Below are 288,358 nucleotides of genomic sequence, written 5' to 3' on the forward strand. Positions count from 1 at the left end.
TCTTAACAGGAACAGCTGACTCCTCAAGAAAATTGCAAGTCCTAAAAAAGAGTACACAAAATTCTTTAAAATCTAACTCAGATTACTGAGGTAATTATTTCTTACAAAGCAGAAACTGAATGCCTTAAAACTGGAAAAAGGATATCCTGGGAACACATTTTCAGTTGGGAAGTAGAAGCCTGTAAAGCAATATTCAGAACAGGACCTGAGATAAGCTGAAGGAACAAACTATGTATGTTCAGAATTGCATTATAGGAAGTTTTCTAATAAAAGTAGAAAACAGGTGAAAAAAATCTAGTAATGGCAAGAATAAACTCTTACCTTATTAGAGAGTGTTGCAGAAGAATTGGAAAGAATTGTTGAGTGTCACAGCTTAAGTCCAGTCAAACTGAGAAAGGACAATTTTCCAAAATAAAGCTGGAATCAAAAAGTACAATGAAATCTAGCTTAGCTTTGCATATATCATCAGGAACTGCTGGTGAAAAGTGACAGGGGGGGAGTGAGAAAAACAGAAAAAATGCTGCAGGATGGCCCAAAGCCTAGGAAAAGCTTACAAAGGTAAAGTTAAGTGTTAGGAAAGAGAAAATGTGAGAAAATTTATTGGTTTTGCCTTTCCCTTTGCATGCTAGGTACCTTTGGGTGAAAGAAGAGATTAGGGTTTGTTCTGAAGAAGCTGCTTTTGATTCACCTGAACCAGCCTCTGCCACAAGTCCCTGAACTAAAGGGACTTAGAGGTGAACAATGGTGAATATCCCTTAAAGCTGCTTGGAAATCAAATCCCAGAAGTGGGTATCAGCACAGTGGCTCACAGGGGTGGGTCCTCAAATCAGGATGAAAGGATTCCAAAGCACTCCTCACCCCTCAGCTCCCCAGTGTGCCCTTGGAATCCACAAAGCCATAGTTTTGCCTTTAGAAATAGATACACACATCTTTTTGAAGAAGTTTTCACTCATTATCTTCAGACAGGGCATTATCTACAGAGGTTAATGAGCAAAAGCAAAAGGCATTTACTGGCCAAAATCCTGCTTCACCAGGAAAGCTGAACCAGTCAGTGTCATTGGCATTGCATTGTTAACTGAAAATATAAAATTCAAGCAGGACTGTAATCTGAGTTTCCACTGCTAGGTGCATTGCACAGTTACAGTAAAGCCCAGTACATAAAACTGGTTGCTTAGGTAATACTACAGAAACAACAGCCATAGGAAGCTGTTTTTTGGCAAGAGATCCAGCTGTTGGGTTAAAAATAATCTCAATAAAAGATAAAGAAAAAGTAGCAGGTTCCAAAGGAAGAAATCTGATAAAATTAAAGTGTAATAGACACTTCAAACTGTGTGATCTGACCTAATAAGTTATTAATAGGGAACCATTACTCTTCATACATTTTTTATGAGGAAGGCATTGCCTTTTTGTCAAGATTAGTGGATTATAAAATATTTGTGCTACACAATATAAATGACCCTATCTATTAATAAGTCTCTTGAAAGATATGCTTAAATTGAATTACATTAAGAAGAAAAGTGCCAACAGAAAATTAGGCATAATTAATGGGAACACATAAATAAACCAGAGATAGAGGGAAAAGGACATTCTTTCCATTGATCATTTTAAGGATTAATTGCTGATATGCTCTAATGACATACCAACTATTACTGTTTTTATAAGGACCATTTCACAGAAGATGAAATCTGTGTAACTATGAATATGTATTGCAATTTATTGCAGGAAGATAATTACACTGATCACATACATCTAATTAGTCAGTACAGTATTTAAAGCTAAAAGATACAGTTTAAATTTTGATAGTAATAAAGGTTCGTTATAGTCCTCCAATAAAAGAAGATTTATTTCATTTTTTTTTTCTTTTGCTGATATTCAAATACTTCACCTTTCCTGCATGTTTTCAGGACAAACAGTGCTGAAAGTGAGGACATGAACAGCACTGTGGTTATTTTCCAGACCCTTTCACAGCAATACCTGGGAGATGCAGGAAATTATTTTTCACATGGCATTCACATAAGAGACAAAGTGAATGGAGCAACACAGTGTATGAGCTCTCCAGTTTTCTCTATTCTGCAGAATATGTAAGGTTTCCTTGGATATCACAGCTCAGCCTCCAGTGTGTGCAGCCACATTCTGGTTTTCACAGACTCAGAGAAACTTTTGAAGGCTTTCATTACTAATCAGGAATGTAAAAATGAAGCTTTACTGCTCAGTCTTTTAAAAAATATCTTAGAAATTATAAATAGGATAATTATTTTGCTCAAAAAGTCCTCAAAATAAAATAATTTTTTCAAGAAGTTAAATAAGGCTCTTTTTCCTAGGTGAAAGAAAAGAAAGAGGACCCATTCATTAGAAATAATCCACCTGAAACAAAACACCTTACACTAATCCCCTAAAAACCTTATCTACTCCTTGACACTGTTGTAACAAACACTTCCAAAGTACTGTGCCAACATTGCTCATGTGTTCAGTGGATTTTAATTAGAGCTCTGAAAGCTTGGGAAAACTGTCCGAGCGAGCAAGCTGCTCTTTTCAAATGGCAGCACAACTGTCCTTTCACCCATGTCCCAATCACAGCATATGTTTAATTAAAACCAGTGCAAATAATGGAGACAGGCGAGAAAAATCTCCTTCCCACAAATTAGTGAGGAGAATATCATTAAGAAGGTGCACAGCGAGCTGAAGAAAGCAACTAGTGTTGTTCTGTAGTTGTACTCTGAACTGGGTGTCTGTGGATAGGTTTTGGGGAACCATCACTTGTGAATGGCATGAATGGCTTCATATACAAGATTCTTTAAATGCTTTAGACAGAACAGAGGTATTTAAGAATGAATAGCAAAAGGAAAACTAGAGCAAATAAGGGCACAGAGAGACACAGAGAGAAAGAGTTCTGACTTGTTCTGCTGTTGTAGTAGTAATCACCTCAAATATTTGTCAGATAATATTTATTTTCCTAATTCACCTTGAGAGAATGCCTATCCATCAGTCACCTGTACAAAGGCAAACCAATTCCTCACCAAGTGGGTTAGAGGATAACTCCTACTCCTCCTACAGCATCAATCTCCCAGCCTAGTGAACACTCTTACTTTGTTTTCTGCTCCGGAATCCACTACAGACTATGTGAGAATGAAACCCACAACCACTGGGGGAGGAGAGAAAGGGTCCAGTGGTAGAAAAATGATGCAGCACCCAAGGAGGAAAACCTTGGGCCCATTGTGTTATGATCACTCCAGACAGGAAATTCAAACTCTTTACATAAGATGAAGAAATAAATTTGAATATGAAAAATATCAATAAAAGACGGGATTTCCTCATGCAATCTTTCATCAGGACTTCAACCTGCAAAAGAAAGCTTACAATCCTGAGACTAAAGTTTTTGTAAAAGTTACCAACACTGAGCTTAAACCTGCTGTTTTGCTCTTGAAAGTAAAAATATAGAAAGGCTGTTATTTCAGGGATATCAACCACATTCATTTGTATATATAATTATTCCTATAGTTACAAAAATAAGCACTATATAGAAAATAATGAATTAAAAATATCAAAATAAATGTAAAGAGACCTAACCAGTTTGTGAAATGTTTCTAGAGAGTCTCTAATTAGCATTACCAGAGTGTTTTGTCCTACCAAATCAGTATACAAACAATCTTTACCTAAGAGCTGAAGTGAGGAGAGGTAGTTGTGAGCATTTCTGAATGCTCAAAATGTTTAACAAATACTGAACATCAGTGCTAATTATGAAACAGCTTTGTGATTAACTACTGTGCAAATGAAGAGAAAATTCAAGATCAATAATGTTTTTTTTAATATATGCTGAAAAGTGAGGATGAGGTCTCATTGGGGCACAGAGTGAAATAACAAGGGTAGAGGATCAGGAATTCTTAAAATATTATTTTTTAGACAGATGGCAAGGTAAATCTGGACTTCTCTGTTTGGACAGTTGTATTTCTTTGATTTTTTAGCTACATTTACCAGATTGAAAAGACAGTAAAATGGAATTTGAGAGATTATACTGATGTCCAATAGCAGTCATTAAAAAGTACAACTCTTCAGGGTGAGGAGAGGATAGACCTTAAGAAGTAGCATATTATAATGAAGATTTTCTACACAATTTAAAGATTTCTCTGTTCTACAGGATCCACTGTAACCTTTTGTAATTAAAAAAAAAAAAATTTAAAAGATAAAAAATGGAGGAGGGGGTGTTTTAAATCTTGAGAGGAAAGCTGCCACTTGCAGTTTTTATACCTATGAGAGTGTTACAACCAGCATAGGAAGAAAATGTTTAATAATCAAGCCATTGGTTGAATTAGCAGGTGAAAGACTTTGTTGAATTGCCTGGAGAGTTCAAAGCCATGTTTTCAAGAGCTGTTTATTGAGCTGCAGAAGCTTTACATGTTATCACTGGATGAACAGGTGTCGAGGTTTTAAGCCCAGCTGGAGATGAAAGAGGCAGATGCTTGCAAGACTCCCCCATTTATCCCCCTCTCCAGAGGAATGTGGAGTGGAGCTGAAGTAAAATTTGTATTTATGGATGTTGATATAACAAGAGTTTAATAACTGAAAATAAAGTTCAGTACAACTATATTGAGAAATGATAATAATGAAGATAATAAAAAGGAAAAAAAACAAAACAATTGCTCACCACCCACTGGCCAATGCCAGACCCCCCTTCCCAAACCCAGATTGTTCACCCTTCTGATAATTCCTCCAGTTTATAAACCAGGCATTAGGCTCTATGGTGTGGGGTGTCCATTTGGTCAGTTTAGGGCACATGTCCCAGCTATGCTCCCTCCCAGTCTGGTTTTTTTGATACCTCCTCACTGGCAGCGCATGGGACGAGACTAAAAAGGTCCCTGACTTAGAATAAACACAACTTACAGTGTGCTAATAACACTTTTGTCATTCCAAATCCAAGTTCCAGCACTGTAACTGCTACTGAGAAGTTAACTTCACCCTAGCTGAAGTCAGGACATCAAAAATTAAAAACTGTTTGCAAACCCTTTTCTGAAAATTACTTGAAGATTTTTTCAACTGTTTTTTAGGTTTCTCTTGGGAGCAGGATGGCTGCAGGGATGTGGTAGGTACAACACATACACCTGGAGGCAGTTAGGAAAAAAAAATTCACCTCCCTAAGAGAGATTACTGTTAAATTAGTGCCAACTGCACTTGAAGTCATAAGCATCTATAAATGTAATTCAGTGTGTACAAAGCATATTACTGATTTCTCAGCTTACAGCCTTATAGATACTACTTTACTTCTAGCCTTACTCTTTTGGATTTCAATACTCATCAAACTGAAGAATTTTTTTCCCCCCTAATACTGCATCCAAGGTATTTATATGTCTTTGGCTCACCACAGCCTAGGGCAAATTAAAGAAACATGAAGCTTTGAGATGCTTCAAGGACTGCTTATACCTAAAGCACTGCTGCTCCTAGAATACCCACTTTAAGAGACTGTGTTGCTGAATTGTGATTTGCATATGAATGTAGCTACGATTTGAAGGGGAAGATACTAACTGGGGAAAAACATGAAGAAGTGGTAATCAGTAATGACACTGCCTCCATTTAACTGTCTTTAGTACAAAGAAGTTGTGGTACTTAAAATGAGCAGAACCCAGATTATGTTTCTGTACTCTCACAGGCTGACCCTGAATTTAGGTATGGTAGAAAGTTTCCAAAAGTCTGAGTATTTTCAGCTTTGAATCTTGAGTTGTCCCTGCCTTTAAGATGAGAAGACTTCTGGCTATTTTTCAGATGCATATTGGTTTAAAGTTGTATGTTTCAAACACAAATAAGAAGCTGCATCTTAAAAAATGCTATGAAAAATTGTGGAGAAAACACATTTTAAAAGAAGCATAAGATATCCAGTGTGAGAATATTCAATAGGCTGTTTTGGTTCTCTAATGTGTGAAAGGCACTGTTCTTTGCAACTCTCACTCCGAATGACAAAGTTTTAGGATGCAGCTAAATAATGCTCTCTTCAATCCCTACTCATTCAAAAATAATTACCAATGTAATAATTACCAGTGTTAGGAGATTGGGTTGTTTATCATAGAGACTTTTTAAACCTACCTCATTATCCTCTCATGTTGTTCTGCAACTCCCAAATCCTGAATTGCATTAGTGCTCACTGATCATAAATCCTAGTGTCTGTCACAAGCAGCTCTGCTGAAGAAGAGGAGATACAAAAAGATTAAGAAAGAAGGGAATTTTGAAAATGATCAGTGAACTATTTCCTGATTTACCTGATCTGGAGCACCATCTGCATATCTAGCAGGAAAGTGGAATATCATTAAACCATTTCCAGTACCATTAGCAAGCAATGCTACTGACAATTTCAAACACAGGAAGTGCCCACTGGATGTTAATCTTAACTAATTCCCACTTTCTATGGGTTAATCTTGTATATATCTTCCTTTTGCTGACTCCTTTCAGTTGATTTGGTTACATATAAAAGTTCCTCACTTATGTAACAGGGTTTGGGATATTTCTTAAAATTTTAAAAGCATTTGCCAATAATTCTACTTTTTTTTTTTTTTTGCACATCTCCTTCCATCAAGAGATGCAAACCCCAGAGCTGCAAGTGCTGTCATCCAGAAGAAACAGCATAAGGAAGGAGGATTACCTTGATAGAATACATTGTCCTCCTAAACCACATGATGTATTCAGAGAATTAAATTTTCAACAAGTCATTTACTGATAGCCACCCTGCCACCAGCTTAAGTTTCTTGTGGTTCCACAGGCATTTATAGGACAAGCCTTTGTTATGGAAAGATGCTATGTGGAAGCATTTCTGTTTGTCTTTCTCTGTCAAAGTTTATTCTCACCACACAAGGTCAGAGTTAATAAAACACACACACCCACACACACACCCCAAATCCATTTAATAACTTTGCTTTTCAGTTTTCATGGCAATTATGAAATGGCAACAGCCCTCATCACGGGGGAGAGGTGATTAACCAAAGTGCATTCACTATTGATGGGCTGCAAGTGTAAATGAAACTGCAGCAGCTCAGTGCTGCGGGATTTTAGAGCACATTTCTCACTGCCCAGCTTTTTTGAGATCGTTATCATTTCTCTGAAGTGAATACTCTTTGGTGGAACATTTCTTGCAATGGAATTTATTTACCATGCATGTATAACAAGGTGGTATAAGTTCCACCAGGAGGTAATATCATTAGCATTTTCCTTTCCGGAGATATCAGGTTTTCCTTTTCCTTTCTTCTTTTTTTTTTTTTTTTTCTCTTCTTCTTCTTCTGGAGGGCAGGAGAAATTGCAAATAGTAAAAGAAAAGAGGTCCCAGATAATTCCAGGCTTTAGATCACTGCAGTTCTAGCTCAAACTATGTACTTGCTCAGACACAGCTAAAATACTTCTCATTGTTTCTCAGCTCTAGTCTAGTACAAATCATATATTTTCATCTAGGCCCTTCTTTCAGCAGTAGCTGTGTATTTAATACCAATAATGCAGTAAATACACATATATATGCATTCACACACTTTTTAAAATCTTCCTTAATCTTCAGGTTTTCTGTCTCAAAAGGGATTAAATACTACTTTGTGAAACTTGGTGCAGAGACTCAGTGTTCTAGTAATATGAACCAAGGCAATGATCTTTTGTGTTGAAAACTGGCCAATCTAAGTTTTTTTCATTTCTGAGACCCCAAGAAAAAATAATGCAGGATCAGCAGTACAGGCTCTATGACAGAAAGCATTTTACCTAGATCTTAAGGAGCTTTCATTTGCCTTGTTAAACATATTAAAGATCATCTCTTCACTTCTATTATTTTCCACTGGTCCCTCTGAGTGTCTTTCTGACTTTGTGCTGTAGCTTAATGTAGCTTATAGAAAATTTTTCATGTTATAGTCAAGATTATTCAGGGAGTTGAAGTAGGATCTTTTGCAGAAGCCTGCTCTAGACCCCAGTGTCAACATTTTTCTTTTTACTTTTTATTTTCTATCCCTTTTTATTGGTTTGGTAACCTGAATAACCTGAGGAATCAGACAAGTCAGCAGGAGTTAAGAAATTAATGGAAACTACCAAGCAGAGTGGCATTGACATGTTGTAAAAAGAGACATTAGGGGAGGGATGAAAAGGAAAACATAAGAAGGCTTCATCTGGAATACAGGATGTAATTAAAAGCAAGCAGATCAAATCACCTCACACCACCAGCTGAGTGTAAGAATTTGCTAAGTGTCAGTAATTGAAGTTACATAGCACTGAAACCCATGGCATAATCTTGAGGTTCATGAAATTAAGCATATCAGGCAGGGTTTGTCAGGCTGCTGCAAGGAATTCTGTTCTGTTGTATCATTCTGGAGCAGGACTGAAATTTGTGCTTATTTACATGATCTCTAATAGAGTGGAAGTAGTATTCTGCTCTGTGGAGAGGGGAAATGGAAAATATTTGTTTCATATTAAAAGTGTTTCATGTAACCAATCTGGTACAGTGCCACTCCAGTAATTGAGATCTGCATCAGAGGTTTCATTGACTCCGCTATTCTCCCCGTCTCATCCTGTGACTGAACTGATGAACCATTTGTGATGAATATTAGTCACATTACTTAAGATGTCATTACAAAGTGTTCAGATGACAGTAAAAGAAGCAGAAGAGTGGAGAATAATAGAATGAGTCTGCCCTGGATAGAGACTGTGAGTAGCCTACAAGTCAAAGGACACTATCCAGAAGTGTGCTAACAAGACATGCACAGATTTGGAGTTCACTCAGCTCCTTGATCCCTTTCCTATTATCTCCAATGGTCCTTCTTTATGGCTGAAAAGTCTGCCAAGTGACAATTACATTCTGAATTGCTGTCTTGTGAAGTGAGAGCTGAACAGGCTTTATGCCATCTATAAAACAGGCCATGCAGTCCTCTTGCTGAAATGTCCCTTTGCTTACACGAGGTCAGGTGCAAAAGGTGCCATTTGATCACCCTGCTCCTGCTGTGCAAGACATCCACCAGCGAATGGAGAGGAAACTGCTGCAGTGCTACCCATTATTAAACACTAATAGAGAGTCCACTTGATTAGGAGTAAAACTGCTTCATTGCACATAAGCCATTCCAGTTTACAGAGGGGCTTTTTAGCTCCGTCTTTCAACCAGATTCTTCTGATGGTACAATACAAATGAGAACTCTGAGTGCTCCATGACAGTTACCTTCTTCCCCAATCCTCTCACTGGCCTGACCTTGACCTATGGATAGACTTTAGCATTTAATGATAATGTGGTTTGTGGTAGCAGTAACCGCAGAACAGGATCTTCCCAGTGGCTTCAAGCCAGAGTGTTACTCAGTAGCTAATGGTTGGAATGGAATGATAACAGATATGGGTGAAAAAATCTGAGATTTTGCATTTCTGTTAGTTTGAAATAAGAAGAAAAAGCCTACACTAGAAGTATCCTTAATCTTGTGGTTTTGATTCTGCAAGGTGTTACTTCAAGAAGTTACAATAAAGTGCATTCAAATGTTTCATCCATGGATCTCATCATGAATGGTTCAGTTGTATAGATATAGAAAAAAATCTATCCAGAAAAAACTGTCATAAGTTCTAACTTTTTCCTAACACCATTTTATCACAAGAAAACCTTTATGAAAAGTGAGGAGTCAAATTTTGCCTTAGGAACAAAAATCTACTGCAGTAAATGGAATCATAAAGGCAAAAATTAAGAACAAACTTTGGCTTCTCCATAAAACAGTCTGTCTTCTAGAAAGACAATAAACAAAATAGGTACTCCATTAAATTATACCCTTTAGTCATCATATTAGGTTCCACAATTTCCCAGGTAGGAGATATCATAAGGTTCACCTACACTGGATCACTTTAACCATGCAAGCTCTCACTGTTGATATGGTGGTGACAGCTGACACATTTGGTGGAAGAAAGTAGTAATCCTATTTCCACAGTTAAATTTATGATCTGTTCATCATTTTTTGACAATGTATTTTTATTATTACATAGTAGCACTACATACAGATGGTCCCAGCATACACCTCAGTGAGGCAAATTTAGTCCATCAGTTTGTTAATACTGGATCACTGGAATCATTGATGACAAAATATTAGGCTAATGTTTATAAAAATTGTCTCCATTCTCATAGTCCTGCAAATTTTACAGTTCTTAAACTTCTACTGCCCCTTGCAACAAAACACAAAGTGCTCAGTCCAGCACATGGTGGCATCTTCCTTTTACAGTAGGGCTGCCCAGTCTGAGCCTTCCTGTTTCATGACTGGTGCACTAGTTCAAAATAAGATTAATTCCCCTTAGTGATATATAACTACACTAATTTTTAACTGTAAAATATTTTGAATTTATTTGTTAAGTATTGACATAATGATAAAAAGTTAAATTACCTCCAGGACATGAAAAAAGACTTTGATTAAATATTTTTGAAGGATTTTAATATACTATAAAAGTTGTTCTTAGGCATTTTCTTCACCCATTATGCAAATATGTCAACTCATTAATAATTCAAAATAGGCAATACATTAATAATTAGGATCCCCCATTACAAATCTGACCTTTAATTGAATTCTATAGAAAGAGACTGTGAAAAATTACCCTCTTGATTTATGCTACGAATAAAGGTTAAAAAGCGTTTTCCTAGTAGATCTAATTTTTATCATTATTGCCTAAGCAGAAACATTGAGATAAGAATTTTTTTCCCAGTTGAAACTGGATTTTTGGAAAGGCTACTTCATTTTTTAGGAAAAAAAATATTAAAAGGTATTTATTTATGCAGAGTTTAGTAAGATGTGTCACTGGACAAGTGACAGCAATCATAGGTACTTCTGCAGCTTGAAGTCAACCTTTTTCCTTCATTTCTCTTTGCCAGATCACTTGTGGGCTCCATGATAACATAATTCTTCACACTTAACTAATTCTTCTTCATAATTCTTCTTGTTAACTACGTCATAATGTTTAAGAGTAAAAACATTAACTGACTGTATGAAAGAATGATTACTTCCAGTCATGGAAAAACTGGCACTTAGACATACTATTGCAATGCTGCAAGGACACCATTGCTATGATAATTTTTCCTCCATTCTCAGTCCTTCCTAAAAATCCATGTCTGCAACACAATGGCAGCTGTGCAGACACATCATTTTCTTGTAAAGTTTGAGCAAAAATATAATTGAGAATTATTAGAATACCAGTAAGGAGATGGAAGAAGGATAAGGAAAATGTCTAGGAACACATCAGGGAATGTCCCAATGGGACTAAAAGAACATTTTATCAATTTAAGAGAATAATAATAAGCTTGGAAAAAATCTTATGTACATCCTTGTTGCAGACAAAGAACATCAAGTCTAAATGCATATGGAAGGGTTTTGTCTGAAAGCTGTCATATATTACAAGCTTGGATTCTTTATTTCATTTCATAGAGATGTGAAGTCCAATAAACACTTGGAGGTCCCAGCAGAAAAGGTTTCACATTGGCTGGTAAATCAAGAGCACTATTTGGTGCTGTAGTGCACAGCTGAACCAATTATTGCTATACAAGGTACTACATTGGTACAATGCCCTTTAAAACATGCTAATTTTGAGAAATAATAAATGTATCAAATGAACAGACATACTCAATTTGAATAGTTAAAGCAGCATTATCACAGACATGTGCTTTGAATATCTTAAAAGACCACAGCCCCACTATTCTTAAAAAGCATAAGATCCACCAAATACCCTGTTAAATCCCACTAGTGGTACACACAGCTGGAATTAGAAACCACTTAGCTTTTGACAAACTACAAACCCATGTCAATACCCATTCTTGTTCAAGTCCTTGATCTGGACACACAACAAACCACCCCAGCCATGACCATGCTGAGCAGCAGCTTCACAAAATTCACTTTTGTTAGTCCCACATACAAAGTGTGAAGAAATAGCACATGTCAGCATCCATGTGAGAAGTCAAAACCAGCCAGGACAACACAGTGTTCAGTTTAACCCAGAAGCAACAGTAACATTAATACCACGAGAATTTATCAGCTGCCATAAAAGTAAGCCCAAAAGGGCTGGTACTGCTGGGCTCACCTGAAGCCAAATGCTGCTGTCAGGGCTAGTTCTGGGCTTGCCTGAAGGGCTGCTAAGTTCATTCTTGCAGTAAAGTATACATTATATGGACCTAAACTGTCTATTGCCTGAGTGGCACTACAGCCAGAAGAGCTTCAATTAGGGTGAAACTCAACTACAACTAATGTTATGAAAGGGACCAGCAGCTGCCTCATTAATGGACACAGCATGAAACTTCCTACAGAGGATTTAACAACATCACACTCCCAACCACACCAGAAGAGCTGGAAAGGGTGTTGGATATGCAATGGCCAACCTGTTCTGAGGCTTCTGCACACATGTTGCACTTTAGCCTGGTTTGGGTGTGGAATGTAGAGGACATTTTATGTCTTAAAGCCAAGGGTACCCCTGCTATGTTCCTAACAACCATGTTTGTTGTGGTTTTTTAAAATTTATGTAAGTGGAACAAATAGCAAATCAGAATCACAGTGCTTTGCCCCTTCAAATTCTACATTTTATTGGCTAACTATCTGCTCAGCCTCAGGATAAAGTTTATAGGTGGGGCTCATCCATCACTCAGCCTGGAGCACTTCCACTTGCCAGTGAAACCCCAAATGAGACACTTGAGTGCCAGGATTCACATCAGGGTCTTCCCTCTTGCAGCCAAATTCTGCAACAATGAACTCATAAAATTAGCAAAAAGCACTTTAACATAATTTACAAAGTTTTCTTTCGACTATTTCCACTCTTCACCATTATTAAGAAAATTCTTATTCATATAGATGTGCAAATAAATTGAGAAAAGACTCTGTTCCAACCTAGAAACTGAAAAGTGCATGTTTACAAATATGTTATCAATTCCTGGCAATATTCCTAAATCTTTTGGTCTGCTCCCATGGGAATATACAGTCACCCATACATAATTATTTTCAAGGGTAAATTCCTGAATTTGTGGCATGACATCGAACATACCACTGCATTCCAAGACATCAGACCAAGATTTTTTTTTTACCATAAAAAAACTTATTCTTACTTTTTCAGATTTCTGCCACCACTTAAGTTATAGCAGAACTACAATGTATCCTGTCCCCCACAGTGCAAGAAGTTCTTTGGGATGTCAGGGGAAAGGCAACATTAGAGTAATTGATTTATTTCATGGATTGGAAGAGTGTTTTCGATATATTTTGATTTTTCTCTAGCAATTCCCCCTTTCTATTTGATTGTACCTGTACCAGTTACAAGTGGCAAACACCACTTAAAAGTAAAAGGAGGAGGTGTGGGGGAGGGCTGTAATTGTCATTATTCTGCTCTGTTGCCATCTGCTCCATCTATGGAAGAAAAAAACCCTTTCATTTCATTATAAAAAAGGTTGCAGAAGTGCAATTGATTTTGTTAAGAAGCAAGGACTCATTAATGTTCCAAAGACTGGAATTGTGCTCATTCCCTTGGACTCCCTAGATAACAAAGAAATAAAATTTTACCCAGCTATTCCTCCACCAGCAAAATTACTTGTAACTAAAGTAGATCATCGTTTAGAAAGGATGAAACTGAGTTTAGTGCTTACCCAATGAAGACTTTTCCATGACTCCTGGAAACTTAACCCATTACTTAATTATTTCCATTTTTTAAAAGAAACATTTTACTACCAGATTGAGAAATATCTATAGGTATATTTCTTTGATAGGGCTAGATATAATTACTTATTAAATATTTGTTTTTATTTTTCAAATGAGAAATGGGAAATTAAGTTTGTCATCAAAATTTCATAAGCAACATGGAAAAAAATGAAGCAATGAAATGCCCTAATCTAATTGCGTTGAGTCTCTATATTGAAGTACAGAATACAATTTTAGTAGGATTAGAGATCTGGCTATTCTCACATTACTGCCTCCATTATGGAAAGGTGGGGTGGCAGGGTTTTTTGGTGAGGCTTTGGTTTGATATGTTTGTTTTATTTGCAGATGCTTGCAGTTGGACCAGATGACCCACTGTGCTCCCTTCCAACCTTACCCACTTCGTAGTTCTGTGATTCTCTAGTAAAATTTAAAAATTTCCCTCTAGATATTCGGCCAATAAATAAAATAAGCCTTTGTCCCACAAAACAAAAAACACTTAAAATTGTTTTAGCCTCTGAATACAGTACTTCATTGTTCTTAAATGATGTCAAAGGTATTATTTTGAGCAGAACAATTTTTACTATGTATCACAATATTCCCAGCCTTTCTCCACTATTTAAAATAATGTATTTAAAATTTTAGAACTGCAAACAATTTCTGGGCTGTGCCTGTGTTCTGTGGAGAAGGTCAAGGATGGCAGCAAGGAGGGAAGGAGAGGTGAATGGGTGGAAAGAAGATGCCTCAGGCCTGCAGCATTTAAACACTCACTCTCCAGCTGTAATAATCCCTGTGTTACTGACCAGTGTGGGAATTGCAACTACAGCCAGCTGGGAGCTTCTAGATCCATTTGTTACACAGGCGAAGTAATGTCATACACACTGAAAGCAGGGATTGAAGTGTGAATAAATCCAGGGGCATAAAGGCTCAACATAATTAACTGAAACTAGAAACATGATCAGAAAATAAAAGCAGTATTTGAAATCTTAAAAGGATACTCGGTACAGCATTTCATTTCAAATCTTATACAGTCAGAATGCTCTGCATATTTTCCAAGAATATTTACCTTCACTTTGTAAAATGCTGTCATATCTCAAGTTCACACTGAGGAAATAGGTCATATAACAACACTAGCAATTCTTGTGGGGAATTTTCCAGTGCTACTGTTGCTTATTTACAGATGACTGTCTGTTTTGAGCTGTTGCACTGTAGGGCTGACATTTTGTAAAACTGCTTCATGGTCATGTTAAATACAAACAAGTAGAAGCCCAGAAAATGAACTGGTCAATTTAGAATGGATGGTTGAGATGAAAAAAACAGAGCAAAGATTAAAATGAAAACTAACTAAAGCAATTTCCAGTACATCAGCAACACTGAAACTTAGAGGAAACTTCTGTTAAGGAGACTCAAACAAATTATAGAAATAGTTTTATTTTTAGCCAGCAAATATGACTGATCACAAAAATATACATTAATGGAATGTCTTCTAGATGTAGGAGAGTATACTTTGAGAACCAAATACAGAAAACTAGCACTGATAGAGATGAAATGAGTCTTTCAGAAAGCAGTTTAAAATGCTCCTGTCCCTCTGCATCCATGCAGTTCCAGGCAGAGGAAAACACAGCTTTAGCAACCTTTAGTAGCAGACATGACACAACATAGGTCAGATGCAGAGCCACTATCCCTTGCACCAGAAGACTCCAGCAGATGCCTCCATTTTCTCTTATGAATCTGGAAAAGGAGCCAGTTGTCTCTGAAGGGACAACACCAGTTATTCTTTCCTCTGCCTTCTGGGATGCATGTCATTGATACTACAATAATAGAGCAGGATGAACACAACAGACCTATTTCATCTCCAGCATGGGGCTCTGGGCAGAAAACTGAATTTTTATGGGTTTTTTAACTATTTTAAAAATTCTTTCACAAAATAATTTCAGCCCATGACTAACAAAAACTAATTTTTCACAAGCTTTTTTCTTCACAGAAATCCCAAACAGTGTATTCTTCTCATCACTGTTTTTCCCATTTTGCTTTGTCTTCATTATAAAACACCTGAAACAGAGTTGAAGCTCTTTTTATGGGAAACAATTTTTTTCTGGTAAGAAACTTTGTTCTAAAACATGAAGAGGAATCTGAAGGAAATTTTCAGTTAAAGAGCATTAGAAAGATTGCAAAAACATCTAAGAACCTTGCAGGTATGGAAAAAGCAGAGATACCAGGGACCATACAAAGACCATGGCAGCTGTGTGATTAATTACTCATAAAGGCTGAAAAGACAGGAGTGGATGAAGACTACAACTGAGACAGAAGAAGCTAAAATACTCAAACCTGGTGGGGAACCCGATAACACAATTCTGCATGAAGTTACACTCATGCCTCACTGCGCTCAGTGCTCAATTCCAGCACTGCTGGGGGTTTTATTGTTGTAGGTTTTATTCCCCACTCTAATTATAATGAATACAGTAATGATTAATACTGCAAAGCAGACTGATATTCAGTTCTGACACAACATCAGCATGTGGGTCCCTAAATCTGTCAGTAAGGGGCATAGTAAAATACAAGAGATTGAATAGACTGAAATAACAAGGATAAATTAAAACTTTAGAAATTGGATCAAAAGAAAAACCTGTGATACTACACAGATTTATTACACTGTGCTTTTGAACAGCTAACTTGTAAGGCCTTCTCATAGTTGATCTCAGGTTTATAAGAGGTTGATCAAAATGATTGGGGACTTTTACATATATGCTGCAGACTCTGTGTTTCATTGCATGCATTTCACAGGATATTGCCAAGTAACAGCTCAGGAACTACTACTTTATTTGGAGTAAAAAGACTCTTCTTGACAGAGTTTATGTAAGGCCAGACTTCACAGACCAAGTCTTAATATCCCCAAAGATGAGACTCCCATTACAAAAATCTTAAGTTCTTCTACTAAAACGTTTATGATTCTTTGAATTAATTTTTTCCCGCCGCCCCGAATTTACACAGACTTCTTCTCACATTTTCCCATTCCTTCCAAGAACATTTGCCTAGATCTAATGAGCAACTCTATTCCTCGGGTTCTTGGGTTACTAGAGTAGTCCTTAAATAAAAGAATCTCAGGTTGGGAAATTCTGTTAGAGTTTAAAAAAAAGAAAAGAAAAACCAGGCTATTTCTTCATGAAGTTCCTGAATCACAATTGATAATTTCATCTTGTGATGATTTTATCTTGTTTTATTTATGTACAGGCTCTAAGTTGTTCCATCTCTTCAGAATATGTCTCAACCTAAAATAAAGCAAAACACTGTACCTGTTGCAGTCAGCTATGAGCTATGAAGATGTATGTTAGGAAAACTAATGAAGCTACACATTGTGAAAATCACATCTCAGCAAACACCTGTAAAATCTTGCATTTTTATTGGAATCTCATAGACTTCACTGCCCACTAAAATCTTAAGCCAATAAAGATAAATAATTACATGGTTCTTCCCTACCACAATAAAACCTCTGCACCACGCATATTGAAAAAAGATTGAAAATCCTTTAAAATACCAGTAAATCCTCAGAAAGCAGGAACAACTAGAATATAACCTCAGCTATGAACTCATGCCCTGGTATTTCAGACTGGGCTCTCAGAATGGTTCTTCAGAAACCTTGCTCACTTTGTGACCTACTCAATTTATTTTAATATCTTTAAACATGCTGTGAAATGCAGTCTCTCACATGTCACATTTAGGTCTCAGACAAAATCCAGCAACCCTGTTTGTTCAGTGCCCCAGAACAACAACCCAGCCTTCAGTACCAGTGTTAAAGAAATAGCAAATATCTTTTAAAACATCACTCTTCCTCCAGGTCCAGGGTAACCTTCAACTTCTCAAGGTACATTTCTACAACCAGCATGTCCTGCAGCTATTACTTTGGTATTCTTTCATGTCATCACCATTTTTGAGTAATGCAGCAGTATAAGATGCATATGTCATTTCAATGGTTTGTGGCAAGCGAGTCAAGAACCACTGTAAGTCCTGGGAAAAACAATATGGATATTCCTCTCCACTGCCTTCCACCATATACACATCCCTCCCTGTCCTACCTCTAGACCCTTCAGCACCACCCCAGGCACAAAGCAGACTGGCTGGATCTCACCAGGGAAACTGTCCAGGCCACTGTGGCAGCACAGCAGCTCACTTCTCCCTGCTGACTATGGATACTGATCCTTTTCTGGTGCTGGGGATGGCTGTACCCATACAAAACAATCTGGAAAAAGAAACAAAGGCCTGTTTAACAGAGCATTAAACACCAGTGAAGGCTACCTGTATTTCCTCAGCAGCAAAAAACAGGTGGGACACTGGCCACACAACACTCAAGCAAGAAATGTTCTTGAGGTTTTATGCATCTATGATCAGAAAGCAACACATAACTGGTGCATAGGGCAACCAAAATGTTACACATTAAATAATCACTTAGATGTGCAGGCAGTCTGTAGTTTTATAAGCTACCAGCAAGGGGCTTGCCCTGCTTCTGCACAACTTGTAGTGACAGAAGTTCCTCCACAGTCCTTAATGGTCCAATATGTGGGCAACAGAACAAGTTTCATGACTGCAGAGTTCTCCTGAGGTTGTTTTCCAGGAATAGGTCATTTGTGATGACATGAGTTGGCACTGGCCATCTGTTATTGCTGTACATGATTCTAGGTGGTTTTCTTTTGGTTTTTTTTTTTTTTTTTTTTTTTTAACACAGTATCATCAGTTTGCTAACTGAGGAGAAGAAATTTTGTGGGAGGAGGACATCTAGTGATGTGATATATATTTACATGCTTAGCAGTTTCCATGCACAGTTGAGCTGGAGCACTGGGGAGTTACAGAGGACTGTAAGAGTTTTAAGTGTGCAAGAGCAGTTGACAGTGCTAGAAAATAGTAGACTTAGGGATTTGACAGGACAGCATCCAAAACAACAAAACATACAAAACAATAGTGACAGAAATTCAACCACATAATTCTGAAATTAACCTTTGTGAAATGAAATGTTGAAAAGACTTAGAGATATTGCCATACTTCTCACCATTAATAATCTCATCTCGAAATCTGGATTTATACTGGCACTAATCACAACCTACTCATGCAGAATGACCATTAAAATAATGTTGCACTTAGCAACAAAGGCTTCCCATTGCACTTCAAAGATGCCCAGAGTAGGAGCAACTCTGAAACGTGATGTATAGTCCACTGATGGTTCTCCTTTAAAATTCTTTTCTTAAATAATTTCTTAAATTCTCTCAAAAGCAATAATTATAAACATCTCAAACTGATAAAAATCAAAGCTGTTATTCTGCATTGCAACTTGCTTCAATTAAGTTTCATCAGTGAAACACAAGAAATTTAAAACTATAGACAGAAGAATAGAATAACAATCATAATAGTCATCACTGGTACCTGCTATTAAATTTAGTATTACTTGGGGGGAAAATGTTGTATATTGTCAATATTAAACAAGTATCAGTATCAAACTCATGTAACATCATTCACATCTGCATTTATACAATTTCCAAACACAATACCAAAATATCCCTTTTCACATTTTTCAGAATAAAACAAAGTCATCACAGCAAAATAATAAAAAAAATAGCAAAAGAGACAGTTAATGATTTTCAAGTCAAAATATGTTATCAAATATGCTAGTTGAATAAGGATCAGTATCTTTTCAAAGCCACAGAAAGACTTGAGAAGGACATATATTTGCTTTTTATTGTTGTTGCTCTTGTCTTGTTTTTCATACCTAAAACTAGTCGCACCAGTAAATTTATAGATGCATATTGAACATGCTGGTTTTTCCTACTATACTCTAGTGGTATGACTAATGAAATCCACTTTTATACAGAAGGATACAAAAATATTATCTCTGAAAGATATTGCCAAAAATGAACTTGCATTTTGAGGAAATCCAGAGCTGTTCATGGAGACTGCTCCCATAAGTGAGATGTATAACAAAGAAAACACCCACACATGAGATGATTTCAGTCCTTGTACATATATATGTGGAAGAATACCTCCAAAATTCACATTATAAGCATTCCAGAAATAGATTATATCACAGGGCATATTCAGAAGGTTTAAAAAATTTGTGCAAATCATATTAATTAGTCATATCCCTTTGGCCTGTAATCTGACAGTTTGCACTAGTATTTGAAATTGGGTTTTTGTATGAATGGTTTCTATTGGCAAGCCCTATGCAGTACAAACACTGTAAAACAAGATATTGATGGAATTTATCAGAAGTAATAAAAAGTAGCATCAAGACAAGACTTTCTCTGCTATTTACTTTAATAGTTAGCTGATTATTGTTGTAGCTGCAGACACTCATGCAAGATAATTCTCAGTATTACAATGCCAACTTAACCCTACTGAGAAGCAATACACATTGGGGTCACTGCTTCAGTCTTCTTCATAGGAACCATAAGCTAGAGGAATATTCCTCTGGTGATTTCCACAATCTCTTAGAAAATCTATGTAGTAATCACAGTACTGTAATGACTGTGATTTTATGCAATTCTACATTGCCTGATGGAGCTGCAAAACGTTTTTTCATTTATCAAACTAGAAAAAAAATTCCAAAAACACAAACAAAATTTCTTTGCTTCCTCTATTTCATTGATATACACACTTCAGACATCTTTCTCTAAGGGTCTGAAGGTGCTGACCCAGAACTGGGAACAGAGGATTTCAGGGAAGGCAAGTCCTAGCAGGGCTGAGCTGGCTGGGGTGAGCAGGGCAGGACACAGAAAAGCACAAACCTGATGCTGACAGCATTGATTGTGACAATATGGTAGTACTCAGGACCAAATTTCTGCGTCAGGTTGTATTACGATAGAGTGAATAAACAGAAAGCTGGTTGCTTTTCAACATGTTATTTATCCATTTTTTAAGTGATTTTAATTGCTGTCTTCATATTCAGTGTCTTCTACTTACATTAATAGCAAAAATTTAACTGGAAGATAAATGCTTGTACTTTATTTCAAGCCATACACTGAAAGAATAAGAAAATTCATCATCACTAGAAATTAGGTCAGAAAAAAAAATCAAACACCACCTTCTTTTGTCACACTGCAGAGCCCAAATAATGCATTTTTCTCAATTTATGCTACTGGAATATATAAACCTGGAGACTGCCTAAACATATTCTTTAGGAAATCAATTGAATTCTCTACTATTGCCTATTATTGCATCTCCTCAATAATTAACATCAGAATACAAAGTATATGATGGTTTTACATAGAGAGAAAATTCCTCTAAATTTAATCTAAGCAACTAAAATTCTTTCATTTCAGCTGATATAGTCCACTGAAGTTGTCAGCATCCAGAATACTGAGCAACTTTTTAAGGAAAAGTAATGCTAGGTGCCTTGCAGTCTTATTACCATAAATTACCCTTATACTTCATTGATTATTAAAATAAGAGCCCATTTCCCTTACACATTGACAACTCCTTTCAGGAAGAGGGAAAGTTTCTCTGTCATGCAGAAAATTTTCATTCCAAAGTTTTCTAAACAAAATTGGCATTGACATTGCTGTGATTATTACAGTCAAGCTTCTGATTTTTTAATATTTTCAGCTTGACAGATTTATTTCTTCTCAAATAAAAAAAAAATCCTTCTTAGAATAAAAATATATAGCTTCCTTATATTTTCTGATTCTGAAAATTACCAGGTGCCAAGCTGTGAACATAAGGAAATTGAAGACCCTTGAGGGTGACCTTAAGAACCACAAAGGTGGGGAATTGCGATATAGTGGTTTAGGCAATTTCATTGCAGCTGCTTGGTTCTTGAAAAATGAGAAATGGGTTTTCTATTACCAAATATAATGAATTCCCTTTCTGTCCTGTCACAAATTGTCAAACTTCATTAATGAGATGAAAGATGTGGCAAATACATATATAAAAAGTAATATGAATATACATATTTAAAATGGAGAAATGTTGCATATTGCTACAGGAGGATTCTAACTCTGCATCAGATACTGCACAAATCTTTGTAAATAAGATATTTCAAAATTAGCCAACATTGCAATACAATGCCACTTCTATATCTCCAAAGCAATTTGCTATTATTTGCAAAAGAAATGCCTACGTGTTTTTCAGGTGCATAGATGCAGCTCAATGGCTGTCTTTCAGAATAATATTTAAATCACATTTACCTTTAAAGCTGTGGGGATCCAATGGAACAAGGCGCCTGATTTTTGTTTAACTATTTTACTGAATGGGGGTGTAAAATATACCATCATTTAATAAAAAGACTTGCACTTTTGTCTTTGCTACTACATTAAATCAATTGTGGCTCATTTTGATTTCTTTTATTCTCCTATGCAATATATGAATGAATGCACTGTCAACAGGAAATGCTCAAATTTTGCTTGACAATCACTACAAAATATTTATAATTTAATTTGGAGTTACAGCAATAACAAAACTGAAGGAATCCACTTCATGCAAATTTCCATTTAACCCCAGCCTTAAGCCTGAGGTTTTGGTAGTTAGACTGTTCTGGGAATGAAGGGGATGACTGGAATCATGCAGGGGTCCCTACATCTGCATACGGCCCGATGAACCCAGCAGATATCCTCAAGGACAAAATGAGATCACTTTTATTTTATTGGCAAAATGAGTTACCCTGTCACTGACAACCCTTTCTGGCACTGCTCCCGACTTATATTTGTCTACTCCATTAAGGACTAATTATATCTAAACTTTCCAGAATGTAGAAATAATATTTAGGCAATTAATAACAGCAAGATATCTACAACTACAGAAAAGAAGTGTCAAGCACTTCTATGATCCTTGTTGACATGTAAAACACAACAGATTTTCTCTATACAAAACTGTGCCCAAAAAAAAAAAACCAAAAAAACAAAAAAAAAAAAAAACCCAAAAAAGAAAGGAAAAATATGTTAAAAGTCATTGAGTAACTTGATATTAGATATGATTAGATATAACAGGAAAAAATGCTGCACAGTAATTCAAAATATCCTGCTGATAGGAAACCTGAAACTGCAAGCTCTGAACAAGAGGCAGCAGAGAAGTCTGACCATCTGTAAAAGAGTTTTCTCTTTACTGGAGTAGACCAACACAGCTTATTTGCAATGTGTGCTCAAAAACCCTGCAGTCCCAGGTCTTGTGCCCCTGTATTCTGGTCACGTCCTCTACTCCAATAGACCCTGCTCACAGAGCAGCAGCTCTTGAGGCTCACTGAAAGTATCTGAAAGTGAGGACTTGTTTCTTTCCAAGCTGTTCTGCAATCACAGACTCCACAGGAGGTTGTGTCCCTGTATCTAACCTCTTTACTCACTACCCAAATCCTCCACAACATTAATTAGATTGATGCTGTATTAGAAAGGATTTTTCTTCTTGCCTTCTCTGCAGTTGCCTCAGAAGTGTCAAATCTACATCAAACCTGATCACTGGATGTGCTCCATGGCCTCCCTCAGGGCTCCCGAGGTCCATCTGTCCTCAGCCTACACATCCAACCTTCCTTCCAGTGGAAACCAAGGCAGAACAGGCACGGCAGGGAGCTGTTCAAATGCACCCAGCTGTTAGCTGTGTGCAAAGTCAGCGCAGCAGCCTCACCATTTAAACATAGCCAAAGGGTCTTTGCAAATTACTTATCCCTGAGAAATTTTGTTCTAGTACTTCTCCCTCTGCTATGTGCTCAGAATATTACTCTGTCCCATTTATGCAGGGCAGGCTCATTTCTGCCACTTATTAGCAATCCTGAATTGGAGAGACAGTCTAGAAAACATGGCAAAGTTTTCATTTCTGGAAATTAAAACAGAAACAGAATATTTGCATGTAGTAATAAATAGGAAATATAAATTTCAGTTCTGAAGAGAAAGATTATTCCATCTTCTCTAAGGATGCAGTGGTCCACCACTGTGTGCTCATACTCAACCTTACAATGCTCTTTTAAACAAAGCAGGCTTTATCTAAATAAATGTGAATTTTGGTAGTGTGTTAATGTCAGTTATTTTTCACAGATGGCTAGCCATATTGGAGACATCACACAAACAAATACAATTACAGAGATCTAAGAAAGGGAAAAGCCTGTAAATCCAGTTCAAGTTGCAGTAACTGTGCTAAAATTAACAGAATTAAAAAGTAGTGAAATTGGGATATCTAAGGAGTAAAGGATTTGTTCTTAGGGTGAGTATCCTTATGAAACCAAAGATGACTCACTATTAATTTTTAAGACTCTATTGTTTGTCTGTTCTGACTTTCCTGTACTTATGAAACTGGAAATAGTCCTTTTAACTGAAGATACCAGCTGAGAGCCTCACCTGGTGCAGTATCACAGAAGACAATCAGTCAAACATCACCACCTATAAACATTGGGGGAATTGGATCTATTATGATTTACATTATGACTATAAAGTGTCTGTACAGCATCTCTCTTGCAAGCAGCTGTCTGCACAGAAACAGAGACATCAGCAGCCCTGTCAGTTGCGAAGAGATTTTCAGGTTTCTTGGCATTATCTGCAGAGACCTCTAGTGGGAAAGAGCAGCAAGGCTTCCATTTCTTCCCAGACTACAAAATCCCACTACATTTTTCTAACAGTTCTGCTAATCCATCTGTGCTCTGAACAAACTTCTGCTTTTTGGCTTAAGGAATTCAAATATGAGTGGGAAAGAAGCACGAGGCAACGAGCAGAAGGTGATAAATCTTAGCAGGATGGAAATCGCCTGGTGATACTCAGGTGGATCTCCCCAGCTGGGAATCCCTGGTAGCTCATCCCACTGTGGTCTCACCTTCAGAGGCACCCACAGATCCCAAGACATTTCAGCTACTCCCTGTCTGGTCACGCTTAACATGTGGCAATGCACACACATTTATTTGTACAGCCAGTGCTCAGTGCAGCCACTGGACCAGGGGCACACACACCCCTGTCTCCTGTGATCCTATTCCAGGAACTGGCACTGGTTTTCAGTCACTCTGGTACCTCCAGTGCCTGGCACAAAGACACAGGGGCAATCCTGATCCATGATCTGACTCCAGTCACTGTCATCCAGACCCTCCCAAGCCCCACCTCCTCATACCAAATGGATGTTATAAGTACATATTATATCATTGGCTTTTCACAAATATTAAAATGAATGCTATATGTATAACGTTGGAAAGCTTTGCTGTATTAATATAGTTTATTTTAGTTCTGCTATTAACAAAACTTAGAAATAGTAGTGTGATAAATATATTTTTTTCCTTGGGCTATAACATGGTGATGTAAAAAAGCTTTTGTTCATATAATTAACTCAGAGAATGGTTAAAAAAAAAAGATAATCAGGAAATTCTTCACATTCTTGGATTATCAGACACCAGAGCCCCAGGGAACGAATTTATTTTTTTTAATGTTGATTTACAGGTTGGGGGGAGGTGATTTTGAATAATGCATAAAGATCTATGAATATGCAACGTGTTGATCCATTTAACAAAGTGTTTTCTGAGTTAATGTGTGCTCTTGGCTGAATGTCAAGCACCCAGCCTTTTGCTTTATTGTTTTTTGTTTTTATTGTCTCTTATTGTCGTTTATTAAAATTTTTAAATTTGACCAGGAAATTGAACCTCGTTTTTCCCATGGAGAATCCCTCATCCAGGAAAAGGGTTAGAAAAGTTTTTAGTAAGAAGTCCGACTGATGAGAAGCAGATCAAGGCCAGAGAAGTGCACACGCAATCAGACCTCTTATTGCCTCCTGCTTTCCCCACTCTCATTCCTCCCAAATCACCCAAATCTTTCCTTTTCCTCACCTTTGGTTTCTCCCCTAAGTATCCCATAATAAGTCCTGTGCAATCCCAAAGTCCACTGCCTTGTTTCCCATAATGTGTGCCCTGTTTTCCTAGGTAACAGCTCAACAGGTGCTCCGGAACTGACTCATCACAATGTGTGTCATCCTGGCACATCGGGGTTGAGCCTTTCCTGGGACTGCCCAGGGAGGGACCAGGCAGGGTGTCCCCTACTCTGAATCCACAGTTTGGGCTCCTGTCTCCTTTGAGTATCCATGTGCCCCTCTGGGCTGGTGGAGACCAGCCCTCAATGAGCTGATGGCTCCTGTGGGGGCCTGGGAGCAACCTGTCAGGGGAATATTTGGAGTCTCCTCCACCCACCTCTTTCTGCTCCTTTGTGGGCAAGCACAAGGAGATTTTATCACATAATCTAAAGGACAATACACTTAAAATCTGATTATGTTTAGAATGACTTCTAAATTGTTATGTGCTACACTCCCATGAACAGCTCAAAGGTCGTCTCTAAACAATCTTATATACACTCTGTCTTCCACTTGGCAGCCAAAGTATAGTGAGAAATAACATCATTGTATTGTGAAGAGAACATGTTGGGACAGCCTGAAGCAAATAACTCCCTTACTCTATATAAATAACAACAGTGCCAACAAAGTTATAACTGGCAAAAACATTAGCAAAAACATTAACATGAGAATGCTTAGAGCAGTTTTGCATAAGATTCAAAGATAATAAGTCAACAAATAAATAAATTACGCTGCTGTACTTACTTAAATTATATTGCATGTTTCCTAGGGGCATGGACATGACTTGGGCAACACTTACTGACTAACAGATGACAGATTGTCTCCACAGAATTAGGAAAATTATCTTCTACAAAAGATTGTTTGCTACAGAAAAAGCAGTGCTTGAGCTAAAAGCTGACAGTCGCTTTTTCTTTTTGTCAAATTTCTCAGGTTTAACAATCCCAAACACAATTAAAATTGAAACAAGTGGTGTAAATGCAGAATTGTAAACATGAAATAATTTTTTATCAAGTAATATGCTAAAAGGAAGGTACAGAAGACTGACCCTGTTTTCTGTGGATTTCCATGGCAATGAAAGAAAAAATAAACTTTTTGTCAAAGTATAACATAAGCCTGGTGTATCATGAATAAGAGCTCTATACAATATAAATTGCAATGCATAACCAATAAACCACCTCAGAACCACCAGACTGTATTTCTGCTTTTATGATAAGGAAATGTATTTTAACGAAATGGGATCTCACTAACCAGTAAATGTTAAACAGAGTTGGTCAATTTTTTTTTACTTGCAATTACAGGGTGGTGCATTTCACTGACCTCTTATCACCCACTCACCCCCAAAATACTTTTAGACTCTGTAACAGCTTTCCTCAGCTGTCCCACCTCAGCTTGAGGGACTTCTTCAAGACCTGGGGTTATTCCAGCTGACCCAACAGGCAGATGTTCTTCACTGCACAAGGAATATAATATTATATTTTACAAGTTAAAGGCAGTGAGAGGGCAGAAGTAGTTTCTCATAGGAACAGTCAGGAGCTGGAGAAACAAGATTGATGACCAGTATTAACAGTGAAGATAAACCCAAGGCAGGGGGCCAAGCATTACACAACTTGCATTTAGCAATCCTGTCCCAAAGGCCATCCCAGTTCCCAAATACCCTACTGTGCTGTGGCCACTCAGATGCAGTTTATCTCTCACCACACACACACAGTGGGTAGAGTTTTGACCAGGCAATATTTTATGTTTGCTTGCATGTGTTGTCCAAAGAAAATTCCCCAGGAGGCAATCAAAGCTTTTGGTTGGGAAGCATCCAACCTGAAGTGGAGATAAAATGGTAAGAAACCGGCAAAGCTGATGAAAACATCCCAGGTTTATCTATGCCTCTTGCGAATATTTAAGAGAATAGGCATAAGAATTGCTGCCCTTCAAGACCACGTATATGTATTAAACAACTTATTCTAGTAGGTGGCTGTGCAGGACCCTTAGGTTGGACAGGATCTGTACTTTGCTTTTAAGAGTTTTATGCCCTTCAAGAAGAACTAAGGGTTCTTACTGTATTTATTTTTTGTGATTCTGAAATATAACCTGTCCCTAATAACCCTGGTGTTAGCCAACTTCTTTATACTTGTCTCCTGATAATGAATCATGCTCAATTATTCGATGTTGTTCATAACAAAATCAGTCATACTTTTCTTGCTCCTTGTCAAATTCATATGTTCTTTCTCCACAGCTCATTTACAGGATGAACAAGCACATGGAATACATGGAATGAGTATAAAAGAAAAGGAGCAAATTAATCATCCTGTCACTCTATTTGGAGCCCTTTACAAAGAAGAAAAAGGCTGAAGTGTGCAATAAAGTTATTAAAAAATGCATCACACACACACATACATCTACTGAATTATATGTTTGTATTACCACAGTACTTCAGTAAGCCCTAGCCATGAACCATGAGATGCCACTTCAATCAGAGTGATATAAAAAAAAAAAAAAATATTATTGCTCTTCTCCAAAGCAGTTATCCTGAGAAACATCTCAAATGTAGACTGCTTACAAGCAGCTTCCCCACAGCTTCAATTACAGGAGTACCATTTTGCTGTACTTAGAGAATGGTGCTAACCCACTGTTTAGAAGTCAATTATGAATATGGTGAGGAATTGGATTGTGGTATCGACAGGAAGCCATGTGCCACTGAGCCAACCTGCAATAATTTCTGACCATTCCTTGCCTAAAAAGTTGTCCTCTGATCTTGCAAGTCAAATTATTTCATTTTATAGAAGTGACATGTCTTTGCCTCACATCCCAGAAGATGGCAGCAGTCCCAAAGTATTTCATGGATTTAGAGCTTCAGTGGCTTTCAAGCCTTTCTTACAGCTTTCTCCATTTAACCACTAAAGAAGCAAATATTCTTAATCATCATATTGCTGTTAACATGGAGCTTGTACCTTGCAATTTACCACCTAATCATGGTAGGAGGTTAAAAGTTATTTTAAATGAGACTAAAAGGAAATTAAACTTGCTTGTATTATCTTATTAACAAGCTTCTACAAAGATATGTATAAGAATTTAAAGAGCACATTTCCCTGTCCCAAACACTGTTATGGCCACAGAAAGATTTTGCCAGGAGACAAGTGACTGTAGGGCACTAGCCCAGTCGTGGCAGAGGTGAGATCTGGCTAATGCATCCAGGCAGAAATTCCCACTGTACCTAAGTTTGTAAAGAAGTGCTCATACACATATCACCAGTAAAAAAAATCACTTCAAACTGTGGGATCGATGGCATCTGTGACCCCTGAAGCCCCTCCCCAATTTGCCTTTGTGTGTACCTGGAACCTGGTCAGTAAATTAAGCCACCATAACGGGATAAGAGATCTTTGAGATAAGATAAAGGTGATCCAGATGTTGTCTCAGACCTACCGGGGATTAACAAAGCTGGTGAGATTAACAAAGGTGAGAAAGCAGAATGTATCTCTGCAAACAGACACAGAGAATAGAGAATTTATGGGCCACAAGAAACAGCAACCCAGAAACTGTACTGAAATCAGCTCAGACTGGGTAAAATATAATTATGACAGAGGGAGATTGCAAACACTGACTCACAACCCACTATCTCAAAAAAGCCACCAACCCAAAAGAAAGGAAATATTGAATATGGGACTAATTTGCATTAGAAATGAGGGACTCATTTAAGCAATAGAATAACAGAACTGTGTAGTCAATGAGCATTAAATCCTTTCTTTCCTAAAATGTGTAAATATTGAAAAGCTTTTAACAACCTGGGGACTCCCACCACTGAGAAGTCAAGGGTGAAGAAGGATGGGATGCAATGGGAAGCAATTGGATCCATGGTGACTATCTTCTGCTTGATCTCTTTCTCTCTCTCTCTCACCCTCCTTCCTGTCTTTTCTATGTATTTCTGTCTCTCTACCTCACACTTACTTTTAAATATGGTCCTGTCTGAACCTTCATTCAGGCAGATACATCTCTCACTAATTGGATCACAACAACATGCAATACTATTTATTTAATGTTTACTGACACTGAGGACATATTGAAAAATACTAAAAAATTCCATACTTTTCTTAGATATTACAGTCTGTTTCTCCAGCTCTTTCATGGAGATTTAACAGAAGTCTAAAAGAGTTTTGAATAAATGATTTTTTAAAACAGACAAACCAGCAAACAAATAAACCCACAAGATATTTTCTCAGATTTGCAGTGAGAGTTTTTTATTCAATTCATTTAAGCAAAGCTGGTCACTTATTTTTGTTTAGAAAGGAGTAATTTAGACAACAGCTATACTGAAGCACTTTTCACTAATTTGATTATGCTTTTCATTCCATGAAAGAAAAAAGATGCTCATACCATATATAACCTGTAACCAATTATGACACTGAATTTCATCAGTGCTCAATGACACATACTGAATGCTACAGAAGAAAAATGTAGACAGTCAAGACTTGTAGACTTGTAAACTCAAGACAGTCCTGAAATATCTTGCTAACAGGCCAGACTATCAACAGAAGCTGATCAAGCCCAGGACTGCAAAGGTATTTAGTGTTAGAGTCTAGAACTGCAACTGCTAACTTTATATTCTTTTCATTGATTTTAGGCTATATTCCAGGATCTCTTTGAGAATCTCTTTCTTGGCTTTACAATGAGACCTCAGAACATCTTGGAATATTCAAGACACCAATACTAGACTGAGAAGGACTCCTAGGCTACTCTGAAAATTATCTGTAAGAACTGAATAAAACTGAAAAAGTGAAGAAAAAGGTGGAAACTGACAAATCACTGAAAACTCAGTCCTCAATAACTAACAACTATTAAAAAAAAAAAACATTAGATAGCAATACTTGCCATTTTAAGTGTGTAAAAATGGTTTCTTGCAATGTTTCCCTTATAGACACCAATATTTTAGTGCTGAGATTATCAGTTTTCAAATACATTTCAAGTATTCAAGGAAATTCCTGGTCTAAATAAGTGAAGAGAAAAGTTTGAAAAACATAGTTTTAAAAAATCACACAAGGCAATTTTTTTAATGCTCTGGCATGACAGAACTTTTAGGCAAATTATTACATTGGGCACTCACTGGCAATTTTGGAAGCTCCAACTTGGCAATGAATGAAGCAACCTGAATTCTTTTTAAGGACTGAAACCACAACTACGAGTTTTATGATATTTATCACAGTCTTTCTTGACTTTTCCTCATTTTGAGAGCTTGAAGTGACTACAAAACAAGCAATCAAAATCTAATACACTTCAATGTTTGCTTTCAGTTTCTCCCTTATTTCATAACTTCCCATAACACTTTCTAGCACGCCTTTTAGAGTCCTGGTTCCTAAAATCTTATTTATTAATTTTTTAATGCATTTCATATTAATTTTAAGAATTTTCCCTTCACCCCCAATCATTGCTGAGTTACTAAGGCAAACCCAAAAGACGACGGGAAGAAGAAAAGGAAGGAATCATCTCCTATTAATTGCTGAGATGGGTACAACTATATTAATAAAAGTTATTAATGTTTATTAGTAAAACACATGACAACTATCTTCAAGTTGTTTCATGCACAATATATAAATATTTCTATATTTTGCAATCAGACAGAAAATTTTCTGAACCTCTCCATGAAATCACCTAGCATTAGAGAAATTATATTCTCAACATAGAGAAGTATTTGACTGTCAGACCATAGCAATCTTCCTCATCACTTAGAAATGTTGGTGTCCTGATATATTAAAGTCAGTATGATTAAAATATCATAGTCAGGAGGCTTGATATGAAATGTCTCTATAAGCTAAATTAACCATGTATTATCAAACTGAAAGTCACACAAAAGGACTTATTCTGTCCTGATTACTCTAAAATTAATTTTATAATAAAGGTACCTTGCAAGTGATTTATCTACAAGATAATAGGGTAATGTTTCTACTTTTAAACATAGGGACATCATAGGGATGATGATCAATTTTAATAGTTAAAATATTAATTTTAATATATGAAGGTTCTTCTGTAAACAATCACAGGTATTATGAAAATAATGGGAAGAATGTTTAAAATTGTGAAAGCACATAGAAACTGTATTTTTATAATGTTACCCTTGGTAGCAAAGCCAGCATATATAGATCCTTCTCCTTAGTCCTCTCAGCCCTGTCTCTTCTGATTCCTTCATAAACTCTGTCTACCAGATGTGCCCATACAACTTTGATGGAGCACTTCATCATTGCAAAGATCTTCATTAAAACAGTCAGTCCTCACAGGCAAAAGTGTTACTTTAAGCTGACATTTTCACTGGTCTTTTAAAAAGAAAAAAACAGGAAGACTGGTGCAAATGAGGGAGAGCAAGAGACAGCAAGCAAGAAGGTATCATAGAAAAAATTAGGTGACTAAAAAATGGCTATGCTGCAAAGAAAAGCATGCTATGTGACCCCATCTAATACATCATATTACCTTAGCAGTGAGAAACAGAAACAGCTTTCATCATCTGTTTTCTCAGGGAATAGCTCCAATGAAGCCATCACAGTTGAACTGGTGCGAAAATTGAGCTCTTTAAAATTCATGTAATAACTGTAAACAGGCAAAATCTGGCCCTCTGAGAGATGAACAGGACACGTTCTGCCACTCACTGATAGCAGCTAGAACAGCTGCACAAACGCAAATAGGGGAGCAGTTGTGATGATTCTCCAATAAGAAGGTTTCTTAAGGCACTTAGATCTTGCTAGCATCCTGTGAAAAATTGGGTTGGAAGATATATCCATAGTGCCTTCTTTCACTTACACTCCAGACTGAATACGAGATCCTGACTATGCTTTCAAGTGTAAAAGTACTGAATGCATCTATTCCAGCCTTTATTCCCATAAGCAAATAAAAAAATTTAAATCATCCTTAATTGATCAGCAGAGAACAGCCCACTGCCCCACCTTATTTTAGTTGTTGACAGGCTGCATACCATGACACACACAGAAATAGAGAACTGTTCTGAATATATGGTCTCTTCACAATCTTAATATTTCAAAATGAAACAGTCCATATTTCAGCATAACTGAAAAGTTCATCATTTACGTTAGACTTGTTTCCCAAACAAAGATAAAATCATTAAGCAGCAGAAGTCAGAGAACTGATCTTTGCAGAGTGTCAGGAGAAACACACTCACTCAGTAATTTCTTATTTGCAATTACTATTGGGACTTCTCACTTAATCAGCCCTAAATTCATTAGTGCCAAGTTGATAATCACACTGGATAATCGATCAAGATGCCATGCAACACTAAGTCAAATGACTCACAAGAAAAAGTCTGCTGCATCAAAAATATTACCTTTATCAACCAGACTTGCAGCCTCATCAGAAAGTGGCTCCACAAGCATCCATTCTATCACTTTGCCCAGAGATCAATATCACAGCTGATGGATTAATTACTTTTTGTATTATCTTATTCACTCCAATTGACACCATTGCAGTGCTAGCTTCCTGCCATCTCAGGGAGCTTCTGGCCAGCTGCTGGAAGAAGCTCTTCTGGACTGCTGGCTTAAATTCTCTGTCTTTATTCGTCACCCTATTCTGAACAGCAGCTTAGCTACAACATGTTTACTTGTAATTTTTCAACAGAAAAACATCTTCTGTTTGCTTTTTCCTAACTGCAGAGCATAAACATAAACTAATGGAAAATCCAAACTTTTGAATTGTTCCTGTAAACACAATACCTAACTGAAAATAAGGCAATACTACTCGTACATCACACTCTTCTTAATCCTTAAACATGCTTCTGAAATGTGTTATTTTGCTTATTGGTGCATTTTAAGGCAAGGAGAACTTTTACTTAGTCTGCACTCCAATTTGCCATGAAGGTTTGTGCCACACAAATGCCAAACATGATGGCAATACCTGGAGATGAACCAAGGGAACATCATGACTGTGCCATGTTGGATTTTCTTGTTATTAACATAATATTTTATACATTATATCTACAGGAATCATGGGACAAGGCTGCAGGTACGGCAGTCTTAGAGCTTTTATTCCATCAGCATCATCAGCCTCATTTTATAGAGTGAGACACGGGAGATGGTGAAAGCCTTTGCACTGACAACAGCTGCCAAAAGTCTCTTTGTTACAAAGTTTTCTAACAACTTTCTAGCCAATAGCATAATGTTAAAAGCTGACAAGCTTTTGCTTAAGCCAATTAATAAAGTAACACATACATTTTGCTTTGAACAATGCTTGCTTGTAATAGCTTAAAAACAATGGAAAAGATTCATTATTAAACTTACATATTTCTACTATCTTGCTTAACATTTTCTTAAGGCCTATCTCTACACAATTCATAGCCTTATTGTTTCTTGTCCTTGCATCTTCAGCATTCTTGCATTCTTCCATTCTGAGATTTGCTTTCACACAGCATTTGAGAGTTTTCTAACTTCTCTATTTCCCCCAATTCCCCCTCTTGGTTCATCCACAAAGAAATTCTTTTACTAGCTTTGTGGAGTTTTAACTACCTTGTGTTACAGTTTTACTACAGCGCATTTTTCCTCATCTAGCAAAACAGTGTTAGCAGCTTTCTACATAAGGCTGTATTCATAAACTCTAAAGTCTTTCATTACTTAATATATGGCATTTTGCTTGTCTAAGGCACCTTTTCTGCTTGCTTTAATCTACAGTTAGTTCTAATGTTTGAAAAGATCTGGTCGATTCCAAGGACGTAAGTCAAATCCGGTAGGAGGTGCTGTTTCTTGATGGGTTAAATCTCTCCTGTTGCAAAGTCTTGAATTAAAGCCTTTGTCAATGTTTACATCTGCATACACTACCTTGGGATCAGCAGGCAACTGTACAAGATCTCATGATCTCTCTGTGATTTCATTTGCTATATCTCTCTCTTGGATGACAAAAGCTTCCTTGATGTTTCTGTCCGTCATCCATCGCACACACTAAAGTATACAGGGCACTATTACTAATGTGACCACCACAAAAATCAATACTTATAAACCTATCTTGCAGAGCTCCTTTAACCAAGATTAAAAGCTCCATCCCAAACAAATTGTCTAAACATGATCTATCATCTCTTTTAATTTGAGATGCTAAATCTTTCAGCTTTTGTATACTTTTGTGTATAAATTTAGAATGGTCAGAAATATTCATGCAACATAATCCTCCAATTCCTCACAACCATGTCCTTGTGCCAGTAAGAGAAAATAAATTGCTGGTCTATTTTGTAGGGTGGTATGTCTAACACTGCTGATGTCTGTCAGCATATCACTGATTGCAATGGATGTGGCACTGGTTTGTTTAATCAGCCAACATCTGAGCCAATCTAATTCTTTCAATGCCATTGCTGAAGCAAGTTGGAGTAATAACAAACCTTTTAAAACTCTTTTTGTAGCTTTCCAGGGCCTAAAATCACTCTAACAATTTTCTTCATATTGATAGGTAAATCTTTTTCCCCTATGTTTCTTTTTAATGACTGCTTTAGCACTAGGTGCTATCACTGTGAGCAGTCCAATGCTACAAGGACCATCTACAAGGTGTGATGGAATGCTTTGCCAAGCCCTATCTCCACAAATGAATCAATATCCTTTTGGTAATTGTCGTGGATATTGGTCAACCTTGGAAAGTTCATGCCAACTGTCTGAATAATTACACCATAAACTTAAGTTTCTGTATGCAAAGTAATAGGGAATAACATGGTACTTAGGAGGACCACTTTCTCACCAGTCACTAGCTGAAAACGTTAGGCAAAAATCCATTGTTAAAGAACCAAGGATCTCTAATTCTTGAGGTTTGGATACTGCTTTGGGAAGTTTTTTGGTCCAAATGTTCCAATCACTCGCTGGATTGCTTCCACTGGCAACCTCGCCTGGCTTACTATTAAGTTGCCTTTTGGTTGAAGGGTCGTAATATATCAGTATTGGCCAATCTTTTACTGGCACACCAACTAGACAGGTTGGAAAAAGGTTTCTTGGTTCAAATTGGACAGGCACATGGTGTCTGAGCCTGCAGCCTTGGCTAAAGCAACCCAAACATTTGGTTTTGGTTGTCCTACAGGTAAATCCGCATAACATGAAGCAAGCAAAACTAGCAAGAACCAGCATAGCAACAGATTTTGCCTATACCTTTTGTGAGCTTTTTTTTGGCAAAAGACATCTCCATTTATTTTAATTCTGGAATTTGTTCAGAGGTTAGCCAACTGTAGCAAAAATTGGGTAATTCTACCTTTACCAATTTAATAGGGGTGTTTTTAACTCTCTAAAGTAACATAAAGCTTTTGCCAAAAGAGCTCTACAAAACCAACAATTTCCATGCTTTTTCCATCCATAAAAATCAAGTTTTGCAGGTTCCACAGGCGATCAAGGAATGTCAGACGTGACTCGTAGTCTTCTCTGTTTGGCTCACGTCTGCGTGCTCGTTTCTCTGCTCTTGGGACTGTCCGCGCCTTCTTGCGCACGATACGGTTCAGCATTCTTCCCTGGAACCTACTTAGGTTCTGCACCTGAGGAAACACAAGCATACCCTTTGCCCCAGGTTATTAGTTGAAAAGGACTTTCAATTTATCCTGTCTTAGGGTTTCTAATTAAAACAGGGGGATTTTCTTTCAATTTTACCTGTGTGTTATTCGAAAAACGTGAAAAATTGGTGGATCAGGTTCTCAGGTTCGGCAAAAGAGCTATTAAAAAAATTAAAAACATACAAAGCTTTGCTCAGCCTCATCTGTGGTGTCGCTTCTACTCCCCCCTTCTGTTGATCAAGAATTCATTTTAGGGTGTGATGTGTCCTTTCAATAATTGATTTGTGGGAGAGAAGGAAATAACAAAAATGTGGCAAACACCCCAGTCCATTAAAAATGTGGCCAACTTTTCGGCTGGATGTGCAGGGCCATTGTCTGTTTTTACCTCTTGGGGTATACCTAGTGAAGCAAATGCTTGCAAAAAATGCTGGCAGGCATAATTGGCTGTTTCTCCCATGTGGACAGAGGCAAAGACTGCACCTGAGAAAGTGTCCACTGACACATGGATATTTCTAAATTTCCCAAAGGAAGAGTACTTAATGGTATCTGTTTGCCATAATTGCAGACTTTGCAAACCCTGTGGGTGGAAAGCTCCTGTAGAGACAGGAGGTTGCACAAGCTGACAATCAGGGCAAATATTAATGATAGCTTTCACCTGACTTTTAGAAATGTGGAACACTCACACAAGAGCTTGTGCACTTTGGTGAAAAAAGGCATGATTAAATTTTGCTTGTTCAAAAATGTTTGGCAAGGTGTTTGAGACAACCATTGTCAGTTTATCTGCTCTTGCATTTCCTCCTGACAGAAATCCTGGAAGTGAAGAATGAGCCCTAATGTGAGAGACAAAATATGGGTTAGTTCTGTGCTGCAAAATTATATAAAAACATGAAAGCAACAACATAGGGTGTCATTATCAACATCTTTTAAAACTGATCCCTCTATTCTTTTAATTGCACCAGCAACATAAGCAGAATCTGTAATTAAATTGAAAGGTTCTGAAAAAAGCTGAAAGGCCCTGACCACAGTAGCCAGTTCAGCTATTTGAGGGGAACCCATTACTCTTTGAATATCTGATTACCATGTTTTAATTGTATGGTTTAACCATATTATTACTGATTTGTGGGTTTTCCTAGATCCATCAGTGAAGAGAGTTATAGTATTTAAAGGTTCTTCATTTAGCATGGATTTTTCTCTAAAGCTCAATTTTGCTTGCAACAATTTGTGACCTGGGTAATGAACAGAACAAACACCTGAAAAATTTAACAATGCATTTTGTACATCATCTGAATTTTGCAATGCCAAATCAAGGTAATCTTTTTTCACAGGTAAATAAATATTTGCAAAGTCTTGACCTGCTAAGGTTAACAATCTTCTTTTAGCTTTGATTACAATCTGTACTATCACTTCCATAGTCATAAAAACTGTTTTCAAGGACCTGTAAGGAAGAAAAACCCACTCCATTATTAACAAAGTAACTTTTTCAGAAGAGTCCCACTGAAAGATGGGACCACAAAGTTACATTTTTTTTTTCCCCCAATACTGCAAGAAAGAAGGGCTTTTCCAGAGAATAGAGATGTGCTTATGTCTTCTGGAAAACTTCAGTGATTTTTTTCCCTGAAGCTTGTGCTTCAGATGTTAAAGTTTCTAGAAGCTTTGATGTCTCAATCTCCTCTCCTTAACAAGTGAAAGAGTGGGGCAAGTTCATCATTGATAATTCCCAAAATAGGCCTGACCCAATTTTTCTCTCCTAAAAGCTGTTGTAGATCTTGCAAGGTATGGATGCTGGACCAAAGCTTTATCTTTTCTGGCTTGATTGTCTATTCTGTCATCTTCCATCCCAGATATTTCCAAGGTGGGATTTCTTCTATTTTTGATGTAGAAATTTCCAGTCCAGCTTTTTTGACAAGTTTGTTCCATCTCTGCATGTACCGGGGGTTCAATAAGCAAACCGTCCATGTATTGTAAAATTATGGATTGTGGGTGCTTTTGTTGAGCTGGAGATAGGATTTGTGCAACAAAATATTGGCAAATAGTGGGAGAATTTTTCATCCTGTGTGGTAAAAATTTCCAATTATATCTTTGGAGTGGTTCTCTTCTGCTGATAGCTGAAACCAAAAAGATAAACCTCGGGGCATCTTCTTGATGAAATGGAATGTTGAAAAGTTTTTTACAATGATGATGACAAGGAGCCAATTTATTGGAATTACTGACACAGAGGGAAGTCCAGGTTGCAGGGGTCCCATGTCCTTGATCACTTCATTGATCTTCCTCAGGTCATGAAGCAATCCCCAGGAGTCAGAAGTCTTCTTGTGGATGACAAACATTAGGGAATTCCATGGACTACTTGTAGGCGCACATGATGTGATTTTTTTTGTAACTTCTCCTCTATCTTTTTAGGAATATTTAGCTTTTTCTGTGATAAAGGCCATTAATCTATACAGACAGGGATGCCAGTGTTCCATGTCAGTTTTAGTGGTGGGCATCAACGTTGTCTCCATCAAAGGCCCACTTCTAATTTGGTTCCCCTTTGGGACAAGACATCTCTCCCCCATACTGTGATGGGTCTCTGCACCACGAAATGACAAATGACAGCTGTCTTCCCTTCAGGACCTGTAATGATAATCATGGATTCACTTTGCAAACACAGTGGCCTCACCAATTCCTGTGAGAGTGCTCATAGGTGATACCAAATTCCAGTCACTCTGCCAAAACCTATGAGAAATCACAGTGACATCTGTGCCTGTGTCTGGCATACTTTGAAGCAAACTGTTTTACCAAGGTGAGTCAGGCAGCTAGTCAGTCACTACCAACACATTCCACCCCAAAGACATCAGACATTGTGGTAGGATTCCCAAACAACACTTGCTGTACACAGCTTGCTTAGTTAAAGGTGGATTCTCCAGGTAAATGTCCTGACTGGCTGTATTCACCGGTAATGCAAAGATAATAGCTATCCATGTTTTTGGTTGAATTACAATAGAGACACTCCATGCAAGAGCTAAAATTATTAGTTCTTCATTACAGTTTATGAGACAACACCTGGAAAAACTGAAAGCCCAAAAATTCTGTTGCTGTCCTTGCCTTAAATTAAAAAGTCTCGTCTGTGTTGCGAAGACCTGTGGGTAAGCACTCATGATAAAAGTCCTTTAAAAGATAAATTAATTTGGAAGCTGCCAGTTCACAACGTGCCCCTGGGGGAAGTAAAGTGGAGTTGCTCGAGGGATGACTGGAGGAATCACAAATCCCATTTGATTTGGGTCCCATCCAGGTATTTCAATTGTTAGTAATTGAGGTGCCACTCTCTGTTCCACCACGCGGTGGCGCTGCTGCGCGCTCTTTCTGGCGTTCGACCCAGGCGCTTCCCACGGATATCCAATTGAGACCGGCACTGATTCCCGAAATGTTCTCCTTTTCTGCACAGAGGGCAAATACCGAGTGCTTTCGCCTTTTTGGTAGCCTCTGAACAGTCTTTTTTTAAAGAGACCGGGCTTCCCACAGTCAAAACAAGTCCCTTTAGTAGGATCAAGCTGGAGGGCTGCAAGGATTTTCTCAAGGGTTTTTGTTTGTTTCTCCAGGACTTTTTCGAGACACGAACACAAACCCTCGAGAAAACTGTCGCAGAGTTTATCCCCCAAAGATTCACCCAAGGTGCTAGCTTGGACTTTAGCAGTATGCTGCGGAGTGTTAAGTTTATTACAAGCGGAAAACATATTTCTTCTAGAACAGCCCTGGGCAGCAATGCTGCCTGATCCTCCGCTTTGCTAAAAGGTTCATCTCCACATAACTGCACAATATTAACCTGAGCATCGGTACCACCAGCATACTTTTCTGTTACTCTGTTAAGAAGCTTTCTCCATTCAAAGTCCCACAAAATATATTGAGGATTGCTTAAAATCAGGGAAGCCACGTTACGACAATCTGCAGGACCGAGAACATAAGAATAAAAAATACTTTTTGCTACATTATCAAAATAAGGAGAAGTCGGCCCACCATCCTTTATAGCTTGTCTGAGTTCTTTGATGTCGTGATAGGATAGAGATTCATACGGAGGATTGCAATTATTCCTCACATATCTCCCAGGCACAGCAAGGAGTTGTTCATTTAATGAGCCAGAATCAAACTCCGTCTGATCTCAGGCCAATCAGGTAAACATAGTGGAAGACTGTCATTTTCGATTTTTGGAATTTGCAAAAGACCGAGGGAGTCTTTGAATCAGTTTTAAGCACAGCAAAATTCCCATCGGAGCTGACTTTGGTACCTATTGCTAGTTCAGTGACAGGCTGTCTCCCAACTATTGCGCTGCCTGGCACTTGTGCGGGAAGACGGGCTGGCCGGAGTTAAAACCAGCACCCTGCATTTGTGCTGCGGCCCCTTCCCCTGTCTCTGGACAGGAGCAGCAGGGAAAGGCGGGGGCCCGGAGGGAAGGCAGGGAACCCGCAGACGGTTCATTACAGGGAGGAAGGCGCGGTGGGAGAGGGGACCCCCCGAAGGGGACGGGGGCGCCGTGAGGGGAGGAATGGCGGCGATCCCTTCGGGCGGTGGGGATGCACGGGGCGGCGGGGAAAGGCCGGATTTAAGGAACGGAGCGGAATGGCGGCAGGATCACACGGAGGGTCGGAGGCACTTGAGCAATGGCGGGGGCGATGCCTGGCCCGGGGGGAGGGAAGGGCCGGGCGAGCGAGCGGGGATCGTGCGCGGCGGGAGCGGGACAGCCGGGAACAGCCTGAGGGAGGAGGGGGACAGGAGCCTGGATTCCGGGGACAGAGGAGCCGCTGCTGTGCCGGGGGGACCGAGGAATCGATCTGGGCTGCAGGAGAAGCCGCGGGTGGGTTCGGGTGTAGAAAAATGTCCCAAATTCAGCGACAAACAGGCAGTAACTTTGCAACGCTCTGGTCTCCACTGAGAGCGAGTTATAGAGCTTCCAGTTAGCAATGTCCCGAAACTCGTATGTGAAGACAGACATAGGGCCTGAGTTAAGGACAAACGTCCCTTTTTTCCAGGGACAAATCCTGTTCCATGTCGATTTCCCCAGAGCTCACCTCGTGCCTCTCTCCGCAGGGTGCCTTCCGCGGACTCCGTCCTCGGCGTATCCAGGATCCACAGGAAGAGGCGAGAATTTCTATCCGTTTCTTTCAACAGATCTTCTTTATTTATATCTGGGAATTTCCAACAGGCTCACAATTAGTCAGATATGTTTCTCGAAACGAAACAGGGCACCATTTCTGATGGTTTTTCTTGTTATCAATATGATATTTTATACATTATATCTACAGCAATCAAGGGACAAGGCTGAAGGTACAGCAGTCTTAGCGCTTTTATTCCATCAGCATCATCAGCCTCGTTTTACAGAGTGAGACACGGGAGATGGTGAAAGCCTTTGCACTGACAACAGCCGAAATTCTCTGTTACAAAGTTTTCTGACAACTTTCTAGCCAATAGCATGTTAAAAGCTGACAAGCTTTTGCTTGAGCCAGTTAATAAAGCTGCACGTACATTTTGTTTTGAACAATGCTTGCTTGTAATAGCTTAAAAACAATGGATAAAGATTCATTATTAAACTTACATATTTCTACTATCTTGTTTAACATTTTCCTAAGGCCTATCACTACACAGTTCATAGCCTTATTGTTTCTTGTCCTTGCATCTTCAGCATTCTTACATTCTTCCATTCTTGGATTTACTTTCACACAGCATTTGAGAGTTTTCTAACTTCTCTATTTCCCACAGTGTCAGTGTAGAAAGGCAGCTGAATGTCTGTGCTCTGCTCACACCAGGTACATGATACTTGATATGTGTGCATACAACCAATACACATGCATGCCTCAGGGCTGAACTGTCCTGGATTCTGTTCATTGAATTTTAGATAACTTTGCTCTGGAAAATGTACATATTTGCAGAAATGAATGCTGAAATTCTGACCCCAGGACTGCCTTTCTCTGGTCTATTGTACCCTATACCCTGTATCAGCTGTTACTAATCTCACTGTTTACACCCCTGGATTTCATTCTTATTTCCATCAGTGGTTTTAGTGTTGAATTACTCTTTACTGAACTTTTAAATAATTTCTTCCCCGCTCCCCTCCAATTTTTTAAGTTAAAGCACTAAAGCAAGTCCTAAAAGGCTAAGAATAAAATAAATGCTTACTGGAAGCACTCTTTTTATGGGAACACAAACTCTGCCTGCAGAAGATGTTTCAGGCAAGCAAAACGCTCCTCTATGGAGGCTCTTGAGAAAAATGGCAAGTGGTCACTGGTGACTGAGGAGCACAGATTGGACACAAAGTCTAGAATTTCTAGTGTATATATTCATTCATGAACATAAAGTGCCCCATCCAAATTGGGGCACCCCAAATCTGCACTGACACAAGTATCTGATTGTTTCTTTACAGTTTTACAGAAAGGTTCAGGTACAACACAATTTGAGTCATCAATAACTCCCATTATGAATTACCAATGGCAGTAAAACTTTGCAAAGCAACTGCATTTCTGCAGCATTCTTGCTGCCTATTGATCCAGATGTTCCTGGAGTCAGTCTTGAGACAGTTATGTCCTTATGATACCAGATGACACTAGGGGAGTTTCAGAGATGTGCTAGAGGACCTAGGATGCTGGTGTTTAGGTCACCTAGGCTTGTCTATTCAATAATCTGTGTAGTTATCAAAATAGATTTCTATAGCAGTAATGTTGGCATACGTCTTAAAATTCAACTGATCCTCTCTTGAACTCATTAAAACTTTTGGCCTCCACTACATCCCCATGTTTCACAATGTAAAATTACTTCCTTAAAACAAAATGGAATAAAGAATGGGTGAAAGAAGTGGGGATACAGAATCTGTTCTCTGCCAGAGCTCTCAGCTGCACCCTTGGAACTCATGGGTTTTTTTAGCTTACCTGCCTTAACCTGTCCTCTGCAACTTTGGTCATCAGAAGTTTGACTTTTCCTACATGAGTAGGTAAATTTATATATTTGATTTCATAGAGCTTTGGTAGTATTTAAATGGTCTTCAAATTATAGAAATAAATAAAATATTGTAACAAATGCATTTGCTTAATAATTTTGGTGTCTAACTATGAAAATACTATTCATCAAATATTTAAATATCAAATAAAAAATAAAAATTAAAATTATTGCATAAGCAATATTAGAGCATAAGCTTATTGTTTCACTCTCAACCTAGAGTCTTTTACAGGAATTCCTTTGCACCCCAGAAAGGAGGAAAACTTCCCATTACATTAAACATTAATTCACAAGTGCAGAAATCTCAGGGATGGCATTTTGCTACTTTGCACGTACAAAATGCTTTATTGAATTTTGCATCTCAATTTTTTATAAATACAGGAAACTTCCCTATGCAGCAATAGAAGAGTCATTCTTGGTTGAAAAGGGAAGCACAGTAGTTTGTCCCAGCTGATGGTGACAACTGATAGATCAGATCATCTGAGTAGGGATTCCCACTTTGCTACAGGCTGGTTTTGTGCTGACAGCATGAGAAATTCTCTGAGTATTACTTTAGGTAGACTTGGGCAAGTATTAAATTTGTCACCAACACAATTCCTTGATCATAAAATTGAAAAAGATGAAGCAATTTTTGGGTAAATCAAATAAAAAAAATTAGAGTAGTTGCTTAGAATGAGGTAATTATTATTCAGTGCTCATTTAGTTAATAAATAGTGTCTTGATCTTGATTTTCAAATATATTACTAGGTTGCACATGCTGCTCTAATAATTTAGACTAGTTATTTCTTTCTATGTATTGTGCAAATTACTTGATTCAATTATCTGCTGAAAGCAAAGGAGTCCTTTTGATTTTTTTAAAGGGAAAGTAAAATTAAAATCTAGTTGTTGTTACAGAGATTTTTTGCTTTTCTGGAAGATAATATTTAGCTGTTCTAGTCTATCTATACACTTTTAAGGCCTTAGTGCCATGAAGTACTAAATTAGAAAAACTCTCATGAAATAGCCACCTCTAATGAGATAGCAATGTTGGATGTTTCACAAAATAACCATTTTGCAATTTATTATCATGCCTAAATTAATGAAGGCTCTAAGGACAGATGAAGCAGCTTATATTTTTAACATTTACAAGGTCACCTACAAACTGTTATTCCAGAGCATCCATTTACAGTCACACTTTTCCAAGAGTAGTCTGGTTATCTGCCATAGTCTTACTCACAGTAGCTTCAGCAAATAGCTCCTCATTGGCTTGGAAACTCAATTTTTCAATTTTTTATGATGTAGTCATTCTATTAGATACCCATCCTAGCATCATTTTCTTTGCTCTGTCTGCTAACACGCATTGTTTCCCCAGCCAGTTTCCCCAGACTTTCATTTTGTATGGCTGTGTTTTGGGAATTTTCAAATGTCATCGTAAGCTCCTAGTAAGAAAGGGTGTCCAAAAAACACCCTTTACCTTCACCCCAGGAATAATAAACCTGTTACTTCAAAGTAATCATATTTCTCTGTTGAGGTGCATATCCCCCAACCACCCCTCAGGCTGCTTTACAATTTCAGGAATGCTTGTTAGGCCCAAGCCTTGATTAGTGCCTCTTATGCAGTTAAGCTCTCCTTAACTGGAAATATTGGCTGCTCCCAGGAATTTCTGTTGTCTAATGAGGTCCTGTTTCCCAACAAAGAGCATCCCTAATCTTTATGTAAACCATTCTAGACTCATTCTAATCTGATTTTACTTTGTTTGCTTTATGCATATAGTAATAAAATGAACCTTATCATCAAACTTTGAGCTTTTGCAAACTTATACTAAACCTGCTGTTGTTGATATTTTGGCTGGTGTTTCTCTAAGTGACCTAGATCACTTATTCACAATGCTTTCTTTTGCCTTTCACTTTTTAGACTTTTCTTTCAACTTACTTATGGCCTTCGTTTTTTCTTTTCAATTGTCACCTATTCAATTGTAAGTCTTTTTTAGCAGTTAATTTTCCTTTAGATATCTCAGTATCTGATTTCTTGTTGTAAAAGTCCCTGACTGCAATTACCTTTCTATCCTTTGATTAAAGCAGCTTTCATATTCTAAATCAGTGCTGGTGACTTTTCCTGCAATAAGCTCAATGACATCATGTATAATTTATCATCTATTGCAACACCTTCTCCTTTCCCTGCAATTACATTCCAAGGTTCTCCTACTGAGTATCTTCTAACAGCATTCTTTCCTTATCCCTGATTTAATAAATTTGTCAGATACACTCTCTGGGCTTCCCAATACCCTGAGAGGAGCCTGGAGCAGTAAGTTAGCATGAATACATCTTCTACTGCTCTTATGCTTCCCTTTTGGATTTAGTAGCTGGACACCATGAGGCAAAGGCAGTTTCACAGATATAAAACTTCAGCTGCAAGTGTAATAATCTCACTGAAGTACCCTTATTGCCCTCTACTTTGACCCTGCAATGTTCTCCCACCAGGCTCAGCAGTAAGGACCCCAGACCCATACAAAAGATGCAGCATGAGAATTCAAGGGGAAGAAAGAAAGGATCAAGCCTCCTGAACTGAGTCTTAGATCTCCTCTCCTCCATGCCAGTTTCTTCTCAAAGGATGCTGTGTTGTTTTTAGATAAAAGTACACTAAGAACTCTTTTCTTTTTTTTTTAGCAGGGGTTACACTGCCTTTTCCCACAGCAGTTCCCTGAGTACAGCTGAAGCCAGTGACAGTTTTATCTTGCAGCTCTAGAGAGCAGCCAAGACCAGACAGATCAGAATATTTTCACAAACCTTCTTTCAAACAGTCTTTCCCCATTTCAGTCTTGATCTGAACATCTTACTCAAAACAGCAACATAGATTGTTTTTATGCATTGTGGAAGTATTTCACATGATTTGAAACTTGTTTCTTGAATGACACAGGAGAATAAATGTTTTATATCAAAAGACAAATCAAGGCTAGATCAGAATTCAGTAATTCCTGGTATAATATCTATAACAGATACTAACTAAACAATATCCTCATAGTGTAAGGGTATTTTGCTTGATGTACGAGTGATCAGAAAGGAAAAGGCTACAGAAAGGTGATCTCATTTTCTTTATATGTTTTCTAAGCAGCTTTTAGCTTCATGTGTTGGAGGCATAGAATCATAGAATAGCTTGGGTTGGAGAGACCTTAAAAAACTTGTTCCAGCTTTCAATGACAATGATTACAATGATAAGACATATAATGATAAAAATGATAATGATTATAATGATAAGACATAACTCATTCCAAATGATTAATTTCAGGCCAGTGTCTCCAGGTATTAAATATCAATTATTTCCTATTTTGTGTATGTAGGTAGGCTAGATTAGTCAATTACCCATAAACACTGTTTTTGTTTCCATGGTTACTCAGGTGATTCTGGCACTTTTCTTCCACACCAATGGTTGCCAGGGATACAAGTTGTCATAAAATACAGCAGCTACAAGTCAAGATTGCAGGGGTATAGTCCTCCTGCATGCTGCATATGTATGCAATTTATCTTGTTTGACACAGCATTTGAATCCTGAGGGCACAGTCAGTGGAGCTCTTTGAGTTAACCAAATTAATAAATTTGTTATAAAAGGAGAGGATGCTCACCAAACATAAAATGGATATGACATGGTTACATTGCCTGAAATAAAGCACTTGAGTACCTGACAAAATATAGGAATATCCTGATCCTAACTGTATTATAAAATTCCAACCCAGACCAGCAGAAACTGAATCAGAGCAGAGTGCTGTCTACAGTGAAGGTCAATACTATCTTAGCAATGGGAAAAATCTCCTGCAGTGGATAACAGGTTCTTGTTAAAAGGAATCCACAGTATTTCAAATGTCTGCTGCAATATGTAAACAGACAAAATGGGACTAAACAGCCTATAAATGTGAAAAGAGATAGAATAGCAAATGCACCAAACCAGGTTTATGTTTTTCTGCTCACAAAAAAGCAAAAAGAGCTTTATGTGGGCATTGGTATATCTAAGTGTCTAAACTACATGGAAATACACAGTAGACATAGTTAACCTGTGTTCAGAATCTGAGTCTTTAATGACCTCCATCCGACAGCATGTAAAAAGTAGATGCTCTTTGTAATTTTGTGGTCCACATATATTAAAAAAATAAACCCCTCCATTTTCATTAGAGCACAGTTTGTAAGATCTAAGCTTTGAAGTTATTTCAATTGGAAAAAAATAAGAATACCTACACTTTTCAGATATAATAAACAACTTGCTGAAGATGAATACCTTCTAATCTTGTAAAAACTCAGAAATTGTTTCAGGATGCTATAGCACATTATATCATTCCAGCTGCAATAATATCTATTCTTTAAAAGACAGTGTAAAGTACAATTTAGAAACCTTTCTAAATGTTATTGCTGTCTGAATTAACAGATCACATTTCTGAAGTAGAATGTGACTCTGAATATAAAACATCTTTCCTCCATGAAAGAGAAAGCTTTAATTTTTTAATGGATGCTAATTTCCTGCTGTAAATTCTAGAAATCTTGAGAATTAAGTGTCTAAATAAAAACTTGGATTGTTTTTCTTCTGTCTTGATATTTTTGGAGATCTGTTCTTCTAAGTGGACATCTCTTTATTTCCTTGTCTAAGATGCTATGTTTAAATTATAATTTTTTTTTTTTTAAATCCATACAGGAAATTTGTAGTACTTTCTTTCTAGTGTTAACTATTATGGATGGTAACTTTTCAAATGTAAAAAATGTGGGCAAAAAATAGAAATGGCTTTCATTTCTGAAACATACACCAGCCTTCTAAAGTTGGATAAAGTAATGGACAGTCTTATCATCTGCTTAGGAACACAAGAATAAATTCTAGACACCCAGAATCTGCTGTTTAAAATATTATATTGCAATTTTAGATGATTGACCATTCTTATACTAAGATATTACAGAATCTGTGGTAGAATCTGATTAGCTGCAGAAGAAGAAAGGCTGTTTGTTTTTTTAAAACATAATTAGTAATTATTTTTGTTCTGGCAAATTGCCTCCTATCCTTTCTTTTAAACAGATTTTAGCAACTTACATTGAAGTTTGAGTTTTGAGTTTGCTAGCCAATTAAGAATACTAGCAGTTAGCTGAGTAAACATCTCCATGAAGAGATTTGCAAATTCAAAATCATACCTAATTTAGGACCAAATTAAATAATATTAACTGTCGTTGAGGAATGACTTCTTAAGTTATCAGTGTTACAAACCAAAGGCATTAAAATTGCATGCAGAATTCACTAGGATGCTGCAAGGTTTATGTGTCCTCAAAACACTGCTAATCAAGCAGAAAACATTATAGTAACACTGTCAAAAGTGTTGATGCAATGTATGGAGCTAAATCTTTGCAGCTGACCTGAACACAAAAATGAAATTTGGATGTTTTGCTCAAACATTAAAAAGCTTTCAAGTTCTGAATTTTCAGGTGATTTTCAAGAACTGGCCAAAATCACCTTTCTAGAAGACCTGCACTCTTATCCATGGAACATGCTTCTGTGTATTGGAAAACAGATGTATGGAAACAGAAAAAAATATACTGCAGAATTTTAGCAATAAAGAAAAAAACATGTAAAGCAATAATATGATGCACAGTACCTCTCTAGGGTGGGTTCAGGATATCAGACTTGTCTGATGCCTGTTCTGAGTCACTTATTTGACAATTCAACCTCCCTATGCTTTGTTTGAGTGTGTTTGAGGATACCAAGGTGTAGGTGTTTGAAGCTCTTAGAGCTCTGTAACTTCTTGCCACCAGATGGTATAGAAACTAAGAGCTAACACAGGGTCAAGGGAACTTGGATGTTCATGGACTAGAAATACACAGAAATACCACAAGCACTGAGACAAAACCAGCTGGATTCTGGACAAAGGTAAAAGCTACCATGTATATTTTTCCCTAGCTGCCTGATTTTGGCAACAATATAGGACAGGCACTAAATGAGCATTTGGCTTGACTGTACTTATGTAAGAAACCATTGACATGTAATTTTAACAATCAGATCTCCAACATAAAAGTGAGTAAGTATGCCTGTTACACGGCAGAATCTGCTCAAGATAAAACTGCACTGTGAGACAGAAAAATGCTTGAAGCTCAGCCTGGATAATTGGAAATAGCCTGGATTTTCTGTTCTAAGCCCTACACATCTCCCTGTAACTATAAACAGTACAGCGATATGGTTATAAAAATGGACTATGATGACACCATTTCTTTTTTCAAAAGCCTCTGTCTGCTTTTACTTCCCTGTTACAGTCAGCTATTTTTTTTTTTTTTTAGGAAGGCTGGTATCGCAGTACAATTTCCAGTTGAGTACCTCTGTCACCGTGGGCCAAAAAGGCAGCAGGGCCAGTCATTTTATTCTAATTAGATGTGTGTAAACTATGTCAACTAAAGTGTGTTTAGTTCCTCTATTTTCTACAGCTGACTTGTTTATAAGGACTGATTAATGCTATGGGAACCAACTATTGAAGGCAACAGCAATAAACCTTCAAAACACAAGGGGAAGATAGCTGCAGTGATCAGAGGGGTAAGAGCTCCTGTCCTACCTTCTGTTTCCCCACACACCCTTTCCTCCCCTCTCAACACCCTGGGACCTGAAGGGCTTCCCTGGGGACTGCTGTCTGGCCTTGCTGGGCATGGCAAGGTGCCCTGTGCTGGGGCAGGGGGCTCATCCTGCTCATGCAAGAAGGTGCTCGTGCCCTACAGCCACAGCAATGGGCATGCCTCTGCTGCAGGAGGTCATGGCATAATATAGAATCACTAAGGACATTCAAATTGAGGAGAGGGATAGACAGTGAGAAGTTGCCCTTCCTCTATGATCAGGAGCCCTGGTCTTCTCCTGGCTTCACCCAGGTATAAAGAAAAGTCACATCTAGACACAGCTCTTCATTATTTTTGGCTACAGGAAGGGAAACCATGATATGACAACTGAAATAAAATTTTAAAAGACCTATTCTTAACATACCCAAAAAGCTTTTCAGGAGTAACTCGGCTTAGAAACATCATTGTAAAGTCTCATGATAGCTAAGGTAGAAAACTCAGTATTTAATTTATTCATTTATTTTCCCAAATAACTAAAAGCTCATAAAATCCTTAGGCACGTACTATTTTTTATGGAACAGGTCCCAAACATAGCAGCAATAGAGAGTCTTTGTGGTTGGGGTTTTTTTGTTGTTGTTTTGGTTTGTTTTCATTTTGAAAAGCTTTTTGTTTGCTTACACTTTCAAGGAAATTATGATGATAGAAAAAACTGTGGTTTAACCTTGTTTTTGGTCTTCACACATTGCCAAACTGGGTCTTTTATATTTGCCTTTTATACACCTTTAACCTATGTGGGTATTTTTACGAGCAATGAATCTGATGTCAAATTGAAGTACACCCTCCAGCTTAAGTGACTGGGAGCATTTCAGTGCTAAGAACTTAGACTGTGATTTAAGTGATACCAGTGGTATGAAATCTGGAAGTCTAATTATTAGGGTCATATGATACAGAAAAGGACAGTCTTGTAAATACTCACAACCTCAGTTCATATTTAATGGCATTTTAAAGGCATTGCTTCTGCTCCAGTTGTCCCTCTACATCTGCAACTTTGAGAAAGCAAGTGTTCCCTGTTCTCCTATATCTGGTTGTGAGTGAAAATGCCAGCACAAGAAAACAGTGCTCACAACTTTTGATTTTCTTCATGTTCTCTTCTTCCTCGCTAAGAGGAAAGAAAAACCATGAGGTTTGCTTTCATTGTTTACATCTCCTATCCCTCCATGGGAATTCCAGCCAAAGGATTCGTGGGGAAGGTGAAGACAGAAGTTGGGAATTTAACCTTCCTAAGGATCCCTGAGAAAGGGAAAGCACAATAAATTCATGCTTTGTCATAGAAGCACTAGTTTTCTGTGTATCTTATGGACTATTTTGAAAGAAAGGAAAGATGCTATTAATATCTGACATTGTAGGACAGCTATTTAATTTGGAGAAAAAAGAAAAGGAAAAAGAGGTTTCAGAACTTTGAGTGACTTAGCATCATGCTTATGGTGCAGATCCATCTCTAGCGCTGACTAACTGCTCCCTCCTTTGATATGTAGTGTTTCTTCACCTTTGAAAGAGTGAGTGGGGATGTAATGTATTTATTAGGTACAAGCAAAGTCATAACACTTTGTAAGACAATTCATTTTTCTAATTGCAAGGACAGGCAAGAAGAAGATTATATGTGGTGCAATTAAGTGGTTAGTCATTCTTCCAGAATGAGAAAATCTGCATACAGCTTTTAAAAATCTTTTTGGACTACAATAAAGCAATCATATTTTGAAAAGGCATAAATGCTAAATGTTTTACTGACTATTGAATATTAAGCAAGCACTACATCTTTAATTAAATACATTTTAAACCACTTAATAAGCACCAAAATTGCTGACAGTCAAGTGACAGAGTCCTTATATCAATTTACCTCCCACATTGATGTAAAAGGCATAATAACTGCTGAGTACGACAAGCCAAACTGGTAAGAAAACACCATAAGTATTTAATGTTGTAAAAACAAAAATGTAAAACCTAACAAAATATTCCTTACCCTACAAGTTAAAATTTGAATTCTTTTCCTGAATCACTGATATGATATTATGGAAAGTATCCATCCCAAAGGATTTACAAACATGGAATACAAAAAAAATGCTGTGATTATCTCCTATTTATAATCACTAACAGCAATGGGCCTTGATAAAATTCTGCATGATTAGAAGTGTTATTTTGTTAATACTTTGATTTCGGTATCAAGAAAAGCAACTTCTGAGAATCCAGGCAAAGCTTTAAACATTTATACATGAAAATAGCTCGAAATTGTTAAACCAGAAGAGATATAACAAAATAAGGAAATGTTAAACAACTGAGAGGTAAATAATAATTAGATGGGTTTTTTTTAAAAAAAAAGAAGGAGAAGCAAAATCACAGTAATAACAGGAAATAATTTTATCATGACTAAAAGTATACATCTAAAGAAAATTTTTCTTTCAGCTATTGAAAATAATAAGATTTTAACTATAGAAAATAATCTAAATCAGTAAGCAACAAAAATTTGTTTACAAAGAGGCTGTCATTTCAGTAAGGCTGAGAAAATGGGAGGCTTAAATGGAAAATGCAGTAGGCGGGAATGTTGTTACATTACAATTGAAAGTAATACTGCATCTGCAACAACCCATGGCAAAATCATTACTCTTGTCATTATTTATGGATTCATGCATACTTGACATGACATGGACTTAGTAACATACAGTAATGTTGGAAAACTATAGTTTTGATTAAGGAAAAGGGAAAAAGTATAGACTTGCCTCAATGAAATATAACATGTTTCAACAACAACAGAAAGAAGGAAAGGATTACACCATGTCTCTTTAACCTTTTGCACTCTTACTAGATTTCTTGATACTGTCATTGGTGGGACAGAAAAGCCAATAAAAACCTACTCAGACATAATTTGCAAAGGCAGAAGCTTTACCTGGGCTGACAATAGAAATGACATGTAAGAACAGCTGACACAGTGGACAAATGTGGCCAAGGGGACCTCATCTCATCCCGGCTTTCAAAAACTTTTACAATTATTGATGAATCAAAAAAAAAATCTGTCTCAGATTCCTTAAAGGTCAATAGCACCCTCTCTTTCAGTGTTGGTAGACTCTTCCTTGAACTGAAATAGATGAAGTCATTTTACCTATTAAAATGGGAGGTGGGAAAAGTTATTTTCAGGAAAGCACAACACAATCTAATAAGGTTCAAGTAATGTGACATAAGTGGCATATGTCTCAAACCTCTTTTGAAACAGATGTCACAGGGAAAACTTCAGAGCAGCTGGTTTAGCAAACCAGTTGAAAAGGGGAAGGAGAGTAGGGTGCAGAGTGACTGGAAGGGCTGTGCCAGCCCCCTGTGGTAGGAGGAACCTTCTGTATGTCACGATAATGTTGTGTTATGCCTCAGGTCAGGGCTTCCCTGACACAGCAAGAAGCTGCTCATGGGGTCCACTTGGCAGTGATGCATGACAAAGGCAGGCTCCAAAATGAACCTGGCTATCCAACGCTGAGTTAATTGTCCTGGGTGATGACAGCCTCACGAGACTTTTGTCTGATTGAATGAAAGCACTTACTGTGGGAAGGCAGCTGGAGGTAACCAGATCAACATTTACCTAGAAGACTACATTTTGAAGTTTTAATGCTTTTCAGATAGCATTATAGCATGCTAAGACTGTTATTTCAGGAGGATTAAGCCTATTAATTTATTGATGATATCGAAAGGCAAGAACTGGCTCAGCAAGAAAATACCTTCCTAGCCTCAGCCATCTGCAGCAAATCTGCCCTCATGATCTGTTTTGCCATTTCACAGCATTTCTGGATTTTGCAGACTGGCAGCAGAACAGGCACCAGGTGCTGCTGCTGAGTTTCTCAAATGGGAGCTCTTTGCTCCAATTCCTTTGTGTTTGTGTAGGAGTAGCTGCATCTTGATCATACAGTGGCAAGTCAAGGGCAGTGGCTCAGCTACCCCTAGGCAGGGAAAGCAAACAGGGACAGTTACTGTTTTCATTCCTTTTCATCCTGCTTTATTTAAGATAGTGGGAAGAACCTCCGTACAGGACATGCAGAAGACTTGTGTCCCTAAGTTTGTGCTGTGCTAAGGAGCCTTTTGCATACCTGCACAGATCCTTAAAAAAGCCCTAACATTGAGTGAATAATCCTCTCTGCAAAGATTTTTTTTTTTTTTAATTGTGCCACAATATCTGGTGGCACTCAGTAAAATTAGGATCACACAACCATATGAAGCATTAGAAGACAAGATTTTTCTCCCAGTGGGTGAGTAAATCGAGTCCCAGTGCTGGCAGGAAGGCTTCAAGGCATGAGAAATGTGGGTGCCACAAAGCAAATATATCCAGGCTTCCGATCTCCAAGTCAAGTAGACTTGGTCAACAATGGAAATAGTAAGTCTCTTCCTTTTGTGTTGTAATTAGAACACTTTTTAGGAATTCACATGATACTTTTTTACTTCATATAAGTAGATTTGCTCTTCCTAAGCTGGCCAAAACCGTCAACATGCAAAAATCACAGAAACTGTGGAATCATAATTGGCACAAGAACATAGAAAAAAAAAAAAGTCAAAATAGCTCCTTTAGGATCCTTCATATATATTCAAAAGCAATTCACTATTACAGTTCCAAGGTATCATTCCCTACTTTAGAGAGCAAGCATATGAATCATGACCTCCCCATACTGAGGAAGACATAAGTAGCTTCAGGAAATATCATAACAGACCATTATGGAAAACAGTTGGTAGGGTGAGAATCAGACGAGGAGGTAAAAGCTGTTGTTCACTCAAGAGATGACATTTTAACATCTTTAAAACACTTTATTTTTTTCATCATCTTGTAGTGCCAGCAAAACACTATTTACTCTGAGTCAAGTACTGGCAATTCATTGAAGACTGAGAAGAACTTGGCAATACAATAGCATCACTAACAGGTGGAACAGAGGATCTGGGACCTTGATAGGCTGGTACAAAACAGCACGAAACCTTTGCAAGTTTGAAATTTGAAAGTGCTCTTTTTGTTTTATTTCACTTAAAAATGAAAGTGCTTGTTCTAAAAATGTTGCTGAGGTGGATATATTTAAATTGCTTCTCTATGCCACATGGACTTTGGTGTTGAGTAGAAAAATGCCTCTTTTCAAAATCAAATTGGTCTATTATTTTGGAGTGGAGCTGTAAAAATCAAAGAAGCAATCAAACCATTTCTGCACGCTCTGACTGCAAACAGAAAATGGGAACGTAGCAAGAATAGAGCAAAATCAAAGACAGAGAAATGATTAATATTTTGTTGAAAAGCTGCTCTGAATAAGATACGGGTTCTCTTGCAGAGGCGTGCAACAGAAATATTTGTCATTAGGATGTGGGACTTTGTCTCCCCAGCCCAACACGTATCAGAAAATCAGAAAGGTAAGGATCAGAGGGAAGGTAGAATGAGGATGTGTGAGCTGGGGAGCACGCCCCAGTGCAGCTCATGCCCGACAGGTGCCGGGCTCCTGCTGCAGCGGCCGTGCCACCGTGGGACATCCCCCAGCAGCCAGTGTCCCCAAAACACGGCACACGGGAACAGCAGCGAAAAGCTGCGAGGTGGCAAAGCAGGAAGAGCGGCACGCAGGGATTGGGTGTGGGATCCCACCTTCGAGCCCCCTTGGCAGACCAACAGCAATGCCGCGGTCGCTTTTGGGGCGCTGGTACCCAAAGAGGCGTGAGGCAGAGGGCTCGGCTGCCTTCCCGCTACAGCTCAACACCTTCCGACCTTTGCTGAAGGTGCTCGGACCTGCGAGACCTCTCGCTGCTCTCTCTCCATGGAGCACTGAAATCCCTGTAGGTTCAGTACCCTGAAGGTGCCACGGCTCCCTCACGGTCGCGCCGGGCGGGGAGGACAGCAGCGGGAGCGGGAGCCCGTACGGAGGGGATGCACCTCCGGCTCGCCCCCTCCTCAAGATGGAAATGCGGCCCCGCCTCGCCCTGCTGCCGGCAGGAACCCCCCCACTCCCTCTTGGCATGGAGCTGGACCGCCTCCCTCCCCTCCCCTCCCCTGCCGTGCCCAGGGCGGCCGCGGCTGCCCACGGGCAGGGGCTGCGTGCCCGGCGGGCTCCGTGGGCAGCGATCCTGCGCGGAACGCGGCGGCCGCCCCTCGGGAGCGGCGTGGAGGGACGGCGCCTGCTCCTGAGTCAGCAGCGGCGGGGAGGAGGCGGCGGCACCTCCCGCCCTGCCCAGCCCGGCTCGGCCGCGGCCCCACGCCCGCTCCCGGAGCCCGGCACCCGCGGAGGGGAGCGGGGGAGCGGCGGCGGGGCCGCGCCGGCTCCTGCCGTGCGCTAGGTAGGATCGCCGCGGGATGGGATCGCCGCCGCGGCCTGGGCGAGGGTGGGCAGGGGGCGCGGGGTGAGGCGCTCCCCGAGCTGGGCGCTGGGCAGCCCGGGCTCCGCGGGAAGGAGCTCCGGCACGGCCGGGAACGCCGGGCTGAAAGGATGCGGGACAGCGGGAGCGATGAGCCGCCCCGTCTTCCAGGGAGTTCTCCTTCACTCCTCGACTCCCCCGTCTGCGAGTGGCAAAGTGTGTGTTCCGTGCGACCTGTTAGGCCGGGAGCGTGGGGAGACACACGGGGCTGCTCTGGGGGAACGCGTGTGTGTGCTGGTGTTTAGCTGGCAGATAGATGTATTTATGTATGTACGTGTAGAAAAATAAGTATTGATGTATGAAGGATCCGTTTTGATGCGATTTTTCCTAGATGTTCATGTGCATTTAGCTGTGTCTGATTGGAGATCAGAAATCATAGCTTTATGTTTTTCTGTGTGTGTGTATATATTGATATTTATAAATCCGAGGAATGTGATAATATTGCTCTTGTCAAACTGCCCTCCAGTCTTCTGTCAAAGTGTGTTTTTGTTGCAGCCCAGACGTGTATTTATGTGTCTGTTGAGAATTATGCTAATGTGAAATGCTTTGTTATATTGCATTCTGAGCAGTAGAACAGAGCTTAAACAGGAGAAAGTGCTATGTTTTTTATGTCACTGCAGTTTCGGGTGTTATCTGCATTAAGGTTGCTATACAGAAACATTTCCATCCTTCTCCTGACCCCCTTCGTGCTCCTATTGCAGAATAGTCAGATAGTTGAGGGAACAAAATGAAATGCAAACTGCTTTGCCCTCTATTTTTCCCTTATCTGTTTATACTGTAGGAACACTCTCATGTTCCTCACACTGCATACAAGATAGTAGAGCTGATATATTAAACTCTTTGGGTAGGGTCTCTATCTGTTTTTGCCTTTGCAGTATCTTGTAGTTGAAGGCTGATCCTCAGCCACACAATTTTGAGAGATGTTTATTTCATGTAAGTATCATGTAAGTATCCTTGTGTTTGACAAGATTTGGCTGTTGTGGTTGATGTTTCACAGTTAGGTGTTGCATTGAGCCAAATTTGAATCTCTAAAAACCTGGCATAATACAGAGTTAATAGGTGATACTGTCTATATTCATCTTGGTAGCTTAGGTGATGGGCAGTGAGCTGCTCAGCATGTTATGGCTCTGAGTGGAGCAGTAAAGGTGAGAGTGGTGTGTACAAGCTTCTTGGGCTGATGCTTTTCCCCTATGCACAAGGCAGTGGAGAATGCAGTATAGCCTTGATTTTGCATTATTTAAGATAAGTGTAATCATGGTCATCGTGGTCTGTGGAGGATGCTGTGCGCAGGGGTTGCTTGCCCAGTTTAGTCTTTTCCCCACCATTTCCTTTGGGGAATACTGTGGTGGAGGGCTGGAGGAGTGCTTCTGTAACACTTCTGAAAACTTCAGAGGACACACACAATTATTAATCTGCTCCATCTTCCCTAGCTGTGCATCAGTGCACTGCAATTCTGTCTGATTTTAATGAACTGCATGAAGTGATGAAGTTTTGGTGACCTGGAGATGCTGTACTTTGGTTCAGTTTTGCACAGAGTTGACCTCTCAATACATTGGTTTTGGATGCTGTTCTGAGCAGGCTGCTAATTTCAGTGCCATGGAGATGAAGGAGTTGTCATGGACAGTTTTCTGAACTGCTAGTGAAATCTCCATCAGGAATGCTTTAAAAACAGGTTATTCTCTCTCCTAACCATATGCAAAGACATGATATCTGTTTCAGGTGAAGTATTTCTTACCCTTTCCAGCTGTACCTGCTGTAATGTTGGAGAAAGCTTTTTGTGGCCTTCCCCACATACCAGTTGTACAGACTTTGCTTATAGGTCTTGCCTTTAAGAAAGTGTGTGGGAAAGGTTTATGTATGCTAGTTTTGATATGTTAGTATGCTAGGTACTAAATGTATATCCTTAATGGAAAACTGGTGATTAAAGTCAGAGCTGTGAACAAGTGCTGCATATCCAGCAGTCTCCAATTTCAAGACCATGGAGAAAGCAAATACCATTGTAATGGATATTGTACCCATGGGGAGAAATCCTTCCTACTGTCAGGCAGTTAGCTTTCAATTTCTGTCACACGGTGTCTTTCTGTACAAATTTATAATCTAATTTAACAGCAGATATAGTTGCTTTTCCATTTAAGCATCTAATATCTTCCTGAATGATGCCAGAGTATGACCACTGAGTATTTTTCAGGATGATGTGACTTTGTATTGAGCAGATTGGAATTGAGTCAGTCCAGTTGGAGATTGAGACGAATTTTGTTAGTCTAATGCTAGTTTTCAGCTAGTTAACCATGATGAAGAGGCAGTTCAAAGGTTGTTTCCTGTCCTGATGCATTTTCTTTGATAAATCTGTCCTCTGCACAGTTTGTTAACTGTTTTGCATGTTGCACGGAGTTCCCCTAGTAAAACACAGATGGATTTTAGAGAAATAAAATGTGCTCAGTTATCTGAGATTGGGCTCCAGACATTTGCATCTTAGGGGAGTGTGTGTGTGTACAAGTGCTTTATCTGTTTATTATAAGTGAGGGATTTTCTGAACAGAGTTAATGAAAATTTCTGTAAAGTTGTATCTTGAGGTCAAGCCTGGATGTTTTTAATTGTCTTTCCCTGTACCTCTGCATTTTTTGCCACGTAGCTTCTTCTTTCCACAGGCTGGACTGATTTCATGCCACCATCATGGGCTACCATTTTCAATCATGGAAACTGGATGGCATATTTTATAAGGTTTGAGCCTAAAGATGTTCAAATTGCAATTTTTGCCTTCTCTGCCCTGGCGTATTTTGCAAAAATCATGAATGCTTAGTTACCTACTGGTAATCTGTTCTTCTCTGGTTGAAATCAAAGAATGGCTTAAAGGGTACATATGTGAAGAAAATCTTTCAGGCAAGATCAGGAGAACAGACTAACAACGAACATGAAAACTTGACATGGTCATGTGGGTCAAAAGACATCCCCATGTGTAGAAATAGATTTGCAGCATCCAACTGACTGAAACATTTTTCTTGAAGGTGATAAAATAGCAAGACAAATAGAGAGAGTGTTTATGTACTTCATCTGGAAGGTTTGGGCTTTTCTGGCTATCTGCTGTTGTACCCATGGCCCTTATGCAAGCTTTTTTTCCTACAGCGTGTTACTGTATCTCAGGCAGTCGCTGGGTGTTCAATACTCTAATCTCAGAAATGGTCAATTAACTTTGTTGACATTAATACTTACATTACTTGACCCAGTCTCTGCCAATCAATCTGTGGACAGCTTTGAAAGCTTTCATAAATTAGATGCACTTCTAAGTCTGATTTTGTCACACCATAGCATGATTAAAACCTTAAAACATAGCATGAAAAAACATTGCCTAAAATCCTAGTGCATCCATTTCACTTCAAGTGTCAGACTGTTATTTCTTTTACTGTATAGTTCTTTGTTCATTAGTGAAAATCACCTGAAGGCCATAAATCAGAACGTTTGCATCTCATGTAAGGCGAGTGAGTTCAGAAAACTTCTACTGCAAAACTTAAATTTTAGTGTAATAGTTTTGCATTGTCTTCCTCCACAGTGTTTGCATTGTGAATGCTATTAGAGCTAGAATGTCAAAGTAAAACATAGTCATTAATTTAAGTGCAGCAAATTGCACTGGACAATAACATAGAAGCAACTCTTTCTGTAGTTAATGTTGCTTTGGCTGAGGTTATAAACCTGTTTTTTTTTGAGACAACCTTATGTTTTATGTGACAGTTATCCTCTACATTTCAAAGATAGAAAGTGTCTGCAATTCCCTTTGAAGTGTGATCATCTCTATGTTCAGCACTTCTGAAATCAGTGTCCAGGGTTCTTGCATAGTTCTTTGCATCTTGCAAACTTTATGGACTGGTCTCCAGTCTGTAAATACTATCTTTGATGCTTAGGTAGAGATTGTGTTAAAAGAAGAATCATCTTTAATATTTTTTAAAGTATTAGGTATTAAATAGCAATATTAACAGTTGCAACAGTTCAAGTTATCATAAAAGAGATCTTCTAAATCCTAGCACTGATTTAAATGTGGTCATGAATTTGTCCCATGGAGTTTTTCTTAAAAAAAAAAAATAAAGCAGTATTTAAAGTCCTGACTTAAAATTTATGAAAACTGTGAATCTTGTGGGTTTAAATAGTGTGATTTTCTCTTCAGCAGAGAGATATTTTTTTCCTACTGAAGATTGAGACTTTTTCAATAATTACTGTAGTCAGGAAATGCCACTTTAAGAAAATTTATCAGAATCCTAAGAACTGCAATTCAACAATGGTGTTTTGAATCAATTAATTTTTCCTTTTAATTTGAGAATGTAGAATATAAGTGGAAAAAAATCACTCTTAGTTTCAGCTCAATGCTATAGCAAAACTTTTTATAATTTTAGTATAGTCATTTTTGACCTTGAGCAAGTACAAAATAAATACATTCTTGTATTCTGTGCAATTATGTGATCCCAATTAAACTATTCATGTTAGAATCTTTCTTTCACCTCTCCTTTTAATTTCCTCTAGTTTCTCCAGAAGCATCAACCCTGCCCTGCCACTTGCAAATTGTCCCTCTGCTGCACAGGGATGCCTCAGTACCTAGCTGGAGCCTGCTGTGCAGTGCAGCTTGCTGTGTGTAATTGCTTTCTGCCAGAATGGCACTGGAAGGAACTAGGCAGTTGACTGAGACCACAGGATTTTGTCACACAGTCAGCAGTTGGGCACAAGCAAATTTGAATTCTGCAAACTGAAGAAGTTTTTTACCCCCTTCTCTGTGGTTGTATGCATCTTATTTTGCAGGCAGTTTTCCATCCAAAGTTCAAAACTGGTGTTGCATACACCGGTTGGATAATTTTCTTCTGTGATCTATTTTTTGATGGAAAAAAAGTGGTGAGATAGATAGATAGATAGATAGATAGATAGATAGATAGATAGATAGATAGTTAGATAGATAGATAGATAGATTCTGAGCTACCCTTCATGGAAGGCTAATGACAGGCTGGAGGAAAGTCCAGAGGCTCATGCAAGGTTGCTTTGTCTTGCCTCTGTGCTGTGGAAGGGACAAGATACCATTTTCAAGATACCATCTTACTTCAAGCTCTCCCTTTATGGGTCTCACTTAATTTTCATTGTGGAGTGCATATTTGAAGATTGCCTCACTTAGCAGTTCTCTCCCTCCTCTATGTCCTTGTGAAAATGGAAAACAAATGGAGACTGAGTATAATGGTTTAGAGGAGTTGTCCAACAGTTTGACTGCCTTCTGAAGGGAGATATTTTGATGTGTCTTGCCTGACAGGTCTCTCAGGTGTCTAGAGATCTCAGTCTGTGCTACTAATTTTCCTAAGGGTTAGTTTTTGATTATCCTTCCCTTCTTGCTGGGCTGTCTGACCTCAGGGCTATGCAAATGTCTGTATTGAAATTTAAGTAGTAACAATCCTGAAACATGTCAATCCTGACACTAATTACAGTGTTTTTTATATCTTAGCAGAGCAGTTCCACCGTTCATTGGTGGATTTAAATTATTCTTTCCTTCCTTTTCAATAGCTCTTGACCCCATATACCCCTGCTAACTCTCTCACCTTTAGGATTTCTACTCTCCACAGCAATTGTAGTGAAGGCTGTTGAAATCTTGTAGAATAAAATTGCTCTGTGTAGCACTACTCTTTTGTCTTTATCTGACTGTTTGGTGTCACTTAGCAGTTGACTGAGCTGAGGTTACCAATGGAGCTAGTGGAGCATTTACCCAATCTGACTTAACATGGCAGATTATATTCAGCTATTCAGTTTGTTGTTTAATCACCATTAACTTGCTTTTTGTGCCCTGGACCTGACTGAGGAAATTGATACAGAGTTGGGATGTAATACCAGTCTAATGTCAGCCTTCACTAAGATCTGCAGGAGACCCTCTTAATAAAGCAGAGAGACATTTGCAATTATAGCTATGTCCTGCAGCTGCAATAACATTCCATCAGAAGGCATGGTTTTGTTTTCAAGTATAGGTACCTATTGTTAGAAAATTGTGTGAGGGGAAGGTGACTTTGCACAGATAATAAGCATTGATGACACTGCAATATCTTCCATATCTGCTGAAGGACTTGAAAATTATCTCCTTTATTTAGATGCCTAACTTGTGGCTGTTTTGATGATGTGTGTTCATATAGCATGTGTTATTGTTGGAAGTGCTAGTGTCCTGAGTTTTTCTGTCTGTTACTAGGGACAAATGCTAATGGCACGAAGTTTAATTTTCTTTCCTTCTGCAGTATTTATGCAATGTTGATGCTCAGCTATTAGGTAACTGTCTCAGGTATTAATGCAGGTACCATAACTGACAAAATAACTAATTTGAATTCTTCATGAGAGGTGGATTTCCTGAAGGATTGTCTTGTATTGCATTTAATAGAAATATACAAATTATACAAATATATATGTGTGTATGTTTATGTGTATAGACACTTTCATTAGGTGTGGTTGTACATTCATTTACTCATATATTTTTTAAATATAAAAAAGCCTGCCTTTTTTTTTTTTTTTTTTTTTTAATTTTTTTTTTCCCTGTAATGTTCCCTAATAAGCAAAAGGGCATAGAAGGCAAGGAGCTCCTACCTGCCTTTCCCACAGATGCAGGTGTGGCTGGGTCCAGTGTTTTCAGGGCCCTCATTCTCCTGGAGTTTTCTGCTGCCTGGCAGTGCTCTCTGACTGCCTTCATGACACCATTTGTCCCTGTCTCTGATTTTGTTGGTATGGAGGGATTCTGCTGCACCTTTTGTGGAGCACCAGCATACTTCTTTATACTTAATTTTCAGTTTTGCAGCTGAAGGATTTGAATGTATTCCCAGACACAGGTAATTCAGTCTGTACACGTTCTTACTGCTAATGGCTCTGGCCTAATTATGTGTAGGAAGTAGCAATATAGTTCTGCTTGACTGACCCCTTTCTCTCTCAATGGGAGAAAATTATTTGAGTCTGCATTAAAGTTAAGATGAACCAAAATGCAGAGTGAGATTTGGGATAGAGGAGAGGAGGAATATGAAAGTAATTCCTTACCTTGGAAATCTGTTGTACTTCATGTGTTATCCATGAAAAGATGTAGTCCTGCTCAGCAACTGCATGTAAAAGATTGTGAAGTAAAAGTGTTTGTTTAGAAGGATCAGTTCAGAATTTTTTCTTATCTTGTTGGTTAAAGCACTGCCAAAAGCTGACCGCTGGAACAGAAAAATACAGTTTTCAGAGTATGGCAATATATGCATAATACATCCATGTTTTCACCATACCTACTGCTCAAGGCTGCCATCCCTCTTCCAGCTGAAAGTGCAAGTCAGATTTGAACTCTTAAGAGCCAAGAAATGCCAAAGTAATTGCCAGCAATGATGTCTGCTTGTGTTGTTATAAAAATAACAAGCTTTGTGTTCTATGTGAAGGATAGAGATTCAGCTAGCAAATTAGTCTAATGGCCTTAGTTATTTTTAACTGCTGGGATCTCAGGGTTGGTCACCTTTAATTTTACTGTGCCTTGCATTCGTGTGATGAAACTTGCTCTTGTGTGGAACAGAAAAGTATCATGGGGAAGATAAGAGGAGCATTGCATGCACACAGTGCAGCACTGTTTACTGTTTTAACAGTTTAAGAAGCTGTGCAGTGTCTGGTAGCTTTGTTCTCATCTGTGGGTCAGAAGCTGTGCACTGAATTGTGACTGGGTGTGCTTTGTGTCTGGGCTTGATCCTAGTATCAGGAAGCACAGGCTAGTGTTGCAGTGAATGCGAGCTCTTTTATTATGTGGAAATTAAACATCAATAGATGTGGAGCCACAAAGGAGCATGGGAGGACACAGTGCTGCTTTTGTGCATTCACTGTATCCTCACATGGTGTGTGAATCCCATGAGGATTCAATGAAGATTGTGCATGTAGTCCAAAGTCTGGCATTTTGTAGCTTCGTTGTGTTTTCTTAATATAAATTTAAAAAACAAACAAGACAAAAAATATCAAACAAACAAAAACCAAGCAAAAAATAATCCATGACTGTTTACTTCAAGAACTTTTGTTTCTGAACCCTGGACAAGTAATGTTGAAAAAGTCTGGATCATTTGTGCCATCTCTGTGTTTTTCTTAGGGTTGATAAAAGTAATCGTGTGGACACTCCTCAGGGAGCCGTTCTGTAGGAAAGAGAAGCCGCTACTTGTCTCTTTTTAGTGACAGTGAGATTGTCAAGTTGGCCTTGCAGAGGAAAAGGCTATAAAATAAACAAATTATTTTTCCGCCTGTGGTTGTGGTTAATTTTGACCTCATGATGTTCTGATACCAAGCCTGATGTATTTTTCCTTAGGCTAAAGAACTAAAAGTCTCTCCTAGGTAAACAGTCCATTTGGCTGTTTCTGGGAATGGGTGAAAGTTACAGCAAATGCACAATATCTCAGAAACCTTGATCTGCAGCAGTAAGTTCTTCTGCAAATCTTGGGGTTTTTTGTGGCTAACAACTTTTCCAAGTCTAGAAGGATTTCCATAGAAACAAGAAAAAGGCTGTATGTGAAATTGTGGTGTTACCATAATAATATCTCTTCTGTCCCTCAAGGATGATGTATTTGGGGGTTTGTGCTAATAAGTTGGAAATATTTAGTAGGAACATATGGTCCTTCTGCTCCTCTGATTTTTTCTCAAAAGCCACAGGAACACTTCAAAAACCATTGAAAAGTGAAATCTATAAAAATTGTATGCTCTGTACATCTCTGGTTTAGTTTGAATGTTCTGAAATAAAACACCAAATAAAAATAATCCCTTCAAGTAATGTGTTAGAATAAATGTGTATGGGTAAGTGTATCCTGCTGGATTCAGCTTAAGGAAAGGCTTAAGAAATCATCTCTTTTCAGTTGGAAATCTCTGTCTGCATTACTGAGATCTGGATTAATAGACTTTCTCTTGGTGAGGCTGACCATATACTGGCAGATTGTCCAGAAAGATTGTGGAGTCTCCACCCTTGGATCTGTCTGGACACGGTCCTTGGGAGCCAGCTCCAGGCTTCCCTACTTAATCTGCAGGATAGACAAGGTGACTTGCAGAAGTCCCTTCTAACCTCAACCATTCTGTGGATAAGTTGTGTTAATCTCCATAGTTCATTTCAGTTGAAATTAAACAATTCAGCTTGCTTCACCTTTGCAGTGAAATCAGAAGACAAGGCTTCATGTTGTTGGACCTTCAGGACTGACTCTTTCCCTCTTGTGCAGAAGTGCTCATTTCTCTTCAGTTGCCTGTGGTCCTGTGTCCTGACACTGCTCAGTGCCTCTTTCAGTGGCTGCATAAGTGGAACATTTAGAATGACTTGGCTTAAAAAAATAAGAACTTTTGGTCTTTTTGTCTGCTACAAAACCAATTAAGTTTATAGTTAATAGAAGGACAGAACAGCAATTAGGTAATGCACGACAGCAAAAAATGGCCCTGTTGCTGAAAATTTTGTGTCACAGAAGTAGTAGTACCTAGAAGCATCCAGAAAACCTTTTGCTCTCTTTCAGGTCAAGCCTTACTAAATTTGTTACAGAGGAGCACAGCTATGTGTTTCATGTCAGGAATTGCTTCCTGAGAGAACATTTAATTACAAATATTAAAACAGCATGATCTTAGAAGCAGTATAGTGTTGTATGTTTGATTTTTTTATTTGCTTTTTTTTTTGTGATCAGAGATAATTTTTCTCATTGTGCAGCATAGAAACAGAATTGGGAGACCAGCTTACTCTCCACTAAGGCAACTGCCTTAAGAAGGGGATTTTGTTTTATGTTAGATAGACCAAAGGTCACAGAAGTCAAGTATCAGGCTTTTGGAAAGTTAGCTATAGTCTCTCTGAGTTTTATAAGGACCCTGCCCAAAACCTTATCTTTTTGTAGTTGGGACAGTCTTTGCTCTAGTTGTGTTCTGTAGTCATTTTGTTTGTGTTTTGAGCAAAGTTAATGCTTGTACTGCAGGCTTGAGGAGAAATTGTCAGTATTCTTTGACCAGGCTCATTTAGATATTCCATGTGTAGAGCATGCAATGTCTAATATTAGATTTAATTATTTGAAGATACTTATTGTGACATGCAGTTTCTCATTTAGTGAAGCAATACCAAGTATACTAAAATCCCAATGCATATATATCCATTATACTTGGCAAAATGTAGCAGTGCAATATACAATTCTATCTCAATACCAGTATGATTCACATCACTGGTCTCTATAATCACAGCATCACAACACTGGGCATCCTCTGTCACTGAGGTGGAACATGTGGGTTGAAGCTAGTTCAGGCCCATTGCTGTCTCTGAATTTTGTTTGCTAGTTGTTTAGTTTTTATGCTCTGTATCAGGTCAAGCCACCTGTTCACTTGGCTCATGCTGGTCTGGCTTCCTAAGGGAGACAGCCACACTCTTTAATGAACTAAATGGGTGAAATATTTACTCCATCAGTTGATCCACTCAGCTGTGGAAAGAACTGCTAACATCTAAAACAAACATCTGGTCCCTTTTGTCTTGAGATAAATGCATGTCTTGCTTTGGGAAAGCTGTGGTCAGTCACAGAAGCGCAAGGTGCAGATCTGGATCCAGTTGTTTGTGTATTTTAGAGACATGCCACCTATAAAGGATCCCTTCTCAGAGAGCAAAAGGCTGTTCACTGAAAAAAACACTACCTGTGTTTTCATGTACAGAAGTGTTTCTTGGTCAAGCATTCATTTAGCATCCTTTATGTGGGGGGAGTTTGGCAAAACTAGTTTTTTCCTTGCATGAGTAATGTTGCTCTAAGCTATTTGTTCCTTACATCTATTTGTTGCTTAGGATACCTTATTTAGAGAATTTAGTGTCCTGACAAAGAATGTCTCCCTAGAAATTCTGGAGTAATGTCTACATGCATTGCCTTGATAGCTGGAAAAGAATAACATGAGCACTGCCTCAAAAGCTGGTTTAACACTGCATGGATTTTAGCATGGAAAATGCTGTCTGTGAGTCCTCAGTTAAAAGTACCTGCTAATTTAAAGTTACAGCTAAACCAGGATCTGAATAACTGCAGACAGAGTATTTGTGGGGTTTGAGATACTGGAGCCCAAGAGTACAAATATTTCTGAATTGTTTCTGTTTCTCTAGAGAAAGAGATTTCCAGGTGGATAATTGTGTCTTCAGCGTGCCTGATCATTCATCATTCATCAAGAAATCTGGAAGTAATGATGAGGCCTGCATGTCACCTATCTATTGTCTTTTACTATGACATTCTAATTAATGCTCACATCTGACCTATTTTTTCCTGTGCTGTCTGTTTCAGTGCTTGATGGCCACAGCAGGGCACTAAGCAATACTAGAAAAAAAGCCAGCATTAAGACCAATAATTTCCACACGACCGGCTGGAAAAGCAGTTGTCACTGCCTTCCTGGTGCAGCATGGCATTGGGACCTGGTGTTCTCTGCCTGTTCCTATGGACAATAACAGGTAGGAGCTTACTTCTCCTGAGTCATCCAGACAGAACAAGTGAATTAAATGCTCCTGGAGTGTGTATACAACTGTGAAATAAATATGGATGAAGCAAAGCTAGGAAATCTTGTGGCTGCTCAGTGCAAAAAGCTTTGGTAAGTTACAGCTTCGTAAGTTGCAGTGAAGGAAGGCAGTTGTGAGTAGATGTTTGAAACCAATTTCGGCAGGCTGTTTTAGAGGAGATGCATGGGGCAAGAATGGGTGGTGGGAAGATTTGGTTTTCCCTCTATTTCTCTTGCAGGAGAGCAATTGAAGAATAATGTGTTGCTTACATTCTGAGCTATATTTTTGTTCTGAGTTATCATAAGGTAGTTCATATATGATAGCATGAGTGCACTGGTTCACATCTCTCACCTCATGATACTCTCTACAAACATATCAATCCTTTCAAAAAACACAGGAAAGTCCTGTAAGCTTTTACTTCAGCCACAGGAATAGGTAATTTATTTCCATAACCAGGGAGATGAAGAATGAAGAGTGATACTGCCTCTGTGAGAGAGAGCCTTAATCTGATGCAGGTAGTTTTGATATGGTAACTGAAGAAAAATATATGAAGAAGTTTGGTTTATTTCCTTTTAAAAAATAGTGTTTGAATTCTGTCTGTGATGGTACTGGTAGTATCCATATTAGCAGAAATTGAGAAAATAATGCACTGTTATCTGACTTTCATCTCTTTTAGTATAAACAGAATGGGCTGTTTCATGAGGGAGATACTTGCTTAATGTGCTGAGGCTTAAATTGACTGCTGAATTTGAAAAACTTGGATGAAAGAGGATGCATATCAACCTATAGTTGAGGAGGATAGGCATTAACTATGTCTGAGCTTGTAGATGGTTCGAGGAAGTTATCAAGATCACCATGAGGATCTCATAGTGCCAAGCTTTTTGAAGAGAACATGGAGCTGAGTTTTTTGTTGCTGTAGTGAACAAGTGAATGAGTATGCCTTTTGCAAATAAAATCCTCTCCTATGAAATAATGAGTAACTTGCTGTAGGGTCTATGCTAGTATCTTTAGGAAAAAAACAAACCTCAGCAACTTAAACAGAAGACAGTAATGTGCAGTAAATACTGAAATTTTCCTGTAGAGAATGTCACAGTTTCATGCTTTTGATAGCACTGTTAATTGTTAGCAGAGTAGAACATCTTCCACATGCATATAGGAAGTTATCTGTTTTTAGTTGCAAATTTGCTGTGCTCTCTTGGCTTCTCTGAGAACAAGACCATTGCTCTCAAAATATTGGCTATATTTCAAGCCTCTACCTGTATCTCAGCTACCAGCTCACAGTGTTTAGAGGATAATATAATCTAATACTCATATTATTTTAGTAAAAATGTTAGTATTTATTTCCATCTCAATAATTTGCAATACTTTTTATACAATTAATATTTAATTAAGTTGGGAAGTTCCTGCTAATTTCCAGGATATATTTGCTACAAGATATGCTCTTCTCTTCTAAGTCAAAAGGACTTCCTTTTAGAGCAGGCTTTGACATGAATTGTCTGAGACTCAGGAATTTGCTAGATGTTCATTCTGCAGGTATTTTTTTTCTGCACTGAGCTTGTGCTTTTAAAGGCTACCTTTTCTTAAAAAAAAAACAAAACCGCAGTCATTTCAATACTTGCTTTAATTTAAGGTAATTAGAAGACTGAGGTAATTAGAAGACTGACTTAATGCAGGAAAGGCTTGGCATTCCATCACTAAGAGAAGACAGAAACAGCCTTACTGATTAATAATGTTGGAAGAATATTGAAGAATATGCTCTGGTTTATTAAAAGAAATAGAAGTGGGCTATTCTGTTCTGTTTAGGTGATGTTTATTTAGTTTTATTTCATACATGATAGTTTTTGACTAGTTGTGTTGTACGGCTTTTAATGAATGTGTGGTTTGACCTTTGCTGACTGCCAGTCACACAGCAAGTGACTGTATCACTTCCCTTTATCAGCAAGAAGGGAGAGAAAAATAAGATTAAAAGCTCCATGGACTGAGATTGAGACAGGGAGGTCATGTACCAGTTACAGTCAAGAGCAGAGGAGACTTGACTTAGTGAAGTTTATTTAATTTATTGTCGATTAAGGAGAGCAGGATGAGAAGTAAGGACTACTATAAAAACACCTGCCCTCACTTCTTCCATCTTTCTGTATTCAGCTTTACTCCCAGTTCTTCTTTCTTCTTCCCCTGAGCAGCTCAGAGAGTCAGAGAATGAAGGTTACAATTAGTTCATAATACTTCTCTCTGTTGCTATTTTATCCTCGCACCTTTTCCCTACTCCAGCATGGAGTCCTTCCCATGGGCTCAAATTCTTCAAGAACTACACCACTATGGATCCTTTTCACATGAAAGTCCTTCAGGAACAGGCTGCTCCAGTGTGGATCCCCTCTAGAGGCACAGGTCCTGCTGGAAGATGTGTTTCCATGTGGAGTCCTCTTCATGGAGTTGCAGTTCAGGCCAGGAGCCTGCTCCAGCCTGGGTTTTTCATGGGTTCACAACTTCCTTCTTGTTGTACCCACCTGCTTTGGGGTGGGGTCCTCCAAGGGCTGCAGGGGTAGGTATGTACTTCACTGTGGATCTCTGTGGACTGCAGCAGGACAATGTGCTTGACCATGATTTTCACCACAACTGAAGGGCAGTCCCTGCACTGGCACTGGAGCACTTCCTACCCCTTATTCACTGACCTTGCTGTATACAGGATGGCTTTTCTGCATTTTCTTACTCCTCTCTCCTGCCTGCTGTGGTTGTGCCAGACTTTTTGCCACCATCCCTGGCTAGCTCAGCTTTGGCCAGTTGTGAGTCAGTCTTGTCAGGCTCTGTCCTGACATGGGGCATTTTCTGGTGTCTTCTCACAAAGACATTCCAGCAGTCCATTTCCCCCACCTCCAGCTACCAAGATTTGCCACATAAACTTCATTGACACAGATACCCATCACTGACTAATGTTCATGCCTCTCAGGAGGTTTGAACAGAGTGTAGCAATAGGTGTGTACCGTGCCTCCATCACTCAACATCTCTTGCATTTTAGGCGATTGATTTCCAGAAGGTGGATGCAGCTCCTAATTTATTCATATAGACATTCCTTAGCATGCTTATAATCTCATTTCACTTTTTTGAATCCATTAATTGATGAAAGCAGCCTACATTGAAATACATTCCAATTATTCTGGCCATTAATTAATATGAGAGAGAGGAGACATTGTTTTCTAACACAAAAGCATGAGTTTACTTTGTAACTGGAAGTCCAGTATCTTGGAAGCAAATAAGTCTAGCTCTGGTCTTAAGCAGGCATATTCTAGTTTGGCATTCAAAGCAGACCTTGCAAATACTGCTCTTAAAATGCATTTCTGCAAATATTATGAATATTATTCTCATGGCTGACTCTCTGTTTTGTCATATTGTGTGTGTGTGTTGTGTGCTTTGGCTTGAGATTAGCCACTCCAACAAAAATATAAACAGCAATTACCAGGTAATTGCAGTCACAGGTGTCGTGCTATCTAGTCTCCTGTTTTTGAGTCCACATTGCCCAAATGTAGATTATATGACCTCCCAGATTCTTTGACAGCCTTCACCAATGTTCCTTTCCTTACTCCAGGAGCAGGTGTTTCTAAATGCATTACAAGCCTTCCATTTTCAAAACATTTCACTACTACTGATCTTGGACTTTGAAAAAGATTAATACTTTTTTCTTCCTACATGTCTAACGTGTAAAGCCTGGGCCAAGAATGTCAAGGGACACTTTAAGATGTAGGTGTGCCTTTGAAATGACAAGTGGAACCACTGCCCTGGGGTCTTGGTGCATTCTTTGTTACTTATACTGCCATGCCTGGATGTTCTAGTGTCCTGGTTCACACAGGTCTTTCCAGAGATACAAGATGGTGTAGTGCTTGATTACAATCTCTGAGATTATAGTGAGTTATGCTGTATGCCAGGTTAGTTCACATTGTCCATACCTCTGTTGGAAGTGGTCTGATGTTTCCTTGTAGAGGGGAGGAATAGTTGCAGCTGTGCATCTAGCCTTCTTATTTATTTTTCTTTATTTTTCCTCCCCTCTTTTTAAATAGCACTTAGTTGATTTATCAGCAGCAAATAGAGATGATGACAATTAATGGAATGAGTACTTGGAAAGGATCATCAGACCCACTGAACTAATTATAATGCCTTGACAGATCCTGGACAAAAGAAGTGTGAAGACTGCTGTAATGATTGTAAAGGCTTTGCAGATCATTATTTGCAGTTGTAACTAGATTACTGTTGACAGCTTGTGTTGAGGATTTGCTTTTATGTAACTGTGCATTTTTTAATCTGTTTGTTCCTCAGTCAGCACCTTTGCCAACACCCAAAAGGGTACTTTGTTCAATCACATATGTACCTGTGTTTAAAGACCTGAGAGACCTCATGGTCCAAACAACCTCAGGGCAGCCTGTAGTAAAAGAATGAAAATGCTTTCATGTGTGCAGAGATGTTAGCTGCTGCTAGAGGAACCAATGCAGTGAGATTTCAGATATTTAAATGTTCAGGTGTCAGTGATACTGCTTTTTTGGTTTCCAAGACATTGGAAACTGTAGGGCATTACCAAAGCTGATGCAGTGTAAGCCTTTTTCATCATTTATGATATGAAGTGTGCTTTGCAGGGGTTTATAGCTCTGCTGTGGAAATTCTCTCTAGCTTAAAATTTGGAATTTTAATTTCTCCTCTTAGATGTCTGTCACTAAAAATAAAAACTAATTTTAATTCTGCTTCCAGAACCTTATCAAAATTGTTTCAGTATGTTATTATGGTAGTAGTTAAAACAAAACTTATTTTTTACCTATACAATGTCTTTAATCTCAAAATTCACTAAATGAGGTAAAAGTTACTTGGATAGATTTTAAAAAACCCACGAAGCCTAAAACCAGAATAGAACTTGTTTGCTGCTAAGAGAAAGTGGATGGAGCATATGGCAAGAAAACAAGGACAATCCTACTTTTCCTGTAGCAAACTGCTATAGGATCCTCCATGCTCAGGTAGTTCAGAGGCTTTTAGGCTATGGGAATAATGTGCTAGGGAAAGCAAACAGAGTGGATAGTTCTGCCCTTGCAGGGATTCCTGCTGGCTGATGAGCTGTGATGTCCTACGTGTTAGCACACCATCACATCTTGATACTGACTGACTGAAGAATACTTACCACCAAGTGATTCAAGTGCTCGTGGCTGTGTGAGCATGAGGGAGAGCAGCTCTTAGATTTCCATGTTCACTTGAGGAAAGGTCTCCAGCCAACTCCAGCAGGGGAGCAGCTGTATTCCTGAGGGGCTCTTGGAATCAATGGACTCATGCTCCAAGATGTGAAGGAGCAGAAGTGTGAAGCTCCAAGACAGATGAGAATGTTCCCTCATTGAAGGAGGGTATATCTTTAAAATAATATTGTATTCCACACTGTGACTCTGTTAGGATTTTGGTGGGGGATATAGGTTGAGGGTTTTTTACGGTTACCAACTTGCCTGACTAGGTCCCTGGATATGTCAGTGTTGTCCTAGTGGAGATGTAACAGGTGCAGCTAAGAGGAAGGGAAACACTTATCTTGCAGAAGTTTTAGGCTATTGACTCATGTTCCAGAGGGTTTTTTCTTTTAATGAAGGGAATCAGTCTTCTCTCTATGACTAAAGATGCACCATGAATTTTGAGGGATGTTGACTCTGCAGTGTGATAACTGATGTGTCAAACTGAAAGTGACAGTGAGATTTGAAGCTGGTTTAAGGCTGACCTTATTTTAGAGCTGTGGAGTATCCCAGTTGTGTAGGCCTGTCTCTAAAACAAGAGCTATTGGTCATTGTGTTCTGATCAAGTAAGTAGGGCCTACTTCAAAAAATAAATAAAAAAATAAAATAAAACTTCAGGGTTTTTTTTTTTTAAGTTAAAGAAGGAGTGTGATGAAAACAGCCATCAAAGGAGCTTTTGGCCCACATTAATAATGCTGTTCCTAAAGTATTCATTGTAGTGATTTGTTGCTGACTTAATATTACACGTTTGCACAGAGTCATGTTTCTGTTTTCCCTTTTTAAAGGCCTGTATCTCATCTCTCTACTGATTTATAGGATTAATTAAATGCATATGAGTTGCAAAAAGACACAATGGTTGAATGGGATGCCTGACTCCTATACTTCATTTTAACTCAGAGTTTTTCTGGCTTCCCTGTTCTAAATTTTGCAGACAACTTAAAGAAAAGACTTGTGATGACAATTCCAAGTCTCTGCCAGGGCATTGCATTCTTGCAGGTAAAAGTGGATGTAGAGGAAATGTTTATATGCAGTGTAACAGAAAAAAAAATCAGGGATCTTGAGCATCTTCTGGCTGCAGATAAGGATTCTTCATGTCTGGGCTGTTTAAGAACAGGATAGGTTGTTTTAAGTGCATGTTTCTCTGGATAGATTTTTTTCACTGAAAGTGTAAAATGGAATAGTTGACAGCATCCTAGCTCTGTGTGAAAGAGTAGCTGCAGTCAGGAAAATGGTACTTGAAGCTCTTTTTCTCAGCTTCGTATTCAGCTATACCTATTTGCAAGTCATCAGTCTTCTTTAAAATTTGTTTTCATTTCATGTTTTTCCTTACCCCACACAGCCAGCTCTGCAAAACCATCATACCATCTTGTCCACTCTATCCCTCAGCATGTATGTGGTGCCTTTTTTTTTTGTTTGTTTGTTTGATTTGGGTTGTTTTTGGGTTTTTTGGCATTGAAATAACCTACTTTGCCAGGTTTATATTCTTCCCAGGCAGTTTGATTCCCTACATATATTTTGATAGCTGTATTCAGTTCATGTATTGTGAAGTAGTGTGCTGCAGTTCAGCCCAGATGAAGTGGTGGGAGCTGTAATGTGGTGCTGGACACATTGCATGTGTTGGAGAATCTCTGCATCTCATACTCAAACCTAATCCCTATGGCCTGCCTATTCCTGCTCCTTGATTTCATTTTTTCTGACCTGTACTATTGTGAATAATGAGGTACAAAGCAGGTAATGTCAGCTTTGCCTTCCATTCCTGCATTAGCTCCACAGTGGGGGTGTGTTTATTTTTATTCATTGAGTTAGCAAGTCCTATTAAATACCAAAGAGAGTAATTTCCTGGTATTCCTCAACTTTCTTGAAACATATTCAGATTCTAGGGAGAGGAATTGTGAAGAGCAGTTATAACCAGGGAAAAAACACCTAGAAAAGATGTTAAAAACTGACTGAAATATATAATATGTTGATTCATTTTTGACGATTTCACGCTCAGTCTGTAATGTGCTATGAAAATAATCCTGATGTCATGTTAAAACATTGCAGCTTTACTGCAAATGAAGGAAAGTGCTCCATACTGGAGCAAGCTCTTGGGGTTTCACATGAGCTTGTGGGTAAAGCAGCAAAAGTTGAGAAATTGATCCAGGTTTTATATTAAGACCAGTAAATATGTTGTACTGAGGAACTCTTCATTACATTCGGATGAGATGACGAATCTTTCTCCTGTTTAGAGTTTTTTTCCATTCTCCCTCAAGTGAAGCAATGATGTGCTACAGCATCTTATTTGAGTCTTGTTTTAAAACATGTTTTTAAAGATCCCAATAGAAACATGATGTGGAAGTAATGGAATTACCCCATGATTTTTAATTTTTTTTTGTATTCTCTGATGTGTTCTTGTTTTTAAGTATTGGCAACTTGCTTTCATCTCTATGTGTCAGAATTTGTAGCACAGGAGTAAATGTTACTTCTCCAAAATACATCAAGGTCCTATACTGAAAAATCCTCCCAAATAAAAATATTACTGCAAAGAGACATGCTTAAAAAAAGGTAATGTTGATGTTAGTGAAAGGAAATGTGCTTTTTTAAGCAGCGTACCACCTGTCTATATCTTGTATGCCACTTATGGTCACAGTAAACTATATTGTGGCTTTGTTGTAGTGCTGTGCCTTATGTTGGTGGTGTTGTTACAGGTTCCAGTTGTGAGCAGTGCAGAGAAGGAGCCACGTACTCAGGTGCAGTAATATCTCCCAACTTAGAAACCACTAAAATCATGCGGGTTCCTCACGCCTTGTCAGTGCCCGAGTGCATCGCAGCGTGTTGTGACCTCTCTGGTTGTGACTTGTCCTGGATGTTTGAGCGGCGCTGTTACATCGTGAACTGCCAACACAAGGACAACTGTGAACCTAAAAAAATTGAAACTGTCAAGTCCTACATTACCTTTGTGCTGAGGCCTTCTCAGAGGCCAGCCTCACTGCTAGGGCTTGGGCAGGTGATCCCAAGCATGGTCCACTCTGTGGGACTCCAGAATGACCCGTCAGAGGAAGTGAGTAACCTGAAGAAGCTGTCTCTGCTTGGAAAAGATCCCAGCCTTGAGGAGATTCCTGAATACATTGATGATTATAAAGAGTTGGAACAGGACCCCTTTCAGGTGGGCATCAAACACCCACAGAAGGACAGTATGGATTATACTGACTGGGGCCTGATGGTGGCAGGTGAAAATGGCTTCAACAATTCCACGGGTGATGATGGAGATAACCAGGAAGATTTTGCTGAAAAGAAAGGGGAGGCTGGGAAGGTGGAAAGCCTTGTGAATAAAAACAGCTCTGAACTGACTTCCGTCAATGAGCACTCCACACTTCCAGAGATTACACCACTCCCTGGGAAGACACTTGAAAGGGAAGCAGCTGTTCCACTTGCACAACCTGAAGATGCTTTGCAAAAAGAGGTATGTTTTCCCTTCAGTAAGCAGAATGTGATGAGGCTACTTGGCAATTATCTTAGTTTTCAAATATTTGGAAATCTGAGGTTATTGCTTGTAATATTACAACTATCATATGACTTACAGTCATCTTACCATGTAGAAGAGGCTGAAGTGGATAGGATTGTCCTAAGAGGCAGGTGAATCACTAGAGGACTTTTATTTTTTTCATCAGATGATAAGGAGTAAAATTCCATTTAGGGCACTGTGAGGTTTCCTTAAAAGTGTACAAATGAGTGAATGTGGACCTGGTGTAATAGTGTTACAGTGGTCTTCACTTCTGATCTCTAGTGACTCATTGAAGAAGTTAGCAGAGCAGAACTAGTAAACCCTCTGGTGTCCAAAGGCCATAAGCTTTAAGCAGGGAACATAAGCTCCTCCAGCAATAAAATTAGGCTTGCTTCATGGGTTTCATGCTACTAATGCACAGTGGTATTACAGTTGTAAGTGCTAAGTTAATTTTTATAATGCTTTTAAAACATGAGTGGGGCATGGAACTTAAGGAGGGATGATAGTGGTTTTTGATCATGATGTGCAGCAGGATAAAGTGGATAAGGTGCTCTGTTCTCAGAATCCTTGTGTCTGATAATTAGAAAAATAAGTTAATTACTTAAAATCCAATATATAAGTCAGGATGCACCTGTTCTCTATTTACATAAGGTGCACCTGTTTTCTATTTATGCCAGCTACTTTGATCAGTTGAGACTAAAGGGGCTTTGGTTTCTTAAGAACAAGGTGGGTTCAGTGGGAAAGTTTAAACAGGCTATAAATTCAGCATTCCCTGCGTATGACTCTCCTTGGCAGAGGAAAGAGGAAATTGATCAGTGTTAGCCGACTTGCTCTAAATTCCACAAGATTTTGTAACCAGCAAGTATGTCTTGCTGTAAATATGGTAATTTATTGCTGTTACTATAGGGAAGAAAAAATGCAAGCAAATAAGAAAGTTGTGTGAAACCTCTGACAGCTGCAGTTCTGGAATGGGATGACTGATGTGTGGAGAGCAGAAAGTCATAAGAAACAGATAAAGATTTCAGGTAAATGAAGGAGCCTCCTGTTAAAACCCTGGTCCTCATGGTGGATTTAAGATGCCCTAATAAGATACTGGGAGGGCAAGAGTAGCAGAGCAAAAGCTGTGCAGGAAGTTTCTGAAGGGTGCTGATAATTCCAAGAAGGATATTGCCTTGAGTTGCTTCCAGAAGGCTGAGGCAGAGAGAGACTCTGCTGGACCTCACCCTTGCAGGAAACAAAGGATTAGTTAGGGATGCAAACATGAGACAGAGCCCCTAAGAGGGGCAGGAATAAGTGAAGAAGCAGGGTCACAACCATGGGCTGCAGTAGAGCAGTCTTTCACCTGTTGTGGTATCTGTTTGGAAGAATTGCAAGGGAGATTGTCCTGGAATTATGTGGGGGCCATGACAGCAGGTTGCTTTTTGAGACCACCTCCTATAGAGTCAAGGTAGCCTCTGACTTTTCTGGCTGCCTAAGTTGGTCTGGAGTGTATTGCACAAATGAGAAGAGAATAGAACTCCTCTCCATGTGTATGGAAGAACACATGACAACAGAACAGGTACTGTGGCAAGCTGAAAATTAGGTATTGTTTCTGCAAGCAGACTTGATGATGGGAGACTTGTTTTAAAAAGTTCCTACCATGCACACCTCAAAATGAGCATAGTTAACATGAGGGTTTAGGTGAGAGGAGTAGATAGTTGTTTGTTTGGGTTTTTTTAAGTGTGCAAAAAGCATGTATATGTGTACATATGAACAGTATGATATCAAAGTAGACTGTCTCTGCTAATAAAGTTTAGTTACATTCTGTCATGCACTAGTGCTGCAGTTAGTTCTAGTAAAGGGCAATAGCTGAGCTGTTCTTACAAAATTAAAATTAAGGACACCGAACCACTGCTATACTAAACTCGTCTCCCATATTTCCTTCCATCTGCTAGGGGAAACTTGCAAGCACCTTTTAGTTACTGCCTGTGTAGTGTGATGGAAATCAAGTCACACCAAGAACCTGCAGTAGCTCTGTGCTCCACCATATTTGTGCACTTTAGGTGTGCAGTAAGACTTAAAACTTGTTTTCATTGCATTTTGCTGTCTAATGGAAGATCCATTAATGTGGTGCTAATCTTTAGCCAATTGTCAGGATACCTCCTGACTGAGCTGCTTATGCCTTGTGCCTTAGGGGAGTCAGAAAACTTTGAGTTCACCTAAAGTACATGTCAGATCGGAGCAAGCTAGTTCTCTGTCTCTAAGGGATCATGTGAGTACCATTTTATCAAAGTTGAGATTCCACATCCTGCAGCTGTGACAAATATATATGGCCACTATTTGAACATCTCTACTTTGATTTTCCCACCCCAGCCAGAATATAAAGATTTTGCTTTCTCTTTGTACACTCACCATAGGTGGGAGTTTACTGTAAAATGAAATGGAGAGAAACCTATTTCTCACAGTGACACAGAGCAGTCATTCTTGTGTGCTCTTTATATTATCCTAACATTATGCTAGCCCAGCCACTGTAATTTCCTATAGAAAGGTTGAGGAATGAGCTTGCTGTTTTCAGTGCAGAAGGGATATAACTCCAAAGCTGGATCAGTCATTAGCCACAGATGATAATGGTGCTGAAGAACTGATAAGACAAGTGTAGTTAGAAGGTGATTGGGATGTGCTCTGTGAGCAGATATGTAGAAAGCATGTTAATGGGATAACATGAAAAGCTGTCCATTACATGTATTGAGAAATGGCTCTAAAGGTTCTCTATTAATGTAAAGAAGGAATCTGTTGAAGCAAAAAGCTTTCAGAAACTGCCAAAGCCTAAGCAACCATTATTTCCTAGGTGGAAATCCTTTTAATTTAGACGTGTGGAGAAATGGAGATGACAAACAGTTTTAGCAAATAGTTTTCCCTGGCCTTCTCTAGAATCAACTTCAGTCCAGACACATCTGCTTTCCCTTCCTAATCTTCACTTCCCTTCCTTTCACTGCAGATAATGCTCAGTTGCTTTGATGAGGAAACAGGTGGCATAGAAGTTTGGGGTCAGTGCATGGCAGTCTCCTCCTTGCCACTTGTCCCTTCTCTTTTCTGCCACTGTTCCTTCCTTTTTGTTTCATCTGCCCTGATGTGGGCTTCTCTGAGGGCCTCATTTCCCCTGGAGGTGGCATTGGAGCATGTTTCCATGAGGATGTATCCAGCCCCGTGCACAATAATGTTTGCTTCCAGATGTTTCCTCTCATGTGTCCTGTTGTGCATCCCTCCACATCCTTCTGTGTCCCCTGCCCACAGTGGCCTTTGCCCTTTTTTAAGGGTTTGAGAGGTTGCAGTGTTGGTGCATGGTGGCTTGATTCCCCCCACTGCCAAACAAACTGGGACCACCAGTGTGGTCCAGCAGCCAGTGCTTTGCCACCTAAGCCCTTACAGGTATGCCTAACAAAAATTTTCAGCTTGGTTTCAAGTTTTTCTGGTTTAGGAACTTTATTTGTGACCCTAGTGAAATAGAAGCTTTCTGTGGTACATTCTCGTGATAGTATTTTCTTCTTATGTGTTTCTTTCTCCAGCAAGCAGACATTTTCATCAAATCTCATACAGATTGTTTAGCAGATATTTGTATTTCCTTCTGAAAAATGTTGGTTTTTGAAAGCTAAATTTTTTTTTATGAAGGAAATCTTAAATTTTTACACTGGATTAAAAATGCCGAGAGGTCTCCAAACAGTTTTTCTCATTTGTATATAATCCAAACAACCTCTCAGACTGTGTTGTTTTTGTATAGGTTGTGAAAATATGAAGGTTTTAAAATTATGCTTGCTCCTAAGTGTAATGAATTGCCCTGTTTATTGCACATTATACAATGTTTTCCTATCATCCTTTGGGTTCTGCCACAGCAATTTTATGTCTCTGTTCCTGGATCTGTGCTGACACACTCCTTTCTGCAGCTTCCAGACAAAGCTGTTTTGACAAGCCAGACAGAGCAAGGTGGCAAAAATGTGATTCCCTGATTCCCTTCCTTCACAGTAGTCAGCAGGATGTAGTGTCCTCAAGAGCTGTGTTCTTTGAGCAAGGACCTGCACAGAGATTTTAAGCAGAGAAACCAACCAAACACAGACCTCTGGACTCTGTGTCCTTGGAGCATCTTTATAAAAGCGGTCAGATGCAGGGAGTTTCCATGTGTGATTTGGGAGAGAGAATATGGGATTTGTCATTTAAGTAGTCATCTGACTGTTTGGTTCACATCACAGTTCAGAGAGATCTTATGGACTCGCACTCTCAGGCAGCTTGATAACATGAGTGCATTTAGAAATCTGTACAGAGTATATGTTGTTCAACTGCCCAAAACAGAAATTTGCAGTGCTACCCATCCTTGAAGTGAGATATCTGCAAAGAATTAATTTCCTTTTAAAAATTTCCAGTTAACTGCTGATCTGCTAAGTCAAGTAAGGTTTTTCAGTCTTAGTCAGAGTCTAGCTCCTGCTATGTTGATGCTGCAATATTTCAAACATTTACTCAATAGTTAAGGCCTGACTTAATTCTTGTGCTTATGTATTTGCAGGGATAATGGTGCAGTCAAAATGCATAAATCTCTACCTGAGAAACCTTAAGATGGTTGACAGTCTTTATGTGATGGTGAGCTTTTTAGTGTCTGATTGGCTTGCCTTCAGAGTTCGTATTTATGACTTAGGACACAGTTGAATATCATAGATGTTCATCTCTTGTTTTGGCTTTGAGGCCCTGCAGAAGCTGAACAGTTCTGTTTGGTTAAAAATACATTAACTTGATCTACAGAGGATATATAAAACCCCTGAAAGATGTTTGGATATTTAGATTTACCTTTCTATTTTGAAGCCTGTACTTCATATTATGTGATTGTTCTTATTTTCTCTTGGAATTCTCATGATGTTTGCACTCAAGTCAAACCCAGAGAACTGGAGCATGTGGGCCCTCACCATTGGTGTGTTTGTATCGAGCAATAGTGGCTATAAAAAAAGGCAAAACCAAACAACCCACAAAGCTCTACCAGCAGAACTGCCTATTGGACTCACTCCCAGAAAGAATTCTTTTCTTTCCTTTAACTTTCCAAGCTGGAATTTAGGTTAATCTTGCCTTCCACATCTGTTCCAGCAAATCTCTCAGTAATAGTCTCTGAGAACTTTATTTCTGATATTGTCCCTACCACAATTGTCTGCTGTCTGCTAACATTTTTAGTTTATCTTTTTGGCTGTGACACCACTTCAGATGAGACAGTGCCACAGGGCAACTTTTTTGACTGCAGTGTGTTTCTTAGACTTGCTGACTGATTTTTGGTGCCACTGCAGGAGAGGCACCCTGGAAAGGTATGTTTGAGGTGACTTTGTCTCCATCTGTCCTACAAAGCCATGATGGCTGCTTTTCAGCTGCTGGATTGCAACGAATGAAAAGAGAGAAGCCAGAGGAAGCTCAGGAAAGTAGGCCTCCCTCAAATTCAGAAGGCAAAAGAACGCTGTGGTTTGTCCAGTTGTGGGAAGAAAATCCTTTATAAGGATAAGGGGTGGAGTGAGTATGTAAAGGAGACCTATCTGGAGGAGAAACCTTTTGTCAAGATAGAAAGCAGGATGGGCTTGAGGCTCTCCCTGTACATGATGCTGTCAATAGTGAGATTCCTGAAGGCACTACTTCAGGGGAGCAGCCATCCCTGATCCTGCTGTCAGTGCCCAGCTGCTCATAGAGTACTGTCTGCATGTGGAGCAGAGCTGGAACCACAAAGGTGCTTGTGTTGCCTGTGTTACGGACTTGCCCAAAAGTTCAGCTCTTGGTGTTGTCCTTGGCATCCTCAAGAGTGGGCAGCCACAATCCCTGACATTGCGCAGGGATCTTTTCTCTGTGTCCATTGTTGGAGGTTGAGATGGAGTTGAGGATGACTTCCACGCTCTCTGTTTCCTTGCAGACTGGGAAGGAACAGTTTCTGGCATTGCTTTCATGTTCCCAGCTGCAGAGGGAGCTTTTTCTCCTGTGCAGAAGGCAGGGCTGCTTTTATTTCCTAGGGAGGCAAGCTGCAAAGGGGAAGTAGAACACCTGAAATGCAAAGCGTAGAGAATTGGGACTGTTCAGCCTTGAACAGAGAGGGTTCAAGGGGATTTTGCAGATGTGTATAAATTACCCTGATGGGTGTGAAAAAGATGGAGCCCAGGTTCCTCTCAGTGCTGTTCAGTGGCAGGACAATACAATGGACACAAAATTAAATACAGGTAGTTTTATTTACATCATTTTTCTTGTGAGGATGGCCTAACACTAAAGGTTTTCCAGAGAGGTGGATTCTCTGTCCTTGGAGGTACTCATCACCTGACTGAACTTGGTCCTGAGCAGTCTACTGTAACTGACCCTGCTTTGGGGGCAGGGGCTGAACTGGACTATTTATAGGGGTCCCTTTCCACCTCAGCCATTTGTGGTATAAGTGTACACTTTGCCAACCTTCATAATCCTATTCTTCAGTTAATAGATGATGTAAAAATAATAGTATTTTGCTGTACCTTCACATGCTAAACACAGTAGCCATAATTGGAAAAATGCTTTTCCCATATCATTAGATCAGAAATAAGTCTTAAGAATATTAAGGAAAACCTGCTGGGCAATGTGTTGTTGAAAGGCAAGATTAGCCAAGTGCTGAGTTATTCATGCCACTTTGCTGCAGTTCTGATTTACTAATAAGATGAGGCAATTTTGCTTGATGCCTGAATTAGAGACATGTAGGGTGTTTTATTACTGTTGAGGAGATAATAAGGCATGAGCAACTTGTGTACTGAGCAGAGGTAGTAAGAAGCAAGGACTCCATTATGTTTGTGTATGGCACAAAGACAGTAATACCACACAGACTTTCTGACATTGGCTTTTAAAAGTTTATGACTGCATTTAGGCCTGTTGTACTGATTTTTTTTTAATATTTTGATAACTGGTAGCCTTACTTGTATTCCAGGTTATCTCATGACTATTCTACATCTGAAACTTGGAAAATTATTAGGATTTGTTACAAAGCCTGATTGGAAAAAAAACCAGTCCTTGTTCAATGGGTATTCTGTACATGAATGACATCTCCTAGTAACATAAATCACTAGGATCATCCTACATGCTATTAAAAAAACAACATACCCCTAAATCAAATGTCTCACAACTCTTTTCCTATAATTCCTTTTTACAGGTTGCTACACCTTCCTCTTCTTCAGATGAGCCAGGTTTCTCCCCAGATGTGTCAGAGAAAACCCAGACTCCCACAGTGGCCTCAGAGAACGCCACTGAAGGTGGGATCATGCTACTTCCCACTAACACTGCTCCATCTGAGCCCATGCAGCAGTTCACACCACCTGCTACTGCTGCTAAAGCAGGTAATGTTTCAACATAGCTGGCAGGATGAGGGGTACCTGCAGCTTGGACAGAGAGTGGGGATGGCTTTTCTACTGTCAGGTTTCCAACCTGTTGTTATAAGAGCTCATTCTTTATCCAAATGTTACCTAATCCCACTTTAAACCTGTAGACCTACAGTAACACTGCAAACTCCAGACCCTGTAGTCACTTAATTCTCAGGCAAAACTCTGACAAAGTCCACCATTAGTGGGAAATGACAACTCAAGGAAATCCAGCCAAGTATAAAGCCAAAAAGCAGAGATTAAGACCTGTTTTAAGTGATTTAGGTTCTTTTTTTAAGTTGGTAAGCAATACCTGAGGCTTTCAGGAGTTTCAGGATAGTATCTTCTAGCCATATTGTTATTTTTGGTGTGACTCCTCAGAACACTCAGAAACTCTGCAGTCGAAGCCTATCTGCAGTTGCCAGGTACCATGCAGCAACATAGGTGGGACCTGAGGAAGCACAATGGAGACAATGGAGAGCATGGCCTCCAAATCCTGGGAAAGCAAAGTTTTTCTCTAATTTAAAAACTATGAGGAAGCTTATCACACTTACAGCTGCAGAACAAACGGTTTTATTTTGAAAAGAACTTTTAACCACCATGTCCTCTGTAGTTGTGTTAAATTCTGTGTGTATGTTCATGTTCTCCTTTCTCCTCCTGAGTTTCATACCTCCCTGCACACACTGACAAAGGGTTAGAAGGAAGCAGAGAAGCACAGATGTGTGTTTTTCTGTATTCCTAATGTACTGAGGAATGTGGAGAGCCTTTGCTTCTTGGTAGAGAAAGTCTGGTTTGGGACATTCTTGACAGCCTCTACCAAAATGCAACCTGCCAGCCAGAATAGCAGTAGAAGGTAACAGGAAGAGATGAGCTACGAGAGATTCCTTTCCATGACAATGATTCATCATTACCATTGACTATTGACTAGGCAGCTCTTCCTCCTCTTCCTGTGAAGGAGGAGGTTGAAGGGAGCCCAAAAAGGAGATTGGAAGAAAAAGCTGAGGGGAAGGATGTGGTGAATCTCACAGTAGGTACTGCTTTATGCAAGGATTGCCTAGGATTTGTGTGTTCTCAGCCAGATTGTCTAGAAAGTCTCAATGACAGTCCCTCTTTCTCTCTTTTGGCCATCACCCTCTTCTAGCCATTTTATTACCATCTCATGTGAAGGTCAAAGTGCAAACCTTCACTCCACAGGTGTTTAGGGCAACTTTCATGATCAGTTGTGATGCTTTGGGTGAATTGAAGTAGCAGTGACAGAAAGTGGGCTGTCAGTGTCTTCACTTCATCCATTTTTAGACCCATCAGCTGCCACTGCTGAGTAGCTTCTTTGGCTTCTCTTCTGAGTTTGTAAGTTGAACATTTAGACACCAATGAATGCAATCTTTGGAGAATTTCTCTTCTGTGGTTTCCCAATATTAAAAGTAAAATATTCAAAACATTTGAAATACAGGACTAAACAAAATTTCCCTAAGTTGTGCTTTGATATATTTCTCTTGGGGGCTGTTTTTGTGTACTTTGGCATTTTTTGAAGGAGAAAAGTTTTCACATACAAGGAGTGGATAGCAAGTGGATTGAATGGACAGTTCAGATAAGAAGTAACCATTTGCCCTGCTGTGCAAGTGAATTTTTTAAAAGAAACACAAGATGGACATTGGAACCAGCCCTACAAGTGCGACGCGAACATCAAAGTCGTACTTGGTGAAAATTGAAGTTCTACTATGATTTTTTTTTTCTTCTGTAACTGTATTTTTTAAATTCCTGTGCTTCCAATTACTGAGAAAAGTACATACTCTTTATGCAGAGCATAGTTACCTCTGATATAGAAGAATTATGAGAATGCTTTTCTCTGAGACAGAAGTAGGGAAAATGACACTTTATAGATGGAGAAGGAAAAAAGCTTTGGCTTGGTAAAAGGTGTGGGAATCACAGTCATGATTAAATAGATTGTTATTTTATAATGCATTAAGGTGTTTTTTTTAATTATCACTGCCTGTTCTCTTTAGAGTGCTTGTCGAATTTTCCTTAATCCATTGCAAAATTTACATCAGTTCCATCTGTTATAACATAATGTACTCATCCTGTCTTATATACAGTTAAAGAACTTACTGTGTCTGCTGGAGATAATATACAAGTGATGTTACCCAAAAATGATGTTGAACTGAATGCCTTTGCTGTCCCACCACCATCTACAGGTGAGTTGAATGCCTTGTTACACAGGGAGATGCACACACTACCACTTGCAAATGCAGGCAAATTCTGAGTTATGTGAACATCCACCACTTGGGGTAAAACAATTTTTCTCATTTCTAATACTGCCTCTTTTGTGGCACTAACTGCAGAGAGGATTTTCTCCATTGGATTTTTAAGAGGAATTTTTTTTTAAGTGGCTTTTACTTTCAGAACCTGAACTCACTAGCCAAAGGGTTCAATAGAAAGCCTGTAATTTCTACCAAAAGGTGATGTGGCCTAGTTTTTAGCATCTTGCTGCAAATCTCAGGGGAGGAGGGAAAGTAGGTTTTGAATGCAGCATTTGCCTTAAAACTGCCAGCTTCTGAATTGCAGGAGCAAATAAAAGATGTTTCATAAGTAGCTGTGTAAAATATGTTGGCTTCACATGAAGCTGGTTTTTGTGAAGAAGTTGATTATTTATGAAGTCCATTACATCCTTGCTGCTTTACCAAGTTGCAATACTTTGGGAGTTCAATTTGTGGTCATACTGCTTCATTTTACAGGCTTAAGCAGTAGCAGTCATGACTTTATACTGCAGCATTTTACCTGATGAATGGTGAACTTGATTTCTTTGTTTTCTGAGCTTATCTTGAATGCAAAACTGATTGTTCTTGTGCTGTGTTATTGCTCTTAGAAACAGCCTACACCTATGAGTGGAGCTTAATCAGTCACCCTGCTGACTACAGTGGGGAAATGGAGCACAGGCACAGCCAGACTTTGAAGCTCTCTCATGTAAGTGAGCTGTAAGCTCAGGCTCATTATCTTTGTGTGGTCCTTTCACGAAATTATAACCTGTGGGGAAGGGCACCTTGATTCAAGGAGTTCAAATGCCTTCAAGCCATTCTGAGTTTCTTCACTTGTGTCACCAAATTTATGTCATTATCTTCGAGTGCTCTAATAATTTTCTAAGATAGAGTAAAAATTCCTCAATGTTTGGTTCATATTCCCTATTTCCAGGCAATGATAAGTGGCCTTTTATATATGTATTTATAAAAGTAGTTTGAGGATTCAGATATCCAGATATATTCTTTTGTGATAGGATTTTCATATTTAAGCATACTTATTTTGTACAATTCAGTATGTAACCCTACTTGTTCTGTGGTTTTTTTTCAGTTATCAGTGGGACTTTATGCCTTCAAAGTGACAGTTTCTGGTGAAAATGCCTTTGGTGAAGGTTTTGTGAATGTCACTGTCAAACCAGGTAAATCAGTTGACTGGTGTAATTAATGTCTTTGACACAAGTACAGCATATTTATCAAACAGTCTCTCAGTTGCTGTTTGTCAAGGACATCTGGCAGTCCAGTCATGCTAGTGTATTTCATATCTTGGTGTCTATAAGTGGTTTGAAGGAAGTAGAACTAAGGATCTTGCTCACTGTGTTTAAGTGCTCTCTAGTCTTTCCCCCTCCTCAGGAAAAACCTGATATCATCATGCCACTTTTCCTGCATTTCCTTTCCTTTCATTCACCTTACAGTAAATGAATCTGATCTGAATTGCACCATGTAGGAGCTCTGCAGTGGAACTCTGCTGTGTCAGCACATTGCTTATCAGCTTCTTCTTTGCTTTGTCCAAAAAGGACAGCAGATGCTGCAAAGCTGTTTCTTAGATTTAACTGCTGGGGACTATTGACCTGTAAACTTAACATTAGTTTTGCCTGGGCTTCCACTAATATTCTTTTTTCTTCCCTTTTTTCTTTCCCCCCTATCTTTCTTACAGCAGTCAGAATTAACCAGCCACCTGTTGCTGTTGCTTCACCCAAAGTGCAGGAAGTTTCCTTGCCTACAACTTCTACCTTCATCGATGGCAGTCGTATGTACTGGACCATTCTGTGCTTATATCCTATATTTTTAATATACAGTTACAACACTATTGTTTGTCAATTACAGGTGAAATTCCTTCTCACTCTTCTCAGAAGTTCCCTGAATAATAGTTTATTTTGGGAATATGTGTCCAGTTATAAATTATTTTAAGAAATATAAAACACAACCTTGCATTTGGGAGTTTGAGATGCAGTGTGTCAGAGACTGATGTATCCAGACAGCAGCTACTGTTACATCTTCTTCCTGTTCTGCCCAGAGAGCCTCTATGCCAGTACAGCTGGGGCCACAGTAGAGGGTTGTCAGGGTCTGATGAGGTGTTGTAGTTATATTTTTAATTACTGAGTGCAGACAAGTCGGAATATGCAGAGTCTGAGACTGATATTCTTTTTTTTTCTTTTTTTTCTTTTTTTTTTTTTTTTAATTCATGTGTGTTAAGAATTGTTTAGATAAATAATACCCAAGGTAACTTGGTATGACTGTGGTTCATGAAGTTTATTCAGCTATACTTGTAGAGACAGTTGTAGAAAACGAGTTAGGGATGAACAACTCAAGTATTCATTCCAGCAATTATTACAATAAGCTGATTTGTTTTTCTTTAATGAATGTAGAAAGCATAGATGATATGAAGATAGTGAGTTACCACTGGGAAGAAATTCAAGGTCCCCTGCGAGAGCAGAAGGCATCTGCTGACACACCTGTCTTGCACTTGTCTAACCTTGTTCCTGGAAACTACACCTTCAGGTACCTGCATGATGATTTTCTTGGGGGCTTATCTGTTATATCAGCTAAATGTTAGGGTTTTTTCTGTGCTCATATGTATCTTCTCAAACAAAAAGCTTAATTTTTTCTTCTGTTACTGTTACTCTTCATTTTGCACAGTGGAGAAACATACAGAGTGGTTTTAATAAAAAATTCTCGCAGTGATTCCTTTATAACACAAAATTACAGAAAAGTAGGTATCATAAATTAAGTATGTCCCCACTTTCCAGCAATAACAACTGTGACAGACCATTATTTTTTTCTCAGCTTAGAAGTTGGCTAGTGCCCTGAATGAAATGATGAATCAGACTGTGAAAGTCACCCTCTGAAAGATGGTGGCAGACAGAGTAATATTGGCAGACTGATCCTCACAAGACATGGTTAAGTGTTGCTTTTGCTAAGAATCATTCTGTTCTTTATAAAATCATTTGCCTTGCTACTGGTGTCCTTCATTTATGCATTGCTGAAGCTGGGGGTTGCCCAGACAGTGCAAGCAATGTTTGTGGTTCAAGTTGCTGTAGTAAAATCAGTTGTTTTTCTGAACTGTTCAACTTAAAGCCCAGTCTATAAAGAGTCAGACTTCCCACTGATGCAGCTTGGGTTCTTTGGTTGCCAGTGGATTGTGTATCAGTCAGTATATTACATATCAGTGTAGCAGCAGCAGATTGCTGAAGCCAGCATACATATACATTATTATACATTGTATACATTAGCTTCGTGTTTCACCTAAGTTCCACCAAAAGTGTTACAGTTTCTACTTCAATTCTTTATTTTTTACTGGAATTTTTCCATGTCAGACAGTAGCAGAAATGAGTGTTTATTTTTTTCCATATTAAAAAGGGCAGTGTCTTGCTTACACAGGCAATGCTTTTAAGTGTGTTCCAAATCCTAGGGAATTAAGAAGTCATTAAATCCCTATGCCTTTGAGGGAGGCTGGCTTTCCTGAGCAGTAGAGTGATGTGCTGAAGATTACAAGAAATTAGCTGGACAAAAAAAATCCAGTGTTCTTGATACACATGGATGTGCAGTCATTGCAAAATGTATGTGTTCCCTAATGTCTGAGGTAGTGAGCACTAGTTTTGTTCCTGCTCAGGTTCCCTTCCATGTGGTCAGCTATATGCAGTTTTCATAACAGAGGTGGATTAGAGATTAGTTGGTCACCACACTGCAGAGGGCAGCTTTCATCCCTTTGACGTGCCTGAAATAGTCTCATTTTAAGATGACTTTGTGCTTCTGAGAGGCAGTAATGTCTACATTTTTTTAAAACCCTGTACATTTTAAATTTTGTAACTTGACATTGATATTAAGCTCTATTAAAATTAGTAATGGTGTGCCACAAATAAGAAGTAAGGATCTGCTGCTTTTCTATAAGCAGAGCTTCTGAACATCCAGAGTAGTTTTAGATGTTTCACTGTACTGTTTCATTATAGGTGATGAGTAAAATCCCTGTTCTTTACTGAGTACATTTCTGAAAGGGTTTGTGGTGAATGGTGAAGTTGCCATTGTCAGCGGGTAAAGGATTTAATCTGGGATCCAGAATAACAATGCTGCTTTTTTTGTTGTTTTTCTTAGAGGTTGAAAGATGTGTTTGTAAAGTTTTCTGGATTTCTTTCCTGTCTTAGTTGAAGGATATGTGTGTCTGAAGCAGAATTTCATATCATATAATCAGTGTTTTTTGTTTAGGTGGTGTTTGAAAGAGTGCCAGAAAAAGATTAATATATCAGTTTAGAAGTTGGCAGAAGTTCATCTTAACAGATACTGTTTTTCTTGTTGTAGACTCACAGTGATTGATTCAGATGGAGCAGCCAACTCCACCATTGCATCTCTGACTGTCAACAAGCCAGTGGATTACCCACCTATTGCTAATGCAGGACCAAATCAGGCAGTCACTTTGCCCCAGAACTTCATCACACTGAATGGAAACCAGAGCAGTGATGACCATGAAATTGTCAGCTATGAGTGGTCACTCAGTCCCAAAAGCAAAGGCAAGGTTGTAGCAATGCAGGTATGTGTATTTCTCCTTGCATAGGATTGAAGAGCACTTTTACTTTGCCTCTAACATGAGGCAAACACATAACACATACCTAAGTAACTGCTCAGAAGCACTGAAATACCCAGAGAGATGAAATTTTTTATTTTTTTTTCTCTCACATGTATTCAGCTCTTATTTTAGATCTACTTTTAATTCCTTTTTTATATTCTTTGGGGCCAAACAGACTTGCTTGTTCCCTGGTGGTTTGGAAAGACTTCAAGTTCACATTTTCTGTCCTTGAACCCTAGAGGCTGTTTCACAGGCTCCCATCTTCTGAGACTCTGGGCAGGCTGAAATCTGGCTATAGGAGAATGTTGGGATAGTCAGATTTTGCTTGAAACACTTCCTGTGGGAGACAGTAGAACTCACATAGAAACTTAGTTTTGTGGGTGAAAGATGACAAGACGTTTCAGCAGTGTTTATGCAGCTCTATGGTGAACTTTTATGCTCACTAAAACGTGGGTTTCCAGGGATGGCTTACAGAATTTATTCTCTTATTTTCATGATTGTTTTTATTTGATAAGTTGTATATTCTTGCAGCTCTGTAGGTGGTTGAGATAATTAATGTTATGAATCCAGCTGTAACTCAGGAGCCATTTTTTGACACTTGATGGTTTGGGTTGGAAGGGAAATTGAAGATCATCTTGTGCCAGCACCTTGCTGTGGGCAGGGATGTCACTCACTAGACCAGGCTGTTCAGGGCCCCATCCAATTTGGCATTAAACAGTTCCAGTGATTGGGTATCCTCAGCTTCTCTGGGCAACCTGTGCCAGTGCTTCACCACCTTCTGAGTAAATAATTTCTTCTAATATCTAATGTAACCTTGTCCTCTTTCACTTTGAAACTGTTCCCTATTGTCTTGTCACTGTCTGCCCATACAAAAAGTTCCTCTCTCTCCTTCATAAGCCACCTTCAGGTACTGGAAGAATGCAATGAGGTCTCCCCAGGGCCTTCTCTTCTCCAGGCTAACAACCCCAACTTTCTCAGCCTTTTTATGGAGAGGTGCTTCTGCCCTCTGATCCATCTTCATGACTCTTCTCTGGACCACTCCAGAGGATGTTGGATGAGAGGTGCCAAAAATGTTCATTTTATAAGAAAAAGGACCTATAGCCAGGCCCAGTCATTTTATGGGCTTTTATAGGCATCAACAAATGCTGCTAGAAGAGTAAGTTCAGGACAGTTGTTTTGTTTAATATGGGTTTTTTTTCCATAACCCTGTTTGTCTGGGTTCAAGTCAAGCTTGGTTTTGCATTTAACAGTTTTTATAAGTACAAAAGGATGTCATGATGTTGGGTTTTTAAAATATCGCTAAGGAAATGGAATAAGCTGTAGGAATTCTCATCAGTGCTTAATTTCCTAACTGAGAATGGTAGTGTTCCATGTGTTTCACAATTATTGTTGTGGAGAAATAATGCAGAGAAATTAGAATTTATTGCCTATAGATACTTCTCTGGGTTGGTAGGAACAGTTGCAATAGTGAACACATTACCTCTGTCTGTGACCAAATTTTAAGCCTCCTCTTTATCTGCAAGGTGCACGAGCTCCTTGCTCAAACTCTGCATTTATGACTTCAAGGATTTCTTTTTCCTTACGTTTGCTCTGCGAGACCTTTCATTACCCAGGAGTATTTCTGTTCTGTCTGGTGCTCTGTCCCTGCCGTGCTGCGAAGGGAGTGCGCACGCCGTACCTGCAGCTGTCCGCAATGCAGGAGGGGGATTACACGTTCCAGCTGACGGTGACGGACTCTGCGCGGCAGCGCTCCACGGCCGAGGTCACGCTCATCGTGCAGCCTGGTAAGTCAGGGCAGCATGTCTGGGCTGGCACTCAGGGCTGATCCAGCCTGGCACCCTGGCACTGTTCTCCAACGCCTCCTCTGCCCACATTGCACCCCTAGTGCACACTCTACATCAGGGACTTGTCCACTTGCTGCCAAAGCAGGCAGTTAAGTGTAGAATCAAATAAAAACCAGGTGCTGACCCTGAGGGTTCACACCGGGTCTGTTTGGATGTGATCTAAAACCCAAATTGTAGCTCTTGAGTTTCATGTCCTACAGAGTCTGTTTTGAAAGCTGCTCAGTGTTTCGCTCCGTTTTCTTATTGTTTTGCCATTCTCCTGCAGCATTCTTCGTGTGCTTTGAATTCACTTAAACAAATTGCATTGTGTTTCCTAGGAAAAAGTGTCAACCAAGGACTTTCCAAAAGCTGCATCTTTCACATGTTTATTTAGGTTTGGGAGCCAAATGATGAATAAGCCCAAATTGTTTGGCCTCATGTGATTCTTTTAATGCTTTATTTTTTCACAGTATGTTTGCCTTTTACATTCACAGTGGCCTTTTCTGCCCATGTGCAGGTCTCATGTTCCACCATGGGGAAATATTTTATCTTTCTGTTGCTGTTTAATATATATCTTTTGTAGATGATCCCTTCTGGGACAAATTTACAGCAGTCATTCACTGCAGAAATCAAGAACATGAATTGGAAGTGTGGTGTGTGGTGGTGCCTTTTATAAACCCGTTATAACGTGAAGTTAGAAAAATGCTATTGCTGAAGTCAGGCCCAAGGGTAAATAAATACCCAGGAAAATGGTAGTGTTGCCAGTTTTACCATTTCACAAAAACTGAGGCTAAAAACAGAGTGACAGGTTATGTTTCTGCACTAAATTCTCAAAGGCTAGAATTTGGCATTAACTTAGTGGCCTTGAGTAGCAGACAGAATGGGTCAATATCTCCTCTGAGAGCAAAGAATCATATTTGTGTGGGAGGTTTTGAAGGGGATAGACTGGTGGGACCAGGAGAATACCCCACCACTCATGTTTTCTGACATTCCATATAATGCATTGAGTATGCAGCAAGATTCTTGGGAGTATAACTGTGCCTTCAGATAAGACTAATGAAAAAGGAAGTACTTGTTTTGGGATTTGGCTTGCTGCAGAGCTGACCTCTCCCACCTGCTGGCTTGTGCATGTCATACTTGTGGTTTGTACCTTTTGAGCCAATCTATCAAAATTTTATCAAAATACCCTGTGCAAAATCTGATTGGCAAGGCTTGCCAGTGACTACCTTGAAAATGTCATTCACTAAATGCTAATTTTGCAGAAAATAACAGTCCTCCAATAGCAGTGGCTGGCCCTGACAAGGAATTGACCTTCCCAGTAGAAAGTACTACATTGGATGGAAGCAAAAGCCAAGATGACCAAGGCATTGTCTTCTATCACTGGGAAAATATCAGGTATCCAAAGATTTTGCTAACACTCAGTAAAATAGAGAAGAATGAAAGTGATTGGGTCTAGAGCCTCTTAATCATGTTGAATGATGAATCATGAATTACATTTGAGAATTGCTTTCAGGACAACTTGGGTAGTAATAGCATAAGAAATAGCAATTTTAAGTTGTACTTGAAAAGTTCAGGCAGTCTCTGCCTGTGTTTTGCAGTGTTACATTTTGAGGCCTACTTTTATAAAATTAAGAGAAAATAACAGGAGTTTCTGTGTCTCCTGTTAAAAAGCAAGTAGCAGGCTTGGTTTGCATCCTGTAATATACAAAGCTTTTCCATCTGTGCATAGAACTAGGGCTTCTGAGTCACTTGTTTATTGAACAGTAAAGTGTCAGTCACTTTGCCCTGAACTTCCAGTAACAGGGGACTTAATCACTCTTGAATGATGATTGAAAATGTTTTACAAAAGCTTATAATTGTATGTTTATGTGCAAAACTAACTGATCCTTAATAAAAGGGCAAGGTATTTTAGTTCATACAACTATCCTACCTGGCACAGGAAGAGGTCTGCTGGCAGCCTGTACAGGTTGTGAGTGGCTCTTAGAGCAATATAATTTGCATGAAATAGCTATGAGGTCTATTTTCATGCTCTCATGGAATAAAAGCTGTGATGAGGTTGAACTTCTGGGGGGTATTTTCTACTCTTCTGATAGGTGGGGATGTGTGCTTGAGTGCTTTGAATGTCTTGAAAAAAGGCATTAATGAATTCTCTAAACTAAACTCAAATAGTTCTTTAGCCATCAGTGCTTATAGCAGTAGTAGAACTACACACATAAAATCAAAAGGCCTGAGCAATGCTGGTGAACTCACAGTTTGGCTGCCTGGGCACAATTATTTTTGTGAGGTGTTTTGTTTCAGTGGGCCAAGCTCTGTACAGATGGAAAATGATGACAAGGCAATAGCAACTGTGACTGGTCTCCAGGTTGGTACCTATCACTTCAGGCTGACTGTGAAAGACCAACAGGGGTTGAGCAGTGCATCTGTGCTCTCCATTACTGTGAAGGAAGGTAAGCCTGGCTGCTGCTTTTTGGGGCATGGTGGGCAACTGGATTGTTCATTCAGTCACTGACAGAATGTGAAGGAAATCAGAACAGAAAAGTGTAACATATTTATTGTTGTATTTCAAATGTGTTTAAGAAAACTGCTCTTTTGTAGTAAAGTAGTATTATGAGTGACTGGCTGAATTAATTTCATTTGATGCAAGCTGTTTTAATGTTCAATATATGCAAAATTGGTTGTAATAAACATGCTCCAAAATAATATTTTTGACAATTGTATGTCTACATCATTAAAAAGATACATTTTTCTTTTATCTTTGAAATTAAGCTTTGAGCAGAAAAGCAGTTTTACTGTGGATTTTAAAGTAATATCCAAGAAGTGACATCCCAATGAACCAAGTTCCACTTTAAAATTTAGTATTAAAAGATCTGAGTTGTTTGTTTGGTTTGGTTGTTTGTTTGTTTTTTATTTTGGTGTTCTATTGTTGTGGTGGGTTTGTTACTGCTTTTTGGTTTGGGGTTTTTTTTTGGGTTTTTTTGGTTTTTTTTTAATTATATAGAAAAACAGTTGCTGTAGTGTGGGGTATTTAGGGGTTTTGGATTTTTTTGCCAACATACATGCTATGGAAGAGGCTTTAGGATAATCATAGTATCATAGAATGGTTTGAATTTGAAGGGACCTTGAAAAGCAAATTGTTCCAAACCTCCTGCCATAGCCTGGGACACCTTCCACTAGACCAGGTAGCTCAAAGCCCCATCCAGTCTGGCTTGGACACTTCCAAGGATGTGTTGACTTCAGCAAGCCCAGGATGCAGTTGGCTTTCTGCAGGTGCACACTGCTGGGTCATGCTGAGCTTCTTGTCAGTCAACACCCTAAATCCTTCTCTTTAAGGTTTAGTGGCATTATGCTGACTACTCCCAATCCAGTCTCTGCCCAATTTGTATCTGGGATTGGGATTGCTCCAACCCACGTACATCTTTGAGAAAAAGCTGGACTTTGCTTTACTCGTGTGCATCATTGCTTGAACTGTTTCAGAGTTTCAGTTAATGTTCAGGTAGACATAAATGGCAACAGCTCTGCCCCAATGAGTCCATGTTCTTGTTTGTGCTATGAAGTGTAACCATAGTAAGTTCTGCCTACAGTCGCAGGCTTGATCTTAAAAATACTCTTTTCCAATAGCCAAGTTTAGTAACTAATTTCACTTGGAAGAGACACAGCCCTATGCTTTTACAGCCAATGCCCTTGAGATCTGCCCAGGGCTGAAGAATTATTTATGTTCAACTATTTGTGTCCATTGAGGTATTTCACTCACCTGCAGCTTCCTTGAGCCTTGGCTTACTAGTTGTGTTCTGAAAAAAAACAATGATGTCTGGTTTCTGGAAGGAGACATGGTCATATTTCTTTGGCTTTTTTTCACTATATGCCCAGTGCATGCCTTAGTTTTACTGATAGTGGTGAGCAAAAAAACATTTGGGCATTAGACTTACTCTTAAGTTTCCTGCTTGCATTTTGCCTAAATGCAGGCTTTTTGAAGATACAATATCTTGCACAAGCTTCTGTTGGTTAATAAGTGATTTTCCAGATGACAAGGTCCTGGCATGGTGATCTCATGAAGGGCTGTGTTCCTCAGTAGACAGAAAATTATTTTGATTGACTGAGAAGATCTGATAGAATATCCCACAATGCTTTTTGAAAAAGATCTTTCTCCTCAACTGCAATATACTCAGAGCCAGATTTTGTATGCCCACTCATCCTTTCCCTGTAGCTTTGATATGAGGTTCTGTTGTTACTTTCTGCAATCATCAGGTAAAGAGCTGCAGTGTGGGTGTATTGGCAATGGTATATCACATGTTTTGAAAGCAAATTCTTCTTCACTATTTTTATGGCTAGAAAACAACAGTCCACCCCGGGCACATGCTGGTGGGAAGCATGTTCTAGTGCTTCCAAACAACTCTGTTACCTTGGATGGCTCAGGGTCTGCTGATGACCAGGGGATTGTGTCATATTTGTGGATTCGGGATGGCCAAAGCCCAGCAGCTGGGGTAAGTTTCTTGAAGGTTGTAATGAAATTTGGCTCTTGTTATGCATGTAACTGCAGCAGGGAGAGCAGGTACAACACACAAGATGCTGTCAGGTGTAGTGCCTGTTTCTGGTTTGTCTCCCCTGCTCTCTGTGAGGCTGTGGTCAAGAGGCTGGTGATATTTTCAGTAGCTAGAGAATATGGCAGCTAAGGACTGCAGCAATGCAGAGTAATTGGTGATAGTATGAAGCTAGTGAGTTTGAGAGGGGAAAAAAAAAAAATCTGAAATACAGATATTCCAAAGGAGGAAGGATCTGAGAAAGCAAGTACTAATAAAGATTAAGGAATCCTGCCTGGTGGCATATGAGATAAGGTAAAAATGGTGTTTGACATTACATATGTAGGCACCTTCCCTGTCAGACAATAGTGATTAGCCTGGGGCATTAGGGCAGGGGATTCTGTTCTCTTAGTGGGGCAGACAGCAGAAATACCTGAGGATAATCTTCAGTTATGTGTCAGCTAATAAAACTGGGATAATTTTTTTCCCTATTTGCAAAAAGTGTTGTGGACAGCTCTTTGGTCTTGGGAAGGTAGTGATAAATCAGCAGGTACTGTGAGAGGAGAGAAAGCAAAGTCATAAAAAAAATTTAGAGGCAATTCACATGAAAGTGTAAGGAAGAGGTTTAGCTTAAATATAGCTGGCAGAGTTGATATTTGAAAATGCACGAACTCCAAGGAAAAGAAATTAGGAGTAAGAAGGCAGAACTAAGGATACTGGAATAAAATTGAGAAATAATAATGTAAATGTCTTGAGTTTTCAAGAAGATGAGTTCTTCAGAATGTCAGCTGTTCTCTCTTTGGATATTTTTAATTAAAATCTCCATAATGTGCAGATATCCTCATTAACTGTCGCTTCCAAATTTCATTACTCTGCTGTGGATAGGTCACATTTGTCCCAAAAGTCAAAAGCAAGAACACATAGCATCATACCAGATAATGAAACCTGCATCTTTGTCTGAAGATGTAACTATTCTGGACTTGGTTTTTGCAGGATGTCATCCATGGCTCAGACCACGAGGCAGTACTGCAACTAACTAATCTTGTGGAAGGAACCTACATTTTCCACTTGAAAGTGACGGATGCTAAGGGAGACTCGGATGTTGATTCAGCAACTGTTGAAGTGCGGCCTGGTATGACAATTAAAAGGTCATCGACATGTTGTGAATACCACATCTTTGTTCTCCTTTTCACTTGTTCAGATGTTGATGAGAATCTCTCAAGTTAAAACACAGAGCAAACAGGTCTCTGTCTTCTTACTGTTCTGTGACTAGGCCCAAGTGTGTTAAAAGGTGACATCAGGATTCTAAACAACTGCAGTCACCATAGCTGGGACCATAAATAAATAAAAATTATACTTACTAGTTAATATTTTCATTAGGCTTTTGTTGCTTCTCATTTATTGTAGGGGTTTTTTTTTGTTTCTTCTCCTGGTTGTTAGTAAGTTTGGCCAATAGAAAGAGATAGGAGCTGACCATTAAATTTAAGTAGAAATGCTGCTGTTTTATATTAGAGAGTGTGGTTTTCTTTGTTTTACTTTTTCCTTCCTGAAAGACAAAAAAAAATCCTCAAAGAATTTCAGGGGGTTGTAAATGCAGGCAAAATAGCTAAATAATGGAAGTTGAAATCTTGGGTCTGTCAGAGATACCTTGTTTATCTGGCTCCTGGGCAATCATTTTATTTGTGTTCCTCAGTTTACTGTTGAATGTAGTCACAGTAATTGGATTATGGGATATTGAGATATTATATAGATGTTGGATCATGGAGTATCTGTGAAGTTTGTTTTGCTTGCGAGGCACTCTAGAATTCAAGCACCATATAAAAGAAACCTCAGTTTGTAAGGATAGGCAGGATAAACTTAGCTGATATTTCTCAAATTTACCATCTTCATTTGCTCACAGTCTTGCATGTGAGTCCATCTTTTGCTCCCTTTTCCTGGTGGTAGTCAGTAGTTGATAACTAGCAGGGAACTTAGTACTTGGACTCATCTGGTGCTTCCCTCTGACTTTAAGATGGCAGCATTTAGGAGAGCAGAAGTTGCTGTTCTGCTCACAAATGTGTAAATGCTGAAAGTGCACCCTGAAGTACTTTATTTCTATTGATAAGATGGGTTACTATCTTGGGACACCCCAGGTTTGTTTCATAGAGAATGTGACAAAATTAGCTGAGTACTTCTCTAAGAAAACAAAAGAGTTGGCTTATCAGTGATATGGGTCTTATGCAGAAAACTATAGTATTAATAAATACTTTCAAATACTGCATGCTGGTACTGAAATACTTGCCTGGCTCTGAAGGAATAGCATCTTCTTCTTCTGTCAGATCCCAGAAGGAGTGGTCTGGTGGAGCTGATCCTGCAGGTTGGAGTGGGACAGCTAAGTGAGCAGCAGAAGGACACTCTGGTGAGACAGTTGGCTGTACTGCTGAATGTGTTGGATTCAGATATCAAAGTTCAGAAGATACAAGCCTACTCAGATATAAGGTACAGAGATGTTCTGCTGTTCCAGAAAGACTTGTGATTTTCTTTGCCTCTCTGACAGCTCATAATTAGTTGCAAAATAATCTTTTCTAAGATGACAAAATATGCTATACTTCTCAACAGAATATACTTTAAAGGGTGAATGTGTTCTGTGGTAGAAAATTGATGAAGTAAACTCTGTGGAGGCTAAGAACTGAAGTGTTTTATTTTAAAAAAATTCCTTTTTTTTTTTGTGTACAGATTTTTTATTTTTCCTTTAAAGAAGATGCATGCATATATATTTTAGTGCTTTTTTTTTCCAAATGATGGAGTGAGATAGACAGACTTTCTCACAGTAAATCATGCATTGTATTTCAAAATAAATTTCCAGCTCTATTTATCAAACCTATTTTATTTCCCCTTTTTTTCCTACTTCTTCTCCATAATTTTTTTAGTCTAAATATTTTATAAACATTTTCCCAGGTAACTGGTGATGAAAATCCATTTTTTGTACAGAAAGCTCCACAGTGGATTCTCTTAAATGTGGTATTTTACTGTAAAGAAGAAATACTCCCTCTGCTTGGTGTAGAGTGCTAGAGATGGCTGTGTGTACCTAGAGAAACTTCTCAGCATGATTGATACAACCTGTTTACACGAGTTAGCTTTAAATTGCTTCTTGTCAATTGGTAATTTAAAATCCATTTTTGGGTTTATTTAGTTCTCAGGGAACCTCTTAATATTTAAAAACACAGTGTGGAAAGTCTGCTATTTATAGATATGATATTTTTAATCACAGATTTTCAAATTAAAATGTTCCCTGAAGTATCTGATACAGCGTGAGATCAACACCACCCAACTTAAAAGCTGTGAATGACAGGGCAGGAGAGTTTCCACATGAAGTTCTCTGGATCCCTTGCTTCTGAGCTTTTTCTCCTATTAAATTCTTTAAGTTAGTGAAATTTCTTCAGAGTGTTTTGTGGAAGGCTCTACATGGGAGTGGAGAAAGCAGAAGTCCAGAAGACCAAGGAGGGAATGACATTTGCTGTTACCCTCCTCTGTCTTCTGTTAAATTGAGAATCCCGAGAACTGCTGGTGCTCCCAGCTCAGAATGAAGATCAGTTGACTGCTCCACAGACAGAGTTCCCTAATCTTTATCAATGGTGACATTGGCTTTCCAGAAGCAAAAAAGACAAAATGCTATACACCTTTATACTTTATTGCTGAATGCCTGACAACAGTGATCTGTGGTAGCAGTCCTGACCTTAGCTGTTCTTTCTGCAGCACTGCAGTTGTGTTCTATGTGCAGAATGGCCATCCTTCCACGGTGATCAAGGCATCAGATGTCTCACGGACTCTGCACGTGCAGCTTTTGAAACAGAAGGCTGACTTCTTGCTTTTTAAAGTTTTGAGAGTTGACACGGCTGGTATGTTTTGGATTGTGCTTGCTTATGTCAGAACTTTGCAGACATTTGGCTAACACAGCACCTGGAAACACTGTGTGAAGTCTTTCTGTCTGCCATCTGGTGTCTGGGCTTGGTGGGTGTAGGTTATGAAGGATGGTGTTGAGGACAATACTTAAAATGCTTCAGGATTTGTGGTAGCTAGTCTTGTGCCAGTCACTCTTAAGACATCATCTGTATCAGCAGGAAAAAGCACATCTTAATTTGGTCTACATCAGGAGGGCCTGTAGAATGAGGATAAAGATACCTTACATACTACTTTTTCTTGGAAGGTGTGCAAAACTTAATATAGCTATAAAGTAAATATGTTTCATGTCTCTCCTTCCTTCAGGGTTTTTAGAGTTCAGTAAATAGGCTTGTAATCTAACTTGTTCTTGTCTGCCTGTATCAGGGAAAATGGGTGATAGCTGTGTTGCCACCTGGTCTTCTAATCTTGTACAATGTAAGCAGGCCACTGGGGTTTCCTGTAATGAACTCTTTCTCTTGCCCAAAAAGATGCTTGAACTTCTAAGCTTATTTTTAAGCTTCACTAGTATTGTCAACCCTTTATGATCCTTAGGTATTACAAACATGACTTCTCCATAATCTAAAATCAGGACACAACAATTCAAGTACAAACAAAGTAAGCAAGCTCTGGTGATAAAATAGTCACTGATTGTGTAGCAAAATTCGTCTTTATTTACTGTTTGAAAAAGTTGTTCTGTTATGAATATACTCTGATTACATTTCTCCTCACAGCCAGCGGTCTGCTAGACTGTAGATCTATTTGACACATAACCCCAAAGGAAATGGAGTTTCAAAACATACCACAGTGTAATGAGCCAGATGCTTTGCCACCAATCAAGTCTAACATTAAGAGAATGTATGACAAGTTGTCCATTTACACAACTGATCCTGTGTTTGTTCTGTTCTTAGCCTGTCTTTTGAAATGCTCTGGACATGGGCACTGTGACCCCATAACAAAGCGCTGCATTTGCTACCAGCTGTGGATGGAAAACCTGATTCATCGTTATCTAAATGATGGAGAGAGTAATTGTGGTGAGTTTGGGTGTTGAGGGATGTCTTTCAAGAGTAACTTGTCATGTGAGACTGATTATTTGTTCTCAGAACTGGCAATAAAGAGGTAGATGCTGAGGGAAGACTAAACCAGTCTGTTTTCCAGCCCAACAATACCTTTCTATAGAACAATATTTGAATAATTTCTTGAAATGGTGTCTTGACAGTGGTAGCCTAAATTTTAAAGATAATCACTGTTTGATTAAAGAAAAATTGAAAACTTTGTCATGGGAGGGGGATTGTGCAACAATTTGGGGCTGGTTGGAGGGGTTGATGAATAACATGGGGATCGCAAAGCTTTTGAGTAGGACTATTGCAAGGCTGGAAAAGAGGCAGCAATTGCAATTTCTCTGAGTGGATGGTTGATGCTTCTGTGCCAGAAGTATGATCTAATCTAAGCAAAGAAAACATCAGTGTTCCAGACTGACCAATACTGACCTTTAGAACCTGGTAACACTGACAGCTGTGAATATACACATGTTGGAGTTCAAATTATCTCTCTCTATCTTTTCCTGTTTTCCTGGATTCATAAATATAAATGTTCAGGTAGAAGGATCTACCTCTGATCAGCTCCTCTTTTGAAGCACTGAAGTGCCAGACCCAGGGTACCTCTGTTTATTTCAGTTAGGGAATGATAACTGAGGTGGTAACCACAACCTTCTGCAGGAGTGTCAGTTCCCACACAGACTTCAGATATCTTGGAATGGTAAAAAGTATTTGAGAGGGAGACAGTTTTCTAATGTGCATTTCTAATGTTAAAGCTTAAAGATTTTTAGGAATTCATGTAAGAATATGTTGGTGCTGAGTTTTCCTACATTCCTGTTGCCACTCCCATTCTTCAGTTATTTTAATAGCATTGTATTAGAAGTTACTCTATTCATATGACCTAACAAAGCACTGTTGTGTTTCTTCTTTCAGAGTGGAGTATACTCTATGTGACTGTGTCTGTTTTTATTCTGATTGTGGTCATGGTAGGGCTTGCCTGGTTCTGCATCTGCTGCTGTAAAAGGTACATGATTTCTGTTTCTTTTTGATGGGGTACACACAAAAATTGCACACACCATCACATGTTTCAGTCCAGTCCATTGCACTAAACCACTGAGCTCATTTTGGACATGTGAGGAGCTTCCAGTAGCTGTTTCTGTAGACACACACCTCTTTTGTAAAAAAGGAGTATCCATTTGTGTGTCTGTGCTCTTCTGCATTACAAAAACCAAAAAGTTAATGTTGCAGTATCCTTCATGTTAAGTGATAATTAATGTTAAAATGCTGAGAATATGCTGCAGATCTTCAGTCTCCTACTGAGTCCTGGAGGTACTCCATACTAAAGAAAAAAAAGACACACCCTGGAGGTCACATGTTCCTGGCCATGGGAAGGGATCTGCTCCCAATCTGGTTTCTCCCTTCGACAGGAACAATGGTTGGCTGGGCTGCAGGTGGCTTGCAGGCAAGGAGTACTCCAGTGATCTCAGTCATGCTGACTTCTTGATTTCTCTTTCCTTAAACAGGAACATTCATACTACTGAATGTCATTTCCCTCCCTGCCTCCCCTCCAGTCTTTTCTAGTGAGCTGATAATAAATTCTCTTTCAAGTGACAAGCTTCTGCAAATTCTGTCACTAGAGCAAGTGTTTTTGCTGCAGCTCAAATAGCTCAGCAAATACATAGCTTGTTCGGGTGTTAGCAAAAATAAAATGCCATCAAATTCTTTCTGGATTTTCATCTTTTTCTAGGATGTCTTTACAGTATGTAAAAAATGTGTAGGAGTTGATACTAATTTTATTTTTATGATTGAAGGAACAGTGCTGTTAGTAGAAAACTTTAAATAGTAAAGTGTTTCCCATTCTACTCCCACAATGTGGGGTGGAGCTGCACAGGCTTGTGTGTACTGGATGATTATTTGAGGGATTTTTTTTATGAGTTCAGCTGCTTCTTTTCTTTGTCCTCATATGGCTTGTGTCTGAGAGTGAGCACTGGTGGATAGAGATCCATGTGAAAAAGAGTCTGGAAATACAGCATGGGACAGAATGTCAAGAGATTCCTTTTGCCTTGTGCAAACTACATGAAAAAGGCACTGTAGACTCAAGATCTGGCTGGAGATTTGGAGGTTTTATAAACTTTGAGTTACCACATGAATTCTACAGAAGATCATGGAGGGGAGGCCAAGGCTGGCTTTTGCTGTAATGCTGGCTGAGCTGTAAGGTAGCTTCTCCGCTGTGAACTGTAGGGGCACATGAATTAGCAATTGTAGTTACTATGTTGAATTTGAACAAACTGTGGCTTAGGAGAGGAAATCAATCTGCCTTGCTTTCTTCATCTTTCTGTAGCAGTGAAAATTAACTATACTGTTTTGTCCATATTGTACAACTGCCTTATTCAGTTATAAACTGGAAATATTTTTCAGTGGAGGTGAAAAAGTTCAGTGACATTCTGTATATTTGGGGATGTATATGAAAAGGAGGTGGGGGGGGCAGATTTATGTGTGTACATGAAAATAAAATGTCTTTTTGGTTACTATCTTTTTAGCAGGAAGAGGACAAAGATAAGAAAGAAAACAAAATATACCATCCTAGATAACATAGATGAGCAGGAGAGAATGGAGCTACGGCCCAAATATGGTAGGTGCTGTGTGGCAGCCTGGGAACTCACCCACCAAGCTTACAGCCAATGTGTCTGGGGCAGGAGGAACCTAGAAGCAGGCTAAGTTTGGGAATGGCAGAGACAAACAGACAGTGAAGTGGTTGAGGGAGAATCAGTTAATTTCTTTAATAAAGCCTTGGGGTCAGCCTCTGCTCTGAGCTTCTGAGTTTATATTAATTTAGAGCATTGAACTGCCCCACAGATTTCCTCCATGTAAGCCTTCTCCCTCTGCACATGCTTTAATTTGGAGCTGTTTTTGTTGCTGCACCAGCAGTTCCCTCCTGACCCATCAGTACCCTGTTAGACATCTGTAGATTTCAGCTGCTGTTTACATATCATTTAATTTACCTGACTTTCAGCAGGGGAACTGGAAAGGAAATAAAAGGAAAATAAAGGAAATAAAATCATTCTGAGAAATTGCTTCCTAGAAGATAATGTTTCTGTAGAAAACGTGACCTTTCATTGCCACTCCTGATAATAAGGTCATTGAGTGGACAGACTGATTTCCAGATTCAAGATATTAAAAATACACTGGGTGTATACTAAGATAATCTAGTTGTTTGAGTACATTTAAATTTAAATACATATATCCACATTTCAGAGTCATAAACTGCTGCACCTGCAATGAAGTCGTAAGAGTATCTGAAATGGTGTATGATAATTCTTAAGCCAGATTTTGTATTGGTGTATGCTGTTACATTGCACTGCAGATAATGTTTTCACTTGCCTTTTATATCACAGCAGAAAAGAAAATGGCTATATGTTACTAAAAACCCAATACTTTCTAATGAGTTTGTTTTGCTTTTCTATTGTCAGGTATAAAACACAGAAGTACAGAACACAACTCCAGTCTGATGGTCTCTGAGTCAGAGTTTGACAGTGATCAGGACACTATCTTCAGCAGAGAAAAGATTGAAAGAGAGAATTCTAGAACACTTATAAATGGATCTGTCAGAAATGGAGTTTCCTTCAGCTACAGCTCAAAAGACAGATAACTGAGTGAGGGTAAAAGCACAGAACACACTGGTATGACACATCTGAAACATGTTGGCCCACCTCTGTTTTTCCATCATCAAAATCTTCCTAAAAGATCAACTAATTGCAGATTAAAGGGTAAATTTTTAGCACAGGTAGGGAAAGGCAGAAGGAGGAAGAAAGGATTAGATGATGAGCTGTCTCCTCTTGTCGCTATTATAGGAGCAACAAAAAGCACATCTTACTTCTTGCATGTTCTGTGCTGAATGCTTGAACTTCAGGAGGCCTTTTTTTTATTATTATTACTGCTACAAAACTAGCCAGAGCTGTTCTGCTACAAATTATGGTAACTAACAATGGCATACAGATTCATATGTGCTCCTAAAGCTCTCTTTGAGAAGTGATGGGGTTTACAACAGCAAAAGCCAATATAGATGAAGTTCCTTACAACTATAGAGAGCAATATGTGGCCACAGGCTCCATCTTAATTTTCAGTTTAGGATGGAAACACAAAGAGCATTTTTAGTGCATTGTCTTTATCCAACTGTACTTTGTGACTTCCTTTTCTAGGGCAATGTTCATTGGGTGAAAACATTCTTGTTTTTAGAGAAAGTTAACAACTAAGCACTGGATCAGCTGTAATGTAACATAGTATATCTTTGTCCTGTAGGATGCAATGTTCCCTGTGTTCACATAGGAGGTGTGATATCTGCAGGGAAAGCCAGCCTTAGGTTGTTTCTGTAATGATCAAGCTGTTTTGGCTCTGCCATTTCCATCCAGGAAACTGTAGCAAGAAGGACTTGGTGCAGTGCACCTTGAGGAGCATTTTGAGCACCCCAAACAACCTTTTTAGATCACTTTGAGGAGCTCTGGACCTTTTAAGACTGAATGCTCAGCTGAGGCGAGTTTTCATCTGTCAGCATCAAGTGCTCAATAAAGAATGTGCTGGGCACTTGTGCAGTGAAATGTTTGTGGCAAATACCCTGTGTGGAGCAGAAGGGTCATTGTATTTTCATTGTCATGGTGATTGGTGCTGAGCATGTTTTAGCTTGAACATGAGATTGTTTGATTTTTTTCCTCTCTGGCCATTGAGTGACTGGATGTGTTGGCCTGGAGAGATCCTTTTAGGTCTTTAGCAAGGGAAGGTGTATCAGTTCTGACATTCTTGTTCATAGCCTGGTAATTTCTTCACAGTCTGCTTGTTAGGCTTTGAAATCATGGCCCCAATACTGCTTTTGAAATCCCTAACTGAAGACCTGACTTCTGTACACAGGCCTCACTTGTGAGGGCATCTATATCAGTGGTACTATTTAGCCATGACATCAGCTTTTCCTGGGGGTCCTCTACTGATGTACTGAAGTCTAGGGCTGAGATGGAGGAAATTCATGTTTTGCTGGAGAAAGCATTCTTGTAGTTCTAGGAGCATTTTTGAAGAGTCTTTTTTTTTTTTTTTTTTTTTTATGTTTGGGGGGTTTGTTTTGTTAGGTTTTTTGGGGGATTTTTTTGTTTGTTTGTGTTTTTGGTTTTTTGTTTTTTTTTTTTTTTTTTTTTTAATCCAGTGATGGAGATCCTCTTATCGGAGAATGGAACAGTATAGACATCAAGGGGAGCTGTTTAGAAGGGCTGGAAGGGGCACATAGGCCATTTTCATCAAGAGGAATAATGTAGTAGAGAATTTGGGGGCTTTCTTCATCCTTTCTTAGAAGTCTAACACAACAGAGTAGCTGGCTTGAACACTGTGGCTACTGTGCTTCTTTTGTTAAGGGACTTGGGCAACAGTCAGATCTAGGCTGGAAGAAATCAGTGGTCAAAAGCTGCAGCAATGTAGCATGCTCATAACTTATTTTATACTTTGGATTCTCAAGTGCAGTCATCAACAGTCCCTAAGGCTACTAATTCAGCACTGAGGAGTATTTTGCCTGTGTCCAGCCCTGCATTTTTCTGGAGATCTTGGTGTGGCTGCAGGCATCACTGTGGTGGGAGAGGCTGTGAAGAGCTAAAAAGGGCTAATACAGGTGTTGTCTATGTTTTTCCCATACACACCAGCAAAGTACAGTATCTATGGTATGATTGGCTTTCTTCAGAAACCAAGTTTCAACTCTGTGTATGGGGGTTTAGGCTATTTCTTGAAACAAATCTACTTTATCACACTCTCCATCTTCTTGAGAGTGTGCATGTGTATGTATATATATATATATTTTTAAATAACTTGGTCAACAAAAGGTCAGCTTCTGTTGTCTTTCAGTTCCTGTTCTAGGAACATATTTATTTTGTGTTAACATAATAAAAGTAAGTGTTCACTTTAAAGCATTCCTGAAAAAAGTAAAAGCTCATTCAAAATAGTAATTTATTTCTTTCCTTTGAAGTCCAAATGTTGGGCTTAATCCGTTATGAACAACTACACATAATGTTCTAGCAGGAATTATTTTCTTGAAAACATGCATTTTTAAACAAGCAAATAAGTTGCTTAAATAATTTCAAGTTTGTACGTGCCGTGCTGCCATTGATGCTTCTGCTAAATACTGTCTCCAGTGTGCCTTTATCTATAAGCTTACCTTCTAGGATATGTCAGTGCAGTCAGCAGCATCTGTCAGTTTTGTGAAATTAGTGACTTATGTCTTTTGGGTTTATTTTATGTTTTTAAAGCAAGTGCTGAAACCTAGGATGTTCTTCTTTGAAGGTATTGAAATGTCTTTTTTAAACAAACAAACAAACTCCACCAAAATGGAAAATTGTTTCTCTAGTAAAACAACTCCAGGCATCATAAGCCTGCATTCCTTAATGCTGCAGAATTTCCAGGACTATTCCCCTGCCCATGGACGCACACTGCTGGGCCCAGATCTTTGGATCTCTGGTAAGTTCAGGGACCATGAGAATGTATGCATGATTTGCTTAAGTGTTTCTCACTCTAACAAATAAGAAGTATTAGACATTTCTCATTGTATATGGCCCTAGCAAGTAGAAGTTGCTTGGTGAATTCAGTTCTCCAGATGATACTTGGACATTTTTGTTGCTAACTATTTTAGCTATGTTTTCAAGGTTGAATATACTTCAAATTTTTCACCTGCTTCTGTTTGTACAAGTTTGATTATTCCACCTGCTTGGAAGAAGAAGGTATTCCTTTTACCATAGGAGCAGGCTTGCTTTTTATACATGGCACTTGCACAGAAGCTGAAAGCAATAATTTCTGGCTCTGTGAATTTGTAGTATCATATTTGTATCTCTTGGCCAAGTATGTTTGTGTCAGGAATTTAGGAGAGACCGTAGCAAGCCTTGTGTCTTGATTCAGTATGATTGTTTCTTCTAGAGCTACTGCTTTCTTGCAGAATGTCAGTTCATACCATGAATGAAAGGGTCAGGAAACTAGCTGTAACTGTGCAAACACAATGCCAGAATTTGGATTCTAATTCTTTGGTTTGGGTTATGATAGGTTCCAAGCAGGTTCTCAGTCCTCACATTTACTTCTGCATACTGTTTTCCTTCACATACAGAAGGAGTACTGGCAGCTGATTTGTAAAATATGGATGGGGCTATTCCCAAAATACTCATCTGCACTGCATAGCAGATGAGACCAGATAGAGCTTGTCCTGTGTGACTCGGAGTCTACTGAAAATAAAGAGTAATTCAGTTTGGCACTGCTAAGATACTGCCTCTTGTTAAAGGCAGACAGTTGTGGTGATACTTGCAGTGCCTCTCTGCCTTGAAGTGTAGGCACTGGATTTTCATTTGCATTGTGGTTTTACACGCACAAACAGGGACTATCCAGCTATGTAAAAGCACTGCCTTTGTTTGCATTTTAAGGAAGGAGTGTATTTTGGAAGAAATCTTCCTAAGCATTAAACAGGTTCAGTACCCAATTGTAGTATTCAGTTGACTGCAAACAGTGGTTTTTATTTTCCTAACCAAAATTGTACTGCAGTATGAGACAATTTACCTTGGCAAATCTGTTGAGATCCACATCCAGATTCTCTGTACTGTGGTTCAATCTGTCATATTAAGTAGTGAAAAGAAAGCAAAATTTCTAATTACAGATAATTGTTAATTTGCATAGGGGAAAAAGGTTATTCTTGTTTTGTATGTAAAAATGGATTATCAAGTCTGTCATTTTACTCAGCACTGTTACTCTCCCTCTGTCAGATGCATCAGATAAAAGTACTGTTCAAGCATTTGTTTTGTGCTGTCAGCTGTTTGCTTATATGATGTCAGTTTTCCTTTCCTTGGTCTCCTATGGGCAAACAGAAGTGCACACACATGCAAGGAACATAAGAGTGAGAGAGTGAGTGCATGCATGTGTCCTCTGTGCTGGTGCAAACTTTCCTTAGATATTCTTGAAATAATTGAGTTCCTAGGCAAATCTTCTATTTCTGCTTCTAACCTCAAGTGAAACTAATTTTGTCCCCCAGTACACCAGTAATGGGCAAGTTGTCAGGTGAAGTTTCAGGATGGTCGTAATAAAATAACAGTAAGTGTAGTCTTCTGACATTTAGGTGAGGTTTGAGAGAGGAAAATGTTCCTCCAGAAGGGAAACAGGATACAGGTAAATTAGTTTCTTAATGTCAGTTATTGCTTGTCAGGGATCCTTAACTTGAATACTAATTCTATAATTCTGCAGCAGAGAAAAACCCATTTCATCTACCTTTTGTATTCTTAACTCCCCAAGGTAAATGAAGGAAATACAAAGTTTAGAAATTTAATTTTAAGGAGGCAACAAAGGCAAATTATTTTTTGCACAGGGTGTGAATCAGGTGCAGATGAGCTGCACATCTGTTTTATTTCTGTATGAAAGCACTTCTCCCTGTGGGTGGTTGGGTGAGCTATTACAGAATTTATATTAGGAATCTGTTTCTAGAAAATGTTATTTATTGCAAATGCTATTGTATTGTAACTGGAACCATTTCTGAGCTGAAATTGCTACATTTATGTAACTATTAATAAAGTTTTGTCTTTTCCTTTAGAAACTTGTCAGGTACTCTTTCAAGCATGGTATTCTGTATTGGATCCAACAGTCAGGCCCAGATAATGGACATATGTTGTCTTCCATAGCTTGCCTGTACTCGAACATAGAAGCAATGCAGTAGCTGATTCCTTCCCTCCCTACTGACAGAAGCATCTTTTACTAGAGAGGTGACATAATTCAGTAGATTAGCGAGCAGGGGGAAAAAAAAAATTACTGCAATTCACACTAAGTTTTCTTGTGGTGCTTTTCCTGAGTTGGTTTAATTAGCTGTGTGTAAGTAATCACCGTCTGTCATACCAAGTGTGGTGGTTTCACAGGTGTTGTGGCTTGCTCTGTAACAGATTCCATACTTGAATCAGCTGCTTAGCAGTAATCAGAGATACAGGTGTGCAATAAAAGCCAAAATATGCTGTTACAGAGGGATAGGTTATGCTGCTTGTTTCTGAACTGGACAAGAAAAATCCTTCCATCATTGTGTAGTAAGTTTGTGCTGACAGTGATAATAAAAGATGCTATGAGATACAAATGTCTTTCTGTGAGGAAATAATCATAAACCATGAAAGCAACTTTTTAAGTCTGTTTGGATACATAGTGCTACAGTGTAGGTGGTACCTCAAAGAACTGTCACTGGGAACACTGGCAGCTGGATGAAATTCCATCCTTTGTTGAAGGATGGAATCTGCTCTTTTGTTATTGCACTGTACATTTTGGCAATAGCACTAGCCTTCCCCCATCCCTGTGAGTAGGTGGTGCAACAGAAGATAATCAGCGTGATCCCAAAACAACTTGACCCAGTTGTGCTAAGCAGCTTTGGTGCTCACTGATGAAGTGACTAAACCCCAACTTCTCATGGTTCTTCGTGGAAGGACCTAAGCAGGAAGTTTTGACCTGGAAGCCCATTAAACAAGCACCAAAATGTAACTTAGACCTTCTGAATACCATACTTAAATCTTTAAGACAGCTAAGTTGTTAATTTCTGGTTGATCAAGTAAACATAGTTTCTTTAGAGCTTGTTACACAGAGAAGACAGGCAGTGGAGGCCGTGGGGGTGTGTGGGTGTCTATGTATGTGTGTGTGTGTAAAACAACTGTTTAAAGAGTAATTTAAGAAAATAAAATGGAAATTGGCCATGACAGTGTCAAGTTGGAAATTAAAAGACAGCTTCTCATGCTTCAAGACTGTATTAAATAAAAAATAAAGAGCTCCCAAAACTATTTTAAAGCTTAATGAAATCAAGACTTATGCAAGTAATCACATTATAAAAGCAGGGAGACACTCTGATCTATTTTGTGACAAAATGTTTGATTCAGCATAAAAGACTGGCATACAAAATCACTGATAGATATTACTACTTATGCCCAAGTAGTCTCATCTATTTGATGTAGATTCAAGGGGCTGTAATTTGGGGTACCAAAATCTTACACTGTATGAACATGTGGGTGCAAAGAAGTGGTGTCTTTTCCAGTGATAAAGCTGTCAGAACAAAATCATCTGTGCAAATCTGAGAGACTGAGCTTAATGTGGCTGCTGTCAATTTGTCAATTCAGCATTGAATAAGGTAATAAACCACAAAATCCGGTGCTTTCACAGAAGTTATTTATTAACTGAAAACATTTTTTAATCACAGTTTTAATATCCAGAAATTGCTAAACTATCACAAGTGCAATCAACACAACTGAGGTGTGAGAATTCAAGTATGTCGTTTGTTGAAGAATCCCAGCTTTTGCTATGAAGACAACATTGATTATTCTGTGCTAAACTGATGCAGACTTTACTGACATGAGGATATTATGCTGGAATCCAACCACAATCCAACCTATACAAAGGTATTTTTTAAGTTTCTTACAAACATTATCTTTAATTATTTTTTTGTGCTTGTTATCAGGCATTGTAAAAGGTATTGTTTGCTAAAAAAAAAAAGTAAACACTCATTAGAAGTGCTATTATCAGAAAATACAATAAGATTTAAAATGTACCAATGCATCAGATCAGTAACATCACAGTGAAGAGAGCAAAGCTTAAATAATTTATCCTCCAACTGCATTGTCCCGAGAAGTACATTCACATTAAATACTACACTGTCATAGAGCTGTAAATAAGAGGACCTTATACTGCAGTTCACAGGCAGACATAATTGAATTTCAGTGGCAGATATTCTGTCTGTGTACAATACCTGTAAATATACCTGCATCATTGTGTTGTGGAAGCTAGGAACCAACGTGTGACCTTATTTCATCCAGTTGTTTTTTCCAATTAATACCAAACACATTGGTAGCCAAGGCTGGCAAACAGCTTTCTCCCACAACACTGTATTTCCCAAATTCAGGCAGCCTGTGTGCTCAACAATGTAATCTTACAAGTTGGCTACAGGAAAGTTTCTTGCAACTAGTGTAGAAAGAGGCCATCCTTTTTGTGCTCTTGACAACAAGCACAGACAACAGTACTAAGTCCTCACTATCACAACTATGCAGGTTTGGTGCATTGGGAATTACTGGAAGGGCAGTCAATGTTCTTTCACTGCCCTTTGGCTGGCATGATGCACACAGTACTGAAGGTGATGTGCTCCAGGACCCACCTGATCTCAACTGCTACACAAATACAACCATAACAAAATACTTAAAAATAAGGAGTAGCAGTCAATGCTACTTCATGTGCGCTTTAAACGAAAACCCTGTGAAACTCAGTCCCAGCTTACTTTCCCTCCCTCCCTCCCCAAGTCTTGTGTTATCTGGCATCCCTCTGCCTGATGGGATAAAATATTTTAAAATATCTCATTTCATAGGGTACATTCATTACTTTATAGGAAGAAGGGCTCTGTGTCCTTTTATTTATTTTTAATGAACACAAGAAACAAAGTTCATTTTATTTAACTTCTCTTGTGTGGATTTATTCACCAAATTAACATTGCACATTTTTTAAAGTGCTTTGTTTGACTGCCATTAAAATAATGTTTAAACAACATTGTTTATTTCATAAAGGAAGCCTTACATCATCTTTTGAAGATGACAGAATAGTGAGGTGATGTGTCAAAGCCTCACCTCTAAACCACCACTATATTAGGTCACAAATGAGCCATGTTCAAAGGTTTCTAAACCTTCCTCCCTAATGGACCTTCACCTGTGTAACCACAAATCCAGTTCAAGACACAAAGCCCACAGGGTTGGATATCTGCTCCTGTGCTTTGACGGGGGTGAGTTATGTTCCTTTGGGCACTGAGCAATATTTACATCAGGGTAAATACTGTACTTCTACCTAAGGAGAGTCATGGTCTTTTCATGGAAGGGAGGAAGTTAATCTGTATCATCAGGTCACTTGTGCTTTCTTCACACAGCCCTTATAGTCTCCCTTTACAATTCTTCAAGTTGTTCCTGTGAGTATCTTACCCTCTTCTGCTTTTCACTAAGCCAGCAATCCTTTGTCATGAACTGTCCTGTTTCCAGGACTGCTGGGACTAACAGGCATCAAACAAGGGCTGTATTTCATCCTAGACGTGCAAGCTGTTAGGCACAAAGTACACTTCTTTGCTCAAAAACCTAAAGCTGAACAGGCAGCAGCCCTGCAGTCAGCATTAACAATGTTGAAAAAGGAGTCTGTTAGGCTATGTGGATGCATAGATACAGCTCAAAACAATTCCTCACCTTTTGTAAGCAGCAGATTCTCCCACAATAAAAAAAAAAACCACCCCCCATACACTTGCTTCTAAAGGAGATCACATAACCACATTAGAAAGTGTGAGTATTTACACAAAATTCTAAAGGGAGACTGCCATCCCAAAGCCTCCCTCATCCACTGAAATACTAATGGTAGTAAAAAATGGTGGTCTAGTTTCCCTTGCTATAGGTTACAATCTGTTTTCATTATGCACAAGTCTCAAAGTTCTCCCAGTTACACAGGGATAATCTAAGAACAATAAATGTATATCCCTACTCATTACTAAAAATAATGGATATTGTGATCACATTGCTGAAAAACTGGATGTATAAACAAAGATCATGTAAAAACATTTGGCAGCACAGATTACTGTAGATATCTCTATACACACACAGGACAGGGTTGATTAGTTCTAAAGAAGGTAGAAGTTGCATTCATACATATTTCTGGCTCAAGAAGCTTATTAAAACAACAGCACCCTTTCTGAAGTTGTGGGGACTGTGCTGTTTGAAGGCTTTTATAATCCTCCCAAGCAGACATATTTTATTTCTAAGTATTCATCAATGCCATACTTTGAACCTTCTCGCCCTAAGCCAGACTCCTTTACCCCACCAAAAGGACACTCCACAGATGAGATTATGCCTTCATTAACACCAACCATTCCAACTTCCAGCTGTTCTGCAACTCTCCAGATCTGAGCTGGATCTTGGGAGTAGAAATATCCTGTCGTGCAGACACAAAGATACAGGAGTGAAAATCAGTGAGAACAAATGCAGAAGACTGTGAAAAAGAGACTTAATGACATTCAAAATCATCATCCCATAACACTAAAGCTCACAAAACCCAGAAATACACTTATCTGACAGAGAAGCTTACCTGCTAAACCCACATTAGCTGCATTTGCTATAGCAACAGCTTCTGCTTCAGTGTCAAATCTGTCAACAGAAGGAGAAAAAATGAGGCCTGCAGCTCACCTGCTGTCTTGCTGACTCACCAACAAGAAGTCTTATCAAGAATTAAAATACCAACTTATTTTTGCCAAAAGTGCACATTATAAAGCTAATTTGACTTTCATTTTGACACACTGAAATGTCTACCTCTTCTCTTAATTTAAACTGCAGTTAAGATTGCCTTTATTGCCCCTAGTTAGCTGGATGTTACAGAGACATTTACTTCACATGGGTCAGCCTGTTTCCCATACTACACAGCACTCTCAACTCAGAGATAACTGCATATGCTTCCATCATATCCAATTGCTCTGCACAAAGGTAGGAAAGGCTTTAAGGAGAACAGACTGCTCCAACTCATCCTCTATCAGAAAAGCTTAGGACTACCAAATCACAGGACAAACTCAAAAGTCCTGTCTCCTATTTCATACCACAGATCATGAAATTGATTAAGGTTTTGCTGCTATCTAGCCTTGCTGAACCACTGAGATACTTTAATTTTCAAAAAGTTGCAGAGATGCTAAGATCAAGTCAAGAAACAAACAAGCCACATATTCCAAGTATGTTTTCACATGTGTACCCCAGTCTTTTTACAAGACTATTTTGTTTTTGAAACCTTATTTTAAATAACCTTTATTGTTTTTTGAATTGTGAATTTTAATATGTAGAATTAATAATCTTACCTGATAACTGGTGCCAAAGGGCCAAATGTCTCCTCTTGGGTGCAAAGCATTTTTGTTGTAACATTAGTAAGTAATGTTGGCTCAAAGAAATTCTTCCCCAAGCTGTGTCGTTTCCCTCCAGTCACAACAGATGCTCCTTGAGAAACTGCATCCTTAATGTGTTTCTCTACCTGAGGCAGGCATAACAAAATTCTTAAAGTCAGCATTTAAGAATGATCAATAATACATTTCCCACTGAAGAAATAATACTCTTCTAATATGTAAGAAAATTTTGAGGACAGGTTTACACTTTGCAGAGGATAATTTGCAGTATTATCTAATTTCTCTTCAATTCTTGTTTCTCTCAGTCTGGCATAATTTTAGAGGGCTAAATTATGAACGTGGTCCCCAGCCCACTTTTCTGTAGAAATTAAATGCCTACATCTAATGTGAGAAAAAGTTTTTGCAGGACTAAAAACTGAATCTTATATCAGTGATCACACACTATGGAAATGAAGTATATGACTGCCATGGAAAGAGAAGCAACTCTCAAGATGGAACTGCAAGAACATTTTCCTACATCTATGATTCTACTTGCCCCCTATATTTACAATTCATCTAAAGACAACAAAGTAATAAGAAAACTAAAGTAGCAATCCCCACCTAGAATACTGTCCTTTGAAATTACAGAAAGTGACTATGTGCAGTGTTTACTTGTTTATATAGTTGTACCTTATACACATACTACACTTTTGTGATGCAAGAAGGGAAGACATTAAGGAAAGGAATTCAAGAACTGTATCCTTTTGTTTCCCAAATAACTGAGTATTTTCCCATTCTTTTATAAAGCAAATCTGGCAACCTTCACATATAATGGATTCAAACCAAGCCTGCATGAAACTGAGCTGTAATATTTTACGAAGTATGGGACACTTGCCTCAATAATCTTTAAACTTAGGAAGAGTGTATATTATAGATATGACTTATTAGGATTTTTGAGAAAAGAAATAGTCCTGGAGTTGCAAAACAGAAGACCCAAACCATGCACATGAAGTTTCAAGTGATTACAACATCCAGAGATCTGGTATTTTTAACCAAAATAAATTATTCTGCCTAGCTTTTGCAAAAAAACCAAAACACTGTTCCTCAAAAGAAATTGTCAATAACAGGATTTCAGAACTGCAGGATCACTGTACAGGTCTCACAGTGTATCCAACTTCAGTGAATGGATTTAAGAACAGCTTGGGAGTAATCAGGAGGATTATCAGTTTCTCCTAATGGAGGCCTCTCTTTCCCTTAATGGCAGGGATGGGATGATCCATGAACTGTCCACATGGACTTGGGAGACAGAACACACTTCCACACTGCAAATATGTTTTAATAAAACAAGGGAAAAAAGGTAAAATACAAATGTAAAGTTATTTTACGGATCATAAAAAGAAAATTAGGATGTTATAAATAAAATATTTACTTATACCTTCTCCACTGCTTTTTCATTTATTAGTGGTCCTTGGGTAGTTTTTGCATCAAATCCATTTCCAACATGCAGTTCTTTCTCTATAGCTTTAGCAAACTTTTCCACAAATTCATCATGAATTCCCTTTTGCACCAGGAAACGGTTTGTGCAAACACAAGTCTGAAAACAAACAAGGTAAGAAAAAAACCCATTAGTTTACATGGTATTTAATCCATCCATTGATTCATTGGCCTTCATGGCACAGAATCAGGTTACTACACTGATGCCCCTGCCTCTCCTCCCTCATCCTAAGCTGTTACCCAGCTATGCCTTTTTTTTCACCACCCATTTCACTTCAGAAATACAACTTCACCAAGCTATCAGTGGGTGTGTGAAATATGTCACTCTTCTAAGTTGCTTATGCTGGGGTTTTGTGAGTTTTGTGGATTCAGATACAAGGATCAATCAAGGTCCAGAAGCTGCAATACTTTCTAATAAGACTGCAGAATGCTGGACTGAGCAGCAAAAACTCAAATCACACTTAGTGGTCTGGGGTCTTTTTTCCTAACTCTATTATCTGAGTTTGAGTTTGCTTTCTTCCTGAATCTTGTTTTTAAAGTGCTTTCAATGGCTTATTTATTTGTGATACCCCTTTGCTCTGACTCCATCCTATTTTGATTGCTACAGTATGTGAAAAGAACAGCTAGTTATCTTTCTCTACAGCAGCAGAGGTGCCTTTTATGATAGATGTTGTCCAGTCAGGGTCTGATCCCTTAGTGGTCCTTGCCCACTTCTGTTTCCTTTCTTTCTTCCCAAGATTAGTCATGTCTTCATATGTTCTTCAGTAAAGTTTTCCCTATCAAATGACCTTCCAGACCCACTGAAAATTTGGTGCTTCTCAAAAGCTGGAGTTCATCAACTTTGTATGTACCTGTAAGGCTGGAATAATCTCCAAACAGCCCTTCTCAGCTGACTGTTCTGGAAAGTGATGCTCTTAATTTTTTTTTTACTAAATACATCTGAAGCAACACACACAGATTTTTTTCTACCAGTTTTTAAAGGTACTCATTGTAGAAGAAAACTATCTGTGTCTGTACAGACTGAAGCAAAATGGTGTCATTTATGGCTCTAGTTCTCCAATGAATTTAATGCTAGCAAAACCTGAAAAAATGCCTTATCACTTCTCAAGCTCTTGCAAGGGGTCCTAGAGAACATCATCTTCTCTAATAGTGATGCTACTGACTGCCATGCATGTTGTGAAAATATATGGGATTTCAGTGTTGCTATTTAGACTGGCTTTAGTGCCCAGAGCCATGTGTGAGTGCAGCACCTTTCTTTTCACAATTAAGTATTCTATGCTTTCCTTTTACATCAAATAGCTTATTTACAACTTAAACTTTATCTACAGCTTTTCACTGTCTAGAAATATGAAATAAAAATTCTCACCTGTCCTGAGTTTCTATACTTAGAAGCAAGGGCTCCTGCAACAGCCCGATCCACATTGGCACTGTCAAACACAATAAAAGGAGCATGTCCTCCAAGCTCCATGGAAACTCTCTTCACAGTGCCAGCTGCATGTTTCAGCAAGATCTGCAGGCAACACAAGAGACACACACATCTGTACCTCTCATGGATGTGAACAGTGGAATCATGGATGCAAGGCAGTGAAAAATTAACTCTGGCAAGGAAATAATCTGCATCTTCTCTACAATGCTATACCATCTCCTATGACAAAAACAAATTTCATCCATTAAAATCCTTAAAGATTAAATTCTGGCCAAGAACTAACGCAGAGAAAGATTTTTATCAACTTCAGGTCAGGTCAAGTTTTTATATACTAATATTGTCAACTTTTTTTTGTTTGTTCTATTATTTTTTGATAATAAAATTTTGACTACTCTTGATACCAGACCTTTTCTTCATTCTGTATACAGCCATCCTAGAGAAGTCTGACATTCTACAGCCACTCTGCAGTTCTAGTGATTCATTTAGAGATGGTGACAAGATTGCTTATTGACTAAGGTTGGTAGCAGAAATTCCAGGACCTCACTCCTCTAATACTTTCTCTCACCTACTGAAGCTATTCTTGAATAGCACCTTTGAAACTCAGTTTCAGTGTTCTTATTAGTATCTTGTTACCTTATGCTATAAGCCAAGAATATATTGTACAGGACTGTTCACATTACAGTTTAATAAAGGGCAGTTATCAAGAATTGCAGACAGCCATCCTTCTGTGAAGTATTGAGGCAAAAACATGTAAGCAGTATCTCAAGAGGTACACAATTATTTGGACAATGTGTGTACAGTAGCCAGAAAAGAAGGCTCTGTATAAAGACACACACTTTCCTCCTACCTTTCTAGTATAACCACAGTAATAATCTTCAAGGATATTCTGTCCATGTATGTACCTTTCCTGTTGCTGTAGAGCCAGTAAAAGATATTTTGGATACCAATGGATCAGTGCATAGAACTTCCCCTACAGCTGCTGTCTGTTGTCTGGAACAAGGGACAACATTATACACTCCTGCTGGGATCCCAGCCTGGTTTGCAAGCTGCAACAGAAGAAAAACAGAATTTGCATTTAGTGCATTTTGTAAGAGGAACAGTTACTTAATGATTGCTCATTGTTTTGAAGAAAACAGTGTGTAAGTCAGTACAAGCCAAAAGGACTCAGCATAACTAGGAACAGGTGCCACAGGTGCTTGAGAGAGAAGCTTTGCTTCACTTTAAGCTCTGTGTGTGTTCAAAATAACCAACTTAAAGATATAAAGATATTTTGAGTATCAAAACAGCCCAATCCATTTTGAAGCTCTAGACCAAATTAGATGCAATTTGCCAAGATTCTCACTAAACTTAAACATCTGCATCAAGTCAGTTTGTCCTTTCTTCACATATGAAGCTGGCCAGAGCTACCTTCCAAGCTGATCTGACTCCCTCTGTGCAGTACCAGTCCGTTGTTGAGGTAAATCTTAGCACTGAAAACTCACCTCCCCAAGAGCTAATGCTGATAAAGGTGTGTCCTCTGCAGGTTTCACCACCACTGTACAGCCAGCTGCCAGAGCTGCACCAACCTTCCGGGTAATCATAGCGCTGGGAAAATTCCACTAGGAAGAGAGAAAATACTACAATCAACGTTGGGAAAATTTTCCCTGCCGTTTTTGCAGAAGTAAGTGACATTTTGAACTGGGGACTGAGCTGAAAACCTCCACGTGACACAGAAGAGTTCAGCTGTGCTTACTGGGGTTATAATGGCTGCCACTCCTACTGGCTGCTTCAGCACCAAGACTCTTCTGTCCTTTGCAGATGCTGGAATAACATCACCATAAACCCGTCGAGCCTCCTCCGCAAACCACTCCAAAAACGAGGCTGAATACACGATTTCACCCTGTGCTTCTTTCAGAGGCTTCCCCTTCGATTAAATCAGATTGAAGATACATTGTAAATAGCAAATGGAGGCAGTATAAACAAGTTTAAGTAATTTTGGAGTTTCTCTTGTTTTCAAACTATGATCTGCTTCCTCTGACATACACTGCAATCTCCAACAAGGATTGCATGATTGCAGCGCCAACAGCTGTGTGTGGATTCAATATACCATCATTGTATAGTCCATAATTTGTATGCTGTGCCTGGATTCATACCTGCTCAGGACAAGGAGGAAAAACAGCAAATGTAGTATGCATTTATTCACAAACTCTGAGTTAGCTGCTATTAGCACTCTGAAGAAAGTCACAAATCATGGCAAAACAGTTACAAGTTTATCCAGGGTCATTTGTTTTGGGAATATGGCTTTGGACTACCCTCAGGTCTGATCCCGTGGACTGAATGACCATTAGCAGCTGTGACACCACAGAGGCGCTGCTGAAATATCTTCCAGCAAGGTTTTGTCCAAAAGGACTCCAGTTTGTGAGCTCCCAGACTACTCACTGATATAGACTGTGTGAATCCAAGTTGGAGACTTGCATGATTTTTGCCAGCCACAAACATCTCTGCCACGAGGACCATGGTTTAGGTGGATGCACACTTTTGCATGCCACGAAGCACAACATGGCTCTGGTTTCCTCTGATTAGGTACTATCGTCATCAAACCAACGCACTTTACGTATGTCCAGAGGAGGGATGTTTGAAACCTCACCCACTGAGGGTGAGTGCACAAGATGTTATTAAAAGGACACGATGGGTAGCGGGTGAGGCGCTGAGTGACGGCTGTCACTTTTACTCGGTGCCACTGCTCCCCAGCGCGAGTGCCCGCACGGGGCAGTGCCCGCCGCCGCCGCCCCACTCACGTTCTCGGCCGTGATGATCCGCGCCAGCTCCTCCTTGTTCTCCATCATCAGCTCGTACCATCTGCGGAGGCGCGCGCTCCTCTCCTGGGAGGAGGGAGGGAGAGACAAGGCTGCCGCGGCCGCCGCCCGCAGGGACGGGGGAGCGAGGCCCCGGCAGACCCGACCGGGCCGAACCGGGGCCCCCTCGCCGCCAGCTCCCGCGGCCGCTCACCTTGGCGGGGAGGCGGCCCCAGGCGGCGCCGGCTTCGTGCGCGGCCCGCACGGCCGCCCGCGCCTCGGCCGCCCCGCAGTCGGACACGCGGCCCAGCTCCTCGCCGCTGGCCGGGTCCCGCACGGGGAAAGCGGCGGCGGTCTCCAGCCAGCGGCCGCCCACCAGGCCGCCCCGGCGCAGCAGGGCGGCGGACAGGGCCCGGCTGGCGGCCCGCGCCGGCCCCGGGGCGAGCGGCGCGGGGCGCAGCAGGAGGCGGCGGCGGGCGGCGGCGGCGCCCCGCGGCAGGAGGGTGCTGGCCATGGCCGCGCTCCGGGGACAGGCGGCGGGGCCCGGCGCGGCCCCGGCACAGCGCACGGCCCGCCCGCAACGCCCCGGAGGAGGAGCCGCCGAGGGGCCGGGCCAGGAGCGGCGTCTCGCCGGAGAAGGGGGCGGGAGCCCCCGGCCAGGGCTCCCGGTCTGCCCGGGCCGGAGTGGGAGGGGGCTTCTGCCTCACGGAGCCTCGTTTCCCGCGGCACATCGACACCGCGGCTTCGTAGAGAGAGGGGAGGTTAAGGTCACAATATCTCCTGTGGGGTTGGAAGGAACCCACAGGGATCATCCAAGTCCAGCTCCTGGCCGTGTGCCGAGCGTCACACCGTGTGCCTGAGGGCGTTGTCCAAATGCTTCTTGAGCTCTGTCAGGGTTGGTGGTCTGACCACTTCCTTGGGGAGCCTGTTCCAGTGCCCAACCACGCTCTGGGTGAAGAACCTGATACCCAGCCCAAACCACTACTGACACAGGTCCACGCCATTCCCTCGGGTGCTGCCACTGACCACCGCAGAGATCAGTGTCTGCCCCTCCTCGTCCTTTCGTGAGGGAGTTGCAGACTGTGACAAGGTCTGAGGGCTCTCAGTCTCCTCTAACTTGTGCTGTACTGCAGGAGCACTGGCCATGGGAGCCTGTGGGCCACTGGGCCCCGTGGCAGCTGGTCAGTCTCTGGCACAAGGGCCATGCAAAGCCCCTGCCCAGTGCCACCATCTCGCTGGGGACTGGTGTGGCTGTGCCACATGCTCAGACGGTGGCAGGGAAATGCGGGGTGCCCAGCTTCTGCAGCCAGGAGTTCATAGCAGTACACCTGGCAGGAGTACTTCATCAGTCTCTCACATACCAACTGGGTTTTCAACACTGAAAATAAGACCTAGACTTCAGTGTGCAATGTCCTATCCGATGGCCAAAGTTATCAATTTGTATTACCTGAAACTCAGGAGCCAATGTTTTTCTGTTAATACTGCTTTGGCAATCGGCTTTAATTTCTTTTGTGGAATGGGATGTAGTTGCTGTAAGGCAAGCACATCATAAGCTGGACGAACTCTGCTGTGCTGTTGGATTTAACAGAAACTTCTGCTGCCGTGCAGTGATGCACTGATTACACTGCTCAAATCCCAGAGATATGACAGAAGTGGGGAGAATACCCACAGTTTATTTCTTCCTTTATATAAATTACTTTATTTGCAGTAAAAGAAAGAATTGGTATAAGACAGCCTTACAAATTTGGCAGTCATTTGCTTGCTGTGTCAGCAATATGTGTGAAAGAAAAGGCATGCTCCGTAACCCACATTTCAAAGGTCACAGTGCTACTGCTCCAGGCTGCTGAAAACCACAGTTGGAGCCAGCTGGCATCATGGTTGGTTTGAAGATTTGGTTTGTCTTGCTGGTTATACTCTACCATTTCTGTCAAAGATGTATTCCCTGTGGAATTTCAACACATGTTGAAATAGGTAAGACATGTTCAGAATGTTTTCTTGTGTTTTGAATTTCTTGGGAAGAGAAGTGCATTCAGATTCAGTTGGAAAGCAGAGGGAGGAAATAACGTTGAAGTAACAAGCAGCCTACATCATTTTTAAAATGGGAATAACAGATAGGATAAATGAGTACTTTGATTTTGGAGTTTGAAATTTTACTGCTTTACTGTTTTACTAAGTAAAATTCTTGAATTGACTTGGGTTGCGTATTTTTCCGTCTCCTAAGACACAGGCATTATGTAACTGGAATGTTTTTGTCTGTGAGTTGTACGCAGACAGTTTGGTTTGGAGAAAGAAAAGGAATGCTTTAGGCAATTCAGGGGATTGTTATATTTAAACTAAAGAATAACACAAGTCCTTTGTGGCAACTGTATTAATTATGCCATACCTGCACAAGTAGATACAATTCTGTAAAGTGTTTCTGTCTGTAACGTAATAAAAATTTTGTTCTGTGTCTCTTTCTGGTAGCTTGCTCTCTGTAGCCAGAACAGCTTAGACTTGTAAAGAATGAAGGAGAGAACTGAGTGAACATCAAAATGGAGAAATATTTCTGTTTTGAACTTCTTGTTTGCCTGTGCTATTTTTAAAATCTGGTTTCTTCCGCAGTTGTTGCAAGCACAAACACAAGCAGTGTGAGGTTATTTTGAAAGAGCTACTCATAATAATTGATAGTTTTAATTGTTTGTTCTTCTGGTTTTGTTTCTAAATCCATTGCTCAAACAGAGAATAAAATTAAGGATATTGCCTTTATTCAGATAATTTTCTCATCACTGAATAAGTGCAACTTTGAACAATTTAAAGACTGGGATTATTCATGGTGTTTGAGACTGGAGTGTGTTCCTTTACTGAGTGTTGTACCCATGGTCAGCATCGTGGAAAAATTTGCTTTTCCTAACAATGTGTCAAGAAACCCATAATAATCTGTAGGGGAAGTCATGCTGCCTGAGGTTAGGCAAGTGCACACAACTCTGCAAGCTCAGGGCTCTAATTACTGAGTATGAGCTTCTGAGGACTTGAAATAACAGAATAGAGTGCGTTTGACAAAAAAAAAAAAAATCTGCAGAGAGAAATGAACTGAGAGATCTGTCCCAAAGCAGTCTTTTTATTTTTGTTTTTCTAATCAAAGGATCTAATCAAAAAATCTAATCATATTGTGGAAAACTTGTGTTTATATAATATAAAGATCTTGGTTGTCTGAGTTGTGTGTACACTGAACTATTTAGTTATGGTTTACAACAAGTTTTGTCCATTTGTCAGAAAATTGCATTAAGCTACGGTCGGCTCTGATGCTGCTAAAATGAGTGCTCTTATTGTTGCTCACATGAAAGTCAATGATGATAAGATGAAAATACTTTCAAAAATTCAAACACTGAGTGAACAGGGAAAACAAAAACAAGCAAACAAAAAACCCCCAAAACAAACAAACAAAATCCCCCAAAAAACAAACAAACCATAGAAAGGAATTCCTCTCACTCAAAGCCAGCACCAAAGAAGTTCTGGACAGAGTTTTGAAAGTACTTTTAAACTGGAGAAAAGCTCTGCCTGTTCAGAATGTTGATCGTGTTCAGTGTGCTTGGCAGAGCTGTGCTGTGTCCTACTTCCATGGCCGTGCCTGGAGGCAGGTCCGAGTGGGGATGCCCTAGTGGCTCCTGTCAGATTTGTGAGGCTCTGTGGGACTGTGGGGATCTGGCATAAAATTGCTTGTAAAGGTGGAGGTGTAGAACTTGGCCCCACTTGAGTAGTGAGAGAAGTGCGGGGGAGGTGTGAGGCAGAAAAAGCAAACTGCCAAACTGCAGCTCTCCCACACTGGAATCTGAGATGTGTGCAGAAATGTCTGAGCCTTAAAATTTTACATTATTACTTATTATTTTGTTGTTATTTCTCTTCTGGTTCAAGGCTGGTCTTTAAGATATCTTATTTGTATAAGGATGATTTAGATTACTGAGTAAAATTCAAAGTGAAAGATCATTCAAATCCCTGCAGTTTTGTCTAGATCTTATTCCAGAATAGTAATGGATTGTTTTGGATTTGATGGGAGGAGTTTTGTTGTTGTTTTTTTTTTTTTTTTTTTTTTTTTTTTTTTTTTTTTTGGGGGGGGGTTTGGGGGTGGATTTTTTTTTAATGTGATTTATTTGTAAGGAACAAATTAACTTCAATCTTTGTAAATAGCTTTAGAGGAAATGTTGGGTATTTTAGAATAGTGTTGATAGTTTATTCCTGGAATCTAATAATAATTTGGAGACCTCAGTAAAGAAAAGGATATAAGTTCGTTTCATTCACTTGTTATGCCAGCTAAATAAAGACTTTGGCAATTAGAATATCTGCCAATTCAGTGAATAAATAGTGCTATTTGCCTTGCTGACTTTGGATTTTTGTTACTTTTCATGCATGTTAAAAATTAATCAAACTGTTGAACACCCACATTGATTCCCAACATACTTTTCTCACTGTTAAGGACAACAATGAAGCTTGAATACAGTAAATGGTCTACAGTTTACATGTGCTGGGTGTGGTCCTGTCAGTTCAGTGCTGTAGCTCATTTCTGGACATGGGGAGTTCATTTCCTTGTGATTTCAGCTTGGTTGGTCATCTTGGGAGCTAGGGATTAGAGAGACTGAAGATGTGCCACAGAAGAGCACTTCCTTATGAACTCTGTAGGTGAGAAAACAGGTACACAGTTCTGTGAGAAGTGGTGTTTCATGCACATGGCACTTGGCTTAGGTATGAAAATGTGGTGTCTTCTGCTAGTGCTTCTAAAAAATGTGGGCCTGGAAACAATATCTATAAATCAACACTTCAATATATTGTTTTTCAGCACATAGAGCTCTGGAATTTTTCATTAAGCATGAAGGGAGTGTTAATTATAGACAGGTAGGAGGCATATTATTGTCTAATTTTGTCCACCTTTCTCTGAATGTTTTTCTTTCTGTCTTGCTTTTCTTTATTATTCTCAGTAGTGTGTGTCAATATTGTGCCCAGACTGTATATTTATCTTTTTTTATTCAAAATAATTTGACTCCTTCTGCATATTATTACAGAAATATAGCAATTATACCAATGTGTCTATATGTATATACACACACACACACACACACACACACACATACTTTGTGTAGTTTCTTGCATGTTTTCCTATCTTCTTTAGTCATATTCTATGTGAGCAGTTGTATTAGAAGAATCAGTAGAGGACTTTGGGAAAGCAGGTTGAATAAACATAAGGACAGCAAAGTGACTGCAAGATTTTGTGCACCACATGGTGTATTTTACCAAGATAATAGTTGTATTTTGCTGGCATTTAGAATGTATCTTTGATGTTGGCAGCAAAATGTGGTTTTGTGCTGTACAATAACATTCTGATTCCTTTTACTCCCACATCCTTTCCCCAGTTATTATTAAATCACCAAGATGCTTTTCAAGCTGGGAGCATTTATCCTGATGCCTTTTATCCTCCAATCTGCAAACGTGGTAAGAGAAGCTTTTTAAGTCCAATGTTATAACAACTGCATTTTTATGTGAAAATCCTGCAGAATTTAGTGGGTTGGAAATGGTTACATTGTAAGAAATGAAACATGGCCAAAAATCCTTTCTTGCTTTCCTGCAAAAACTATGCACCATTTTTATTAGAGCCTTTTTTTCATACTTTAGAGATTTTATAATGAAATAAAACATTTGAAAGTATTTTTAAAAGTTACTCTAGGGAAAATTTAACTATTTAATGACTAGGGCAATTTGATAGAAAGATGCTCTTTGTCTAAATTACATCAATTACTGAGTGCAGAGAGGACAAAATTATATATTTTTTTACAAATCTTAGGGAAGGCCTAAGGCTATTTCCATATTAAAAATTATTAGTTTCTCTTAGATCAGTCAAAAAGAGGATAGGAGAATCTAAAAATCCCTAAAATGTCTAAAAACAAAATAGTGTAGGATTTGCTGGGGGTGGGTGGGCAAGTGTTAATAACATCCCAGTTTAAAGCCTTTTTTTTTCGGAGTGCAATCTTTTGCCTTTTACTCTTCTTGTTGGAAATTAATGTCAGTCTTAATTTTGCTGCTTGCAGATCAGAAGACTGCACTACAAAATTAGCACTCTCTTGCAATAGCTGCAAAAAATATGTCTTGACTTGCAAGTGGTGCCCTGATTTTTCAGTTCTGAAAGGTCAGCTCTTGATCATAATCAGCTTCTCCAGTAACATTAGAGCTATAAAACAGCCAACTAGGCCTTGTTGTAGGATATTTGCTACTGGAAGGGTAAATCTGGACAGTGAGCAGTTAGCAAATGGGTTAAGAGCCTGTCCTCCAGCTATTAACTATTAGGGAGTTTAGGATGATACCAGAGACAGGGCAGTGATGGATATCCAGCCTTACTGGCTTCAATATTTTTGGTATATCAGTCAAAGTTCACAGTATTGAAGTAGCTTATTTTAGTGGGCCATGCAAATTCCAATAAATTTGAGGTGTACTTAGGATCTTTGGTTTAGAGCCAAATCACACTGTTGCAGCCAAAGTTCTTGCTTTTCTCAGAGGCTGTTTATGCTGTCTGTTGGTTATGCCAACTACAGGCTGCTTGGCATTTTCAGTTCCTACTTCTGCTTAGTTATATCTGTCTACCTCCTCTTTCCCTTCTAACCATTTTTGGCTTGTCTTATACCACGTCAGAGCTTCTCTAGCTGCAGTGTCCAGTCTTCATTCCTTCACTAATATTGGAGTCCACTTGCCTTGTTAGAGTTGGACCACTCATCAGCAGTCTCTTTAGTTAATATGGAAGCAATAGGTCCCTCTTCAGACCTGAGCTGTTCTAACTGAGTGCAACAAGATCAAGAACAAAGCCATCCAGACTTCCTCTTTGGACAGGAGAAAGCTTAGATGTAGAAGGCTACTCTGATTTTGGCCAAGCAAGTACCATCCTTCTTTTATCTAGTTTAGCTGCACTGTAAAATATCAAGAGGCCAAAAGGTAACTGAGTTACCCCCAAGGTCCACTCTCTTAGTGTTTAATCTACCCTTACATTGAGCAGTTTCACACTGCTTTTTCAACAAACACACACTCCTCCTCCAAGAGTACTGCTGGTCTGAATAATATCCTACCTATCTTCTTTCCCCTTGGAGAATTCAACATTTTGTGCTGCTTGATCTCTTTATGTCAACATCCCTTTGCACTTAGCTTTGTGTAGGTACACAGAAATTTTTAGGCAAGGTCACTGCTACATCCTACACAATCTTTTCTGCCTAAATTCAGGTGAGAGCAGTAAGTGATTCTTTGAATGAAACATGATTTTTCCTGCTTTCGTCCCTTTTTCTCCTTCTACACTGACTTTATCTTGGCTAGTTTGCCTTTCTATTGAAAATTATTGTAGTCATCATGATGACATAGCTCTGCCCTGTAGAAACTAATACCTGCCAGAAAACATGACATTTTGAGTTGGCTGCCATTCCCTACAACTTTTCTGCCACTCAAGTGGATCCATTAATTTAGTCAACAGGTTCTCTGTCAGATCTCTTTATCCTCTCTGCTTGGGAGGCAGCTTTTCATGGTACTGTATCTACTCTCAGGCACAGAGAAAAGGAGCAGGCACAAAATTTTCAGATGTTTCAAACCTAAATCACAGAAGGTAAATCTAGTATGTGTTTTGATAGTATAAATCAGATAAAAATAAGTCTCTTCAAAAATCTATGGGGTTTTTAATGGAGAAAACCTTTTTTTTTCTATTTCATTTCCCCCCAAAATATAAATCAAATATTGATATAATTTTATTGCAATAGGAATGTTCCATGATGTGTCTGAAGACACTCACTGGTCACCATTTCTCAAAACAAGTATTGACTACATCAGAAGGAATTATCCTCAGCCATGGGAAGAGGTAACAAAATTGATTAACTTTTTAAACACTGTTTTTCGACTGTTTTCTTCACCTTCACTAGTTGTGATTTCATCCTTTGTGAGGTGTAGAAAAAAACAAACAATTTTATATTAAATTATCTGCTTATATAGGAACATTTGAAATCCTGTTTTAATCTTTACCATACAAAAAATTTACAGTTTCCATATAAAGTTTTTCAGTTACCTCCACTGTGGTCTGGTGTTTTTGATACATTTTGTAGGTCCAAACTTTTAAATATGATTGGTGTTCTTGCATTTCTGTGAGATCTGGTTGAGGGTTTGCCATTTGAAAACCAGACACCTTTTAGACTTCTCACTTGTGAAATCCTGAACTTAATCTGGATTTGCTCATGTTAATGACCTGTGAGATATGTAGGAGGAAAGGAAAAACAATTTGTCAAAAGTGAGTGTGCAGAGGAATGTATTTCTCTCCTCTGTCTGCCTACACAACAACCATGGTGGCAGAGGGAGTTTGGTTCTTGGAAGTGGAAGTGTTTATCCTTGATCCAGAAAAACAGTTTAGTATACATTTAAATTGAAACGTGCAAATTACCCTCACATCAACCATGTAATTCTATGGTGTTGGACTGTATGAACTGCTTAAAGATCCTCAAGTTACAAAAGTTGACCACAGCACCAAGCAATGAGCAGTCAGCACTTTGTCCTGGTAAACTCTTGGACTGTAAGAGCTTCTCACCTGTATCCTTGTATAATGCACATACAGAAAATGTTAACATTTTCTTAAAGACAGGAGTAAAATGATAGACAAATGTATTGTTGTTATGTTATAGGCTACAGAGAAGCTGGTGGCTTTCCTGTTTGGAATTGCTTCACATATGGTGGCAGATGTTAGTTGGCATAGCCTGGGCATCGACCAAGGATTTCTGAAGGCCATGGGAGAAGTAAGCCTGTATTATTTTATTTATTGATACAACTGGATTTGTAGGAACAGATGGCTTTGCTTTGGACTGTGGTGGGGAGAAAAGAGAAAAGCTGGAGCCCTGTTTCAGGAAGATTTTTGGAGGGACACAATGTCACAAACTTCGTAACAGAGAAGTTGGTCAGGTTTGGGACCTGTAAACATTAGTGTTGCTTAGAGAGTTTCTTTCTTCTCATATTAAAAGAAACAGGCAGTTCTCTTGTTTTTCTCTTTCTCCAGATTGATTTTCATGGTTCATACTCAGAAGCTCACAGTGTTGGAGATTTTGGTAATGTTTCTGTTTGCCAATTGTAGAATCTTTTATTGGAATGAATAGTCCTTTTCAAAACCGTGGTGGTTGATTCTGGCTCTTGTCCTGGGCAATGCAGGAGTTAAGAATGGCATATGGACACTGTATTCTTACACTCCCACATGGCTTGCAAAGCCCTGCTGTACCTGTCCTCAGGTTTCAGGAGATGTGATAAGGCATATGGACACTTGGATTAAAGCCAAAATGCAGACCAAAGGATGCTAAGATTTGGATGGAGTCATTCCTGGGATTTGTACATTATTCTTGGGAGGTATAAAATGTGCAGCATACTTCAGTGAACCGTTTGCATATTCTAGATATATAGCTGGAAGATCTGCCATGTAAATGCATGTTACCCATGACAGATAACTTAACAGGTTTTGTTCATTGAGCTATGTGGAGTTTTTTCATTCTTTCATTCTCAGGAGGAGATGTAGTGAGTCAGTTTGAGCTGGACTTCAGTTACCTGGCATCAAGTTGGTAAGATAATAAGGTTGCCTTCTTTAATATTTGATGTTTATTTTTGTATAATCATATATAGTAAAATGACATATAACATTGCATAATTATATATTAATCTGTTTTAACAAAATGCTGCCCTTTATTTTTCTTTCAAAAGAAACCCTTGCAACTATTTTAAGTGTTATGAGTTTGGTATTCCTTATATGCATATTTACTCTTCACTGACATGGAACAACTGGTAGGACAGAAGGGAGTTTTATGTATAGGAACAAAGCAAAAAAGATTAAATTATTTATGTCTTAAGCTATAAGTAGTTACATATAAAATAACTTGTGAAAACTTCTTGCTGGAATCTCCTAGCATCCAGTAAAATAACTCAGTTAAGTGGCAATCTCAGTGAGATTTATTTAAAGTTTTGGAAATTGAATTCACATAGTTTTAAAAACATAAAAATGAGCAGAAGATTTAAATATCCACTTTTTTTTTCTCCCCTCTCAGTTGCATGTGCAATCTTGGTATTTTTGTATCTTCATGGTCTTATGTATTCTTTTGAAATTTGGAATATTTTATTGTTATTATTACAATAACTGCAATCTTTTATCGGGTGATGTGGAACATTTATTGTTGTAATACATTATTTTTGTTTCTAGGTATGTACCTGTCAAAGACCTAGCAGCTATCTATAAGGAATTTTATGGAAAAGAGATCATAACTGAAAGCACAATTGCTGAATGTACTTATCTGCTGTTTTTTGAACTGTAAGTTGAATATCTCTGCCTGGGCTTTTGTAAGGGAAACATATATAGGAGAAATATGATAATCGTATTTGAAATGCCTTATGCATTGATGTCAGCAATGAAGACTCCATCCTAGGCCCAAAATCACAGAATATCTGAATTTTTTAATGGCTAGGATTCAAATTTGGACTACTTAATGACTGTTAAATTAATTATTGCACCACAGATGGTGAATCTTAGTTATTTAATGCACTTACACATTTAATGTATTTCTGCCTATTTATTTGAGAACAGCTGTGTCTTCAAGTACCATTGCACTGTGGTGAGTTACCAGTATAATTACCATGCATGGAAGGACTCTCTAGATACATGGCTTATCTACACTTTATGTAGATCCCTTCAAGTCCAAAAATAATTCATAAGAGACCTTGGATAGCTGGCAGTGTCTGCTTTTGAATATCCTGAACAGCTTAGCTGTATCCTGTATTTCAGTTAATTACCAATAGTCACACAACAAAGTGGCAAAAACTGTGAATCCTTCAAAATTAAAGGCAATAAAGTTTATATTGTTACTTTTTACATTACAATTTTAAAAAATATATTAACAACTAACAAGGAAATGTAATGACTTGCATAGTATTTGATATATAGGACTCTTGAAAAGAGCTATTTAAAAAATTATGTATTAAATAAATCAAGTTTTATTTCTGATTTATTTTTTTCAGACATGGAGAAAGGCTTCTTGTTGGCAAGGTTGGTTTTCTGTTTTCTTTATAAAAATGAATATGTAGCGTGGAGAAGATGTGATCCATCTTACTGAGTATGTTGCCTGTCTCAGCTTTTTCCAACATTTGCTAGTAAATCTCCATTTCTGGTGGAGAAGTTCCATGAATATTTCCTTGGAGGAGTGGATGACATGGCATTCTGGGCCAACAACATTTTTGAGCTGACGAGCCATATGCTAGAGAATGGAACCAGGTATAGTGTGTATCCTGAACTATGACATGCAGTAGTCAAGTGCTGATACCCACTTAACTGTTCTCCTTAAGGCAGGATCTTTCCTAGAAGAGGCTTAGATCCTCACTTGGACAAGGGGATTTCCATGTCAACCTTTTATCTGGGTGCACAGGATTGCACAGGCTTTGAGATTGTATTTTTACGTGTTCACATTCCTTTCCCCTGGCATGCCTCTGGCATGCCCAGGTGATACTTAGCAGGGAAAATTTGGGGCATTCTTTAAGACATGCTCAAAGGTTTGCTTAAATGTAGCATAGCCATACCCTGAGATTCTGCCTGGACTGGCAATCTGAGCCAACACCTTTTGGCTGCTGCCATCAGTCAGCAAAGACTCCTTTTGAGGGGAGGTCAGATACTGCTTTCAGACTCTGAAGGCAAATAGGATTAGAAAGAGTAGGAGTATATATTCTAGTGTTTAAGCTCAGTCTTCTATTCAACTTCATATTTTTATAGAAGTTTATCTTTGTACATCTCCCTTACAAATACAACCTTTCTGTAAATAACTTTAGAAGACCAACAGTGGCAATTAATCCATCCATTTATATGGAAAATATCACTGTTGCTGTCTCGGGGAATTAGGTTTGAAATACAGAATGGCACAATTTATTATGTTATTTGTTCCAGAATGACACTTCCATAAAAAGTGCTTTAGATTCATATACATGCATGTTACAATGAGTTTCCTTCAAGAGCTCTATAAAGACATGATATTCATACAGAACCTAATCAAAGTCATCAAATAAACATCATAGGGGTTTCTAAGGGTTATGATGATGCTCTGGTTTTGATTTCTTGAGAAAATTGATGACTTCTAACAGCAGAATCAGTAAGGATAAAAGTTCATTCTTAGTTTCACTTCCATTGTGGTAAAATCTTTGAAGTGCGTTCTGTATATTCTTCTTTAGTGACTGCTACCTGCCTGAGAATCCTCTGTTCATAAACTGCACAAAGGAGCACAAGGAAAACTACATGTAAGTATAGCTCTGATGGTTTAAAGCTTCAGTGATGAGAGTCTTCTGCTAATGTGGACAGTGAGCTACTGAAAATTAGAGATATTTTGGGTAATTTTTTTGTGTATGAATTTGAGATTATCTTAGCATGAATAACTAAGTTTTATAAAAAGGAGCTGTGCAGAACCTAAGACTGGCTTTTACCTTGAGTCATTATTTCAGTTCTATTAATTCTTATCACTGCCTTCTTTATTTTAGCAGAAACAAGCAATCAAAACATGAACATCACAAGAATACAACTTCTTTGCTTACTGAAACACTTGACAAGAATATAAACTATACAGAGAGAGGAGTTCAGTTCAACATACAGCCTTGGGCAACAGTAAGTGAGAAGTAACAGATGTGTCAGGTAAAATTCATCTCTGTGTAAAATTGTTTTTGTTTCTGTCTGAAATCCTGTGTGATGGAACAGGTTCTCTGGGTGTTAAAAGTAGGTGACTTCATGGACATTCCAGTACCATTGTTAATCTATGTATATACATCATAAATACTCAATTTTTAAACTTTGCTCTTTGTATAGTGCATGCATCTGCACATCCTGCAGTTCTAAAAATGGCAAAATATATATTTAGTATTTACATTTTTCAGACATATGATGGCTTTTTTGGTTTAAGAGCTCCCAGCAGAGCATAGCAATGAATGATTAGTAGTGCTCCCTTTAGAGAATACAGATTTTTGTCTTTCTAAAATGGTGCTTATGATCTGAGTCAGACTCCTCTTAAATCCATGTGGTGATTTCCACTGTTGGTGACTTTTTGAGGTGTCCCAAAATGTTCTAGAGTTTCAACCTGTGTTTTAACCACTATCATGTGTCTTTATTATTTTTATTTCAGAAATCCCTCCGCTTGATTAACCATGCTTTTAAAACCAATGTCTGGAGAGCATTGGGAGCTACACATCAGAAATCTTCTAAGCACTTGTCCAAGCCAGCAGCTTCATATTTTCTGACTTCACCCTATGCTAGGCTTGGATGGTTGGTAATTTTTTCATCCCACTTTCCTTTAATTTCTGAAAATTTTGAGTACCAGTAAAATATTGTTATTGATCCTTTGGATACTCTTTAAAGACGGCATTGCAAATCAATTTGTGGTACAAATCTGAGGGGATGGCTTATATGTCCAGAACAGCAAGTTAACATATCAGATTTTTCTTTCAGATGTTGATCAAACTCAGAATGGAAGTAACCAACATTAGAACTAACAGTAGCTCTAGTTCTGAACAGTAAAGAATTGTTGCTACCCTTCATTGATTGTTGGATGATGTTTATGCCAAACTAATAATCTGACATGAGTTGATGACTGATGATGTCTAGCAAGACTTCTTGGAAATACTCTAGACTAGAAGGGAGTTCAAAGATAGATTCAGGACAGAAAGAGGCATATTCTCTCTCCTTGCTTATGAGATTCTACCTTAACCTGCAAGAGGGACGATTGATAAAACAAATTTGCATTGCTGCTTATCTGAATTCCCTTTTTCTATCTCATAATTTGGATTTAATTCATGAGTTTACTTCACACTGGCTAAATTAACAGTAGTTAGTTCTTTCCATGTTACCTCTCTAAACTCCAACACATTACTGAGACCTGTGGCCCTTTTGTTTATTCCCTTATAGGTCCATCAATTAAATCAGATGTTCAGTTTAAAAGATATTTTCATTTTTTTTTTTTTTTTTTTTTTTTTTTTTTTTTGGGTATTTGTCATATGCAAGCAGCTCTTTTTCATGTTCCTTGCTCTGATTGCTCTCAGGTGCCTAATGTCAATAAAAGGCAGTTCCTGCAGATTGCAGATGCATTGATGAAAGATGATTCTTCTGGTTTTACTCAATTCAAGAAAACACAAATAAATATATGATTTTAAAATGCTGTGTAGATCTTTACAAAACAATATGGGAAAGCACAGGTCCTGGTTTATCTGAATTTTGGGGTTTTTTCTCCTAATGTTCTGGAAGTCTGGTAACTAATGCTGATTTTATTGACTCCCTTGCTATACAGGGCACTGATCTCAGCTGACCTCAACCAGGATGGATATGAAGATCTGGTGGCTGGAGCACCAGGGTACAGCACCATGGGCCATATTCAGATAGGAAGGGTGTATGTGGTCTATGGCAACCAGTCAGGTTTGCCACCAGAGGACATGGATCTAGATGGAAAAGCTGACCAAATACTACAGGGTCATCAGGTAAGGGGACAAGGCTTAATTGGTTTTTTTGCCTGAAAATTGGTGAATTTTGAATGAACAGTGGATCATTAATGTGTATGAGTATTATTCCTGAAACACTCCTCTTGGTGTCATAAGGTGTCATATGGTTTTCAAGAAAAGTAATCATCATTAAAGTCCCTGGAACAACTGAAGTGATGGTAATCTGTTCACTTCCATTACTGTACAAGATAAGTGAGTATTAGACCATAGACTGCCCTTAAATAAAAATCAGGCTGTGTCTCTCTAAGTCACAGTATAGCTCATTCTGGTCCCTGCATTTAAGAAAATATTGTGTTTCCTGTCCTTTTCTAAATCGAAATCTAAAATTATTAATTTGATATGTTTAAATTCTTTTGAGGCTACACTTCTTCATTAATTGATAGTTTCTCCACAAATAATTTTGTCTATAGTAAGTATATTGGAAAAAAAAAGAGGGAACTCTGATTTGGCATGATGGTGGCTGGTTTGTAATGAAGAAGTTGGAGCAAATGACCCTTTTGAGTGTTAAATATGACCCTTTGTAGAAAATACTTTTATTCACAAAGAAGATCGTAGGGAGAAATGAGATACATTTCCTTTAATTTGTTTCTGTGGTTACAAACTGTGCAGTAGCAGCTGCTGTCTTCATAGAGAGTGTTTTAGTATTTCTGTCATAATGCTGTCAACAGGAAAGACCATAAATTAACATCAATGGTGTGCTGGACTCATAAGAGGAAATAGCAAAGCAGCATCATATTATATTCAGTTGTCCTTCATTTTAACACTCTTGACTTTGAATTAGTGTCTTGTCATGGAGTTATTACTTAAAAGAAAAAGAATTGTTTGGAAAGACTTTTGTCATCTGTTTCCAGTTCTTCCCTCTGCAAATGTACATTTGGTTTTCATGATTTTGATTTGAAAACATGAAAGCATTTCCTTTTCTTTTAGCCTTCAGGAAGATTTGGTTCTGCCCTGGCAGTCCTGGACTTCAATGAGGATGGAGTGCCAGATCTGGCAATTGGAGCACCTTCTGTGGGATCTCAGTTTCTGACTTATAAAGTAAGCTACAAACATGTGTTTGTTGTTTTGGTTTTTTAAACTCTCCAAATTGAATGTTTTTATTGATACATATTTTTTTAAAAGTTTAAATAAAAAGAGAATTTCTGTTGTTGCTCAACATGACACTGTAATTTAAACAGAAGTTTATAACCTTTGTGGGTACTTTGACTAGAGCAAGGACAGTGTATTTGTATTTCAGTGGCCTTTTTGCACATGAGAAATATGAACCAGATTGCAACTTTGCAGCACTGACATGCTGGAAATGTAAGGGGCCATTAATGAAATACAAATGTTTAGGAACAGAGAGTCTGGAATGGATCTCATGGGTCAATTACTTTTGTCATATGCTGTCACAAGGCCAACAAATGATATCTCATTTGTGATATGAACACAGACACACTTACTAAAATAATCAAGTTACAGAGGCCTAATGATTTACAGCTTACCAGATAAACCTGTATAATGGTCCCTGAGTATTTTTAGGTCATTCAGACTGAGAGGTAAAATGTTTTGGTTTAAACAATATCCATTAAGCTTAAAACTCTACAGAATTTTAGATACTAATTTAGCTGTCTAAATAAGAATTTATGTTGCTTTTATTTAGATTCACCCCTTGGAAAATTATGTGCATCTGTTGTGCCTGACACTGTTTGCTGTTGCATTAAATAATAATTATCAAAATTTGAGCCATCTGAACATGTGTATTATGAGTATAAATACACACTATACTGCCCTTGCTCCTTACACACAGTGTGATGAAAATGTACTTCTCTACTTTGTTGCTTGGACACAGCAGTATCCATTATTCATGGATATTCTTAGGTTTGGGGTGGGAAATAAAGTATCATGGGAAGGCTGTGAGAGGAAAAATAAAGTTGTATGAATAGCCCTTGCAGAGCTGTTCCACTCCTTGTGATTGGCCTTGGATTTAATACTTGACACTGACATGCAGGTGCTCTCATGTTTTATTTTCTTTTTCTGCTGTTTAGGGTGCTGTGTATGTCTACTTTGGAACTGAAGGAAGAGGCTTGGCACCTCAGCCAAATGTTACCATAACTTGTCAGGTATATTGATAATGTAATGTCCTGTTTATACTATCCTGTTAGCCAGGCTAACACAGGGCTACACAGGCAGAAGGCGAGATAAAGAGGAAAAGAGTTTATGGGCTTAAAAAAAAGAATGTTAAAATTCAATTTATCATTGCAATGAAATTTAGACTGATGGGGATGGAGCAATCAGGTGCTTGCTTAGATTGATTGTAGTTGGGAAATGCATTTATATCCCAGTGCAGGAAGACAGCAGGGTGAAAAAAGGTGCATAGCCCTCAAAACCAAAAATAGTCACCAAAAACCCTGACCCAAACCAAAAAAACCCAAAGAAAACAAAATTGAAGCCAGGGAGTGGGAGGGTAATTTGGTCAAAAGCAAAGTTGGCTCTTTAGAATTAAATTGCTCTATTTTGCTACTGAATTGATGGTTTCAGCTCTATTTCAGGCTTAAACTAACTGTTTATTGCAGTATTCCTACTGTAATTTTGGTTGGTCCCTCCTGGCAGCTGATGTTGATGGAAATGGAAATGCTGATCTGGTTGTGGGCTCTCCATATGCACCCGGTGGTGGGAAGCAGAGAGGATTTGTGGTTGCATTTTACTCTCATTTCAAGAGGAGTGACCAAGGTAATATTTGTTGAGTAAATGAACCCTTCCATAGTTTATGTGACTGATTGTTTGTTCCTAATTAATCGTGGCATAATTCAGGTCTGAAGTGATGTCAGAGGGTGTCCCTCCTACTCAATAAGCTGTCAAGCCAGAACAAATTGCACAGGGCTTTGTCCAGTTGCATCTTAAAATCTCCAGTGATAGAAATTGCACAGCCACTCTGGGCAGCTGTTCTACTTCTTGGCAGTCCTCACAGGGAAAAAAAATCTCTTGCTACAGCCAGTATGAAACTTTCTTGTTTCAGTTTATGTTCATTGTCTATGGTCCGCCCACCATTCAGTGGCCTTATAGGCACAGAAAGCATATAACAACCCTACTAAACTTGCTCCAGTTTGTCAACATCTTTCCTATTATGGAACAACATATAATAGCTATGATCTAGGGAGCAATGGCTTCTCTTGATCTCTTTGCCATGCTCCTGCTTTCATAGTCTGAGGCACTTTTGGCTGTCTGCTGTCAGAGCCTCGCACTCAGCTCTCTTCCCACAAGGATCTCTGGTGTTTTTTCCACACAGCATCTCCTCAGCCAGTCTGTCCCCAGCTGTATGTATCAGTGCAAGGGCATCTTCTTTCCCAGGGTCAGGCTTTGCATTCATCCTCACTGAATTCTGTGAGGCTCCTGTCAGCCTGTGTGACAGCTACCGCTGGTCTGAAGCTGTTTAGACAAATCTGGCTGTAACAGAACTCTAGTTTGGTTAGCTTAGTTTGTTAAGAGAAGAAGTGAACAAGTTGAGTGAGGTAGTTATAGGTTAGATGTAAATTTAAGCTAGAGACTTTAGCTAATCTTATGCAATTTTGAATGTAGACATTTAGTTGGCTAGTCAATTGGGCAGTGCTGAGACTTTGACTAATCCGGTGTTTAAGCACAGGAATTTTGAACTTTCTATAAAAGGGAGCATCCATGAATAAATATTAGCTATTGTTGCATGATCTCAGTGTGTTCAGTTGTGTGCCTTCCTCCAAAACTGTGACCAAATGTAACAAGCCTATTACTCTAGACTGCCTAGGTGCCTCTGAATGGGACCACCCCCATGCAATCTCCTGTTACCTGCCAGCTTCACAAAAGGGCATCTTCTTGCCCTGTCTGAATAATTTATAATGAAATGTCCAACCAGATGAGTCAAAAAATTGATCCCTGAAGGCACTTCACTTGCTGCAGCCATTGAAAAAACTACACATCGTTCTCTGCTCTTGTCAGAGAGATCATCTCAACCAGGTCTTTCCTATCTGGTTTTCTATTCATTCAGACTGCAGTGTCTCAGCTTGGATGCAAGAACAATTGTGGGAAACTGTGTTGGAAATCTTGCTAAAGCAATGAGTTCAAACATGGATTGTGAGTCCAGGGTAGGCTCATTGCTTTTTCTTGGAAAATTGCAAATGAACCTCAACAAATTAATCTGTATCATTCTGTACATTCCTTCATGTGGCTAAAAAGGAATGCTACGAATGAATACAGTTAATGAGTACAGGTGATGAGACTTCTAGTGAATGAGGGAGGAAATGCCATGTATGGAACTAAATAATAAAGCTGGGGCAGCTTTGTCAGAATGGTGTAGTTAAGATTTACAATAATGCTTAATTGTTGCAGCTTATTCAAATTCATGTAAAATTAGAAAGCACAAGAACACGGGTTTCAAAACACTGCTGACATTTTTGTGAAACCAAAGCACCGAATGAGTTATTTAAATAATAACCAGAATGATCTGAGGCTCTCCCACCCAGCACCCTTGAGGAATTACAAGTTCTGATAAACAGTAAGTTGTTTAGGTCAGGCTCAATTGCTAGCTTTCATGTACTTCATGTAGGCTATTGGAAGGATTGAGAAACAAGCTGTGTCAAATGAAAGCTTTCACCAGCCAGAAGGGCTGCAGGGTGAGCAAGCAAAGTCAGCAACTCAGTAGTTTCAGCCATGTCATAGGCAGTGTAATTTTGCACTGAGAAACTTGTGCAAAATTCATTCTGTTGTCACAGAATGAATCCGTGGAGGATTGCAAATGGGTTTTTCAATGCCAGGGCACACCAAGATTGAACTCATATTTTTTTCTGATCTCTCAGGACTCCTGTCAGAACAGGATGCCAACTGGATGGTGGAGGGGGAAGAAAACTATGCTTGGTTTGGATTTTCACTTGCCAGCTGCCAGCTGGAGAACGTGACATTACTGCTGATTGGTAGCCCTACGTGGAAGACTTGTTCTAGGTGTGTTGCACATGACAGCTTTCTGTCTTCTCCACTCTTTTCTACTTCTGCAAGGTTTAAGATTTGCAATAGATTAGACTTCCAGCTTTTTAGGAAGTTTCCTTTTTATTCTGCTTAGAATATTTTTATTAGATTAGTATTTTTTATGCCTTCACCCTTCCTTATGAAGACCAGTGGTTTTAGACCCTCCCTAGGGCAGGTCTTTATTATTTAAAGACACCCAAGAATTTCTTGGGTTTCCTTGGGGAGGGAGAGGGGTCACAAAAATGCTGATGGGTAAGGATGCCTTAAATAACCATTTGGATAACTCTTACTTTGAGATAGCATTTTTAAAAGCAAATTAAACCCAAAGATGTATTGGATGATAAAAAGTGGATAGACAGATCAAATCTGTGCTCTAAGTATTGTACAATTAGTTAAAATAAGTATGGGAATTACTGAAGTAGATTTCTAGAATTTGTCAGGCACTAATATTGCAAAGTTTAAGGGGAGAACATGTACAATGATATATTGCATTGTAATTCAAGCTGCAACCCCCTCTTGACGGATGTCAGACAGAGTGTTGGGAAGGTGTACGGGTACAACCCACCAAGTACAGAGCGCTGGTTTGACATAACTGGAGACAAGGTAGGGCTGCTTCTTCAGTATGGGACCTATGAATAATTTGAAATAAAGTGATATTTTGTAGAAATTACATAGGTGTTTTAAAAATCTAACAGGAGATGGGCAGAATGGGTTTGTCTCTGGCCAGTGGTGTGCTGTCTGTGGCTGGGAACACAAGGAAAGTTTTGGTGGTGGGTGCACCTACTGCAGGTATGTCTTGAAAATTGGAGACCATTTCTGCTTTAGGATGTTTGTTTCTGCATGACTTGAGGACACATACAATGTTTAAGGGAAAAGGGACCTTTAAATTACCATGTAATTTAAAAAAAACAAAATACAATTAGAAATCCCTGTAATCACCTGTATATGCCTGTGTATGTAGAGTCCTCTGTACTGTGTGTCCACTTCAATAGGTCTTTCTCCTTTTATAAAATGGGCTTAACAGCATTACTACTTTGCATTATTTATGTAACAGTGATTTTCAACCAGACTGCATATTTCTCAGAATTGAAACAACACAGTATTTTGTCCTCACTCTGGCAGTAGACAGTAAAGAATTGAGAATGTCAAACTGCAGAAGTCTTACTTGAATGCCTTTCTCCCCTGGTACTATGACTAAAAGATAGGGTTTTTTTCCTATGCTAATTAGTGTTAATCCCATATAATTGTTGATGTTATTTGATATGTTATATTAATTTTGTCCATTTTATGTTATGCTAGTATTACCTATAATTGCATTAAACCTGATTTTCTGTGTCTGATGCTCAACATCTGGTTTGTTGTTTTTGGTTTTTTTCCAGACAGCTCGTCTAGGATTTTATTTGTATCCTCAGTGCTGCATCAAGCTGGATTGGCTCTGGTATATGACCTGTCAAACAGCACCAAGCCTTCTCTGCTCAGCACATTCAGTGGGGACAAGAGGTTTTCTCGTTTTGGAGGAGACATATACTTAAGTGATCTGGATAGCGATGGGCTAGGTAAAGCTTGGTGAATCTAGACCAGAAGGGAAGTGTTTAGCTTTTGGCAACAGGAAAATTGGTCACCTACATATTTATACAAGTGCTAAGCACAGTCTGAGTCTGTTTTCTCATGTGAATTGTACACTGTGCCCTACAGGGAGGCCTCTAAAATCCCAAGCAACTCAATCAGAAATTGAAACATTTTAGTTGCCATCCTTAATAGAAATTTTGGCATCTAGAGGCATGTAAATGCCAGTTCTCCTGTGTTTTGGTCTACCATTAATTCACTTCTGCTGTGTTATATCCTCTTTGTAATGTGTGCAGATGAAATGATTGTGACATCCCCACTGCGAACTAACGGTGTCACCTCAATCCTGTCTGGTGGGGCTGCTGGTCGTGTTTATATTTACAATGGCAGACAGGCATCCTCAGGGAATGTGACAGGCCACTGCACATCATGGACATCTCCCTGTCCTGAGGACTGGGTAAGAATGTGAAATTCACATGAAAGTGAATTCTGGACATAAGTTTAGAATAACAACTAATTAATTACATCCAGTGCAAATACCAAGTGTGTTCTGCCTTGGTTCCAGAAAACAAAATGTTTTCTCATATTTCTGAATCTCTGCAATTTGGCTCCTCCTGTTTGTTCTTAAATTACTTTCCTGTTTAGGAGCCAGGTTTATCATACTGGTCTTCTACTCTCTTCCACTGACTTCTTATTTCCTTTCTTCTTTAGGCAGAGTATGTCCTAATTTCTCCTGAGGTAAGTAACCAGTAAACAAACTACTGAGAGAAAATAAAAAGTCCTACTTAAAAAAACCCTCACTGCATTATAAACAGCAATATTATTTTACAGGAACTATCAAGATTTGGGAGTTCCATTACCACTGTGAAATCTGGAAGAAAGGTGAGAAAAATTACTGTGGTTGCTTGTTTCATAGCATCCTTCTACCTCACTTGCATATACTAACTAAAACCTCACATGTGTCTTACACATTTTCATATCTTAAGTGCTTTACACCATTAATTAAGTCTCTCTGAACTGATAATTAAAGGTGTTTTATAGATTGATGAGCTGTGGAGTTGCCAACACTTTGGCACCTAAATTAAAACATTTGAATCCCTTTAAAGCAGCCTGAATTCTGAACTGCTTAGGAGTATACCAAAAGGTTCCATGAGAAATGCAGCATAAGTGCCTTCCAGCTTTACTGTTCACACCAACCTGGATGAAAAGTGGGTGCTCAGCTGTGGAGCAAACCAGGCACCCAAAACCATCCCTCTCATTTAGTCTTTACAGGCTTGCTTGTCCTGGTTATCACCTGCAGTGAACACCAATCATATGCCATGTGTTTCTAAGCACAGAGGTCCACTTCCTACCTGACTGATTCAGGAAGTGTTTGTGTACCTGTTTCTCATTGCTTCCCTCAGATGACCATTTTTTTGGGCAAATTTCCAAACACCAATTGCTACATTTGTATGAGGCACTGAAGAGCCAATTTTTCAGCTGGAAGATTACTTAGTGCTTGTTCAATGTTCTTAGTGCTGAGCTCCAATATTATGCTCACTGTAACATCACCTCCATGAGGACTCAGGTTCTCAGTGTGAGTACAGAGGAAGTCTCAGTACCAGGTTAAGGAGGTCTTTGACAAATGGCGTTTGACTTCTTTTGTTAAAGCATGCAGTGGAGAAACACCTGGAAATTCTTCTCAGCTAGATTAAGGTGAATAATCCAACACCTCAAACACGGGCACTGCTCAGTGCAAGTGAGGCCATTCTCCAAGCAGTTGTGTTGTTGCTATAGCACCATCTAGTCCACACTTCTGCTTCATCCCTATTGATTTTAGCCCTGAAATGCACTTTATATGGGCAAGAAACTCATTTCTTTTGGTTCCAGCTTGCTCCAGTTCCCCAAATGAAACAGTCTGTTTGCCAAACTATTTTCTTAACTGCTACTCTGATGAGGTGGGCTGCTCTCTGATTTCCCATCACATTTCTACATGGTCAAAATCCATGAGGGAAGCTATAGGCAACTATGCACCTGCAGTTGAATTTTGCTAACCTTTTCTCTTTATCCCTGCAGAAAGAACTTGTAGTGGCAGCAGAGAGAAGTTCTGCGAAAGCTCGACTTGGTGGAAGGCTTTTTGTCTACTCACTCTGAAAGTTCACAGCAGCCTTAAACACCAGGGCACACCTGGTCTTCTAGTGAAGAATCTCTATAGTATTTGTGCTGTTTCCTGAACCAACATTCTGTGTCAGCAAGCTTTTGCTGAAATCTGTGGTGGGCAGCAGCATCACTTATCTAAAGCAAGCTAGTGGGTTTGAACACCACCTTTTAGATGTTGAAATGAACAGGCAGCTGCATTTTTGGTAGTAGTATTTGGCTGTGTAACAAATGTTCAGTGGCCACCTTTACTGGCCAGATTTGAGTATCTTCTTGACAAAACTGGAAAACCAGCACAGCATTTACAATTCCTTACTGTGATAAGGATTCTAAGTTATGGAAAGTTACTGTCGAAATAATAAGCATGGAGCAGGGCCAGCTTTTAGACTGACAGAAAGGTGGGTGCTGATCAACTGTCTCCCTCCTGTCTCTCAAATCTTGAGGCCTGCATTGAGGGAGCAATGCAGCTTGGACATACCAGGGAAAATAGAACAAGCAAGACTGATGAAGTTTTAGGAAATGCTTTTGCAATTTGGCTGATTACTCTGACATCTTTTCTGCTTTTGTGTAAATTTCCATGACCATGGTAATATAGAGTTACTAATGGCTTTTATTTTTAACAATATTATCTTGAATTAACACTAATTTTGTATGCTGCAGGTTTAACAGTGTGCATCAATTATCTATTAAACAACTTGAGCAGCAGAATGTGTTGATACTATTATTAGCAATGCTAGTCTGTAGACACATATGGGTGTTTTCTCTCTTACCTCCTTCACAAAAGCAAAGCATTATTTTTATTTTAAATAAAATTGAATTCTAAAGGTCATAGTCCAAAATTACACACCTCAACTTACCTTCCTAGCAACTCTCCCTCAAGGATGTTGTTTGAAACAAATCAAAAAAAGCAAGGTGAACATTAGCTGATGTACAATTTATTCTAGTATCTATTTTGAGGACTTGCCCGAATAGCAAAACACTTAAAAAAAAGAGTTAAATCTGAATTTCATGGAAGAAATAACTAGACACAAGTGGGATTGCAGAACTAACATCACAAATCTGTTAAGTGCAGTATAAGGCAAAACAAGCAGGGCAGAATTAAGGGCAGAATAAAAATTTCCTCTTCAAATCAAAATTGACAAAACCAGCATGTTCTGTAGCAATTCCATCCTGAACATACACTCTCCACTGGTTTTTGTTTTTCCTATGTATGACCTCCATGTAATTTCATTGCACTTGACTGTGTTTTGAGTACTTTGCATGTGTCCAGAGATAAAAACAGCCTTGTAGATGTGTCTACACGTTTTTATTGCACTTTGAGTCAGTTATGTATGTACAGGTGAAGAGTCAAAAGGAGTTCGCAGAAGCCTCTTGGCACAAAAGCTTACAAGAAAGCTTCTGAAACAGCTGCACCAACACATATCAGTTCTGGCCTAAAGTAACTACAGCTCACTTGAGAACATCAGCATCCATCTCCCTTCACACATCGAGATCCCTGGGGTTTATCAGCCAAGGTATGTGAGCCATTGTTTTTTTCCATTGGATTGCTCAGTTTGCAGATTTTTTTACTACTTTACCTGCTAAGATTAAAGGCTGCAGAAAAAAAAATCAACTAACAAACTCAAAATCATTACAAGCCCCATTATCTTTCTCAGCTTCTCATGCCATTAGTGTCTGTACCTAAAGCCATGTACATAAGAACTGTTGGAAAGTAACTATGTACAACTGACTTTAGCCAAACCAGAAACACAGGCCTGGACAACTTTAATTTATGAACCTTTTTATTTCCATCTTTGACTCATTAGTCCTGAGAAGAATGTTCACAGCTGTAACTACTGTCTTTTCAACCCCTGCCAGTATAATGATTTATGTGGTGGCACACAAGGAGCTGCTCACTGTGTTACAAATAGATTAAATAAAAATCCCAAAGAAGAAATGGACAGTGTGTTACGTGATTTAGACACATTTCATGCTCCCTCTACAACCTGAGGGAAACCAGTGGAGAACTACACCCTTAAAGAGAAGTCCCAAGAACAAACAGAAATAGCTGGCATAAGGCTTTTATTCCCTCCTTCAGGCTATTACAGGACATCAGGCTTCCACACCCTTAACTAAACTGGCTACTTACTGTGGTACAGACTAGTCCACGCTTTGTCTTGGAGGGAAGAGAGAAAGCAGAGCCCACCTTAAGAAAACCAACAACCCATCTGTTGATTTTTACCTGAATTTGAATTATGGAAACACAAGGAGTTGTTAAACTGCAGCTGTATCAACGTGTGTTGAAATAGTGTCAGATGGAAAACACAAGTGGGCATTATCCATAGGCCTGCTTGCCCCGTTCCTAGAACTGCTGTTTTGAGCCAAAATTAACTGTTAAGGAATATACAAGATTAGCAGCTACAATTCAAAGCCTTTTATTGCTCCTTTTTTCTCACTGCTGCCAATCTAGAAGTCATGCTTCACAAGAGATGAAGGTATGCTTTTTGCTTTGGAAAACCTGTTCTCTGCAATTAAATAGGGCCTTAAAAAGCCATTCAAGAAGTCACTCTTGGGGTGGATTGATTTTTCTTTGAAGTCAGATTCCTAAATCTGCAGTTCAGAACCAGAATTATTGATCAGTGCTGACTGCTGTCCTTCTTTAAGCCAAAAATTCTGTTCTCTGCAAGAAAAGTCATTAAACAAAGCAGTATTTGACAGAAACACTAAAAATGAGAATACCCAAAAAGGAAGTACATGTATGTGATACAGAAAACTAAAGGCACATACATGGGCTGGAGGTGAAACTACTGTAGAAAGCATTTTGATACCTTTCCCCTGTGTTTCTCTCCTTATGTGCGTGAGCATTAAAAATTTCATTGTATGTTTTTGGCACAAAATATATATATTAAATTAGGAAGTTTAGAAATTTTTTCGGTAAGGAAGAACAAATATAAGGAAAGTGTCCAAAGTCCACCCTGTAGCAACGAAAGTCTCTTCATTCCTGCTGTTCCTACTGGTTTGTTAATGTGCTTCTGTTCAGCCCAAATGTTTCTCCTTTCATGCTGGTCTTTATCTCCACTCTTCCAGCTGCTGGTTGGGATTTTTTCAAAACTGCAGGAACCTAAGCAAGAAACAAAATAGCCTGTGATTACATGAGAAGCTGCTCTACATGTGGTAGAAGGAAGTAAGACTCCATAGAGGCCTGAACCCTGATTTTGCTCCCCTTATTTTCAAAACAGTGTCTTTGGCTTCTTCCTCCCTAATACTTTCCAGTATCTTTCTCCAAGTCAGTCAGTAAGTGCTGGACTTGGTTTTGAGCTACACTACAGGATGTTCTAGTTAATTGTAGCCATAGCCAACAATCCACAACTACCTCCATCTACCTCTTAATAGCAAAAGAGGAGAGGGAAGAAGGGGAATTTATCTCACCCTCCTTTTGTCACTTGTAGCAACTTAACTTTTGACTCTACTGATACATGCAGAAATGAGGTAGACAATATTGTTCCACAAGTCCTGAAAAGGATAGTCAATAGGGAAAACGACCCATACATGCTAATCTGAACAATGTTTGGCAATCTTCCCACAGCTCAGTCCTATCAATGACAAAGATAAATGCTGTGCATGTGAGCAACTGTTAGAAACTTCACACTAAGTCGGGACATCACAACTATGGCATCATTCTCCAGAGAGAAGTTACAGCTAGCACCTGTCCTCATCATCCTTTTAGCTCTGCTTACTCTTTTACAAGACAGAGTTAGTATGTGGGTGGGAAGATGAGGACTGCTTCTAACTATTAGCCTCAGCTTTCCTTGGGCTTCCAAGTGAAAGTAAATACAGCATTTCTCATGGAATAGCCTGCAGCTTCACTTCTACCCAGGGCTGGGGCTCTCCACCTCCTTCAATCCAGCTAGGGAGCACCTTCTCTGCCATGGAACAGCCCTGAGCTGAATTCTGCCATGCTCTGTGGCCTACCCCTCTAAGCCATCTTACTTTCTGCCTTAGGGATGGACTGTAGAGTGTGAGGCAGGAGCCCCAGCTGGCCATACGTACGTGAGGAGGTAGCGGAGGGTCCAGGTGCCGCCCAAGGAAGGAAAGCAAGCGCCGCCAGATGAGACCACTGCCCAGAAACATAATCCCTGTCACCAACCAAAATATCCTGGGGTCCTACAGACAGAACACTCATTAGTCATCCAATAACCTATCCAGAAAAAGAATTACCCAAAGATAATCTCTCACTTCCCACCAGTGTTTCCTTCCTTTATGGAAGCAGTAAACTCTTCACCATCAACAGCCAAGCCCTCCCTTGGGAAAAGGGCTGTTTCACAGCAAAGCATTTTATTTAGGATCACTGTACTGTATTCTGTTACTGTTCCATGCAGTCTTCCTTCCTTCATTGGGAAGTTGGAAAATTGAACCCTAATATTTAACTGATTTGAAAAGGAAGTGTTTGTTTTGTTTGCTTGTTTGTTTTACAGGCAGCATGTGCAGTTTTAAAGCTCTAAAAGCTCTAGCCCCCTACCCTGTACTCCTTCCTCCCCAGTTTAGGTATAAACAATTACTGACAGTACAGTACTTCCTCTGATGTTACGGAAATGCCTTGGCTGCTTGACAGATACCCTTGTATCTGGAAGACAAAGCTGCTCGTCAGAATAGATGATCATTAAAGAAACTTTAATACTGCTTTATAATCAACTACTTATGCAACCAAAAATTTGTCTTCCCATTTCTTTTCCATGGACATGACACAGAAAAAAAGCTGCAATACTGTGCAGTTTGCCATGCAGTAATTTGCTTACAAAATAAGTGACTGAATGAACATATGAATCCCTGGAGCTTTGCCTATGGAAAGAATGAAGTTGAACCAAATATGAAGTAAGCTGTAAGAGCAGGACCCACATTTTATAATAAATGCAGGACTTGTTTCTTACCTCTTCAAGAGATGACTCCAAGTTCATACCAAATGCAACTCCTATGAGTCCAAAGAGAGAGACAGAGAATGTCCCCATGGTCAGCTGCAAGTTCAGCCTCATCATCACATTACGGTGGCTAAAGAAGGGAGAAACATCTGTAAGGGGAACCCAAAAATTTATTTGCTGCCTAAACTCTTAAAATTCTATATAGCATGCACTAAGAACAAATAGTGAAAGAGAGAAAGTCATGCTGAAATTAGGTAACCCAGTTGCAAAGATCATGAAACAACAGTACAAAGAGACTATTGTTTTGACACTGCTACATCTGGACACCTCTAAAGACTGCAGGTTCTGCTTAACCATCATCAGACTTTCCAGCATTGTTCACTTCTCAGAGGTGTATATACAAAGTAACAGTAAATTTCTGCTGAAATTTATGACCTCTCACTATCATCTGACTGGAATTTCTTATGTCTGTATCCACAACAGACAAAATGTACTGTTACCTTGCAAATTAATACATTTTACAAAAAAGTGGAGTTGCTAAATGCTCCACACTACAAACTTCAGCCCTTTTGGGTGAATCCCCTATTCAAGTCTTCCACAAAAAGATTTTTGTGGTTTCCTGATGGGCATCCACTAATTCTTCTACAGATAACTCCTCAGTGTAGAGGAGTAAGAATATTAAACACCAACTTGGCACATTCTTGCAAATGCAAGCTACAACCCCTTTTCACTAAGAAATCTGACTAGAAGTGAAAAATGTAGCATACAGACAGAGAAAACTTGCTCACAAGTTATTAATTTTTGTACCACTCTAGAGAGTAATAATTTAACTTGTGTAGGAAACCTGAGTAGCCTAGCCAGATTCTGGCTACTAATCTTTTCTGAACAGAATTTTAATGCCTCTCAATTTGCAGATATTTCCTGTACTGAATAGCTGCCCTGAAAGGTCTAGCAGAAGCTGGGTTTCTCTGCTAGGGAACACTGGTTCCTAGCTACAGATGTACATACTAATTACACAGACTAATTAGGCAATCTTCTTGCTTTGCTTTATCCAGTTCCATGATTAGAAAATCGCAATGCAGCTGTGACTACAAGTCCATTCAACCCTCACTTGGACAGAATTCTCCAACTTTCCTTATAGTAAGATTTGAGAAAGCCTAGGCCAAGAAAGTCCACTCAGTTTTTGGTAATCTAACAAATGGTAGCTAACCTGTCCAGGTTGATAAAGATGATGCTTTCTGAGTCGTCAATCAGTACTCGGAGTTCACGAGCATCATTTAAAAGATCTTCTGCTTGTCTGTAATAATTCTCCAACAGCAGCTCCATTTCCTCTGCATGGTCAATCCCAGACACACTCTCCTCACTGTGAGCAACAATTTATATTTTCCTGGTTAGCTACATATTGCATAGAAGTATATTACTGATGTGTTAAGGTACATAAGAGTTGTGGGGAACAAGAGTGCTGTTAGACACTGCACAACAAAATCCAACCTTTTGGTGAGAAACTTCCATCAGTTCCAACAGCATAACACAAAAGAAATACTTTTCTATTTATCAACATCTCAGCATAGGCTGTCAATTATTTTAAGCAGCAAAGTTAACATTTGATGGTGTTATGGGCTGATGTTTAAACTAGCTCCTCTCCTTGCTTCCCCCGTGCAGCTGCCGGTCCCTCCCTCGGATGGTTTTATCTAAGCTGGTGTTTTCCGGGAAAAGCCCTTTAAAGCTCTTTTTCCCCAAATTTGTCCTAAACTTAAACAGATGGGCTCAAAGTACGTACACCACCACAAATCTTAAGTTCCCCAGATATTACAAAGTCTAAAAGTTACAAAAATTTAATATTATATATTATTATTATAAAATGCTAACTATTTCTATCTATTAACTTTTTGGTGCCCTCAAGTGGTGAGAGCTGGTAACAGTGCAGCCAAAAATTTCCAACAATTAAACAACCAAAAATCAATACATAAACAATTACACAGTGATGGAGATGGTTTAGGGTATATTAAAATGGTTTAGTAGCAAAGCATTTGAGCTTTACACAGCAATTTCTGCAAAACCTTTTCAATCCAGAATCAGCCAAAGAGTGACCATCTTAATAAAAGATGCTCCTCTCTTAAGTGAAGACTGAGACACTTTAATCTTACTTCAGAGTGCTACTGCTGGTGCATTCCTCTGAAACACATTTCTGGCATTGTACAGATGAAACTGAGGCACTTGAGGTCCACAAGAGCTTGGCAACTAAGCAGCAAAGCCAGGAAAATTGTTCCTAATTTTTGTTTTGTGGTATGATCTCATTTCTTTAGAGAGAGTGAATTTTGTAATGAATCTCCTCCTGGCATTACTGACTGCTAAAGGAACATCTCTGAAATGGTTTTCCATGAAAATAAGTGGTATGTATTACAAATCAACTCATGTAAGCTCCCTGAGTACCTTTATAATAGAGTACCTGTTTCTCTCTTCTGGGACAGAAACTGACTTAGCCAACCTGATTTGAAAGCCCTCCAGACCCTGAGGTTTTCACTGCATGGAGATGAGAGGAGTTACAGACTTGGATGTCTTAGAGCATTATCTGCAGTATTAGAGATTCAGCTCAAGGTCATACTTAGTGAATATCTTTATGTTTCCATCAGCTCCTCTGTGAATATACAAAATAGAGAGAGCCATAAAGACATGAAAATAATTGCCACTGCATGTGCTTTCATTAGCCTCCATCTGTCTCATGACTCTTCCACATTCTGACATTCCTTCACACAGTTTAGAGGTCTGCCTCCTCTCTCCGAGCTAATCTCACCATTCTGCTGCCAAAGATTTCTGATGGCACCTATCTGCCTAACTGGGCTCCTCCACATCCTTTCAGGTTTCCCAAGCTCATCAAACATCACCTCTCAGTGCATCAATCCTGGATCAAAAAAGATCTGTTCACACACAGCCAATATGCCTGCAAAGGTGTTGTCATGGCTTGTGCTCCCTGGTGTGCCCTGTGCACAGACTGCCTTACTGCATCCTGCAGCACAGCTCTTCTCACAACCTCCTACTATCTGTCCTACCCCTGTGCAATGGTGTTTGAAAGAAGGGATGCCTTTCTCTTGACACAAGTGTAAAGTGACACTGGGATCATTCCTAGATCCCCTACACACTGTCTACCATGAGGCAACAAAGGCTTTGCCAGCAGACTGTATTAAGTCTAAAGGAAGGCTGTGAGCAAAATCAGGAAAAAGACCAGCTGCTGACTCAGGAGCAGCTGGAATTTAGAGCTACATCTGATACTGGTCCAGAAGATGCCTTAGAAATGCAAACTATGTCCCACTTCTGGAACCCTGAGTTCCTGCTGCAGATTTAGATTAAGCTCTGCAGGGCAAGACTTCAAACTCACACTACCATGTGAACAGTATTAATATGTACATGCATTGCAGTTAGACAGAAGTCATCATCCAGCAATTTCACAAAGTACCATGGAAGGTAACTTCTGTTATCTGCTTTTATAGAAACACATCTCTATGCCCAAGATTCAAATACAATTCAGCCCTAAATATATTTGGAAATTGTACACACTATCTTTCAGTTTTTTAGTTTTTATTAAAGTGTCTAGTGCAGCTGTTGCTGCGTGCTGTCCTTCACCAGAACCCTAGAGTGCAACAGGATTGTTTCTGCACGTACATCTCTTGGAATGCTGCTCTTCAGGTGCCCAGGATTGCTCCAAGGCCTCTTTCCTTCAGGTTCTGCTGGTGAGCAAATACCTAGGGGCAAGGTGTTCAGAATGCTTCTAGCAAAGGAAGTGTGGAGTCTGAGCTATTTAAGACAAGCTTTAAAACCTGTCTCTGGTTTTTATTTTGATGAAACTGAGGAAAATACTCCCAGAATGTGTTGAAAAATAACATTTGCTTTTCCTGCTATCCTGCTGCCATCCCATCACATACTAGATGAGCTGGCCTGTTACGTCAAAACTCATTGCAACTGTGTAACAATGGAGTTCCTGTCCAAAATGGCAACTACAATGGTCTCTAAAGTAGCAAGCATTAGGGTTAAAAAGAACTGGAAAGACTTCTTCTTTCTGGTTTTTAGCAGTAAACATCCAGATTAGTGTTCAAGTTCTCCTCAAACAAAATACACTGTTAAAAAAATATATGTGGTTTCAAAATATACATACAATACTTGTGGATCAGTCCATTTAGACAGACAAAGTTCTTCTATTACTTCTTCGTCATCTAAGATCTCCAGAATCGTTTCTTTGAAAACTTTAAGATCTGTTTCCAGTTCTGACAAGCTAAAGGAAGAACAGGCAAAAGGTCAAGTAATCCCCAGTACCACCAGTGCCCAAAGGTAATCTCTACATGAGTTTGCCCTTGCCAGATGAAGTGGCCAGGGAAGACTTCCTTGCAGGGCTGTAAGTGCTCCTTCAAAACATGCTCTACAAGCCATACACTTGTGGCAGAGATCTGTCTGGGGACCAGTGAGGTACTGGGTGTATCTGTAACCCAGAAAAAGCAAGCACTCTTTGAGCATGTAGCAAGCTCATGTTTGCAGTGTCATATGAGGGAGACCAACGCAGGAAGGTAGCACTGTACTAGTAACCTCAAAGGACAGATTTACATAGATTTACAAAGGTTTGCATTAAGGGAAACATTTTCACACTGTCTGATTCTCTTAGGTATTGTTCTGTTATGTCAGATGCTATTTAAGAAGCAGTATTTCTGTATTTCTATATGACAGTATTTCTGGCAATTCAGAATTTCTTTCCTTTTTCCCCCATATCACTAGGCAATTCGTAGTCTGATTTTTCCATTTCCAAGTAAGATGCACAACCCAGCATTACAGTAATCTAAGAAATTAATATCAGATGCCATTTTTCTAACACTTTAAGGCATGCCATTTTCTATGGTCATCTTCTAGTGTCTTCACAGCTTATTCTTAGTTACCTCTTGCCATTTTGCAGAAGAACGTGTAGTTTACTCCTATCCACAGATAAAAGCTTGGGATCCACTAGAGCTTCCAGTGTCTCAAGGATCTGAGGCTGCAAAGTGTTAAGTCTTCCCTGCAGTTTGCTGATCTAGATAACAACATGATCCTTCATAAGAATTAAAATAATTCATTTAGAATGATTTGGGCAACTGACTCCTGTCTCTCAACACAGAATTCACAGCAATAGGTAGTTAATACAACTTGCTTTCCAATGCCTGGGAAATATTTCCTATATGGATACCCCATAAACACAAAGGCAGTGCACAATACAGTATTTAATATAAAGTGAACTGAAACCCAGTGACAACCACACCAATAAGGCTCATAAAGCGAAAACACTATTGTTTTATATTGTATAACATTATTTATATTTTTATAAATAAAATATTATATTGGAGTTAGCAAGCACAGATTTCTAATGATAGCTAGAAATCTTATCTGACTCCTGCTCAAGAGGCCAGAACATCAGCACTTTTGTGTGATTTTTATTCAGCTACAACATATCTCTAGAAAAGAATTCTGACTTGTTTTTTAATTGTCCAAATGGTGGTGAAGCCATCATATCCAAATAGCACTTTTTGGAAAGGGAATGAAAACATATATACACACGAAACCATAAGAACTAAAGAAACAAGGGTCAAAACAAAAAAACTGCTGAATACATTTAAAAATATGTATGTATAAATATTAACACAAGACTAAAGTCATACTGTCCTCTCTGTGTAGCAGGAACTTCCCAAACATTTAAAAAACACATGAGATAGCTCACCCAGTACTGCAGGATTGCTTCTATGGCTCTGAATTCAAAGGGCAGGGAATATGTGACTAGTTGACCTTCCCCAGCCAGCTGAGATGCTAGTTCATTGAGGAGCCAGTGTTCCAGACTTAAATTACGATAATCTAGTATCAGAAGAAACTCTGGTGTTATGACAGCCTTCAAGAACTGAAAAAGACAGTACACGTAAGGAGTCTGAAAGAAAACTCTTTGAAGATTTCTCATAACTCTGTAGCACATTTGATAACCTGGGCTTTGACAAAACCAATCTTCAAATGTAATTTCAGGTAGGAAAATAACAAAATCTCATGCCAATTGCAAAGAGGCTCAGACAAAGCACTGCACCAGGAACTGAGAAGAGGCTCCTTACAAGCCTTTACTTCTGTGACAATGTTTGTAAATACTTCTCCTGTGTTCAACCATGAAAATGGTCACTAATGTGTACAGTTGGTGAACTCATACTCTGCTTTGGAGTTAGGCAGAGCTCCAAAGAAACATTTACTGCTGGATTGCACGTCACAGAAAGCTGCTGTTTTCTTGCTGTGCAAGGATGAGACAGGGTTTACACTCAGTTATAGAGAAACCATTACCTCCATTCTCATGATGATCCTGTTGTTCCTGGTTGCAATGCTCATCACATGTTGAAATCTTAAATCTCGAGCTTGAAGACCCAGCTCCTGGTACAATTCTGTTTTCTTCTTTTCTATCATGAAAATATTTTCAGATGAAGACATTTAGAGGACAAGCATGTGTTCTGAAATTACATCCTAGTGTGTTACCAAGTTCCACAACAAAACAACCCAGCTATTCTTAAAGGTTTTCCTCCCACTGACTCCTTAATCTAAGTTACTTTCTATAAAATTTAAAAGACTGTATCTTGAATGGAAAAATTCTAGATAGAAGTGAAAAAGTTGACCACGAGAATTAATTTCACATCAGAAACAAGTGACTCCTTTGAGAAAGCAAATGTATCCTCCATGGACAGACAAGGCAGGAAAAGTAGCATGCTGGTCAAAAAGAAAGAAGGTAAAGCAAAAATTACTTTCCTGTGAGAGATGGTAACACATTATTTTGAAAATATTACTTAAAAATGCACACAAACTGTAACAATAAAAATGCTATGAAGGCCCAATGGAAGGCAGCAAAACAGAAGACTTTTTTTTTAACCATGCAGATTTCCAGTTGGGCTTTTCTTCATTGGACAAGCAAAAAACTCAAACAAACCCCAAACAAAACTACCATGAAAACTTACCAAAATAGGTAGTATTTCCCTTCTTGTCAAACTTCATCTGGAGGAATGGGGAAAAAAAAATATTTTTTTCACAGAACCACTAAAAAACAAGAAATCGCTTTCTAAAATTATCTGCACTTCCCTAGAAGCCAAATGGAAAAGACATTATGAAGAGAAAGCAATTTTTATGCTCTCTATTCACAGTAAAGCAAATGATTGTATGAAAAGTTTCACTGTGTTTGTGAGCAGCACCATCTGCGTGGCTGTGCTCCTACACAAACCTTGTTAAGGTGATTTAGAGGATCAGACTTAGAACACACTATTTCTGTTGGAAGAGACCAACAATGATCAGAGTCCAGCTGCTTGACCAGTTCAGGGCTGACCAGAAGTCAAAGCCTGATAATAAGGATGCTGTCCAAATGCCTCAAATGCAGACAGGCTTGGGATATCAACCTCCTCTCCAGGAAGCCTGTTCCAGAGTTTGACTACCCTCTTGGTAGAGAATTGTTTTATTGGAGAGACTGCCATGTCTGGATTAATAATGAATAAACCATGTACTTAATTCAACATTAGTAACTTTTAAACTGACTTTCAGTGAATTAAGTCTACCTGAGCATGCATTCCATCAGAGCTGCAGTGGAGGTTACATGGCACCTTGTTGCAGAATGACTGCTTTTCATTATCAACAAGGAGACCACACACCTTTCTTTACTGGCACTAATAATGTGATTTTTCATAATATATATATTTAAAAGAAAAATATAATGTGCAAACCAAGCAGCTTGCAAACAGCTTTCAGTCTCCTTTAAAAAGACATCATAGAGAGAGCTTGTTTTTCACCAAATCCTATGTTTGCTTAGAAATACAGCTATCAAGACACAGGAATAATATTTCTAAAAGGTATTAGCAAACCTTGATAAACTTAAAAAGAAACTTCTGACTGCAGTACTTCTAAAGGTTGACTTGCCTTCACAATTAAAGCCAGAGAACTTTCCTGCAGATGCTGGGCCTTTGAAAAGTATCTTCATAACATTATGTACTCTAACCGGTCCTCGTACCAGAGCAGCTCAAAGCAACAATTCAGAACTAGGGACGTTCTCCGAGACACAAACCCATCTGGTTTTATGACGCCTTAAGATTAAAAACCAACCAACCAGCCAGCCAACAAGGAAAAAGCACCATCACCTTGCCCAGCTGCCCTCCCTGGCGGAAATGCCTGTAGGCACTTACCACGGCAAACACAGGAGACACGCTGGCTAGGGTGGCTTGGGAGGTCTCGGTGGGGGCATGTAGGTAAAATCTACCTGCGGGGAGAGAACACAGCTCTACTTCCAGCCGACCGCCCTGGGCCCTGAGCTGCGCGGCGCCCCGCTCTCGGGCTCCGGCACACGGCAAGGCCGCGGCGAGCCCGACACGGCCCGGCCCGGCCGCTCCCGGCGCCGCTCCCCCGCCCGGCCGTCCCGGGCCCTGCGCGCCGCTCACCGGCCCAGCGCAGCCCTCGGGCGCCCGGAGGCAGCGCCGCCGCAGCCGCGGCCCGGCGCCAGGCGCGGCCCGGCGGCAGCCCCGGGGCGGCCCTCGGGCGGGAGCCACCGCCCGCCGCGCCCGCCCAGCCGCGGGCCGCGCAGCAGCCGCAGCCGCCGCCGCCCAGGGCGCGGGGCAGCAGCGCGGCCCGGCGCAGCATCGACCCCGCTCGGCCCCGGCCCGGCACCGCTCCGGCCCGGCGCAGCCGCGGCGAGGGAGCAGCGGGCGGTGACACAGGCGGGGAGGAGCCGGGCTCGGTGACACAGGGCGGGGAGGAGCCCGGCTCGGTGACACAGGCGGGGAGGAGCCGGGCTCGGTGACACAGGGCGGGGAGGAGCCCGGCTCGGTGACACAGGCGGGGAGGAGCCGGGCTCGGTGACACAGGGCGGGGAGGAGCCCGGCTCGGTGACACAGGCGGGGAGGAGCCGGGCTCGGTGACACAGGCGGGGAGGAGCCCGGCTCGGTGAGGGGAGCCCCGGCGCAGCCTGGGAGGAGCGCGGCCACAGCGGCGCCGTGACAGAGGCAGGTCCGGGCCCCGCGCCTTGCCCGCCCGCTTCTTAATTCTAAACCCGCCGACATAGCTCTGAGGCGCCCTGGAAGTCCATAACCATTGTTTTGTGTATGCACATAGCCATGATCCTTCACACCGCTTTCTCACCCAGGCTGCGTGAAATCCCACTGAAATTAACCGGATTTTGTACATGATCGTGTGTGAGAATGGGGGGGGAGAGGGGGGGAAGCAAACCACCCAAGAACACCATAAAGCTCACCTGAGCTGAGGTAGGTCCGTAATGAGAATCCAATTAAATTCATAGCTCCTCTCAAAGACATAAGCGTTCTTAAAATCCCAGCTGCAGCAGTGCAAGCACACCTTACTATGGCTGGGGTTTTCCCTGCCGCATTCAGCCACTTCCTGATGATCTTCTAAAATAAGTTTTGTTGTTGTTGTTGTTGTTTTAGGGTTTTTTGTGGTTTTGTTTCTTTTTTGGTTTTTGTTCTCTTGTTTTTTTTTCTTCCCAAGTCAAGTACGATTTTGTCCCCCACAAACGTCTTGGAATTAAATTTCCTTGCCCTACATTTGTATCTAAGGTAGAGACAACCTGTGTGGTTGAGATGTAAAAGTTTCATTAGTAGCGTATCAGCTTCCACTGTTGTGTGTTCTTTTGAAACTGCAGCTTTCAAAAGGGCAATGCAGGCAGCAGGGATATCCTTCCTTTGGCTGGTCCTGCTCAAGTGTGGAAATCGGTCTGGAGGCACAGCCTGCGTCCAAACCCTGCAGCGGGATATGTTATCAGGATGTACTGAGAGTACTCATTAATCCTTAGCAGGGAAGTAAAAAAGGAAGTGATTAATGAAATGATCCGTGCAGCATAGCTGCTCGAAGAGAAAGGCACAAGTCTAAACACCGGTCTGAGTTTTGAAAACAGGACAAAAGAAACTTATTCAACACCAATTTGATGTGAATAAGCAGACACTTCTTTATTTTGGTGCTGGGAACACACAGGATTACTCCTCCAAACGTGTTCTATTAGTAAACAAAACCCATCAATTTTATATACTTTTTCTGCCAAGCTATTGTTACGTAAGTTGTTCTATGTACTATGCATAATATGTCTGCTCTTAAATTTAACCTTTACAATAATTGGTTCTGCTAGTTATATAACTCCATTAATATTCCTACTCTAAGACAATAATTGATCATCTCTACTGAGCTCTACTGATTGGAATCCTTGACAAAGCAAGGTGGGAAGGGTAGGGGATTTCCCAGGAGCATAACTGGTGTCCATGACAGTCTCCATAGTTTCTTGAACAAAACATAAGAAATCCAGTAACTTCTTGATGAACTTTCTATGGTTGCATATTTCAAACACAGCACTCCTAACATCGCTATATCTTATACTTTACCATTTTCTACTCGTAGTCATAGCTAAATCTTTTACATGATTAAATCAATTGTTTTATCAGAATATTTATGACAACACTGTCCCTTTTCTTTCCTGTACCAGATGATCTGTGCATTTGTATTTTTGTGTGTACATATATACATGACCATACATAGATGAGCCTTTGTTCCAAGTGGCTTGACATGCATGGAATCAGAAGGATGGTTTACACACACTTTACATTAAGGTGAATTACCTCACTTGGAAGTAATTCAATGAAAAAGTTCCTCAGTAGTTATGGACAGCCTGTCTGTGTAGACTGAAGCCATCATATGTTTTCCATTTCAGGGTAATCACACCTGTTTGCAAATGTCCCTATTCATACTTGATAAAAATCTGAAATCTAGTCTAAATGGAGTATTTTAGCTCTAATTTTTGTTAATCTCAGCAGGTGGCATGTATGTGTGACACAAATTTAACCTCTTGGATGTCAAAAATACTTAATATTTGGAAATACCAAACAGCACAGAAAATACCTCAGGAAGACGGGAAACCAGTGCACATCATTGCTGGCAATTAATGGCAGCTTATGTTGGCTCTGCATGTTGGAATGCAAAACTAGGGAAGCATCCAAAGTGCAGCAATGGGGAACATAAATACATGGACACTTTATGCATCTGAAGGAGATGTCTTTATTGTAAAAATCACTCCCTTTTATTCTTTTAACTTCCATCCAGCATAACCAAAACTTAACAGAAGAAGGGCAGCCATTGGCTGCTCAGCTGCAGCCTCTGTCCATATATCCCACCATCCAATCTGCTTCCCATTCATCTGCTGTCCACACATCCTCCTCACCTGGTTGCCTCTCACCCCTGCCTTCCAACCATCTGCAGCTGTGCCTTCCTACAGGACTTTCTGATAAGCATAAACCTTAACCTGTAACAATTTTAACCCCATATCCCACACCAAAGGATATCTGACATAAATTATAATTTAATGAATGTGCAGAAAGTGTTACACAGCTGACATTTCACACTCTTCAGTAAAAAGGGAAAAGCTGCTTTGTTGATCTATTTGTTTTCCTTAGGCTCCAAGACAACAGAAGTGTTGGAAATAAGAGGATGTAACTTCACACTGAATCTGTACTGATACAAAGCCTGCTGTGTAGGATCCAACAGGCCAAAGTATGGATAAGCACATCTCATTTCAGCTAATAATGCTATCAGCCACCACTGCAAGTGTCTGGAATGGCAGACAATATCCGAGTATCACCTCTGTCTTCAGAGGTGAAGGCAGCACATCGGCGTGCACTGGCAGCCAGGGACAGGTCGTAAAGCACACACACAATGAATGATTTTACTCTGCTGCTGGCAGAAGATAACTGGAGATCTCGAACTGGCATCTATTTATTGTAGCTCTAAATACCAACGAGCTGCTTGTTGATTCTGCTGTAGGGACTTTTCAGGTGTCCATCCTGCAGTGCCAACCTTGGGGAGTTCATCTGCTATTTGTGGAAGAGGCTCACTGACAAGGACTGGCATTGATGGCTGTTCTTCATTCAGACAAAAAGCAAGGATAGCTCCAGCACAGGCTTGCTTAGTCATGAAACTGCCATCCAAACCAGAAGATATTTGTGAGGTTGAATGACACTACCAACTAGTTCCACTGCCAGCTGAATGTCAGTGCATTCATGGGGGACTGCTCTGATTGCAAAGGAGCAGAAGCACCAAGGAAAAGCACACAGAAAGAGAAGGAAACCATAGGTATAATCAGAGGGGTCCTTATAAATCTCTGCTGAAGAAAAGCTTTCTGGTAAAGTTATGGTAAAAAGGCGTCTTGGTCTACAGACAATTCTCAGTGTATAACTTGTCCATTTCATCAATCTTTTTTTATATACAAATATGTGCCTGTACCTATGACATGTTTCTTCTCATAAGTGTGCAATTTGATTCATGTTGAGAAAAAACAAAAAACAGAAACAGAACAACAAAAAAAAAAAAAAAAAAAGCCAGATTAACAAAAAACTTCACAGTTGCTACCAGACAGTACATGTTCAGTGGATGATGAGTGAAGCTACACAAGAAGAGAGAGATAGAAAAGACCCCATAGAAAACTTACCGAGAAAACCCACTCATGTTTACAGTAATTGCTCTTAGATGAATGAATCAGGAATACCCTATTGATAATCTCAGATCCCTTGATCAAAGGTAGCTCCAGTTACACACTAAGAATTTTTTGCTTAAGAAGGATGACTTCACTTTCAATACTCTATACCAAGACCACATTGAAGGTATCTTTCAACCTTTTCCTTACTTAAGGTAAGCCAGTGGAATTTGTTTTTGCATGGAGTGCCATTTCCTTTTGTGCCTCTAAGGGTTTGCTAAAGCCTTTTCCCTATGTAATACTTCAGCATCTCGGCTGTCTCAAGAATACTGTTGGACAGGACCTGCATGATCAAAAGCTGTAGCTTAAACTATCATTGTCTAAAGTATTTTTTAAAGCAAAAATACTTGATCATGGTATTCTAAAGAGTTTTTGATTTGGCAATTGAACAAGCAGATGAATTTGCTATAACATGGACTTTAAAATTTACAACTGCATCGGTATTTTACTTCTAGTGTGTGCATGTGAACTGAACCACTTGGTATTTATGTGCTTTAAACTGCCAGTGCAGACAGTCTGGCTACTCCAGACTTACAGCTGGGAATAAAGTAGCTGCTGTTGCTTAGTCTGATTTTCTGATAAGCTGCACAGAGTTATTAAGTGTGGTTCTCAGCGCTGTGTGCAATAGAATAAGCTGAATTTCATTCTGTATTTAGAAACTTTATCCTTTTCCATTCTGTCCATTTTGTTGGTTTTTTCTTCAGCACTGGGACATTTCAGTCTTCGTGACTTCATGTTTTGCTGTCAATGAGCATAGTTGGCAAGGCCCTGCAACAAGCTGCAAAATCTTCCCTGGTTCTGAAATGGCAGAGACTTCACAGCATTCTGGTGTAGAAAAAGTGACCCTGTTTGATGCTACACTTTGAGCACGGCTCTGCTTTCATCACATCCCCCAACATTATGGTGTGTTATGGTCCTTGTGTCACCTCCGGGGATCCTGACACACGACCTGGCAGACGTCATGTCATGCACCAACCTCATGTAGGATGAGAAGTCTGATGTTGCTCCATCATAAAGAGATGATGTGTCTCTTCATTCATCTTAATCATGTCAGTGGGCTCAGCAGCTTGTCTCCTTGCTGTTGAGAATGTCATAGGAGATTCCTTACAAAGTAAAACAATAGTGGGAATAAAAGGTCAGACCTTGGAAAAGCTAGGAGAAAATTGTTATGGTTCAAGGCACTGCTATTATGGACTGAAGTGTCTAACCTTTTCTTAACTTTGAGTCAGTGGTTGTACTTAAGTGAGATGGCAAACAAATATTTTTAGGCTGCTTTAAGTCTTGCTGTGCTCTAGTACCATTTAAGGGATATTTTGTTGCAATCCATAAAGTGATTGTAACTAGTGTGGCCATAGGTAAAGACCAACAGTATTTTGAAGCATCAAGTGTCAAAATGGGCCCACCAATAAAATATTCAGTGTCTTATTCCAATGTCAAAGATGTTGTGTGACTACAGATTAGGCCCAAGATCACTAAATTTGGTAGGATGTGGTATAAAATAGCAGATAGTCAACATATCAATCACTTGAATGCAGAGCAGCGTGAGGGTCAACAACGTTTTGTTTTTTACTCAAAAGCATTTTATCTTTAATAATAAAAAAAAATCCCTTTCATGTTACAGTAGTTCAATGTTTAACAGCATTAATTCAAGGATGGTAAATGCTTGGTTCTCCCCGTTATTAGGTAGAAGGAGACCATCAGCAAGTGGGGAACTTTAGCTGTTAACCAATAACAGTAGCATGTTTGACTGCCCTCACCCTGAAATTGCTCTTTTTGTAATGGTTAACTGCTCTGTTGTAACTCACAGCAGGGGGGTAATTGTTGCCATCAAAGGAGGTAAGATAAAAGGAAAGAAAATTCCTTCCATCCCGCGTAGGGATGGAATTTAGGTAGGAAGGTCTAGCGCATTTTTAGACTTGAGATATCGGTGGGGAAGAGAGGGTGTTAAAAGAACTATATTTGAAGGCACTTGTGTTTCCCTTTCGCTCAGGTTTTACGGCTCCTTGTCCGCAGGGTGCGCGGGAGCGCGGTGGGAGCCCCTCGGCCTTTCCCCGCTGCCTTCCCTTCCCAGGAGGAGGCAGAGCGGGGATTTCCCTCTCTCCCTCGCTGGGATGCGGTTCCCCGTGCCGGGTAGAGTTTCCCGAGGACAGCAGGGCGGTAGTGCTTGCCGCCATGGCACAGCCGGAGGACGAAGGCCCGCGGGTGCTGGCAGCCCGCGTCCCCGCGGTGCCGGCTCGAGTGTCGGGCCGCGTTTCCCCGCTCCCGCGGCGCCCGGGGCAGCGCGCTGGTTGCCGGGGAGGAGCCGCAGTGCCCCGGCCCCGGCGAGCCGCGCTCGCTCCCCGGGGGGAGTGCCCTTGTGGGCGGCGTCAGCGCCGGAGGGGATCCCGGGCTGGAGCCTCTCCCAGCCAGCAGGTGCGGGCGGCTCAGAGCGCACGGAGCCTGCGGCATGGCGAGTCCTGGCAGCAAGGCGTCCTGGCTCTCGCAGCCGGCCGTGAAGAGCGTGCTGGTGTACCGCAACGGGGACCCTTTCTTCCCGGGGCGCCGCATCGTCATCCACGAGAAAAAAGTGTCCAACTTTGATGTATTCCTGAAGGAGGTGACGGGCGGGGTGCAGGCGCCCTTTGGAGCCGTGAGGAACATCTATACCCCTCGGGGTGGGCACCGTGTCCGGCAGCTGGAGGAGCTCCAGAGTGGGGAGCAGTATGTGGCTGGTGGCCCGGAGGCCTTCAAGAAACTCAAGTGAGTGGCTGAGATGTTAGATTTATACAGAAATTGATATCAGCGTTTGCGGTTTGGCACTGTGGCAGTGCTTCAGACGACCCCTCATCCTGCCCCTTTCATTAGTCGTTGAGGAAAGAGAACTTAGAAACTGCGATCCAGGGCGAAAGGAAAAGAGCTTTAGAGGTGAGCCCCACAACCCTTTGAGTCACGTAGGGGCAACTCCATGACATGACAGTAGAAAAGAAGAAAAAGCCCTTGGACCCGATGGACGTGCAGGAATGGCATGTTGCAGTGATGTCTGTGCTTGCTGAAGGGCCAGTATCAGTATTTGTGCCCAGGGATAACGGGCTGAAAGCAGTAAAAGGTGGAGTGTTGACATTCTGCCACAAAGTTGATGAGCCTGAAAACTGAATTCCCAACACTTACTTTCTTGTTTGTTTTTAAAGTTTTTAAAGTATTCTACCCAACTATCTGCATCTCTATCACATCTGTTCATTTGGCGTAAATAGATAGCCTTTTAATGTCTCTCCTGTTATTTAAAAGATGACTATTTGCATTCTTTTTCCTATCTGGACACCAAGAATTAAGCTGCCAGTTTGTCTGGTTTTTCGTGGGTCCCTGGCAGAGTAATGTGAAAGATGTCTTTAGGTATGTTTCCAGAGTGGCTCTGAATGTGATCAGTAACTGTTCTTAATTCTGTCAGTCAATTTCATGGTCTCAATTGACTATTTTATCTTTTGCTCTATGGGCATTTTTTCCTACAGTTGAATTTAGATAAATAAATCTCAAAATTAACAATCCATTTCTAGAGATGTTTGAGAATTTATATCATCAACCACCTCCTTTACAGTGTCTTCCTCATCTTGGTTTTGTGGAGTTGAGGACACTATATTTTTCAGGAGAGCTCATTAGTGTCTCATTATGTTTCAGGACAAAACTCTGTGTAATGAACAGGATCTCTATCATCACCATTACTATTTCTGTCACTAGATGCTTCTAAAGATTTATCAAAGCTTATTGCACTTCAGTAGGAAAGCCAAAGAGAAAGATGTATGACAAGCTAAATATAAGCCCTTTTTCAACAGTGCTTACTCTTCTCCATGTCAAATGTGGTGCTCAACACTAAGAGACATCTACCATTTCTTTTTTATGTTTAATCCTGTGATTCTGTAGATGGCTTAAACTTTTTAGTTATCAGCACATCGTGTTGCTCCTCTCTAAATGTGTCTTGTATTTGATAGGTTACAAGTAAGTAAGTGTTTGGCATTAGCATGCACTGTTTTGAGAATTGGGCACTCTGGATTTATATTGTGTGGGAAAAAACATTTCTTTTTGTCAGTTCATGCTTTATGGTCAGAATTTTATAGTGAGACTTTGATGGTTGCAACATGCAACAAGGTACCTAGTTATTTAAGGCCAACAGAGAGAATAGTTTAAGAAAAGCTAACCTAAGGGACTGGGTAAAACCAGGCTGTTTTATATATCCCTTGATAATATGTCCTAATGCTGTGCTGTAGAGAGGATAAATGGGATGACTTGAGATCCCTTCCATTTCTGCATTCAGAATTGGAGTTGTTCACTTATTAGTATTTGTTTAAACAGTGCTGGAAATGTTGGCAGTGCTTTTTTGAGCATTAGAGACAAGCTGAGGTGCTTAATGTTGAAGTTGTTCTTAGCTGGGTTGTAGACAGAATGGTAATTAGGGAGACAGGCAGAAAAATTAAAGGAGAGGAAGGGTTGATTGGAAGGAGGTGAAGGAATTAAAGAAGAGTGTGTATGTTTGTGTAATGTGTCACAGGTAAACAGTTACAGTGTGACAGACCAGAGCATCTGCCTTAAAGGATCTGAATCTGGTCTGATGGCTCAAGAAGTTTTTTTTTTTATTTTTATTATTTTTTAATTTATTTCCCCCAGTTGATTCTTACTGGACATATTAATTGCTATAATAGGTTATGCAGGGCTGAATTTTGAAATGGGGGTTTGTGGCACTGATCTGTGGGAGCTGTGGGAGTGTAATGAAGAAAGTATCCAAGGAATAGCAGAAGTTAAAAATGCCATTGCTCAGCTTAAAGCAGTGGATTTGTTCCTCCTCAGATGCTATACACTGAGAAATGAATCTTTTCCCTTCCTGTTCACAGTGAATTCAAGACTAAACTGCGCTCACCTTTAGCACATGAGCCAAACCCTGACACTTTACATTTTGAGATTGATAGTTCTGAGGGCATCTATGCTAAGTAAACTGCTGAATAATTTTTAAATAAAATTAAACAATCAGAATTTAGAAATTCTGATGTTAGAAAAAAATACATAAAAATTTTCTTTAATGGGAGAATTTTTAGTCAATGTTGGTAATTTTTGTAAAATACAACAGGTTTTCCAGCTCTTTTTGTGATTTAGAGGAGCACTAAGTTAACACACCCTTTTTTGTAGATGTCTGTATGTGGTAAGGTGTGTTGTTGGTATGCTGTAGTTGTTGCAGTGGTGAGTGAGAATGTACATGTAGGCTGCATCCCTCTGGAGTTCTTACCCAGCTCTCAGCTTCCTGATAGGAGACTGCCTATGCTGGAGCTAGTTTTGGTTTTAGCTTTTTTTTTCAGCATGCTACTCCTCCATCCTTTGCACATTTGTATCTGTTCTCACCACTGGTAGATTGTCCTCTCTCCAGCTGTGTCTTTCTAAACAATGCTGTAGTTTCTTCGCTGGCTTGGCTAGCCATGGCTGGGAACATTTCTTCTTTCCTAGTAAGTGAGAATAGTTTAGTAAAACTTTTTGGTCTGACTTTTTTGAGTGCCATCATCCAAAAAGAGAAAGCCTTTACTCCTATTTAGAACTTTTCAGATTTGCAGGTCTTTGAAATGGGATGACTGCCCAGATTTCTGCACAGTAAATTTCAGCCTTTGACTATGTATTTGCTTTTCTTCTTATGCCACTTTTCTTATTTTTTGGTGAAGTAATTCACAGTAAAACAAGAACCACAGTGCTTGGAAAACAATAACCGAAGTCAGCAGGTGTTGTTACAGGCTGTTGGGACCATTATGCCTGAGGCACTTTTCAGTCTTGCAGGCTGTAAGAGTTCTTGACTTTGGTATGAAGACAACTCATTCCTTTTTGTACTGAGTGCTTGGTACAGTTGTTATTATTTGTTTTTGAACATGAGGCTTTTAAAAATATTATCCTATGTTGCTACAAAAGCATTGGCATGTACTTTCAAGCATGGCCTGGCGGCTTTGCTGTATCTTATTGTCCCTTCACAATGAAGCCTTGAAGTCCCTGTGACCATTCCGTGGTACCTTGATAAATGATTGTCATTTCTTCAAAGAAAGAATTAAGTTTATTCTTTCTCTCTCTTTTTTTTTTTTTTTTTTTTTTTTTTTTTTTTTTTTCTCTTTACTGCTTTTGCACCTTCATTCAAGTCCCATGAATTCTTAACTTTGGCCAAGTAGGGAAGTTTCTTCTGGTAAATCAATCTGATCCCAGTCATTAACTACAGAGTGTGACATTACTGAAGAGCTGCAGATGTATTGCAAGATCTTAGGTCTTTTGGTGAGCCTGTGCTGATGCTTGGCTTTAAGAATACCTGACTTCTCAAATAAGGTCTTCTAGTCTGAAATACCTGCTAAAGCACCTTACCACTGGAAGTGAGATCAGGCTACATCACAAGGATAACGTAATATTGTCCAAATAGATGTATTTTTTTTGCTTGTCGAGTTGAGGCTTGTGTTTTATCTATAAAATAATAATGAAGCTACAATTGGTTCATCCAGCCACCAGAAACGAGTGTTCAGATGTGTCCATGTTCTACTGAAACCCAAGTGGTGTAGATCCTTTTGAAGTTTAGCTGATGCCCTGAGTTGAACTTGGGTGTGCAGAAAAACTTTAAATATATCAGAGACTTACTATGAGAAACTAAGAGGCAGGATGATGACTTTGAAAACTCTGGTAAGATGATACTGTGCTGAGAGTTATTGATCCACCTCAAGGCTGAATACAAGCTTCTATCTGACAAGGAGGTTATTGATGGTCTGCAGAGACTTGAAGGTAGGTTGTTGGTTCTCCCCTGTCTTTTATATTAGCCCAGAGGGCTAGCCTGAAGATTTATAGTAGGAATTAATTAATATTAATAATTACTTACTTTTTCTGTTATTTTGAATCATAACAAATTTTAAAGCCTTCATGTGTGAAAAAGTATAGAATATTTGTATTGTGTAAGTTAGATGCACCTGTAAATAATCAAACCTGTTTTTTTTTTCACAGCTATTTAGACATTGGAGAAACAAAGAAGAAACCTGCTGAAGTCAGTAATGAGGTAGGATGGCTGAAATATTGAAGGAGTAAGCCTGCAGTTTGTTAGTGACATGCCTACATTTAAGCTTGATTTTTTAAAATACACATTTATTTTATTTAATTTTATCAGAATACAGTTATCTACCATTCTTCACCTGTTTCTTCAGCAGTCAGTACTCTGGTTGCTCTGAGCATGATATATTGACTGTCTTCTGCTCAGCTTTCTAAATTGCCATATCTAGTTAAATACTCAGTAAGAAAATAAGATCTGTTGTCTTCATTGAATCAGGTTGTAAACCTAAGGGAGATTTGTACTTGCAGCAAAAAAAAAAAAATAGAAGGAATGAGAATTTGGGAGTTTTGGACCAGCAATTTTTCTTCAAAACTTGGTATTTCCTTTGAAGAAGGGACATTTTTGCTTGAAAAATGTCAGTGTAAACTTCTAACTAGTTCCAGTCCATAATTTACCAAGCTCAGTCATTTCTCTTCAACAGTGCTTGCACTGTTGGAGGATATAACTGCAGGCTTCAAAAAACATCATATGTGGATTTGTGTGAGATGCATGGCTCTGCATTATTTTTACTGTTTTATTGGGTATGGAGGTAGCAGTGACTGCCAACAAACATTTGAATTCCAGCTTCTGCCTCCCAGGAAGCATCAGCTCACTTGTTTTTTCAGTTTCTTTTTCCTTGTGCTCTCAGGCCACGTTTTCAGCAATTCAGTGGTTTGTATAGCAGGTGTCTTCAGACAGTAGGACACCTTGTACTAGAAGATACTCAAAATCACCCTAATGACCTTTACTTGGTACTCAGGTACTTTTATTCAGAGGCTGTGAAATACAACAATTTTGCAATTGAGCATAACTTGTCACCTGTATTTTTTTGAATGGGCTTACTGAACAAGAACATCATATTCAAGTTGAAGATTTGATATGCTGCTATAACTACCCTGTGTATTTACTCTTAGTTGGATAGTTATCCATACAACTACAGCCTTGCTTTTTAAAGGCTGGTGTTAAGGCTGATTATTTTGCTGCAAATCCTCAGAAGATTTTTGATATAACAGAAAGTCTTTGCAGTTGGTGAAATAATTGTAGACGTGGTGAGTTTTTTTACTTTCACTTGCATATTTGATAAAAGAGGCTTTTACTGTTTTTCTGGAATCAGTGCTTGTATATTATCTTAACACTTTCAGCCATATCTTGGGGCTTTGAAGTAACCCCATATAAACCCTCCATTATCTCAGCTTTCTTCTTCTTTTCTGATTTATGTTTGCAATCTCCCTGTCTCCCTAGGGAGTGCTTTAATCCCTGTGCTGAATTTAACATGATTGATTTATTTGGGGAGAGGACTCATAAAAATGAGACGAAGCATATTGATAGTCTACAGATTTTATCTGGGCTTATGAATAACACAGTTGTCTTCATGCCCTAATAATTTAATCCTGAACATGAACTTTCAGGGGACTAGTAACAGAAATTTTAATGCCTACATTAGTTTTTGTTAAAATAATGAGGCAGCAAGTCCTCGTGAAAAATGGTTTTTTTCAGATGCTCACATAGAAATCAAAACCCTAGATTTGTTGTAGGACTAAGAGAGTCAGCAATATTCCTTTCATGCAAGGTATCAATTCTGGGTGCAAGGGTATCAATTCTGATTGTATCAAGCACGTGTGATTTGGCACTTTCTCCACTATAACAGTTACAAATATCTATTTCTGATTCTTGTTAGTGTGCAGGGAGTCAAAACAAAGAAAACTTTATTCAGCAGTAGTACACTTTTTATTTGAATGCAACTGTTTTCTTTTGTGTTAGTTAAACTGCCAAATGCTTGACATCTGCTTTTGGGAGCACTTTATTATTGTTCTTCTAAGGCAAAATCTCAATTACTTTAAATTTGCAAATAACTAGAAAATGTGTGTCAATCTGGAATTAAGCAATAAAAAATTGATGTTCAAGATACAGTGTAAATCCTCTGTCAGGGCCATCATGCTTTAATGATACATCTCAAAATTTTAACAGCTGTATTACTGGTAGGCAAAATAGTGAAAGGATTTCATCCTGACCCAAGCTAAAGCTTTTTTACATTCTCAGGTTTGTTTCCATCCATTACTTCTTTTGGCAACTGAGCTTCTTGTTTTGCAAGAGAGATTCCTTTTGTACCAAAGCTAATGTGCAAGTCCAAATACACTTTAAATTATGTGTTTGAGGAATCTAACAATTAATCTCTTGAGAAAATACAGACCAACAGAGTTACCAGTTGTTTATTACAAGCTTAATTGTTTTTAAAAGGTACTGAATGTTATTTTCCAATTATAATGTGCAAAATATGGACATTCATATTTCTCTAGGCACTGTCTAGTCTAGATAATCTCTCCCTCTGCACTCAAAAAGATGAATTTTACTTGTCATTGGGGCTGGGCAAGCTGAAGAAGAGCCAACGGAGCTTTTGTATTTGCAAATCTTGTAGGCACCTATTTATTTTAAACTCTCTTTGCTTCATAAAAGTATGTTCAGCTGGAACTTCCTTTCTGCATTGACTTCTTATGACTAACTACTCTTTGAACATACTGTAGTAAATGAACTTGTGATATTGTAAAAGCAAAGAATTACAGGTACCCAAGAAAAGCAGAAGTATTTAGATATTGAAGAGCCAGCCTCTTACAACTGAGAAAAAAGGAAGGTTATACTGTTTGTATGAAACAGCATCTGTTATCAGAAGGCCATAGTAGGCTTGCAGTAAGCTACTCTACTGTTGATACATTTTCCCTTGGTTGATCTTTTTAGGTAGTAAGAACACTGAGTTTTTTTTGTCTCTACTTCATTTTTTCTCCTGGACTTCTAGGACAAGGTGATTGTGTGGCAGCTCTGACACAACTATATCACATTTTCCCAGTAACAGATCACTTTTTCACTGTTTTACATAAATTTATTTTATTATTCCAGATCTCCTTTTCGATTGCAACTTCTTGTTTTATCATTTGGTTTAGGTGTGGTCAATTTCTAGGAGTATTTGTTGGATGGAATAATCAATATTTTTACAAATGATTCTTCAGATAATTCAGTAAAGATTCCTCAAAGCTTTCCTACATGTATGACCTGCATATTTGTATCTGCATGCACCTCCAGAACATCTCTCCCTAGTGAAAACACTTACTAATCACAATGATTTGAGTGAGTGTTTGAACATTTTTAAAATTTAAAACTTCTTTTTCTGATCCTGTGCATATCAATTCTCATGTTGGTCACATTCTGGATGACACAGACATGGGCTAGGACATGGAGTAAAGCACTTCTTCTTGCTAGGCAGCTTCACAGAAGGTGTTAGTGCCTGTGATGAAGTATGACTGCAGAGTGAAAATGTGACTGGAAGAATGTCTTCTAGCTGTGGTCTCCAGGTACAGCCCATCACTTAGCAGCTGCTGGGGGGAACCAGACATGGTTGGCAAATCTCAGTGCTGGTCAATTGGCTGCTGTGTTCCTGGTGAGGTCCTGGGCAGGAAAGGTTTCCTGTTGTCCAGTGCTGACACAAGAAGTGAACATCATGACAGGGGAGTGTGAGGTAGAAAATACAATGTTTGAGATTTGGTAGGTATGAATTTAGTACTAAATTTTTCCCCAAAAGCATCTAAGATGATGCTATAAAAGTATTTTGAAGGCTTGCAAATCCTGTATTTCCCTCTGTTCCTCCATATTTCAAAATTATTCTAGTATCGTGGCAGTTTTTTTTCTTCATCCTCTCATCTCTCAGCAGTAGTATGATTTGGCTTACCTGTAAAAATTACACTTTGGAAGTTTATGATGTTGTCTTGGTTTCACAAATTATGTTGGTATATTCATGCTGGATGTACCTTGTAACTAACTTGACATGAGTAATTCTTTTTCAAGTACCTGCTCATGAAAAATCACGGTAGTTATAATTATTTTTTATTTCAAAACTACTGTTTATCATGTTTGGCAACATACATGTTTAATCATGGGGAAAATCTTCTCATTTTTCAATTATCAGGCTCTTGATTCACTTTAACATCTAACTGTCAGTTAGAAATGGTTTGTGGATGTTTTCTCTGTACAGAAGATAGTTTTGTAAAAGGGACTGAATAAATACTAGAAATTATCCCAGGCTATGCAAATTACAGCCTTTTGATGTCAAAACAATGTAACTACGTAAGATATTATTTCCAACTTCTTTCCTAGGGATTAAAAAACCCACAAACATTACTTGTGCTACCCAAAATTGCTAAACACAAAATACAGTATGGCTGGTAACAAATTGTGTATAAAGATCCACTTTATATTCTTTTGACACAATGCAAAACTAAACCCTCAGATACTCCATATCTGATGCATTTGATTTTTTCTACTGCTAGTGTCACAGACTGGGCATCAATTTTCTCATGCTAAATTGATTAGTAATTCTGCTGTAAGTGTATTTTAAGGAATAAGACTGTTAAAATGCAAAGTTTAAAATAATGTGATGTATGTCTCTAATCTCTGGAGCAACATCTTCAATAGTTAAATGTGATATTCCATTGTTTGGTATTTAGTATCCTGGTAACATAATTAGCACAACAAGATGTACAAAACAAACACTCTTCCTGAGTGTTCAGAGCCTAATACCTGGAGGAATCAGAGAACTGTCCAGATACCCACTTAGGAGATAAGCTGTGCCCTTCTTTTCCTTATTTGAACTATGGATGCATAAAATTTCTCTTTATATACTTCTGTATTACCTGAACTGTGCAGTTTCAAGTATTTTGATTAGCAGCTTGCTTACAAATGAATTGAGTGAATTTTTGAACAGCAGAAAGACTTTGGTTCATGCTGCTGGAGAATTCCATGGTCTGTATTGAGTTTGATCTGAAACTTGGAAGTTGTTCTCTTCCTTGATTAACACCTGCCTTGCTCAGTAGGGTAACTGGTCTTCCTGGCCTTTGAGGAAGCTGGGAGTGAGGGAAGAGGTGCCAGTACTCAAGCTTTTAATGAGGCATGTGTTAGTCTCATTGATGATTTGTTGGCTATATTTTAAGTTGACTTACTTGGAACATAAACAGCTTTTGTCTTTGCTTGAAAAGGGTGAAATAAAAAAAGATTTTTTTGAAGGGTTGTTTTTGTCTTTATCTTTTGACTGTTCCTAGCCTCAGGTCCTCCTGATGAGCTGTAAAGGCCAGAGACTTCCTTTTTGTTTAATTAGCCAAAGGAATCTGAGGAAAATACACAAAATGTGAGAGGCATAGCCAGTCAGGATTGGGATCGTCATTATCATGTCAGTGTCAGAAATTAATATCAGGATCTATTTTGAATAAACTCTGTGTTATTGATGCAATCATTGTGTGTGTTGTCAGCAGTGTGGCTACAGCATCATGCAACTCAGAGAAGGAATGGGATCCAGAGGCAACACAGACATGATCTATTTTGGAGCATTGCACAGGCTAAGTTTCTGGGCTGCTAAAACTGTGCCATTGTCTGACTTTCCCCAGCTGAAGTTTCAGCTACTAGTCCAATGTCCTAAAATTAACATCCAGGCTGAAAAATTTTTCTTTCCAGGGTGTAATTAGCTAAGGTGAGATTTACTCACTAATGTACCATTTCACTTACCATGGCTGAAAAGGAGGGTGATTTACCTTGCAGGTGAACAGGTTGCTTTAAACTCTCTGAGAATTTTGCTGGAGCTCTGCAGTCTAGAAGGCTCCCTTAATCACTAGGTGACTATCTGCTGTGGAATAGCTCATTTCCAGCTCATCCATGTTTTATGTGGGCTGAGAAGTTTGTGTGCACCTGTGATCTTGTGGCCTATGGCTCAGTTAATAGCAGTCTGAGTGTTGGTTTAAATCCCCACCAGTAGACATGCTCATAGTCTCTGGCTCAAGGGTGTTTTGTACTATCCAGAGTACCATCTAGTAGTGTAAAATAGCCAGGGAAATGTGGATTATTCAGGTTAGTTACTGCATAGGATAACCAAAATAGTTTTGTACTAGGCAAACACCTCAGTGAGTTTGACTCTGAAACTTTAGTCAATGTGTAAAAAATGTCCATTAGAAAAAATGTAATATTTCTTTGAAATAGATAGCATGTCTCCTGTGCTGTAATAGCTTTAGAAAACTTATTGTTCTAGTTTGGTTTTGATCACTGAACCTTGAACATTCCTTTCTTTCATATCACAGGGTGGTGATGGTGTTTATCAATGGAATTTTGGTTCTTTTGACCCCAGTTCTACCCCAGGGAAATGTAAATATTTGTTCTCAATTTACCTGGGCACATTGATTAACAAACAGGCCATTGTAACAAATTGGCAAGGCCATGGCTCATTGCATGAGCTGATAAATTTGGAATGTGACATTGTGTTGAAATATTTAAAGCTTCAAAAGGTTAGCTATAAAGTGATGTGAGTAATGAGTGAGATGTTCATAGCCTCCAGGAGTACACTGGTACCAGTAAGAAAGGCCAGCTCTTAAACCTGTACAGATCCAAGCAGCACAGAGCATCTGGTCCAGACACATTGCATTTTTTGACTCTTGTTTTGTTGTTGTCCAGTGTGGCTTTGTAAATGCATGTTATCCTCTAAATAATGCAGCTGTTTAATTGCCCCCTTTGGTGGGGGGACACTTGTGATAAGGAAAGGAAATAAAACAGTTAGTGATAACATTTTTTTAGCTGTGGGTAACTGGTGTATTGTATTCAGCACTGGGAAAGTGCTGCCAGACTTCTGTATGTAGCATATGTCTCATTATTTAATGGACACTGAAAGGAAAAGAAAAGCTAAGAATGACACATTTCTATTTAAACCTATTCTCAGGTGCATGAAAATCACCCTTTTAGAAACTGAATATGTAGACATGCTCAGAGGTCAGTTAAAATACTACTTCATGAACTGCATACTTTTCTTATATACAAGGATTGATTCCATGAAGTGTCATGTGCCTCTTGCAAGTCCCAAGAAGCCAAGAGGAGGTTGGGTAGCTTTCAGAGTTTGTCCCACCTTCCAGTCCGTATTTTTATAAGTGTTGAGAAATATAGTGCAGCATTCATAGAAGCAAAAACTCTGTTGATGAGGATCAGCAAAGAGGTTCACACCAACCAAAACAAATAATTAGAATACATCTCCATGTTAGAAGTTATGTTTATATGTTTTTCTGGTTAGCATGTATCTGAAGAAAGCAGTGGAAACCATTATTTTTTATCTGTGTGCTTCAAACCAATGTGTGTCTTGCTCAGAGTTCACTTCTTCAAGAAGTGAATATAACACTTCTTTGAGTTGGAAAGATTGCATAAACAAGCCCATCCATGATGCTCTAAAAAGGAGTAGCATTTTTTTATCTATTTAACAAGTTTGACACTTCATCTTTAGTCAATGTGTATAAAAATTACTATAAAAAATAAAGTTATGATTTTTTGAAACAATTGTTTCCTGTGCTGGAATAACTTTAGAAAACTTACTGTTCTAATTTGTTTTCATGTAGTCAGCTGAGCATAAATGTAACAGAATTTTATAAGGACAATTATATTACAGTGTATATATATTTATGCATACAGTCACATTATATTCATGTGGGTATGCACAGATTAATTAAAAATTGTTTTCTTACAAAAATATGACAGTGTGCCTGAGGTAATGGTTTGGCTGCTGGTCATTTAGCTTTGTTTTTGTTTTTTTCCCAGCAGTCAACACTTGAAGATGTAAGTACCTAAAATAAATTGAGCAATGTGTTGTATGTGTTTGTTAAGTGCTATGTTTGTGTTTTTAAAATTTTGTAAATATTTAGAATATAGTTATGTTTAGCATATATTGTAGGTGAAAAATCCATAGGATGTTGTTTAAAACAAACAGCTATGATGGCATGGCTTCTATTACCTTGCTTCAGTTGGATGCTGATGTGCTGTTGTTTGTATTTGCAAAGGGCTGTCAGGAGACACTCAGAGCTAATCACAAAGTTTAACTCCAGTCTATTATGACTGAAGATGAATTATGGACCCCAAGAGACTCTGTAAAATGTGTTCTGAGGTTCAAGTGTTTACAGAGTCATCAAATACCACAGAGTGATTCCCATTCCCAGAACCTAACCTGTGCTGGGTTTAGCTGTTTTGTTTTTCCTAGACTTTGCAAGGTGCTTTGCAAAGTCACTTCACAGATGGTAACTCCTCTCTGAAGTGAGTAAAATCCATACTGCTGTAAGAGGCTCTGTATGAAATAACTTCATTTTTTTTTAAAGAATTAAAAAAAAAAAAAATTATGGTATTTTTGGGTGTCTGTGATCCCATGGTGTATTTCCAGCTGCGTGCAGCTCTTGTTGCTTTACAAATTCTCATTGGATTGATTGCTTCCAGCTTACATGAAGTTTTCTCTGAGTTTCTCCTTTCTCTCCTGGACACTTCGTGTTGGTGCTGTGTGTTGTCGTGTAATACCTCAGATATGTATCTCATCACATATCATGAATTGTTGGCAACATTTGTCAGTAGGAAATGGAAGCTGCCCTTAAATGGGCCTTTTCCAAACAAACTGAAAATGTACAAAATTTAAAGATAAAATCATAATGGGGTCAGAGCACTGATTAATGTAAATCTGCTTGCAGTTGCTGACGTAAATGATAAAGTGCTGATTTAGATCATTGGAGAATGTGGCTGGCAAAATGAAAAGAAAATAAAGGGGTGAAGGGGGGAAGTGATGCTGGTCTCTTAATGTAAGCACAAACTTTCACCCAAGACCCTTTGTTGTTAATATGTAACTGCAGTGCTGGAGGGGTCAGGCTATTCCAGACACTGCAACGCTGTGGTGCCTCCTACAAACATAATGGGAGCAGAACTATGTATTCTTTAATTAACCCCTGGACCAGCTCTTCCACTGGGATGGTTTAGTGGAACTCCATCTACTTCAAAGGAACTAAATGGATTTACTGTGGCTGAGCACTTCATCTTTTATTAATGTATGCTTCTGTATTTTGAAGTTAGTACCTTGCTTTTCATGACCACAAATAGCTTAACATTGATCAGAGAGAAGTTATTCTGAACTCTATGAACAGAACTGTCAGAATAAGAAGAAGAAGGCTGTATAGTATGAAAGTGGTGGGTATTTTCTTACTTTTTTTCTTTTTTTAATCACAATGTAGTGTGATCTTTATAGAACTTGCCTTCAGAGCATGCTTCCTTGTACCAATTTTTGTAGTTTCACTTTATCAAGTATATTATTGCACTAACATATTCTCCTAATTGTTTAATACAGAAAGGAAATTGATTTAAACAGGCTTAGATAAACAAGGCAAGTTTATATTTTGCTCCAGTTTAGGCCATGCTTAGGTAGAACAGACAAATATTTGATCTTGGCCCAAGCTGGTCCCATGTTATAATCCCCTGCAGTTTGCTTGTTTAATAACAAGCCTAAACTTGTAAGGTGCAGAAGGCTGCCAGGAATATTAATGATCCTCAGAGGGCAATCCAAAAGACAAACTTCCAGTCTGATGCCTCAGTATCAATTATTGGCAGAAATGCAATCCTTCAAATAATAAATGAGCTCGTAGCATCTGTCAGGTTACTGTTTTCTGCAGGGTCTGGTGACTGGGCTACATACAATCACCTGATGGCCTTCTGGGGAGCCTACACCAAAGTTAATGGTTTGATCAGCCTGCAGGAACAACTAAATAATAGGGCACACCTGGTACTATCCTTAAGGGCTCCTTCATGCTTAGTGAATTCTTTCTAGCTGTTCCAGTAAGATGTGGAACATTGGAATCTGAGTGGTGCTGGCTGCATCAGAGAACTTAATTTAATGGACTGTTTGGAGAGACTGTGGGAGAGCTTGGGTAGCATAAATGAGCATCATTAATGGATGTGGAATCAAGTTTTTTATATTTATGTATTGGATATTTTATAGAGGATTGTCCTGGCAACCTACCAGTTACAAGGAAAGGTCTAAGGTCCTCCAAGGTTCAGTAACTCCCATTTTGTGTGCAACCTGTGTTTGGAGCCTAAATATTAGGAACCTGATGCTATGGAAGTAAATTAGAATTTTCTTAGCCTCCAGTAGCATAACCTTTAGAAATTTACCTTTTTTTCCCCTTGTATTTTGAAGCTCTTGATTAGCTTGCTTACACAGAGAAAATAACCCTTTAATGGCTGATAGCAGCAGTAGAAAATGTTTTCAGATGTTTCAGTTTAAGTGCATTTTCATCTTTTTCCAGTAAATTTTCATTTCAAATTTTGGTGACATAAATGACCAATTATGCTCTGAAGAATATGTTTCGTATGTTTCTGCCAGAGTGGCTGTGCTCCTAAGTTATTTGTCAGTTCTCAAAAAAATGTCTTTGCCTCCCATAAGATGTATGATAATCTCTTGCTCTCTTTCCAAGCCTGTAGTAGTAAGTGTGAATATTTCACCTGTGTCAGATCACACTGGAATTAGCACCAAGACAGTGCACTGCAGTTACCTTAGGCATTAGTACACAGCTTATGTATAGTCTACTACAGAATTTTTCTGTGTATGAGGCCAAAACAAACATGCATCTGCAAAATAGATCTTAAGGAGTAAATGCAAATGGTTTGTGAATTGCTTGTATAAAGGGAAAGTCTCCAGCCATGCCAGGAGTCTGATTCCTAGTCTGGTCTGCAAGCAATGCTGGCACAATGCAGCAGTAACATCTTCCTTGCTGTCTCTCATCTTGTGGATGTCTCTGGCTAAAATATCCCTTTGTACTGAGCTTCAAATCACCATGCCCTTCTGGGACTGATTGCTTCTGTTTAGATTTTTAATCTGTGTAGCTGTGCAAAGGTTGATTGTGCCTTTCATTATCCATGACCACTGTGGGCTTTTATGTACTCTGGGTCTCAAAACGAGAGGGCTCTTTGAGAGGGCTACACAACTCACAAGGGTCTTTGGAAAATGCAAAAAGGTAGAGTGAGTTGAATTCAGAATAAATATATTCTTTTTCAGCAGACATTGAAAACAGATTTTGTTCAACAGATTTATCTGTTGCTGTATTATACTTGAAATGATTTACCTGAAATGAAACACTAAGGAGTGCCAGTATTGCTTTTGTTTCGTTGGTTCCTTTTCTCCTAAGTTTGCTATCTCACCTCAAACAGTTGTGCTTGGTGCATAATTTGCTGTGTGACATTCTTTGACTCATGAGGGAGGTCAGATTTGATTATTTTAATAAAATTTTTTAGCCCATTTTGAATATCTACTAGGTTGAGCACCTTTCTTTTCAGTGTATGCAAGAGAAAGATCTGTAAAGCATTCCAGTCATTACTAAATGAGTTTGTATAAAAATCTGAGCAGACTAAGAGCACTGGAGTTCAGATAATTTCCCACAAATTAAATGAGAAGTACTGGTTAAGTTAGCACAGAGTGTGATAAAAGTGCAACATATAGTGTCATTTGATTGCTTTACAAAGTGACTTGAAAATTGCCAGCTAAAATAAACTTTGTACATCTATTTGAAAGCATGTCTTCCTGCATGCCAGCTATTTAATCTTTTAAGTTTTTATGATACTTTCTTTTTAGAAGTGCAGCGAACTTGTTAATGCATGTACTGTAAATTTTGAATGTTTGTTTGGGTTTAACACCTTGTTTTGATTTGCTAATGATGAAGAATTAAAAAAAAAATTTCCTCAAGATTTTGGAATTTGGGGTTATCCTTTTATTTATTTTTTTTTTAAACTTTCTGTTCAGAATAACATTAATGTTGATCTCAATGCAGTGTCTGTTCAAAAGAGTACAGGACATAATTCTGGGAATTAAGTGACCTATGTAATACTCTGTAGGCCAAAAATCTGCAGTTCACCTCACTTTTTGAGTCACTGCTCTAAAATGAGCAATGTATTCAGGAACCTTTATAAATTACTGATGGATTTGGATTAAAGGTCTGTACAAGACCAAAAATAGTTACTATAATAGCAGAGAGATTTAGCAATGGCATTTATTGTTAAAAAGAGAAGGTAGTTGAATTGCCTGCACCATGATTATGAGCAATAAAAACTGCGACAGAACAGCATTTGGTTGTATTTCTTTGGGTCTGTAGAAGAACCAAAGATGTCCATATAATTCTGTCTTCTCAGTGCAAACCATGTGTTTGCCATGGTGCACTGTGGTATGCTGTGCTGTGGTTGTTCATCATACACATAAACCTGCAGCAGTTATTATGTGTGCTGTGTAGAAGGTGAAGCTGGAATGGAATAAAATGCCTGCTTTACAGACATGCTGTCCCACTTGCTGATGGTGGTCAGGGTAAGCTTTTCCTGACTGTGAAGACTGCATGATTTCTAATTCTTCTTTTGTTCTTGCAGGTCAAGCCAGTTACTCACAGTAGGATCACTGTGTCAGCACGGTTTCGAAAGCCTCTCCAGGAGCCCTACACTATTTTGTAAGTAGAATTTTCACTTAGTGGATTGCCATTTCAGGAATGGTGGTGGTAGTGTGTTCACTTTAGGTGAGCTTTGTTTAAAATACTACTCCAAGTTATTTTACTTTGCTTTATTTCAGCCTGATTGCTAATGGAGACCTTATTAGCCCTGCAGTGCGCCTCCTCATTCCCAGGAAAACACTGAATCACTGGGATCATATTCTTGAAATGGTTACAGGAAAAGTTACCCTCAGAAGTGGAGCTGTTCACAGGTATAAAGAAGCCAAATATTTGCAAGATACATTTTATATGCCTAGATGTGTTTCTAAAACCCCATAGGTAGATAAAATGAACCATTCTTATTTTATGGGAAGTTTCACTGTAAGAAAATTAAAATACATCCAAAAGCTACAAAGTGGAAATACGTTAACTCCAAGTAACCTTCAGGTTTCAGCTGCTATTTAAAAAAAGAGAGACTGCAAATTGCTTAAACTATTATTTTTAAATTAATAGTTACTAATTAATTATTTAATTAGCAGGCCTGTATTAACACAATAATAATGCAATACACTTAGTACAAATAATTAAGTTACATGTCATAATAAAATGAATGAGCATGGTAAGTTGGTGAAGACGTTTGGAATGTGAGATACGTTCTCACAAGCAATTTCAAGGAGGATATTGTAGATTTTTTTGGGTTTGTATACCTGGGCCAAGACTAGGATGTGGTTCATATTCAGCCGTCAGCCTCTTAATGAAAACCAAGACCAAAGTTGTAGTTTGCGTTTGCCAGTTCCAGTATCTCAGCTGGTGTGAGTTGTTGAGGTATCCGAGGAATGGGAAGTGACCTCTTGGAAAGGTAGGTTTCAGTCTTTTAAGGCTTATACAATGTAAAATAACTTACCTAAAATGGCATTTGGTAGTTACAAATTGTAGAGCAGAACGATAGATGTGATGTCTGTGAGAAACACTGCAGTGTAAGTGGGCTGTCAAGGTGTGCAAGCAAATTACCGACATTCCAGTGTTGCCCCATGCAGAGCACATTACAGAAATCTCTTCATCAGCCGGGAAAGGACCTTTGTGCAAAATCATTCTTCACAGCCTATGCAATGTCTGTGGCTAAGCTTGCAAAATCTTTATCAAAACAGTGAAGATTAGGAAGTCTTTTAGTTCTGCCTGCTTTCCTGTTTGATAAGGGTGAGAGAAGATTAAGGTAATGCTGTTGAATATTAGCTCTCATCAAGTTTTTCCTCTCAGTCCTGCACTTCTTTGCTCCTATTAGCTGGCTGGCTACTTAGGACTTTCACTTGCAGTAAAGTAAGCCTGCATTTGTTGAAGCTTTCTGGATTTGTTTCTCAGCTAGTGTAATTCAGAAGTGAACAAAGAGAGAAAAGACATTTACAATGTACCAATTCTTTCTGCTCTCAGGTTGTTTAGCAATTTAAAAATCTTGCACATTTTATTCTCATTACTTGGTTTCACTCTGGTGAAACTGAATGTTGTACATGAAAGCATTCAGTATATAACTAAGATTCCTTTTGAGACGTTCCCTTCCGTGCTCATCTTTAATCCTTCAAAAATAAGATAATGTACTTGACATTTTAAATTATGGGATGTTTTCCCCTTGATGGTTTTCTATTAACTCAGATTTCATTTTCTTTCCCATAAAATATTAGAAACACATACTAAATTCATTATTAAACTGATCATAGCTCGCTAATGAGTTGCACATTACTTGCTGGGGTTTATTGAAACTATGTTAGCATTGGGGGAGATTTGCCAAGACCATTGGCACTGGGAAGATATAATTTCTCATTAAAGAAGGATAAGTGGACTTACAAAAACCTGCATTATGTACATGGCAGCTTTTTATTTTCTGTGCTATTAAAAGACTTCCAAAGCAACCCAATCTTACAGTTTCACATGCAGCTTTTTAAAAAAGAAATTGTTGATCACTCTTATTTGAATAGGGATGGAAGCAAGAAATATGAGAGGGGAGATGATGGGAAAGCAGATTTTCTGCTTGCCAGATTGTTGATGGGAATGGGGTGCAGCAGCCTGGTGGTCAGGTACTGGGTGTATCAGCAGCTGGGAATTTGGGAATATTGTCCCAGAAATTGTGTCTTTGTTGTCTCCCTTTGTCAGCCTGTGTGCTTGCTTTCTTTTGGCTGCCACTTTCTAGCTTGGATTCAGGAGGGAAAATGAGAGCCCATTGTGACTTCTCACAGGGCAATCCTCTCACCTAGGTCATCCTCAGAAGTGACCACAGGGACATTTTTTGTTACATAATACAAGCCAGAGAGAACCCAGCTAGTCTGTGAATGGTTGTGGCAAAGTTGTTGGGTGAAAATTGTGGCTTCAAAATTCAGAAATTGTAAAAAAGTAGCTTCAGAAGTTAGTGTCACAAAACTTGTGTGTGCTTCTTAAGTTGATTTATTTAGTTACTTGTTTTAAGATCCATTTTTTTTAAATGCATTTTTGATTTCACTCTCATCTTCAGAGATTTATTTTGTTTGATTTCGCTATTGTGATTATTATTTTCAGGGTGAAAAATACAAATAAAGATTGACAGGTAATCTGTAACATCTTTTAGAGTTATATTAAACAAACAACTTCTGCACTTTAAATATAACATTAAAGCACAAGGAAAATGAAAGATCAGGAACAAAAAAAATCCCCAGTTATTTTGTATGTACCCCTCTATATCTGCAACCCCATACAAATATATAAACAATTCTTAAGCTGTGGTACACTGATTTGCTGGTTTTTTTTCCCTGTGTTCCCAAAGTGAAATGCAGTCTAGCAGAACACAGTAAGATTATTCAGAAATAGGCTTCCTGCTGATTTTCTGATAGCTTGTTTTATTTTCATTGTGTGTAACTGATGTTGACTCTGTGGTAGTGAAACATAAATTGCTCTTTGAATTGCTGCCATGTCTGTGGAATGTTTGCACTGTGAAGTAAGTATGAGTAGTAAAAACGAGGTTAGCATACCTCTTCTCAAGGAGGCAGCAATGTGATCTAGATTTAAAATAGCTGCAATTTCACCTTTCAAAATTTTCAGTCTGTACTCAGAAAGGTGTTCCCATGTGGCAGAAGACACACAGAAAATTAGAGTACTTTCATGAGGATAATACAGGAAAGATGTGGACATGCTGGAACAAGTGCAGTAAAGAGCCACAGAGAGAAGGGCTTGAAGATATTTGTCATGTGAGGAGAGCTGGGACTCTGCAGCCTGAGGAGGAGAAGGCTCAGGGATCTTTTAAATGTGTGCAAATGCCTGGTGGGAATGAGTGAAGTGAAGAAGACATAACCAGGCTCTTCTCAGTGGCGCACAGTGATAGGAAAAGAGGCAAAGTGAACTACAGGGAATTTCACTTGAAGAGAAGAAAAAAGAGATTTACAGTAATGGTCATCTGGAGCATATTGCCAGAGAGGCAGTGGAACCTCCATCCTTGCAGGTGTTCAAACATACATAGAGAGTCCTGAACAGCCTACTCTAGTTGTTCTTGCTTGATTGCATGATTGGACTAGGTGGTCCCCAGAGACCTTGTTCAACACAGATATTCTGTGATTCCTGGTTCAGTAAAGAGCATGATTTTTTTTTTCTGTGTTTATTCAAGGTTATGCCACCATATGTATCAATTTCAAAATCTCTTTCTCTATTAAACTGAAAATTTTTGCACATTATAAGTCGAGGGTGTATACTCAAAGTAGCCTCTTGATATTCTTCACCAAATGTTCATTCTATGGTTGTGTATATAGTTTTATATCTCCTTGCATTGTGTTGAAATTTCAGATTTTAAATTTGTACATAGTATAGCTGCTGTAGAAGGCTTCCAGAAAGGCAGTTATTAGACATTCAACTTTCATTTAAGTATTCCATGCTGGAAAGTTGTTATTGTTGACTTTTAAATTAAATATAAATATTGTTGAGTTTCAAACTCCGCTTCATAGGAAATTTATTATTGAATGTTCCCTCCTTACTCACTGTTTAGACCATGCTAAAATAAAATCACCAACTTGACAAGGAAGTAAATTTCTTCCAGCAGTCCATGATACGTTTCGTTCTTCTCAAAAAGAAATCCTTATGGTAAAAATCCACCTGGTTTAATAGACATAATCATTATTGGTAGGTGCCCAAGGTACATGGCTTCTTGTTTTACTGTAGTATTGTATTTCCTGTTATTCCCACCAGGTTCCAACCTTCTGACCTACACAGTATAACATTATAAATGCAATTTTATTGGCATGGTCTGTGTTGGGTGCACAGGGCTTTTTCAGTTATGAATGCCCTGTTCTTACAGAGTTACTGCATAGTCCCTGAGCACAGATAGAAGGTGGAACTTGGTAGGAGCGGGAGTCAGGAACTCATGGAATAGATTCCTTCCAAGGTAACAGGGAAAAGGTATTGAAGACCTTAGAAGTATAAAGCCATTTATTTCTTTCTAGAAATTATGAGACTATTTCATCTATTATAGCACTTCATACTTCATTAGTTTTATATAAACTGTGATTCAAGTAGTTATTTTGCCGTTTTTCCTTGGTGGTTTGTTGCTTTGGTTTTTTTGGGTTTTAGATTTTTTGATTGGTTGGTGGGTTTTTTTTGTGTGGTTTCTTTTTTTTTTTTTATTTAATGTAGTTACTGATCATTGTATGGTGTCCACTATGTTTTATTGGGTTTCATATCTGGAAATTCAACATATATTTAGTCAGTTTAGATTAACATAGCTTTCAGTGCTCATAATGCACTTAACTGAATGTTAAGGTTTATTATAATAAGCATTTTCATATTTTTCAGACTCTACACTGTAGATGGAAAACTTGTTCAGAATGGGTCAGACTTGGAGAATGGGCAAATTTATGTTGCAGTGGGTAGAGAAAAGTTTAAGAAGTTGCCGTATGGTGATCTGCTGTCCAAATCTACAATGAGAAGGCCACAGGGGTAAGTTGTAAAGGTGTATGATACCCTTCTCCTGTATTTGTGTGTGTCAATTGGTTTACAAAGTGCCACCATAAAGTGCAAAGTTATTCCAAGAATGATGCATGGGTTAGTATGGATGTAAAACTTCACTGGCAGCAGAGGAAGTTCAGATAAAAATTACAAAAGCAAAAATGGAAATTCAGAAGACAATTCATCTCATAAGCATCCCCTTGATCATGCATCACAAAATTAGCATCAGACAAAAATTAATCCAAGTGAAAGTAATCCTGTTTATTTTTCCTTGGGAAACAAATGTGTATAGCTGAATGAGATTAGGTGCAGCTACAACAGTTTAGGTCTACTCTTGATTACTAATATTTTGTGAAATATGTACTCCCTTAAGATTGTTTTATGTTTGAGTCTACTTTTTCTAGACTACAACAATCATATAATAGAGTCCTAATCTAGGTGTCTGTAAGAAGAAACTTGTGCTTTTTGTACCTTTGGACAACATGAAAATTTGAAACCATTTAATTGAAATAAATGAAAAGAAATGGAAATTGTGAGGAATATTCTCACAATATCTCACTGGATGCTGCTTTGCAAGGTTTTGGTATATAAAGTATGCATTATGGGGTAATGCACTTGTTTGAATAAGTTAATGGTTATGCACTTAAACATAGTCTAATAAACAGAATGAGTGATTCTTAGTGAAAACACACAGTGAAAAAAACTATTACCTCTGTTGCCATAGCCATCTTGGTGTTATCTGCCTTGATTACAGATACATAGTGTCTGTGCCAGTGACAGTGTACACAATTCTAATATATGGCTTATTTCTGCAGTTCCAAAACTTCTGTACTACCTCCGATTGTGGGATCTCGAAAGTCTAAAGGCAGTGTAAGTATTGAATTTGCAATTCAGCTAAATTCTGGTAGATGGAAAGTCCCTGTCCTTTGGGTTTTAATTAAATCTGAAGAGAAAAAAATACACAAGCACCTGGTGGCATGCTTATTAAAGCCTGATGAATCTGTAGCTATTTGCAGTGTCAATTAGACAGAAGAAATCTGAGAAAATATTGTTGTGATAAGAGCTGGTTTGTTTTCAATAAGAGCTTCCATAGCAAAGATCAGCTGCTAATTTGAGGGCTTTCCTATAAACCTGATTGTATATATTTATGTATTTATTCAAATTATATACCTAAAGGAAAAACACAGAACCTTTTGCAAAACATTTTGCAGAAAATGTTTGTGTTTCTGAATGCTGAGTCTGAAAATTACTCTAAACTGGTTTGCAATCTGTTTTATTCTATGTAACCACTGCATACAGTGCCTGATCCTTCACTGCTTTGTATCCTGTGTAGCTATTTATGTGTGTACAAAATGAGTCATGGAATCATTAAGGCTGGAAAAGACCCTCAAGGTCATTGAGTTCAATCTCTGACCTATCACCACAATGTCAAATAAACCATAGCACAAAGTGCCATATCCAGTTTTTTTTTAAACACTTTCAGGAATGGTGACTCCGCCACTTCCCAGGGCAACCTGTTCCAATGCTTAATCACTATTTCAGTGAAGGAATTCTTCCTCATGTCCAGCCTGAACTGCCCTGGCATAGCATGAGGCCCTTTCCTCTTGTCCTGTTGCTTGTTGACTGGGAGAAGAGCTTAACTCCACCTTGCTACAAGAACAGTCCTCTGTGGATTTAATTTTAGTGCCAAAACAGGATCTAAGTATGTCTTTTCACCAGTTCTCCACAAGTGCAGTTTTCTCTATTAAGTACAAGAATGCAGGGAGTCAGATTCTCAGTCTGTCATAGTCTGTGGTAGTTGATCACGTCCATTCACTGTTTACAAAACAAAACAAAAAAAGTCTCTGGAGCCACTAAAAAGAAGTAAGCAATAAAATATACAAGTTTCTGTTCCATTCTATTGAATGTGTTACTGCCCCGTGAAGACTGTCATTCTCCTTCAGCTTTTCTTGACAATTAGAACAATGCCCAGGTCTCATTTACACAGACAGTGATTTATTAACAAGTTATACTTGTTATATATTGTGACTGTCTCCACATAGGGATGAGAGATAGCTGTATATAGTATACATGCATGCATTGATTAATCTAGTCATTCTTTTCAATAAATGAAACATTATTTTCTTATAATAAATGTGATTTTTCTCCTGGAAGCTGTTGAGGATTTAATTGTTCAGGTAATATAGTAAGTTGATAAAATAGTTATACTTCTCTGGATAGTTTAGACATCACTTAAATGTACTATTTGTAAATTGTTATGCTTCTTTAGCACTCAATACTAGTCTTTAATGAAATTTTAAAAACAAGTTGTTTTAATTTGCATCTCTGATAATTTCGTCCTCTTCTTTTCAGGGAAATGATCGGCAGTCTAAATCTACCGTTGGATCCAGTGACCAGGGAGAAAACAGTTCCTCACCTCAGCTTCCCAAAAGGAAAGACAAAAAAACCCAGAACCCAGAGAATTCTGTGTCCAGACAACACTTTTCTAAGCACTCTACAAAAGTAAAACAGGCAGTAAAAGCTTTCCCAGGAGTCCTTCAAGATAATGGTCAGTACTGAGATAAACACTGTTGTAGCATAGTGGCTTTTGGTCTTCAGTTAAACCAGTGAAATAGTAGAATAACATGTTTGAATAGTTCTTGAATTGCCAGAGTTTTTTCAGCTTAGGAAATGCACCTGTGCATAGCCACTACATTCATGGATTCCTTTACAGAGCACAAGAAGTGGTATATGATTTTTAGTATACCTTGGAAGTTAAGCTCATATGGTTCTATCATTATGCTTTTGGTAAAGAAAAATAAAAAATGTATTTTGACCATTTTCCCACTAGTCTGCCCTGCAATAAGGTGAAGAGAAGGAGTTGGTGGTCCCAAAGGATCCCTCACTCTCCATGAGGATCTCTGATTACCTGTCTGGGTCTGTGTAACAAAACTACTCGACCCTGGGGGAAAAGCACAGACAGAAACCCAGTTAGCTGGTAGCTGCTGAGACTAATCCTACAGCAGAGCTGCTGGAGGTCCTTTCAGAATTTGCCCCTTTCTGTGTTGTGACAGCAGCAGCAGCAGTTTGCAAATTTAGGCATAAACATCCTCTTTGAGAAACTGTTTATCTTACCCTATAGTGTGATAATTCCCTTTCCCCCCTTTTTTAAAGAGCTAGAATATATATATATATATATATATATATATATATATATACACACACCCCATATTTGATAAATAGACATATATAGACATGACAGACATATTTATGTCTCTGTATATAATGCTGTTGCTGCTCCACTTGCTGACAGAAGTGGTTGGAAAGTCACTAAGTTTATTGTGGAAGTGACTATTTGCTTCTCACTTCAGCTTTTCCATGCTTTGTGCATCTTGTGTAACTCAGAGAAGCTCTTCAAGGCAGCAGATTGTCTAGTTTGAGCTCAAGTGTTTTTTTGGAGAAGCTCTTAGTTCTTTCTGTGATCCTCTATTTTACCTCCATATATAAAGACCTGTTAGTGAAAGTGGGAATGGGCAGCTGTAGTCAAGTGCAGTCCAATCTCTTCTCTCCAGTAAGAAGTAACAGGACACAAGGAGATGGCTTCAAATTGCGCTAGGGAAAGCATAGATTGGATATTAGGAAAATTTTCTTCACAAAGGGTTGGCAAACATTGAACCTGCTGTCCAGGGAAGTGGTGGAGTCACCATCCCTAAAAATATTCAAGGAAGTATGGGTATGGTACTCGAGGACAAGGTTTAATGTTGAGCGTGGTGGTGGTGCTGGATTGACAGTTTGACTTGATGATCTTAAAGGTCTTAACTATTAACTATTCTATGATTCTAACTCTTGAGAAATTGAAGTTTTTTCACTCACTTCTGACTCAGTGGAGTGTGGAAACTCCACTGTAGTCAGAACTTTGGTAGCTTGTAGTGAAGTAGTTAAAAGAAAAGATACTACAATTATTCCAAATGGTGACCACCTGCAAAGTTTTGACACCCTTCTTTCTGTCCCAGTGCAGTACCATCACACTGGTCAAGAGTGATCTATTGTGATCCATTTGTGTGTAATCTGGAACAGGAAGACCAGAGAAGCAGTTATAGAGCCCTGAAATAGTAGCTTTGGTATTAGCATACCTGCTTTTAGTGACAGCCAACAGTCCAAATGCCATTTCCATTCCTGCCAATACCATTATATGTTGAGTAAGTGTTCTCATTCTCTTCAGAAAACTTACTTGGAGTTTTTGTGGTCCTCAATGATCAAATATTCCCATCAGGCAATTGCCAGATTTCTCCTTTAAAGATATTGTATCCTAAAGTATTTTCTTCATGCTTTGTGATTGCAAGGGTGTGCGAGATCCATTGTCTTTGCCCAGGTAAACATAAACAGACTTTGGCAGTATAGCATAAATTACTTTGTCCACTAAATACCTATTTCTTTTGAAGCTTATGTCTAATTTCTCTGGTTCCATTGGGGTATTTAGTGAAATTTGAGCTCCTCTATCGATCACATATTTCAAAGAATGTTTTCTAGTTCTGCAGGTAAATAAATATGGGGCTTCTCCTTTATCAGCCAATTGATAGATCATAATGCAGCAGGTTCTCCCAGCACTTAGCAAGGCTTTTTCTTTTGTCTCTCTTCCTCTCCTCAAAGGGTTGAGGGTATGTTTTTTTCTGTGAAAGTTTTTGTTTTTCATATTTCCCCCTTGCACTATTTTCACTAAGTGTTTTTTTGTTACCTGAGAGCTGCATGTGGAGTACCTAAAGCTACAGCTGTTTTCCACAGCTTATTTTGCTTCAGGGGTGTTTCGATCCTTTTTTTTATCTCAGGCAGGGTATGTTTTAAAGTCCTCACCTGCACTCAGGAAGTCTCTGCACTTCAGTTTTTGGGCCCCTCTCAAAGGCCCAAGTTTGTTCTCTGGGGTGAGTTTCCCAGCTCATTTCCCTTGCATAGTTTACTGTGTTATGAAAGAGTCTTGCCCAAGAGAATAGGTCGTCTTGGGAATCTTGTAACACTTCATTATGTATTGCATCTCCTCTCATTTTGCCTTGTCACCCGTACTGAAAACTTTTTAAATGTTATCAGGGCTTCTTTCAATAGAGATCTTAACATATTAGGATCAACTTCTGGGGAGACTGGGATGTATTCATTTAAGTGTCCATACATTGCCTTGTAACAGTGGTGAATATTTTGTAAGATAGCCAAATGGGTGTGGAAGCTGGTCCTGCTGTTTCCCATAGCCTCTGTTCCTCCTGCCCAGTATGCAACCCTGCTGATTACTGAATGGGGTTGATTGGTAGGCTCAGGTCCTTGGTTTAATATGACTCTTGGCCCCCAGTTATCTGTCAACATCACTTCCATCTAGCAATAATCTGCCTGCTCTTGAGATACTCACTCTCAACAAATGCTCAGTCTCTGACTCACCTGGTTTTCATTCATATTTTTCCTGTATGCTTGCCACTTGTAGGGGGTCCCAGGGAGTCGTTCTGAACATGTTTTTTTTTTTTTTTTTTTTTTTTTTCTGACCTCCTTGAGGGTCCTTTGAACACTTCAGTCTTCATTATAGATATAATTTTTAATTCTAGAACCGCTTCCTTTCTAGAAGAGCCAGAGGTTCATTTATTTTATTGGAGTCCCATTCTCCCTTATCAGCATTTTCATCAGGGTTTTCCCAAATGCCACCATTTCAATCCTCAGGTGATACTATTAATTTTTGGATTTTTCTAACAGCTGGGGGATTGGTGAGTTTTAATATCAACTCTAACATTTTTCCCCCGAGGTTTTTGGCTCTCCCTCAAATTCTTTTAGCTGTTGTTTTACCTGGTCATTTTGATACCATGAAGAAAATTTTTCTTTGCTTGATTTACTATCTCAGATGCTTAGTTTGTTTCATAATTTCTTCTCTTTATTACCATGTAGCCTTTAAGCATAATCTGCACAACTATAGTGTGCTTAGTATTAAAATGATGGAAGTGTGTTGAAAACTCAACAGAGCAAAGAATATTAGGTTTTTTTTGCATTTTAAGTATTCATTACAAGTTAATGTGAATGCTGTACTACAGCTGTGGAACAAGAATCTTTAATTTAGTTAAAAGGAAAGAAAGCCAGTGGGAAAGAAAGCCAATAGGCAAGGTGAACAAATCTTGTTAAAAACCAAAGAGCTGTTTCATTTTTAACAAAAAAAAAGTCAATTGAAATTAATGATTAAGGATACTGGGCCTCTGGGTTTCAGAATGCAAATAAGTGGGCATGGCTTCCTCTGGCCCTGAGACACGCTGTGTGCATACTTGTAGTTATCCTGTGCCTGCATGCTTGATTTGCATGTCTGCTGGGGACCTGTCATGCTTCCTTTGGGTTTGGAAGGAACTTCTGCTACTGGGACAGTATTTTGAGATCCAAAGGACAGGCAAAGGGTGCATTCTCTTTTTGGGGGCACTGCTTCACTTGTTGTTTTCAGTACTTCTTCATACACTGAAGACCTGTGCTCTTCCCCTTCTCCTTATGTGTGTGTGCTTTTAGTGCTCTGAAAAGTCTCCCTGTCAGCAGAGAATCTCCCTTGCTCTGGTTTGTCACCTTGTCTCTGGCTGAGATGGACCCGTGCAGTGGTTATGTGATTGTAGGGCTGCTGATGAAAATACCTAACAAGCTGGTAATCAGGTTGGTTTGTTTTCTCAGCTGACAGTGAAATTAAAAGTCTAGTTTAGACCGGGTGCTGAAGTAGGTATGTAATTGCTGCCTTGAATGATGACATTTTCAGGTTCATTTTAGAGTGAGAAGTCTTATTCTGAAGTAAGATTTACTCTTAATGGAAAACTAGAAGCCAGCTCCAGGAGCACATTGATAATGGTGACTCCCAAGTGCAGTTTTGATCAGTACAGCTTCACAGTCTATTCTGAAGGCTCATTGGGGTTCCTAAATTGGCTTTGCAGTTTTATTCCAAAACAGTCCTTCAGATTCCAAGGCTTTGGATTGAGGGAAGCATTTATCACTATATTAGGAATTTCATTTAATTTTAATTATCATTTTATTTTTTTGCTGATGGACAGTGAAAAAGACTTTTGGCATTTTAGCCGGCTGCATTTGGCTGTCACTGATGTGATTAATTAACCTTAATCTGAAACCAATAAACTGCACAGTGAGTTTACAAATGCATATTTTGGGGTGTATGAAGATAGATAAGAAGAAAATATTTATTGTAGTGAATGCATCCTGTATTCTTTGCTGTCCTTTTCCCTGCCAGTTTAGTATTGTATGGAATGTTCCCTTGAGTGCTAAACTATTTGAAAGTGATTGTTTCCTGGGTCTTAACATCTGAAGAATTATGCACATAGTGTATTTAATACTTAACCTAATCTTCTAACTGAGTTTAGTTGGGCTAGCTGTGTATTTACTTTGAATTTATTTTTTTAATACACTGAGAATTTCACCAGTATGCCATTTATATTGCAACTGATCCATGTCATAATCCTCTTAAATCAAGATGATTAAAGAATTTCTTAGAGTTGAAAGCTCTTTGTGCAGGATTTAAATTCACCACTTCTCAGGGCAAATCCAGTAGATTGTGAGCTGATGCCTTGGTGTTTGTAACCTATAAGGCACACTATTAATGTTATTATCAGGCTTCCACTGCACTCATAGAAACCCTAATAATACTGAATATCTTGTATGCAACAGTTATTGCCACTTGCAATGTGAGGTTTAGAGCTTTGACTAGAGCATCTGGTTCAGTAGAATTTGGGTTTATGAAAGTGACACCAAAGGTACATTTAATTATCAGCAGCTTGGTTTGAGGTATAAACAGCAAACCACCAAATAAAGCCTGCAGCCTATTAATTATTTGGTTTGTGCCACATCCTGTAAAGAGTATGTGTAGCAAGTTGATCAGGAAAATAGAAAATTCAGAAGTATAGCAGAAAATTCTTGGAGGGGAGATTCCTCATTTAAAGCCTATTCCATTAAAATACAATAGTTTAATTGTGGTCGCATGGCATGCAAAGTAACTCTCAACATAAAATATAAAAGTTCTAGAGTTAATAAACTGTGAAGTTTGAGTTTTTTCCTGTGATTTGGAGAAATCATAGAGTGAAGATGGGCTGAGCCACTCCATGGTTTTCCAGATATATTTTTGAGTATTATAAGGTCTTAGTAGTCATTTCAATTTCCTAGTTTTCTTACTGGCTAAAAAAAAGGAAGAAAAAAGCCAGTCCTTTTTTATAAGGAAAGCTGCACACAACCCCAGGTATTGCTGTCCTGCTCTGAATTGGTTTCAGTAAAATGATGAACATGCCAAAGAGTACAAACCTGGATCGCTGAATATCCACTCTGCATTGTGAGCTAAAACTGTTGTCTGTGTTTTCCTGCTGACAGCTTTCAAGATTAAAAGCCTGTCTGCCATTAAAATACAGACCATATAACTCTGTAATGTCAAAGCAGATAAAAAGGCTGCTGAAGAAAGTGAGAGCTTCTAATTTGCAGAGGTTTTATAAGACCTGTTGACTTATTCCTTGCATAGTAGGAGACAAATCTGTAGCAAGAAATGAGAACGCTTTTGGCAGTAGATGTGTATTTGTTATTTGAATCATGGGAGCCAGAGTGTTCTAATGCCAGTGGGGATCTAAGATGATGACAAACCTTGCAGTCACTTTATTCAAACACACAATCAGTTTCTTTGGGTTTGTTTTTAGCAAAGTGAATACTTGTGTGAAATGTTAAATGGGAAAATATATACTTATCAGCAGGAAAGCATGCTGCTTAATTCCTACCAGTAGGATGTAAAAGTTTGGAATGATGGGACCAGGGCAGGTATTTCAAGGCTTTTGCATTTGTTTTGTGACAGTTTAGCCCTTAGTACACTACTGTACTCAAGAGAAGGCCGAGTTATGGAACAGGCATGGAATTAAAAATGATGTGGCTGAATGAGAGCTGCTTTCTTAATTTCAAAATGCAAATGGCCTAATGATCTGTAATTTAAATCAATTAATAAATTGGATGTTTAGAAACATGGAGAGTAAATGAGATGAAGGACCAAAACATGGAGAAGGAAGAAAAAAACCCTTGTATTATGACACTCATTCCTATATTTTTATAGCTGTTGATATATAAAGATGACTGAGCTATTGCAGCTTTTCCTTTGCTCCAGAATTGCCATATTTCCTATCAGTAAGGGAGAGTGCTGCCTACAGGGGCGACCTCTAGAAGCATCTTTTGCAGTTTCTGGTGAGGTAGTCAGATGTCAGCATTCTCTAACAGCACCAAAGTGTGTTACAAATTCAAAAATTCAAAATTTTCGAAAGGGAGGAAGCAATTGCTTATAAGCTTGGGGCTGCATTAGTACCAAGGGAATAAAAATATGTGTTTTTTTATAGTTTCATATGTATATTGCTAGCAGATTCTTTTCATTTCCATAACTTTTTGATGACAGGAGTCACAGGCATGAACACACATGCAAAGCTATCACAAAGGCAGTGGCTTTTTGTTGGAAAAGGGCCTTGTACAACAGTGATACTTTTACATTAAATAAACCCAAAACACATGAAATAAGAAAACAAAATTATGCTGTATGCAGGCAAAAACAGATGTCCTTCTTTTTCCTCATAGTGAGTTATTAAATTTTATGAGCCTCCCTTTTTTTTTTTTTTTGCATTGTTTCTGATTTTAATTACTGTTTTTATGAGGCAGCTTCTGTTGCAAGTCCCATTAATTTTTTTTATAGTCACATTAACTTCCTTCCTTATGTATAGGGCTTGCAGTTAGTAAATGCCTCCAATTTCCAAAATATTTAGGGCACACTATTATTACAATGACTTTTAAAATTTTTACTACTAAACTTCAATCAGTTTAAAATGTGAAATGAATTAATATCACTATAATTTTGTGATTTTCTCTGCAATAAATGTTTTACAGTTAATGATGTTTGGGAATGGAGCTTATCTAACATAATTTATTCCTGTGCCTAATTATTTTGGAAGTACAGATTTCTTAGGAGTTGGTTTAATATATAATTTAATTAGTATTTAATAAAGTCATATAACCTTGTTTATCAAAGTGTAGAAAAGGACTTCCAGCTGAAATACTGAATAGCATCAAACAGAAAATTATCTTTGCATTTTAGTCAGGACTTGCTTGATTATACATGTACCAATTTGTGGTTTCTTTCCCTACATACTGAACAATAAACAATGGATACTTTTGTGTTGAGACAGCTACTAAAACGTGACCAGAGAAATATTCCTAGTCTAAATCTTACGGGCATTTTTAAATCTGCTCTTGCTGGTAACTTATCTGTTCTGTACCTATCAGGAGATTAGGAAGTAAAAAAGATGTAGAAATGTCTGGAAAATTCTCCTGAATGGGCAGCAGAATCCCTTTCACACAAATGAATTCCCTGGAGCTGCAAAGGCAGCAAGAGCTGGCATGGGTAAGGGCCAGTACGGAGTAGGCAGCTCTCAAAATGAAGATCTTTGACTTTAAAGAGTCATTGTGCAAGTCATCAAGAAGTCTTAAAAATGTCTTCAATTGGTTCTATCTGTCCATTTGCAACAAAGTCACAGAGCTGAAAAGCTCTGCAGGAATATAGACCACCTTCTAGCTTTGGTGAAAGTAGCTGAGTGCTGAGCTGCTTACTTTGAGATAGACCTTGGCCAAGTACAAAATCAGAAACCTCACCCCCTGTTTACCAGTCATTATTCTTTCCAAGGTTCTCCATATCTTTCCCTCACCCATAGCCTGTGGACCTGATTACCAGACTAAGTGTTCTGGTAACATCCTGCTCATGTAGTTTCACTACCTTTTCCAGCAAAATTTTCTCTTGTTCTTACTATTTGTGGTTTCATTGCTCCTAGCTGTAGAGGCTGGCCATAAAGTAGCTACCAGTGGTTCAACACCTGTATCATTTGACTATACTTGGGGCAGGTGGAGTTGAGGCAACAGTGTCCTTTCTTTGGCAGGGTGTTACCAGGCTCCAAATGTTCCTTTACCTGGTAGTCCTGACAAGGCTTGGGGGAATTCAGAGCTTTAAGCCATTTGGATCCTTCTGAGATTTCATCACTCTTTTTCTCTATGGGGTTATGGAGCTGGAGAAGTGGCAGGAGAGAACATAATTCTTGAAGAAACTTCACAGGAAAGTAGTTCTATTTTTCATTCATCTCTACAGCCTGAAACCAAAAAATCCTGTAAGAACTCTTTCCACTCTCCAGAGTCTTAGTAAGTATTGCTTATTGGAGAAATAAACATGAACAAAAAAATCACTAAAAATACTTGCCTGAAAACATGGAGCATTTTTTCATTGCTGTTTTATTTTGCTGCACTTTGTGTGTGGTACCATTGGAACATAGACATTCAATTGCTGTAGGTAGCTGCCCAACAGCATTCCTCTTTGCAGGCTTTCCTGAAGGAAGATGGCTTTATGAAGCTTAAATTGGCTTGGGTACCTGCTGACCTGGTTTTTTAGCCCCGCTCACTCTTTCAAGCTTCTATTCTTCTAGTCCCTAAAAGCCATTTTTCTGCTTTCCAGTCAGTGCATTGGATCCTATTGCTTCTCTTTTTTCACCAGTACTTCCTCATCTTTCTATTTGTTCTTATAGAATTCCTCATTCCACATATTTTTTCTATCATCACTGCACCTTCATCATCTCCCCCAGTATCTATATCCTCCACCTCTGCATATTCTCTCTCTACCTGGCTGCTCCTTTTGAATGATTTGTTCTTTGCCCTTCTGCAGGTTCTTCTTCCCCCTTTTTACCTAAACTTCTGAACTTGACCCTGCTTTAAAATAATCAGGAATAACAGGAGATATTTAGGTTATCTAACTCTCTGCTTAAGGTATTTAAAAATAGTGCTGATTTTTTGCTCAATAGTCTATTGTCACACAGTGACTGACAAAACTTGAAAAACTCCAGTATCTTCTTTTTGTCTGGACACCATGGAAAAAATATCCTCACAGAAGATCATGAAACTTTCAATAATATTTTGCTTGGCCTCTTGACAGAAGCTGCACTTGCTGTGACATGGAGAACTGAGAATCTGAAATAGATCCTCAGTTTATACTTATCCACAAAGCTGCAGGGAGACAAACCTTCCTTTATGACCCCCTTTCAGAGCTCTTCTGCCCCAGTGTTGCCGTGGCCCTGTCTGTGGTCAGTTCTTAGGCAGTTTGAGGCACAAGAAAGTCAGAGCTGACTCATAAAAGAGGACCATGTTTGATCTACAATTTTGTATGAATTCTTTGGAGTAGTTCATAAATGTTCCATTTAATGGAAGCGCTGGAATTTCTTTTCAGCAAGGTACACCATATATTTCTGCTTCAGTAGAGAATATAGTAGAAGCTCATAACAATACAGAATGAAGACTTGCAAAAAATGTTTATTCATGTAATTTATGGCATTTTCTAAAATGCATTTTTTTTCTCCCTTAGAGACGTGAAGAAACTGACTAATGATTCAGACACAGAGATGTGAAATATTGCATCAATAAGATTTTTTCATACATTTTTTTCCTAAACCAAAAAGCATTATCCATAAAACATGAGGCAAAGTTACCAGACTGAAAACATTTCCTTGGAAGTAACTCAGAGCACTGATAATTGTGATTAATGTGGCCCACAAACTCCTGTTGACAAGATCTTTACACAGAATCACACAAACAAGAAATATACTGGCCTTTCACTCAACTTTTATCCTCTAGATATCTGTAACTTCATATGCAGAAAGTGTAAATACTTCTGGCTATAGATTAGCAATGCTAATAATGTTAACATTTAAAGTTACTTTTGTAATGTTCCACTTATTCAAATTAATTTTATGTTAAATATTTTGCAATTTTTGTATTTCTTTTTGTAATAAGAGACAACAGTGTGTGTCCTAAAATAAGACTAATTGCATTCCTTTCCATTTTCTTCAGAAATTTTTGTTCAAGCATTATAACTTCCCCATATTTCAATCAATGTCATTTTTTTCTGCATGTCTTTTGGCACATTTCAGACTTAAGTGTTTTAATTCCTTCCCTGACTGTACACATATTTTGGACATCTGTCTTCCATTCTCTTATATATGTGAAGAGATAAATAATTAATTTTCCTTTTGTTGTAAATGTTCTATTTTCCTTAAACAATATTTTCAGTCTGTGGAAGAACAGGAATGCTGTTTCTCTTGAGAATGCTTTCCGTGCAAGACGATGAACAGGGGTATCCCTGAGAGAGGCTGCAGTGTTGTGCAGAATTCTTTTCAACTAATATATTTTCATTTATGACCACCTTTCTGAGCTAACACCTGCTAGAAAGTGCTTGGAAGAAATTCCATGGAGATTTCAGATTTTGCTTATTGAAATCCTGCTGTTACTATCTTTTTGGTCAGTCTTTTTAAAATGAGAAATATGATTCCTTACTGAAATTTACATTCTTCTTTAATCTTTCCTGCTCCCTCCTGGTTCCACGATGAAGTTTTTTCAAACTACTATGTGTCTGTCTCCTTGGGTTGTTCAGCATAGCCCTGAGCCTGATCTGCTCTTCTAAGAAGAGGTGCTTTAAATTTGAGAATCCTCAGCTCTTGAGTGGATTTGGCCTCCAGGGCCAGCACATGTTCATCTCCCCTGTACTTCTCCTTTTGCCCTGGAGTAAAAACCTGATGAAAATTGCCTCTGCACCAAAATCCTTTTAACCTCTGGAGGCCAGACAGTGCCCATTTTGGTTGAAAGACTTAGGGACCTTGAAGGCAAAGGTGTTATTACAGAGTGTAAATGGGAGGATGGTGATATTAAATGCAGGTCTTTCAGACACTAAGTTGACTTTTTATAGTTCAGTGAGCCAAGGAATCTAGGGCAAGGTTATTTTCTTACATACTTGAGGGAAGGCCTTGAAATAGGAGAGTCTTCATGGTGGATTTTAGGGAATGCATTACATTTTCCTCTCAGAATATGGTGGTAATCTATAAACTCAAATGTCTGATGAGAGGCAGCAGTGATAATACCAGGTAAGAGAAACAGGACATTCTGCCTCTTAGAGAGCTCAGAAAAATGGGAAATGTGATGTGCATTATTTGGAAAAGTACAAGTAGCATCTGTTCAGATGCATTTTGTTGTTATTTTCAACCACTCCATGTTTTTATTGCCGATTTTGTCAAAAAACCCAAACAAGTTTTGTATCAAAGGGGATTTGTATGAGATATATACAGGTAGATTGTCCAGGATTTATCATACTGCCTTCAAGTATTGAATGACCTTAATTGGTTTCAATGGAACATCCATGTACATTCATTGTATTTAATAAAACCCAAGAAAAAAGAATTTTTAAAACAAAATTATTATTCTCATGTGAAGTATGAAACTGAGGTCTTGAAAAACGTGTCTGGGCTATTCAGGATAAGAATCAATGAAGCTAAGAGCCCTCTGGTATTTCTAAAAGGGATCCTTTCAGAGATATGGTATAGGTCTTTTGGTAGGATGAGGAGGTTCCAGGGCTGATGCCTGGGTAATCAAGCTGCTCTCTCTCCTAAGATGCACCCAGCAGTACCACTTTGGAATTTCACTGTGATGTGCCAGAAACCCCCATTTCTGCCTCCTCATTTCAGACTGTGAGAATGGCCTTCATTTCTGGTCCCCTGGGCAGTGGCTGTGTGGCATCTTGTAAGGCCATCTGGCACCTCCCCTCCTTCTCTAGGTCTTGGGGTTTTATTCCTTATTTTTCCACCAAAATGATTCTGTGCTACACTGAAGCTGTTTATTTAGCAGCACCCAACAATGTAGATCAATTTGCATGTTCAGTTGATACTGCCAAGTTCATATCCTTTCTTGAAGAACTAGGAGACAGTCAGAAACAGTGGAAATACTTTTCCCTCTTTCTTACTGTAGTTACATATTATGTTGGATATGGACACATCTTCATCTTTCCTAGATCAATGGAGAGAGATGATTTGGAGTAAGTTGTGCCTGTAGTTTCCAGCTTGTTTTCAGTTCAGGGGAAAATAGAAAGCATCAAGTGTCACTTGGAAATGTTTTCTGTATGGACACATCTTCACTTTTCTAATTAGCTGATATTGTAAAGCCTGTGTTGGAAACTTCAAAGACCCCTAGTTGTATTTAGGGGAAAGAAATTACTTAAGCTAAATGTTGCAAAATCTTTGCAAAATTGAATACCAATGTAACTGTTAATCCTTGTTTTCCAGGAGTATGTGCTTTTTAATGTGGATGTGGAGATTCAGCCATAATTCTACTTACATGTGCATAGAGTTGAGGAGCAGAGCTAAACCAACTGTTTCTTTTACTCTTTTAAACCTCACCTGATTCAGAGACTGCATTTTTTTATAGATGTATGTTATAATGCTCATTGCTAAAGGATGCTATAATTGACTGTAGAAACAAAAGTATTATGTTTTTGTCGTAATGTATCTAGTTCAGATTCACTCTGAACCTTTGCCTAAGTGAAGGAACTTCAGAACCAGGACTTTGTTCAGTTCCCTTTGCCTTTTCTCCCCCCTTCCCAAAGTGGTGTAATATGTAAGTATTTGTTGTTAAAAGGGAAGAAAAAACAATTTGACAATAACGGGAGTCTCAAGACTTCCTTGAAAGAACTGTATGGGGAATGATAGGTCAGCTCAGAAAGCTGTTCTCAAAGAAAATTGAATGTGCAGTTTGGTAGTTGAGCCACACTGTGTCGCCATTGGACTTCACTTCCTTCCACTCTATCTTTCTCATTATAGGTGAAGATATTTACAAAGCCAAAGAAGAGGGGTCTGAAATGTGGGGGGCAGTTGAAGTGCAAGAAGATGAAGATACTCTTGTGGAAGTTCCACTGGACCAGGTAGTGATCAAGCTTTAAATAAATGGCTTTGCTTTTTTTTTTTTTTTTTTTAGGATTACAGATTGTGTGTTGTTTCTCTTTCCTCAATTTCTTTCAAGTATACAGCATAATGCTGTGGGGATGACTGTAAGCTCAACAATACTGCTTCTTTTGTGGCAGCTTTAGCAAATCTCCCTTTCTGTGTTAATATGTCAAATGTCAGTTACCTTTTCATCAGCTTCAGAATTGCTCTGAGAGCTCTTACAGAGCCTTAGAGAAGCAGGACACCCTACAGTTACATCCTACCAAATAGGTTCACCTGAATTACACTCTCTTTGTACTGGTGGAGCAGTATTCCTCCAGACCTGGACCACAACAGGTTCAGATTTAGCAGATTTTTGTTAAAGCTGACTACACTTTGTTCTGTTGGACCAACATGGTGCTTTGTTAGCCTATTTTTTAATCCTAAGATTTATGTGCAATAAATAGGCCTTGATAACTGAACATAAGATTATATCTCCCTTTTTTGTGCTTTGATTTGTACTCCTGTGGACTGAAATAATACAAGGAATAAGTAAATTGAAGCTTATTGCAAGGAAGAGAAGAGTGGAACTGTTCAAACTATTTGCTGAAAATGTATGTGGTTTCTTTCTGCTAATAATTGCTCAAAAGACAGTCCTCTTTTTTCATCTTATGTGTTTGTAGGAATTCAACTTATTAATCTTTGTTTCCTGTTACATTGTGCTTTTGGTGTCTATTGATGATGGCTTGGGGCCAGTCAGATTGGCCACAAGAGAATTTTTCTGATCATGGTTTGATGTAAGGAATCACAGTTCGTCCAAAAGATTTGTCAGGCTGAAAATCATCCCAGTAACATCAGGGATCTTGGGCATTTGTCTGACTTACTGGTGGTCAGTAGAGCTGAGGAGTGGTTGTTAATGTGAGTCTGTGGGCAAATGGGAGGGAGTTAAAGATAATAGTTTGTAAATACACTTCAATTACCCAGGGCAACCCAATGGAGCATAAACAATCTAGGAGATTTCTGAAGGGTGTTGTAGACAGGTTTTTGATGTAGGTAGTGTGAGACATAGGTGAATCACTCTGCTAGATTTGCTTCTCAAAAATAAATAGAAACTTTTTTGGGATGTGACAGTGGCAGCCTTAGTTGCACTGGCCATGAGATGGTCAGAGTTTAAGCCCCTGCAGAAAGTGCAGGTGGAAAATAACAAATAAAAATCCTAGACATTCGGAGAGTTGCCTTTGGCTTGGTTGGGAAACTGCCAGAGGATCCTGTGTGTGACTGCCCTGAAATGTGGAGGAATTCAGGAGATCTGGTTGATTTCCAAGAGAATCTTCCTCAAACCACAAGAACTATGCTCACTGTGCAAGACAGCAAGCAGGCATAGCAGGGGGCCAGTTTGAGCAGAGGACTCCTGACCTCACACTAAAAGAGGCAGAAGAGGGGATAGACTCCTAAAAAGCAGTATAGAGACATTGCCTGGATATGCAGAAATAGGATTGAGAGAACCAAAGATTGCTGAGAAATAGAAACTGGTGCATGTGATTGGGAATAACCACCATGGATTTGGTATGGATTTGCTATGGACAGATGATACTTCAGCCATTTTATTGCCTCAGTGATGAAATAAGTGCCTCTGTGGAGAAAGGGAGAACAGTTATAGTCCTTTATCTTGCTTTCAAGATAAAGGACTTCCCTATTTGTAGGAGAAATTGGAAGAAGTGTGGTAAGTATGGGGAGGAAAATATCCTTAATGAGGGTAGGGACTGGATTTGTGGGCTAAAAGGTAGGTGAAAAACTGGCTGGTTTGGTGAGATTTAAAAGGTCAGCTAGTTGAGATGTAACTGGCACCTGTTTACAGATGGTAATCCTCAGGGTTTGATACTGGATCCGAGACATTATAATGTTCATGTTCATGGATAGCATAGATAATGGTGTCGGGGACACCCTTATTCAGACCCAGCTGTCACTATCGAGTGAATGCAGGGCTGTCTTTCAGAGCAATCTCAGCAGCTTGCAGGAGTAGGATGACTTGAGCCTCATGAAAGTCCACAAAAAAGAGGTACAGCATTGGGCAGCTGTAATGCAGGGACTGTCTCAGTGCAGTCTTGACACAGGTGAGCTAGAAAGGAGCTGCAGAGAGGGCCGTGCATCTCCTGTGGTTGGCAGGTTGGGTCAGCAGCACTCCCTGTGGGGATGAGGTGGACTGGGCAGGCTGGGCTGGTGAAAGCACAGCCAGAACATCAAGGTCACTGTTTATCTTTCTTGACTCAGCATCTCTGAGGTTGCATCTAGACTATTTGTCCTTCTCAGCAGAAGAGAGATATTTAGAAACAGGAGAAAGTTCAGCACAGCAACAAACTGAAAAGTTTAGGGGCTGTAGCTTATGACACTATTTATATTTAATTGCTTACTAAATAGTGCTTACTGTTTAGTTGACTGACTTTTAAAATTTATTTGTATTGTGTAAAAGAATTCTAGGCATATATACCTCTAGCTTGTGACCTGCTTTTAAAAACACTACCTGAAGGGAAATAGATGTTTTATGAACTTATTAGCCACTATGAAGACTGACACCATATAATCTAAAGAAAAAATACAGATTTTATCTTAGGCTCCTGTTGCTAAGAAGGGTCAGTCTCATTATTTATTCACTTTAATGGGAAGAAATGTTGCTCAGCTATTTTATAGACATTGTTCTTGTAGGCACATGTATTAGGTGATAATGGCAACAAGAACATGACTGTCTTGGTCCCTGATAGAAGGAATGCTACAGCTGTGTCTTCTCACAGCACATACCTGCCCTAGCCTCAGAGTCTCATATGGTGAACACCTTCGGGCTCATCAGCCCTGTTAATTGTGGTTGTCCTGGTGAGGTGTCGTGATAATTAGGATGTGTTGTGTTATATTGATAGCACTGACATTGGGGAAGAACATGCCAGTTGTTGTCTTAATCTTTATTTCTTATGACATTCTGAAGCACATCCTGCTTTGGTCTTGACAGTGTAATAATAAAATTCAGAAATGATTAGCCTGTTTATTGGCCTCTGAAGGCATGTAAAGAATTCCTCTGGGTAGTGTAGAACATTTGGCTGTGTAAATTGGGTTGTCAGGCCTTAGTTTCTAGGCTGACTGCAATTCATATGAAATCCAGTGGAGACAGCTGCCTTACTTCTCCATAGAGATCCAACAGCACAGGCAGTAGCTCTGTGTGTCTCACCAGTTTGCCTCTGCCAGTGGATGGTGACCATCCCTAGGGAGGGGGAGAACTCTCTGCTACTACCTCTCTGTTTGGCAGTGGAACTGTTCACACAGTTGCCAGTGAGCGTCAGATGTGCTGGCAAGCTTGCAATGCTAGGAACTTGCTGGATACCTCTAAGCTCATGTACCAAGCTCCATCCATCATGTTCAGATGGAAATATTTTTCACTTGCTACCAACAGATGTTTCTATCTGGACAAGGAACTGGAAGTAGGTGTATTTGATGGGGAAAAAATATTAAATAATTGGTCATGCACACTATGAATAATCAGATTTTCATGTTTCCATAAAAGCCAAACAAAGCACCAAAATTTATTGCAACACAAGTCATGGCTTATATATAATGTTAAAACTTCGCATATAGTTTCCTTGATAATCTGGCAAGAAGCCATGTCCTTCTGAGTAGCACAGGGTACTTTTTATTCCCACATAACTAAGGTCACTCTAACTGTAGAAGCATTTAGTATTTTGCATGTTCAGGTTCATATTAATGACCATTTAAAATTGTTTTAAATTCTCTTACGTTTTAATCACAGAAATGCTGATTTTAGATTTTCTTATCTGCACTGCAGTTTCTGTTATTGCTAGAAATATGGGAAAGGACAGCCAGCCAGGGCTTGACTATCTTGCATAATGCATAAATATTTACATGCCAGCTTTCACTAGAATGCTGACACTTCTGATAGGCTATCATTTCCATCAGCCACATAAATGAGGTGGTGAAGACAGAGCTTCATTTTTTTTTCTTTTATGCACCTTCTCTGTCTTGCTGTTTGAAGTACACAGTTGAACAAATGCCAGATTAGCCATTAACCAAACCTAGAGTTATACTGGCTAGACTCTTGCTTATGTCCTGTTCTGTAAAATGCTGTCTGCCAGCTGAAAACACATTAAAAGAACGGGGTTTGCTTTACTCCAGACTAGCTGACAGTTGTAATTGAACATCAAGGAAGAAAAAAATTAGTATTTTGCCTTAAACCAAACCAGACCTTTCTGTTCTATATTCTTTACCAAGGCTTGAGCTCCCAAATACAAAATGATTAGTTTCTTCTTTTGACATGCAGGCTTACTCCAAGTTGGTTGTTTGCATCATTGTGTCAACATTCATGGAGACTGATGACAGACTATGAAATCAGTTGTGCAAATAGCAAGGGAACAAGGTGGTTATTGACAGGGAGGCATCAAAATAATAGTAGTTTCTTATTAGAGATGGTAATTAAGTGTGTTAGCTTGAATTTGCTGGTAATAATGCAAATATATTCAAAGTAACTCTGAGAGAAAAAATTCTAACTTTTAGAGCTTTCAGAGAAAGCAACTCTTTCATTCTATATGAGTTCTGAAATATAAAAGCAGCAGTTTCTAGTAATAATACTGAAATAACACTGCTAGTTTGCACTGGTTTATCTATTTTCATAAGCATGATTTTTCTTCTCCCATGCTGAGCCATTGGGAAGTGGAGTAAGCATGAGAATTATAAGACTTGAAGTTATCCAGTGCATGACCCCATAAGAAATTCAGGCGTGTTGTTGTGCCAGCCTTTTTCACCATGAGGTACATGATACTGACTATTAAGATGTGATGTAAAAAGAGTCTCTGTTTTGGTTTTGATTTGTTCTTTGGGTTATTTTCCCCCTCCAGATTCATCATCCCCATCTGCTTCTCTCCTGTGTTTATTTGTAAAATTTATCTAACAGGCACTGGTTTGGAGTTTTTCTGTAGATGTTCACATTCCTGGTTCTTTCATTATCCACTTGCTTTCCACTTTTACAGACATGTCCACTGATTAATAGAGTCCTCCACTCATTATTTCCCATTTCCTGGGGTGTAATATGATGTGAGATTGTGCATCTCCCCTAGGTGAGCTGGAGCTGAAGTATGTCATCAGTAGCAGAAAATTTGCACCTTTCATTTGCAGTTTTCATTATGGAATATACATTTTGCTTCAGAGACCCAAGATTCACCTCAGTGAGCAGAATAAAATGTTTATCTTCCCCATTGCCGAAGGCAAAATGTTAAAGTTTATGTTGATTCAACATTACAACAGGCTGAGTGCTTGAAGAGACATTATTTGATTAAAAAAGCTCCAACTTTTCATGAGGAAACATTTTGCACTACATCAGTGAGGATTTCAAAATGGCATTTAGAAAGAATGCATGCAGAACTTCTTATGCTCAAATTTCGCTACAAATGATGCAGCTGTAATTTAAGCCTTATGAATTTTGAGTGCTGACAAGCCAGCAGATAATGTTTTCCACTGCATGTTCTTCTTTCAGCTGCACTGATTTACACTTAATGTTACTGTTAGTCTGTGTGAGATAGGGAACCTTACTCTGATTCGTTCCTTGCAGTTTGGAATGCGAAGGGAGATCTTTCCTCTGTTTCTGCGTTGAGTGACTGTGATTTCTGAAGTTGTAGTAACAATGCCTGATCTTGTCTTTAGAGGCCTGTGTGGCCAACAGTAGAAGGGTCTTCACTTCTGAGTGAAGCCTGGAAATGTAAATCTCTTGTAAAACTAGTTTTGATACCACTTTGAAAAAAGTTTCCACTGTATAACCCTGTTTCAAAAATTTCAGCAGTCCTAGAGCAGGCAGTTTTTCAAATTGCTTAACTTACAGGGTATTTTTAATTGCTTGTAGAAGAACCTTTAAAATTATTTTTGTATTCTTACAGTCTTAATAGGACTTTTTTTGAGATGCCTAACAATTTTCTCATTTACAGGCATGCTCAGCAGATCATATTGCTTTGTAGGAAGTGAAGTTTAAGTAAATTTTATTGAATGCGTGCAAAATGTTGTGGAAAAAATAAACATAAGTGTCACTGAAGTAGATGGAAAAAAGTATTTTGGACTTAGGTATGTATTAGAAAAATAAAGATTGAATGTTTTGAGTTGAATAGGACCTTAAAAATCTTCTCATTTCAGCTCCTCTACCACAGGCAGGGACACCTTTCAGGTTGCTCAGAGCCTCATTATCGTGGTCTGGAACATTTCCAAGGACTGGGGCATCCACAGCAACCTGTTCCAGTTTGTCACCACCCTCACAGTGAAGAGTTTCTTCCTGGTAGCCAATACAACCCTGCCCTCTGTCTGTTTGAAGTCATTCCCCTTGGACCTGTCACTACCTACCCTGGTAAAAAGATGCTCTCCAGATTTTACAAAGACCCCTTCAGGCCCTGGAAGGTGCTGTGAGTTCTCCCTGCAGTTCTCTTCACTCCCAACTCTCTGAGTCTTGTCTTCATAGGAGAGGTCTATGCCTGTCTTATGCTGGGGGCAATGCTCAAAGATGTAGGCTTCTCTATCATGGCTGCATTGTGATAAGGAATGAAGTTTGCTTCCAGTTACTAGACAATGAAACCAATGAAGGGAGTTTGAAAAGCTGTTTTTTCTACATTTCAAATCCTTTGGATTCCATTCATTCTAGTTGACGTTCTGGGCGCTGTGATGTTACGAAAAATTAGACTCTGTGAATTCAGGTGCTGTACATGTTGTAAAAAAAGAAAATAATGGCACCCATCTCATAAAAAAGTTGGAGTTTAAATGTTGTGGGGATAAAGACTTTTTGGCTTCAGGAAAAACAGTGTGTTTTGTGCAAATGTGGGAACTATGTGGGAAGTGTAAGACAGTTGAACCTTAGCTATTCATTTGCTTGTTTTTAAGAGCCTGGGTTTTGTAAATGATGTGGAAGAGAAGAGGGCTGCTGTCACTTAGCAACACTTTCTGGTTCAGGAACAAAATGTTTCACTGGTGGAATCTGTGCAGTGCTGCTACAAAACATTCCTGAGTGGAAGCAGGGGAGCTCTGTTCTGGAGAGTTTTGGTGCAATTGAAGTCAAGTGTTCCTGTTGCTGCATTTGTGAGATGTATTCATGCTGCTTTTCATGACCATTGAGATTTTTGTTGTCTATCTCATTGTTTGTCTGCTGTGACCATTAGCCAAGTAAACATTTCCGAACAATTTCAATAAAGCAATATTATGTTTTATGTTAATGGTCCAAAATAATTTCTGCCTCAAATGTTTTGTGATACTGCACTTTTCAGTATCAGTCATGTACAAACCTTCTGAGAGGTTTGCATTAGCATCCCTAGAGGAAAAGAAGCCAAATGCTTCAATGTCTGAAGATTTCCTGACTTACTGCTTTTGAGTGATGATGGCATTTGGTAATGTAACTCTTAATGAATGATAGCATGATGAGTGTAATTAGAATACATCTTTCTTTTTTAAACACTCTGTTTTTGCTGAGATTAAAAATACTGTCAAGCAATCATACTTTTTGAATGCAAAATGAAATTGGCTCTGTTCCTCATCAACCTGTTAGTTAAGTCAGGAGGTTTCCAGAAGGCAAGCTGGGTCCATGTTTCCAGCAAGAAGCTGAGAATTGCTTCAGTTTTTCTGCGTGCCTTTGGTTGAATATGCTTTTCAGTGTACATATAGGAGTCTTTTGTCAGTGAGTCTTTTTATTGCTAATCCATGACAAGCAAAGAACTGTTCTCACATTCACAAAGGTATGGTTTGAAAACTAGTTATTTTAAGTGATGTGGTTTCAAGCATGAAACTGCAAAAGCATCACCTTCACTTAAAAGAAGCAGCCAGCAATGCAAAAAGGAAGGTTACTTCCTATTTTCTTTCAACTATTCAAAGGGCAAAATTACAAATCTCTATGATTAGTTCTGGCTATAGGAGGAATGGGGATAAACTAGCACAGTGACTGGAAAAGCTCCCTTCTCTAGAACTCGCTTGATTGTGAAAATTACCTTAAGGAATAGGAATATTTCTCCAGTCCGAGCTGTGCAGTTGATTTTTGAGGTGTGTGGGCAGAACTAGACTTATTTATTCTGTAGTTCATTACAGTATCCCTGTTCAGTGGCTGGTTGCTTCCAATACGAGGTTTTGATGTGCCTTTTGTTCTCTGATATGATCCTTGATATCCCCATGATAACTGTGTTGCATAGAGGTGATAGACCTCAGGCACTCAGGCCTGGAGATACATCCAGAGCTATTTCTCTGGATTTGAGGTGCCCTGAGCTTCTATAGGAATTGCAGATGTTAGGGACAACATCCTGTGAGCCGACACGATGGCCAAAGGCTGAGCTCTGGACTTCTGAGCTGCAAGAAGAGCACTCCCACATCTGTCTTGGCTATCCATCCAGTTCATTCCATACAGGAAGTTCTGACTGAGAATATTTTGATTATTTAAAAGGTGACTGATGAAAAGATGGGAAATGTCACTACTTCCCCATCAGTGTACAAGGTCATTGCTGACCTGAGTCTGGTAATTTCTGCAAGGATAGGTAGGTCTCTATCAGCATACCTGTTTTGCTTTCAGTGTGCCCATCCTGATTTATTCTGACTGAGAAAGAACAGTTTGTGGTAATTTTGGTGCATATATATTAGGCAATTTTACAGTCTTAGGTGGAGGTATGGATGGACTGCATCAAATTCAAAGAAAAGGTTCCCAATGACTCCAGGGGACTTTAAATTACACCGTGACCCACCAAGTACTTTAATGTAAGCTTTAGTTCATTATTTCAGGTTCACTGCTATCACTGAAACTGTTCAAGAAGGTAAAGTTAAGCCTTTACAGCATTTACAGGCTTTGGACTATTAAGACATCTGTTTTTCTCCCTTTTTCTGTTTTCTTCCCTGTGTGTATAGATGCAGATAAGCATTCTCTTTTCCGTAATATGAAAAATACAAAATTTGCTAAGTATACCTCTTTCTCAGTGAAGCAGGTGTACTTAAATTAGAGAATGCTAATTTATGCATAGTGAGTAGGTCAATAAGATCTCATTAGGAAGTATCACACCTTTTTTGTATAAAGGACAATGTATATTTGGTGGGTGATTTCGGCCTTCAGTTTCCTCTCTACAGTCCTGTCTTATGTCTGCTGTGCAGTCTGAAATGCAGTCAGTGGTCATATCCACATTTTAAAGGCTGCCTTTGACTCTGCACGCAGAGAGAACTGTACCACATTTTAGATTGCCTTGTGAAAGATCTTTTCCTCTGGGTCAATGTTGATTTTTAACTTGTTTGAAATGTCCATTCTTATGTAGTGTAGTTTGAAAAGAGATTACATGAAGAATGCATTTTCTTTCCAATTGTTAGCTGAAAATGTGGCTTTTTATTTTTGTCTGTAATAGTAATGAAATAGTAATGTCATAGTAATATGCTTAGCTATCTTGAAATTTTCAGTTACTATGAAAACATTATACTTGTGCTGATGGGAGTTGTTCTGGGAGTTGTTTTCATCTTGTTTTCTGGTATTATTTTTTTGCAATATAGCTTGATTGGTAAAGTTAAATTAGTTGGAATTTTTATGTTATTTCATGCCTGTTCTATGCTCTGTGAGCTTTCAGTGGGTACAGTTCAATAATGCTGTGTTTATATTCTATGTTGCTCACATTTAACTCTTCAAAAATTTGCATCCACACCTATTTTAGACAGATAAGGTCATATGAGTCTAGCTAGCATAGCACTTTAGGAAGTCACTGTCCCTCAAATGTCCACTGTGTTTCCATGCCAAAGACTGCTTCCACAGCAGTGGAACCAGTTAAAGCAATGGGATACATATGTTTCCACCATGGCATAAAGCCTACACACTTTCTTCTGCAGTCCAGAATGAGCCACCATACTAAAGCCATACAGGCAAGAAAAGAGCATGTATTCACTTCTGCTTATACTCACTACCAAAAAGCTGTAAATGTAATGTCTTGGATGACTACAACAGTTAACTGCAAAATTCTGTGTTGACTTTTCTTATCCTCTCTTTATTTAGTGTGTGTAATGTCATACAAGCAGATGTCATTAAGTAAAACCAAACACATTTTTAGCTAGTGGTGTCTGGTGCATGCATTTGTCCAACCTTCCCCTGTTTCTGGTCAGAATCCAGAGCTGCTAATTTCCTCAGCAGACTGAAAGCAAAATAGTAGATATCATGTCTAAGAGTAGTGGGTAACTTCTGAGAATTTATGATCTATAGATTCTTTGCTATCTGTATATGGTGCAGGTTATGAAGGTTGGATCAAATCTGCTTTGGATGGTGCCTTCTTTGAAGGTCACTGTAAAGACTTGGCTTGTTAAAGTTTTATTTTAGTGGTAATAAGGCCAGTTTGATGTTACTAGATGAAAGTGAGTCAGAAAGACTTGAATAAAAAAAACACATAGAAATAACAGTACTTCAAAAATCACTTATGGAGACATTATTTACCTGGTCATATAACCAAGTAATATTTCTGGTAATTCTGTATTCTGTGGATTATTGCAATACAATAATTTATCCTTTTTGCTGCTGTACCAATGTGGCATTGTGCATTGGCATAGAACAGTTGTCTTATGTTGCTACTTAGATATCAGAGGAAGATCAAGATGTTTCATCAAGAGGCTTCAATAAATTCTTGATCTTACTGAACTGGCTTTTGTTAGGAAGTTGAGGGTGATGAGAGAATTATTTTGAAATGTTAGGATTAGTGAGGAGAAGAAATCTTTTGAAGAAACTTCTTTGTAGCAGATACCTGCTTGCTTAAAGGAGCTACTGAGGACAGTAAAATTTCAAACAGTTTTGATTAAGAGATAATATATCACTCTCAGCTTGTTTACTTTAGGTTTAGAGTCTGATGAGGCTGCATAGGAGGCAGACTCCTTGTCACTCCTGTGGGATTTTTTCACTTTATTTTCATTCATACCTCAGCACAAGGATGTAAGTAATCTTGACAGGTGGGAGCATTGGTTGACTCAGTAGTCAAGTTACTCTAAAGCTGAAACTGGAAGGCAAATGACAAAGACCAGACAATTTGTGCGTCCGTGTCCCAGGCTGTCATGAGATGATATTGCCAGCAGCTTTATCCATAATGAGCTTCTGATAACTCTTCTACAAGGTGAGGCAAGATCTTGTTCCTTCTTGCTGCTGGTCCAATTCTGTGTAGGGAAAAATTGCTGCCAAATGTCCAGCAAAGCCTAACCAAGCCATCCTGCACAGGGGTCTTTGGGAAGGGGAATGATGTCTTGGAAGTGACCAGTGGTATTGAGGTCTGCCTCATCTCTCCAGCTACTTTTTTGTGGATTCAAAGAAGGTAGGACCAGTGCTCATGGCATGGCCTGGTCAATAGGTAAAATGCTTCTTGGGGAACAGTTTGTGGGCTAGTAATACATGAATTATCCTTGTGACAGGACTTTACAAACAACTATGTACTATGTGCTAGAAAGCAAGAGAACCTGGAATAGATGGAACACAGTAAGATGTTAGTGTCAGTTAAATCTTGCTCATTCCAGTTGTTTTGAGTGTGGTCAAATGGATTAAACCCTGTGTAATACATTTAAATCTCACCAGCACGTTTTGTAAATGAAGAATAAAAGGGCATTACAGGGTGTAAGTAGAAGAGCATAATTTTCTGTCCATGTAGACAAACCTCAAGTTAGCATACTTATTCCTCAGTAATGATGTAATTGTGAATTTGATGTCTGTCACGTTTCAGAATTGCATGGAGCTTTCTGATTTAAAATGCCTCATACTGCTGCTGCTTTTCCTTTCACCAGAGACCAGCAGAAACTGTAGATGAAGAAGAAAATGTAGAAGAGGAAAATGACAGAGGAGAGGAGGCATATAAAGGAGAAGAAGAATATTCAGAAGTGAATGGAGAGGAAAGAGGGGAAACTGTTAAAGAAAGACTTGAAGTGGAAGAAAACAAAAAGAAATTAAATGAAAATTATGCAGATGAAGCAGGAGAAACACAGAATGTTGACCAAGCAAAGGAAAAGGAACTTACCCATTTAAATGGCAAAAACAATGAAGGAAATGGTGAGGGAATTGAGCACTTGAAGTACCAAGGTGATCTTCAGCCTGAAGAAGAAAAAAAAGAGGATTCTGGCAGTCAGAACCAGGTGAGTGTTTATTCATTCAAACAGTTTTCCTTATGGTATTGTTCCTCATTCATCTCAGCCTTATGCTTCTCATCTGGTCTCTAAGTAGTTAATTTCTGATAAAGTCCTTAGACCATTTATGAAACTTCAATGCATGGAAAAGTTGTTTTCCATCTGTATAGATCAGTTACATCAGTAATTACATTATATGCCCTCCAACTGAGAAAGCAGATGTTTCTCACTATTTGATGAATCTGCATCTTCTACTTTCCTTACTATGCTGAATTTTGAAAAAAAGTAATGAAAAAAAATTCTTGCAGTTTCCAGAAAAGCAGAATCATGTATTTCTACACTACTTTGTCTTTTAGGACAGGCAGAAGAGTGTATTCATGACACCAGAGCCTCATTATTTTGATGAACTGATTTTCACAAAAGTTACATTTCATAAAGAGCTTTTACTTCTGCTTTGTGGAAGTTTAATCTTTTTTTCTTAGAAATTGAAAAATACAGTGGATATGAACAAGGTCCTTCAAAACAAGGGGCTTTAGTCAGTTTAAAAGCAAATATCCTATTAATTTAGATACATGATAACATGCTTGACTTAGATGGAGCTATGCAACCCACCTAAATAAGGAGAACTCCCCTGATTGTCAGATGAACTTACCAGCTCACAGAGTGTGGGAAACAAAGTGTTTTGTTTGATGGGGAGGATCCAGGTCTGGGAAGAGTGGGATTCATGAGTGTCAGAAGTAGAGCAAATTGCTGCACATTCCCTGCCTACAATCTGCTGAAAAACAATCTCTTCCTCTGCTTCCTGTGACACTGTGAATGGTTTCTTGCACTTTGCAACTGGGCTTTCTTCTGTTCCTGTATGACACACAAGAATATTTTTCAATTGAAAGAGCTGAGTAACATGACATTTTCTTGGGCTCTGAATCTATTCTGTGCTTCATAGATTAGATTTTTGTTTTAGATAAACTGTAGTTATTTATGGAAAAGTGAGTGAGCATTCACTTCAAATGCATATGTGGGTCACTGGGTGCTTGATGAAAGAACTGTAGAGAGGGAACCTCTAATGTGAGTGCTTTCTCCTTTGGAAGATATATAAGTATAAAATAAATTAAATTTTTAACCTGGTCACTCTTGGAAAACATTTTTTTATCACATTAAGAATACCTTGTGGAAATTTCAATGTCAAGTGCTTAAAGCTGTATTGAAATGAAGTGAAATTTTTGGTACCCAATGATGTCAACAGTGCCTGTCTTTTTTCTTCAGGGTGATCCTGGTCTTGAAAAGACATCCACAAATCCAAGGGTGACAGTGACCAGCCCACAGGAAAGTGAAAAGAACGACCAGAACAAAGACTATGCAGCAGTTGCATAAACAGGAAAAATGTAATGAGCAGAAAATGGAAAAGGATAACACTTAATATAAAGCATATTATTTTTTATGATTGGTAACTTACATTAGAAAGGCAGGTGAGTACCCACATAATGAGTTGTGAGATGATGATGCTCTATGGACTGGTGAAAAGCAAGTGTTTATATCTACTAGAAGAACACAGAATTCTTTTTACAAGTTGAGATTTTCTGCTAGAATTTTAGGGGAGAAATGCAAGAGTACTTCATAGTAGTATTAGAAATGAACTATTTGTGGTATGAGATAGCAGCAATAGAATAACCATAAAAATTGCACTGTTCCAGGGAAAGGAAGAGAGACCCACCCAGAATGTCAAAACTTCTTTGTCAATTTGTTCAGGAAAATAAATTATTTTTTACTTTTTAACTAGGACATATTTAGTTTTTCCTCTAAAATTCCACATGATAGGTATAATTTTCAGGTATAACATTTATATAACTAGGATATGTTCCTCACCTAATGGATTTATGCCCACAGAAACCAGTTTACTATAGTAAGGGGCCAGTTCAATGTTACTAAATAGTCTGTTTTCAGTATATTAATTAGAATTTTTAGGTTTAGGATACATAAATAGAACTTATTTAGCATTATGAATACATGTGGACAGCCTACAATACTGCATCTTGTTTGCATTAGAACAGAAAATTTTGTTGATTATCCTGCACTGATTCACTAAATAGTGAATTATTGTCATCATGAACAAAAAATAAAGGAAGAGTATGTAGTGAATTAGTTTAAAAAGTTGAATTTGGATAGTTTTGTAATTCAGTCTAAGAGAAACTTAATTTATTAATGAACTAAAAAAAGAACATGCCTGGGTTCATACTGAAATTTTCATGAACCATTGCTGTTGATGGAGCCATTTTAATATGTGAGACATCAGGATGAGCCCACCAGCTTTCTGTAAAAGTCAGGAAGAATTATTGCATTTATGAACCCTTTGCATAGCCTTAATGGTGGAAGTGTGTCATCATCCTTTTCAGCAAGCTGTCTCCTGATAGGCTGTGTCTTAATATGCATTAGTAAATAAGGCATTGATCCACAGTATTAGTTCTCTTAATGACACTGATTCCATTGCTCTTATCATTTCTCTGTTAGTAATGGGAATAATTTCTAGTTCGTAGAAATACAGCCCTGAGCATAATTGTATTAATTATACAAAGGAAATCGGGGTTTCCTTATCGTTAAGGCTAGTAAATTATTACTACAAGAAACTTAATGTTATTTTTGTTGATTTTATGCCATTAAGACAAGAATTACATTTATGAACAAATTGAACTTGAAGCACTGTTTAAGGAATGTGGAGAACCACTTGTCATAAATGAAACTCAAACATCTTTTCTTCTTCCACTAGTTATTAAGTATATTTTTCAGTGTAATAGAGATAGGTGGAGATCCTTCAGCATGTTTCTCTGCTTTGGCAATGTAAGTATAAAAGACATGTTAAAAAACTTATGAACAGAATTAGAGCAGTTTGCCCTGTGGCATCTCTGAATTGTCTGTGAAACCTTGAAACCTTCTGTCTATGAAACCTGTAGCTTCTGTTGAGCTGTCTGGCAAAGATTGAAGGGAATATTGCATTTTTCATCAGTTCAAAATAGGCTCCTAATTTAGCTAAGCTCTTAAGCAAAGTATGCATGCTTCATTTTTTTGTGATAGCAATTAAACCTATGCTCAAATATATTTGATTTCTCTGGGATTTAAAAAAATATTTATAGTTAAGCAGAAGTAAAAATGGACCAACTCTCCCCCCAAAAAAACCAAAACAAACCCCAAAACAAAACAAAAGCTTGAAACAATGGAAAAATAACTGTGGGTGATAGTGAGGTAAAATGACACTGGGTGCCTTTATTGTTGGTTTCTATTTATAGCTTCTGAGTGCCAGCTGTTTCTGTCATTTATTTCCTCTCCCCAAAACTTCAGTAATTTCCATACTTAAAAGACTTACAGGTATCAGTAAGAATAATTTAAAGAATTAAACTAAATTCTAGGGAAATGTAACATTACCATTTTCCTTCATAGGAACATGAAATTCCTGTGAGTGTTACTCAAAAATGTTTCCTCTTCTGTTCTCTTGTAAGAAAAGCAGGATATATTTCTTCAGAAAAGAAAATCAGATTGTTTGAAAATAGAGATATAACCATTTTATCATTCACCTTAACAACACTGACAACATGAATTTTGTATCAGGTTCTTTTATTTAGGGAAACTAGTTAATGCCTAACAAATAATTCTAGAAATTAAACAAGAGTGATACAGGTGGTCTTGCTGATAGTTTTTCTATCTTGATCTGCTGTGTGTGATGGCTTAACTCAGTTTTAACCTGAGAAATGCATTATTTTATAAAGTTTATATTATGTTATTTTATTAAGCTTATGTGCAAAATTCGGAGGGTTTTTTAAAGAATTTATTTCTTGTTTTGCTTTTATTTTAAAAAAGAATTTGCTATTAAAGGGAACTAATAACACATATTCCTGTGTTTTCTCTCATATCAAGGCCTGTTTGATGTTAAGTCTGTCTTTGGGTTACTGACTTTAGAAATTTGGTGACTTTTCAGCTGATAGGATTCTCTCATAACTAAAACTTTTAAAAAAGCAAAACAAACCAACAAAAAAGTGATTTGCTAGGTTTTGTATTGCAACTGTGAAAGAAAATACGTTGACAATTTAGCTGATACATAGTTATAAATGTAAGACTAATGGCACAGTTAAACTTGCTCAGGGAGTTTTTTAATGCCACAGTTCAGGTTAGGCCTGGGTTATTGGTATGTGTGCACTGTTCAGGCAATACTCAGGAAATGACATGAGTTTTATCTGTTCACTGGCAATTCCTGGGAAAATTACCAAACTTGAACATGTCTCCCTGCAGTGATTCCTAATTTCAACCAAGCATTAAAGCATGGGTTAAATCCCACAGGACTGCAATTTTCATTGAATTTTTACTAGTGCTTTGGTGCCTCGACATGTCAGGGCCAAAATAAAGTTGGTTTGTGGAAACAGATGGGTGAAAATAAGGAAAATATAATCCCCACTCAGTTTTATCTAAAGTACAGTGAAATAAGACTGTGTGCAGAAGAACAAAAGAGTCAGTGTGAGTATTCTGATCACTTGAAAATACAGGGAGAGAATTGTTGCTGGGCTATTTTGATTGATTACCCCAAATGTACATTAAAATAACCACTAGATAATAAAGGTAAATACCAAATGAAGTATCTGCAGAAAGGGTGTTTTTATAAGTAGTTGCAATCAGAATGATTGAATGGGATGCACTCAGAGATGTTTTGTTTTGGGTGCTGACAGCCTTCAATCTCAGTTTTAATCAAAATAAGTGCAGTGGACACAGCAATAGACAGTGGAGCCATCTGCTCCCTGTAGATCCTTGTGCTTGTGCACATTTGTATCCATCAGCTTATAGATGGGTGTGAGTGCTGGAACTGAAGGCATTTGCTGTGTGCTCACACACACTGCACATAAATCATGTGCATATTAATAGTTTAATCTTCTTATAATGTTAGCAATGGGAGCATATTATTGGTTGTAGCTGAAATTTGCCATAATTATAAAAGATTATATAATCTTATATATATCAAAACCTAGTAATAACCTCATAAAAAGGGTGATGTATTTTCTTATGTTGTGTGTACACTTCACATAAAAAGGAAATGTTGGCCTGGGAGCTACAGGAAGCTATGGGGGCCATAAGGAAGTGGACAGGATTTGGAAAATTCATGAAAGAAGCTACAAGTCTAGAGTGAAATACATGATACCAAAACATTGAAAGGTCTTTAGTATTAACCTGGTGAGCAGCAAAGTCCCCCAGCGTTTCCAGATGGAGCTGCCTGCTCCCTGGCCAGGCTCTGTGTATGGAAATCATGAGTGCTTGCCTCCTGCCAGCACTGCTCCGTGTCTCCTGCTGTGTCTGGTGGCTGTTGGCTCCCTTCCACTGGCACTGGAACTGGACTTCTCTCCAGTATGGCCTGTGCCTGGCTTGCACAGGGAGCCCAGACTTGGACACAGATGAGGGGAAAGGTCACCTCCCTCCACTTGCTGCCAGAACTTTGTTTCTGCAGCCCAGGGTTCTGTCAGCCACCACCTTTGACATCTTCAAACTGGGGCTCACCCTGGGGTCCTCCAGGTGTTTGCACAGCTGCTTCAGAACTGGCTGTGCCCCAGCATCTACTGCTGCAAGGGCTTGTCCCTTCCTGGTTGGAGACTGAAATGTTTTAATTTATGTCTTAAGCATCTTCATGAAGTACTTTTGCCTATTATAGCAAAACTGTTTAAAAGCAGCAGAGGAGATCTCCAAGCCCTGACTAAAGCCTTACACTGCTCATTGATGGAGACAGGTCTGGGCTGGGGGAAGAAGAATACATTCACAGAGGGAGCAGGCTTTGCACTTTCAGATGGAGACCTCAGCCCCATGCTATCAGCTGCCAGGCTCCAACAGATCCCTGCACCAAAGGAGGGGGGAGGAGAGGTTTTGGGTGGCAAAAAAGCCTCCAGCCAGAGGCAGTGAACCTCCATCCTCTGCTGTGCAGAGGAGCTCAGCTCTGGGGCCCCTTCACCCCAGGAAAAGCCACATCCACATGAAGGACAGCAGAGGGTGTGTTGTGACCCATCAAAGGAGTCCCCAGACCCTGCACCAAAGCACCAAAACATGATGCAACAGATCCACAGTATGGCAAGGGACAGTGTCAAACTGGCTCCCTGCACAGGAGGCATGTGGGCATTCCCACCTGGCCCAAATGTACATTAACCTATTAACTTCTACACTTTTTGGCAGCAGGAGGTGGGGGACCCTTACCACCAAGAAGACCAGATGGAGGGGAGCAACAAGACATTGGTGGGATCCACAGAAGGGTGATACCTTTCTACCTAACCCCTGTCACTCTCTCCCTGAGTCACCCTCTCTCCCCACCCTTTACTACTACTTCCTTTTTCTTTCTCTTTTACTATTAAATAAAATAGATCAACTTTTTTGGCACCAACATCTAACCTCCTTTGGTTTTAATCAAGTTTTGGGGTACATTTCGAACCTTTCTGGTTTCGATCCATTTTATTCAGAGACTTAGTTTTCTTTGTTCTTCTGTATTTAAACTGGTTTGTAACACGTGGGTGCAGTACTTGGCCCTTGCCAAGCTGAGCTGCAAGCAGTTCCTGCCAGCCCCTTTCTCCAGGCCATCAAGGCCCCTCTGCTTGGCAGCAAAGATCAGTTTGTACTCACCATTCAGAATAACATGAGTTCTTCCCCATAGTGGAGTACTGTGTTGAGACACCTAAGAAATGCACTTTCCCTTAAATCCTTATAAAACCTTTTGTTCAAACTCACTGCATTGCTTTAAATTCTTAGTTTAGGGCTATTCTTGTTTTCTTCTTCCTCATCCTATCTCTATTAGAAATGTAAATAAGTTTTTAAATATGAAACCATTCATGTTTCCTTCTTCAAAGCCGTTCAACACAGTAGAATGAAAAAGCATTTCTAGAAATACATATTCCAGTTTAAATGCTACACCTGGTAGGACAATTCTTGTCAAATGCTAAAAGCCCCCTCCCCCCCAATATTACACCATTTATTTTTAAGCAACTTTTTTTTCTTTAAAATGAGATTATTCTTATAGATATTTGTCATTAAGAAAGTAGCTCTCAATTCACCTTTCCTCTCTAGCTGAGCAAGACCTTCCCACATGGTGAGTATTCCAGTAACTGAGAACTGTGTCTGCTTGGGAAGAGGTGAAGTGGGGTGAGTCTTTGGGACTCCTGGGGGAGAATTAAGCACTCCAGCCTTCAGCTGAAGCACTTTGGTAGATGAACCTGTTGGATGTTTTAGAACCAAGGAGCTTGACAAAATCAATGTTTGAGATAGAAGGAAATTGTTACTTTACTAGCAAGTGCTTAGGGGGTGGGTGTTACTTGGTGTTCACATAGGTGAGTGAATTCTCCCACACTTGAGAGAAGAAAATGTATTCAGACTTGAGTGATATATAGTTTTTTCTCCTTGTATTAGTTGGGAAGGACCTCTGATTTAACTAGAGATTTGAGTGATTTGAACTCCTCTGTGTCAGTGATGAAGTGGTGGTGTCAGAGATAAACAGCCACGCTGCTACTGCACTTTGGGTACTCAGCTTGGTGTCCTCAGAAAGATGTTGCCCTTGCTTCCTCTGCTGACATAGGTTGTGGTTTTATTACTGCTTACAATCTCCTCATCCTTCTGTTTCTCTGCTGCATTTACTTCTTCAAGTTTGGTTGGAAGAAAATATTCTACTAAAAATAATGGCTGTACCACATTCTCCCTTATAAATTGTTGATTCAAGGTTGGTATCCTCAGAGTAACCTGAACTTTGCACCTTCCCATCATTCTCTTATTGCTCCCACTGACCCACACAGAGTTAGCACCAAAAAGAAATTACCTTGGTGATACAAGGGCTAGGATTTGCATCCACTATTTAAAACTAATCTCTCTTTCTACAGAGGAAGAGGCATGGGTAAAGACTATTTCTCCTTTTCATGCAGCACAAGGCCTATTCAAGATGAGCAAAGGGTTCACAGTTCAAAGTAGCCTGACCCTGTGACTGTAAGTTATCCCAGGACAAGGAAGGTAAGGCAGCCAAACCTCTTGGGTGCCTCTGGCTGGGGCACACCCCAGGCACATCTGATGCTTGCAGATGGTCCTGTGTGTGTGCAAAGGGAGGCAGACATCTGTTGTAATACCACTGTGCTTGCTCATGGGGATTAGAGCCCTTCCCTGGAGAACCTTCCCAAGAATGATTTTCTGTGGGGAAATTGAAGCAGAGGGTTTTTTACATAAAAGGCATGGGCTGTTTGTTTGTTTGTTTGTTTTTGGCGGGGTGGGTAGTTAATCTCAAAGGCCTTAATATTGGTGCTAAGCCTTTTTTCACTCCTCATCATCTCTCTACACTCAGCTGTTCCCAGCAGGGAGAACCCTGGTGCTGCAAAGGGCCCCTGAGTGTGGCTGCTGGGCTGGGCAGTGGGAAGCAGATCATAAGGCACACAACACTGCCTTAGGAGGGCTCCTGTGCCAAAATAAGTGATGCACGTGTCAGCAGTGTGTATATGTGGGTACTGGGCTCCATGTGGTGCTCCCAGCAGCTTGACTTCTTTAACTGCTCAGCCCTGCCTACAAGCAGGGAGCTAGGGCTGGTTTAGTTCCCTTACACATGGGATGCAGACTGCAGTCCTTGACACCTCTGTTCTCTGCACTTTGCTGTGAGTGTGCCTCAGCTCAGGCCTGATGTGCACAGATGGCCAGCAGCCTTACAGAGCAGATCTGGAGATACTTCAGTGTACATTCTGAGTTTCTTCTAAATCAACACCTGTGTGACCCACAGCTGGGTGTTTTAAAGATAAGGACTTTATGGGCTGGTCTGCACTGCTCCTGGAGAGAGGATTGGGACCTGCCTTGTGCATGCCTGCTTGCTGGCTTGCTGGCAGACAGCCTGTGTGAGGAGACCTGGCAGCACACCAGACAAATAGGGGCCAGAGCCTTCTCAGCACAGATGCTATGAATGCATCCACAGAGACAAAACAGTCTGGCTATCAGGTCTGGAGCTGCTTTTCAGCTGAGGCCTTCAAGGTTTATGCCAGTGGTTCAGGCAGGTGAATCTGTGTTATCTGGTGAATATTTTCCTGTTGTACCTTTGCCAAAACACATATGGTGCCCCAAGAGCAAGCAGTTTAGCTCAGAGAGCAGTGCTGAGGCACTCTTCAGAGGGCAGTCACTGCTGCTGGAGGGGCAGAGGAAGGGCAGAGGACTCAGACAATTCTCCATGTCAGGGCAAAGATCTGTCTGCTTCTCATGTAGACCTATGGCCAAACACAAGACACATTTAAACCAACAGACTCAATTTATCACTTTCCAGTTACATGACCACCTGGAAGTCAGCACAAGCTCTTTGCCATCCATTCTGTTGTAATTTCAAGCTGCATGTGCTGCAATCATTTCTCTTTCACTGGTATTCACTGCAAGGTCTTACTACTCTTCCCGTGGCATAAGATAACGATGTCTCCCTCCTGGGAAATCTGAGACCTTGGCTCTCAGGGCACAGGGAGTTCACATGGCTGCTATGGTGATTTTTGGAAGAGTGCTGGAGTTGCTTCTGCCCTAAAAGCTCAGCTACAGGCTAAAAGAGCTGAAAGCTGTCACTGGCTTCTGTGGCTGTCCTGGGTCTCAGTGAATGCCTCTGCTCTGTTTTGCACTGATGTGTGCCTTGCTCAAGGTTTTCTCAGTCACCTCTGATATGCAAGGGGAGGTGCAGATGAACCCATTTGTGACCTACAAAGCAGGGAGCCAGAAACCCAGTCAGCCTGTATGGGAGGGATACTGGGCACCCTCTGATTTGTGCTCCTTGGAGATAGTGGCTCTGTCTTTGAAGTGAGAATTTTTGTCTGGGCACAAACTTGCTCCAGTTTCAGAAGCATCATTGCAAGGGGTCATTTGAGAGCTGAACCCATTCTGAGCAACAGCTACCTGAAGAAATTGTTTTTATCATGGCATTCTAAAGGAATAAATGTGTCCTCTCATTAGAGATAATGCACTTGTCCAACAATAAGGTCCTCATGTTTGTCTAGCCATCTGTGGGCATATTGATGTCAAAAGTGGATTTTTTTTTTTTTTAATGCCTACTTCCATGAAGATTTTAGCCACTGTACTTATATTGTTCTGCTCACAGGTTTTAGACCTGCAGCAAGTTTTTCTATGCTTTCAGTATTCACTGAGTCTCTCTTCTGATACTGTCTGACAAATGACCACAACAACACCAACACATCCTTTTAGCCTCAGGATGAAGGGTGCCTTTAGCTAGGAAATGACCTGAAGCGATGAGTGCCGTAAGTTTTGAGGCTGAAATTGCTGGAGCAGCATTGTTAAATTGACTAGCTTATTAGCATTGTATAAAACTGATCTCCCATCTGTATTTGCAAAAGTCCATGAATGGAAAATTATGGGAAAGAGTGCCTCCAAAAATCAGCTGTAAATAATTAGGAAAAAGCAATAAAAGAGGTTATTTGATGCAGGCTCTTTTCTCTGAAGGGCTGTTAGAATTACTTGCTTCACCTACTGTCAATATGCAGAGATTATTTTCATCCCAATACCTCTGTAAATTATCTGACACCAAAACTGAGCTTTGGCCTGCTTAATGTGCATCAAGTGAACTGATGTAGTAAATTCACAGTGTGGTATGCCACATGTCCAGATAAGAACTGAAGAAAAATGAAGGGGTGGATGGATTTTTTTGCCCAGAGACCAGAAAGCTCCAGAAGAATCACACACAGTCTCTAAATATTGGAAACAGGAGGAAACTAGGTGGGTCTTCCCATTTACAATGTTTTCCCCTGGGACAAACTATCCCAAGGGGATGAACTAGCAGAACTCAAGCGTTGCTTCTCTAAGAGGTGCATGGGCATTAACCCCAAATGACTGGTGCAGGGTAATGCTGTGCAGAGATGTTGCTTCCTTCAGCTGTGTAAGGGGTGGGACATGGAATGGGTGAGGCTGTGCCTCCGCAGCCCACTCATACAACTCATATTTTATTGTCTCTCTACCCCTGACAGGCAGTGAGCTGAGAGGGCAGCCTGTTGTGTAATGGCAAGATGACTGGTGACTGCTGAATAATCCCAAGTGCTAATTCCTTTATTTTACCAAAATTGTTCCATTCTTAGGCCTTTTTAGAAAGCTGCTGGGAAAGTACATCTAGCTAAGGTACTTGCAGTCTTTTGCTGTCTCCTTTTGCATTTCATGTCTTCAGGGGCTGAGTGGCCCCCCTGGTGTGCAGCTTGTGCTGCTGCTCCCCCCTGCCAAACCTCCCTCTGCAGCCTCCCCATTCCGCTGCTTCTGCTCTCATGAAGAGCTGTTAGCTTTTACTTGTGCATGATTAAAAGTCTCATACTTGGAAATGGCAGGCTGAGGCTGTAGCTGAAAGTGGGAATTAAATCTGCTTACAGGCAGCTCAAGAGGAAGAATGCTTCCATCTCTGCCTTTTGCCTGTGATTCACCATGCACTGGGAAAAAAGGGAAAATAAAGGGATCGAGACAGCCTGGAGAGTGGAGGATAGAAAAGATGCTAACAGAAGCCTTTTCTGCACAGTGTGCTGGGGAAGCAGAGCTAACCTTCAGGAGAACATCTATTAACCACAATGAAGCCAGTAATTACCACTCAGATGAAGATTGTGATTTCTTTTACTACAATTGCAGACAAAATGGTGTCAGGCTGGGAGGGATTGCACTGTAATTTCAAGCCAAATGAGGCTAGAAGAGGGACAAAAAATAAGGTGAGCATGAAGAAACTGAAAGGAGACTACCAGGCAGTCCCATACTCAAGTGCATGCTGTAATTTAGCAGGGATGGGAAAAGTGTAAAAAAAATTACACGGTAGGGAAATTGATACGTGCAGGGACAGACTGCCCTGAACCTCACTAGAAATATCCCAGGGAGTGTGACAGCCTCTTGCTGCATCCTATCTGGAGGTCACATCACAGGCATTTTCCATATGAACAGCACACAGTACATTTCCACTGCCTTTTACTAATACTTCAGTTCCTGCTCCAAAGGGTGAAGCTGTAAAAACATTACAAGAAAATGGATCTTAAGAATGTTCCTGAGGTGTCCTAATCTTTCCAGTATGTGTCTTCTTAATAGTAACAGAGCAATTTTCTGCTCAATGTTTCTACAAAAGCTGTGTGTGGCACTGATTCTCTGCTGTGAGGGATTGCAGCCTCTGGAGGTCTCAGTTCCAGAAAAGCTCCAAGCAACCGAAACAAGGGTTTAATGAGATGAAATGTGTGTGGCAACGTTAGCCACGACAGCATTATCAGCTTTGCTGCTGCTGCTAAATCCCAAGTGCATTTCCTATCCCAGCAAGCAAAGTAAAATCCTCAAGGGCATTTATTTTCCCCTAGCACCTGGGTAATGCCATGCCATGACTCATCTGCTTTGGTACTGTCAAAGCAAGCTCAGGTCTGTGCAATGTGACTGTGCACCTGAAGTTTGGATCTGCTCTTTCAATTACCTGTTGGGTCAGTTGTCCTCTGGATGAAAATTTAGTGACACTTCCATGTGTGATGAAATGTATTTTAAAGAAAACTAAAGAAAACCATACAGCTAGTTTGGGTGAACTACCCCAACCTCTGCTTTCTTTTCCAACTGGATTTTCAGTCAAACTTCAAGTGATAACAAAATGCAGGTGAAGAGAAAGGACTCAGCTACAGGAGTCCTCGCTCTCATCTCCTTCTGTGAACTTCACTGTAAAACTTCAAATGTCACATTTCCTCCATGCACAATTATAAAGTCTCAGTTGAAAAGGCCAGAACAGCTTGACTCTGCTGTCCACACACTGATAGCCTGGCAGCAGAAAAGTCAATGGCAGTAAACAACACTCCTTGCTACCAGGACAGGAAATGCTGAGGACCCTCTCTAGCTGGAATAATTAACAAACAGCAGCAGTGACAGCTCCTCCATGTGCCTCTAAGTAATCAGTACCCCTCACCCCTGTTCTCGATGGTTTTCTTTATAAATACACAGCTCACCTTGCCAGTCTTCTGATCTTTTCCACTAGCACTGCTTCATCTATTTCTCCTGAGATTACAGTCTTATTTTGAAGTATTGGGTGCAGTGTGCCTTTGCATTTCTAATATATGGGTGCCAGTGAATTGCCAGATGCCTTTACACCTTCCTTCTTCCATTCTCTGCAACCGTGTGCATGTGAGGAGCTCTCAACTGTGCATCTTTTCACTGCTAATGCTTGGACTCTGTTGCCAAGATGGGAACTTTCTTTGCAAAAAATTTTACTTCTCATTGTATTGTTTGCCATGATAATTATTGCAGATTCAGTTGAAATTTCCAAACATACTGATCTGGCTTATTGATGTTGTGTCTGAACTGAGTGTCACAGACCACAAAATGTTTTATGAGCAAGGGAAAGAGCACAGCTATTACCACATGCCTGCCATTACTGTGGCAGAATTTCTTTGATTCAGCACCAAAGTGGCTTCCTTGCCACTGTAAGATGAAAACACTGCATTAAGAGACCAGCGAGTTTCAACTGCTGATTTCTCCTTTAAACAGTGCTCTTAAATTCTTTTTGACTAGAAAGAAACTTTTTACAAAATCCACGGCTGGCTCACGCCTAGAATTTTATTCAATCCATTCAAAAAATAGACAGAACTATAAGGTGGCACATATTGTCAGAGAGTACAAATGTCACATCTTTCTTTATAGAGTGTAATTTAAATCCATAAAGACAGTAAAATAAATGCCCTGGGTGAGAAAATAATTAGGGGGTCTTCCATGAAAGGACAAGTTAGGTAAGCATTTACACAGATGTATCTGGTTAAGCATAACTTTTTCTATTCTCTATAAAAATATAAACAGCATTTCAAAATGTCTTCAGATACGTACGTTGAGATCATCTAACATGGCATTGATGTACTGACAGAATACAGGGCCTGGGCATGTCAAACCACATTTATTCATTCTCACCCAGACAAAACAAAAACATATTAGCCTCAACATAACACAATCTAATGAAAGAAACAATATCAAAGCAAAGACACACGAGTATGATGTTCCTCCTCCCACAGGAATTCCTTATCTTTGTTTGTAGTTTCTGCTAACATGGCAATGACTAAGACAAAAGTGGCACTTTAGCACAGGTTAGTTGTAACTCAGGATCAAGTATAACTTGCCTTTCCCAGGAAGTTACATTGCTCAGAAGTGACATGTGCCAGGATCAAAGTAAGGGCTCTCCCTGACATGTATGTTTTACCTGTGCAGTATTACTTTGATACAGACTGTAGCATGTGACAGGAGGACAAGTGCAAATTACAAGGGCAGAATCTTGGCTTCCCAGACAGCAGAACCAGGTGGGAAATGTAAGATTGAACAGTATTTTAAAGGCAAAACCCCATAAAATTTAAAAAAATTAATGAAATAGAAAAAATAGCAAACACATCTAAACTTTAAATAGTAGGATGTAGAGTGTTCCTGGTACAGCTGTCATAAGTGCACCTTAGGTTTCCCAGGGATGCAATTTGATAAGCTAAACACTTAATAATTTTGCAAGAACCTATTGTACCCACACAGACCAAAAGGTTCAAATGAATATATTAGTCACAGGTCTAATCACATAATTTCCTTTTTCCCAATCCTAAATTTTTACCAGAGCAGCTCCCACATTAGCTGCATGTTTATATAGCAGAGCACTCGATGTTTTACTTGACTAGCACAGATGCCAACAAGGGCTGATATTTTCTAGTTAAAGTGATCTACAAGAGAAATAAAACCCAAGGGATGGGTCAGGTTTCAGATAAAGGCTGGACATTTTGAACTCTGGACAAAGTGACAGGTATCTTTGATTCTCCTGGTGCTGGCGCTTTTGTGACTGGGTTTGCATGGGCTTTTATATCAGCTATTCTCTCTTTAAATCTTTGCTGGAGGTACTTCTCTTCTTTGGAGTAACTTTTAGCAAAAGCAGACATCAGCAGACATGCTGCCACAGTGGACCCTCCAACACAGAACAAGATTGCTCCTGCCAGCTTGCATATATCAAGGGACCCATTGAACTGAACAGCACGGGTATCCACAACAATAAAATCATCCTTCCCAAGGGCTTCGATTTTCGGTGGCACAAGAAAACCCACTACAAGAACAGCTACACCTATCAGCATGAAAGCCGTCCCAGAGATGAGTCCGACCTGAAAAACAAACAAACAAACAAACCCCTTGTTAATTTCTAGTTTTTCATTTCCCTTTCCAGATTTCAACCAGGATGTGCTCCTAGGAGGCATTTATCTTTCACTGTGTCTTGCAGATACAGTTCTCTCTCCCAGGAGAAACTGGGTGTTTTTCTTTTAGGATATATGAGGCCCTCATAGAACTATGGAAAAATGTTCTTTTTATAACTCATATAATTGATTACCGACATTTCTGGAAACAATGGAATATGCATTACTATCTTGAAACAGCATTTCATGTTGAAAAGCCCCATCAGAGAGAAGATCAGAGTTTAACCCCAGTGCTGTGTAACTGATTATTTCCTTAGATTTAGCTGGTAGTTAGCACCAACAGTTCAGTCCCTGCTGGTAGTCTGTCATATCCACCACTTGCTTTTACTTCATGAGATGTCACTCCTTTGCAGGGATTAGAAGGAAGCTACTATTGCCATATGAACAGATCACAGAGTGTTTATAGCACATTTCAAGTGTAAGTACAAAATTTGGTTCACCCAGAATGTTCCTGGGGGGTAGGGATTGGATGGCCTCACAGGCCCCATCCAACCTCTGCTCTTCTCCAATTCTGTCAAATTCCCTGACCTTAATGGAGATCTTTTGGTTTTCTTGATCCCTATGTCACACTGTGCTCTTAAACTACCAGTCCTGTTCCAAACAATCTGGCAGGACTTCTATGGGCTCAGAGCAGAAATAAACACTTTCAGGATGTACATGGGGCTCCCTGACAAGACTTTAGTGTTTCAGTGACATTGTGACAGAGAAACCCCAGGGATCTGACATACTTTGGTAATAGTGCCCTGCTTTGAGACATAGTTATTTGGACACCTGAGGCAAAACTGAGCAACAAAAGGCCTTTCTGGATGAACACTTAATACCAGCAGTTACACAGGGAAAGTCTTGAAATGAGAATTTCTCTCTCCAGCAAAAAGCGACAGGTGGTACCTTCCAGAATACAGAGCTCCACCTGCTCGGCGATCTCTGGATCTGAAAATCATCCTCATACTCCCAGATGGAAGCTGTGCAGTCCTCATAAAACTGATGCAGGTAGGACCGAACTCCGTAGCGTTGGTACCCTCCCTCGGTGCTGCCCTGCGCGTGCTTGGACCCGCAGATGTCAGCATAGGAGCTCATCCTTCCTGCCTGCAACGAGAGGTTTCACACAAAGCAGATCATTACTGGTGTGCTGGGAGAGCAAAGATGGCTGCAAACTCTCCAGATGTGATAAAAAAACCAAAAGGTTCAGGAGAGACCTTTCCTTCATTTTTTTTCCAGACTGAGAAATGAGCCAGGTACAGTTGCATGCAGTGACTCAGCTCAAATGAAGCCAAAGAACTCAGTGACTTGGCACAGCACAGCCCAAAGGTGCTGCAGGAACATTCACTGCCGTACGCAGGGTGCTCACTCCCCATCTTTCACACTAATGTGCCACAGTGTTTCCATGGAGACTGAAAAAAGCAGGATATGCCAGGTAACAAAATCCAGCATCCCTCAAGGGCTCACGTTACCTCTCTTCCAGACTCTGTCAGTCTCTGGAATCTGCCACCTTATGAACTTTCCAAACTGCTGCATAAGAGGATGTCTTTAAAATGTGGGTTTTTTCCGAGCGTTTGAAGTGCAGGAATAAGCATTGATATACCATTCACAGACATGGGAAACAGAGGCAAAGTAAGTACTAGACAGTTAAAAGAGTATATAAATTGTATTTAAATATGGATAGTTAAAAAAAAATTAAAAATGGAATGCCATAACAGCATCAATCTGCTCAGCAAGACTGAAATGGAAATACTAAGCGTATAGCCAGGTACTGCTCTCAAGAAGTCGATGCCCAAGCTTCTGCTGACTTTAATAAAATTAATAAAATCAGAATTGTGCCTGCTATGAAAACTACCAATGAAGATTATTACTCTTTCCATTTCATGTAAGTTCTCCTAACACACAAAATCCATATTTAACTATGCAAGTCCAAGGCCTGAAATTGCTTGTGCAAGTGATGCTACTGAATTCATTGAAATAATACTAGCCCCTAAAAACTACTTGAGCAATACCTCAGCATCACTTAGGCACATTTGGTTTCTCTTTAAATAAGTTCAAAAACCCTTAGTCCAAAGGGAACTGTAAATCAGAACTTGCACCTGAAAGTCATGGCTCATATCAGCTTCAAGCAGTATGTCAGATTCCTGCAGCAATTCCACTTAGAGAGAGGGAGGTTTCATGTGCTCATGGCAGCTGGGACCTCCCAGTTCTGCAACCCTGCAGACCTTTTTCCTTTGGGAGTAAGTAATCTTGCTGAGTATGAAACACCTGAGTATGCAAGCATTCAAATTAAGGAGAATCCAGAAAATATTGATGGGGAATAGCAAAAGTCTGACTGACTCTTTTGCCTGGATCTGCTAGAAATCAGTGCTGGCATAAACAGTGAACTTCCAGCCTCTGGGAATCTATTTGTTTTCTTGGCTTAGGAATAGAGAGGAATTTGCTTTTTCCTCTTTACAGAGACCCGTTATCTTGGGATTTTATTTATTCTGTATATCTAATATGCATTTAGTTTGGGATTTCATAATCTCAACATCTTACAGTGGCAAGTATGTCTCAGACAACACAGTGATGAGGTTTCCAGGCTATCACAGAAGTCATGACCCATGTGTTGCTGGGAGACCTGCCAAGGGCTAGAAGGAATGTTGCTGGTGATTGAGCTTTGCAGAGCAACAGGGGTAGTGCCAAATCCAGCAACTGTCAGGAGCCCTGTTTTTGAACCCCTAATTGCCTCTGTACTTCCCGCAAATTTCCCTTTTCCACCTCAGCCACTGTAAAGCTTTAGGAAAGCAAAAAAGTGCTTTCCAAGTCTGTGGATGGGCTTGCTCTCTGCTGATAGTACAGCACCAATGCCTGTCAGAGTGTGCTCAAGGTGCTGGCCTTCCACATGGAGAGAGACCTTGAGACAGCAGGAAACTCCTGGGCAGCACCAGCTGCTCACCAGGGGAACAGGGAGAGCCTGCCCTGGGGCCAGCCAGGCCAGGTTGTACACAGTTAACACTGATGTTTCCAGCTACAGCTGATATACTGAAAAGCATTCATTTATGGGATGGCTTAAGCCCAGCTGGCAGCTAAGCACCTTGCAGCCACTCAATCATATCTACCCTCTACTCCACCATGGTAGACTAGGATGGAGAATCAAAAGTAAAGCTCGTGTAGGCTGAGATGTGAACAGTTTAATGATTGAAACAAAGTAAAACTTAATACTACTAATACTAAATAAAAAAAGGAAGGATAAAACCCAAGAAAAAGAAGTGATGCACAATACAATTGCTCATCACCCAAACCAATGCCAAACCTTGTCCCCAGACTGCCACCGTCCCCTTCCTGGTAACTCCCACAGTTTCTTTACTGGGCAGGATGTTCTGTGGTGTGGAATACCCTTTTGGCTAGCTCACATCAGCTGTCCTGGTTGCTCTTCCTCTCACATTTTGTGCAGCTGTGCCATGGGCAGAGCATGAGACATTGAGAATGTCCTTGGTTTAGGGCAAGCATGAAGCAAAAACCAAAACCTCAGTGTGTTATCAACACTGTTCTCATACTGAATCCCAAACACAGCACTGTAACACCTACTGAGAAAAAATGAACTCTATCCCAGTTGAAAGCAAAACAGTTTGTTGTGCTTTTCTATCATGCTATGAAGTTTTGAACACTTTGTACCTCATTTTCTGAGGTAAAAAAAAAAAAAATTATAAAATTGTGATATGTATATAAACATATAATCTGGACTATTATGGGGAAAAGCTGCAAGTTATTCTACTTTTGGAGGCTCTTTTTGTTTCCTTCAGGAAAACAGTTTATTACCTACTGAAAAAGAGAAGACAAGAAGTCCTCTTTACTCACTGCCACCATTTCTTCAACAGCTGGCTGCCATATTTAACAGCACAAGCACTCAGGAGCTCTCATCAAACCTGAGTTCTGCCCCTGCTCACCTCATAAACATACATTAGGAGAAGAGGACTAAATGGTGTAGTTTATCATAGCTGCCCCATCTCTCTCATGCAGGGTCACACTGCCTGTACCTCAATGACAAGAACACTTTAAATCCACACCTTCAACCCATCTTTTGGTTAAGCAAAGATTCCATCTCACACATCAGAAATAGAATAAAGAGGCCAACTAAAGTTCTGCAGAGACTCATTCTCTTGGGTCCTTACTTAGATCTTCATTCTCTCATCAACACTATCTTCTTAATAAATCATGCTTAAATTCTGGCTAACTTAAATCATGCAGGTAAGTAAACTTAGCATCATATAATGAGCAGAATGGTAGGTATTTTCCCCAGATGCAAGCAACTCCATAAGGCTGTCCCAGGAAAGAATCAGAATTTACATGACCAGATGATGTGGCTTGCCAAAGCTTACTTGTATTACTCCAGCTGCCACCAGGAGTATTCAGAAAGGAGGTGAAGCACTTTGCTAAGTCTGAACCACCAACTTTAGTTATGGTGATAAATTTAAGAAAACCCAATGTGACACGACTGAGGCCTGTACAAACATGATCTTGCATTCATTGCACTGTCTGTAGGTTTAGTCAAGAGAGAAAAAGGAAGATGCACTGCTTCTAATAGCATGATGGACAACTGCCTGTAAGGACCACAAGACTTATGTGACACTTAGATTCTTCTTCTTTAGCAGTCTAAAAGGCAAATAGGTGGTTTTGGTCAGGTACATGAGCAAAATGATAAATAAGAGCTGGGATGTGAAACAGAAAACAAAAGAATGATCTTATGCTTGAAAGAGTTGTGATACCATCAAATAGCATGACCTTCTAAAATGGAAGGGAAAAAAAAGAAAAAGGACTGCCAGAATCATTAATTCTTTTTAAGCACTGCATAATATTAATTATACTGAGCATCTTCTTCATTGTCACACTCTTTCACTGACAATCTGCAAAATTTTGAAAAATATCTTGTCCCTTTAGAGACAGGGCAGCTCCTCAGCCTTATATGAAGCAGCCTGATAATCTGGGCTAAAACGGTCTCTTTTCTCAGAGAAAAATGTAAATGTCATGTTCTTGCTACTTACAGATAGGGCACAGGAACTGAACAGTTAGAGAGAAAACAGTTCTTCACAAGTAAGAAGTGTGTGTCACAGCATCAATTTACATTGGATGAATAAATACTGCAGTAGCTATGATCTCTTGAGGGTTGATGTTTATTTGCATGTCTTGCCTTCAGGGCTGAGAAACTAAACACTGAAATGTTGGGAAACTTTTGCTAAAAAGAGAGTCGCTGTTACCAAATCTGTATTATCCACAATCTGAAAACATATATCCAGGCTGAAAGAAGCAGCTTAATGATTAAGTTTTTCAGTGCCTAAACCCCAGGTGCTCAGGAAAATGTGGGATGTAGGATCACAGCTTCAGAGAACACCACTGCATAGTAGCAATCCATCCCCTAGCAACTTTTGTTTCCATGGCAAAAGCTGTCCTGTTTACTTTGAGCTTTACTATCCTCTGCTGATCTGGGGAGATGTGATTGGACTGGTGATGATGAGCAAGCTCCACGAAAAATCAGCCACATTTTTTTCCAAATACTTTGCTTTATTGTGCCAGGGTTGAACACGTTAAAGAAATAAAAATGTAAGGAATTGTCATTTAAAAAAAAGCACAAAGGGAAATAAAGATGTGTCATGGCTCTGTGACACCACACTGCCACCGAACGTAAGCCACGAAAGCTGATGCGTGGCACAGGTGAAGTCGCCCTCCCCGTTCTTCGGATTCACATACTGTGACCCTTGTGTTCAAAGAGTCAGGTTTTCAGTCCTTACCTACAGAGACCGCTCCTTGTACAGGGGGAACGCTGGCATACACAGCCTGCTCTGGCAGCCGTCTCGGCGGTGGCCTTTCCTCCAGGATGCCTCCCGAGCTCCCGGCGCTTCCCGGGCCGGCGGCGGGGCCGAGCCGCGCTCCGCCCGTCCCGGCGCCTGCCCGGCCCTGCGAGCGGCACCTGCTGCCGCTCCCCCGAGCACGGCCGGGATGCCCGGTGCCTCCGGGAGCCACTTCTGCTCCCCTGCCCTGCCGCAGGTGCGAGCAGCCCCTCTCCGGTGCTCCTGGGGGGCAGCCGCACCCGCCCGGCCGCGCCAGGGCCGGAGCGGGATTCTCTCCATCTCCCGTTCCCCGGCCGGAGCGGAACAACTCCGCAGCGCCCGGACGCGGGCGAGATCTCGGCCCCCGCGACCCTGCCGGCCCGGCGGTGCCCCGGGGGCGGCGGCAGTCCCGCTCCGGCCACCCCCTCCCCGACCCCGGCGGCGGCGGGGCAGCGCGGCAGCAGCCTGTGGGGAGAGCCGCGTCCCGCCGAGCCGGCCGGTGCCTTCCGCGGGATGCTCTGCGCCGCGATCCCGCCGCGATCCCGCCGAAGCGCCCAGCCCAAGTTTGCCGAGGGGCCGGAGCGGCGGCCCCGCGGTTACCTGTCCCTCCCGGCGCTGCCCTCGGCCGGCGAGCCCCCGCGCTGGCGGCGCTAGCTGCGGCCGCCCCGGCCCGGCCCCATCTCCGCTCTGCGCCGCGCCGGCCCCAGACAGCACGTATTATGTACGGCCCGGAGCGCCGCTCGCTCCCGCGCCGTGCCTGCGCACTGAGCCGCCGCCGCCGCCGGGCGCGGAGCGGCGCCGGGCCGAGCTCGCCACGCCGCCCCCGCGCTCGCCACGCTGCCCCCTCCCAAGGGAGGCCGCCCGGGGGGAGCCGGAGCTCCGCAGCTGCCGGCGCTCGGGGGCCATTAGGGCGGCCGGGCAGGCTCGTAGGGGCACGGCAAGGTCACGGCGGTGCCCTGGTGTGGGCTCTGAGCCCCCACAGGAGCACGGCGATGTCAGGCGGTGCCCGCCCTGCTGTGGGCGCTGAGGGTCACAGGAGCACAGCCAAGGTCACGGCGGTGCTCTCCCTGACATGGACATTGAGGTCTCTGATCGCGCCCCCCACACCTCCCCTTCTGTTCAGTGTCAGAAACCGCAGGGACCCTGTGCTGTGCTGTGCTGTGCTGTCTGTCTGTCTGTCCAGCCGAGTGGACAGACGTGACAGAAAGCGTCCCGCCAAGGACAAGGCACTGAGGTCTGCGGGCTGGGGAAATGGATCGCTCAGCAGGATGATGGGGATTCCTCAGGGGGAGAGTGAGGATGAAGGCCAAGCGCTGGCCCCGGGGGCTGCCCTAATAGCAACAGGTTGGTTGTTCAGTGGGAAAATACTGCAAGAAAGCAAGTTCAGGGGCCGAGGAAGCTGCTGAGTCAAGAGTTAGCATAAGAAGGCACCGAGAGCTGGAGATGCTAAGTTATCCCACAAAGATGCAATGTGTATGCAATATCCTCTGAAAAAATAATGAGAATGCAAAGGGCAAGAGTTTTAAAGACTCATATCCGTATGGTGCACTGAAATATGCACAGAAATAGAGTGTTGTTGCATGCAGAAAAAGTGGCAGTGCATTAAGGCAAAATAGGGCAGTATTAGCCAAAGGAAAAACAAGGTATTTCCAAAGTGCCTTAATCGCTATAGTATATGAAGAAGAATGTGAGAGTAATGGTTTCATTAATAGCCCAAGCTTCTTTGGAAAACACCTTGCATTTGATGACGACAGTGAGCTTGGGTAGTTGCAAACTCGGAATCATAAAAATAACTATTAAAAAAAAGAGCAAGTAAGGGATTAAATTTGGAGGAAGAAATGCTGGTTTCAGTGCATTTCATCTTGTCCTTCCCAAACTGTTATGCCTCTCTTGTTTTGGGCAGTGAGTAATGCCAAAAGCATTGCCTTGACCTTAGCAGAACTGCTTCACAGCAGTGTGCTGTTCACTGGGTATAATAAGCATACCCCAGCCCACAGCAGCTAGCACGTAATAAACTGACAACTACTTGTGAAAAAAACCCAAGAAAATACAGTGAGGTGATAAATGAGAAGCCAGAAGGGGTATCAGTCTTAAAAGAGATCCTGTGATTAATTGTTGTGTTAAACTAACACCAGATTTACATGTGTTATCGAAGTTAGGATTGAATGCTGCTTTATCTCAGATCAGGAAGGTATCTTCTATGGGAAAAGCAATTAGTCTACATAACCAGTCCTCCCTCTGTTTACAAAGCTTCTTTCGCTTGCTTACCTACTGACAAAAGCAATAAATAAAAAGAACATTAAATATCAGTATTGGCCCGGTTGTGTTTCCTGATGCAGAAGTTACGTGCTCAGCTAACCAAGACAAATTAATGTTTCAGCAATGGGAACATTTGCATTAATGTTGATCTGTGAACTCCAAATTAACAACCCTGAAGGGGTTACCAAGGGTTAACCATTGGTGGTATCACTGATTGATTTTAGTGTACTTCTAGCTCATTAGGAAAACTTTAAACTCAGCCTGAGATCAGAGCTGTTCTTGAAGTGTAGCTGAATTTGGTTATGAGAAACATTGAACAGAAGGGTATAAATGCCCTGTTTAGCCTTGAAATAGGTAACATCAATGCAAAGATGTTTTAAAATAGCAGGACCTATAGGTCATGGTGGGACTCAGGGTTTGAGCTGCTGGGATATGAAGGAATTTCCTAATGTAGGTCTTTCCTCAGTTACCAGCTTTCAGAATATTTAGACTGTTTATCCTGAGGGCTTCAGCTGGTAGTGACATAGAGAGGAAGTGCAATATTTTACCTCAAGCTTATATATGGTTTGTTTGGTTTTTTCCCCCTTGTGGAGAGGAAACCCAAGTCTACTGCTTTCTTTATCTTCCATCCGCTGTTCTAAAAGTTTATAATGGACAGCAGTGAGCATGAGGGGGAAAAAATCCTGTCAAGAACTTCTGTAGGCGGTGGTGTTGGTTGCCATAGTTTACAGGCTTTTCTCCCACTGAGAGTTTTATCAGCTGAGATTTTATCAGCTGGTTTGATGAACACAGCTTAGGTAGATTTTGGGAGCCTGTGCTGAACTGGAGAAATTACAGCTCCTACAAAACACGTTTCTCCTGTAGCACAATGCAGTAATTGTTATGAGGCTCAAGTTCACTGAGTTGCAGATGTCTGTTCCTATTTGCTTAATGGTGATGGCAAGGTTCCAGAGGCTCTTCTTTTTCACTTGATGTGGCCTGAATAGTTCTGTAATGATATTATTGACACAGTTTCCTGTCCTTACCTTCCTAATGACTGGCTCACCTTCATCTGGAGAGCAAGGTCCATAAAACTTCCACTTCTGGAAAATCTGCAGTTGACACAGATCCACAAGGAGCAGGGCTAATGACTAATAGGTGTCTGCCCTTTTTCTGGCTTGGAGTCTCCTCAAGGAGCGATCCTGCCATTAGGGGGGTGATGTTGAGTGACCAGAAATACTGGGGAGGAATGTGAAAAAAGGTGGAAGTCAGTTCAGGTCTGTAGTGCTGTTCTAGAGCTGGGAGGATGTATTATAAACAGTACTTTATTTTTCAAAGCTTATGATGCAGAGCATGGTATGTGAATCAAAGAGCTGTCTTTTTCAGACACAAGACATGCTGCCAGCTGCTTCATTCCTATTTTATATGAGGTGATTTGTATTGTCCAGAAATTGTGCTTGGCTACTTGTTTGTCAAACCTTGCTGTATTTCTCAGAGCTTTGTTCAAAGTGTTCTAGCTAGCAAAAATGATTAATTGTCATAACATGTCATATTCTGCCATCACCCTCTTTGGATATAGATTTGTTCTTGTCCCCTGAGCCAGAAATACAGAAGGTGCTTTCTTGACAATCAAAATCATAAATCTAGGTTTGATTTTGTTTTTGTGGGTTTTTTTCCTATCTTATGCTGAAAATATATGGGCTAGGAATTGTTTGTTCTCTTTTTTATTCCTGTTGGTGTCAGTGAATTTGAATAGGAAATATATTTCCCAGGAAATATTTAGGAGCTGTGTAATCCAAAATGCACATACTCAAGTGATTGAAGATGTGACAGGGACCTAGCATGAGTCAGTGAGCATTTGCCTGTGAGGGGATGCTGAATGAAGAGAAATAGGCAGTAGGAATTAGAAGTATTTCAGTGACCCATCTTCACTCAGAGACTGCTTCCATTCATCTTGTTTGTGTTTCCAGTGTTCAGTAAGAAACTTGCTTGCTCCTAGGCCTAGTTGTTTCCAAATAAGCTTTGCAAGTGCAGTGTGTCTACACGGTTTAGAGGCAAAAAGCCTTAATTTAGACCCAAATGAAATAGCAAAATATCAAACCCACCATTTTCTGGAGTGTCAAGTGTTGGACAGCAAATGTGTGCAGCAGTATTTTCTTTGCAGCAGCAGCTACTACTACCGCTAGACAGCCGTGTTGTTTTAAAATACACTGCCTATGAAGATCAGTGCCTGGGAGCTTGGGTTAATTTTTCAAATTTGGTTTCTCAAGGGAAGAGGAATTCAAAGTCAAGGACAGGTGAAGGCAAACTATTCAGAGTTATCCTAAGAAGTTCAGTTTCTTTGTGAGGAGGTGTGGCATAATGTTCAAGTGCAGAGCACCCCTGCCAAGGGAAGACTTTCCAGAGTGCTCTGCTTCCAGTGGGACAGCCAACTGAGTTTCTTGACAGGCTGAGCCGTGGCTGCTGCATGTATGAATTGCTGTATTTGAATGGGTTAGGACATACCAGATAAATTTCTCTCTCCTCTTTATTCCTATGAGGAAAAATGTTTGAACCAAAGAGCCTTTTGGTAAGTCTTGCATGCCTGTGCGTTCTGTTCCCAGAGGTCAGGTTGCTAAAGTTGCTTCATATGCAATGTACTGGGTTATTCTGTGTTTTGGTGCCCACATGGAAATGGGAACAACTGAAAACTTGACCTCTGCTATGAATGCTGAGTGTCATGAGGATGACATTAATAACTCCTCTAAAAATCCTCTGGAGTCTTAATATTTTTTTCTGTCTGATCTCTATTCCAGAAGTCATTATATTTCTTTCTGTCATCTTTTGATGATCTGGTTGGCTTTTATAAAGCAGCCATTTTAAGTTTATAATGCAACAACACTGTGCTTGGTCTCTTCTATAACATTATGTGTACCACAAATCTTAACTACAGGGCAGAGTGAAGGTAGTACACAAATACAGTGTAATCACAGTTTTGAAAGACATATTTAGATTATAAGACCAAAGATGGGAAGGACAGCACTGCTGGTGCTGTGGCCCATGTGTACTGGCAGTGTCTGAGTGGCTGCTATCAGACAGGAACCACATTGTCTGGAGGATGCTGTGAAGACCTCTGTGCAAAAGCATCTTCTGGTTCAAGGAGTTCTCTGTTTTTGACTCTGAAACAGTGCAGCCACAGTGTTTTTGTAATGTAATTAGCCATTATACCAAGCATCAATTGCCAGGCTGTCACTGATTGTCTCTTAGTCCATTTTTCTTCTTCAGAAAACACTGCTAGATTTAAGCAATGAAAGTCTCTCCAAACAATTACTTCCCAGAGAGTAGTGAGAAAGATAAGTGCCATCTCAGCTTTTGCAACCAACTGTATATTTATGGAGGAAAGCATACACGGATTATTCCTGTGATTTATAGATGTTATGAGAAAATAAGCATCTCAAATCTATCCAAGGTATTTGAATAGAGACACAAGGAAAGTTATCTTCTTTGTAGCCAGTCCAACAAAAATTTTGTTTCACCTTTGATCCTAATGAACTTTCAAAGGGCATAGGACTGTGGGGATTGCAGGCAGGTACCCTAAAGAGACCATTCAAGAAAAACTCTATTATTTCTGAACTTAAAAACAGTCAAAGTTCTGTGGGGACACTGTCCAGCTTAATACAATGATGATATTCAATAGTAAACAGACAACAATCATAGACAGACAATTTCCACTGTTGTGCACACCTAAAAGTGAAATATGTAATCTCTTTGATGTACAAATCAGCAAGGTTCCAGTGTCCAGTGTCAATATTAGCCTTTTGACATCATGCTCAGAATTCCATGTGGGACATTTAAAACATTGCTGCATTTGTGAATATGTATCAAGGACAGATTGGTGGATACAAATCTACTGCTTGTGCCTACAGAGTTTTAAAGCCCTTTTAATTTCTATGAACATGTTTCACTGTGGGGTGGTGCTCTGTAGCTGGTAGAGATAATTCAGCACAGCTCCTTTTCTCTCTAGGATCTTTGACCTCATGATAGTTGTGTGCAGAATTCATAAGGAAATAGCACACAACACCCTCACAAAATATGTTTCACTGTCTCCTTTTTTCTGTTTGCTTCCTTGGTGTTCTATGTTCTCTGAAGAATGGTTTTTAACTGGGAATTAAGTCACTTTGTCATTCTATTCCCTTGTTCAATAGCTCAGGACAGCTGATTGTTCTGGGTGTTTTGTGCTGAAAATATTGAAGATTAAGGGACAAATCTTCAAAACTGCATTGGGATCGAATTATTCAGGCAGTGGTATCTCATTTAAGAGAGCTAAGCCCTTTTAAATCAATGAGATGCAGTTATCTAAATAATACATTTGAATGCCTTTTTTTTTTTTTTTTTTTTTTTTTTTAAATCTGAGGAATGTGGTTTTGGCTTGGATTGTTTATTTGGGTATTGTTCATTTTTTTCTGGATTTTTTACCAATTTGTACTGTACAGTGAATTATGCCACAGTGATTTTTTACTTGATGGTAAGATGATCATGATGTCATTGGCAGGCTGGAACTTTCACTGGGTCACCAACTATTCCTATTTTTTGGAGGTTTTGAGTGCAATTTGAATGCTCTACAGCTAGAAGTGGAAAAAATAGGATCTTCCATTCATGATTGATATACCCAGCATTCAAAGAAAGTTCACTATTTCTTTCTGCCTAGACTAACAGTTTCAAGGCTGAAAGGTACCATTATACTTGGTTATTCAACATCTCTCATAACCAAGGGGCATAATTCTGTTCTCCAAGGTTTGGAATGATTTTATCTTATTCTATAAACAAGGATGTAGTTTTATTTTGAGAGATTGTAAATTCACTGAAAAAAAAAGTTTCTGGAGGGATGGAGAAAGGAAATATCTTTTTGTTTGGTTTAGCGGAGAAAACAAAGCATGGAAGAAGAGCAGAAAGATTTGGAAAAAACGTTTTATTAAAGCACTTCTCAAAATCAAGTATTTCAAATAACAATTGAATTGTCAAAATATTTCTAGTTTGAAAATTAATCCCTTGGTTCTTTCATTAAAAATAGTTTGGTTTGGCTTGTTTAATAAATGGACCAAGACAGAGAGAGAAAAGGTAATACAAAGAAATTTATTCAACCCAAATGAAACAAAACCTCTCATTTTGTGTCAGTCCAAAATAGATATTTGTATTCTGTAATGAAACCCTAAAGCCCTTTTTTTTTCTCCAGCTGTAGTGGGGTTAATGACTTTCTTGGTTACTTATTCCAGTGATTGAATGGTTTTGCTGTTGTTAGGGTGCATCTTGGTCATACCCTGTTTAATTACATTGAATAGACTATGGCTTTTATAGGGGAGACATTTTAGCTGATTTATAGTATTTTCATTGCTGTAATCAACACTGTGGCTATTGTAGTAGAGGCAATTTCTGGTAGTTAATAACTGTGATTTTAGAGAACAGAATGTATTGTGATAAAAGTGCTCAAAATTATTGCAGTGCTAACACTGGCTAGAAATGAGGACATGGTTCTAACTCTAGGGCTGATTGTTTTAGCAATTTGCCTAGGAATTTGCTAGATTCTTCTCTGTCCAATTTCATAATCAAGATTGGCAGTCTTATTTGAAGATGCCTGAGTCCATAAGAAGTAACAGGCTTCACTCAGAAGCTGTCTGAAGTTGTGTTATTATTGTATATTCTGAATTATGCAGAAGGCAAGAATACACTTTTATGCTTCTCAGTGTTGTCTTAAAAGACAATAACACCTCTTATTGTCCCTAGGGCAATGGTGTAGTTCCACTGGAGTCAATGGCAAAATTTCCCACAATGACAACAGAGTTCACATTTCATCACTGACTCAACCTAAAGTGTTTCCTTTGTTTAGGTGGCTTTGTGGAATAAAACCTTGCTTTGAACCTTAATTGTATATAGGTGGGGATGATAAAAGTGTTTTGCCAAGAAATTGGACTTCCTTCCTGAGTGTTGTAATAATGGCACCTAAATGCAATTGCAGTTCAGTTATGAAGAAGAATAGCATTGCAACACTCCTCAGTCTCAGACTCCCTCAAGCCTTAGGCCAAGGATATTTTCAAATGCCTCTAGTACCTTTTGTACTCAGGGAGCTTACTGTAATGCATTTAGAATTGCTACACAGAGATTAAGTGGAGTGAGGAGGCATTCCAGATCCTTTGACAGAGATGTTAGACAGTTTCTTCAGATCCTTCCTGTAACCACAGCAGGGTTTTGGTGGTTGTGGAGGTATTTTTGATTCATTTTAGGATTTTTGTTTGCTTAAAAAATCTTACACTACATTATGAAGTAGCATTTCAAAATAAGACTAGTTTGTTTCTTCATAAATCATAAAAGAGGAATTGTCTCAGCAGGGAACCCAATTAAAGCATACTGTACCATGGCTCAAGGGGCTCCTGAAAGCATGATGAATACTCTTGTGCCCTCTGACTTCTAGCTAATAGGTATTTAATCTATTACCCTATTTAAACCCAGCTTCAGGAGTGCTCTATAATGATGATCACTCACATGTGTTGCCTGGACTATAAAGGGATGAGAAACTTAACTTTTGTGGTAAAGTCAACAGGAGGGCTGTGGACTTGCAAGCTGGTGAGTGTGAGATTGTTGGTAGCAGCTCTTTCTGTTCTTTGGTGTGTATTAATTTCTCAAGCTTTGGCTTAAAATGCATGTTGCCAAATAAAAGTAAAGGTACTTACAAAAGGAAGCTTAGTCCCTGAGAGTGCTGGAAGGATGATCATCTGCTGGTTGTGTGAGTTAGCTATTAAGTACTTCTGCACTGAGTTTGTGCACTTGACAGTGGCTCCCCTCAAGAGATCTTCTTTCATCTTACATTGACCATTATCTTCAGATGCTTAACTCTAAATAAATATTTATTCAAAAATGGCAGATGAGAGAACTGGGCCTTGCCAGCATCTTTAATGTTTACTGCTGCCTCCATCTGCTGCTGCTATGTATTCCTCTCTTGAGATCCTGTTTGTTTTGACTCTTATTCCTCTTGTATGTTATTTACATTCATGCTGTGCTTTTATTGATGAGGGAAAAAGATGATATAGAAAGGTCAGTAAAGGACTTGCTCTTTTTTTACTTGTATCTGCTTTGGTAAGGTGGGACATTCTTCTGGTATAATTTTTACATATTTCTCTGTGATCTTGGTAGCTGTGAGATAAATTAGGAAACACCTTCACTGAATTCCATTAATGCTACGCCAAATTGGAGTTTACTATCACTTTTTTAATTGGACAAGGTATTTATATACTGCTGGTGTATTCTGTCCCCAGAACATGTTGCCTGTTGGATGCATATGCTTATTTAACAAGCCTTAAAGGTTTTGCAAGAAGTACTGGGTACTGTGCTGTAAAGCTGTAGGGAGAAAAAAGAATCTGAGATGCTTGACACTGATGCCTGACTGTTTTGATTGCTTAATTAATTAAGGGCACATCTTTGAGGGAGTGGGTTCTCATGCCCGCTGTTCTTGCATCTGAGAAGATCCTGAACTGTGGGTGGCACTGAGGGAATTAATGTACTTCTCAAGCATGAAGATGTATTCCTAACTATGTGTTCATACATCACAGTAGACATTTCATTCACCGAATAGCCACAGATATTGTATTCAGTGACTTGGGGTTACAAACTGGGAAAAGATGCAGCTGAGAGGTCTTATTTTTTAACAGTTTGGGTACTTTAGCACGTCTCCTTTAAAAATACATTCCATCCTTTTGTAATAAAATTATTTGGCATACAAATGTAGTCAGTCTCTGGTATATTTTGAGTGAGATGAAACTGGAAATGAATAGAGACAGTTATAGAAATAGGACTAAGTGGTTTCATACCCATGGATTTGAAGTCCTGAACTCCTCTATCACTAGTTAAATGACCAGATTGTGTATTGTGGTTATTTATCACTACATGTTAGTAATTTTACAGCTTTACAGAAATGTATGAATGTTATTCTGAAGATATGAGAACCAATGTCCAAAGCTGGAGTTTCAAATCCTTTTGGAGTCCATGGAAATAACTCAAGATTTTTATGTTCTTAGTCCAGGCAGTGACGTAAGGAGTGAAAAATGTCTGGTAGGTTTATGAAGGTCATCTGAGATGATGATTATTATAAATGGCATGATTTATATTCAGCATTACACAGGCTTAATAAATTCTGTTTCTAAAACCTGATTCTAGTTTGCTTACTGACACTGAATGTTATAGTAAGTTTTGGTAATCCACACTTCCATTCAAACCTGTTGTTGCATTCTAATGAGACACATATTATTTTATATTCATATATATATATATATATACACATTTTATATTCTTAAGACCATTCCTTTTCCTGGGAATGTAGATGCCTTGCAAAAAAGGAAACTGCCTACATTCTATAGCTCATTACACAAAATTTTTTCTCAAATGTTAGTGAAGGTATTTTCAGCTTGATGTTTTTAAGGAAAAATGTGTAAGAATACACAAGTTACCAATACAATGATGTCCTAATACCGGAATCTTTGTAGCTAACTTTTAAAAACATAACTTTTTTTCATGGCTGTTTCATGAGGGAGGAGTCCAAAAGTACTCACCTGTATCATATCCCTCTTTGGAGCAAATTGATATAGCTCTGCTTGAACTTTGTAGGACTGATGAATCTCATCTTCTGAGGCCTGTGGTCATAAAACAAGAAATTCTCTGAAGTTTAAATTGCATAGCAATACCCTTCATCTTGCAGAGAGGCTTATGATTCAAAGTGAGTAGACTTTGACTATTGTTTCAGAAAAATACGCCCAGCCAGGGATTGTCTTGGACTACTATGGGATTGTTGCATCTCACAGAATTAAAATGCAGCCAAAAGTTAGAAAAGACCTGTAGTTAAAATTTTCAGAACATGGTGTTGATATTGAGCAGTCTGTGTAACATTAACTTGTCTGGAGTGCCTGCCCAGGAAACCTTTGTTAGGGAAAGCTTGAAATGATCCAGAGAATATGCTTTTAGTAAGAGACTTACCTAAAAATGGGTAGAATGTGACAACAGAGACAGCTACTTATTTGGTCACTTTGTTCTTCTTCCAGCTGGGTACCCAAAGTAGTCTTAACCACGTCAGGAAGTTTGTGGAAGTCATCTCATCTCATACCAAACAAAGTACTGTTTTCCTCACTGTTGGAGCACTCCAGGGACCTTAAAAGGAAGGTTTGGTGATGAGCAATGCTGTTTGACTGATGTGGCTTATCATAGGCAATGTCATCTCTGTGAAGGAGGAAGCCTTGATCAAATTTCCTTCTTGCTGTGTCCTCTGGTGCATGGCACTATATTTGGGAATTGCCTTTCCTATCTGCTGACTCATCCATATCAAAAATAAAAGGACGTTAGTCTTTTTTTAGACCAAGGAAACCGTTATAATTTTTATAGAACTTGGCATCTCTTAGTAACAGTGATAATTGTCTCTGCAGTTCCTCATACTTCTGTAAGGTGGTACAATATCCCTTCCAACCCAGATCGTTCTCAGGTACCTGTTTATCAGTAAATAAAATGGTCCAGGTCCTTTACTGTGTGGTCTTGAGGGCAACTTGGCCTGGCCTTTCTTTTGTCTGTAGGGCCACATGCATGTTCTATCCCTATTTTTCCCTACTATCAATGCTACCTGTGAGAATCATGCTCTGTGGCTATGTCCTTACATTGTCTGGGTGACATGAGTTAAAATGGGGTCAGCATGACAACAAGCAGTATCATGAGAAGGTGTTCATGTCTGTGTCCTTGCTGGACCACTATTATAGAAATGGTTGTGAGGAGGTGGTAATGAAATTCCAGGTTTGTGCTCCAGAGCCATTTGTTCAGTGACATCCCCCTTCTGCTGTTTCCATGTTCATGTCCATATCTTCTGCCTGAATCAGAAGGAACTTGACTTTCTCTGAGTCTAGAGGAACGTATCCATCATCTGTGGCTGGAGAAGATAACCCTCATGGTCAGAGGGTACTGGAAGAAGTCCTGAAGGGCTTCAGCATGCTTTGTTTAATGGAGTGTTAGCTGCATGAAGCAGGAGGATGGTTTGTCTCTTGAGGCCTCTGCATATTTGATTTCTTAAGCAGTTGTGCAGAGGGGATGGCCTGTCCCTCTTTAAGGTGCTTGCAGATGGATCCTGATCTGAACACAACTTACTATGTGGTGTAACTTTTTAGAAACCCACACTTTCATATTTTCTTCTGTCTCTTGTGCTTGTTAAATTCATTGCTAATTGAGAAATAAATTGCCTAATTACCCATGATTCTGCCTGAGTCCTGAAAGTATTGAAGTTGTAAATTATCTAGTCCAGGCCTCTAAAGTTGTAATTGCATTTAAGAGCTCAGTAGTTTACCACAAGTTGTCTTTTGTTAGGCATTAACACCTTTCTCAGGTGGTGAGGTCACAACAGGCATTTCTCATTGATTTCTCTGTCTTTGCTGTCTGCTCTTAGATTCTTCACACTTGAATTTTTGATGTGGGCTGACACACTTACAGGCATACCCATTTACTAATCCTAAATAATATGCAAGAGATATAGTTTTCCTTTGAAAAATACCTATACTGTGTTAACTTTTCCTCCTCTAGATTTTTGAGAAGAATGTTTAAGAATAATATTCACCCTGTGGCTTAGTACCCATCTTATGTTTTGTGTTGTTCAGTCACAGCTGCAGATCTCACCTGGGCTAATGTAGAAGTTCCAATTTGCAATATTTCAGGAGATATCTGTGGGAAAATCTGGGAGCTAGGTGTTGTGGTGTTTGTAGATCAGGAAGAGTGTGTAGCCATGGTCACTTAGTTCCTAGTTTCAAAGCTCTGAAGCTTGTGCCAGTGAGCCTTGATAAGAACAAGAACATGGTGGCTGGCCAAGAACAGGGAAACTGAGATGGATAACCAGAGTTATGTTTGGATTGAGTGCCTCTGTATGACTGCAGTCACACCTTGGCACAGCAATGGGGCACGTACCATGGAATAACTGTTCTGAGTACTGATTTTTTCAAGGGTGGGCTGTTTTCAAAAAAGCAAATCAAGTTCCTTCAAACTGGAATATTTTCATACTGGAGTGGGCAAAGAGTGAGTCAAAGCAGGTCTGGTACCATTAGCAGCTACCTCATAAAGATTATAAGAGAATGGGTGTTTTCTCAGAGAGCAGGTGAAGTGTACATTTGAGGCCTGATTTTTAAAATGGTTGAATAAAACTGAAGAGGAAATGGAAATAGAGGACCTGGAAAAGAGCTAACACAGACAAATGTAACTAATCAGTATGGTGCTATTTCACAGGGAAGATGCCATTCCAGAGTATCTGCACAGTACAGTCATACACAAGATAATATTCCTCTTGGCAATATTGGGGCACTGCTGAATTATCATTATTAGTCTAGCAGTATCCAGAGTGAGTGTGTTGGAAATTCAAAAGTAGTAAAGCCGAAATATGCCCTTCAAGGGAAGTATGGAGGAATTATGCTGTGTTTAAAGCAGTGACTGAAGCTGAGACATAAGATTTCATGACTGCTGCAAAGTAGGGAAAATCATCTGCCTGCTAAGACTGCAGGGAACAGGGCATAAATGCACAGCAAGAGTTTGCCTTGAGTAATAGGGACTATTTTTTAACTGAATTCAGCTACACAGTTAAATATAGCTGGTCTTAAAATTATTATTCCAAAGAAAATCTTTCAGATATACCACCTCTGTCAGGCTGTATTCTATAATTAGTCCTGTCCTACATTTTTTTTTTTCATGACTAACTCACACAGGAGCTATTGGGAAGAAGGCATGCTTGAAAATCCCCTGAATTACATGCTGAGCTGCTGATCTGTGAAAGCTCATACATGATAATGGGACTTAAATGCTTAAAATACCCCTGAGAAATCTGAGTATGAGGCCTTCCAAGGCTTTAGAACAATCACTGAAGAGCCCTGAATTTGAGCATAAATTGTTCCTTTGTTTTCTGAAAATGGAATTCATAAAGTGCTGAATCTCTCAACAGGCTATTCTAGCCCCTTGAGAGCCTCTATCTCCTCAGACACTGTCCTTGTGGCACAGGTGCCTAAATGTCTGATTCGAGGTTCTCAGCCCCATGTACTAGAATAAATTGATGTATGAACAATGGAATGCATAAGAGTTAAGATTTGTTGATTCTTATACCTCATAGGTATCTTCTGAAAATATTTTCTTATTGCTTCTCACAGTAGATTTTAGCAGAATGGTCAAGGACTCTCCAGTTTCTGCTGAGACTGGACTAATTTTTAAAATGTGGGTTTGCTATAAGATTATTATCCTTCTCTTTTGATTATTCAGCTTTTAGAAATATGTGTCCTGCAGTAAGAGGGTTTCTCTGCTCACAGTAAAGATTTTCTTGAGTTGATATTCAAGCATTTTAGTATTTAAAGCTTGTGGCTTTTGCTTCTTTTTTTTCCCCCTCATTCTCAAGGACTATTATGAACATCACTCTCTTAATACCACAGACCCACTATGTTTCAGTACCTGCATAAAACTTGCTCAGCCCTTCTATGTAAAACTTCCCAACCCTCCCAGCTGCTCTGCATCAGAAGATTAATTATTTCCAACACGGAGTGAATGGCTTTGTGATACTGAGATGAGACCTGTAAATCTTGTAGGCTTTTGATTTTGAGCTCAGAAACTTTTAGTGTAAGAAACTAAATTGCACACAGCTTTACTGTGATGCTTTTAGTGCTCACTGGACCTGGAGAAGGATGGATGTTCTGCCAGCACTCCATGACCTCTTGCACACTGAGCCCCTGTGGAACAGGGAGCTGTACCTCTCTCTGTTCCTTTTCTGTGAGACACTTGGAACAACCTAAGTGAAATATAGAAGCAGGCCTTGAACAAATCTGTTGACAGAAGGCTGTATGGGTATGAGGGTATGTGGTACCAGTCCCCTCAAAAGCCATTCTTCCTTCCCTATTTTCTATGCTTTATGGCTTCCCACTTCTCAGGTGATAAAGTTAGTTGTAAATTTTAGTAAGTGCAAATAGATACCGAACAGTGGCCTGTTGAAAATTTAAGCACTGGAATCTGGCAATGCATGACCTTGATCACTGTGAAGAGAATTTTGGACAAGGTTTAAAAGTGAAATGAGAATGCAGTTTTCCTTGGCAAAGGAAATGTGAGGTTGTAAGGCTTTTGTGGGCATGCAGGTGTTTACAGCTAGGATGCCTTTGGGATAAAAGATGCCATAAACTGAAGTGATGGATGTTGCAATGAGAGTAGCCCCAGCTCAGTCTTGAACTGCTTGAGGCTGGGTTTAAGATCTCTCATATAGCAATACTCTCTATAGCATAAACCATGCTGTCTCCATCCCAGTAGTTTGCAGCACAGCTCAACTGCACAGTAAGGAGTGTGCACATCCTCCATCAAAGTCATTGGGCTGGTCGTCTCTCTGTTCTTGGTGATTAATCAGTCTTATGTGTACCGGAGCCAGCCTCAATCCCTGACACTTTCTATCGAAGAGGCTTTTAATGGAAAAGGTGTTAACAGGAAAGGGCAGGGACAGGAAAGGTGTTAACTTGCAATTTGGTGTTTTGAAAGTCAAAGGGACACATGGTCCTGCTGTATTCGCAGGAAAAACAATTAAGAAAGTAACCAAAATCAATTATCCACATGATAGCTGCTCTGTTAGTTCAAGGTTAAGTGGACCCCTTTCTATATTTAAAACAAATACATACAGCCTAAACCTGATGAAAGGGCAGGTTGCAGGCTGCACAATATATCAAGAACTTGTCATTTACTTGGTTTACATCAAGTAGCCCTTAAAATCCAAGTCCAGATGTTTAAAAGGGCTGCTGAGTTTGTTTGCTTTTATATAGATATACACATTATATATAAATATGTAAAAATTGTTTTAGGAGTTATACTGAGTTCTGAAATGCCTCTGAGAAAAAATACCCAGGAGGAATTTTCCATAAGTACTGCATCTTATTCCAAGGATGTTGGTTTTACAGAAGCCAGAGAGAACCATGCTGTCTCTATATCTTTTTGAGATATTCAGTTTGCTAGGATAGTTTTTGGTTTTATTGCTAGCTTTGAAAAATGTAATCATAAGGCCTTCTCCTTCAAGCCCTATAGTGACACTCTGTTTCCCTTTATTGCTGCTTTCTATTCTTGGAATTCGTAGAGTACAAAACTAATTTTTGTCATGATATTCTGTTTCTGTCACTTAGTGAAAATCTCTCTTGTCTGACTGCTAGGTGTTGCTCTGTAAAATCATAAGAGGATAGGTTCTTGGAAAAGCATGAAGTTGAATTTTAATTATATATTTTAAATTATAGTTGGATATTACCCATCCCTCAAAAAACTGCTAAAGAGATTTCACCTTCTTTGAGTCTTTATGCACTTCAAGGAAAATGCTGCAGTAACATTAAGCTGTGTAAGAAGGTTCAGCTTCGTTACCTAGACATTAATTAGTCAAGTGCTAGATGCTACAGTCACACCACTTTTTGCAGTTCCCTTGACACTACAGACCCTACAACTGTTTCTGAGATGGTGGTGTCCATCTCACTGAGCATTTGAAGGAAACCAGTGATTTATGTGAAACTTGTAAGTTTAAGCAGTGGTGTGGTTAGGACCCCTGTGCTCTGCCTCTACTTTCTTTCCTTTCACAGCTGTAGCAGCAGTGAATGAAGAAGAAGTTATATTTAGTTCTCCTTGGTGAGTCAGAGGCTGTTAAGAATGACTTGAAAGAAAATTGCTGAGAATATTGAATTGCTGACCAAGCACATGCTTGTAATAGTCCTGTGACTTTATGGGGCTATAAACAACTGTCACAGGACTAACAATAATACAAGTGAAATCAGTGCTCTGCTGCTGAAGCCCTCCCTGACATTTCACTTTCAGGATAAACTCTGCTTAGGGGTGGGTGTGTGTGACTTGTACCAACAACAAAGTTGGACAGTCAGGGCAAGGATATAAAGGAACACGGTCCAAAAGTTTAACAACACTCAAACTTAACAGTACTTTAATCTAAATTACACCTTAAGCCTAGTAATTTAGCATAAGGAAAACACTTATATCCTACTTAAATTATAACTTGATTTATAATGTAACCTTAACAATCTAAGAAAGGAATAACACTTAATAGTATTTAACCTAATTTATAACTTCAAAGTTATGCTTAGCAACTTGTCAGAAGGACACTTAGCTTTGCTTATAGCTTAGGTCTAACATCTTATCAAAAGAACAATTCTTAGCAGCATTAAAAAGGAAGCTTATAACTATAACTTAACCTTACTTACAGGCCTGGTGCTTAGATATCTGAGGTACTTAATGCAGCAGCTTGAAAAAAAAACCAGAGACCACTGTTTCTTCTAGCAGAATCCATCTTTATTGCACACACTTCAGTATTTCTATGCTTCTACTATGGGAGAGTTTTGGGAAGGTGCAGAAGGAAAGAAAGAGCAGCCACACCACCAAGCACCTGGAGCAGACATTTCCACCCTTATCAGTCGTTCACTAAAACATGGCACCTCCCAGTGCTCTGGATGGTAAAGGAAAACATTCACACATGGTGTCTGTGGCTGGAGTCAATCCTTTGGTGTGCACTTTTCCCAAGAGAATGGAGACTTTATCAAAGTTGAAATAAATGTAACAGGTTGATGCTTCTACACTTAAATATTGAAGATAGCAGCATTTTTCTGATTTGCAATAGCATATGTGCAGGGACATGCATGCAGACAGAAACAGTCAGTACAAGCAAGTTACCTTTAAAAATTTCCTTTTAGAGGTCAGTGACATACTCATTTTGGATGCTTTTATATCTCTCAACAGGTGAAGGATTGGGCCTTGAGGAGTGAACTATCAGTTCAGGAATCGTATTTTTGGCAATCCTGCAGGTATAGCAAACCTGAGAGTTTCCTGGCTAAGAGGGGTTCCCCTCAGAGGGAGGTTGCTGGTCACAGCTTGCTGCAGGCCAGGAGAGCTCCAAGGGTCCCATTTTGGACTGCTGTTTATGGGGTCACAAGAGGGTGAGCTTTGGTCATCACAATGTTTCATCCTGTCCATAGTTTGGGTCAGCACTTTCTTTGACGGTGTGAGAACAGCAATGTTATGCCATTCAGGCAAGAGGAATACTTTCCAAAGGCTGGTCATAAGAAAACAGCAGCTTGTTAGCAATTCCTGGGAGCGGATAGTGTTTTGATCAGCTCGGAAAGAGCTGAGCCCAGGTGCTGTTTTCAAAGCCAAGGCCTAATAAGCATTTCTCAAATCACACTGCAGCCTGGAAAGGAGCAGGAGAGGAGTGTATCACTGCAATTGGTTAGACAGCCAACAGAGTTTCACTAAGGACAAGTTGTGACGGACAACTTAGAGATGCAAAGAATTTATTACTATTAAAATCAGAGGGGGATAATGAGAAGTAAAAGAAGCACTTAAAAAACCCCTTTTCTCCCCCCAACCCCTCCCCCTTTCCCACAAACAGGGCAGGGAGATGGGGCCAGATGGGGTTCTGGTCAGTTCATCATCTGAGGTTTTCCTCCACTGCTCAGGGAGAAGAGTCCTTCCCCTGTGAGACTGTGGGATCCCTCCCATGGGAGACAGTTCTCTGTAAACCTCTCCAACGTGGTGGTTCCAGTCTCATAAAAAACAGTCCTCCAAAAACTGCTGCAGTGTGAGTCCCTCCCATGGGCACACAGTCCTCCCAAAACTGCTGTGGTGTGGGTCACTCTTCCAGGGATGCAGTCCTCCAAGGACAGGCTGCTCCAGCCTGGAAGCAGGGACCCCTCTCTCCACGGGTCTCCCACTGGATCACAGCCTCCTCCAGACATCCACCTGCTCCAGTGTGGGCACCTCCCCATGGGCTGTGGGTGGATCTCTGCATCCCCCATGGATCCCCATGGGCTGTGGGTGGATCTCTGCATCCCCCATGGATCCCATGGGCTGCAGGGGCACAGCTGCTTCACCATGGTCTCATCACAGCCTGCAGAAGAATCTCAGTTCTAGTACCCAGAGCACTTCCTGCCCCTCCTTCTCCACTGACCTTGGTGTCTCCCTGTTTTTTCCCTTCACATGCTGTCACCTCCTCCTCTTCTCTAGCTGCATCTCCTTTTGTTTTGATTTTCTTCTTAAATATGTTATCCCAGAGGCATTACCATCATCTGCAATTGGCCCAGCCCTGGCCAGCAGCATGTCCATCCTCAGAGCCATCAGGGATTGCCTCTGCTGGATGTGGTGGAAGCTTCCAGCAGCTTCCCACAGGAGCCAGCTTTGTGATCCCCACCCCACTACCAAAACCCAGGCTGTGCAAAACCAATACAGATGGATGGACCACACAGTGTAGAAGGGATTGTCTGGATGGCTGTGCTCAAAGGGTTGTGGTAAATGGCTCCAGGCTGGTGCCAAGTGACATTTCTCAAGGGTTTGTGTGGAGACCAGTGCTGTGTAACATCTTTGTCAGCAGTATGGACAGTAGGAATGAATACACCTGGCAGCAAGTTTGTTGATGACACCAGGCTGTGTGGTGCAGTTGACACACTGGAGGGAAGGGATGCCATCCAGAGGGACCTTGACAGGCCTGAAAGGTGGGCCCATGCAAACCTCATGAAGTTCCAACAAGACCAAGTACAATATTGTCCACTTGGGTTCAGACAATCCTGTACACAAAGACAGGCTGGGCAAAGAATGGTTTGAGAACAGCCCTGAGGGAAAGGACTTGTGCTTGTTGGGGGATAAGAAGCTCAACATGAGGCAGCAATGTGCACTCACAGCCCAGAAAACCACCTGGAAGCCCCAACTCCTATGAATTCTACTCTACTTTTATGGATTCTACCTAGAGTACCACATTCAGCTCTCAGGTCCTCAGCATAAGCATATGGTCCTGTGGAGCAAGTCCAGAGAAGGGCCATGAAAATGATCAGAGGGCTGAAGCACCTTTCCTGTGAAGGCCAGGCTGAGTGATTTGGGATTATTCAGATATGAGGAGACCTTGTTGCAGCCTTTCAATACCTAAAAGGGACCTACCAGAGAGCTGTAATCTCTTCTTCTACACCTACAGGATGGGGCATTGAGCTACCTGGTCTAGTGAAAGGTATCCCTCCCCATGGCAGGGAGGTTGAAGCTGGATGAATGTTAAGGTCCTTTGGTCCTTTCCAACCAAAACCATTCTCTGATATGAGTAATTACATAGATGTAGGTAGATTAGGGTAGCTCTACCCAACCCCATGTGAAAGATTGATGGGAAAGTGTTGTAAGTGTGCACGTTTCACACTGCTGTGGTATACCAGTTTAAGTTTATACCTTGGATGAAAAAAACACATTTATCATGCACATTTTGGGAGCTGGAAATAAAACCTCCTAATTATCAGTGATACTGTCAGCTATGGTAATCATCTTGTTCTGGTGAGCAGTCTTGAATGCAGTAATGTTAAAACATAGCCATTAGCAAGTCTCTGTGGTAAAAGCTTTTGTACAAGACTTGATGCATCTACAGGCTTATAACCTGTAAATTTGCAGGGATTTAGAAAGAAGTATTTTTACAGGTGACCAAGCATTTCAGGTAGTAGTAGAAAGCATTCAGATGAAAATAAGTAACGTAAAGGCAAAACCTGTTTGTTGGCTGAGGTTAATTTAGGGATGTGAACCTCTATGTTCTGGGTCAAAAGCTATCTTAAACTGATTGAAGGAGAGGAGAAACTGTGTAGTTCAACATCATGTAGCAGTCAGGCATGGACATTCTTGAGCATTTCTCTAAAGTGTATATAGATCTGGACTTGATTCCCATACAGATCAAGGCAGGCTACTTCTCTGCTGCATGCCAAATGTTTCTCTGCCCCTGTGTGGAACCTCCTAGCAGCATGCATATCTGTGTTTTATTGCATTCAATGTTTTCTAGTCTAATTATAGTTTCATTGCTTCCCAAATAAGTCTGGCTCTGCTACTCATTCTGATTCACCACTATAAACTTAATTATTTTATGTTCTCAGTAAACAGACACTCTGGGAGACAACGGTGGTTGTTTTAAAAGAAAGCACTGCAGAATTTCAAGCTATCAACATTATTTCTATGGAATATGATTATGCCATCCTTCATCCCAATTTCATACCTAAAGTTATTTGAAAAAATGCAGTCAATCCCCCTATACCCAAAATTCATATTCGTAACTGCTGCAAGTTTTAAATATCCAGCATGTATCTTCGAGATTTTCCAGTGTAAAAACAGTTTGTGTGTATTCTTCATCACGAAGCAGACTGTACATATTTATCACAATAGCACCTTTGACAGCAATGTGACCCACATATTATTTGATGGCTAATGTAAAGGTAACTGTTTTGTTTAATTTATAGTCCTAGAATTTTTGAGCATGCCATTAAGGTTCGTCCATATGCTTATTAATGTAAAAAGGCAAGGCAGGCAATTTGCCATGTTTACAAATTGCTCTGGCTAGCACAATGTGCCAAGGATCACAAAAGAGTTGAAGAATTGCTGTTGCACTTTTTTCTTCTGTGGAACATCTTACATTTGTTATAAATGTTAGCAGGTTTCCATGGTTAGGGAGCTGTTCATGGCCACTGCCTAGCCCGGAGCTAATTCTATGGATGTTACCATGGGCACTGATGGAAGAAAATTCATATTGAATGAGAGAGAATCATGGAAAAAAGGCAGGAGGCAGAAAAGGAGTGACAGTTATAATTGTGTTAGAGGTCAGGGAGATGTTATAACTGTGGAAGAGCTGTGAAGCTGTATTGGCATCATATAGCACAGAAATATTCAGTGTGTGTATACTGTGGCTAAGGAAAGTGTGATGAAATAATGCTCCCAGCCCAAGAGCAAGACTATGCTGTTGTCCTAATCACCAAGGAGCTGTGACTCTTAAGCTCACAGAATAAAAAGCTCTTAAGCTAGAATGAAAAAAAACCTACACTTTGTTCTCTGTAGGCAATACAGAGTGCATGTGTATTGCTAATTCTCTCCTTTAGGAATATGCTGCACATATATATATAATCACATTTAAGTTAACCATGGAGCATGTCATCTTGGAAGCATTACAACACCCAGGCAGCTTCATTGATGTGAGCAGCTGTCTTGGCTGAGATATAGACAGCACATTTGAGAAATAGGGTTAAAAAACCCCCCCAAAATACTCGCCCCCCAAACCAAACCAATCAAACAAAAAACAAAAAAAACCACCTCTCCCCCAAATCCATATTCTTGCACGTTGATTTGATGCTGATTCTGCTGTGCATTTTTGATTTCCCAATATAATTTAAATCACACAGTTCTGCTAGTATTTGGGATATAAGGTGTTGAGTCCTTATGGCACTGGACCTTGGCAATTCCCTTGGGCACTAGGGATCCTCCTGGGACTGAGTGTTATTGAGAGGATTAAGGCCACTGAATAGAATTTCTGATGTGTTCATTTTCAAGGGTAAAAATTCACATCAGCAAGTTTTAGTTCCAAACTGCCCTGCCTTCCATAGGCAGGATCTCTTGTGCCTTCAGCTTTTCTGCTGTTCTCATCCTTGTTTCCTGACTCATTTTTTGAAGTGTCAGGAATGAGAGTTATTGTTAATTCTTCCTTCTTGAGCACCTATGAGTTGAGTTGCTGTGAACTATCCAGTGAATAATGCTGGAAGCACCTGCCAGCGTAGGTGTTGTACATGAAGAAAAGCTGGGATGAGACCCAGAGATGATATGTTGGGAAGAGTTTGAAAATTGTGTTTTGTGGGGGAGAGGTGGCAGATGGCCATTCTTCACCCTCATAAATTTTCAGTCTTCAAACACCTTCCTTTTGTTCACAATGAAGAAACCTGAGGGGTGTCCTGACTCCTATTTTCCTTCTGAGCACCTTGTTGTTTGAACCAAGTTGTGAGCACTTGGGCACTTGACTCTGTCTCCTGCATTTTCATGAGTGGCAGCTGACCTACTGCCTGGTAAAAGTCTGAGGCATTTCATAATTATAATTAAATTATTATAATATAAATACAATAGAAATATAATAATAATTAAATTATTTTCAATGGTCTGAAAAGTAATGTTGTGGGACTCAAAGCTGTAGTTTTCCAAGGTCTTTCTGGATATTACAAAATTATTTCCCCAGCCTTTCAGTGTGTCTTTGCTACAAAAGGAATCCCATGTCTGCTTTAATAAATAGTTTTAATTTGCTAGTTTAAGGTTTTAATATGAAATCTCAACAACTTTTGCACCCTTCAGTGTAGCATCTTTTTTAATTTCTTTTCTCTCTTGATAAGAGGTATTTCTGACATGCTGCCCCTCTTATTAATGTTTCCAGTAGTAGGAGCTAGTTAATTTGGACAAGTGCAATGTTTTCCTGATGAAATCAAGTCAAAACTTTTTTCTCTAATTTATTTTGAGAAAAAGAAAGGGAAGAAAAGATTTCTAGTTCTTCTAGTTGGAAACTTTTTAGTGTCATCCTAATGGGCCAAAGGAAATCAAAATAACATTTGTGCTTACTTTCCTTGTCTGAGTTTTTTCAGGAAATAATCTGATTTAGAAATCTTTTCTGTTCAAGTATCATTCTGTCTGCACATTGGGGCAACAAATGCATTTTCTGCTACATTTTAGTCTAGGGGAAACTGGGGAAAGTGAACAATTTTGCCTTGAGAGCTATGAAGTGCCACTGTGGCAAGTCTCAGAGCTGTAAGATGGGGTAGTTATTGTCAAGGTTGTTTTCAGGAGCACAACAGACTTCTCATGTGAAATGTTTTTCTTTGGTTTGCTGATTTTACTTCACTTTTTCTTACTGTATTGCCTCTTGCTTTTCCTGTCTTATATGCTCATTGTCCCCTGTATAAAAATGAGTCTTGAGATCAAGCTCTGGTCCTCAAGTCACAAAAACATGTGGAAAGAGAAAAGAGCCCCAGATGTATGTCTGAATGCATGTGCAAGAAGTGAGAAAGTGACATTGTTAGAATTTCTTTTCAGACTAAGACACCCATCTGCGGAGCAGTAAGAGCTGGGGAACTAAATATTTTCCTCTGTGTTGGCAAACCTGTCAATGAAGGCCCTGTGTAGGCAAATACACAAGTTATTAGTTGGTCTGTGATGTGGGGAGAAATTCCATCCTCTTGGATCCTAGGCTGTGGAACGTTGGGAACCCTCTCTGATGCTTCTGTTCTGCCCCATCGCTTTTAGCACTTCACCCCATCTCCACATTAAGGTTGGAGATTAGTCCAACCTTAGTCTTTGTTGCTAGAAATGTTAAATCTCTTACGTTGTGTTTCTTGTCTTGTGTGCTGAAATATCACTTAATATTTCCATAGCTTTTAGTTCATAAAAGAATTCTTGGTATTGTAGTCATGGTAGGGATTACCTAGATACCTTTATGCTAAATTATTCATTTTTCTATTTGGATTTATTATGACCATAATTGTTTTAATGAGTCATGAATGTAATTTGTTTCTGGATCTGAGATTTCATTGTGTTTAACTTTGGAGTGAATGGTACCTATGAAAGATGCTGTATTTGCCTCTGGAAGAGGTGGTAAACACTTGGAAAATGTGTAGAGATGTTCTCTTTGTATTGGAAATATAAGTAAACATGGTTTTTTTTTTTTTTTTCCTTGATTCTGTAAGAGTAGAACCATATGTTATTCATTTTCTGCCAAATAAAAATTAATTAGAGCATGACAGTGTTTCCTGACAAACAGGGCAAACACTCTCATTTAGGTTCTTATGTGGAAAGATTTCTATCACTGTACAGATTTTTACATGGCAGCAATAGCAGTTGCTGCAGTGTGATCAATAGGAAAAGCTGCATTAAGATCAGCAACTAATGCACAGGGCTAAACAGACATAATTGAACATTAGAGGTTTTGTAAACACACTTATCTGGTGGTGTATTCTGTTGTTACTGGAATGAGCTGTGGTGTTGGGCTTTGTTGTTTGTTTGTTTGTTTGTGGTTTGGTTTTGGTTGTTTCGTTTGTTTGTTTTAAATTAGGAATCTTAATATGTTTGTCTCTTTTTTTCTTTCTGTCCAGCATCTACTAAAATATAGATTGCTCCGAGGGGCAGCCCTGATATACAGACTGTCTAAAGACCTGTGGATTCTGAATGTGGGTTAAAAGGATTGTAGAATATTCCTTTCCTTTACTACCTGCCTTTTTTTGAAGTCTTGTGCTTTTTGGGAAGAGAGGCTTTTGTCTTACTTTCATAAATGGAGATAAGCTGCAGTGACCCTGGACCTGGCAGCACAGGGATGTTCTCAATTGTTGTGGACTAATATTGTTTGCTTTGCAAAAGCCATGCTGCAGAAACTACTTCCTGCTACCTTTATGGAAGGTAGTGACACATGGTGCATTTTCAGAAAATGTGGTGTATTTTGTTGTATTTTTGTTGTCATATTTTCTTTCTACAACACTACCCAGTAGTTTGGCCTGGGACAGGGAAAATGACTTTATTTTCCTTTTACAGTAGCAAAATATTCTTTTTAAATGTCTCTGTGATATATTTTGTTTGTGCTTTTATGGTTATATCTGTGGGACAGTACACTGTTGCTCCCTGTGTTGTGAGCCAGCATAGGTGCTAACAGCTTCTAGTTCCAAAGCACAGTGTTCCATGGAAATGGCCTCAATTGCACCACATCTGGGTCCAAGATGAATTATGGTGGGTCCAAGACAGTTGGTTAATGCTCAAGCATCACTTTGTCCAAGTTCAGGACTGCTTGATTCCTTACTCATAGGGATGCACAAAGGGGGTAGAAAACCTGTGTGGTTTAGCAACAAGATCATGGTAAAGGAAATTTACAAAATGTGGAAAGAGGCAAACCACTTAGGAGAAGTACAGGGATGTTGTCAGGGTGTGCAGGGATGTGACAAGGACAACAAGGGGAGTTCATTCAAGTACACGGGTAGCAAAACAAAGACTAGGTAAAATAAGAACCTGCTGCTGAATGAGGTGAATGCCCTGGCAACAAAGGAGGTAGGGTAGATAGAGTTACTGAATGCCTTCTTTGCCTCAGTCCTTACTGCTAAGGCCAGTCCTTGTGAATCCCAAACCCTGGAGGGAAGGGAGAAAGTCTGGAGAAAGGAAGACCTTCCCTTGGTTGAGGAGAATCAGGTTAGAGGTCATTTAGGCAGACCTGACAACCAAATCTAGGGCCCAAATGGGACACACCCACAAATAGGTCCCAAAGGGGTACACCCATGAGTGCTGAGGGAGTAGCAGATGTTACTGCTAAGCCATTCTTTATTATCTTTGCAATGTTGTGGAGAACTGAAGAGGTGTCTGAGAACTGGAGAAAAGCCAGTGTCACTCTAAGCAAGGAGGAGGACTTAGGAAACTACAGGTCAGTCAACCTCACCATCATGGCCAAGAAATGTGATGGAGCAACTAATTAATTATGGATGTAATCTCTAAACACGTAGAGGAAAATGTTATCAAGAGTAGTCAGCACGGATTCATGCTTGAGTGCTCTGATGGCCTTCTACAGTGAAATGACTGTCTGGGTAGATGGGGGAGAGCAGTGGGTGTTGTCTTCCTTGACTTCCATGAGACTTTTCACGTCTCCTGTAACATCCTCATAGGTAAGAGCAGGAAGTGTGGGATGGGTTAGTGGGCAGTGAGGTGGATTGAGAACTGGCTGAATGGCAGAGCTCAGGGCTGTGAGCAGAGGTGCTGATGATCCAAAACTGAGAGGAATGTCTGACACTGTCATTCAGTGAGACCTGGGCAGGCTGGAGAGCTGGGTGGAAAGAAACCAAATGAAGTTCAGCAAAGGCAAGTGCAGGGTCCTGTATCTGAGGGAGGAACAACCCCAGGTGCCAGTACAGGATGGGGACTGGAAAATAGCTCTGGAGGTCCCCATGGACAGCAACAAGCTGTCCATGAACCAGCAGTGCCCTGATGGCCAAGAAGGCCAATGGGATCCTGGGGTACATTAGGAAGAGCATTGCCAGCAGGATGAGGGAGGTGATCCTGACCCTCTACTTAGCCCTAGAGAGGCCATATCTGAGTTGTGTGTCCGGTTCTGGCTTCCCAGTTCAGGGAAGAGAAGAAACTACTGGAGCAGATCCATCAGAGGGCTGTAAAGATGGATGGGGAACTGGAGTATCATTCCTACAAGGAAAGGCTGAAGGAGCTGTGCCAGTTTGCCTGGACAAGAGATGACCAAAAGGGGATCTTATCAGTGCTTCTGAATAGTCCAAAGATGATTTTCAAGAAGAGGGGATCAGGCTCTATTCAGTGGTGCCCAGTGACAGGAAAAGGGGCAATGGGCACAAAATGAAACCCTCTTTCCTATGGGAGTGACAGTCTGGAACAGGCAGCCCAGAGAGTTAGTAGTCTCCTTTTCTGGAGATGTTAAAAGCTCACTTGGAATGAAACTGCTTTAGCAGTGGGGTTGGACTAGGTGATCTCCAGAGGCTCCTTCCAAACTCAAACATTCCATGTTCCCATGATCACACTTGGTTAGCCAACATGGTCTTTCAGCTGGCTCTGTTTTTACAATGTGTCTGGCAATACCCCAACTTGTCTCATCCAATTTAGGATGATAGCTTTTGACATTTGTCTTTCAAAAAACACAGTGATCTCTTCAGATACTATTCTTTTCCCCCCCCCCCATGCTCTTGGCTTGTGTTTCTCCCTGTTGGTGACTTTTTCAGATGTCTCTTTTATATCTCCTATTTAGCAGTTCTTTTCAATTACCTTCTTAAAATATTAAAAGGGAATAAATCCATCTATATAACGGAAAGAAAAGTTACATTTAATGCTCCTGATGGGTCTACTTGCTTTTTTGTTCAGCCTACCTCACCTGGCACCCTCAATCACCACTGTGTGACACTTCTTCCTAGGACAAACCCTGACTGTGTTCCTTGAAAGCTTTGACTAGGAAAAGAATAATCCATGGAGAAGTGCGCAAAGTGCTCCTGTGAGAGAATCCTTTGGTGCTGTGCTTCTAGTGGTGCTGCCATAGAGCTTCCTTATGAAGAGTGAGAAACGCATCACAGAGGGTTTGGCTGACTGAAAACCTTTTCACCTGATGGCAGTGAGGAGTACTGGGCTTTGATGGGCCATTTGGCTCAGATCCCTCAAATAAAAATACAGTCAGAGAGAGTGTCTGTATCCCATTCCAGTGAAAAGCAACTTCCACAGAGGTCTCATCCTTTTCTGCACTCTCTGGGAGATAATAATTGTCAAATTGAACAGAAGACTCATAAACTAGTAGAGAATACAGTTAATTGGGAAGATTTATAGGCTTGTTAGCTGGAATGCTTCTTAATTTAAAATGTCATGTATTCCCTGAAGGGAGACATTACTTCTAGTTGAAGCCTTAATTGGACTAGGCTAATTTTCAGTGCTGGGACTACTACTACTACTGAAAAAAATCCTTTAATGTTGAAGAGAGAGAGAGCTATTTAAATTTCGTGTGCTGTAAAAGTGTCAGGAGCACAGATTTTAGCTTTCTTTCCCAAGGCCACAGAGGAGACCAAAAGGTGAACAGCAGCACTGGGCAGTCATGAGAAGGTGTTTTCTTCAAATGGTTTTGCATAGAGCTAACTTGGAAATGTCACAAGTTTTTGGTTTTTTTTTTCCCCCTCCTTTCACTTACATGGTGATGCTCATGGTCTCATACTGAAATTGCTTCAAATAGGTGTATCTTGATAGGTTGCAGTTCTAGTGCTTACAGGCTGGGTAAAACTGATATATCTTTCTGAAATTGGAATTCTCTACTTGTATGAAGAATAATTACTAGTATTTCTTTTTTTCTTTTTTTTTTTTTTCTTTTTAAGTTTTCACATATCATCTAGGGTCAATGTCTGCAACCAGGTCATGCCAGGGGAAGTGCTCTATATGACTTTAATGCCCTGTATTTGTTGGGATGGTATAATGTGCTCTTGTCTCATACTCCTTCCAATAAATGTTCAGATTCTTGAGTTATCCAACGTTTTTTAGGCAATTGTTCCTATCTGGTCTGTTAGAAAAGAGCAGTATTTTTCATGTGTAAATAGATGTATTATCCTGAAGTGGAAAGTCTAAAGCAGAAGCATAGGTGCAACAGAGGAAAAAAAAAAAAAAAAAAGAGGAATAATTGTTTCCAATTATGCAGAGATTTTGCAAAAAAAAAAAAAAAAAAAAAAAAAAAAAGAAGAAAAAATCTAAAGCCACATGGTTTAGTTTTAGGTAGTCCTGTGAAGATCAGGGAGTTGGACTCTGATCTTTATGGGTCCCTTCAAACTCAAGAGATTCTCTGATTGTGTACTCAGGTGGAGTGTATGCTTCCCTGTTCCTCCCAGCATTTTGGGGGGTTGTGGGGGTTTTTTGGGGATGTTATATTGTTTTGTTCTGGACTCACCTTATGAGCTGCCACTGACTTCTCTCAGTGACTGGCTCTCCCATGAGGATTAGTAGTCATTGGATATTATTCCTCTTTCCTATCTCCAGGAGCAAATAATTGTTAATCAGCTGTGACTTCCTACTCTCTCATCAGAGGACACCAGTTTCTCTGTTTACTTCTTTGTAATTGAGAAATGAGACACACCTTTGGAGGTCTGAATACATGATAATGTAAGGTGGCAGAAAATGTTCAGTCAAGTATCATAATCCTAAAAAACCAACTTTTTTTGACCTTCCTATGACTGGGAAGTGCCAGACAGGGTTAAATGTGCTCCAGTCCTGCTAGCAGCTGCTGCCTGCCCAAAATGAGGGACCTAGGGAAGCTGTGACAAGCAGGGATCACCAGGGATGCAAAGGAGGATCTTGGATGGGAGCAAGGCAGAGAGTGGTGGTGTGAGATTTCCATGGCAACAAGGTGCCTGACTGTGGGTCATCTGCAACTCCAGAGCAGAAAAAACTCCTCAAGCCTTCTGTAAATAAATAAGTGCCTGGAGCTTGATTCTTCACTGGTATAAGTTCAGACTTGTGTGGTTGCTTTTGATATATGACTCATGCTGTGAACATATAGCTTGTGGAAAAAGAAAAAATAACTTACAATTCCCTGGTGCTTTTTTAATGCTTATAGAAAATCTGTCTCTTTTGGGTGGAGATTATTTTTTAAAAATATAAACATAGGTTCCTGAAAATATAGTAATTTGTATCATAGCAGTTTGGTTTATGAGATCTGCTGTGTATGTTATAAAAATCTTCCATATCTTAGAGTTCATAAGAGCAAAGGTAGAAGCATAGCAAATTCAATGGTTTTGATTAAAAAATTCTGTCCTCTGGAGTACATTCCCAAAATTAAATCCTATTTTGCATCATGTGTGATGCTTTAAAAAAATTCTGGACTCCACTGCTTAGAATTAGAATTAATGTGTTTGAGCTAACTTCTGTGTTTTGAAATAAAGCTAGAAAAATGGCTATAAAGTGGTGCTGATAGTCAAACCAAGCATAAAGCTATAAGTATCTGATTTAAAAAAATGTCAGAGGGAAGACAGAAAGGGAAAAATCCTATCTAGTTCTCTTTTCTGTGGTAAGGCTCAGTGTAGATTTAACTTTAACTTGTGACACCATCTTTTCATGGTAAATGTTTTCTAAGGTTCCCAGTGTCATAAATAGTATCCATTAGCATCATCCCTTTGGTTTCCTTAGCAACTGAGGCAATCAATTCAATGATAGTTTCATCGGCACAGAAAAGCACCAGCTACCAGAGTTATGGACAGAAGTACAAAAAGCAGGTAGGCTGGAATCTATTTGTCTACAGACAAGCTTTATTTCTTTCCTTTTTTCTATTTTATGAATTGCAAGCCTTTAATCACAAATTAAGCACAAATCTCTTCAAACTGTGCTGTGCTTGTGCATCAGTGATGGTTGATGCTGACTCTAAGGGATTCTCAAATCCACTCAGGCCAGCTGCTGAAAGCTTGATATTTTATCTTCACAGCCTGAAAACCTTCTTCATTTTCATATTTTGGATTTGGTGTGAATATACCACTTTATTTTTTTGAGTATTAATTAGAAGCTCACAACATTAAGGTAGTGCTGGGACTTGTTTCAATGGGTAGAGGAAAGGGGCCTGGTTGCTGCTGCTTCTTTCTTCATTCCTTTCCAGTACAAAGGGGTCACATGCAGTTTATGTTTTCTGTCACTCAGATCCACTTTGAAGAAGAAATTCAGAAAGCAAGTATGGGTTGGAAAAGGCTGGTGTTCATAAATTGTTCTGCAGACTCCTGTTGTGCAGGAAGATGATATGGCTGGGAGATGTATTCCTTTTAAATATATATTATATATATTTTTAATTTTGTTGAGAAGCTTCTTTAATGTCCTGCTGAAGCTTCAGTACAACTCTGTATGATTCTGTCTGCAGAAAGGCTTTCTTCTCTTAATTTGCACTGCATTGTCAGTACCAAATATTAGTAAGGAGGGAAGTAGTGCTATGATAGTGGGTTACTGAAAAAGCCCTGTACTATTTATAGGAAAAGTCTTTTTTTTTCCTCTTTATGTAATTTTTCTTCATTTCTTCAAAGTTTGAAAACTGGATGTATTCTGAAGAAATACCACATGTAAGATGAAAATATGACTGTGTCAGCTGCTACTCTTGAAACACAGACAAAAGTTTAGTTTTGTTACATAAAAAAATGTTAAAACACAGTTAATATCAAACTTGAGGTAGGTCCAGAAGGTTCCTTAGATTCTTGTGGAAATTTCCCAAGCTAACCATCGAACATAAAAATTTATTAAACAATAAATTCAATGCATGCTTTACCTAGTTCTGATGACTGCTGCTCCTAAACTTCAACAGTTTTTGTATCAGTTCTATCAGTTCCTAAACCCACTGCCATGAGTAAAATTGGAAAGAATCAGGTGGACGAGTCAGGCTTGCTCACTGTCATGAGTGCTGGGAATAGTGCTCACCCCCTGAAGTAATGGGACACAGTGGGATGACTCACTGGCTTTTTTTGGGATTCTGCTTTCCCCCAGACACTTTGTGATTCAGTTCCTATAGTTGCCATGAAGGAGCTGTGACAAGTTCAGACTGATGGCCACAGACAGCTATATTCCAACTCAACTGGGGCCATGAACTTTTTTAGAATGTGAGAACATCTTCAAAGTTTCAGTAATGTAGGGGTTGGAAGCTGTTCAACAGTCTTCCAGCACCATTACCTTAGTGAAACTTCGATGTGGCTCTTGCCTGTTGGGATTCCATAAGGATGTAAGCTCATTTGATCTGGGGTGGAGGAGGAAAAGGACGTGGCCTCTTAGGCATTTTAGAGTTGTTGCTCGATATCTCATGTGAGTGTGGACATTTTTCCTCAGTTTTGGTTTGGCCATAGTGTAAGGTAGAAGTATTCAGTGTGTATGTAGACTTTTTTTTTCCCTCCCTGAGTGTAACAAATCAACTACTTTGCATCTAGCTGGATGCATATAGGTCACCTGTCATGACCATGTGTCCCTCTTGCGACTGTAAGCGTTTTTTTCCACACACACCTTTTTTTTCTTCCTCCCCTATGTTGTTTTTTTTAACCACCTTGATGTTTTTGGCAGAACTCAGCATATCTCCTTCCTACTGGTCAGCTTTGGGATGAGTGATGATCACTATCCTGAACAGCAGTTGCTCAGGGAATTGCATGTTGTGGATTTGATGTTTGTGTGTTCAATGAACATGTTAAGTGCAATTGCAAGCAGGTTAATAGTGTGAATGCTTGGCTGAAAAATACAGATATTCTCCCTACTAATTACCATTCCCAGAATTAGATTTCTGACTCTTGCAAAATCTCAGGATGCATTTGGAGATCTGAAATTTAAAACTGTTGTTCTTTACTCAATTCACAGTGTTTGGTGGAGGGTGTGGAGAGAATGCAATTTTGACATTAAACTAACTGGGCTATGAACACAACATTTTAGATATGTGGAAACATTTGGAAATTTGCTCATGGACAAACTGCCAGACCCCAGATAATATTTGGCTAAGCCACTTCGTGAGTGATCTCTAAAAATTCAGGGAAACTGCCAAAACCTAATTAATTATTTTGAGATGATTATATTGAGATACTTATCTCCATGAGCTTAAACTAAAGCATGGAAGCCACCACTGACACTTTGAGTTTCTTCACTGTTCCTCTTCTGTGGTGACAGGAAAGTGCAGTTTATTGACAGTTCATGCAACAAGGTAACATTGATGAAAGCAGTCAATATATGTTTTCACCAGACATACAGATACCATAATGATGGTACAATTCAATGGATGTTCCTAAAAAATGCTAGGTATGAGTTAAAACAGGTCTTGACTTTCAGTGCAATCCATATGCTCAGTTAATACTTTTTAACTGCTAATGCAAGTAGGGGATGAAAGTGTGAGCAATATAACAGCAAGCAAGTCATTCTCTATTGACCAAGTGACATGGGACTATGTATGGATATCTTTGTGAAAATCAAGGCAACGGAAAGAACTTAAAACTAAATTAATTGAACTAATTTTTTTTTCTTTTAAAGAAGCAGTTATTGAATCAACTCTTGCAATACTCAGGACTTCTGATAATTAGGACAAACTACATACTATGGGAGTTCTGCTATGTTTAGATACCCAGTGGCCTGGAAAAGAATTCAAAGGATCCAAGCAGAAATTAAGTTTAAAGGACCTTCAGGGTGGGAGAAAGACAAGATTTTCCAGAAATGCTTGTGAAAATAGCCAGGACAATTTCAAATGTGATGGCCCCAAGTCAAAAGCACTTTTGGAAAACAGGAAGAAAAATTTCTGTTGGAAAATTGTTTGAACTCTTTGACTTTCCTCATTAATGCTTGAAAATATTTTCTCTGTAGAAGCTTTGTATAATATTTAATGGCCTTACATTATAAATATTTATTATATAAAGAATTACATACCATATAAAAACAGGACATATGCAATAAACCAGTCATATCAAGAGATAACCTTTTCAGATGGTTTTCCCTCAAGGAAATAAAGAATATGTTAGGTATGCAAGGGCTTCAAGAATTGAAAGTGAAATCCTTACCCAGCAAATTAATCTGCAAGCATAGTTACATTTGCTGTAACTAAAATACTGCATGAAGGTTTTGTATTTAAAAATATCCTCAGCATCAAGAGATTTCATTGGCATTTCAGAAACAGAGGAATGTTGATGTTAGGTTTCATGTCTTGTTCCACTCCAGCAGCCTTTGTAAGCTACTTTGTATGGCACTACTTGTGTCAACCACCTCAATATAGATTTGGTATTAAAACAACATCAGCCTAAGTGCTTTGAGCAGTCATCCTTATCATGAGAGGATCTGTTAACTATCCCGTGAAATGGACTTGTTGGAAGCAAACAGGCTGGAATAGGGAATGAATTACTTGCCTGCCATCAGCCCTCCTTTGACAGTGTACTCAGATTGAATTCTAGTCTGTTGAAGTATATATACAGTTTGCTCATGTAAAAGTGTTCACAGCCACTCTTCTCTGCAAACAGCTCTGGTGAGGAAGAGGAAAGCAATGATCCTGCAAACAGCTCTTTTCTTGTATGGCATGTCCCATGTTCACCTAGAAAACATTTTTACTAAAAAGAAGTAAAAAAAGTAGAGTGTATTTAGTAATAACAAGAAACACCCCCCCCCCCCTTGTTTTTTTTCCTACTAGGAAGCCCTTACCTGGCAAAAATGGGAGTCGTATTCCTACTGTTAAGAGCCTGAAGGATGTTCTGCTGCCAGGTGAACGAGCTGTACCCAGGTACCAGCAGACATATCTTCTTGTTCCTGCACTCTCCAAGAGTGGCTGTCATGCAGTAAGAGAGTAATTTGCTGATATGTGTCTGCTTTAAGCTTTCATAGCTTCCTTTCTATTCATCCTCAGCCTGGGTGAAGATTTCTGTATACACTCTGATGTGCTTGGGGAAGGAGCGACTTTTCATCTCCTCTGCCTCCCTCCTCCCTGTGAAATGTGATATCTGACACTTTTACAAGCACAGAGAAAACAAAGCCAGGACAGTCCCTTGTTTCAACTTGTCTTGCTGTCAAAATGGGTTTTAAAATACCCTGTCAATTAATCTCACTGAAGTGACTAGTGAAGGTTCTGCTAACTCTATCCTTGCAGCTCTGTGGTTAATTCATTTCTGATATGGAGATGGATTAGTAGAAGTGACAGTGGCAAATTGCCCTTCTATCACTGCAACAGAAAAGTTAAAATTGGGTGATGCTCCGTGTTTTGCAAGCTAGGCAGCCTTCTGCTAAAGAGAAAACAGGACACTTTAAATTAATATTTTGTCCCTTGAAATTTGCATGCCATTTTAATAAGGTGATTTCATTGCTATCTATATACCACCAGCCTGGTCTGGAGTTGATTACTCAGCACCCATTTGACTGGCAGGAACTCAGCAGGGAGATTTTCCTTATATAATATTGGTAAAAAAAGATGAAATTGGTGAAGCATTCAGGCTTCTAATCCAATACTTAGTCATTGCAAGATTCATCTGTTTTGGTTTCAGAGACCCTGGTTTCCTATGATACAGCTGAATTTAGCATTCAGCTTAATTCCATTTTCATTCACCTTCAGCCCCCAGTGAAATATCATTGCCCACCTACAGGTTCATTTGACAGCATGAAACAGCAAAATGATCCTTTTACTGAGTAAGTATTTTAATTTTGGGTTGCTAATAACCGTAGCACAGTCATGATGTGGTGATGTGGAAGTGCCTGTGGTGTCAGCAAGCCACAGAAGCCATCAGTGTTTTATGAGTTTGCCAGAGTGCTAACCTTTCCACAGGAATTTCCTGCTTCTTTCTTAGAATGGGATTTCAAAGAAGACAGGTACTTATATTCAGAAACAGCCTGAGAATGAATTGTTCTTACTTGGGCTGTATCAGGGTTCATTCATGCTTGTGAACTTCAGGGACTTGGTTTGCAGAGTAACTTGAATGAAATGAGGCATTTTCCAACAGAGGTTCCTAACAGTCCTTTCTGAAATAAATGGAGTGGCTGGTGGCTCTCAGAGCTGCAGCTGGTGAGATATACTGTGTTTTAGCTAATGTAATGATGCAGTCTGCCTTTCTTTTCTACCACAAATTATTGTCACACTGAAGTATTTTGTCAAGAAATACTTAACAAGCATTACAAAGACTGTTTAATCTCCCCACCTTTCTAAAGAAACTGGTATTTGTTGTGGCTGTAAAGTCTAGCAATTGAGCTGGCTGATGTACAGATGTTTTTTGTCTGAGAAGAGAAAGTTTTTTTTTTTTTTATTGACCATTCTTCATTAGCTTTTTCCACAACAGAACACAACATTTTTCCATGTCTACACAGAAGCTTTCTCTGAGGGTAATATGCACTTCCAGAAGAAAGAATTGCTAGACACCTCTCATCAATTGCCTTTTTCAGTGGTTAATTAATTATCTAACCTCAAGTCAATATCAGAACATTTTTCAAGAGTGTTAAACTTTACATGGCAAGCAGTTGCATAAGTGCACCCTGTGAATGACAGCATCTGTTGCCCTTTCTTTTGCTGCCTGTACATCTGTGGCACCCAAGAGGCAAAGGTATCTCTCCTGAGGGCTGTCTGGCAATGCACTGTCACAGGCATGCACAAACATGACATCCTCACTGGGCATTTCCTCATGGCAATAGGCACAACACTAGAGCATGAAGAATAAGATGCACTTCTAATAAGATGAAGTCAGATTTTCTCCTTTTTTTGCTGAGAGATGTGGGAGATGATGTGTACTCTTGTGTTAATTTCTAGTATATTCTTGATAGATAGCTTTACATGATTTCTTAAAACCTAGAAAACTCAGTTCCTAAAGGCTCTGATTCCAGCACACCACAAATCTTGAGTTATAGTTGACTTCCATATAGTTCCTGCATGTATTACCTCTATTCATGGATTTGACTTCAAGTTTGTAGCCTGGAAAGCAAAACGTGAAAAGATACAATGTGGTGGGTTGTATAGGAAATGCCTTAGTGTATAAACTATGGCCTGTTGGACAAAACCATATTTCAGTGTGAATCTCTTTCCCCACGTGGAAGTTGAGTTTAAGAGGACTGATCTCTTTTGTGAAGTACTTTAATATCTACTAATGAAGAAATAGCATAGCACATAGGCTGCTATAAAACTTTGGAGTGAAATTGTGCCTCACATTAGAAGTTTTTCTATTGCTTTACTTCCCTAAGTATATCAGTTCTGCTGAGGCATAAGTGTCAAGGAATAGGTTTGATAGGTCATTAATAGCAAAATTGAATTTCACCATTCCAAACTTGTTTTTCCATTAGTTCAAGTACCTAGTAAACACCCAAAATGTGTTCTTGAACAATTGAGTTCTTGGAAATTTTCGTCTTGCAGTCAATGGACTTGTACTTTATTTTGGAAAGGAACAGCAAATTGCATCTCCTGAGGCAAAAAAAAAAAAAGGAAAAAAACAAAAACCAAAAAAACAACCTCTTATTTTTTGTTTGGAGTTGGGTTTTGTTCTTTTTTTTCATGATGTAAAAAATGCCCCTAAATATTCTTGAGGAAAATTTTACTTCGTGTCAGAATTAACAGAATCTTAATCTCCTATATATTTGTGAGGGTTTTGTTTTTTATTTATTTGTGAGTTTCCTGTCTGTGGTTGGACTTTTTTTGTTTGTTTGTTTTCTTTTTTTAAGCATACAAGAATTGGAGTAAATGATATTTCAACACACAGAAACTGGAATTTTAAATAATAGGTAATCATAAGCAATCATCAGAAATCTTGACTGACCTAAACCCTTATTTCTTTAGAGATATTAGAAATTACGTGCACTCATAACATTATGTCTGTGAATTGTATCTGTTGAAATAATTTACAGGTGAACAGTCTTTTAGCAAATACAGCTACAGACAAATGCAGTTAGAGTAGCTGAGAGTTAAGAATCTTGTCTACTAGAGCTGTTAGGGACAAAAAGAAATCAGGTTAAACATATTTATGATAAGACTTTGTAAAGCCACAGCAAACAATGTAAGTGTGACACGAAATCACAGACATTTCAGATTTTTTACGCAGGAGTTCTGAGCAAATGCAAAACTGAAATGCCCATGAACGTTTAAGAAACCAGCAAATTTACCTGAAAATGTTGCTTCTATGTAACATTTAAATACATTAAATTAGTTGTCTTGCAAATTAAGGCTTTCAGGTAGAGTTTGTAATTGCTCAGATAGGGTCTATGTTATGAAGACCCCAAAAGAGTCTTATTCGAAGGAAGACCAGAACTTGGGAGAAGAGGGTGACCCTGCCCATGGTAAAGGAAGAAAAATGAAAATCTACTATGCATATATATCAGGGCTAATTAGAGATTGATTAATGTTAAAGTAGATGGATGACTTGTTTTCTTTTGTACATTAAAGATCCGTAAATACCAACTTAGGTCTTGTTGCAATGTTAGGGTTTTGGGTAGTGTTGCTGATCTGCTTTTCCTTATCAAGTTAAGTATTATGTTAAGAATAAGTCCACCAATTTCCACGGAAAAGTTTGATCTACAAGTAACATTTGGAGGATATGTAGATTTTGATGCCCTTAATTAAATTTGTTTAGATCTGTTCAGTCTTTCTGCATTCCACCAGGCTCTGTTTCAATGCAGTATTTTAATATGCAGTGGGTAACTCCCCCTACCTCTGGTAAATCAGGTCCAGTAGATTGCCTAATTCAACCACAGTCTGAACTGAACTTTAATCACTCAGTGCCTGATAAAACTTGACAGTATGTAGGAAAGTTTTTCTTTGAGTTTTTGTGTTATTACTTGGTAAAGTGTTCAATTATCTTTGCTTCTAAGCACTAGTAATAGTAGAAGACTTGAAGTTAAGAAACTACTCCAATTATTTTTGGAGCATTCTGGGTCCATTATAAACAGAGGATATAAGATTGTTAGATTCATTATAGCATAATATCCTTTCCCATCAGAAGCCTTGGAAAATAGGATAGTTCTGGCAGTGCACATCTTGCTCTGAGAAACTGTCAGGATATAGAAAAGGATTGTTTGGAAAATGGTACCTAATTTTAAAAAATGTAATATTTTTCCCCTAGGCACTCATAATAGTATCTCCAGGAAACAGATGTTTTTCTTAACCATTTTATTTCCTTTTTCCTTCTCTACTTTTGTGTTTTCTGCAAGTGCTGCTTTAGACAGAGTTCTCAGTCATAAATAAGTTTCTCAAGTTGCTGTTTTAATGTATTTTTGCTATTTAGATTTCCAAAAGTGATTAATTTTTTGTTAAGATTCCACCCCAAATATTCTCCCTATCTCAGAGGGCTTGCATGCTAGATTTTTTCCTTTTTTTGGTTTGGTTTGGTTTTTTGGTTTGCTTTTTTTTATTTTTTTTTTGTTTGTTTGTTTGTTTGTTTGTTTGTGGGGTTTTTTTGGGGTTTTTTAAGGGTTTTTTAAAGTTTTTTTTAGAGGCTAGAGAAGGGGGAGGAATTTCATTAAACCTTCTCTTCAGATGAATGAGGGTAAAAGAGGATCTTATAATGTTGCCCAATAAAATGGGATCTGGATGTTCTAACTCATTTTGAGCCATTAATTAGCAGTAATTTGATGAGGATTAGTTGCTATAAACAGACTTTAGGATTTGTAATTTATCTTTTCTTTGGATGGTATCTTTTCAAACATATTAGCCAGAACTGACTTCTATTAAATATACCCAGTTGTCCCTGTCCCAAACATTTGGTCCCATCCTAATCTATAACCATAATTACACTAACAAAAGCATAATTAATTTTGGTTACTGTCTCTATGGGATAACCAATAAAATATTCTCATGCCCATTTAGTAAATGGCAACACAAAGATAGTAGCATAAATGTAGTAGCAGCATAAATATAGTGATAACTGTGATGTGTGGGAGACCCTGAATGGGTAGAGGATTCCACTGAAGAGGTAAATCTTGTTTTAAATCAGGTCTCTACATGTTTAGTTCACAATGTCATGACTTTTGATTTATTTCCTGGATTTTGGATGTCTTAGGTAGAATTCGTTAATCCTTTCTATTCAAATGTGTAATGTTCATGGGTTTGGGGGCTTTCTTTGTGTGTCTAAGTTATTTTTGGTCTTTTTTTTTTGTTGTTGTTTTTGTTTAGGTGTGTTTTTTTTGTTGTTGTTGGTTTTATGTGTGTCTGTGTATGTGTGTGTGTGTTTGTTTTGCTTTTGTTTCTCTTAGGACAATTTTTTCCTTGGGACATAATCTTCCTACTCTTAATAAGCGTTTTCTAGGCTTCTGGCATGGAAACAGTTAATTATTCAAAACCAGAATTTCACTGAAGAAATTTAGATAAAATAGTTTATTTACTAACCCAGATTTTCATAGCTCCAGCATTTTTGGTGTTAATGTGAGAAATGGGCAAAAAACCAAGAAGCCAGGGTTTGAGAACAAGCAATGATAATGCAAGATCATCCTTAGTACCTTATTTGTATTGTGCTGGGAACAATCTGTTCAGTTATCAGCATCAGGGTGGCTGTATCTGTCATGAAAGTAAAATTGGGACTGCTGATAGGACACCTCTGTGCTTCAGAGTTAGAGACATGCACAGCTTGGTGCTGAGCAGCTACTGGTCTGCTTTTGTGACCTGACCCGAGCTAGAAATTCTGCCCCTTGCTCTGCTGGGTCTTGCTCCCAGAGTATTCCCAAAGACAAGGCTTTGTGGTGCAGCAAAATTAATCCAGCCTCTAAATGCAATTAAAAGGAAGAAGGAAAAAAAAAAAAAAGTGGTTTCTTTAATTTTTTTTACACTAAACTGGCTGCAGTAAGCCTGCTAAACCAGAGAAAACTTAGATTTGTATGCATGAGCAGTATCTGCCATTTAGCTTCCAGCCTGTAGAAAGCAGATAATGAGAATCTGTGGCCAGGAGGGAGGATGGGAGGGCAAGGCCCCTTTTCATGGCTTACTGCTACTTGACTGTCAGGGAGAGGTAAAATTGCAGCTTGACTTCTTATCTTGGTGCCTTCTCCATCCTCTGTCTCTTAGCAGCTCTGACACACATTGTGGATCACAAATAGGTCACAAATTGAAGAACCTGCCTTGCAGCAGGGCTTTGTTGTTTGGGGTTTTTTATTATTATTTTTATTATTTTGACAATGTCAATTTTATCCTCATGTGATTCTTGCATGAGTTAGGGGTGTGTGTATCAGAAGAGTATGATAAAATACAGGCTGTGGAACCACATGATGGTTCTCTTCCTGGCAGCAAACTTGGTGAGGGAGAATTGCAATGCATGTGTGGATATGTCATGGTTTAGGAATGGTATGGCCTAAACCATTCTAAATTGCACACCACCTTCTCACTCCACTCACTCACTTCCTCTCCCTCCTCTCTCTGGAGAGGAGAATTGCAGGCAGAAAAGGTTAAAATCACGAGTTGCTGTAAGAACAATTTACTGGAAGCACTAATGAGATAAGAAAATGAAGAGGAACAGTGAAAATATTAATGACCAAAGTGTGCAAAATGCAAATGCTCACCACGATACCATGCAGAACCCAACAATTCCTGACTGCTTCCATGTACCCCCACCCCTGTTCCCTCCCAGAAAGTGATGTGAGGTGGTGATGAAAACCACTGGTTCTTGGCCATGTACCTTCCTGGCTTCTGGAAAAACTAATGGTTCTGGCTGGAGCAAGGACAGGATATTATTTTTCTGCAAATAGCTAAATAAACTTGCCTGATGTACTTGATTGTCTGAAACTGTCATATCTAGTGCCACTTAAGATCAGGGTTACACTAGAAAAGGTTGGCTGGTAGGCTTCTGTTCACAGAATCATGGAGTATTCTGAGTTGGAAGGGACCTGTAAGAATCATTGTCTAACTCTTACATGAATGGCCCATATGGAGATCAAACCTGTGATCTTGGTTTTATTAGCAATATGCTCTGACCAACTGAGCTGATCTCAGGGTCAGCTTTCTCCTTTCCAGCCCAAATCATTGTGATTCTATGGTTCTGTAACACAGCTTGGAGTCAGGAAACTGTGAGCTTCTCTCTGCTCTTAACCAGAGCCTTAATGTCTTAGAAATATCTGATTTCCACTATTCCCTGGTGGTGATAGCTCAGAAAGCTTTCTCAGAAATGCTCTGCAGTGGGGTTGCTGAGCAATGATCCCCACAGTTCAGCAATGACCATCCCCTCACTTTGGAGAGATGGAGAAGCCAACTTAGTTTCTTTTACAGTTCAACCAGTAAAAACCTTTTGGTATGGGCAGTATGAGAGTAAAGTCTCCTCCAAAATGTGAATACAGAGCTATAAAATTTATACTCAGAATCAGAGAGGGGAACTCTGTCTGCTGCAATGACAAGATCTGTAATTTTCTGTATCCCTGAGAGAATCCCAGGTGCAATGCTATTGACTTTATGGTCCTGGGCTGGGAGTTGGCCTTTCTTATTGGAACAGCTGTTTGTTTCCCTCACCTACATGACTGCTGTAGGTGTGCAGAGAAAGCTGTGACTAGAACTGTGCAAACTAGAGAAAGAAAAGCAGAAAATGTCTAAAGAGGAGGGGTCAAAAGCTCAACCCTTCTTCCCAGCTTTTCAGATTTTCCTTGTATTGTTTGTTTTTTTTAATTGTCTTCAGTCAGAATGGAAAAAAAGCTCCAGTTGCAGGAAGAACTGGGGATTTCTAGGCATTTTATACCAGCTGAGCTCATGATGCTGTTTTAATAGCCTATTGGAGATGACTCAGCCAGCTTAGACTGTGTAAAATCATCAATTATTTATCTCTAAGTTTCGTGCATTGCTGGTCTGTGGAGATCATTAATGTCTGGATAAAAAATTACTGGAGAGAGGTGGTGCTTTGCTCTCTTGCAACATCACTGAAATTTTCAAGTAAGGGCTGTAAACAAAGACTCTCCTCTAGAGCAATTACAATCTGAGCATTTAAGGGACTATTCTTAATTTAGTATTCTGTGTTCTTTCTCTCTGCTTACCTAGCCAAACAGCAATGCTTGCTGTCGCAGTTGAAAAGATCTAAATTCATCCACATGTAAATTTTTGTGTTGCGTATTACGGTGGCTTGGTTTCCTCAATAATTCTTCCCTGCTGTTGCACAAAATCATGTTACTCAGCTCTGACTCTCTGGGCATCTGCTCACGTGTCATTTTGCTATTAGGACTTAATTGAGATAAAATGGGGCATTCTCTCTTCTATCCTCTGGTCTAGGCAGTGTTGTGATTTGCAGTTTTTAAGAGATTTTTTAATTTTCTATTTAGGTAGAGATTTTGCAGTTGCAGCTGTGATGTGTTTGAGGTTTGTAAGAGTGATGTGTTTGTGTAGAGGTTTGTAAAATTGTTACACTTTTATTTAGCTAACTGATGCAGTTGCATCTGTTTTTTGGTGCAAGTGAGTCCTTCCACAGCATCCCCAAAAGCCACAATGTAGGTGTAAGTAGATGCAGAGGGTCTTCTTTCACTGATAGAATTAATTCAAGCCTAGATCCTCTAAAGTGAAATCCATATATGTAAGAAGTATATGCAACATTTGTGTTTGTGTTCTTATCTGCAGCTCTTTTTCTATGTACTTTTGCTTTTAACAGGGCATCTTGTGTGTAAATACAGGTAGAAAATTGATTTTATTCTAATTAAATGGGGAGCAATCTACTTAGTGATACCCAGTCTGTGTCAGATCTTGGCATTACAGCTAGGTCTTCATAAACATCACCTGCAGTTCTTCACAGAACTGTTTTTAACATTAGTTCTTGCACTCCTACCAAAGATTTTATTTGCCAATAAAACTTACGTTGTACAACAGTACCCAAAAATTGTTCTAATGGTTTCAGGATGGTACGGAATCTACAGCTATGCTTCAAGAATATCACTATATGGAACAAAAAACCAAATAAATTTTAAAAAACCCCTAAATTTGGGATCTGGCTTATTTTCAGCTATATCCAAGATGAGTAGTAGATAACTCAGCCATCAGGATGTATTTTATTAATTTTGACACTATGTTTGGGGCCAAACTCAGCTCCCATTATGTAGCATTAAAATGATACTTTGCATATGCTGCTTGTGGGTGTTTGCAAAAAAAGAGGCTGTTTAGAGGATTTTCTAGTACCCTGAGACTGAGATATGTCTGAATAGGGGTAGGTGACTGTTGGATTTAAAATATGAAGATATCTGATCTGTTAACTGGTAATGCTAATGCCTGGAGTGATTTCTCACGTACTCTTAGTCTGCTCCTAAAGGGAGAAGGCTCTGTGCTCTCCAGCAACTTTATAGCTACAGTCAGGCTTTTCCAGGGATGCATCTTGGTATTGTCCTAGGCTGGTGAGTGTTATAAGGGATTTCAACCTTACCTCTGAATTTTGATATTGGGAATTTGACTTTTCAAATCTGATCTTGGATACGGTGAGGCTTTTTCACATAGAATAAATCTCACTGCTTACCATTCCCTTTTCCCTCCCTCCTTAACTGCACTACTGAACCTAAAAGCAATTAATATTTGGCAGAAGCTGAAAGACAGTAATAAAAAACTGATTATCCTTAAATGAACAGAATGACTTGTGGAAGTTAGAACAACAATGTCAAAGCAAGAGGAGGAATTTACTTTCTGTGTGTGTGCTTTTTTCCTCAAGCCTCCACAGTGAAAAAAGCTCATCAAAATGTGCATAATTGAGCACTTCCAATGAATCATCAAATGCCATGAAATGTCATAGTAAAAAATTATTCTTGGGCCACTTGCTGAAAACACCATGCCTGCTGATTTCCACAGATAGGCATGTGACAGGACAGAAACATGATATGGAGCTGCAGAAAATGGAATCCCACCTTGTGTGAGTTCTGCTTCCCCTCACTTACATCTTCCAAGGCATTGCTGTCTACCATTGCTTCAGTGACTTACAAAAAGCTCCCTGCCATTACTTATCATAATGCTCCCAATGTCATATTTAAAATCAAGGTAATTTCAGCAGAATGTACCATGTATGTGATTTCAAGGTCACTCCATTTAAGTCACATTTTGATTGATTATAAATAAGACTTACCTTATTACTTAGTTCATTATTTCCTTTCATCTTATTAGTAAAACAAAACCTCAACCCTAAATGTAACCTAGCCAGAAGGTAAAGGATCAAGAACATCAAGGAAGAATATAGAGGGGACAAACTATGATGATGGTTTTGTTAGTCCAGCATATGCAAAATTGATTTTCATGTGTCTTTGCTGCTGGAATTCCTTGTCTTGTTCTCTTTGTCCTTTTGTGCTGGCCCTCAGAGACCTGTGCACTTGTACAGTGGCAGGTTTGCCGTGATCTCCAACATTGTCAAGTTTTTTGCAGTGCTATGTATGTAAAGAATGCAGTTTTCCATAAGTGCTGTAGTGTGGCAAAGGAACAGGGCTGTGAAGGGAGAGTGGAAACCGTGAGAGTGGAAAGCAGCAGTGACATTTTTCATTTTCATCATCTTTGACAGCTGCTTCATATTGAGAGCAAATAAGAGTACCAATGACAGGATTTCTAGCTAATTCAAGTGTGGCAGCTGCTTTTGGGGGAAATTCTGCATCACAGTTGTTCTGTAAGTTTTCCCACCTTAGATGATCAGTAAACAAGTGATACAGAGGGAGGTGCCTTCTACCTTTCTAAATCTGACACCCTTACTAATGTAAAGCAGCACCTGTGTGTTCAAAGAAACCATACACACCCCCCAAAACTTTCTGAAATCCAGGCTGTGTCTGTAAATGCCCAAGTGAAATGGCTTTGCCTTCAGTGTCCAAACCTCCCCATATCTGTGCCCTCTTGGTGCCTGACCTTGCTGCCTGAGGCAGATGCTGCCAGAGGAGCTGACTGGGCAGCCTGGAGCCTGGTGGAGAGTGGCTGCATTTTATCTTCTCTGCCTCTTGCTTCAGCTGCTGCAGCCTTTCAAAAGGGCAGGCTTAATGAGCTGTAAGGGGGGGGAGAGATATTCAGACTAATCTTGATAATATGCTTTGATTAATTCAAGAGCTGAAGGTAGATGAAAAACCTTTTTATTTTTTTTTTCTTCAATCCAGGGTATTACTTTACTGCTTTACATTGCCTTTAATAGCACAGTGTATGTAAACACCTTTCAGTAGTGCACAAAGGAAAATGATTAACAAGGATTACATCTTTTCACTTGGAACATGTATTAGGCTTTCATGTAAAATCTGGTTTTCCTTCTCTCAGAGTGGGTATAAAAACAAACAAGCAAAACTTCTGGCTTAAACCATGTCAATTTCCCAATATAATCAGTTTGGGAGTTGGGTACCTTCCTGAGGTTTACAAGCTCAAAGGGAATCCAATTATGCCAAGTATTTTTTTCCATGTAATGTTAAAAAGTACATTAACCACCCTCACCAGTTCCAGTAGGAAATGAACTGTTACCTTTCATTTTCTCTTTCCTGTTGCATCCTCCATTATTATTTCTTGCTTATTTCTTTGAAGTGGTGAGATACACTTTTCCCTCCTCTCGGTAAGCCAGATCCATAGAGGAATGGAAAAAAATGAGCCCACCTTACCCTATGAATTTTTTTTTTTTTCCTAACCCTCAGATGACTTATTTTCAAACGTGGTCAGACACAGAAATCTCTTACTGCTCTTGTACTGTGTGAATGGACTCAAATATTTTTGGATTTATGTGTCCAAGCTTTGTTTATGCAGCCAATGTTTTTAGTGATTTTTTGTTTAGGGGTAACTGTGTGTCTGTTTGTTTCTCTTGGGTTGTGGGCAGTACCCTTCTATTTCTATCAGTAATAGTAAAGCAGAAGATGCCTCCTGCAATCTGAATGTCACCATGGTGGCCTTAATTTGTTTTCCTCTTGCTCAGTTTTTTTCCCCTCTCATTTCTCTTGGTTTTTTGTTTTTTTGTTTTTTTTAATTTTTTTTTTATTTTTTGGTTGTTTATTTTTTTTTCCATTTAACCAACTGATCTTCTCGGTGCTGTTTCAGTCAGCAGCTTTGCATAATCTGAGTCTTCCATTTTTGTTCTTTAAAATATTTAATATTATGTAGATTAAAAAGACAGCTGCAAAGATCTATCTGAAGGTACTTATAAGCAGTGGAGCCATGTGATGTCAGCTTGCACATGCTGGCCAATTGGCAAACTGCTGATTTCTGTCTCTGAGCAGTCATTGCCTTCTAAGCAATTATTGCCAATATAAATGCTGACCCTTGCTGCTCTCATTCTGCATGACCATGTATAATTGTTCTTTTGCTTTGAGAACTCTGCTAGAGAGAGGCAGGGATATGTGCACATAGAAATTGTGTTAAAGGCTCAGATTATGTTATTTCTGAAAAAGCTCGATGCTTTAGTGGAATTAAATGTAGCCAATTATGAAACAGAGTGATCTGAATTTTTTCAGATTTTTGTTCACTCATGCCCTGAATAACATGAGCATTTCTCTACTTTTCCCAGCTACTGAATGCAGTTTTATGTATTCTTATTAGGATTAAATTGCTACATAATTTACCTGAAATCTTCCAACTCTTCATTTCATTCATATATTTTATCACTATTTTTATAGACAAATTGCACAACTTTCCACCTTGAAAAAATCAGAGATACACAATTGTTATATTTCAGCAAGCTTATTCTTCATGCTTGCTTGACTCCTGTAATGCCTTCTTTTTTTTTTTTTTTTTTTTTGGTACTGTGTCATGTCTGTTTTCTATCAATATCTAGAAAGCCATTTTTTTTTTCTCCTTTATGTATTTGTGGAGTATGTGGTTTTTTTAGTGTTGAACTCTAGTGTTGAAGATAGTTTGTGTAGAAACAAGTTCAATTGTAAGGGATAAACAATGTGTTTCTAGCCCATTGCAAGGCTGGGCACAGGATGTTGCATTTGCCTTCAGTCAGTAACTTAATGTGTGCCCTGGCAATGTCTCAATCTGTCTATACCCAAATAACACAAACATCTTTAATGTGTACTTATATTCAGTCCTTTGGGAGGAGAGATTTAAAGCAGGTATTTTGGTTAATAAAAAAGTCTGTGTGTTATATGGGTCTGGTAGAAGGATGATTTGACTTTTGAACTCGAAAAAAATATTAGTACACCAAAAAAAGTGGGTCCAAAATTGACACCTCTGGGATTGAATCCCAGCAAATAATGCTGGATTAATGTATTTGAGTCTGCAAAGTGACTCAGGCAGTCCACTCTTCAGCTGGTGCCAATGCTATATGGAAAATTGTAAGCCTACCTTCACACTTCTGTAAAAACTTGAGGATGAGGGTACCCTGAGAGTCTAGCTGAGCTACACTGGCTGTTTTCAGAGCTCATAATGTCTCAAGGGTAGAAGTGTTGAACAGACTATCCATGACAGAGATTGTGTCAACATGCTGAAAAAAGGAGAGGTGGGGAGAGGGAAGGATGCATCCCTCAGCTCTGATTTTCTCCTCAGATTTGCAGTTGCCTTTACTGTAGGGATTTCCTTTGCTTCATAATGAAGTAGAATGCCAGAATTAAATACAATGTGGATTTTTAAAAATTTACTGTAATAGTCCACAGCTACTGTCTTCAGGTGGAATACTTTCAGGTACAGTGAGAGAATGTATATTCTGTTTTTCATTGTTAAAAGAAAACAGGAAATTTCACCATGGATGCCTGTCAAGTTTTCTATCCATGTTTAGTTAAATATCAAAAATCATTACTAGCATTTCAGAGCATTAATGTTTTTCAAATAAATATTTACAGATAAAATTTGGTATGGTTTTATGTTGTGCTGCTGAAGGGTGGTGTGGTTGTCTGGTTTCTGTACTGGTGCCATCTGGTGACTAAAAGTTATTATGGAACTTTTCCTCCTGCAGCTGGAAAGGTACAGGACAGATTTGGCCAAGGATTGAATTTGAGAATCTGGAGAACCTCCTCAAGAAGCTGCCTTGGACCTTTGCATGGAGTAAAGACTTCTGGTAAAAGCAGTGCCGACTCTGACACTTCAGAGAGGCTGTGAATTAATTTCAATGCTTGAATGATAGGCTGAACTACTGAACTACTGCAGTTCATGATTTGTCAGAATTGAATAAGCTGGCTTCAAGGAAATTTGGGCTGAGGCAGCAATACAGTTTTGGAATCAGTGGTCATCACTTTGAATTTCAGCTTTTTGCTGCCAGGCACCAGGTTCAAGGAATGGGCTCCCTGCTACAAATAAACATCTTTGAGGTATGTTTTTGCCATAGGAGAAAACTCTCTAAGCCTTTTCAGACTCTTTCCTTCACTCATGAGTTATTAATGTTCTTTTAATGAATAGCACATAGATGTGTTTTGCACACTAGCTCTTTCCTAAAGTCATTTTAGGGTTCCTAAGAAAAACTGGATTTTGAAGAAGAGTTCTTTCCAGAACATGGTCCAGGAATGATTTGACATAGTTTTAAATCAGGAGGCAAACAAAATCTCCGGTTTCCCATCCTGTATGCTAAAATGCTCTCTTATATCTTTCCCCCCTAAGTACTTGTTGCAGAAAATAGTTCTGTCATGTTGCAGTGATAGCTTGGCTTGTGGCACTTCAGCATGCCCAGTAATTGAACCTGTGATTCCTCAGTGTTGTTCGCCCTGTCTTTTCCTGCATTTTCCTGCATAAGGGCCAGGGGAGAAGAGAACAAGTAAACCTGGTGAAGTACAAGTTTAGCAGGAAATGAAGAACATTATACAATGAGTGAAAACAGTAACCTCTTTCTTCATTTCCAGAGGTGGAGTTTCATGCCAAGCTCTTTGTCACAATGCTCAACAAACAGCTCTAGTGGTCAGTTCTCACTCTCTTGAAACCCAAAATTTCCACTTCAAAGGTGCAAAGACAAGTCACCCTTGGATTAATTTTACCTGCTTTGGGTCTGGGGTTGAAACTGTGTGCAAAAAAACCAAACCAACCTGTTCTCACATCATAAGTGAAATCCTGCTTTTGCTGAACAAATAAGAGACTGAGGTGTATTCCAACTGCTTTGTTAATCCCTTCTTATTGTCTTCAGGGAAAATAAGAAATTTTGACATCTCCAGAAAAAAAAATATATTTGGAAGGGATAGATAGATAGACAGACAGATAGATAGATAGATAATAAGTGTATGTGATAAAATGTTGACAGCAAATACCTGCTATATTATTATGCAACTTAACAATATATAGTGAGAAGTGACTTCTCCCTCCATTAAAATTTTGACAATAACAATTTCTTCCTGAAAGAATGCTTGTGGGTTTATAGATGTGTATTGTGCAAGTCCATACCTGACTACATGTATGTATGAACACAGCAGACTCCTAGAGAAGGCCCAGAGTTTCTCAGAAGACTGAGAAACTGGCCTCAGTTGTCAAGTGCAGATGCTCAGTGCTTTTTGTAAACTGTTTCTTCAAATCTCTCAAGCTGAAGAGTCTTGGTCTGCAGGCACTCAAAATCCTTGTGCATCTGTGGAAATTCATGGCCGTGTATCCATAGGGTCTGTGCCTGAAATTTTGAAAACCATTTATAGAATCTTGTATGAGGAGTTATGTGTTGCTTCAGCAATATGGAACCAAAATGGAGCCTGGAAAAGGTGTTAAGTGAAGAGGATAGTCCCTTGTGTGCTCAGTTCAAAATTAAAAATGCTCATTTCCAAATCTAGTTTGACTGTAGCCTGGGATATGCTGTGACTGCACTAGGTTTCCTGACTTGTAAAATCATTTTATGCTAAAATTAAAAAGAGGTTTATATTAGTTTTGTATAGTGTTTTTAATAAATCTTAGCAAACTAATGAGAACACCACTTATCCAAGAGTAACAGGCAATGTTTCTTAGTTACAAAAGTTCCCTTCAGAAGTATGTAATTTTCCATAAACACGGCTTATTGGATTTAATCAAAAAGCATGATTTGAAAAATACATTCAAATATGCTGCTTAAGGCATTACAGTCAGACTTTTCATTGCACACTGTATATCTCAGCTTAGTCTGATCTTAATTTCTTTGTCCTTTTGGTTTATTTCGATTGAAGAGAGATAGACAAAGTCATCAGGGGTTGAATTTTGAAGGTTATTAATTATAGATATATACATGTTAGCTATATATAAAATTTGTTTTCCAAACAAAGCTCAGTTCATCTTCTGAGGCAAAGAAGATGTAAAAGTCTGGGGGAGAATGGCTGTTGTTCCTACAGAGGCAGCCACCCCTGAAGCAGCATTAATCATATCCACTATCTCTCAGTGGTGGCAAAAGCCACTCCAGCTCTCCATGCCAGCCCTGATGGGCAGAAACAGTTCTGGGGCTGCTTCTTTTCCATCCCTCTGTTTCTTCCCTCAGACAATGGCCCAGGGAGAAGAGTAAGCTGCTTCCAGGGTAGAGGAGTTATTGTAGAGGCAAGCCTGTGCAGAAGCACAGTCCTTAAGATAAAGTCAGCTACAGCTAAATAAGGTTAATGAAGAAAAGAGAGAAGAAAAATGCATGTATAGACTTGCTGTGATGCCTGGGACCTCCTTCATAATCCCATGCTCTGAGCATTTAGACCATGGAGGCTCCAAATTCACAAGATTATTTAAATGCAAGTCATTGGGCAAAGGTTGGGCTGTCTGAATTTGGGCTTTTGTGAGCCTGTATCTGTTCCCTTCAAAAAGTATAGAAATTTCTTGCCTGATGGCCAGACTGGAAGGCAAAGGACAGAGCACCAAGTACCTGTGACATTTTTGATTCAGCTGTGAGATTCACCTGCCAGCCTTTGGACAGGGATCAGTGGAAATGCTACTGAAGTGCACAGCTGCTTCCTTTCTTAGCCTTTGCATCTGGACCATGGTGTTCTTGAGTGTAACTACCTGTTTGTACAAACAGCAAATCTCCAAGACCGAGTGTGAAAATGGTCATGAGTGACACTCCCTCGTGTGTTTTGGAAGAGGAGCAGGCAAAATCTTCCACTTGCTTTTATCAAGACTGTTTGAACCTTACTAGAGGAGAACGAGCAAGAAAACAAATTTTAAAAAAACCAGCTTTCTCACCATAGTTAAATTTTTAAAATGTCTTTGTCAAGCTGACAAATACTTGTGACTACCATAAGTATGAGTGCAAAGGAATGACTCATTAGACCCCAACATCTTGTGGGTCAGAGCAGATGAGTTGCATTTTCAAAACATTTTCTTAGAGCTGCGTTTTTTTTTCTTATACAGGCCTATCTAAGACTTGAAAACTCAGACATTGAATCATAGGATGGTTTTATTTGGAAGAGACCTTAAAGATCATCTAGAAAGTTTTGTGTAATTGTTTATTTCTAGTTTAGGGCTTGATGATATCTTCATTCAGATAGGCTTGAACTTTACTTGTGTATTATACATGTGAATGGAGTTGCTGAAAATGGCAGTCAGGAGCAAGAGAGTGTGCTACCACTATGAACTTTTCTTAGCTGGCAGATCTAACAGGGGAAATTGTTTACCCAGCAGCTTGTAACTTATTTTCCATAGCCCTTATATGGAGTAGGGACTTATGATGTTGAAAGCCTTGTGTGAATCTTTCACTTGAATGAGCTATATCCCTCATGCTTCCAAAACATCTTTGGCAGGAGGGGGAGGTGCTTGGCTATGCAATCATATAGTTATAGACTTAAGATCCATATTTTAACTCAGCAAACTAGGAGGTAGGATGTAATTTCAAACCATATGTGGATAGGATGTTGCATACCGGAATGACCATTCTTCTGACAGTCATCTTACACATGAAAACAATTTTCCTCTTGTGCAAATGAAGAACGTGTGTTTTACACAGGGCTTCCTTTTGCTGTGCATCACCTTGTTCCCATCTGCATCTGCCTCAAATTTGATAAAGCATGGAACTCTACATCAAAAAATGAGCTGCTTGTGAAAGGAAATGAACTGATGATTTACAAAAGGCTGTACCTGATTACTGATAGAGACTAATTATATATAAGGTGCTTCACTTTCTTTTTTCCTTTTCCCCCTACAACCCCTTCCCACTGCAGGATTTACAGTCGTTCTAATATTGTGTCTTCTTAGTGACCATGGATGAAGGCAGAGGATGCCCTTTCCCTTGTGCATCTCCCAGTCACTACATTCAGCTGCCTGCTTTTATTAGGCTGTGTTTGCTATGGCAATGTGGGATGCAGCCTGTGTCTGTCAGATGAATTTCCTTCACCGTTCCCTGAGGAGCCATCAGGTCACAGTGAGCATCTGTAACACTGCCATCCCTGCCGTGCTGACTCATCCCCACTGCTTATCAGTGCAGAGCTTCAATGACAGTAAAGGGGCAGGGGGAGCTTTGGCTATTTTTAAATATTTGCAGTATAAGTGAAATGTATGAATAAACCAATATTTATACAAAGAAAGAATGAGAGCAAGAGCTTTAACCCAGTATTGTATGTATGTCCCATTCTGGATTTATTCTTCCTTTTATCCCTGCATAGTCAAATAATAACAAAGGGAGAAGCTCCAACAGAGAAGAATGAAAGACAGACACTTTCTGCCTGATTCTGAGCAGATGTGGAGAGCAGTTTTCTGTGGTGGAAATGCTGGAGTTTAATCCTGTTATCTTTATCTTGT

At 39.4% G+C, this 288,358-nt stretch overlaps 6 protein-coding genes across 10 annotated transcripts; 3 read left to right on the plus strand and 3 right to left on the minus strand.

Annotated features, from left to right (window-relative positions):
* The first annotated feature begins 55,540 nt into the window (after window positions 1–55,540).
* KIAA0319 lies at window positions 55,541–107,158 on the plus strand. Of its 2 annotated transcripts, XM_079302442.1 has the most exons (21): window positions 55,541–55,718; window positions 67,052–67,215; window positions 75,191–75,945; window positions 83,141–83,324; window positions 85,439–85,537; window positions 86,209–86,306; window positions 86,688–86,775; window positions 87,291–87,383; window positions 88,003–88,135; window positions 89,930–90,158; window positions 91,855–91,978; window positions 93,280–93,412; window positions 94,316–94,464; window positions 96,347–96,498; window positions 97,528–97,666; window positions 98,853–99,012; window positions 100,270–100,412; window positions 101,364–101,486; window positions 102,423–102,513; window positions 104,030–104,121; window positions 104,960–107,158. In XM_079302442.1, exons 2-21 carry the CDS (start codon window positions 67,167–67,169, stop codon window positions 105,136–105,138), a joined length of 3,213 nt encoding a protein of 1,070 aa, XP_079158568.1. In that variant the 5' UTR covers window positions 55,541–55,718; window positions 67,052–67,166; the 3' UTR covers window positions 105,139–107,158. The 2 variants fall into 2 exon arrangements, with proteins under 2 accessions (XP_079158568.1, XP_079158569.1); XM_079302443.1 differs by lacking the exons at window positions 55,541–55,718; window positions 67,052–67,215; window positions 75,191–75,945 and adding an exon at window positions 76,813–77,012.
* Window positions 107,159–111,654: 4,496 nt separating this feature from the next.
* Window positions 111,655–121,697, minus strand: ALDH5A1 (aldehyde dehydrogenase 5 family member A1). Its single transcript, XM_079299700.1, has 10 exons — window positions 121,286–121,697; window positions 121,075–121,158; window positions 120,030–120,200; window positions 119,779–119,895; window positions 119,200–119,343; window positions 118,238–118,381; window positions 116,813–116,971; window positions 115,357–115,526; window positions 114,603–114,661; window positions 111,655–114,449 (listed from the first exon to the last, which is right to left on the minus strand). The coding sequence occupies exons 1-10, from the start codon at window positions 121,583–121,585 to the stop codon at window positions 114,244–114,246; spliced, it is 1,554 nt and encodes a 517-aa protein (XP_079155826.1). The 5' UTR covers window positions 121,586–121,697; the 3' UTR covers window positions 111,655–114,243.
* A 1,175-nt stretch (window positions 121,698–122,872) lies between these two features.
* On the plus strand, window positions 122,873–146,802 carry GPLD1 (glycosylphosphatidylinositol specific phospholipase D1). Of its 2 annotated transcripts, XM_079299469.1 has the most exons (25): window positions 122,873–123,042; window positions 125,882–125,937; window positions 126,453–126,531; window positions 128,826–128,923; window positions 129,735–129,845; window positions 130,103–130,151; window positions 130,598–130,652; window positions 131,285–131,392; window positions 132,097–132,124; window positions 132,210–132,349; window positions 133,294–133,359; window positions 133,597–133,720; window positions 134,232–134,371; window positions 135,390–135,576; window positions 136,525–136,635; window positions 137,625–137,699; window positions 138,153–138,309; window positions 140,406–140,547; window positions 141,075–141,174; window positions 141,267–141,360; window positions 141,951–142,127; window positions 142,434–142,594; window positions 142,849–142,875; window positions 142,969–143,019; window positions 144,193–146,802. In XM_079299469.1, exons 1-25 carry the CDS (start codon window positions 122,946–122,948, stop codon window positions 144,268–144,270), a joined length of 2,511 nt encoding a protein of 836 aa, XP_079155595.1. In that variant the 5' UTR covers window positions 122,873–122,945; the 3' UTR covers window positions 144,271–146,802. The 2 variants fall into 2 exon arrangements, with proteins under 2 accessions (XP_079155595.1, XP_079155594.1); XM_079299468.1 differs by lacking the exons at window positions 125,882–125,937; window positions 144,193–146,802 and having other exon boundaries at window positions 122,900–123,042; window positions 142,434–143,010.
* On the minus strand, window positions 146,672–157,870 carry MRS2 (magnesium transporter MRS2). The gene is made up of 11 exons (XM_079299470.1): window positions 157,619–157,870; window positions 157,367–157,440; window positions 156,158–156,194; window positions 155,496–155,608; window positions 154,900–155,073; window positions 154,088–154,218; window positions 153,319–153,435; window positions 150,379–150,531; window positions 149,181–149,298; window positions 148,303–148,416; window positions 146,672–147,373 (listed from the first exon to the last, which is right to left on the minus strand). Exons 1-11 carry the CDS (start codon window positions 157,815–157,817, stop codon window positions 147,263–147,265), a joined length of 1,341 nt encoding a protein of 446 aa, XP_079155596.1. The 5' UTR covers window positions 157,818–157,870; the 3' UTR covers window positions 146,672–147,262.
* Window positions 157,871–164,093: 6,223 nt separating this feature from the next.
* Window positions 164,094–215,312, plus strand: DCDC2 (doublecortin domain containing 2). Of its 2 annotated transcripts, XM_079299602.1 has the most exons (11): window positions 164,094–164,442; window positions 168,679–168,730; window positions 176,369–176,383; window positions 180,983–181,059; window positions 181,179–181,310; window positions 185,839–185,982; window positions 186,807–186,861; window positions 188,344–188,539; window positions 201,657–201,757; window positions 213,543–213,887; window positions 215,142–215,312. In XM_079299602.1, exons 1-11 carry the CDS (start codon window positions 164,150–164,152, stop codon window positions 215,247–215,249), a joined length of 1,518 nt encoding a protein of 505 aa, XP_079155728.1. In that variant the 5' UTR covers window positions 164,094–164,149; the 3' UTR covers window positions 215,250–215,312. The 2 variants fall into 2 exon arrangements, with proteins under 2 accessions (XP_079155728.1, XP_079155729.1); XM_079299603.1 differs by lacking the exon at window positions 176,369–176,383.
* A 12,091-nt stretch (window positions 215,313–227,403) lies between these two features.
* On the minus strand, window positions 227,404–235,606 carry NRSN1 (neurensin 1). 2 transcript variants are annotated; one of them, XM_079300350.1, is made up of 3 exons: window positions 235,468–235,606; window positions 229,967–230,164; window positions 227,404–228,988 (listed from the first exon to the last, which is right to left on the minus strand). In XM_079300350.1, the coding sequence occupies exons 2-3, from the start codon at window positions 230,153–230,155 to the stop codon at window positions 228,590–228,592; spliced, it is 588 nt and encodes a 195-aa protein (XP_079156476.1). In that variant the 5' UTR covers window positions 230,156–230,164; window positions 235,468–235,606; the 3' UTR covers window positions 227,404–228,589. The 2 variants fall into 2 exon arrangements, with proteins under 2 accessions (XP_079156476.1, XP_079156477.1); XM_079300351.1 differs by lacking the exon at window positions 235,468–235,606 and adding an exon at window positions 234,829–234,963.
* Window positions 235,607–288,358: the final 52,752 nt, after the last annotated feature.

The sequence above is a fragment of the Erithacus rubecula genome, assembly GCF_903797595.1.
Source record: "Erithacus rubecula genome assembly, chromosome: 3".
Lineage (NCBI taxonomy): Eukaryota > Metazoa > Chordata > Aves > Passeriformes > Muscicapidae > Erithacus > Erithacus rubecula.

Bases quoted from the DNA above. Each gene is read 5' to 3' on its own strand.
- NRSN1 (XM_079300350.1), bottom strand. From the start codon at position 230,155: ATGAGCTCCTATGCTGACATCTGCGGGTCCAAGCACGCGCAGGGCAGC. The intron at 228,989-229,966 runs GTACCACCTGTC...TTTGTTTTTCAG, and splicing joins GGAGCTCTGTATTCTGGAAG to GTCGGACTCATCTCTGGGAC.
- MRS2 (XM_079299470.1), bottom strand. From the start codon at position 157,817: ATGCTGCGCCGGGCCGCGCTGCTGCCCCGCGCCCTGGGCGGCGGCGGC. The intron at 156,195-157,366 runs GTAAGTGCCTAC...CCATTCCTCCAG, and splicing joins TGTCTCCTGTGTTTGCCGTG to ATGAAGTTTGACAAGAAGGG. The intron at 150,532-153,318 runs GTATGTATATTT...TGTTGCTCACAG, and splicing joins TGGACTGATCCACAAGTATT to TGAGGAGAGTGTGTCTGGGA.
- KIAA0319 (XM_079302442.1), top strand. From the start codon at position 67,167: ATGGCATTGGGACCTGGTGTTCTCTGCCTGTTCCTATGGACAATAACA. The intron at 101,487-102,422 runs GTGAGTTTGGGT...TTCTTCTTTCAG, and splicing joins TGATGGAGAGAGTAATTGTG to AGTGGAGTATACTCTATGTG. The intron at 104,122-104,959 runs GTAGGTGCTGTG...TTCTATTGTCAG, and splicing joins GGAGCTACGGCCCAAATATG to GTATAAAACACAGAAGTACA.
- ALDH5A1 (XM_079299700.1), bottom strand. From the start codon at position 121,585: ATGGCCAGCACCCTCCTGCCGCGGGGCGCCGCCGCCGCCCGCCGCCGC. The intron at 119,896-120,029 runs GTAAGCACAGCT...CTCTCTTCCTAG, and splicing joins TGGCAGCCATTATAACCCCA to TGGAATTTTCCCAGCGCTAT. The intron at 118,382-119,199 runs GTACATACATGG...TGTTGCCTGCAG, and splicing joins GCTCTACAGCAACAGGAAAG to ATCTTGCTGAAACATGCAGC.
- DCDC2 (XM_079299602.1), top strand. From the start codon at position 164,150: ATGGCGAGTCCTGGCAGCAAGGCGTCCTGGCTCTCGCAGCCGGCCGTG. The intron at 186,862-188,343 runs GTAAGTATTGAA...TCTTCTTTTCAG, and splicing joins CTCGAAAGTCTAAAGGCAGT to GGAAATGATCGGCAGTCTAA. The intron at 213,888-215,141 runs GTGAGTGTTTAT...TTTTTTCTTCAG, and splicing joins ATTCTGGCAGTCAGAACCAG to GGTGATCCTGGTCTTGAAAA.
- GPLD1 (XM_079299469.1), top strand. From the start codon at position 122,946: ATGGTTGGTTTGAAGATTTGGTTTGTCTTGCTGGTTATACTCTACCAT. The intron at 133,721-134,231 runs GTAAGTGAGAAG...TTTTTATTTCAG, and splicing joins ACATACAGCCTTGGGCAACA to AAATCCCTCCGCTTGATTAA. The intron at 143,020-144,192 runs GTGAGAAAAATT...TTATCCCTGCAG, and splicing joins CTGTGAAATCTGGAAGAAAG to AAAGAACTTGTAGTGGCAGC.